Source organism: Stomoxys calcitrans, chromosome 3 (genome assembly GCF_963082655.1).
Source record: "Stomoxys calcitrans chromosome 3, idStoCalc2.1, whole genome shotgun sequence".
In the NCBI taxonomy this organism is placed as follows: Eukaryota; Metazoa; Arthropoda; class Insecta; order Diptera; family Muscidae; genus Stomoxys; species Stomoxys calcitrans.
The window spans coordinates 41,232,496-41,481,804 of record NC_081554.1 but is presented as its reverse complement, the minus strand read 5'-3'; the positions used below and the strand labels follow the sequence as shown (position 1 = coordinate 41,481,804).

The window sequence follows — 249,309 nt, the reverse complement described above, 5'->3', positions numbered from 1 at the left end:
TAAGGATCGCTCAAGGAATGGAGGTGGGGGATTGGCCTTCGTTATACACCATTCCGTGCAGTATAGACCTATCTCGCCTGCGCTTGACGCTAGTGACCCATACATGGAATGTATGGGGGTAGCAGTCAAGTCTGGTACTGCCGAGATAGAGATATACAACGTGTATATACCGCCGGTTGGCAGCTGTGTCCCGATTAATGGCCAGGCCTACAGCCCCGACATAAGTGGGTTGCTATCTGCCATAGTCGTCTGGTTCTGGGGGATTTCAATGCACATCACTCGTCATGGCATTCTCCCCTAGGCAACGACCAGCGTGGCATAGCTTTGGCAGAGCAGATAGATAGCTCCACGTTTTGCACGGTGAATGAGGATGCCCCCACTAGGATTACGAGGAGGTGCAGCAGCTCGCCAGACATCTCAATCGCATCCCCTGATCTCCTGAGTGACGTATCCTGGCAAGCCGTCATCTCTTTGGGGTCAGACCACCTCCCCATAATCCTCACCATCGACCGACCACCCGACTTCATAACCTCTGAGCGCCGAACGTTCATCAACTATAAGAAGGCCAATTGGACTGGCTTCAGAGAGTATACCAATCGCCGCTTCAATGAACTGCCACCCCCCTCTGATGTGCTTGTGGCCGAGAGGAAATTCCGAGACATCATCAACGCAGCAGCCGCTCGCTTTATACCAGCCGGTCGAATACCGCAAGTGCGACCCAATTTCCCGGCGCAAGCAGTGGTACTCGCAGACGAGCGTGATGGGATTCGTGCTATGGACCCCGCTAACCCCAGAATCAGCGAGCTGAATCTGGAAATAAACAGGGTAGTCAACGAACATAAGCGGAATTTGTGGCTGGAACACTTGGAGCAATGTAACTTAGGCACCGGTGCAGGCAAATTGTGGGCCACTGTTAAGTCTCTCTCGAACCCCGGTAGACGGGACGACAGGACCTCAGTCACTTTTGGCGAGTTAACCGTGACTGATCCGAAGAGATGCGCCAGGTTGTTCAACCGTCAATTTATCGTGCATCCCGAGAGAGACAGGGCAAGGAGGAGAGCCATTCGCCGTATTCGTGGTCTCCGAGCCGATGAACAGCCATCACAATTTACCGTGGGCGAAGTTACGAATGTCATCCGTGGCGCCAAATCTTCCAAGGCGTTGGGCCCCGACGGAATCTCTACATTGATGCTGAAGAATCTGGATTTACCTGGAGTTGAGTACCTTACCACTGTCCTTAACCTGTCATTGAACACTCTTATAGTTCCCGATGTCTGGAAAATGGGCAGAGTGATCCCGCTACTGAAGCCTGGTAAAGACCCGAGTTTGGGGGAGTCGTACAGACCGATCTCCCTTCTCTCACCAGTGGCTAAGACGCTTGAGGCATTACTCCTCCCGAGCCTCGTAGGAGAATTTCCATTCGCCGAGCATCAACACGGATTTCGGAGACTGCACAGCACAACAACAGCTTTGCATGCCATCACCACACACATTTGCCGTGGCTTCAATCAACCCAGGCCATGTGATAGGACGGTCCTCGTGGCATTGGACCTATCGAAGGCATTCGACACGGTCAGCCATGCCAAATTATTTGAGGACATCGCCAACACGTCCCTCCAGCCAGGCCTTAAACGTTGGGTCGCGAATTATCTGTGTGGCCGCCAGTCATTTGTGGAATTTAGGGATAAGAAGTCAAAACACCGTAGAGTGAAACAGGGAGTTCCCCAAGGCGGGGTGATATCTCCGGCTCTGTTTAACCTTTACCTTTCCTCCATCCCACCTCCTCCAGACGGCATAGAGATCGTATCATATGCGGACGACTGTACGATCTTGGCATCAGGCCCCCCACCCATTGATGACATCTGCGATAGGTTGAACGTCTACCTCAACGAGCTTGCCTCATATTTCGCTGCAAGAAATCTGAAGATATCCGCCACCAAATCTTCAGCCACACTGTTCACTACAAATACGCGTGAGGTGAATTCTGAGCTGACTGTGATGGTCGATGGAGAATTGATTCCGACCATCAAGTGTCCCAAAATACTTGGCGTCACATTTGACAGCTCCTACACTTTCTCCCCACATGCCACAGCAATCTGCAATAAAGTCAAAAGTAGAAACAAGGTCCTCAAGTCACTCGCTGGCAGCACTTGGGGTGCAGACAAAGAAACCTTGTTGACCACGTACAAAGCAATTGGCCGGTCTGTGGTAAGTTATGCAGCGCCAGTGTGGTCACGTCAGCTTTGTGACACGCAGTGGAATAATATTCAGATCTGTCAGAATGCCGCCCTCCGAACTGCGACGGGCTGCCTCCTTAGTTCTCATGTGGACCACCTCCACCAGGAGACAAATATCCTACCAGTGCGAAGACATAACTACATGCTGTCTAAGCAATACCTTTTGGGCTGTTATCGCAGATATCATCCAAATCATCATCTTGTGGATAGATACCCACCGCCCAGAAGCCTTAAGGTAGATCTACATGATCTAGAGCGTGAGGTCCAGCGCTACAAGAGAGAACCTCTAGATGAAGCGGCATATCAAGCGGGTCTGAACAACATTCATGCAGACACGGTAGCAGACGCGTTAACTGGCTACCGGGTGAATGTAGTCCTTGGAGTACGACCGCCACCCATTGCACCCGAAGAAATCGACCTCCCCCGGCAAACCAGAGTGATTCTGGCTCAATTACGTTCCGGCAGATGCAGCCGCCTCAATTCCCACAGAGCTAGGATTGATGCCGACGTGCAAGATGTATGTCCCGACTGTAACCAGGGACCGCACGATACACGTCACCTGTTTAACTGCCCGGCCAGACCCACTCGACTCAGACCCAGATCCCTGTGGACGCACCCCATCTTAGTCGCGGAGTTCCTGGGTCTTGACACTCAACAGAATCAAGCAGACGAAAGATAGTACACAATAAACTGCTACAACAACAACAACAACAACAACAACCAGTGCAGGCTTATATATAACATAAGTCGTCCAGATTGCCATGATATGTTTTTCTCAATTTACAGTGGTCACCTGCAGAAATATTCCATTGTGAATGTGTGCTTAATGTAGATTTGAGATAGGTTTATTTTTTTCTTTTCCTTAGGCCGAATTACGCATACGTGATCAAGTGTGCTTTCGTATCGAATGAAACTTTACCTTGTATTTAATGGATGTTACACCACTTTTATAGACATTTTAATATAAATTTTTTACGAGCTATGATCAATTTAAACATTGGTGATATTCAATTTCAAAAATCTTCGTTCAATAAAGAAATGCATAATTCACAATAGAGAAAGTTCGAACGATTTTTCTCGCTCACGTATGCACTAGACACAATTTTTGCGATTTATTTTTTTTCCTTCACGTCTTGAGTATGCAGTACTAAAATAAAACACATCAATTATACAGAACAACAGACTTGCTTGCAGTGGGTATGAAAAAGAAAATAAAACACATTTATTTACGCTCACGAGATAAGATTAATTACGCACGTCATTTTGTATGCCATTTCCAACTTAGAGCAAAATTTTGTCAAAAACAACACTATTTTTGAAGTTGCGGGTGTGCTAAACTTATTTTCTGGGATGCTTTCCCGTGTTTTGTTGTAATTGGAATTTTTCGAGTCACGTTCACATCTCTGTGCCTAATCTCATCCCCAGTTTCTAAATCAAAAAAAAAAATAGATATAATTTGACACATTGGCCGGTCTGTTGCTTAACCAACACAGTTGCATAAAATGTTCACGAATTGCTTACGATTTAGTCGTGCTGCACGGGAACTGCCGCGAGTTCTTGCTGTACAACAAGAACTAATCCTGATAAAATCGAGAAACTTCTCGCTATCGCAAGCTGTCGAAAAGTTTAATTTTAAATCGGCTGTACCTAAGTTCTGTTGTTCGGTGACGTCTCCATCCGTCTATACTAATAAACGGTTATACGCAAAGAAAATGGCTTTAAAAAGTTTCGAAGAACTTCAAGTTGTTCCAGACGTAATTAGCGTTGCACCCACAGAATTGTTGAGTGTTAGCTATGGCGGAGGTGTAGAAGTTAAAGAGGGCAATGTTTTGACTCCCACCCAGGTCAAAGATCAACCTACTCTAAGTTGGAATGCGGATTCAAGTGCCTTTTACACAGTTTGCATGACTGACCCAGACGCCCCCAGTCGCAAAGAACCCACATACCGTGAATGGCATCATTGGCTTGTAGGAAATGTTCCCGGCAGTGATATAAGCGCCGGTGAAGTTTTGTCTGCCTACGTTGGTTCCGGACCTCCACAAGGTACAGGATTGCATCGCTATGTTTTCCTGGTATACAAACAGAATGGCAAGCTTACATTCGATGAAGCTCGCTTGCCCAATAACAGTGGAGACGGTCGTGGTTGCTTTAAAATTTCTTCATTTGCCGAAAAATATAAGCTAGGCAATCCCGTAGCCGGCAATTTCTATCAAGCCGAATGGGACGATTATGTACCCAAATTGTACGAGCAATTGTCTGGCAAATAAACTGCAATTATTCAATACGTATAAGCAACACTGCAGAGATTATGCTGGAAGCAGACAACTCTGAGAAGTGTTTAAAAATGTCTACATTCTATAGAAATATAATCAATTACATAACATGTAGAGATGAATCCAAGTTTCGTTGAAACATATGTCTAAAAAAAAACAAAAACTTGAAGCATTTTTGACCTGTCGAGAGAATGTATGTATGTTGTTTTTCTATTAAATAAATCAGCAACAGCTTCTTAAAAATGAAATAGTGTTTGTTTTGCGAGAAAGAGCAGGGGTGTACAATTTTCATAGCTACATACCTACCAATTTTACAGATAGATCTATGTGTGTGGTGTATTTCTGGGCAACGTTTTTAGTTGATATGTTCACTATAGACAGAATGCCTGTTGCAACGAAGAAAGTCTCACTATATATTGGATTGTATATAACATGGTACAATAAGTACATCCTGTATAACACTAAGAGTCCATTTTGCAGTCTAGATTTTTGAGTCTGGCCTAAGTTATCCATTCTAACATAAGTTCATGCATTTTTCTTATGTGCAATTGCATTGCGGCTAGATTTGCTATTTACAGCGGTCAAAAAAAGTATTCATCATTCAATGTTTTTTTTTTAATAAGTCTACAAAAGACAATTGGAATAAAAACATATTAAACTAATGATGCAGTTGTGCTTGTGTGATATATATGTACACAATTTCATTGTTTTTAAAGAAAAAAATAGTATTTATTGGAACAAAAAGGGCCATTTTACAGCTGAACACAAAAAATTAAACAAAAAAAGTATTCATCATTGCAAAAAAACAAAAAAATAAATAACATAATTTAAAAAAATTAATACTTTGTTATTCGACCACCGCGTCTTATAACTTCTTTTAAACGGTTTGACATCGATTGGACTAATTTAGCGGTTATATTTTGGTCTATATTAGTCCATTCCTCCATTATCACCTGTTGCATTTGACTCTTGCTCGAAAAATTGCGCGTTCTCAATTTGCGTTCGAGATGTTCCCAAAGATGTTCAATTGGGTTCAAGTCGGGACTTTGAGGAGGAGTTTTAATGACTTTGGGGCAGTTATACAGCATCCACATCTTGGTATTTAAAGCAGAATGTTTGGGGTCATTATCTTGATAATATTGAAAGTTATTACCAAGCCCAAGTTTTACAGCACTATCTTTTAAATTTCTCTTTAAAATGTCAATGTAATACTTATGATCCATTACTCCATTAATAATTTCAAGATTTCCCGCTCCTGAAGCCGCCATACACCCCCAAACCATTAAACCACCTCCACCATGTTTTACAGTAGCAACTGTGTTTCGTTCTTCAAGCTCTGTATTTGGTTTTCTGTACACTATGACCTTTCCATCGCACCCAAAAAGATTAAACTTGCTCTCGTCTGCAAAAATGACTGTTTTCCAAAATGATTCGGGCTGTTTTACATACATTTTTGCGAAGTTTAGCCTTTTCACTCGGTTTATTTTATTTATAAAGGGCTTCTTACGTGCAGTTCTTCCTCTGTAACTATGCCTTTTGAGTGTATTTCGAATTGTTTGTGTAGTAACTTCCTTCCCTAAATATTCCATAGTGTTTTTACGAAGAATGGTCGCATTTGTCTTCGGAGTTTTCTGAACTTGCCGCACTAGCCAACGCACATCTCCAACTGAAAGTGCTTTTGGTCGACCAGATCTTGGTTTATTGTCAACAGTTTTCGTTTCTGTCCACTTTCTGATGATGGATTGTATAGTAGATCGTGGTCTATTTAATATTTCACTGATAGTTTTTTGAGTTAAACCATTCCTGTGGTGTTTTATTATCAAAACTTTTACCTCATCAGAAACCTCGTTTTCCTTACGACCCATTTTGACAAAAACTATATTTTCAATGAAATTAAATATTTGCTGTCAAGGGCAAAGCCTCCATTACTAAATAAAACAGAAAAGGGGGATTCCCAAATAATATTTGAATTTGACTTTGATGATAGCACATCAATGATGAATACTTTTTTTGTTCTGTTTTTGGTGTTATTATATAAAATTGCATTTTTTGCGCTAATTAAAATTATTTTTTGAATTTATTTTAAAACATTTTTTTTTTTTTTTTGGGTTATGGGTTGAGTTATGGCGATGCTTATAAGGCACCAAAAGCCAGGTTATTAACTACTGCATGTAGACCCAGTCTACATCAGATGAACAGCTTCTCCTATACCCCTCCCTCAGGGGCGTGTAGATAAAACGATGTTGGACCAAGCAGCAGTGGGAGACAGCTCCAAGACCCAGTGTGAGTGGTATAATAGTGTTTGATTAAAAACGAAGCAGGCCCGCTGCTAAAAGAGAATGTTGAAAATCTTAATTTATTATCACAGTGTCTTAGGTGGTAAAATCCATATAATCCTAGCCAGTAAACTGGCATAAAGTATAATTAGTTGTCAACGATCGCATACTATAACGTATGCACTATGTTATATCACAGTTCCAATCACAGCTTAATCGAGTATCCCTATATTCTCAAACAAGGGATAGTAACTTTTACAACTTAATCTCCGCTTCCACAATAAAGGCAACGAGTGCTTTATAAGTATTAACCTCCTTGGTACTTAGTATGGCTTCAATATCCTTGTGGCGTTTAAAAAAAGTATAGTTCCCACGGAGCACATCATATTTGGTGCATTCAAAAATGGCATGGTGGCTTGTACCGGGCTTCCAGCACGTGTCGCAAATCGGAGTGGAGATTGCACCTATTTTGTGCAAATAAACTTTGTCACACGTATGTCCCGTGTGAAGCCTGTTGATAATTCTCACCTCAGCCGAATCAAGGTTCATCCTGAGAAACCATGGTTTCTCAGTAACATCTTTGTACAGGCGATAGAAAAACTTGCCCTTTTCTCTCGAGGTCTCAGCAAAACAATCATTCCATCTTTCCCATAATCTTCTCTTTATAATATTCATAGCCTCCTTGTGGGACAGCTCGGCCTCCATCGGCGCACCACATTCAGTTGCCTGCTTGGCTATCTCATCCACTGTCTCATTGAAATCAATTCCGGAGTGTCCCGGAACCCAGACCACATGACATGCCTGTATGTCAGACAAGTTCAGTTCCTGATGAAATAGGGATGCCACATAATCATCAATGTTCTTACTGCCCAGAGCCTTACAGGCCGCAAGGCTATCTGTGAAGAACACGCATCTTTCATGCCCATCCTCAACGGCAATCTCTAAGGCCTTGTATAGCGCCCAAAGCTCCCCAAATGTAGAGGAGGCCTTGAAATCAATCTTGAAATAAAACTTGTACCCCAGAGTGGGGACAAAGACCCCGCATCCAGTAGCATTCTCAGATAGGGAGGCGTCTGTGGCAAAAATCGTAAAGCCACTATTTTTATATTCATAGAATTCTTTGTTATAGACTTGCTTTATAACTTCCTTAGGAGTAGCTTCTTTTCTGTCTGATAATCGGTTGAGTGTAACAGAGATCTTTTTAGAGGCAATCGGACATATAATATCCCCAACCCGGTCAAAAACATCCTTAAATTCATTATATACAAAATTGTAGTTGTTAAGGTAAAACTCAACAAAATTCCCATTTTTGGTTAACGACTGCACATTATATTGTAGTATCTTTACCATGACTACTGGTAAGGCTAGACATATTGCTTACAGGGACATTTGTATTCACCCCAAACTTGCTTAGTCGAGTAGCGAAATGATTCATGGCATCCACTGCCATCGAATTGCCTGTCATTCTCAAAAAATCCATCATAAATATTAACATTTCTTTCGTTACCTTCTCCAGCTCCGAAGTTCTAACTGCATCAGTCATGTACACCGGCGTGGCTGGCTGAGACTCACCAAACATCCTTGGATGCATTTCAGCTCCAGGTCTATGAATATAGGGCTTCCTCTGTCTCTTCACTACGGAATTAAAGGTGTACGGTGTAAGGATTTCATTTACCTCCCTCTCTCTGCTGTCTTCACAGCCGTTGGTGGCCTTGTTCGTCCTCCTGTTCCCCATAATCTCAGGAAACTGGTCATCATCAGCTAATAAATCAAACCTATTCTGGTTCTTGTACATATCGAAAACCTCCTTCTTTGACATCTTCTTTCTTGTCATAATCTTGTTCGTTTCAACTTCTTTCAGCCAAATCGGACATACATCCCTATCTTTTGCCACATGGCCATTTCCATTACACAAAATACACCTCTTCTCTTCACAAGCACCTCCACAAGTCGCCTCATTGCTACCACACTTAATACAGCGTTTTCTTGATCTGCATCCTTGTTTGGTATGCCCTAGCCTTCCACAGTTAAAACATTGCCTTACTGCCGGATAGAAGGTCCTGACAGTCAGCACAGTCCTTTCAAAGATAATCCATTGTGGATGGTCATCCCCCGCAAATCCAACCTTGACCGTCTCAGTTGGATGAAACACAGTGGGATCATTCGCATCTCTTCTAGTAAACCTTCTTACCGAAGTTATTTTTTTCCCAGCCGTCGAATTAGCCATAATCTCCTCTTCAGAATAACATAGGGGAACGTCCCTTATAACCCCAAAAGTCTCAATGAAGTTCCGAGGCACGAAAGGCCTCAACTTCCTCTTCCTCAACTCATCATTATCAATAAATTTATTCGCAGACTCCCAATCATCAAAAGTCAGCTTGTATAGGGTAACCCCTATCGCAACCACCTTCTTAATCTTTTGAAACTCATCCGATTTCACATCTTTTATTTTAGATATAAAATACAAGCCATTCCTGATTTTTTTATTGTTAACTCCATCTGCCTCAGATGTATCAACTAGTACCAAACACTCACCTGAATGCTCTGGGGTATATCTTACATCAGCGTCATTAATCCTCCTTTTCTTAGGGTCATTCACGTCATTCTCCTCTCGCCTCCTTGTTTTCCTCACCTCATTACCATCCATCGCCACTTCATTCGAGCCACTTGCATCAATTGCATTGACATTGTCTTCATTAGCACAAACACCACCATTACCATTTGCCACACACACGCCATTAACAGTAGCTGCACCACCACCATTACCAGTAAAGGTAATATTTTCATTCTTTCTGGAATTCGTCAAATTCTTTCTCTTCATTTCTGTGTCTATACGACACAAAATTAGCGTCTCCGAGGGCCCAGCCCTCTCCTCCTTCTCATTCATTTCGGCCTCCACAGCGGCCAATCAAGCAGGCTGCCCACCACTCACACCACAAAACACCAAAAACACTTTTTCCAGTTAAAATTGATAAAAAATACAGCTTCCAGTAAATCTAGGAGCTCCACAGGAGTCCAATAATATGTGTAACACGTGTTAACAGGTTAGAACAACCACGATGCTTCACGATAAAATTTTTTCTTCACAGCCAGACAACATACACAGCCAAACGTCAAACGAGAAGTGTGTATTTTAAAACATATTACGAAAAATAAACTATTGCATAAAACTGCATTATTTGTTTACTTTAAATTTTCTTCAATTACCCAAAATAAGTGAATTTATTATCAATTTTGCTAATGATGAATACTTTTTTTTTTTGACCGCTGTAGCTATTTCCTAACAATTTTACCAGAGTGAACATCTATTATATCCTAGGTCAGTTAAAAATGTTTTGAATTTTGTCTGATAAACAAAACGATTAAATTTTGAATGATAAAGGGTGATTTTTTTGAGGTTAGGATTTTCATGCATTAGTATTTGACAGATCACGTGGGATTTCAGACATGGTGTCAAAGAGAAAGATGCTCAGTATGCTTTGACATTTCATCATGAATAGACTTACTAACGAGCAACGCTTGCAAATCATTGAATTTTATTACCAAAATCAGTGTTCGGTTCGAAATGTGTTCAAATTTTGACAAATTTTGTTCAGCGATGAGGATCATTTCTGGTTGAATGGCTACGTAAATAAGCAAAATTGCCGCATTTGGAGTGAAGAGCAACCAGAAGCCGTTCAAGAACTGCCCATGCATCCCGAAAAATGCACTGTTTGGTGTGGTTTGTACGCTGGTGGAATCATTGGACCGTATTTTTTCAAAGATGCTGTTGGACGCAACGTTACGGTGAATGAACACATTTCGAACCGAACACTGATTTTGGTAATAAAATTCAATGATTTGCAAGCGTTGCTCGTTAGTAAGTCTATTCATGATGAAATGTCGAAGCATACTGAGCATCTTTCTCTTTGACACCATGTCTGAAATCCCACGTGATCTGTCAAATACTAATGCATGAAAATCCTAACCTCAAAAAAATCACCCTTTATATTTATTCTAAATGCAAACAACTTACACTGCCGCTCATTCGAATTGCACTCTCTGCTACATTGAACTAAATTGTCAATCATTCAAATGTGTTTGATGTATTTCTACATTTTTTTCCTAATCACTCTAAATTTTCTCCTTGAAAGTTCTACCTACACATCATATGCAGTTGTTTTGATTAACCCTAGGAATCGCAGATTGGTCTGGCCAGACAAATTTTGACTTTATGACTTCCCTACAATTCATTAAGCCTTTTTATGAAAAGGGAACTTAATGGAAAAATTATAAAATTTTGATATTATCGCATAATTGATACCCAAACGAGGAAAGCGTTATACAAAATTTTCGCAAGATTGGTCAAACAATGCTCTTGCAGTAGCTCTTGGTGTGAAAATCTGGCGATAAACATATATGACAGCTATATCTTAATCTGGCTCTATTTTTTGGAATTCACCAGTAATATCGAGAGTCATAAGAAAATCCTTCCTGCAAAATCCTGCAAAGAATCCATTTAAAAATTAGCACTTTCTTGCAATATTTCTCAAAAACGGACGAACATATATATGGGGGCTATATCCAAATCTGAATCGATTTTTTCCAATTTTAACAGGCTTCGTCTCTAGGCCGAAAACCATGCCTGTACAAAGTTTTCAGACGATCGGATGAAAACTGCGACCTGTACTTTGTACACAAATTAACATGGACAGACGGCCAAAGCTGAATCGAATCAGAAAGTGATTCTGAGTCGATCGGTATGCTTATCAATGGATCTATCTCTCTTCCTTTTGGGGGTAACAAACAAATTCACCAAATTATAATACTCTGTACCACAGTAGTGGTGTTGGGTATAAAAATTCCAAAAAACCAAGGTGAGTTTGCCATTGCTATAACTTCCTTATTATTGCGAACTTCGAAATTTTTCAGACACCGTTGTGTTTGTGAGAAACATCTCTTTCCGTAGCGCTGACTTGAGCAATACTATATGTTTTTCTATGAAAAATATCGCAAAAACCAATCTTTTTTAGACACAAAAAACTCAAAGTCTTCTTCAACACCAAAAACGCTGTAACTCCTTGATTTTTTCGAATTTGGTAAATTTTCAAGCATTCCGCAGTTCGAAATTAGAAGAAGATTCGAAAAATAAACCGATTTACTTAAAATTTCACATTTTATTTTTTTTTTTGCATTTTTACATTGCATTCTAACCCCTTCGGAAAATTTAAAATTTTTGATGCGAAAAAATTTTTCGAGTTGAGTAAATTTTTCGAGTTGACAAAAAATTTGGTTTAGTGCAACTCCTATGTTTTTTCTGCAAAAAAACTAATTGATATCCGAAAAAACCAACGTGAGTTTGCAAATGACTTAACTTCCTTACTTTTGCGAACTTCAAAACTTTTAAGACACCTTTGGATTTGTAAGGAACATCTCCTTCTCCTTTTTGGCGCTGTATCTCCTTCAGTTTTTCGAATTTCAAGCATTCCGCAGTTCGAAATTCAAAGTTGATTCGAAACATAAACAGAATTACTTAAAATTTCACAAATCGGTTTAGTGCAACTCCTATGTTTTTCCTTCAATAAACAAGCTCTAAATCGCTTAATTGATATCCAAAAATTTCAAAAAAACCAACGTGAGTTTGCATTTGCTGTAACTTCCTTATTTATGCGAACTTTAAGTTTTTATGCCAAAAATACGGATTTGTGCAATTTAGTTTTGCGAACTTTAAAACTCTGAGGACACCGTTGGATTCCTGAAGAAAATCTCTTTCCATAATGGTGCTTGACCAAGCAATTCTCTTTTCTATTTTCTTGAAAACTTTGGAGTATTGCTTCAAAATCGTATCGATTAACTTCCTTACTTTTGCGAACTTCAAAAATTTTCGGACACCTTTGGATTTGTGAGGAACATCTCCTTCCGTATAGGTGGTGGATGAAGCAACACAATAAATGAAAAACATCGCAAAAACCATTTTTTTGGCGCTGTAACTCCTTCATTTTTTCGAATTTCAAGCCTTCCGCAGTTCGAAATTCAAAGTTGATTCGAAACATAACCAGAATTTCTTAAAATTTTATTTTTTTTATACCTAATTTTAATAAAATCTTTTCTAAACAAATTTAATGACATTTTTCTAAAGACAAAATTTCAGCATAACATTCTCTAACGACAAAACTTCAGCACAGGCTGGACTCCATTTGAAATAATTTTTAAAGGCAAAATTTCTTTAAATTTTTTTTGGTCCTGAAATATTTTAAATAAATTTTTTTCTAAATAAAATAAAATTTTTTAAATAATATAAATATATTGGGTTGCCCAAAAAGTAATTGCGGATTTTTTAAAAGAAAGTAAATGCATTTTTAATAAAACTTAGAATGAACTTCAATCAAATATACTTTTTTTACACTTTTTTCTAAAGCAAGCTAAAAGTAACAGCTGATAACTGACAGGAGAAAGAATGCAGTTACAGAGTCACAAGCTGTGAAAAAATTTGTCAACGCCGACTATATGAAAAATCCGCAATTACTTTTTGGGCAACCCAATATAAATATTTAGAGGCCACCGTAGCGCAGAGGTTAGCATGTCCGCCTATGACGCTGAAGCCTGGTTTCGAATCCTGGCGAGACCATCAGAAAAATTTTTCAACGGTGGTATTCCCCTCCTAATGCTGGATACATATGTGAGGTACTATGCCATGTAAAACTTCTCTCCAAAGAGGTGTCGCACGCCGTTCGGACTTGGCTATAAAAAGGAGGCCCCTTATCATTGAGCTTAAACTTGAATCGGACTGCACTCATAGATATGTGAGAAGTTTGCTCCTGTTCCTTAGTGGAATATTCATGGTCAAAATTTTGTTGTTGTTGTAATATAAATATTTATAAAAAAAATTAATAACGTTTTTTCAGAATGTTATGCTGATATTTTGTCTTTAGAAAAATTTCATTAAATTTGTTTAAAAAGATTTTATTAAAATTAAGCTTTTACTAAGAATTTCATTACAATTTTACCCTTAGAAAAATAATGTTGTCTTTGTGGAATATACTCGGATCCGGCCCGATGGCCCCCTGACTACGTCCCTGATGTATATGTATTATTAAATGTTAATTTTTGGACCTTTTTATTTTTAAGAGCTATTTTTATTAAGATATACATATGTTTATTAAGCCGATATAACAGGAATGCGTATTTGAAGCATCTGAAAGAAAAAAAAATAAATATTGATTAATAAATTTCAGTATTTTTAGTCTCTTATTGCTTAAATTTTACACAAAATTTACGATAAGACTTATTAAGCTACCAGAGCTTTAGCTTTATGTTATATAAGGACTTTGGGTCTCCTACGAACAATGACAAATTCAGTACAAGTTTAGTTTTGGTTTCTATGTAAATAAATTTTTAAATTTCATCTCTAAATTCCTTCGACTCTTATGTAGTTTTAGCTTTTTCGTTATTTGCTGTCTTTAAGAAAACTCCGATATATTCTAACACCCGTATTCACAAAATTTAATGTAGATTAGAAGTAGAATTGACTGATTTCCTTTTTAGAACTGTCAAATAACCTAAGTTTTGTGAATAAGGGTGCAAAAGTTTTACAAACCTTATTAGTCTTATCAAATATTGCGCGTGCTCTTTCCTGGTTTAGCCGATAGTTGACAAACTTATCAAAAAGATAACCATGTTTCATAGATTCCAACAGAATACGATCTTCGCCAATGTCCAAAGTGATTTCCTGGGACGAAATCTATAATAGAAAATATCGAAATATATAAAAGAAATTATGTAATATGTTACTAAACACTAGGGTTTATTTCTCTTGCGAGACGAGCTTATATGATGTACAAAACCAAGTGTATACCATGGAATCAATTGTAGTTGTATGGACAAGAAATCCATCGCTCAGCTGGTGAGACAATGATTCGAAATTATGTTCGAGATAAATACAACCTACCAATGCACTAGAGGCAACAAATCCCAGAAAGCAGCCAGGACTCCAAAATTTTGCAAAAGTGATGAGTCAAAACGACGCTGAAAATTTGGAATTTATATGATCTATGCCACGTCCACAGAGGATACTTCTCTCATACCAATTAGTGCACTCCGATTAAAGTTTTAAGCTCAATGATAAGTTAGGTTGAAAAGAGGATGCGGATATTAATCCGCCCATACCACTATGGACGTACACTAAGCCAAGAATTATCGAAAAAAAATCCATGTTAGGAAGTCCGTGCTACTTACAAAATCCTTAATTGTTTTCCATACCATGCCCCTACGTTGGTTCATGTCTGGTATTGTGTCCCCACATAACTGCCAGTGTCTGTTGGCCGCGAAAGCCGGGCAATGATCTATGAAATGCTCAGACGTCTCATCATGTTTTTGTTGTAACCACATTTTCATGTGGAGGTGGCGATCCTGTAGGTGAGCAAGTTCGTTCCGGTCCAAAGGAACGATCGCCGTCCGGTAGCTCGCAGCTAAGCTTCTCGTGACAGCAATGAAGACCACACAGATCGGACCTTAATGTTCCAGCTTGTGTGGTGCTTACAGCTATCCCATTCCGGGACGTCTCATCATCTTCCCCGCATGCCCCACACATGCTATCATTTCCCGCACCGATTTTGCATAAGTGAGCTCGTAGTCCTATGTGTCCCGTTATGATACCGAAAGCTATACTGACCTTCTTACTTCCTTTCAGTAATAGCCTGACCCTTCTCACGCTCCGGATCTCCCCATAGGATTTTCGTCTTCCTACCGACCGTTTCGCTGTTTCAAAGTGTTACATGCGAGTTCGTCGCCCACAGCCTTATCTCGGACTGTGTTGACTCGAAAGGCTTTAGGTTAACCAAGTTTACTGATAGCAGTTCTCTGGCCTTCACTGCCAAATCGTCTGTTCTTTTCCATACTCCACTATGGCCTGGAACCCAAACGATGAGGATCGTGCTATCCTCAGAGAAGGCGTTAATCACCTTCTTACACTCCAAGACTGTTCGTGACCTTACCGTCCTAATTGCCCTGATGGCCAGTTTACTAGACGTTCTCGTGCTTACACCGCACCATACTGGCAAACAGATGCTACTTTGGACTAAGTAAGCAGTTTAGAAACAAGGCCACCTCTCGACAAGACACTGATACTACCCGTATTGTTATTGTTGTGAAAGCAGATGAGGCAGTGCTTGGAGTATTAAAGAGAAAGATTCTTCGTAAAATATATGAACCAGTTTGCGTTAATGGAAAATATAGGCGACGTATGAACCACGAGCTGTATGACGACGATGGCATAGTTACACGCGTCAAAATACAACGGCTGCGGCGGCTAGGTCATGTTGTCGGATTGGATGAAGAAGCTTCAGCAAAGAAGCCCTTTGAGGCAAACACGGTGGTACACGCAAACCAGGAAGACCAAAAGCCTGATGGAAAGATCAAGTGGTGGGAGACACCTTGAAACTTGGTGTCAGAGATTTTAGAATGGCCGCAGAAGATCGAGGCGCTTGGAACGCTATTTTACGTTCGGCTAGTGGAACAATTGTTCTGCATAGCCAATTAAAGTAAAGTAAGACAGCTGGTTTTCATAAAACGGCTCTCAATTATCAAACTCTCAAAATCTTGCTCGCTCTCACTCACTCTCCCGATCTCTTCTCCTGGGAAATAAAGTACGCGAACGACTTTCAGTAACAACTTTGCTAATTTTCGTAGAGATTTCTGATGATGATGACTTCCCTTGCCAAAGGGTGGAAAGCCCGTCAAATCGTTGCATAGAAATTTATCATCATTAAGCTCAACTCAAAAGAGAAATTACCATCCTATATAGAAATGATACTCGTCCGAACAGGCGCGAACAAATTCAGAACTAGGTTTAGGGGGTTTTACATTTACTTACACATTTTGGCAAAAAGAATTCGGCTTGTACCTCCTCAACCTCCTCGTCTTTGATACGTGCTCTTAATTTATAGTCTGGAACTGTTGAAGAAGCCTGCGAAATTTCCTGTTTGATACGCACTGATTCTTGCTGTTTAAGTTGTTCGGATTGCTTCCTTAATGCATTCACTTCATTTGCATTGATTTCTTGAACCAACTGCTTCTGGCCACCTTCAAGTGATTTCAATTTACTAAGATCATCCTTAGAAGGATTGCGATAAGAGCTCAGTACATTTTTTACATCATTATTGCGCACACGATGTGAGACCAAAGTACCAATAAATTTGCGTTTAGTAAGAATGATTGCCTTATCAACTTTAATTTGCACATTATATTTTTCGCTTAAGGCTTCGGCAATCAAAACCAAAAAGAAATCACGAAAAAGTATCGACTTTTCGATTTTGGCAAAAAATTTTGGATTTACGGCAAAATCCACAGCATCGACAGGATTATCAGATTTATCTTTGGTAACTCGAGGCTCAGAAATGCTCATTGGTATGCGATAAGAACTTGGTTCGTCGGAATTTAAAATTTCCGTAAGTTCAGTTTCAGTAATGTCTTCGGGTGGTGGAATTTCTTCGGTTTGACAGACATTGATGAAATACTTCTCGTTGGTATTTACTTTGAAGCTTTTAATGCAGAATCCTTTTATACAAATAAACAGAAAATTAATTAATATCGGAATGTATTTGTATGACTACACATCTAAAATAGAATAATTAAATCAAAAGTAGGGTTAGAAACATCGCCTAAAAGAGTATTATTAGTACCAATTTTTGAGAGTTGGCTTTTTATTAAAGTTTGAAAATTGTATAAAAATTGAAAATGTTATTCTAGAGCACCCCTGGTAAAAGGACTCCTACTTGCTTGTTAGTGCGGTACACGCCCACAGCATATATAACGCGAAAGATCAACTAAGTGATGCAGCTTTGTGGAACAACAGCAACGCGTCAAACGAACAAAACCACGGGAGGTTGCCTATACTGTACGTGTACTTTTGTTGGTTTTTCGTTTGGAATAAGAAATTACATGAGGATGTGTGTTGGTGCCCATCTACGTTCCATACTTAACTCTTTGTTGACGCCCTCTCAGATTATGCCGAAAACGTTACTTTCAAACTTTAGCCTATCTGCATGTTTTCCTTCTGTTTCTGCCAACACCAGCATAACGGGAAACCTCTTCAAGCTTAAATTTTGGCATATAATCTTGAAGAATATTAAAATATTCGTTGTGTTGTTGTAGCAGTGTGTTATACACTGAGGCGGCAGCCCTTGCCGATGAAGAACTCCATCGGGTCAATCCGGTACATACAACCGGCTGCCATGAGATTATTCTTCGTTATCACGAGAAGTTCAGCTGAGAGCTGACGGGCGAGTCCACAAGTTGCGGATAGTGGAATGCTTTTTAGGGAGTAGCTGCAACTGCAGTCTCGGACAATCAGAGAATCCAGTGAAGAGACTCAGTGAGAATTCGGGCGGCACCGGCTCTTGCATAAATACTGAGGGCCTACCATGCTCGATTGACAAGACAACTTATTGGCGCCTTAAAAAAAACAATGACCATCATGTTCCCGCGGTGATCGGTCGTATAGAATGGAACGAGCTTGCTCTCCTATAAAATGTTGACGGGCATCGCCACCTCCACATGCAAATGTGAAACTTTAGCATTCCTATAAGCTCCGACCCTCTTAATCCTCTGTGCGCCGAAACCCATGCAGGGATAGGTCTACAGACCGACACACCTACGAAGAAATTGAGGCCCTACACATTTCCCTTAGTGGGTTTCGGCGCACAGGGGGATTAAGAGGGTAGGAGCGAGCGTCCTCGGTTGCCGCACCTTCGGAGCTGAAGAAACCGATGATAAATTGTAAATCCGTCCTCATGTTTTATTATTGCCGTTGGCCTTATATTGTTTTATTGACTCTTAATCATTTGTTTTATTGACTCTTAATCATCACGCATGTTTTCAATATTAGCTGCATTTTCGGCTTGCTATGCCAGCGGTTTTAGTTACACATGATTTTACCCGAAGCAGAACGTTGCGTAGACGTTTCCGGGGTTTTAGTTCCTCTATAGTTTCGTTGTTTATCCATGGTTTTTGGGATCGTTGAGCGATTCCTATGACAGAGGTGGCCGCCTCTGTTTATGCTGCTGTTATGTCGGCCCATGTATTGGTGTTATTTTGCAACTAATCCGTTAATGTGGCCTTGTATTCGTGACCTGTTTCGGGGTCTTTCAGGTTTAAGAGGTTGAATTTTGTGGTTATTGTTCGAGTCCTTTTCTCTACTGGGCTGGGCGTAGACGTACAGTGGCCACTAAGAGCATGTTGTCACTATCGATATCGGCTCCTACTCTAGTTTTCTTGAAATTACGGTTGAATTTTACAGAAATGAGTTCAGATTTAGATATATCTCCCATATATATGTTTCGACCGATTTTCACTTTGGAGCAAGCGCATTAAACAACCAACCTTCATCAAATTTTTTACAATGTCTTCTCCTATGACTTCTACTATGTGTATGGTCAAAATCGATTCATATTAAAGTATAGCTTCCATATATGTTTGTCCGATTTTAACTATTATTGCAACAATGTGGTAATATCTTCCCAAATCGTCGCATAATTTGGGCATATTATGATAGAATTTTTTTATGACACTTGAAATTTTGTACTGAATTTAATATAAATCGGTTCACATTTACACATAGCACCCATGTATATGTATCGCCCTGTTTGCATTTTAAATTTTGCATAATATTTTTTTCTACCACTGCCACTATGTATCGACCTAGTCGGATCAGACTAGGATCTAACTTCTTATATAATTATCGTCCGGTTTAATTTAAAATGTCGTACAATTTACAACCGATCTTCACGAAATTTGATGAAAATTGATTTCTTACTTAAGTGCATATCTGATATATTTCATAAAAATCGGTTCAGATTGAGATATTGCTCCCGTTACATATGCATTGTACGATTTTTACTTATAAGGCCGTTGCAACTGCAGCAACCTTCTGAACACTTCCGACAAAGTCTATCAACGTTGGTGCATATTAAGATAAAGTGGTCATATAATGATATGAACTAATTTAAAGTTATAGTGAAGGTTGTTGTTGTTGTGCCACTCTCTCATGTGGAGGTGGCAATCCTCGTCAAGCTTATGTAGGTGAGCAAGCTCGTTCCGGTCCAAGGACCAATCGCCGCGGGAACTGGGTGGCCATTGGTTATTTAAAGGCGCCAATAACTCGCCTTGTCATATCGAGCATCATAGTCACTCAGTATTTGCACAAGAGCTGGTGCCGCCCGGCCTCTCACTGAGACTCTCCGCTCAATACAGCTGATTGTCCGCGACTGCCGTTGCAGCTACTCCGTATGAAGCATTCCACTATCCGCAACCTGTGGACACTTCTCGGTATTCAGCAAAGAATATCATACAGATCGGATCACACTATTCCAGCCTGTACAGTGCTCAAAGCTTTCCCGTGCCGGAAGGTGTAGGATACTAGTTCCCTTACTATCTCATATTTTCCCGTTTTACATTAACAAATATAAATAAAAAATGTACTTTCAAACCAATTTCCTGTTAAAATAGTCGAATTATTTCGTGTAATTTTGATGTAGGCGACATATCGCGGTCACGCACAAATGTAAGCAAACCTAACATTGAAACAGGTTGTGATGATATTGGAATGATGAGTAGCGAATTAAAGAATCTTAAGGCTCAAGTTTAGAGGCAAGATAATTTGATCGTTTCGTGCGACCTTCGACTCAATGACATTTCCTACAATAGGACTGAAAACTTGAACGCTATTTTTGATGGTAAATGCAACGCTCTGAACATTTCCACGCTACCGCAGAAAGCTATATATCGCGTGCATAATAAAAACGGCAACAATCCTCTGGATAGTACTATAACTTTTCAACTTCAACACCGTTTATGAAGAATAATATTTTAAAAATTATCTCGGACTTCAGGAAAGAGTATAAAACCCAGCTACGGCTACATAATATTGTTTTCGATTCTGATGCTGTAATATATATAAATAAAAATTTAACTTCAACGAATTTTAAAATGCTGCGAGCTACAAAAAACCTTAAATCAAAAACGTAAATTTATTTCAACTGCCTACTCATATCGGGGATTGGTCTATATAAAGCCAGGAGTAAATTCTAATCCCGTTTTGATAGAAAATATTGCTGAATTGAATCAGTTTATTCAGCCAGCAGCTAATGAGAATAATCAAATTTTATATTCAATTTTATTTTACTAAAAGCTTTTTAAACTTTTGTCCTATCGATTTTTTTGTGCAATCAGTCCAATTTATATACCTATACTATATAACTCCCGGTCACTGAGTAGCGTGGACTACAATTGTGGGGGTCGCATTATGATTGCGAAGGTCATGCCAAGATTTTAGTGTTCCCTATCATCTTACGATATTTAGAGAAATTTTCATATACCAATTTGTTGTGCGGGATTTAAGCGTTTCTAAATGATAAGAAATCGACTTTTTATAAACTTTATATAATACCCTACACCTACCCTACAATTATAAATACGGGCAGTACATAAATATATATGTATATGAGAGCTACTTCTAAATCTGAACCGACTTTCAAACAGAACAGAAAATTGTTGTTACTACGGCCATATAAGTGCAAATCCGGCGATAAATATTTATGGGTGCTACATCCAAAAGAGTTACAAAGCTGTCCTTGCCAAATTTTGTGCAGATCGGTTGAAAATTGTTGCTACTACGGCCATTTAAGTGTAAATTGGGCGATGCGTATATATAAGAGCCTTATCTAAATCTGAACCGATTTTTATGGCATCTTCAAGACATGTTGATATCAGTAAAAAAACTGTCCAAGCCAAATCTTGTGCAGATCGGTTGAAAAATTTAGCTACTACGGTCATTTAAGTGCAAAACGGGCGGTACATGTATATGGGAGCTATATCTAAATCTGGGCCGATTTGTAGACATGTTAAGATCAGTAACAAAACTGTCCATGCCAAATTTTATGCAGATCGGTTGAAAATTGTAGCTATTACGGCCTTTTAAGTGCAAATCGGGCGATACATATATATGGGAGCTCTATCTAAATCTGAACCGATTTTTACCAAAATCAATAGCGTCCGTCCTTGGGCCAAAAAAGTGATATGTGTGTTGTGATAATTGAATAACAAATATGACCTGCACTTTGCTTACAAGAATACATGAACTCACAGACGGACATGGCTAAATCGAATTAGAAAATGATTCAAATGCACAAACTTATAATACCCTGTACAACAGTGGTGGTGTAGGGTATAATTAACATGGTCGACGCTGCTACATAACATAATAAGCCATCAATCATGTATTTGACTTAACAAAACATTTTTAAATTTTGCAAAGCTCAGCTATTGTCCGAATTTGCAAAATAGATGTCTTATATGTCTTTCAAAGATATGTCTGGCACAGTTACGTTACATACCAGTGTGGCTTTGTCTCTCGCTGCTGTTGTCTCACATTGGACTAAATGTAAGTCTATTTGGAAAATAGACTGCCACACGAACTTAATTTTGACGGTTAAAAAATTGTTACTACTATGCAAATGCTTACTGGACAGGTGATCCAACAGATTCACTATATCGAAAACCGCAAAAATACATACTTATAATAGATATAATGATATATATTTTAAACAGATTTGATCTTAGCTTTGGTAGATCTGATACGATCTGGTGCGAAATAAAACTGGTAATGATTGCATCTTATTTGATCTGTCCAGAAAATGCGAAATAAAACTGGTAATGATTGCATCTTATTTGATCTGTCCAGAAAATCTTTCTTTCGGGCACCTTATAGCTAACAAAGCTGCAACACAACTCCGATATTTTATGATGGGTGTCCCCTTTACTTATGACCCATAATTTAAACATCAAACACAAATGTTTTATAAAATTTACCTGGTGTTGGTTGTACCACTCTATATTCTCGTGGAGGTGCTGAATTAGATGAGGATGAAGTAGAATTTCCATAATTGTCATTTGCCCCACTTACAGGCCCAGATGAGAAGTATTGGCTTAAATTTTCTTCAAAATCATTCTAAAGGCAACAAGAAAATTTTCTATTTAATGGGTATTTCAACAACAAAAAAAAAACAAAGAACATACCTTTATAAAACGCAAATTTCTTTCCATCAGACTGTTGTCAGCATCCAAAAAATTTCTAGAGCCACTCATGGCGTTTTTACGTTTTTGTTTAATTTTATTTGTTTAATTTAATTTTTCTTTCTTTCTTTTCTCTGTAATTCACTTGCAGTGTGGGAAATCGACTAATCGATTTACTGTTGTCTGCAATCGATTTCCAACGACCTAGTTGAGAACGGAGTTTACACGATACATCAAACGTTTATTCATCGAATAATTGCTATGTTGTGTGCTGGTTCACAGAAGTGTATTTTCATAAAATAATTTGATTATAACTTCCCAACAAAAACTTGTTATTCCATGTCTACATTGACTCCTTTTGCTTTTGAAGAACATCTCAGCCGTTCACAATAGTTGAGATGTTTTGAGAATTGTTTTGTAACGGAAAAACGATTCGTTTTCAGAGCATTATAAAAGGAAAACGAGTCGTTTGATCAAAACAACTTTTGTCTGAATAGTATTAGCTGTTTAAATATTATCATGGTACATGGTAACTGCATCCTGAATATAATGAGTTATCAACAGAAATACATTCTTGGTGGCTAAACTGTAGTTCGCCTAGGTATAGAGAGTTCCAAATTCTAAAGTCCCCGTAGGTCCTTTCTGGGTCAAAATTCTGGATCTTTGATTCCATATTCGTAATCTACTAATCAATACCTTTTATTTGATACCCGTATTGCCTAAGTTAGAACACAAATTTCCGAGGGGTGGGGGGTTTGGTTCCTAGGTGGGTCCACGGGCCCCAGCCCCAAAATCAGATTTCAGATTCGTATTCCTGGGGTCAAAATTAGAGAGGTTGGAAAAATTATTTTTTTGTGCAAACTACCACGTAAAATGCAGTTTTACCAAACTCGCAAATTTTTATTCGAAGTTTAAAATAGAGTTATTCGATAATGGATTTCATCATCAATAAAATGCCGAACTGGGTCGTAATAAGTCAATTACAGATGCGAGAATTAGGTCCCTGTTTTATTGCCGCTGGAACCTAACAACACACATGAAATATTGTAATACACATTTCACCAGTTTTTTATTCAGCGCTTTGGAATTTACAATGGAAAATTTAGTTGTGCTAACATAAATAAATTTATTTTAGGTACACAAATAGTTTATGTGAAGATTCAGTACTGCAACCTTTTATAATACTCGTTAAATCCAGGCCAATCATCTGAGCATATATTCTGCAAAGAAAAACATACAAAATCCAAATCAATTTCAATTTAATCTATTTCGCAATACCAAAACATAAACGGCAAAAAAAATGATTACTAAGCTTATACCCTTAAGTAAGAATAATACAATGTGAAAATTAGGTTATTGTGTACCAAAAATAAATAATATTGATAATAGCAGGGAAAAAATATCCTTATTGCGGGTGGTCAGGTTTGTAGTACAAATAAAGATTGAAATATAAAAACTTATAATATCCCGGTTATGGTTTCAAATAACTTATTTTAAAGTTAGAATATTGGTCCGACCATAGACAATTGGACCAAATCCCCTATTGAATATAATACATATTCATCGAGAGCGGATAAAGAACTGTTATCCATGACAAACAAATAACCTCAGCAATGCATCGTCTGATCAATTGGCCAATTACAAACGAGTGATACCGACAAAACTTAAGAGTAGCAACATATTTGGGTAGCCACCAGATAATCTTATATAGATCCGAAAAAAGTGAAAGAAATTTTCATTTCTTTTTTGTCGGTTTATTAAAATTAGTCAGAACTTACCTTTAGTTCAAGTAAACTTTCGTATACAATAAAATTGTATAACTTATTGTTTAGCATGGAATATGCATAAGTAACTTCGTCCGATAAAGATATTTCTGCTCTTTCAAATTTGTTTATCATATTTTTCCAACGATGCCATGTCATTAAAATGCTTTGCAGTATTAATGCAAATTTTACTCTATTATTTAGATTATAAAGAACCTTCCGAAGTAGGCGATTTCTCCTCACTGACATGTATGGTCGATAGTTTAAGTAGACATCCCTAAGTATAGTTCGGTATTTGAATACTTTGTATTGAGTTTCGTTTTCAAGCAATTCTTCGGTAATTCTTCTCATACGCCTCTTACAAAATTGTACCATATCATAGACTGTGCGAGCACATTGATGCCATGTTTTTCCAACGTCACATTGAAATTGAAGTTTATAGCGAATATCCTTATCTCTTCTTTCAACGTTTTCAATGGTATTTTCAATGTACGCATAAGATTTCCACCAATCTCTCCAATAGTTTTCTGGATCCTTTTTTGTGGGGCCAGGTGGATATTTTTTTAATAAATCTGTTATTTCTTTACGACTTCTTCCACTGTGCTTACCAACCCTTTTCTTAATAACATACTTCCAGTCTAGAGCATCGAAATTTCTTTTAAATGGACTTGGTATAACAACGTTATCGGCTTCGTCAATGTCTTTGCCAACATCGCCCTCATCCGGTTCATCATCTGAATTTTCATGCTTGTCCCAGGCCTTAGGTTTTGTTATATTGTGATTTCCTGTGGACGCTTCATCTTTGGCACAGACACTCACATCGTTATTTCTATTAGATCCCTCAATATGCTTATTACTATTGTAATTATTTCTCATATAAAAACTTTGTCTTCCGTAATCATCTTTTAAGTTTCCAAACATTTCATTCCTGCCATCTCTGCATTGGCTGTTATCAGAACTTTTATCATCGCTTTCGGTACTGCGATTTGTAGGCAGGCCGAAATTTCCTTTTCCCATCATATAATGGAAAGCATCGTTAAAACCTGTATATCTCCTACTTTGACTTTGATAAGATTCTTCAAAACAGTCTTGTTCATTTGAGGCAAATCTTCGCTTTCCTAGCAGCGTTAGTCCTTCAGATTTTTTTCCAACACTTGCTCTATTACAAGCACCATGGTTTACCACTGACTTATTATGTCCATAACTAAAACGCCCGTAAGTGGGATAGGAGATGGTATTATTATTATTTTCAAAGCGTTTGCTGTTACTGAAATCTCCATTAGCCGTTTGATAACAAAAACCTCTATTTCCATAGGTGTTTGCATTATCTCTAGGCATGTTGTAAAAGCTGCCATAGGGATAATTTTCCGCTCTATGTTCATTACTTGAGTTACCGCTTTCTCTTTGGAGCCCACTCATTGCATTTCTATACACTACATGTCCTGTGCTACTGCTCGGTCCATTGTTTAACATATTTCTCTTTTAGAAACTTCAGCTCATTTATTTTTTGGTAACATATAACAACAACAGGGTTGGATTATTTTAGTACAATCTGATGGAAAGAGTAATCGCATGATATCGATAGCCCTGTTTGAGGCTGTTTTATTTTAGCAGTTAAGAGTTTTATCAGGTTTGCGTTGTTCTAACTGCCAAACTCTTAAGCAGGGTACTCTGTTTAGTGAAAAACTTTAACAAAATGTCTTCATTTACTTAAATGTATTTATGGCAAATTTTCTGCACCGAAACAATGCTGCTATCATATTACACTAGGATTAAAGCTTAAAAAAGCATTTTAATTTTTCACACATTTTTCATTAACAATTTTTTTTATATGGAGTTTGACAGTTATTCAAATGAAAAGCCGAATAGAGAACTTACCCTTATAAAAAAAAATTTATATGAAAAATCAAACTACTTTATTTGGCTAATGACTAAAAAGACGCAATAAAGCACAATTAATCCCTGTGTACTGTAATTGCAAGATTATGTTGGTACAGAAAATTTGCTGTAAATATAAAGATATTTTGTAAAAGTTTTTCCCAACTGAAAACAGAGTACCCTGCTTATGTTGTTATCCTTAATTTCCTTTCTTCTAAATTACTAATTTTCCCGAGCGTTCCATTAAGGAACACGGGAGGCCACTGTGGTGAAGAGGTTAGCATGCCCGCCTATGATGCCGAACGCCTGGCTTCAAATCGCGGCGTGAACATCAACAACATTTTCAGCGTTGGTTATCCCCTTACTAATGCTGGCTACATTTGTAAGGTATCCTGCGATATTAAAACTAGTCTACCAAGTGGTGTCGCTATGCGGCACGCCGTTCGGACTCGGCATAAAAAAAGAGACTCTTATCATTGGGCATAAACTTTAAGTATCCCCCCTGTTCCTTTCTTCAGATCTTGAAAATCTGTAACCTGGATGGGGCAGCTTAACAGTAAACGTTTTGTCCCGGGCCACAACACACATGTATCACGTTGGCATTAATACAAATTTACAAATTTTGCCCATGAACATTCCATTAAGGAACAGGGGCAAACTTCTCACATATCGACGAGTGCAGTCCGATTCAAGTTTAAGCTCAATGATAAGGGACCTCCTTTTTATAGCCGAGTCCGAACGGTGTGCCGCAGTGTGACACCTCTTTTGAGGAGAAGTTTTTACATGGCATAGAACCTCACAAATATCGCCAGCATTAGGAGGGGATAACCACCGCTGAAAATTTTATGATCGTCTCGCCAGAATTTTAACCCAGGCGTTCAGCGTTATAGGCGGACATGCTAACCTCTGCGCTACGGTGGCATTAATATTAGCCCAATAGAAATTGAGGTGGCTGCATTTGCTGGAACGCAGTGAACCTGAGGGATTACACTTCATCAGTAGCTACGGGCAGGATTTCCAAGAACGGCATTCGCTCAGAAGCTGTTGTTATTGTTGCAGTGTGTTATACACTGAGGCGGCAGCATTTGCCGATGAAAACCTTCATCGGGTCAATCCGGTACGTACAACCGGCTGCCATGGGATTGCTCAGAAGCTGTCTAACCCTTTCGTTTCCGTATGCTCGTGAATACCTAATACGCGGCTTGAGCACAAAAATCCCACATTACGTCACTGGGTGTTAGTTGTCTATCCATAAGAATGTGATTTGAATGACTGCTGCAATAACCGTCCACCATTTTGGCTTCCAAGGGCAGGTTGAGGACATTGATCAGTATCAGTGTGAAAATTCCATTTGGCTACAGCGTCCTGGTAGATTTTGCGCTGCGGATGACATTTTTAACTTTGTCTAAGCTGAATTGGTTGTTTATAGGTTCGGAGATCATGGATGTCACGAATGGGCGTAGGTGTTACGGCGAGTTACCATACTCGGGATGGTCCAACAAAAGACATTTTGTTCAACCATATTTTGTTTGGTGCATCTCCTTGGATCAGTTACTTCTACGTCTCCAAATATTATTGGGGTCCTATCATCCCCTCAACTGGGATTCGTAAGTCACTTGATAGTAGACAACAACTTACAAAAACTAGTAGCTGAGAACAGTGCTTCAAGTGCTCTAGCCATAAATTCCGCATCGCCCTTATGTTTATTTAGATCAAATTTTTGGATCACTAGGATTTAAACGAAACGAATTTGACAAAGTTGTCTTTCACCTGTGGTACTCATCCAATTGGTATTTATAAAGCAAGAGGTTTCTGTGTTAATGATGAATCAGATGGTCCTCTCAGTAACAGTTAAATCTAAAACGGTTTCAATTCACTGCTTTGGCGATTGCCATGCAAATTTTGCCCATGGACATTACGTTAAGGAACAGGGGCAAACGTATCACACATCAATGAGTGCAGTCCGATTCAAATTTAAGCTCAATGATAAGGGGCCTCCTTTTTATAGCCGAAAGGCGTGCCACAGTGCGACATCTCTTTAGAGAGAAGCTTTACATCGCATAGTACCTCACAAATGTTGCCAGCATTAGGAGGGGAAAGCCAGCGCTAAAAAATTTTTTTCTGATGGCCTCGCCAGGACTCGAACCCATGCGTTCAGCGTCATAGGCGGACATGGTAACCTCTGCTCTTCGGTGGATGGAAGATTCTCAAATGTATTTATTTTGATTGATAAACGACCAGCGTTCCCATAAGTATTTTGTATGCGAATTTGATGAAAAGAAATCTGTGTCGAAAACAGTACAATTATGTTGACTTTTTGATACGCAATCCCATTCATACCGGTTCGGGATAGCTGTGAACACTGCACAAGCTGACATTTGAGGACCGAACTGTGTGGTGTTCATTGCAAATTTGGCCATAAACATTCCAATAAGGAACAGGGGTAACTTCTCAAGTATCTATTAATGCTGTCCGATTCAAATCAAAGCTCAGTGATGACGGATCGCCTTTTTGGAATTGCATTTCGTAGTGCAACTTCTCTTGGGGAGACGTTTTTTACATGGCATAGTACCTCACAAATGTCGTCAGCATTAGGAGGATATAAAGACCGATGAAATGTTTTTCTGATTTTCTCGTCAGGATTCGAACATTCAGATACTTCTTAATTGGTCTGAGAATTCAACCGCATTCTTAAAAGCATTGAAAACTTAATTTACGTTGGAGTTTGATGAAATTTTAAACGATGGGTTCAAAATAGCCCTTAAAAATCCTTTTCCAAATATGAGTCCGAGGCCATCAAGAGGTGACAGAACGAGACGGCTGATGAATAGACGCAGAATGGATCCAGATCCTGCTAATCAATAAATAAAAACTTCTCTTCTCTGTGCAAGCTCCTTGGTAGGAAATACGCTTTCTACGGCGAACGCTCAACTTGGACGTGAGCTAATGTTGTTGTTTCCAGGGTTGCTTTGTGGCAGAGTATTTTATGGATTAGGACATCGCTTATTCTGGGTCCTAAAATGCATGACCTCGGACTGCTGATGTCGTGTTGGTCTTACGTGAAGACGGACTTCTATTTGCTCTGTGATTATGGACGGTTGATAGACGGTTGTTGTTGTTATATCCACATGTCTATATGTGGTGGCGGCGAACCTCATCTAGCTCCAATATATGAGCAAGCCCATTTCGTTCCAAAGGACCGATCGCCGCGGGAACATGATGACAATAAAGGCGCTAATAACTCGCCTTGTCATATCGACCTTCATAGGCACTCAATATTTATGCATGAACCGGTGCCGCACGGCCTCTCACTGAGACTTTCCTATCGATACCGCTGATTGTACGCTACTCCACAACCCGTAATCTGTGAACGCAGCTAAGCTTCTCGTTATAACAATGAACACCACACAGATCGGAATTCAAAGTTCCAGCCTGTGCGATGCTCATAGTTATCCCGTGCCGGAATTAGAGACGGTATAGGGAGAAGGCACTGGATTATTGGTAAACATCTTTTTCAGTGCCCGTACTCACTGCAGTCACACAGACTTCTCGTCATTCTAAACTACTACCTGAAGGAAGCTTTCGTCAATGGGAGCTCTTCTCCGGTCCGCCTGGCTACTTTTGTTTTGTTGGTTTCCCCTTCCTTTCTATTTTGCGTTGCATTGTACTCTGGTGGTTCTCTTTCTGTATTCTACCTTTTCACCGTTTACTTACTTCTGAGGCCATCCATAGGGCCTTGGATGTCATCCTGAGTCAGGAGCGGCGGCTCTCTCAGACTGTCACGATTTATGTGGACCGTCAGGCGGCACTGAAGGTCATGGCTGCGATTCGCGTGTGGTCTTGAGCTGTCAGGAGATGCTAAGTTCCAGATCATTAAGAGATTTCTATAGGGAATGGGGTGAAGAGGAGGAGGCGTTGGGAGATGATTGAGCATCTGCCAGTGCCCCGCATAACTATGAGCACCACACAGCTGAAAGTTTTGTGGATTGTGGAATGCTCTATACGTAGTATCTGTAAATTCAATCGCGGACAATCAACAGTATCGAGCGAAGTTTCTAAGTGAAAGGCCGGGCGGCACCTGCTCTTGCTTAAATACTGAGTGCCTATGATGCTCTACATGACAAGACGAGTTTTTGGGACCTTTAAATTACCAATGGCCACCATGTCGCCGCGGCGATCTGTCGTATGGACCTGAACGAGTTTGCTCACGAGGATCGCCCTCCACTTACAAATGTGTCTACAACAACAACAACACAGGGGAGAAGGCGCAGGATTATGAGTGAACACTTCTTACTGAGCTTTCTCTTTACTGAGCTTTACAGTCTTTCGATCCCCGAGTCATTCTGGAATTCTGCATGGGTCTGGGACGGATGCGATGCGGTGAGACTTCTTTCGATCTCTGTGCCAGCTTTTTAGTTCTTTTCACATTTTTCTAATGACCTTCTTTCGTTTTTCTCTTTTCTTTCTAGGAGGAACATAATGGATCAGAGGTTTCCGAGTAAAGCGTTTGGCAACTGCGGTTGCCGGGCGCGTATCCTTTAACCTAACCTACTTCTGCGGCCCACAGAGTGAAGCGGCAAGCGACCGAGATTGCTAGACGCATACCCCCCAACGTAACCTAAAATTAAAAACCTAAAAATATCGCTTACTTTTTTAGCTTTTTTTAGGGTTTTATTTTATAGCTGTATATTTGTATTGGTCTAGTCCAAATATATGTTTGATAATAAGGGGCTAACCATTCATCGTCGGCGCTCCAGATTATGGAGCGGTTTGCCAAGGTTGACATATTCACCAATGTCATCATGCTACGAACGCTGCTGTAGTGCTTTTAAGACGGACATGCTAACTTTTTCTCAACGATGTCCCCAAAATTGTAAATGCATAGAAGTTTAAAGTGTATCTTAAGTTTAAACAACAGGACCAGTTTTATTGCTATGCAGTTTAAGGCTGAAATGAACGTCATTTTCTTCATGCTTTCCCACAGGTCAACTCTTATTTTAAGACGAATAAACCCAATTTGTTTAATACGAAAAAGGCGCAATGCGAAATATAAGGACATAAGGGCAACAGTTTTCGATATTAGATGCATATCTAAGAGGGTTAATATTGATTCCGAGTGTTTGTTGTTTGTATATATATTCTAAAAGTGAGTCTTTTATTTGAATATGGTCATAACTTACCTTAAGTTCAACTATACATTCGTATACGATAAAATTGAAAAGGTTGTAGTTAAGCATGGAATACGCAAGAGTTACATCATCCGACAAAGATATTTCGGCTCTTTCAAATTTGGTCACCAACTCCTTCCAATGATGCCATTCCATTATAGTATTTTGCAGCAATAACGCTATCTTCCCTCTATGTGTTAATCCACGGAGATTTTTTCCAACAATACCAGACCATTTTTTGGACATGAATCGTCTAAAATGTAGGTAGACATCCCTAAGTATAGCTCTATACTTAAAAAATTTATAATAATCTTTCATTTCAAATTGAGGCGATACTAATTTAATGCGCCGTTTGCATCTGGATGAGATGACACGATAAGTGTGTGCACAATCCTGCCATGTGTTACCAACTCCACAACGAAATTGTGTTTTAAATCGTATATACTCGTTTTTTCTGTCAACCTTTTCAATGACATTTTCTATGTACGCGTAAGACTTCCACCAATTTCTCCAATAGTTCTCTGGATCCTGTTTTGTAGGACCAATGGGAAATTTTTTCGTAAAACATCTGAACCTCCTACACTGAATGATATTATCCCAATCTAGAGCATTGTAAACTCTCTTAAATGGGCTTGGTATCACTACTTTGTCCGCTTCGTCTACAATTTTTCCATCATTGTCTTCATCTGAATCTTCTTTTTCGCTTCCGCTTTTATCATTTGGTTTACTTGGTTTAACTGTTGGTATTTTATGTTTCTCCGCTGTCATTCTATGCTCAGCTGCTCTTCTACTGGCTGTATGCTTATTATGATCATTTCTATCGGCTACCGATACGTTATTGCCCACATCGCGATTAAATCTTAATCGAACATTTTCTTCAACAATTTGGCTGTTTTTATAATCATCTTCTTGCAAATGTCCATACCTCTGGTTGCTCGCATCTCTGCATTCGCTCATACCATTACTTCTACCATCACTTTGGGTACTGCAATTCGCTGACAGCAAGCTATGGCTTTCTACTATAAAGTCCGTCATTCGTTTTCCCATCATGAAATCCCCTCTAGCAAAACCATCACAATTGTCATCAGGCCTTCTTGCACGGTGTTCATCGGGATCCCTTATTGATTGGTAAACATCGTTAGGACCAGCATATCTCTTATTGCGCATTGGATAAGATTCCTCGAAACAGCCTCCATCATCTTCGGTAATAAATCTTCGCTTTCCTAGCAGCGTTTGTGCATTTTCGAACGACGGAGTCCAGTTCCTCTCAGATCCCCCAATGCCTTGCAAATTCCCGATAGAATCGTTCTCCGCTTGCTTATTATGTCCAACCCATTGTCTTCCAGCATTTCCAATGCCATTATCCAGCCTGCTGAAAACACTAACGCGACCAGCAGTGGGATAGGAGATATTATTACAATTTTCAAAGCGTTCGCTTCGTATGTCATTGAAATCCCCGTACCCTGCTCGATTAACACCAAAACCACTGTTTCCGGAGCTACTACCATGGAAAGGCTCATTATAATGATTTGGGATGTCAGTATCGTTCCTAGTACATTTGTTGTCCTCCATAGATCCTCCATAGTTGTTTGCATTATCTCTAGACATATTGCCCATGTTATTTCGACTGCTGCGATATTCATTGTTTTCCATGCTAAATGTTCCTAAATTAGGTACATTTCTAGCACTACCACTAGCGCCATCCCTGTTAAATCCATTTATTGGATTTCCAAAATAATTCCAATACTGTCTTTTGTTGTTAGACATATTTTTAAAGTTTTAGAAATTACAGATTCAGTGTTATATCTTTTTTTCCTTAATTTTCGGCAAGAGATTACAACAGGGTTGTGTATTGTAGTACTTTATAGTGGAAAGTCCGAGTAATCGCATGATATTGATAACTGTTTTATATTAGATTTTGAGTCGGCTCTTATTAGGCCTGTTCACATCCTGTAATATTTAGTTCGCAGAAGTGAATATTTAAGGAGAAATGTGAATATGAGCCATTTGTCGGCCAAAAAAAAGTTGCACCATGGTCCCAATCATACGCTCTGATAGCGATCGGTAATATGCACTGGAATAATCCAGCTCATCTTAAGTTGGCCAACGATCCCCGAGTCCGAACGGCGTACATGGTAATGTACCTCACAAATGTCGCCACCATTAGAAAAGGATATTATTGTTTCTGATGTTCTCGTCAGGATTTGAACCCAGGCGTTCATACTAACCTCTGCGGTCCGGTGGGCCATTTAGGCTATTGAGATTAAGGTTTCATTGTGAGTAATGAGTCGATTGTGGATTTCAAATCACACCGACCCGTAAGTCCTTTCGTTATACAATGGCAAAACATACTGAGTATAAATCAGTTGTCAGCTGTCAAAAATACCAACTCCAAAAAAGATAGGTTGATTATAAACCGCACTTTGGTTAAAAAGGAATTCGCCCAAGTGAATCACCGGGCTAGTATGTAGACTTTACAACAAAATTGTTTTTTTCTGAAACATTTCCATATATACAACACATCTATATACAAAACGGGTAAAAATCATAACCCCCTTCATGGCTTAAGGTTCATTTGTCACTGCGTGATCTTTACATCTTCCCATACCCCAAAACCCGTCTTTAATAGGGGATACTTCTCTCATATCAATAAGTGCAGTCTTATTAAAATTTAAGCTCATTGATAAGTGGCCTCCTTTTTAAGTCGAGTCCGAACGTCGTGCCGTATAGCGACACCACTTAGTAGAGAAGTTTTAACATGGCATGATACCTTACAAATGTAGCCAGCTTTTGTAAGAGGATAACCATTGCTGAAATTTTTCTTTTTTCACGTTCACACTGGGATTTGAACCCAGGCGTTTGGAGTCATAGGCGGAGACGCTAACATCTGCGCCATATACATATTGACCGATTAACATATATATTGACCGATTAACACACATATTGACCGATAATAACATTTTTGTAGTTTAATAAAAGGTATGACAATTTTTGATCCGAGGACTTGCGTGGTGGCCCTCTGTCTAAGACACCCAAAATAGTTTCATTGACCAATCATGACAGCGTGGGAATGAAGTAGAGGTATTTTTTTAGTAGAGTTCAAACCCGACTACCAAGTGTGTTTAAGGTTGGTTAGGTTGAAAAATGGGTTACAATGTTAGAGTGAAATTTTTCCCAATTTTTTTTTATTGAAAGCGTAGTGGAATTGTCCTTTTACAGTTATGTCAAAATGGTAATGATTTTATTTATATACATTAATACATTTCAAACCTGGCTACAAACATTCCAAAATAAGCATTAGCATATACATCTTACAAATCAACAATAAGAAGTCTCCTATTTACATGGCTTATTTATTCATTACCAATGCACAACAGTAACACAAGATGGGTCGATGACAATATGTTGCATTAAAAAAAGAATAAATGGTGACAATATGACGGTAATCAACAGTGAGCATCACTAAAAATAACATCTGCGCCAGTTGTATTTTTTATTTTAACCCTCCCACCCTGAGATGAGTTCCCTCTCCCTTACCAGAATTGTAAAAACCCTAGATCTCGCAGGCGATTGAACGATAATTTGTTTGCACTTTAATAGTAACCTAAAAACAAAAATTTGGTATCCAATTTTGCGGTGGGTTGACAGGAGGGCTCTACCAACCCCAAAGCCCGCCAAATGGATGTGTGGACCAATCATAACAATGCGGGATCCAAATGAAACATATTTGAGAGTAGAAAACGAATATGATATTCAAATGTTAGGCCAAATATTTAGGGAGACATATTTAACGACCATGGCAATATGGGGCACAAATGAAATGTGTTTGGGATTAAATTTTTAGTTGGTGTACGAATATGAATTTAGCATACTGTACATAGATACATGAAACATTTGTGATTTATTTTAACTTTTATGTTTTTGCTATTTAGCTTCAAAAACAATAATAGTTTTTAAGCGTCGCCATTGTCCATGTCGGAATTATTTTCGCCATCTTCGCCATGGGTGTTGGTTAAGTGTTGAGGTGGCATTGACATCTGATTTTCATAGAACTCATTAAATCCACTCCAATCCAATGCGCACAGGGTCTGTAACAAATAAAACAAAAAAATACAATTCAATTTGAATTATATCGACGATACTTGAGGCTCATTCTTAACTCACCTTTAATTCTTTTATCGACTCCATTACTAGATAATGGAAAAGTTTTGTGTTCATCATCTTAACAGAAACATCCCAGTTTCCCGACTTAACTGCACCGGCCATGGTCTTATGGCAATTATCCCATTTACTTATTAAGCTTTGGAGCATCAGTGAATATAAACGTTTACTTTTGAAAACAGTAAGGCTCTTTAATACTCGGTCTTTATCTGTTGGATTTAGCCGTTTTTGAAAATTTATATCCTCCATAAGTCTCTTGTATATAAATAATTTGTATACATCACGCGATTGATAATTTGTTTCTGTGATATTAAAGTTGCGATTGATCCTGTCTATGCCAACCTTAAGAATGTCATTCATTCTAGATTGGTTCTGCTGGTCATTTTTATTAAATGAGAATTTAACCATATTTTTTACTTCAGGAACATTTTTATCCACTATTGGAATGATGTTTTCAATGTAAGCATATTTCGCCCACCAAACTTTCCAATAAGCTTCGGGATCGGGTTTAATTGTTGATATTTCTGTCCTGCGATCTCTAGTTTTCTTATTCTTTTTGGCTTCCTCTATCTGAGCAATTTCCAGCTTTTCTTTCTCGATCTCCTCTAAAATTTTCGTATATTTTATTCTGTTCTCCTCATCATCTTCTTGGACAGTACCATTTTCAACATTATTTGCAATCTCTTCGAGCTTGTTTTTTGCTTCCAGGTACCGCTCCCTCCGAATAGCGGACGGACCTTTCCTTTTTCGTGGTCTTCTTCGGGATTGACGAAACCGGTCTGGTTTAGATGCTGCCTGTCGCCTGCCTGCTCTACTTGATGGCCTATCTCCCATTTCACGCTGCCGTGGAACTCTTCGTATTTCTGATATGTATAAAGCGGAAAGAAAGAAACCATAAATTAGATGGACGAGTAAACAAAAAATGACACAAAATTTATGGCACATAGTCCGACGACGACGCTTGTGACCCACTGCTGGCTATGTTCGCACAGCACCTTGCAACATATCCAGTATGACTATACTCCCGTAGTGAAGCGAGGCCTGAGAAAGATCGGAAATGTACCCACTCCATGCACCGGTTACACCTCACCGACCGATGATGGAGGCGGTTGTGGCAAACCGAACAGAACCAGCGTCCGGGGTTCTTCACGGACCAGAAGCGCTCGGAGAAGCCACTCCGGGATGTGCTTTTCCCATGACAAAAATAGACGAACACGTTCACTGAAGCGGCAGCCCCTGCCGATGCAGTTCGATTGGGTCAATCCGGTGTGTACAACCGGCCGCCATGGGATTGACAACAGCATCGTCTTTCTCTTCTGTTCTAGTGCTCAAATGTCTGCACCTGACTGCAGGTTGCCACTATAACCACCAACCTAATTGCACAATTTCTAAAATTTCAAGACTTACCATCATAATCATATTTATAGGATGCCTCTCTAGGTGGAGTTTTGTTGTTATTATGCCTGGTGCCGGTGGAAAAAAATGTGTCAAGACTTTTTTCCAATTGATTCTAAAAAACAACGGGAATTATAAGCCATTTAGAGCCGTAATAATAAATTTTCATTACCTGAGAAAAACGAAAACTTTGATCATAGTCTTGACTGCTATTATTTAGAGTATTATTCGCCATTTTTATAGAAGAATTTATAAAAGAACAAATTCGTTTATCAAGCAAAACCAACAGAGATGCAAAATCAAGACAACGATGTACTTTTTCCGAAAACAAAATGGCCTCTTCACATGGAATGTTCGCACTTTAAGATGTATTGTGTAAATACGACATAAAATTAAAAATATAAGGCGTATTTGTGTACTCGAGAATGTATGTGGTCTCATGCGAACAGCTGTTAACAATCGGACAGATTTGACGGTATTAAAGCTGGAATTACATTCCCCCAAACAAATACAAGGGAGCTAGGATAATAAATTATGAAATTAATTGTTTTATAAAAGAAAATGGTAACATTTTTTACAATTAACGGAATTTAAAATGTACGGAATTTTTTTTTCACTTTTTCATCAAAATTAAGTAGAAATTTTGTTAGGTTCTCCCGGTTTAAATATGTCATGTACCTACCATAAAAGATTTGCATATGTTTTTCGGTTTTATTGACAAAATACGAGTATTTTAGAATTGGTATATGAATATTCATAGGTTTCAAAATATGTGGTTCATATTCTTAGACCCATATGTATAAAAGATTGTAGCTATTTGGCACTCCGTTCGGAATCGGATACTAAAAGGGGTCCCTTATCAATTAGCTTAAAGTAGAATCGGTTGTTGCTGTTGGAGCAGTTTATTGTGTTCTATCTTTCGTCTGCTTGTTTCTGTTGAGTATCAAGACCCAGGAACTCTGCGACTAAGATGGGGTGCGTCCACAGGGATCTGGGTCTGAGTCGAGTGGGTCTGGCCGGGCTGTTAAACAGGTGACGTGTATCGTGCGGTGTGTATTATAAAAAACAAAAATTACAAAAGCAAACATGTTTGTTAACATTTTTAGCATCCTTTTTAAATTTGTTTTGCTCATTTTTCCATTTTATATTAATTTTTCCAAAAAAAATAATAGTCAAATGTTTAGCCCAAATAAAACAGCTGTTTTGGAAAATTCGAAATTCCCTCTCCTCATTCAATCAGAATAGGAGGATTTTATTCTAGGGAGAAATTTATTCCCCGGGAGTTTATTCTTAGGTTAGATTTAGAATCTAAAAAGATAAAAAAATACCTAAATTTTAGATTATTTATTTGTTTGTTTTCCCATACAAGATGATAATTATGGTAATATTACAGTATTTTTTTATATTAAAAACAATAAAAGTAAAGGCTCTATTACACGGCATGTAGTTGTCTTATGACATTTCAAATTTAGCAGATTTTGAGTGCACATGTCGTGTGATACAAACGAAACTAACATGTGAAAATCACATTTCAAAATAGCATTTGTAATTTTTTTTTCGATTAGAGCGTGCTCAATTTCTTCCGACAAAAACGTACAGAAATTAGCTGTTTTGTTGTCAGTCAAATAAATGCAACCCCAAATTAAATTGTTTTTACAAATTTATTATTTAACCAGCTTTCTCACAACTTTAACAATTAATACGCATAAAAAAAATCAGATTTTGCTCAAATTTGTAGGTTATGTCTTACGAAAATAATATTCAGGTGTGATAGCAAAAATGATGAATCGTATGTAAATTGACAATTTTGACAAACATTTTCAATTACATGAGGATACAAAAAGTGGCATGTCATAAGACATCTACATGCCCAGTAATAGCACCTTAAATATGGTTGCCCAAAAAGTAATTGCGGATTTTTCATATAGTCGGCTTTGACAAATTTTTTCACAGCTTGTGACTCTGTAATTACATTATTTCTACTGTCAGTTATCAGCTGTTACTTTTAGCTTGCTTTAGAAAAAAGTATATTTGATTGAAGTTCATTCTAAGTTTTATTAAAAATGCATTTACTTTCTTTTAAAAAATCCGCAATTACTTTTTGGGCAAACCAATAGTAACATAATCCCCCTTATTCTGATTGGCGATGGCGTAGTCAAATGTTGTCAAATTTTTTACAAATTAAACTTTTTGGTTTCACATAAGCCAAATTCGACCGTCAAATTTGACGAATTCGATCGACATATACGTTAATTTCGTTACATACTAAACTACATCGCGCCTGTTTGTCGAAAGAGTATGGAACCTACTTTTATATTATTTTTTTTTATTTACCACAAAATTTTTTTTATTATCAAGCTATTGAAGGAGAGTAAGTTACAGAATATCACGATATGTAAAATTTGTCTTCGATTACGACTGCTGTTGGTATTCGCCTTTGATAACGGGAATAAGGGTGAATAGAATTATTTACAATTGTATAGATTTTTCCAATAACGAACGGTTGAAGTCAGAGAGTTCCATGAACAGTGCATTGGGTGTGAGTCAATACCCGAGAACTGTTTTCACTCGGTAGCGGTTCACCGCTTTTGCTAGACTGGAACGAGCTTTTTGAACCTTGTCGAGGATTACTACTTCCATATGCAAATATATGGTTTCAAAAACATGTGTGGATGGGTTTGCAGGGAAATCATAAAGCGTTGGTCCCTCAGACGCTTCAGAGGTAGAAAGTGCATATTTGTTTAAACCTTAAGTTGCGTAGCCGATCTGTTCGTAATAAGCTCAACATGGAAACTTACATTTATTATCCTCGTACTCGGATTCGTATTCATGTGATTTATTTAAACGTTGGTTTTTTGCTTATTTCTTATCTTGTTCAACTTTGAAAACAAAAATTGTTTTTACTCGTCGGCATTGTCCATGTCGGAATTGTTACCGCCGCCATCCATGTGGCCTATGGTTTTCGTAAGAATATTATCCGTTGAAGCATAATGGGGAGGTGGCATTGACAGCAGGTTTCTATGGAACTCAGTAAATCCATTCCAATCCATTGCGCACATGTTCTGCAACAATTAACAAAAAATAAAATACCAATTTAATTATAATCATACCATCGGGAGCTTAAACTCACCTTTAACTCTTGTATTGAATCCATTACTAAATAATGAAAGAGTTTTGTGTTCATCATATTTAAGGCGTTCTTTCCTCTACCCAAATTAGTCAAACCGGCCATGGACTTTTGGTGAAAATCCCATCGACTTATTAAACTTTGGAGCATCAGTGTATATTTACCTTTATGTTGTAAAAGAGCGAGAGTTTTCAATACATGATCTTTTTCTTGTTTATTTAGATGTTTTTGAAAATTTGGATCCTCCAGATGTTTCTTGTACATAAATAATTTGTACATATCCCGGAATTCATAATTCGCTTCTGTGATGTCCAAGTTGCGCCTGATCTTCGATGTGCCAATTTTAAGAAGTAATTTCATTTTACGTTCAAATCTCTGATCACCAGGTTCATGTGTGAATTTAACGAAGTCTTTTACTTCTGGATCATTTTCATCCACTATTGGAATCATGTTTTCAATGTAAGCATATTTTGACCACCAAACTTTCCAATAACCTTCTGGATCGATTTTGGTTTTATTTTTCGAAGCTTTTTTCACAATTCCACTTTTTATTTGATCCTGGTATTCTCTGTCCCTCTCTTTAGCACTGCGACGTCTAAGTCTCTCACGTTCATCCAAATTTTTCTTGTTTGAAATTTTCTTACTAATGTCGTTTTCCCTTTGCCAACTTCCTCCATTTGTAGACGAACCTATTTTTCTGTTCGAATTGTGTAGAGGGGTTCTTGTTGGATTTACAGCATTAAGTGGTGCTTGGTAATTGCTATTACTACCAAAATCATTACGATTCATTTGATGGGACGATTGTGGATTAGTCCAATTTGTTTCCATACTGTTGCCTAAATTGTTTTGTTTGTTACTTGCAAACTGCCGTGTTTGTTGGTTGGAATAAAAGTTATTATAATAACCTCCTGCTCCCACTTCGCTTATATTTCGTCGATTGTTTTGTAAATCAAAAGTGGCAAAACTGTCTCCTCCTTCAAAATTTTGTTGTTTGTTGCAGCTTATATCAGATGTATTTTGATTCCTTGAATAATTATCTCCGGCAAATTGTTGTTGATTGTTTTTGTTGTAAGCTCCATCTCTGGTGGTGACATTAAAATTGCCGACTTCTTCTGCACGATCTAGATTTTCTCTAAAGTCATATGCATTATTACCTCTTGAATAGTCTACTTGATTTCGTTGAAAATTGAAATCGGTTTGGCCTCTAGCAGAACCGACTTCTTCTACGCGATTTTGGTTGCTACGGGATTTAGGTTCATTTTCAACTATGGAATAATCGTATTTTTCATTGTGCCGTTGACTGCTGCCATACCAAGAACTTTCTTGGTCGTGAAACTGTCCCTTGGTTCCCGAGCCAAGCATGTTTTCAGATCTATCATTGCCTGCCCCGAATCGTTGTTGACTATACATAGGTCTATTATCACACATATCATAATCGTCTTGCCCACGGCTATTTCCAACACCACCATTATTTTTATTCCAAGCATTGCAATCTTGTTTGTTATCTGCTCTGGAAAATGAGGAATCAGATTGCTTGTAGTTGCCAGTCATCGAATTGTCATATCCATCATTTGCATTCTTTAGAAATGTGGGATTTGGGGAATCATTTCCGTATTGTTGATCTGAAAAAAATAGAGATTTGTTACTTATAGTTTTTAAGGGAAATTAGATTCTAATGACATCTGAGGTATCATATAGTCAAAACGTTTACGGCAAAACAAAAGTAAGGAACCAGGGAAAATCTCCAATCTCTGACAGTATAGTCCAACCAAGCCTGCACAGAACTCCAGAATGATGAGAGTACTAAGTGGCTGAAAAAGAGTCCATTATCCTTTGTCTTCCACTCGCAATTACGGAGCAATAGCACAAAAAGTTATTCCGGTGTCCCCAACTCATTGTCGTCATCGCATGCCATGCAGAAATCTGCATCTCCCTGCGCTAAAGGAAATGACATGTTTCCCCAGACCCAAAATAAGTGACTTCCTGTCCCTCGAAATACTTGGCCACAGGGCTTTTACCACACAGCAACCCACACCTTATCCGCATAATTATTTTGGAAAGCGCCCACCCTACCAAGAAGCTAGGGTGGGACATGACGCTTAACAGCAGTCATGTTCTGAGCAACTCGTCAGTCGTCTCGTTCCTCGAGCCTGACAGTCTTTCCATGGTTTAATGAAGCTCCTTCTTCTTCTAAGCAGTCTCAACCTCACATAGCCCGACGCGAGAGCCCTCCGTGCCACCTGACTGACTACGTATGTGGTGACACGTGACTGTCTAATCGGGCGCATCTCCCTCCACGAAATCTTCTCCAGAAATGAGCTACACCTGTCCAGAAGCCTATTCTAAGAAACTCAGTGAATACTCCAGAGATCCCTGTGTCCTTTCTTGTGTTTATGCCATATCCATTGGTCCTCGACATCTAGAAAACTTCTTCAGCGCACCCTGATGGTAGAGAAAAAGCGTCCGCCAATCACAATGAAAACATCATCAGCATAGGCACCCTTCAACCCCTCCTTTTCAAAGGACCTGAGAATCCCATTGATAACCAAGAGCCACAAGAGAGGGCATAAAACTTTGCCAAGTGTGTTTCTCCGGTTACAATCTTCTTAATTGAGCCCTCACCCAGTGAAGCGTGGATAATACTGCCCTTCAGCATAGCATCATTCTAATTCACCAGAAGAGGTGAAATAGACCAACTGAACCTTGGGGTAAACATGCTGGTAGCTACTTATTCATAGTGGGTTAGTAGATCCCTGATGTACGCGTCCAACAGTCTCTTAAGTGTGTTGAAGACGAAAGGCGATATATTGATTAGCCTCTATTCCTTGGGGCCACTCCCCACACATCGTCACTTCATCACGCGCTTCTTCCATTTTATAAACGAAGCTCATTTTTTGCTTAATGGGTACGTAAATAAGCAGAATTGTCGATTTTGGAGTGAAGATCAGCCAGAAGCATTGTAAGAGCTACCAGGTTTATGGGCTGATGGCATCATTGAACTGTACTTCTTCAAAGATGATGCGATTCGTAACGTAACTGTGACTTTCTGAATTTTTTGATTTATTTATTTGAAAAACTTTCCTATAGCTCTTTAAAAATCGCCCTTTTTATAAAATTTCGTGAAGATATCTTTATCTTTAGGACCAGAAAACTTGACTTCTTTTCAACGCTTGGATACGTCCTCTCGTAACGGAGAAGCGTTTTCCAGTTGAGCTTAATGAGTCCCCTCTCTGTTAGGTCGCTCTCGCTGTTTCCGATCTCCGCAGATAAGAGCAAGCCCGATTGTAGGTATCCCTTGATTTCTTGGTCTTCGACTTCTGTTTTCTTACCATGGGTTTCACTCGATATGCCGAAATCAAGTGCCCCTGTATAGTGAATCTCCGGTTTCCGATCGATTGAAAGCCTCTCCGTCGGTTTCCGATGCAACCTCTAATGCCTTACCGTTATTAACAAAATTGTGTGATACCGCTGCAGATGGGGTTCCATTATAAATTCTCCTCGCGCCGGTGGAAAAAAATTCATCTAGACTCTTTTCCAACGCATTCTGAAAAAAAAGAAATTAAAATCAATTGATAGTTGCGATAGCTAAATTTTATTACCTGAGAAAAATGAAAATCGTCCGCTTTACTTTCAGAGTCTTGACCACTTCTTTGATACATTTTTATTGACAAATAAAAGATGTGAAGTACATGTATCACAAAGAGATCTAAAAATCGATTTTCGACTAATTGACTTATAGTGTAAAAAGTCGAAGTCGACTTTTGGTGGCTAAAAACATCGAATAGAAGACTTTAAAGTAAAAAAGACCTGACTTGCAGGACCAGGTGAAGCTATTACAGAAATAATAAAAATAAGAAAGCAATCGACTGAAGATGCTCTTAAAAGGTGAGCTCATGCGAACAGCTGAGTACATTTTTTTTTAATTTTGCATTAAATTAAAATGTCAAAGACTTGAAAGCACAGCTGTGAAATTTTTCTAAAATCGTAAAAGATGTCCTTTTTGATCGGATATTCCACCCATAAGCAACAAAACACTGAAAATACAAATATAAAACAAATTTGAAGAAAGTTGTAAAACAAAGTTTATTTCTAAAACCACTTTGATATTTCAATTTACGGTATTTGCCATTCAAGGTAGTTTCGTTGGGGGTAGATTTTTGAGATTACCTCTTATTTGTACCATGCATTCGACTATAATCACCCAAACTCACTGTTGGTTTCGTTAACATTGCCACAAGTTAAAGTCGTGCGATTTCGGCGCAAAGCTGTGGCTTCTGTGGTGCGATGTCGAGGACATCATTTATTAAAATTAATTAGGATTTTAAATGCCGGTAAAAACTAATTTGCCCTTGAACATTCCATTAAACAACATATAAAAAGAAACAATGTTCTATAAAGACAGAATTTAGCTCAGGCCAGGGCCGCCTCAAAATTATTTTTCTTAAGGACAAAATTGTAATGAAATTTTTTCTCAACCAGTAAATGTGAACAAAATTCACCTGTTTTGGGTGCGGGGGCACAGAGATATTCCAGGGAATTCTAAAGCATACGAGCTTGCGAGACTAAGAATTACCTTACACACTCCAGGGACACTGAAATCTGTGGGTATGCCTCTAGCGACATGTAAGCTAAGTTTTCAGGGTCAGGCCCGAAGGGCAACGAATAATAGATGGTCACAATTGACAAATTTCCTTTATAGAACTGTCAAATAAACCTACTATAAAACTGTTTAAAGTATTGTGAATGTCGGTGTTAGTTTTGATTAATTATCCTGTGTTGATCCATTCTTCTTGGGTCTTTTCCAGTACTTGACACAGTGTGAATAACTGGTCTTTGGATTTACCTATCCAAAAGCGTCGTAGTGCAGAGGTTAGCATGTCCGAATATAACGCTCAAAGCATGGGTTCGAATACTGGTAAGAACATCAGAAAAAATTCTCAACGGTAGTTAGTTCCTTCTAATGCTAACGACATTTGTGAGGTGCAGTGCGCCAGACAAACTTCGCCCCATTGCGCATACTCTCTTTAATAGATTTTTGAAATTCGTGCCCACTCTTTTTTTTTTAATTTAAAGCAGTATTTATGTAAGTTTTTCACAACTATTCCGAAAGTTCAACGGGAATTCATGTGACTTATTTTAACGCTTATGTTTTTCTTATTCTAATCGGCATTGTCCACGTCAGAATTGTTACAGCAATCATCCAAGGGGCCTGTGGTTTTCGTAAGAATATTATCCGTTGAAGCATAGTGGGGAGGTGGCATTGACTGCAGTTTTGCATAGAATTCAGGAAATCCACTCCAATCCAATGCGCACATGTTCTGCAAAATATAACAAAAAAACAAAAGAAACACCAATTAAATTATTTTTTCGTCGATACCAGAAACCCTTTCCAAACTCACCTTTAACTCTTGTATTGAATCCATTACTAAATAATGGTAGAGTTTAGTGTTCATCATATTATAAGCGGTCTTTTCGGCTACCAACTTACTCAAACCGGCTATAGTCTTTTGGTGAAGATCCCATCTACTTATTACGCTTTGGAGCATCAGTGTATATTTACCTTTATGTCGTAAAAGAGCGAGAGATTTTAAAACAAGGTCTTTTTCTTGATGATTGAGGTGTTTTTGAAAGTTTGGATCCTCCAGATGTTTCTTGTATAGAAATAATTTGTACGTTTCCCGAAATTTATAATTCGTTTCTGTATGGTTAAAGCTGCGCAGGATCTTCAATGTGCCCATATTAAGAAGTAATGCCACTCTAGGTTTGAATCTCGGGTCATCAGGTTCATATGTGAATTTAAGGAAATCTTTTACTTCGGGATCATTTTCATCCACTATTGGAATCATGTTTTGAATGTAAGCATAGTTGGGCCACCAATCTCTCCAATAAGATTCTGGATTGGGTTTGGTTTTAGTATTCTGAGCTTTTTTACCAGTTCCATTAATTAATTGTTCCTGGTATTCTGTATCCCTCACTTGAGCACTGCGACGTCTAACCGTCCTATTTTTATCCAAATTTTTCTTTTTTGAAATATTCTTATTAATGTCGTTTCCTTTTTGCCAACTTCCTCCTTTTGTAGATGAACCTATTTTTCTATCCGAATTGTGTTGAAGGGTTCTTGTTTGATTCACAGCACTATGTGGTGCTTGGTAATTGCTATTACCTCCAAAATCATTACGATTCATTTGGTGGGACGATTGAGGTTTAATCCAATTTGTTTCCATATTGTTGTCTAAATTGTTTTGTTTGTTGCTTACAAACTGCTGTGTTTGTTGGTTGGAATAAAAGTTATTACAATCACCTCCTGCTCGCCCTTGGCTTATATTTCGTTGATTGTTTTGTAAATTAAAATTGGCAAAACTGCCTCCTCCTCCAAAATTTTGCTGGTTTTTGTAGCTGACATCAGATGTTTGTTGATATCTTGAAAAGTCATCTCCCGCAAACCGTTGTTGATTGCTTTTGTTGTAAGATTCATCTCTTGTGGTGACATTAAAATTGCCGACTTCTGCAGGATCCTGATTATCCTTAAAGTCATATGTATGATCACCTCTAGAATATCCTACTTGATTTCGTTGAAAGTTGAAATCGCTTTTGCCTCTAGCGGAATTGACTTCTTCAAAGCGATTTTGGTTGTTACGGGATTTAGGTGTATTTTCAACTGTGGAATAATCGTATTTTTCATTAAGCTGTTGACTGCTGCCATACCAAGAAGAACATTCATGGTCATGAAACTGTTCCTTGGTTCCAGAGTCAGGCATGTTTTCAGATCTATCATAGCCTGTCCGGAATCGTTGTTGACTACACATAGGCCTACCATCAGACATATCATAATCGTCTTGCCGTCGACTGTTTCCAATACCACCATTTTTTTTATTCCAAGCATTGAAATCTTGTTTGTTATCTGCTCTGGAAAACGAAGAATAAGATTGTTTGTAGTTGCCTGACATCGAATTGTCATATCCATCGTTTGCATTGTATCGTAATGTGGAATATGGGAAGTCATTTCCGTATCGTTGATCTGATAAAAAATATAGATTTGTTCAGTATAATTAAATAAGGCTAGATTGTAATTATGACTGAGGTTTCAACATATTGTCAACATTAATACAAACAAACCAATTTGTACCTAAAAGTGCAAGGGAATGGAAAAGGCACTATAAGAAATGGGTTAACGTCTTAATTGCATTTGAAAATTGAAATTTACAGGAATCGAAATTGACATCCATTTCAAAAACTCCAAAAACTTGGACTACAAATACGCTTGGAGCTTATTTTGCACTACCTTTAGGCAATCTCACTTGGAGACTTTAAATCTTGTATTTGCTCCAGAAGAAGGTTGAAGAGAGAAGTAATATGAAGAAAATCAGCATAGATGCATTCCATTAAGCTGCAGAATAGTCAGAAAAAAGAAAAAGCCAACGCTTAAGAAAAATAAAAAAAATAGGCAACCATACTATACTGTACCACTGAGTTTAAAGCCCAACTAAGGCTGACGAAAAGAGCTGTTAAATCACTACCATTTGTCTTTGCGAAGCAGTGTCATAAAAATGGTATTCGGCTTTCTCCAAGTCCTCCCTGGGCCTAAGGAAATGACATGTTCCCTCAGTCCAGGTTAAGTGACGTCCTGATATGCGAAAAACTCGGCCTCAGCATATGCCTTACCCGCGCAGTCACTTTCTCTCTACGGTAATCGTAGAGAGAAAGAGACCGGTAACCATAATGAAAACGTCATCAGCATAGGCAACTACCTTCATCGTATCGTATCTTAAAGGTTCTGAGAATCCTAAAATTAGCCGAATTAATGTTGATTATCCCTAAATTTTCTTCTATGTAACCGTCGTAAAGGACGCTGGACCCTTGTTGTAGCTACTTATGAACGATGTGTGAAGAAGACCCGATGTATGCGTCCAACAGTCTTTCAAGTGCATTTAAGACGAGAGACTGAGAAGGAAGTGAATTGCCACACAGTCGGCACATAGCCAAGCAAACACAGGCCATAAAAGTTCTCTCTGTCCGGTTGATTATTAAGACTCGGAAGAATTAATCGCCCGGATTATTTTTGTCTTTGTTATCATCCCCTCAAGCACTGCTATGTATCCGAGAGACATATGTAATATCGGAAACCACCACCACCACCTCGGATAGTGCCTTGTAGCCAGGATTTCGAGATTCTCGAAATTCGACGATGTCCTTAAATAACGTCTTTCGAAACTAGAGAAGGTCGAGAAAGTCAGCGCACTCGCCTTAACCACATCCCGGGTTGTCTCTGGCCAGCTGTCGTCCCTGGTACCACTGCGAAAGGTCCAGCAATACTGACCGCAGTGTAGTTACCACCTTCGCCCAAATTTCCAGTAGGCCTCTTGTCAGACGGGCCACCAGAAGTCGATTTCTTCGATCCCACCAGTGTTGGTAAAGCCACAACATTGCAGGCAGTGCTCTCCGACTGCAAACGGGGCTATGAAGTAACCGCCCTAATTGTTCAAGGAGGGGGAGTGGGCCCAATAATCTTGACTTTTTGCAACCCTTGGATACGTGCTATGGTGAGCAAGAAGCGCTTTCAAGTTGAGCTTCATGAGCCCCTCTCTCTTTCTGTTACCGTATTTCCGCTGATAAGAGCAAGCTCGTTTGCTCTTCTGCTTACTTGAAATGGAGTTCTCGACATGTCGAGATCAACCGTCCCTGCCTGGTGAGCCCCGAGTCTCAGCTTTCCTATTGATTGGTAGTCTCCTGGTCGGTTGCCGATTCTTCTCTATCTCTAACCCTTACCGCTGTTATCAAAATTTTGTGATGGGGTTTCATTGGAACTTCCTTTGGCGCCGGAGGAAAAATATTCATCTAGATATTTTTTCAATGCATTCTAAAAAAAATACATATTAAAATTAATGGTGGCCGCGATTGTCAAATAATTACCTGAGAAAGAGTGTTCACTTTCTTTTCAAAATCTTGATTACTATTTTGATTTCCATTATTCGGCATTTTTATGGATCAATGTAAACATAAAATAAAGAAAATGTTCTATGCGTGTACCACAAAACCAAACAAACAATACGGATGGGACGAATGGAAAAATCGTACGGGAACATGGCATGTTCACATTGTAAGATATATGTATTTGCTGTGTTTTATTTAAAGCGCAGTATGCACCTCTGGCGAAATTTCCGTTAGCTATAAAGGCCAAAGGCGTTGAGCTTTGGTTTTGAGCGTCAACTTGCAAAATTTTTTCTCTACACACAAATCTCACAAAAGCAATACGCAAAAGTCAAACAATTTTTAACAACGCAAGTATGGGCGCTTTGGACTTTGATTTTGATAGTTTCGTTGAAAAATGCAACTCTGCAAACAAATCCCATAAAAGTAACACGCAAATTCAAATTTTTTTACTGGAAAAGTACGCAAACAGACATAATTAAAGGTGGTCTCATTTGTACAACAACCACAAATCATATGGTGCAATCCGCCATCTTGTCATCAAGCTGATCGCCGTTTTGCCAAGACACAAATTTGCGTGCGTGTTTGTATACGTGTGCGTACATGAGCAGAGAATATGAGAGAAAGAATATAACAACAAGGAGAATGCAAACAAAAATCTGGCTTCTTAATACCGTCAAACCCGGCCGGCTGTTAACAGCTGTTCGCGTCCGCCTTGGCTGCAACCGAAAATTTCGCCAGAGGTGCACACCTAGCTTTAGTCGCATGAATCTGGATATTCAACAGAATCGAGCAGACGAAAGAAAGATAGAACACAACACACAGCTACTACAACAAGGTCCGGGATTCTCTTTTTAGTACCGGCACAGACCAGGGGCCGAATTACGGCAAACGTTAACGAGTAAAATCGTTCGAAATCTCTATTGTGAATTATTTCTTTCTTTATTGAACGAGAATTTTTGAAGCTTAGGAACGCGAATGTTTGAATCGGTCATAATTTGCAACAATTTAAATAAAAATGAGAATAGAAGTGGTATAACATCAATTAAATACGAGACGAAATTGCATTCAATAAGAAGCGTAATTTGGCCCCAGTAGCGTACGGTGGAGGTATTCCGAGATGTGCCTCTCCCTTGAAGATAAATGGACAAAACGCAGCTAATTTATTCAAATAAAGCCATAATAAACGCTAAAATATGTGTTAATATTATTTATTCATGCATATTTACATGTATGGCACAAAGGTTTCAAAGTTAAATATATCATTAGTTATTAAAATAGTTTATAGAGTTTTATAAAATTCCTCAAAGCCCGGCCAGTCCTCTGTGATTAATTTCTGCAAGATAATAGACAATAATATTATAAAAAGTGTTTTCTTTTTCAAATAAAATACCATTTACCTTAAGTTCTTTCGTTGACTCCCAAACCAAATAATGGAAAACGTTATTGCTTAGCAATTTGCGGGCATGTCCAGATTTCACAGCTTCACCATTCTCAGAACGCTTTATGATGTCCATTGAAAAATGCCATCGGCACATCATGCTCTGATAGAAAAAGGCACGCCGTGTTTTTTTGCGGGCATTTTTTAATACCATTTCAACTTTTTCCAATTCTTTGGGCGAAAGCAATTTTTGAAATTGTGGATTTTCGAGTTGATGCTTATACTTTAGTACGCTAAAAATATCACGAAAGGCGTAATCTTTTTCGTTAAGGCGAATATGACGCATAATCTTGGCTACACCCATAACCAAGAGAATGCGTTTACGTTTACGCAGTTGACTGTCTGTAGTCGAGGGAGTAAAACTAAAGTAGGATTTAATGGCATCATCATTTTGTAGAGGTGGCGGTGATAGTGTTTTTTCCACATGACCATAAAGGGACCACCATTGCCTCCAGTATATCTCCGGTTCTGGTTTCAAATGACCCTTTTGGGGTTTTTTTAAACCCACAGCTATGGGTTGGAAATCACCATACAGCTCTTTATTAATGTCCAAATGTTCTTTGGCCTCGATCTTGGTATTGTTTTGAAACTCGGTGTTTTTAGATGCGTCTGTGAGTTTCCTTTTTACATTTTTCTTAGTTTTCTTTTCCTTTAGGTTGGTGGAAAGTTTATTTGTACTTTTGATAAGTGGTTTATCCTTTGGTTTTGGCAGTCTTTTCATAAATTTCTGCATAAAGCGCCCTTTAGTTGTAGTCTTACCATTGTTAATATCATTTGAATGTTTTTTGAAATCGAACCTCAAGGACTGATTTTTAACATACAAATTTGCTTGTTGATTGGAGTTGTCCATAGCATTGCCACCAAATGCATATATTCTATTATTTGCCATATTATTATGTTTACCCCTGAAACGTTTATCTTCTTTAGGGGTTCTGTATTTTTTATTTCCTTGTATAGTATAATTGTTTGAGCTTACTTGTGGCCCGCTATTGGAAACATATCTTGATTGCTTTTTGGTACCAAATTGTCGCAAATTTCTTTTTTCACCTGGCAATGTAAAATGGTTTTGGTTTAGTGATGCTTGCTGGGAGTTAATATGTGTTGCTACTTGTAAGTTTTTGAAATTGTTTTGCTTTTCTTCCACTGGTGGAGCTGGATTAATGTCTTCATAAAAATTTTGGCTGCCAGACCCTATGCCACGTATAAATCTGGGATTTATTTGGAAACCACTGCTACTTGCGAGTGCTTGGTCATTGGGCAACTGCTGGACATTGAAGTGATTATTTTCCTTGGCCGTTGCGGGACGATTGCAAAAGTAGGGTCGATTAAAATGCGCATCTCTGCGTTGTTGACAAAAATTAACATTTGAATGCCTTCTCATGCCAAATTGTATATTTTGACCCAATGCCCCATAGCTATTTGCCAAGCTTGCAGGATGCTGGGAGTAACTACTGAAATGTTGAGCATTTCTATTGCTGTTCGCTTCAAAGGTTTTATGGGCATTTAGTCCACCCTGCCCTATTGTGTGTTTTTGGCAATTTTCTGAAGAGAGTTCTTTAAAGGGAAAGCTCCTATCGCTTTCTAATGTCTGATAGGTTTTTGGTGCATTTTCACTTTTAAAATCCTTGGGATTGAGGTTAAAACTACTTTCAAGAGGTTTATTGGTTCGAATTGAAGCATTTGTATTCCAATCTTTTTGTATGAAACCAGTCCCATTATTGTCCCGATTAATAGTTGGATTATTGATTTTGGTTAAATATCCTGGAGTATCAAACTGTGGTTTTGTTAAAGCCGGGCTATTTTCCTGTAGACTTTTGAAGCTTGATATATTGCCATGGTGTGCAAAATTTACAACATTTCTGCTTTTACCATCATTTTCCATCAAAGGAGAAGGCATTTCTTTAGTATTTTGTATTCCATAGTCCAAAGAAAAGGTGGCTGTGCTGGAGCCATTTGCATTTTTGCCAAAAATCTCGGCATTACTAAAATAAGATTGATACTGAGGCTGTTTAAAATGGTTTGTGCCTTGTTGAGAAATGGAACTATCGGCTGTTGTGTATCTCCAGTCCATATTATGGCAATAGGTATTATTGCTTGGTATTAGACCGGTATTTGTGTTAAATGATTGTGCGGTCCTGCCATCATATTTATCAATAGAATCATTAATGATCCCTGGGTATTCAGAAGAATTTTTGGAAGGTTCTTCAGATCTGGTGTTTGAACACTTGTATGACAGTTGTATGTTATTATTTTTGCTTTCAGCACAATCAATAGGACTTGCAATTGGTTGCTTAGGGGGTTTGAATTGAGCGTCTTTTGTTAACAGTAACGGTGGTTGTTGATCAAACCGACTTCGTCGCGTTTTCTTCAAGTTGGTTAAGTTGAAATAAGTTCCATCTATTGTGGGTCCCATTGGTTGTGGGTTGAGGTTTATGGGAAATAACTGGGAGTTGTTGCTATTTTGAATCGTTGTATGATTGTGCTCATTGCAATTTAACAATTTGAGCTTAATTTTGTCAATATTATTGTTGTCCAATTTTGTGTTAGCATTTTCATATTGATTTTTGTTTTCTGCACTAACTTCGGATGAGGCTTTAGGTTTCAAAAGACTCGTTGAGTAGTCTTGAGAATCTTTATTACTATTTGTCAGAGTATCAGAATCTGTTTTGTTGGTATTATCTTCACTTCCTTGGCCATTTTTGGATGCATTTACAGTCACAAATCCACATTCTTCTTTGTTATGCAAATAAGTTTCCATATTTTCCCTCGAACGCATATTCACTTTTTTGACAGGTTTAACCAGTCTCGGTGGTGATGGTGGCAAATGTGCATATGGTGATGGTATATTAGATGTTTTAACAACCGCACCACTAACTGTGGTAGACTGATGCAGATTAGACGCCTCCTCCCTCTTGGCATTTTCAAATACATGTTCAGATTCCTTGCGTAAGTTATTGTTTTGATGTTGAAATTTATTGGATTCAGTTCGTCTATAGTCCTTGAAGTTCTTTTGCTGGTCATAGGTTGCATCAATACGTGGCCGTTTTGTTAATGTGTCCTGGTGATATTCTCCATATGCCTTCCGTTTATGTGATGTTTTGGGAGAGCCTTAAAACAATGAAACGTTATTTTAAAATATTTTTCAATAAATAGGTGTGTATAGTGTTACGCGCGGCTTACTTAAATTAAAATTCTATTCACATTCAATTGGTTGCAATAAGCGGGTTTAAAGGCATGTAAGTTATAAAACGGTTAGCTCGATCAAGGCAGCGTGGTTCTCCGACCGATAACCCACACCACCGAGTCACGTAATACTTTTAATATATAGCACTTATATCCAAATTAAGTCTACTAAATTTTATCTTAAGCTCTTTGGACCTAAAATCCGTAAATAAAAATTCCTTTTTATTTCATTTGTCCCAACGTTTCCTCAATTTTTGTTGACATCTTCAGGAGATACGTATGTATATTAAATTAGAACATTACATTTATTTCAAATCTTCATGAAAATATAATTAACTTACAATAAAATAGGATATATTCACATGAATTTTTTCATCAAAAGCAAATTCATTAATAACTCGACATTAATTATATTGGAGACAACTTAAATTTTAATGTCACAGATCTGTATATTGCAACACGGTAACTTATATTAATATTGTTCAAGTTCATCGTCCTATCTATTTTTTGTTGCATTCTTAAGCTTTCTAAAGTGTATCTCTTTCTCTCTTTGTTTTTTATCTAATATTTTGACATTTTCTAAGTCTGCCCTGTGTCCACTTTTCAAAATATGTTGCACCAAAGCTGTTTTCTTTGTTTTTGTTTCTTGAATATCTGTCGGATTTTCAGGTCATTTGTTGCCTACAAGGATGACGTTGTCACCGTTGTGTGCGGCCGTTTAAAGTGCATATAGTATGCTGCCAAAATACTAGGTAACATGGTATGTTTCAGGACCTGAAAGTCCTGAAAAGCCATTGCAATGTCAGGACTTTGACCTTGCGCCGGTCACATGGCGGACTTAAGCTTGATTTGTGGGGATGAGGAGGAGTCATGGTTGAGCACCTATTGTGAGACTGCCCTGAAATTGCGAGAGTAGGTGCCGGATTATGGCTTCACAAAAACCTATTTTCTTGTCTAAATTATTTTCTCGCAATTGTCCTTTCGCCATTCTTGACTACAATAGCTTTAAATTGCATATTGAAGGGATCGCCTGGCCGTTTGGTAATGCATGGTGGATCCTAATCTTCTTAATTTTTTAATGTCTGGTATTGTACTGACGTAAATTTTAACAGTGTTCTTCTGCACTTTTTGAATCTATTGGGGGACACAATAGACCTAATTTCCCTGAGTGAAACTGACAGTGAATGAAGTTGCTAGACGCGTGCCATTATATACCCTATGTTTAAAAACCATAACAGTAGCAAACACAATTTTTAAATATTTATTTTGAAGGTTATATTTTTGTACGGCGAATTCAAAAATGAGTTGACATATCAAATTCTCTCAGCTGGGTTGATGCGGCCACCTGATAATACGCCTTGGAGTATAAAAACTTTAACATTGGTGGTAAATTAATTTTATTTTTTAAGTCTGCTTAAAAACATAGGATTTTGGATCATTTTTATGCCAATGGTATGCTTCAAGGATTAAGAAGCCCATAGATGTTCATTTAGATGTAAAATCCTAAAAATACATAGTCATATAAGTGGTTAAAAAAATTTTCTATTTGTAAACTTATCTAACCTCAAATTTCAATAAATGAAATTCGAGCGAACTTAATTTTTAAAACCCCGTTTACACTGTTCATTAAATCCGGATTTAAGGCTCTCGTCAGCTGATTTTATAGAGGGTAAAACAGCTGGTCGAGCCATTACATACGGATTTAAAGAGCAGTGTAAACAGGGTGTAACTTTTTGATCATAGGAATAGATTGCTGATATTTCAGGTAAATAGATACATAAATACATATGTTCCTGAAATTAAAAACATCAAAATCATTCATGTAAAAAAAGCTTTATTTGTTGTATATTTACCTTTAAATTACAATCAAAGGAGTTAAGATAAGCAAAATAGCTGTATAAAGATTTTTACACATCTTGTTCATCATTTAAAAATCTTACTGGTGCGTCTCAGGGGTGTAGATGTAAACAGGTTCTATTAGATGTTAAATTTTAAAAATAAACACGGTTATTAAATACATTCATATAGAAATTATAGTTTTTTTACTTACCTAAAAATTCCAATGCAGTTGTTATAAGTTAAATATTGATATATATATATAAACATTTTTAGAAATTACAATTTTGAGTCTTCGAAAGAATGATGTGGTTCCAATACACGAATGCTAATTGATTATATTAGGTTTGAAATTTTCTCTATTCAATCATTCATTTTCGATAGGCAATTCTATTTTTTAGTTGTGCCAAGCGGTTCAACGTATCCTCTGTCTGGCCTTGTGAATGGTTTGATTGTTCCGGAGTGCAGCCAGTTGTTGTTTTTAGAAGTTGTGACTCTGAACATTCAGTTTCACATTCCGAGGATAATTCCTTTTGAGTTGGTTTAGTTTGTTCATTATTCATCTTTGAAATATTTTCCAAAATGACTTTACCAAATCGATAAGAAATAACCATTCCATTTTTGTAATTGCTGCCAGGATTTATCATCTATTTCTAAAGTTTTGTATGGTTCATCACCAGCTGATTGACTCAAGGGCTTCCACTCTGCTATGCTCATTTTATTTTGAGTTTGTATAAGAGTCAAAATTTTATCATCAGAATATTCACTGCTATTTGGAAATATGCCACGAACCAAATGTTAAGATGTAGGATTTTCTTTGTAACTTGGAAGAAAAGTTGTCTTGTGGTTGTCCAGTTTACTACCACTACTACTACTACTACTGCTGGTAGCTTCAACGATTTGCGTTTTAATTTCAGTTGAATTTTGTTCACAGCATGGCTCAAGTTTAATTGTACCAAATCGATAAGAAATAGTCCAATTTGCTTGTTGTAATCAGGCGAGCTTCTTGGCATCAGTTTCCTTGAAGAAACGTCCAGAGAATTTTGTGCCTCAATAAGAGACAAGACATTCTCCTGCGAATAGGCATTACGGCGTGGAAAGTTGCCATGTATTAAATGTTTAATTGAAGATTTCAAGAGGCTGCTTTCTTCGGGATCCAGAACATCGCATTTTTTATTATCAAACTCATTTTTTACTCTCATATTAAGTTGTACTTGACCAAATCGATAGGCAATAAGACCTTTGCGCTTTTTCAACTCATGCCAGGTGGTGTAATCTACTTCAAAGCCTAAAAGTGATACATCTTCTGAGTTTCTTGGCATCGGTTTCCATGAGGAGATATCCAGAGAATTTTGAATTTTAATGAAATTCATGATTTTGTCCAAAGAACAGCCATTGCTTTAAGGAAAACAGCCTTAAACAAAGTAGTGCCGAAGAGGGACACTGGAATTGTCCAGAAGGTTACCTTTATCTATGATATTTGTAATATTTCCCAAAACTTCCTCAGTTTCTAACTCATATTCCTTGATTGAGGCTAAGGCCTACGGTCCAAAAACGATATCTGATGCTACAATTTCTTTGCAAAAGCTTTTGCCAAGAACTCTTATCTATCTTGAAAGAGAAATTTATATTATCTTCTGTATTTTGAGGCAACACTTCCCACTGGGAAATATTAAAATCAGTTTGTGCTTTTAATACAGCCAAAACGGTTTCATAAGAATAGCCACTGCTACAGGAAAACTGAACTTGTACCCTGCGATGGCAAGAAATTTTTGTGGATGGCTCCCATTTCGACTGCAACATTTCTAGGCGATCTGCCCCTGGAGGTAAGTAATGAAGCCATTGGCCTGCTGAAGTCTTTGCCAAGAATATTCATCCACATCAAAAGTAACATATAAATCATCCGGTCTTCTATCTTCAGCTATCCATTGGGAAACACAAAGGTTCTGATTTTGTTGCTTGATAACCGCTAAGACTTTTTCGCTCGAATCTACATGACACTCGGAAAATATAGTTCGCACCCGGAGGCCACTTTTCTGCCGACATGGCTTAACTTCTACTCCGGAACACAGTGTTTGCTGCTTTATTTTCAGATTTATGTGTTTGTTTTCACACGAAATGTTACCACCGCTATATAGAAGTTTACACCAGGATACAGTATCGACTTCAAATATCATAGTGTCTTGCTTCCTTTCAAAACATTTCCACATCGAAACATTCAAGTCTGGATAATGTGTTTGAATTAATGCTAAAATCTTTCTTTTATCTATGCGTGAGTTGTTGGGGAATTCTCCTTGTATTATGATTGTGGAAGGCAAAATATTCTTATCCGCAATATTCACCTTTTGAGAAGCAAGTTTTTGAATGTGTTCTATATTTGATTTAAACCATTCTGCAGTGTCAAGAGCGCAATCTACTCTAAGCCAGTCTCGTTTATGACTTATTGATAAAATTTTGGGTGAAAACTCCAACAGTTTGCCAGTTTTATATATGGCTTTTCGAATTGGATGTATTTGTTTACCCTTGACAATTCCATTGGCTGCAGGCTCGGGTATAAAGCCCAATGTTGTGCTATGAGTTGAAGAAGACACATTTTTTTCGCTTGGGATCACTTGTTGTCTATTTACAGATGCGATGCTCGAAACAATGTTACAGGAACTGCTACAGTCTATGTCGGAATAAGACAAATTTTGTAATTCATCATCATCACCCAAATTGCCTTCGGTAATAGTTTTATTCCAGTTAATATTTTCTGGCAATTCTTGTAAATTAATATTTGATATAATGGGTGGAGGTGGTGCTTCCTTCATGTCCTTTTTCGTTCGAGAAGTATTGATTTCGTCCGTCATTTTTATCAATTTCACTTTGGGCAAAGAGTGTATATCACTGGAATTACCTTTTAGAGGTTAAGTAAATAGATAATGCATATCAAATTGAGTTTTTTCAGTGGACAAAACGAAAAGACAAGGGCACAACTAAATTTTTAAACCACAACCAATATAAGTTTGCTGTATAATAAACGTAAAATATAATCAAAATATTTGTATTACTTTAGTATTAATATTACAAATGGAGACTACTCTTAAAAAAAATCAACGGGTTATAACAAACATGGTCTTCTAGCAGTTTCTAGTCTAATTTGGGTTATTCTGCAGTTTTAGATGCTACAGCATAATGTTTGTAGTTTTCCAATAGCAAACACTTTGCTGAAAAAAATATTTAAAGAAATAAAGGGCATCCAACTTTCGACGCCACCCCAATCCAAGCACGCTACCAACTCGACTACCGGGGCGCCCAGCAGAACATAACACTTCTTTAATGATCAGTTACCGAATGCAATATCAGTTTATATAGCATTTGCAATATTTCGTAATAATATAAATAGGTTTTTAAAAGAGAATATTTATGCCGGTATTCCTTTCATAGTTCTTGTAACAAACAATACAAAACATTTGTTAAGATAACAAAATGTTGATAAAAACAAAATCACCACAATACCAATCATTGATTAATGCATTTTCCTATAGTCATCATAACCATACGAGTACTTGATTAACGTAATTCATACGCAAAATATTATCAGTAACATTAAAAAAACAATAGATTTTCTTGAAGTAATCATATTTCATTTCATTAACATACCAGTTGTTGTAATCGTACTATAATGATTAAATTTTTTATTGGCGAGTAAAAGAAAAATTAAAAATAATTTTGTCTGCTACTGATTAGCAATATCTAGTTTCGACATTTCTAGCGCTGTATTACTACAAACTATTATTTGCACAATTAGCCGATTACTGGTTTAGTTGTATGTCTATAGTGCCAGGGGGGGGTTTAATGTCCCACCCTTATTTCAACTTTTGCAACTTCAGTGGCTGTTAAAAGACTATTGCAAGTACTTTTGTATGCAGACGATGTCAATACTATTCTGTCGTATAATCTCGAGACGTATCAAAGTTAACTGCAATCTGATCTTAACGGTTCTTTGACTGGTGCAAAAATAATCTACTGGAACTATACATTAAAAAAATGTAAGCATATGCACAGATAAAAATAATTTTGAAAGACAACAACTTTGGACGAAAAAACGACTACGAAAGTTGTTAATTTTTCTGCAACAATTTCTTTTAAATCTCAACAACCCAAAGTACAAATATGTTTTTGAAAGGCACTCTTTGCAAGCCAACATATAACAACAACAATACATCCATAAGCAAGACAAAAAACCATCCACCAGCCAATACATGTGCTTTGCTTCGGGTGGTGGTGTTTTTATTTTCTTTGTTCGGCTCGCGCTGCTTTGTCTCGTTCGTTTTAATGCAGCCTATCGAGTTTTTCTTGTCACTCTCTTACCCTTAAAAAATTTTCATAATAAGCAAGTATACAATCAAGTTATTATTTTAATGGAATCTGAATCTGTCTCATCTTTGAACAATCTTGGGATCCTTTTGGATCACCGACTAGACTTTCGTGTAATTACTAACAAGGCATATAAAAGCCTAGGCTTTATAAAACGCTGCAGTAAAGAATTCTCAGATCCAGTAGTTATTAAGCCAGGCCGACAGGGGATAACTATAAGCCCCACACAAGCTGGAACTTTGAGCTCCGACTTGTGTGGTATCCATCATTATCAAGGGAAGCTTAGCTGAAAGGTACCGGGAGCGTCCACAGGTTGCGGATGGTGGAAAGCTCTGTTTTTATGCGGAGTAGCTGCAAATCCGGCCGCAGGCAATCAGCGATTTTCGAGAGGAGAGTCTCAGTGAGGAGTCAGGTGGCACTGGATATTTATCAAATACTGAGTGCCAATGATACTCGAGATGACAAGGCGAGTTATTGGCGCCTTCAAATAACCAATGGCCAACATCAGCGTCTGTTCTCAGGTAAGGGGCGGCTGGGTGCGAGCGTCAGATTTTGGAGCAAGCGGCTAGCCACAACGAGGGATACACGTGCAATCCCACAAAAACCATGCGGTTGGGGCGCTGGGTCAGTAACCCGCCCCCGGAAAACTATGAAAACTACTGTGAGAAACAAAGGAAACAAAGGAAAAAATGAACCCCCCAATGTTGACAACCCACGCAAACAAAAACAAAAAGGACTTTGATTTGCGGATCTGCACCTGGAATGTCCGAACTCTTTATAGAGAAGGTGTAGTATACGCGCTGGCGGATGTATTGGAGGAGTACAAGGCAGATATTACCGCCTTACAGGAAACGCGATGGACTGGGAATGGCGTCACTACAACATCAAACGGTGACGAACTATACTATAGCTGCCATAACACGAGGTATGAATTTGGCTGTGGATTTGTGGTTAGTCGGAGACTGAAACACCTTGTCTGCAGTTTAATCCGGTGGATGAGAGGCTAGCCACAATCCGCATAAAAGCAAAATTCTTCAACATCAGCCTTATTTGTACGCATGCCCCGACGGAAGACAAAGACGAGCAGACCAAGGATATTTCCTATGTGCGACTAGAGGGAGAATATGACCGCTGCCCCGCCTATTATATTAAAATCCTGCTAAGAGATTTTAATGCGAAGATAGGGAAGGAAGAGATTTTTGGTCCAACAGTCGGAAAGTCACATTGCTGTCACCCGATCAAAACACGAGGAATTAAATTGATCACGTTATGATAGATGGAAGGCATTCATCCAGCTTGTTAGATGTACGATCGATCCGTGGAGCGAATATAGATTCGGATCATTATCATGTTGCAGCAAAGGTTCGCACCTGTTTGAACATGGCGAGGAAAGTACGATCAGACACTGAACGGAAGCTGGACATTGAAAAGCTGCAAACACAACAGATGGCAGTGGCATACTCCACTCGACTGACCCAACTGCTTGATGAAAGCACTCCTTGTTCCGATGATATAATGGCGCAGTGGCAAACTATTGCCCACTCCATGGAAAATGCCACGAAATCCGTATTTGGATAACGGAAGCCTCCTCCAAGAAACCCATGGTACGACCAAGGGTGTCGATATGCTACTGAAGCCAAGAGTGCGGCATAAAGAGCAACCCTGCAATCAGTGGCACCGCGCCAGATAGAGGAGAAGTATCGGGAGAAAGGGGGGAAGGGCAGAAACGTATGTTCCGCAGAAAGAAAAAGGAAATGGAAAGACGTGAGTGTGAGCGAATTGAGATGTACAGGAGTCAGAATGAAGTCTGGAAATTCTACCAAAGAATTAAACATCAAACCGATGGCCTTGGTGCAGGCACATCCTCCTGCAGTGACAAAGAAGGAAATCTGGTAATTGACACAAATAACATGCTGAGGATATGGAAATAACGTTTTACCCAACTGCTAGTGTCTGACGTTGGCGGCGAAGAGGATACCGCAGAACCAATCAATGATGATGGTATAGAATGTTTACCTCCTAGTCGGAATGAGGTCCTAGTAGCAGTGAACTGACTAAAGAACAATAAGGCAGCAGGAGTCGACGGATTACCCGCTGAACTATTTAAGACTGGAGGCGACACCCTGATAAGGCGTACACATCAGCTTGTGTGCGCAATCTGGCTAGAAGAACGGATACCCGATTATTGGAACCTCAGCATAATATGTCCCGTACACAAGAAAGGAGACCAGACGGAATGTGCCAACTACAGAGAAATAAGTCTCCTTCCCATGGCATACAAGAAACTCTCGAACGTACTGTGTGGAAGATTAAAACCTAAAGTCAATGAGATAATTGGGCCCTATCAATGCGGCTTTAGGTAAATCAACCCTGGACCAGATATTCACAATGCGCAAAATCCTGGAAAAGACCGGAGAAGGACAAATCAACACCTACCATCGGTTTGTTGACTACAAAGCCGCTTTTGATACTCCTTTACGTTCAAAGGTATTTCAAGCCATGTCTGAGTTTGGTATCCCAGCAAAATTAATAAGACTCTGCAGGATGACACTTGCTGATATGCGGATATGTGAATAGATATGGCACACTACTCACAAGAGAGCACATGTTACTTGACTATGCCGACGAAATCGACACCATTGGTCGATCACTGGAAGTAGTAACTGCTGCCTTTTAAAGAATCGAAAGAGAGTCAGTAAAAATGGGTCTGGCAGTAAATGGAGATAAGACGAAATGGATGGTTTCAACTCCCAAAAAGCCTTGTACAACGGAGCAGATAAAGAAAATGGAGAAAGTTGGGAATCATAACTTTGAGATAGTCAGTAACTTTATCTACCTCAGCACCGCCGTAACCGAAACGAATGACACCAGTTTTGAGATAAAGCGAAGAATAATACTGCCAAACAGATGCTACTTTGGACTAAGTAAGCAGTTTAGAAACAAGGCCATCCTCGACAGACGAAGATTACACTATACAAGACACTGATACTACTCGTGTTGTTATACGGTGCTGAGGCATGGGTACTTGTGAAAGCAGATCAGGCTGTGCTTGGAGTAGTTGAGAGAAAGATTCTTCGTAAAATATATGGACCCGTTTGCGTTAATGGAGAATAAAGGCGACATATGAACCACGAGCTGTACAACCAAATTTTTTTTGACGATAGCATAGTTAGACGCATTAAAATACAACGGCTGCGTTGGCTAGGCCATGTTGTCAGGATGGATGAAGAAGTTCCTGCAAATAAGTCTTTTGAAGGGGAACGCAAACCGGCAAGACCAAAAGAAAGATCAAGTGATGGGAGAACCCTCGAAGCTTGGTGTCAGAGATTTTAGAATGAGCGCAGAAGATCGAGGCGCTTGGTATAAATGTTTTATCAAAGCCAATTACTGTAAGTAAATAAGGTTGCAAGGGCCGTGTATTTATAGGTGTCATTTCGATATCCCCGATGATGTCCTTCAATGGAAGATCGAAATGTATTTATTTTTTATATTTTTTTATTTATTTAATAGATACTAATGGTGATTTCGATTGCGCAAAAAGTGTAGCATTTCTTCGACATGTTGCACTGAAATTGAAATTTTGTGTTCGTTTGTCCGGAAGAAAGTAACCTCACCACCGGTGTAGTGTTCGTTTGTAATGGCGTTGCCTACAGAGAGTGGAAAATTGTTCTATTTTTTACGGTGGTGAATGACGCAGTTAAAATCAGCGGCTGTCATTGAAGCAAATTTTGTTCGAACAGAAGAAGACAAAATTAATTAATAGTTTTCTTTGGATAGAATATTTGATGCTTTACCGAGAACATCGAAGGCCCTGTACTTACAACAAAAAAAACAACATTCTTGGAAGCTTTCCACAATTAGCAACTTGGTTTATTAATCGATCAATAGTAAAAGTGAAGCTTAAATTTGTTGCCGTACATATCGAGAAAAGTTTAATGAAAATTATCAGTTCATTTTGTAATCACTTTTGTGAGCAAAATACAGTAAGAAAAAAAATTAATTTTACTTTTAATTAAGTTATAATTCACAAATTTTTTGCTTCAAAGAGATTTAATATTTTATAAATGCATAATAAAAAAAAAAAATAAATGTTATTAATACATACTTGCAATGTCTGAAAACAAACAAAACTAAAAAAAATATAAAACTTTTTTTCGAGTGTAGCATAACTAAAATACATTGTGATTGATAAACCATTGACAAAAAAAAAATTTGCAGAAAGCAATTGCACGCGATATAATGATGACGTGCCAAAAATCGACAATAAATCTTATCTAAACCAAGAACAAAGAGAGTCTACCTTATAAATAAAAGATAGGCGCTCTGTTCTGGAAACTAATTTCCGTAACCGCTAGTCTCTTTTTCTTTTCATTTGTTCTCTTACAAAATACATATACTCTGCACATATACGAGTATGTACAACATTTGTTGCCTTAAGGTATTTGCAGTAACACAAATTCTGACTATATAACAATGACTTAACAACTTTATAAAGAAGAAAAAAAAAAAAAAACATGGACACGATGTATTCAAGCAAAGATAAGCGTAAATGAAGATTCTTTCCACAAAACACACATTTGGTCGACAATGTGATCACACTACAAACACGTCATAGAGCAAATGAAAAACCTTGCAAAAACAAAACTATTTTGATTTTCTTGAAAGAGACAAAAAAAGGTGTTGAATAGCAGTTAGTTACTGTTTCTCCCTTGCTCTTTTAACTAAAGTTTAAGAGTGTGGAGGTATTAAGATGTCATGACTCTATTAAAACTCAAACACATTTACCGGCATTTTTATCTCATATTCTTATAGACATTGGGAAAGGGGTATTGCGGGAACACAAACCAATATAATAAAGTTGTTAACAAATATTTGTTTGGCTTTTCGTTACTAAATAAATAAATACTCGTATACTTTTATAACGTTAAAATTGGGAGAATATATGGAGAACAATAACAAGCTGGTAACTGAATAGGCAATCACAATCCATGTTTTTAGCTCATGCGTTTTTTTTGATGTTTGCAAAATTGTAAAAAGTGTGTGTGAAGCTGTAAGAAAATTTTTGCTCGTTCCCAAGATATTAATGTCACAAACTAACACTTATTTATGTACCCTAAATATAATTATGTACATGTTCACACCTTTTTTTCAGATGTGTAAATTATACATTTGTTGAATTAAGTTCGGTCGGGCCAAACTTTGGATAACCACCTTTCGTCATATTCTGGTAAAAATTGCATCATTTATGAATTCATAGCAGCTATATAGAAATATGGTCTTATTTGAACCAAACTCGACACGGATGTCGAGGGGTCTAATACTGTTCACTGTTCAAGACGACAAAACAGAATATAGGTCTTCATGGCAGTTATCTATTTATCTATATCTAAATATAGTTAGATATCCACCATGTTAGGTAAAGATATGGAAGGGTCTTATACAACTCATTCTCCATTGTACCAATTTCGGCGAAATCGGTCAACAAATGTAACTTTTTTGGGTTCTAGAACTTAGATTGATATATATGGCAGGTACATGGTGGGACAAAATAAAGTGCGGTTTTAAATATTTTTAATTGCTTGATTGAAACATATATTTGTTGTTTTCAAATGTTTATAAATTATAGTTTTATTTTTAATTCGGTTGATATTTTATCTAATAATGAGCTTAGCATTGAATTCTTACTTTATATTTTATATTAATAATACAAACTATATGGCACATAAGTAATTTCAAGTGACAAAATAATGTAACACTTCTCTAATATATTATATAAAAAATTAAATAACATTAAAATTTAGTACGAAATTGCTCCTCTTTTGTTATTTATGACTTCTCTCAATCTTTTCGGCATAATTAAAGCAAATTAAAGCATTTTTTCCCAAAATGTTTGAAGATTTGATCTGAATTCCATCGGGATTTTGTCATCTAGGATAACCCAAAGATGCTCTATGAGATTTCGATCAGGGCTTTAAGCAGGCCACTCTAATTTGTCAACGTTATTTTCTTCAAAATACCTTACTCTTGTGCTTGGGGTCTTTTTCTTGTTGAAAGATGAGCTCTCCCAAGACCATTTCCTCCGCACTGCTATAAAGATTTTCTTTCAAAATATTTACATAGCGCTCTCCAGTCATTTTAGAGTCAATTTATACAAGCCTACCAACTCCTGAAGAGGAAAAACATCCTCACACCATGAGGCTTCTTCCACCAAGTTTTACAGTATGTATAAGGTTTATCGATTTTAGCCTTCGTGTTGGTTCACACCACACTCTTTGCGATTTTTGCAATTTTTTAGTTCATATTTTGACTCGTCCATCCACATAACCTAATTCCAAAATGATTCAGGCATATTTGTATATTTTTTGCAAAAGCCAATCGTTATTTTCTATTGGCTGCTCGTAGGAGAGGTTTTTTCTTAGCGAAGGCATTTTTTAAACGCCTTTTATTAAGCCTTCTCTGGACAGTTCGAGTCTAAATATTTAATTCTAGCTTCTCTTGCATATAGGTCTGGTTATGCTCTCGTAAACAAACCGTAAATGTGGGAAAACGTGTCAGATGTTTTGTTTTGCTTTATGAAAACCCGAGCAAACAATTACCGAACGTCTGTCGATCGTAATCAGAAGGTAGAATTCAGTAAAAACTAATTTTTACGTTCCGTTTTCGTGTCAGCTGATAAAATTTGAAGTTTGAAGAAATTTGAAAACCAAAAATGTATGTTTAGAAAACTGTAATTCACCTATTCTTTGATTTCTCTGTGGAATTTATTACTAAAAGTAAATAAATTTATTACTTAAATGAAAAGTAAACGAAAAAATGAGATATAAGTGATAACAAGAAATCACAAGAAAAGAGTAGGGGGTAAGCGCTGTCGTATCCGTTTAAGCACTATGTCGTGAAACTGGGGATTCCACACACTCTGCCACGCACCTTTAAAAAAATTGATTTATTTGAAATGTCAAATGCTACGTTTTGTATTAAGCTAATTGCCTTTTTACACTTACGATACATTTGTTCTACATTTACACTTCATTTACGAGAGCATAACCAGGCTTTATCTCTGGCTGTCGTAAAAGAATTTCTCTTTACTAGAATTGCATATGACCATCCTCAAGCTTCGTCGTCTTACGTTTTCTGCCAATTTTTTTCAAACTTTTATTTGATTTCCTTATTTTATACAAAGCACAAATTTTTCTGATCTCAGATTCTGATATTTTATCTTTGGATCAACATCTTGTACCAACATATCTTTATTATGTCGCGAAAACTTTTTTTAACTACAATACATGGCAAAGTACCTCACAAATGCTGCCAGCATTAGGAGGGGAAACCCACCGCATACAATTTTATCTGATGGCCTCGCCAGATTCGATTCGAATCCAGGCGTTCAGCTTCATAGGTGGACTCTGCGCTACGGTGGCCTCCTCATCTTTCTTACTTACATGCTTTTTAGCTGTCAGCGTGCTATTCTTAAATTGAAAGCGTTTTCTATAGCAGCAAAACTATAGCAGATAGTGCTTGTGAGCAATTTTTTCTATGAATATATATTTGGCAACCCTGACAAATCTTATGAGAAAACTTTTATATTTCAACTTGTCGAGGGTGTCGCGAGAGATCATTTAAACCCAATAATTACTAATTGGTCTCTTTAAGTTGAATCAAATGAGTTTCAAACACCGACAATTATTTTAAGAGAACTTCCGAATAGTTGGCAGCATTTAATTAGTTAGACATGCTTCAAGTGAGTTTAAAACGCATAGATTATTAAGAGAGTTAAATAAAATATATTTATTTGTAGGTATATGTTGTTCTTGTCATAGTTATAAAATAAACAAGAGAAACTAAACACCCTATCTTTGTCCACAAATCACCATAGAAAATTGATAACAAATAAACAAAGTTACCATGATATGCACAATACAATATTATTCATATGTGGTTTTGATTGAAATGTATTGAACTACATATGGACATGTATGTTTTAAGAATCGCGAAAAATATGAGTAGTGTTTTGTCTAGATTGGAATCGAGCCTTTAATTACTCATGAATATTTAAAATTATTTGGTTGCGGTTAGACCCAGAACAATTAAAAATTATCCGAATTGGATTCAATTTTGCTTGTGGGCTTCTGTTCAACACTCATGCCAAGTATGGTCTTAATAGTTAGTTTAGAGAAATCAAAAGCAGAACTTGAAAGATCTCGGTAGTCTATGAAAGAAATTTTAATAAATAAGTAAAAGCGTGTTAAGTTCGACCGGGTCGAATCTTTTATACCCTCCACAATGCATCGCATTTGTCAAGTTCTTTAAATGACTTTTTCGAATAGAAAAACAACAGTCATAGAAAAAACCAAATCCAAAATTTCAGGCAAATCGAGTAATAATTGCGTCCTCCAGACTCTCAAAAAGTCAAACTGGGAGATCGGTTTATATGGCAGCTATATCAGTTTATATACCGATTTAGACCATACTTAGAAAAGTTGTTGGAAGTCATACCAAAACGACATATGCAAAATTTCAACCATAATGGATAAGAATTTCGCGCTCTAGAAGCTCAAGAAATCTATTCGGGAGATCGGTTTATATGGCGGCTATATCAGGATATATACTGATTTAGACCATACCAAACATAGTTGTTGGAAGTCAAAATACAACACTTTATGCAAAATTTCGGCTAAATCGGATAAGAATCGCGTCCTCTAGAGGCTCAAGAAGTCTATTCTGGAAATCGGTTTATATGGCAGCTATATCAGGTTATGAACCGATTTAGAGTATACCCGACACAGTTGTCAGATGTGATACCAAAACACAACGTGCAAAATTTCAGCCAAATCGGATAGGAATTGCGCCCTCTAGAAGCTCAAGAAGTTAAGACCCAAGATCGATTTATATTGCAGCTATATCAAAACATGGACCGATTTGGCCCATTTACAAAACCCAACCGACCTAGACTAATAAGAAGTATTTGTGCAAAATTTCAAGCGGGAAGTCTTACTCCTTCGAAAGTTAGCGCGCTTTTCACAGACGGGCGGATATGGCTAGATCGACTTAAAATGTCATGACGATCAAGAATATATTGGGTTGCCTAAAAAGTAATTGCGGATTTTTTAAAAGAAATTAAATGCATTTTTAATAAAACTTTGAATGAACTTTAATCAAATATACTTTTTTGACACTTTTTTTTCTAAAGCAAGCTAAAAGTAACAGTTGATAACTGACAGAAGAAAAAATGCAATTACATAGTCACAAGCTGTGAAAAAATTTGTCAACGCCGACTATATGAAAAATCCGCAATTACTTTTTGGGCAACCCAATATATACTTTATGGGGTCCTAGACGGTTATTTCGAGGTGTTACAAACGGAATGACGAAATTAGTATACCCCCCATTATATGGTGGAGGGTATAAAAATATACAAAATGGTGTAAAGTTTTTTACTAAATGAAATAATGAGGATTCTTATTTCCCTATACCGGTAAAATTCACAAATCAGCATCATACTCCAGCTGCCACCAATATTATTTAATATCCATGTACCGAACAGATGCACTTCTTAAAACCATCAGCGATCAGATATTTCACAACGTTGTGAAGTTTAATATGTTAATTAAGAGAGTTTAACATTTACTCTTAGAAATTTTGCTCTCTCACCGCTAAAAAGAGCAACAATCAAAGCGAAAAATAATTAAAAAAAGTATAAAACCATGTTTCTTTTTGTTGTATTGTATTGGTTGGTGAGCATATGTGGTGTTGTTAGTTAACGATTTTAATAAAAATTTAAAACAAAACCCTTAGACAGAATTCAGTATAGTTCAGTTAGTGCGAGAGCTCCGAGCGCGACGGTTATACAACTCGAATACGAATTCAAGCGTGAGTGTGCGTAGAGTGAGTGTAGCGTAGCGTTCATTATACAATTGGAAAAAAGGAGGTAATTAAGAAACAAAAACAAAAAACAACCGGTGAAAAAAAACCTTTTTAAGAGTTGAAATAAAAAACAAGAATATCTGAGATTTGCTGCAATAAATTGAGATGTTAAATTTTCAGCGAAACAGCATTTCAAAAATAAACAAAAAAAAAACACAAACCCTAGTGAAAGTTTTGAAACAAAACCATAAATAAATATTTAAATTTAACTAGTTGTGGTAAGCTATTAAAAAAATATTTTAAACAAAAAAGAAAAGAACATAATTAAAAACTGTTCTGGTTTTTCATATAGTATAGATTTTACAGTGGAATTTTGTTGTTTTTTTTACATTTTAATTTGAAGAACCTTGAATCAAATCAACAAATTGCTTATTTAATTGTTGCAATTATTGTTTTTTACTTGATTATCATGGAAACAAAGAAAAACTGATTTTTTTACATTCTAGTGTAAATAGGAAAAATGTAATTTATAATAAAAAAAAGAGGGGAACTTATCGATTCATGCTGACATTAAAGCTTAAAAATCCCCTCACCCTGACTCAATTTATGGATTTTCATAAACTTCTATTTATGGTGTATCTTCAGAATAAGTTGTGTGTTGTTTAGTCAGTAGTCGTCAGTCGCCGCCGACTCATTCACTCATTCAGTGCGCTCGAACTAGTCGTATGACGTCACGTGCCGAATGATTGGGCATTTTTATAAATTTTAACTGATAAAAACCCATATATGTGAGTGAGTTAACTCTCCTATAAATTTTGATGTTTTTAAATGGACTTTCTATCTCTACCAATTCTGCTGGCCAATTTTGCGTTTGGTATTTGGATTTCGTAATAAGTGAAATTCATATCATTAAGAAGCTGCGTTTGGTTATGGTGGCTTTTGTCAACTTATTTATCTAAAATGAATGCCAATGAACTTTGCCAAAAGAACTAACGTGAGAAATAAACGTGGTTTAAAACGGCACATGTCGAAGAATGAAAATTGAAAGTTGTGCAAAGTTTACTGAACTCCTTTAAAAAGATATTTTATAGTGTATGGCAAAGATACAATTAACGACAAATGGTTAGTGTCCAGGTTTGAGTCCCTCCAAAAGCTTTAGAAAGTGATATAACGTTCGTTAAATTTGTCTGAGTCTGATTTCAGATTGCCACCACAACCTTATCCATCCGAATGGTAAATGAGTAGTAACAAGTAAAAGCGCGTTATACCCTTCTTTATAGATCGCTTGTGACAAATTCTTTGAATATCTTTTTCAACTATAAAAGAGCTATATGTAGTTATAGACCGATATGGACGGTACCCATCATGGTTATCATAGAAAAATACCACCTCAAAAATTTCAGGCAAATCGTGTAATAAATACATCCACAGAGGTTCAGGGGGGAAATTGGGGGATCGGTTAAAATGGCAGTTATATCAAAATATGGAGCGATTTGGCTCATTTACAATCCCAACCAAATAGGAAGTATTTGTAGACAATTTAAAGCGCCTAGCTTTTAGAGCTGGCAAAATATCGATGGCACTCTCGATATTTAATTTTTGACTGAATATAGTTGATATTTTTCTAATCGCAAAAGTAAAATTTTTTGCAAAGCTAAACAAATAAAAGCAAAAACAAGTAAAAAGGCGTTAAGTTCGGCCGCGCCGAACTTTGGATACCCACCACCTCGGGTATATATGCAAACCACCTTTCGTCATAATCCGGTGAAAAATGCATAATTTATGAACCCATAGCAGCTTTATCGAAATATGGTCCGATTAGGACCAAATTCGACACGGATATTGAGTGGTCTAATAAGTACAAGTCATTGTTCAATTTTGCGGAACAAAATTTTGGCCTTTTTGGTAGCCATTTACAAATATAGAACGATCTTAAACGACACGGATGTCGAAAAGCCTAACATAAGTCACTGTGTCAAATTTCAGCGAAATCGGATTATAAATGTGGCTTTTATGGAGCCAAGACTTAAAATTGAAATCGGTCTATTTGTCGGTCTATTTATTTATATGGCAGCTATAGCCAAATCTAGACCGATCTGGGCCAAATTGCAGAAAGTTGTCGAAGAGGCTAACACAACTTACTGTGCCAAATTTCGGCGAAATCGGAATGCGCCTTTTATGATCCTAAAACCTTAAATCGAGAGATCGGTCTATATCGTAGCTATATCCAAATCTGAACCGATCTGTGCTATATTGCAGAAAGATGTCGAGGGGTTTAACACAACTTACTGTGTCAAATTTCGGCGAAATCTGACAATAAATGCGCATTTTATGGGCCCAACACCTTAAATCGAGTGATCGGTCTATATGGCAGCTATAGCCAAATCTAGACCAATCTGGGCCACATGGCAGAGTTGTCGAAGAGCCTAACGCAACTCACTATCCCAAATTTCGGTGAAATCGGACAATAAATGCGCCTTTTATGGGCCTAAAACCTTAAATCGAGAGATCGGTCTATATGGTAGCTATATCCAAATCTGAACCGATCTGTGCCATATTGCAGATAGATGTCAAAGGGTTTAACACAACTCACTGTCCCAAATTTCGGCGACATTGGACAATAAATGCGCCTTTTATGGGCCTAAAACCTTAAATCGAGAGATCGGTCTATATGGTAGCTATATCTAAATCTGAACCGATCTAGGCCAAATTGAAGAAGGATGTCGGCTGGCCTAACACAACTCACTGCCCCAAATTTCAGCAAAATCGTATAGTAAATGTGGCTTTTATGGGCCTAGGATCCTCAATCGGCAGATCGGTCTATATGGGGTCTATATCAAGATATAGTCCGATATAGCCCATCTTCGAACTTATGGACAAAAAAAGAATCTGTGCAAAATTTCAGCTCAATCTCTCAATTTTTAAAGACTGTAGCGTGATTTTAACAGACACACGGACGGACATGGCTAGATCGTCTTAGATTTTTACGCTGATCAAGAATATATATACTTTATAGGATCGGAAATGGATATTTCGATGTGTTGCAAGTGGAATGACAAAATGAATTCACTCCCATCCTTCGGTGGTGGGTATAATAAGTAATCCGATACTAAATGTACCCTTTAAGATACATTGCGTCCATAGAGGGCGCAACTTTCATCCGATTAAGCTAACATTTTGTACAATGATTTCTCTCATGACTTTCAACTGACTTTATTAACCTTGGTTTATTTGGTCTGTGCATTGATATTGCTTCTATATAAATCGATCTTCTGATTTTTACTTCTCATTTTCGTTTGAAATATAGGTGATGGGAAATTAACGATAGTATCGATACCACGATATTTGTTATAACATCAAATGTTGCGATTATCGATAGTTTGCCAGCTCTACTGGCTTGACTCCTTCATTTGTCATGTCATTTATTCATTATTTAGAGCATTTATATTGAAGTAATTTTAGAGCATTTATATTGAAGTAATTATTTTTTTAAATTAAAACAAACAAAAAAAAATAACAAAAATTTTTTTTATTTCCCAAGCCACTATGTTTTTCCAACAAACAATTATTTTATTAATTTCAAGTTTTTTACCTGTTAGAGCAAGGATCATGAAATTTCACAATTTTCGTTTGTTTCTCTTTCGAGACGAGCTCAATGATTGGAGATTTTCTTTGCAAACGGAAAAGGAAAGACAAATATCGCAACACACGCCAACCACTATGGGACGCGTCCAGGCATTGGTTAGAAGACTTTTCAACCATATTTGGTGTGATGGCTTCAAGGGCCGTATCTTGATATGTTGCATTTGTGTCGTATTTATTGCGAAAAGGACTATATGATACAAATACCCCATTAATCATGCTCGACAACCCTGTCTGTTAGCTGTACTTTTCCTAATGCGTGTATTCGTGTAATGACAGATTTTTTGTTTGCAACAATTACACTAGTTCCTTGGTAGCACTATTATGACTTTGACAAAAAATCGCAACTGCTGTCAAAAGCAGTACGTTTATCGCCATAATTTTTTTTATATATAAATACCATCAATGCAGCTAGGCACTGAAATGGTTTCTAGAAATCTCACTCCTAAGAATTTTGAGAACATTTTTGTTTCATTTTTTGAACTACAAACATAGCCGTCTTTTGCCGCAGAAAAAAAAAATACCAAAAAAAATTTCAATTAAAAAATTATGTGAAAATATAATCGTTTTCAATTAAAAAAATTAATTGATGTAATCATTTTTTTAATTGAATATGGTTATTTGTAATTTTCAATTAAAATATTAATTGATTCAATCATTGTTTTAATCGAATCTTAACAAATTTTCATATATGGTGCTTAAGAAAATTTCACTAAAGGCTATTTTGTCCTCCACAATATAAAGGGAAGGGAATTTCATAGACCGATACGTCCAACTTATCGACAAATCTATAGCAATGCCATGGCAGCTGTTTCTACGTATATTAACCCGATAGAGTCCTTTACCGTGTGGGCCAAGCTATCCCTTGCAACCTTTTATCTATCTGCAAGTTTCTCGATAAGACAATGCCTTGACGTAGCGGTAATTATGATTGGGCCATACATTCTGGATTAGTGTTGCCGTTTTTAGTAGGTTCCTTCTAACATTGGTAGGTTTTTATTCTCTTGGAAGGTTGGTAGGCTGACCTCAATTTTTGATATGGCTTTTATGGACGTCCTCATAGCGCTGCACGCAAAAAAATAATTTGTTTCACATAAAAGAAATTTTCCTCACGTAAACTTCTTTTCTGAAAATCGTTGGATTTTTTATTGGGGTTTTCGAACTTATAAAAACCCATTTTGGTGTGCTGAAAAAATCGCCGAGGATTTCACTTCTTGTCGATTCTTTGTATTCTTGGAGAATACATCCATGAATGTCGAGGGGCTAAATACTGTTACAAGGCATCTCACTGCTTCAAATTTCAGGAAAAAATGGCTGGTGCGAGTGTTAAGGAACCTCTTCTAAATTGCATAAATTCTGGGAAAATAAGCGGCTTTTGTATGCCTTCAATCGGAAAACAGGGAAAACAAATAAGGTCAGATCCGGTTCATACTAAGATGTTAAGGGATCCACTGTAATGTTGCACATGGTTAGTCGATGCACATTTCTGGGCTCAAACCCTTGAATGGGAATTTTATGAACTCAAGATTTCTTATATGGAGATCGGTATAAAGGATGCTATATCGAGATATAGGCCATCTTTGAACTTTAGGCTGTGATTTCAACAAACAGACGGGCGAATATGTCTAGATTGTCTATGAATATAACGATCTAGTATGTATATTGAATAGGATTGAAAAAATATCATTTGATGGGCTGCAAATGAAATGGTCAAATGACCAACCCTTCGGTGGTGGGCATAAAAACATAAACCGCATTTTAGCTTGTAGAATATTTGGTAGGTTTTGGTCGGGTTTGGTGGGGTTTTTCTTAAATTTTGGCAGGAAATCATTTTCTTTAGTGATAACACTGATCTAAATACGTTTACATCTTGGATGTTCTAGATAATAACCCTTCGGGTCCCTGACAATAACCCAAAAATTCGAAACTGCTATCTAAGTTTAAAGTCAACAGACTGGAACCCAACGAATAATGATATGCAACACAATTATCATCAAATAAACTCAACTATAAACACATACTTCCGGGTCCGTGAGCGACGCATAGAGCAGATTTCAAATGAAACCCCAAATTTACTTCTAATACGAGTAAAAATAATTTTCCTAGTTGCTGCTACTTTTTGGTAATCTTCAAATATTTATAAAATAAAATTATCTCAACATGTGGAAGAAGGTTATTCAAAACCATCTTATCATACACTTCGTCATTGTTGTTAAATTCTAACACCCTGAAGGTGGGAAACCTCTTCCAAAACAATAACAAAATAAAGTCTTGAACAAATAATAAAAAAGCGTTCTTTAAATAAATGCAAAAAGCGTGTGCGACAACTACAATAACTATCAATTATTGTGTTTTTTTTCTATTTTATTTTATACAAATGTGCCACAACACAACAAAGGGACTTTTCAGGGGCAAAATTATGATGGAAAAATAAATAATAAAGCTTTCATTAATCTTCGAGATGATTATGTTCTTTTTTATTCTTGTTTGTTTCACAAGCTTATGAAATGAAATAAAATAAAATAATAAATAGTGTAAAATGTTATCTTGATTAAAAAAAATAAACAGTTACTCCCACTTACACATATGTAGGAACGTATCCATATACACATGCAAATGATAAGAAAGTGGTGAAATTCTATATACAAAATATGTCAATTAATTCCATTAAGGTCATTCTAGTTGTTGAATATGACAATTAAAGTATACCATGTCAATAAAATTCCGACAAAATAACGAGTAGAGAAAATAAATTAGTGTAAAAAAAAATTGCTCGATAAATTGATCTGCATATATTTGTATGGCTTATTGTTGTAGAAATGAAATACCAAGAATTGGTATCCTCGACTGAGGTTTTGAGAGTATCTGGTAAATATGGCGACGGTGGGTTGCTAGCGGACTTTTTTACAGTCTTAGCATTTTGTGAACTCAACGTAATAGTGGATATAACAGTTGACAACTTTAAAATTAATATTTTAACGCATTCTTTATCAATATTTTTATAATGGTTAATTACACGAACGAACAATGTCTGCAAATCATCAAAATTTACTACCGAAATTCGCAGTCGGTGAACAATACGTCAAAAACGTCATAAACCTATCCAAAAAAAAAAAATAGTTTTTGAAAAATAATTACGAAATCGGAAAATGGATATGGGAGTGAAGGATTCCAAAGATTGCGAAATTAGTTCAAGAGTAGAAAAAAAAACGAAATGGTTCTCAAATTGTTTACCATCTGGTGAAATCATAGAAAATGAAGAATATATCTTATTTAGGAGTCGATAACAGATAGCAACCCAACTTAAGTTGTGTTGCCAACGGGCAAATTTGGAGGATACTAAAGATTGCGAAATTAGTTCAAGAATAGAAAAACGCAATGGTTAACAATTTGTTTACTATTTGCCGAAATTGTAGAAAATGAAGAATATATTTCATTAAGAAGTCAATTACAGATAGCAACCCAACTTAAGTTGTGTTGCCAACGGGCAAAATTGGAGGATTCCAAAGATTGCGAAATTAGTTCAAGAATAGAAAAAAGAAACGAAATGGTTATTAAATTGTTTACCATCTGGTAAAATTGTAGAAAATGAAGAAAATATTTCATTTAGTAGTCGATTATGGATAGCAACCCAACTTCAGTTGGGTTGCCAACGGGCACATTTTTTATAAAAATTTCCTTTTCTTTATGGAATTGCATACATTTTTACAATTTACTTAGTAGATAAATGTTTAAAACACTGATTTTGACTGCACTTGATAAAAATTACCAATGTTGCACTAATGGTATATGGTATTATTACTGGAGATCGCGATATTATTACTGGAGAACGTGATCAACTAGCCGAACTAATCAGAGACCCAAAAACAACGGCAAATGAACATGATGATGATGAGTTCATTGCATGTGAGTCCACTATAGCTTTGCATGGAGATATAGTGGAAGGTTCTACAGATGACAAATTTCATTCTAGAATAGGCAAAATACGCAAGTTGCCATCAAATTGTGTACAACGAGGCGAAATTATAGAAAAACAAGTAAAGTGGGTTAAGTTCGGACGTTGTTGAGAGTCACAACAGAACACTATATGCAAAATTTCAGCCAAATCGGATAAAAATCGCGGCTTGTAAGGGTTCAACAAGTCTAAATCAGTAGATCGGTTTATATGGGAGCTATATCATGCTCTTGGCCGATTTTAACCGTACTTATCACAGTTGTTGGAAGTCATAACAGAACACTATGTGAAAAATTTCAGCCTAATCGGACAAACATTGTGGCTCAAGAAGTCAAATCGTGAGATCGGTTAATATGTGAGCTATATCCAAATCTAAACCGATATGACCCATTTACAATCCCCAACGACCTACATCAATATAAAGTATATGTGCAAAATTTCAAGCGGCTAGCTCTACACGTTCGACCGATATCGTGATTTCGACAGACGGACGGACATTGCCAGTGCGAATCAGAATCTTGAGACAATCAAGAGTATATATACTTTATGGGGTCCTAGATCAACATTTCGGGGTGTTACAAACGGAATGACTAGATTAGTATACCCCCATCCTATGGTGGTGGGTATAATTAAGAAAATATTTTTTTAATTGAATCAGAATCTGTATCGGAGATGTAGGTGAGTAACTGGAAAGCGTTTAGGTATGCAATTAAGTAAAGCGATTAGGAAGATTTGGATAAATTTGAAATGTAATCCAATAATGATTTTATTATAGTACAACAAAGACTGGGTAAAACTTTGTATTATTTCGCCGATACATTTATAGGCGTATTAACAGCCTTTGAAAACGTGGCATCAAAAGTCGTACGCTATTTCAATGAAGAATCAGAAAATTAAATGAAGAAAATGTTGAAAACGATGAGCTCTTTAAGCAATGTGAATCAGAGATCGATTCTCCTGTAGATTTAGAAGTTCTTTTTGATTTAGAAAGATTTTGTTAGATATGGGAAGAAGCTCATCAATATATAATGACTTAGAGTAATTGGAATCAGAATCGCAATCCGATATTGATTTCCATAGTAATTCAGAGAAAGGTAATGATGCGGGCGGCACATTTAAAATATACTAAAATACTAAAAGAATAGATGATAATGGCACATACCAATCTGAATTTGAATTATAGGATTATTATGTACCCTGTAATTTAATAAGTTGCAGTTATATATTGCAAAAACCAGAGATGTCTGTCGGAAATTCCTACGTATATGACCTACATTTCCGACATATAAAACATACGCCAAAAACATCATAAATCTATCAAAAAAAATTAGTTTTTGACATAATTGGAAAATAATCTTATGGCAACACTTGTGCATAGGTTAGAACATGCTCCCATAACAGAAAAGTCAGACTTCCAATCCTGGCGAGAACAATAACAACCTTTTTTTACTGTTTTTCTCCCTCACTAATACATACTGGCAGCACTTGTGAATTTCTTAACGTGGTCAACCTGCTCCGAAAAACCAAATCGGGTGGTAATTGCGCCTTCTAGAGGGCCAAGAAATCAAATCTGACGATCGGTTTATACGGATGCTATATCAGGTTATGAACCGATTTCAACCATACTTAACACAGTTGTAGAAAGTCAAAACAAAACACTTCACGCAAAATTTCAGACAAACGGGAGATTTATATGGCGGCTATATCAAGTTATTAACCGATTTAGGCCCTATATATTCTTGAACGCCTTGACATTCTAAGTCGGATTCTTAAGCATATAAAGGTTCATTATTTATTTATTTTCAATGAATTTTGGAATAGAGAATTATGTTAACCTCCTATGCCATATTAAAATAAATTATCATTGATCCATTTTGTGGCATTACCTCTATTTTCAGTAATCCTCAGTTCCACTATTAAGCTCATTAAACTAAACTCCATTTTTTACATGACTTCAGTTCGTTTTTTTTTGTAACAAACGATGTATTTTGATAGAAATGAAGCATAATGAATGAATTTGGGAATGGAGAATTTTGTTAACCTTCGATGCCCATTTTGAAGTTAATGCTCATTGATCCATTTTGTGACATTACCACTGTTTTGACTAATCCTCAGTTTTTCACTATTAAGCTTATAAAACTAAACTCCATTTTTTACATGATTTCAGTTCGTTTTTTGTAACAAACCATGTGTTTTGATAGAATTGAAGCATAACAAACATGGAGGTCCATTTATTTTGGTAATTTTAAAGTCCATACACCATCTTGTTGTGGTTTATTTTCCATTAAGTGACGGAAATTTATATAAAATAATATTCTCGTAGCGACAGTCGATAAAATTGTATGTGAATTCTCTCACATTCCAATTTCACTGTTTGGTGTTTCGTAAATTCATTCGTTTCTTATCTTTGATAAATATCCTCAAGATAAAATATATTTTAATTATTTTTTTGAAACAGCTTGTTGATACCACAAACAGCTTCCATGTATTTTCGAATGACAACTAGACAAGTAGACAGCTTATTTACTATAGTAACAGAGGTTACGGTTACGACTCATGATGTCAAATAAATATAAAGGGGAACGAACACATATGAAGAGGTCAGTTTAAAGCGTAGGAATTGAATTTTTAAACGTTGTTAAAACATATGTTCGTCTATAATTTACATGTTATGACATATTATGACGTTGTTAAAGATAACGTGACTGCAAACAATCAAACATTTGGTAATTTATGAATGGATTAATTTATTACATTACAAAAAGTTCAATAGACTGAAGTAACAGAGTATAAAAGAATACAATTTTAACTTAACATTTTCTTAAATAAAAAGCAATACATATCTGAAATTTAACTACTGATATTTAAGTCGTAAAATGTTCACATCTTAATACTTGTTCTAGTATCTACTAAAAATCACTAAGGAAAGGCAAAAGTCGGGCGGTGCCGACTTTCCAATACTCTACACCTACCCTATAATTTAAAAAGGGGGGCTATATCTAATTCTGAACCAATTTTGATGGACCTCGGCGGATGTTTTCAAATAGGTTATTAAAATTACTGTATCAAATTTCGAGCAAAGCAAATATGTTCAAAATGTAATAACTACGGTCACAAATGACAAAAAATTACCAAAATGTGACGAACATATGAATGGGAGCTATATCTAAATCTGAACCGATTTCGATCAAATTTAATGGATATTGTGGAAGTTGTCGACGAAAGCGTTGTACAAAATTTTGGGATGATTGGTTTATAAATGCGTTTGTAGTGGGTGTAGGAGTGATAACCGGGTGATAGATATATGAGAGCTATATCTAAATCTGAACCGATTTCTGTAAAATTCAACAGTAATATGAGAGTCATAAGAAAATCCTTCCTGCCAAATTGCGAGAGAATCGGTTAACAAATGACCATTTTATTGCTGTATTACTGCAAATCGGATAAACATATATATGGGAGCTATATCCAAATCTTAATCGATTTCTATCAAATTCACCAATAGTATCAAAAGTTATAAGAAAATCTTACGGGCCAAATTTCGAGAGAATCGGTTAACAAATGACTATTTTATTGCTGTATTTCTGCGAATCGGAGAAATATATATATGAGAGCTATATCCAAATCTGATCCGATTTATTCCAATTTCAATAGGCTTCGTGTTTAGGCCGAAAACATTCCCATACCAGATTTTAAGACGATCGGATGAGAATTGCGACCTGTAGTTTGTACACAAATTAACATGGACAGACAGACGGACATAGCTAAATCGAATCAGAAGGTGATTCTGAGTCGATCGGTTTACTTATCAATGGATCTATCTCTCTACCTTTTGGGTGTTACAAACAAATGCACTAAGTTATAATACTCTGTACCACAGTAGTGGTTTAGGGTATAAAAAACACAACAAAGTAGTTAAGAGTATGGGGCCCAAGAAGTGAAATTGGAGTTTGGAGCCATTTGCATTCTCAGAGAATAAGAAGTATCTGTGCAAACTTTCAAGAGGATAACTTCATATATTCGTGATTTCGACAGACGGACATGGCCAAATCAACTTAGAATGACTAAGAAATGAAGAACATACATTTATATGCTTTATACGTTCTCAGTTCAATTGTGTTACCCTCTTTCTATGGTGATGGGTGTAAAAACCATTTCTACGCTATTTAAGCCATAGAGCTTTATTTTAAATTTGTCTCCACAAAACATATCTCTATATTAGTTTGTGTCATATGTGAATATGCTTGTCCACCACCAATTACAAATCGTTAAATAAAAGTTCATCGGTATATTAACAAACATTTGTTGATTTTATACAAATAAGACCGCCATCCGATTCTCTGTTGTGTTTTTTTAAGTGGCGAACAACAAGCGGACACAACGATCAATTTTTGTTGCGTCATCATGCATACATAGGTTTTTTCTTGTGGGTTACTTTACATGTTCATCTGTAAAAATATTAAGGTGGTAACAAAAGTTTTTCGAATGGAAATAAAAAATCCGAAAAATTTCTTATGAAAAATAAATGTTGAAGAAAATTTCTATGAACATCAAATTAAGGCGAAAATACTAAGAAAATAAAATGTTTACCAAATTCTTTGGAAAAATCGAATTTCGTTAAACTTTTTTTCTCAAAATTAAATTATCTTAAAAAATTAAATTAAAATTGTAGCAAACTATTTTTATTTACCCTAAATTTTCGACTAATATTCTATGAAAATAAATTTTGGACAAAATTTTCCTTTACATTAAAATTTAACGGAATGTTCCTTAAAAATTACATCAAATTTAAATTAATTACAGTCAAAAATCTATAAGTGAAAAGCAAAACATGCATCTATTTCGTTTCACTTATCCGTAATTTTCCGTTAAGCGTAGTTCGGATAAGTGAAACTCATTTGCAATGAAGCGAAAATTCACATCCAAAAACCGATTTTAGAAGTTAAGGCCATTAATTAGCGAGGTGACCTTGTATTGTTTTTGGAAATTTGATAATTTTTGAATTTCTTCTAAATTTGGGGTGCACAAATGTGTTTAGTTAAGTGGCATTTTCAGTAAACCGATATTTCATTGAAGCCAATATTTCACCTTAACCCAAATTGCATTGAATAACATTAACAAGTAAGAGCGTGCTAAGTCCGGCCGTGCCGAATCTTAGGAACCCACCACTAGGGATTCCACTAAAAATGTACTCTTATTAATTGGGTTTGTATTGAATTATTTTGGTCTCAAGAAGTCATATCGGGATATCGGTACTTAGGTGGGCCTATGTCACCATATGATAGGGTTTTGGGCCAAATTTCAGCCAAATCGGATGAAAATTTAGGCTTCTAAGGGCTCAAGAGGTAAAATCCGGTAATCGGTTTATATGGAGGCTACATCTGTTTATAGACCGATTTGGATCATGCTTGACATGGAAGTTGGAAGTTATAACACAAGTGATTGTTTCAAATTTCAGCCAAATCTAATGAAAATTTAGGCTTCTAAAGGCTCAACAGTCAAATCGTGTGAAAAAATTTTGAGAAGATCGATTGATAAATGCCTTAGCAAAGGCCGTAAAAGTGAAAATCTGGAGATGCATATGTATGGGAGCAATATCTATAACTGAACAAATTTTTATGAAATTTATCCTTCGTGCCAAATTTTGCGAAGAACGGTAAATAAATTACTAAATTATTGAGTATTATTCAAAATCAGACGAAAATATTTATGGGAGCTATGTCTAAATCTGAACCGATTTCTACTAAATTCAATGGCAATACCGGGAGTCAGAAAGGAATCCTTTGTGCCAATTTTCAAGTGGATCGGTTAACAAATGACCAAATTATTGCAATAATAGTCTAAATTGTATGAATTTTTACAGTGGCATAGAAAAGTCTACATACCCCACTCAAAAAACACGAAATTTGTGTGCGTAAAAGTTTTTCTGTCAAATGTGTATTGTTGCTAAAATTGTTTACCATGGTTCCTAAAATTAGTTAAAATTTTTAGGATAAAATTTTATCCTAAGTTAGAGCCAGTTTACGTAACTGCTATTTATGAAAAAGTGTGTAGGCATATCTGTGCCACTGTATATGGGAGCTATATCTAAATCTGAAGCGATTTCTATGAAATTCACCAATAATGTTGAGACTTTTTAGAGAATCCCTCTGTTTAGGTTATGTCATACAAAAATAACATACTAGTGTGATAGCGAAAATGATGAATCGTATGTATTTAAATTGGCAATTTTGACAAACATAATGAAATACCAATGATACATAAAAATTGACATGTCATAAGACAAGAACATATAGTCTGATAGCACATTTTACACAGTGAATGCCAAGCGGTTTTGACGAAAACATTCCCAGGAAGCCAAACATTTTTTTCAAAAAATTTATTACTTACATTTTTTACTAAATAAAATCTCAAAAAATCATTCTAGACCCATGAATGCTTTTGTAAAAATATTCAGTAAAGGATTCTTTATTTAAAAATCGCAACAAATTTCACTCAGTGCCGTATATCGAACCTCACGATGGGTTAGGTGTTGAACGGAAACGTGGAGGTGGTACTCAATGTGTTAATGGTATACATGGTACATATGCATGTTTCTTTAGATCTCGTCAAGCTCTTTCTTCAGAGTCATAAATTGTGCAAATCGGTTCAGTAGATCAGACGTTATGTCCCATTAAGGGTTGGAGCAGGGGAAAGTGGTGAACTTTGTAACCCCTATATTAAAGATATAGACCGCCATTTTCCTGACAGTTTATACCCTCCTCTATAAATGTCTAGAAGATTTGCTACCGCTCAGATCACCACGTACAAAGTTGTGGAATTTGTTTCCAGTTTTTTTGCCGTTTTGGCCCATTGTGCCAAGCTGGCATAGTTAAACGTATCAAAATACAATGATGTCAAAATGAATGAAGAAGCTCCAGCGAATATTTTTTTTTAAAGGCAAACACTATAGTATACGCACAAGGGGAAGACCAAAACTCCGAGGGAAAGATCAAGTGAAAAAATAAATCTCGTAACTAGACGCAAAATAATAAAATGTTTGGAATATCTAAGCGAGAAATAAATCTTTTTTATTGTAACTGTGTAACATTTCCCTCTTGCCACTCTTTAATGTAAAAGTCACTTCGTTTGTTTTAAAACCTTTAGGAACTTCGTCAGTGCTAAAGGGTGGACCTTTACACGCGAAAAATCAAATATGCTTTTAATGCAAAAATGTTTCCTTTACAGCAGAATATGTTTTATTACACGAAAAGGTGATTCATTGGCGTTCGAAAAGGTTGTTGTTGGTGTGGTTGCCACATATTCTTGTGGAGGTGGCGTACCTCGTCAAGCTCCTGTAGGTGAGTAAGCTCGTTCCGGTCCAAAGGACCGATCGCCGCGGGAACAGGTTGGCCATTGGTTATTTAAAGGCGCCAATAACCCGCCTTGTCGTTTGAAAAGGTGATATGTCATAGCGATTAATAGCTGCTTGCAAACATGATAACTGATCCTTAACAAGTAAGAACGTGCTAAGTTCGGCGGGGCCGAATCTTATATACCATCCACAATAAATAGCATTTGTCGAGTTCTTTGCGCGGTATCTCTTTTTGGGCAAACAAGGAATAATGGATAAGAATTGTTATGCTTTTGGAGATATATCAAGTAATAGTCCGAATAGGACCGTAATTGAATTGAATGTTGACGACCATAGTAGAAGTAATTGGGTAATATTTCAGTCCGTTCGGATAAGAATTGACCCTTGTTGGGGTTCAAGAAGCATAGTCGATTGATGGGTTTATATGGGAGCTGTATCAGGCTATAGATCGATTAAGGCCATATTCGACATGTACGTTGAAAGCCATGGGAGACGCCGTTGTATAAAATTTCAGAAACCTCGGATAAGAATTGCGGCCAATAGAGGCTAAAGGAGTCAAGATCCAAGATGGGTTTATATGGCGGCTATATCAGGTTATGAACCGATTTGAACCGTACTTTGCAAAGTTTTTGGAAGTCATAACAAATCATTTCATGCAAAATTTCAATTAAATCGGATGAGAATTGTGTCCTCTAGCGGCTCAAGAGGTCAAGATCCAAGATCGGCAGCTATATCAGGTTATGAACCGATTTAAGCTATACTTAGCACAGTTGTTTGAAGTCATAACAAAACACCACGTGCAAAATTACAGCCGAATCGGATAAGAATTGCGCCCTCGGTGGCCACCGTAGCGCGGAGGTTAGCATGTCCGCCTATGACGCTGAAGGCCTGAGTTCGAATCCTGGCGAGACTATCAGAAAAAAAAATTTCAGCGGTGGTTTCCCATTCTAATGCTGGCAACATTTGTGAGGTACTATGCCATGTAAAACTTCTCTCCAAAGTGTCGCCTTGCGGACTCGGCTATAAAAAGGAGGCTCCTTGTCATTGAGCTTAAACTTGAAACGGACTGCACTCATTGATATATGAGAAGTTTGCCCCTGTTCCTTAGTGTAATGTTCATGGGCAAAATTTGCAAAAGCTGCGGAAGTCAAGACCCAAGATCGGTTTATGTGGCAGCTATATATGAAAACATGGACCGATTTGGCCCATTTACAATCCCAGAGATTAGTATACCCGCCATCCTATGGTGGAGGGTGTAAATAGAGATTTGGGTTTAATAAGGAAGGTATTGGTGAGACTATAGCATATTAAGGGTTATTATTGTATTCCTTTTTTTTTGGGCTTAAAATAGCAATTAGACTTAAATATAGCAATTAGGCACAATTAATTCTAGTGTAATATGAAGAAAGGATGGTGTCGGTGCAGATAATTTGCCGTAAATATGTTTAAGTTAATCAAGATATTTCGTTGAAGATTTTTACAACTAAAATCTGAGTACAGTGCTTGAAGGAAAAAACATAAAAATTTCATCAAAAACGGTATAATAACGCTAAATTGATTTTATCGCTCTCCAAGGAAACTATGTTGAGGAATTTGCTTAACAATTATTTTTTTTATTAATTATCCTACAGATAATTCAACTTTTAGCTGCTCATAAACCTTGTTTTCGTACTTCTAGTATGTTGAGTCCTTAATGCATATCTACACAAATGAATAGAAAATGCCGAATAATTTCAAATTCATTTAATTTTTTTTTTCAATTGTATGAATAATGATACTAAAAAACTTTTAATAATTTAGTTGAAATAAAATAATACAAAATCTAGTTTTTACAATGAGATTTTTCAATAAGTCCATCTGAATTATTAAGTTTCATGCTAAAACATTCTCACAACTCGAAAAAAGGCACAAAGGTTATCGCATTATTTGAACGGACGCCCACATTTTTGTTTAAACCTATAGAATTTTTTTTATCTGAATAAGGTTCGAATTGTGATGACATATGAGACAGAAACTTCCTTTTGGTTGTCTTTTGAAACTGTTGGCAAACAATAGTTTTTCAGTTTACTTTATTTTTTATCTCCATGTAAATTCTCAATCGGTCACTTTCGCATTGTCCCAATATATTGAAGATTATAAGCTTGTTTGGGAAAATATTTTTATTCATTGAAAAAAAATTAAGATAGAACATTGATTCGGTTTAAAACCCGTTTCTGAAACCTTAGCTGGGTATAAGCGAAATTCGATTTTCAAAAGAAATTAAAAGTTTTTTTTTGGTTACTGTCGACTGGTTAGAATATTTATGTCTTTCATAAAGATTAGATAATTATGGGGATGCTTTTTTTGTAAAACAAGTTTTTACTTTTCAAACTATGAACTAAGAATTCGTTTTCTATCAGCGTTCAAGTTCAGGCACATGTGATTTTAAGACGAGTTTTTTCAGTTGTCAGTTCTTAAACAAAGTAATGGTTGGATATTTCTTGTTGAAGTTGTATTTTGCGGTATTTTAACACATATCTAAATTTCGTAGTTAGTTACTAACTTTTGTTTTACACATACTAATAAAAGTTTCAACACACACACATTTACAGACTATAATAAAAAGTAGAAAAAATTGAAGGCAGACGACCACAAACTTACATGTATCATTGATGAGAAAACTTGTTAAGTGATTAGTGAATTGTTAGCTATTCACAAACAATTCTAAAATTTCTTAATGCAATAAAAATTAACTTCTAGATATTGACAAAAAAACCCAATATTCGATTATAACACTTTGTATTTGCGATAAGGCGTTTTATTTGACAACTAACTTCAAAAATGGCAAACATTTACTTTGCACATTTCCTGGAACACAAAGAACAGCGCGTTTAAAGTGAACTTAACCGTATAATCCAAACAGAATCCAGATCTTTGCAATGGACATTGCGCCTGGCTTTGGGTGTATTCATGACATATTTATTATATTTTAAAATATCCCTGCAAACATTTTCGATCGCCAAATAAACTTCTACGAATCTTTACGATGAAGGTTATGTTCGCAGAAGACTCATCTAAGAGTCGCAGACGATTCCCTAGTCCTGAGGAGTTGTGTCCTCAAGACTACTTTTCTGTGGACGAGGGTTCCGCCAATCTTCCATGAGTTGCTAAGAGTAAGTCAGAAGAGTCTTGGAAGATCTTAGAATAGCGCAAGAATCATGTGGACGAGTAACAAATGAGTGTTTTGGAAAATTAATAAAATACTCTTCTAGAAGAGTTGTGCATTATTCGCTTGGACGAGTAACATAGAAGTGTTTTGGAATATTTATTAACTATTGCTCTAAAAGGGTAGCGCATTATTTGCTTAGAAAATCCAAAAACCCATATCAAGATAAGTTGTTAATCAAAAGCGTAACAACTATTAAAAAACTCTAATTTTTACTAAACGTCGTTTTCCCCTGCAAACATTTTTGATCGCCAAACAATCTGCTAGACTAGTCGTAGACGGTTCTTCCGTCGTTAGGAGCTGTGTCAAAAAGAACAATGCTCTGAAATAGTGTGCCGCGAATCTTCCATGTGAGTTGCTAAAGAGTAAGTCAGATGAGTATTCGAAAATCAGTAATTTAGAATCACGTAAGAAAGGACGAATAACAAATGAGTGTTTGGAAGATTAATAAAATAATTTTCTAGAGTTGCGCATTATTCGTCTGGGCGAGTAACAAATAAGTGTTTTGGAATATTTATTAACTAATACTCTAAAGGGTTGCGAGTTATTTGCTTAGAAAATCTAAAAACGCATATCAAGATTAGTTGTTCATGAAAAAGGTAAAAACCGAAGTGAGAATTCTGTTTGGTATTGTGCATGTTGTTCACTCAAAACAAAACATCGAATAAAATAATTCAATACAATTCCAAAATGTACCAGGTTGAAAATAAAAACAATCGCCAAAAGTTAACTCAGGTGATTAGTAAACAAATCTTCTGGACGAGTATAACGCAATGGATTGTGTAATAATCGTCGCGAAGATTTGCTAAAACTTGTGCACACTCAATGCATTGCCCAATGATAACCTAGAACACAACACCCAATGGAATATTATCGCGAAGAGTTGCTAAAACTTCCGCAAATGCTATGGATTGTCGAATGATAACACAGAACAATGATTCGCGAGTCATACGGACGATTATAACGCAATGGGTTGTAAGTGAATCGTCGCGAAGAGTTGCTAAAATTTTCGCACATGCAATGAATATCGTAGAACAGTGTTTCGTGACTCAACCGGAAGAACAATTGCGTTAAAATCTTCCAGAAGATTATTTCTTTCACAGCGGGGACGAACACTCTTCCAAAAAAATGTTATGAAAAATATTTACAGGGTCGTCATATTAAGTACCAATCGTCATATAAACCCAGTGAGAATTGTGTTTGGTGTTGTGGAAATTGTCCACTCAAAACAAAACATCGAACAACAAAATTCAATTCAAGTCTTAAATGCACCAGTCATGAAAATAAAAACAATCGCGAAAAGTGAACTTAGTCGCACTGCGGCACACAGTCCAGACTCGGCTATAAAAAGGAGGCACAGACAGCACTAATTGATATGTGAGAAGTCCCACCTTAATGGAATGCTCATGAGAAAATTTGCAAAAATTTGAATTGTATTAGACAACTCGACATCCCTACAAAGTTGGGTCCATATGCGTTCACAAATGGTGTATTTCGACCGGATTTTGACTTAATGTGGATCCAAGGTGGTGGGTATGCAAAGTTCAGCCCGACCGTAACTTAGGCCATGTTTTCTTTAAAATCAGCAGCAAGTGTTTGCTTTTAGCAATACTCATTTCTGTGGGTGTATCAGTTCAATCTCCCCTGAAAAATATATATTTACCCCCTTTAATAGCTGTCGACAAGAATATTGAATTGGGTTTCTTGCTTAACTACGAGTATTATGTATTAGTATCATGTTATATTTGAATGAAATTGAAAATGAACTCTGCCAGTTAATTGATGACGACCATGCACAAAATAGTACGTCCATAGATATTTTCATTGATATGTGTGACATATGAAGAGAAGTACGATAGAAATTTTTCTTTGAAATCTATTGGATTCATTCATCTCATAAATGAATATGTACTTGAGTATGTATGCAGCGAATTTCTGATCTACAACCTTTTCATTATTAGAAATGAATAGTACGAGAGTTGTTTGGCATGTTTATGTTCAACAAAGCTTTTTTTCCATTTGATTTAGAATATCTTTTTTATTGGAATTTCAATAAGAGAAGTGACAAAATAATTATAGGTCCACTCATAGCATCTGAAGAGGTTAATCTCACTCGGTAAATCAGATTAGTTCTGGCTCATCTACGTTTCGACAGATGTAGCCAACTACATTCCTACAGAGCTGGAATTATGCCAATGTGCTGGATGTGTGTTCCGCATGCGACCAGGAATCAAGCGACACGCGTCATCTGTTTCTTACCCTCGACCTGCTACTAAAGTTCTCGTATATGGATATTTAGTAGAAGAGAGCAAAATAATTAAGGATGACCGAATGAATATACTATTAGGTTAGGTACGGTAAGATTTGCAGTCCTTTACAGACTTACTTAGACAATTTTAAGTCCATTGTGATACCATTGTTGTGAAAGATCAATGCCTCTGATGGGAATCGAACCCATCAGTGATGCCAACAAAAAGGTTAAATAAGAGTAAAATTTTGTGTAAAAAAGAACTAACTTGAATTTTTGGAAAATTTTAAAAAAGGTGCATAATTTTAACGAAAATTTTGCAATTGCATAATCTTAACGCAAAATCTGCCTATGTATTGATGGTGATTGAACTCGTTATCCCAGCCGAGATATTTCAATTTTTCTAAATGGGCATGCGAACCTCAATTTGGACATCTCTGGAAGGTATTTTGTAAAAAATTTCGGAAATTTCTGTAGAAGATTAAAACAAATAAGTAGCCCTCAAATGGAATTCACAAGGGAGCAGAAACCGACAATGATTTGATGTTGACGGAACTCGTGATATCAAAAAAAAAAATCTTTTTTTTTGAGTAAGCATGCGAATCTCTGTTTTGACATCTCTGGAAGGAATTTTCCAAAAAATTGTATATGTTAAGAAAGCTGAAGGGGAGTATTATTCCACCATATGATCAGCTTCTCGACAGCTGGAAACACATCAGCAAAATGGGTACCTAAATTTTATCAACTTTAAGGCCACATTTCTGGAGATGAGCCTCGCAAATGATGCAAAATAATGGGGGTCGCCAGCGAATGCCTTTGCTTTGATCGTAAAGCTGTTGACCTGGTTAACCAATAAGAACTTCTAGGTTCAAATCCCGGGTAGAATCTCAGACTATTTGACTAAATTCTTCGACATGAACTATTCTAAATATAATAAACGACCATTTGTTTAAAAGATGCACCTTCTCAACTTTTAAAAACATTCAAAGTTTCTTCATAATAGCAAAAAGGTTGAAATTTAATAGTGGAAATTCTATAAAAACCCATCAAAATTTTTGCGTTACCATATGGCAACACCAGGGCGATCCGGGTTAACGTTGGCAACATTAGCCGTATAATCTGCCATTTAAGCCTTCTAAGGTAAGGTGTGGTTAAGCAGCACGCGGTTCGGACTCTGCAAGAAGTGATTGTTGATCATTGGCCAATAACTTTAATCGTTGACATCCCTGCCCACAACCCGATTTCTGGCAATCCGAAAATGTTACAAACTCGTCTACGGTTTCTCTACCAACTCGTCTCTAAATGTGAGTATTGGGTTTTATATATTAGGCATTCTCCCAAAGACACTTTATAAAAAGGGCTCTATTGGGCATAAAGGGTTAAAAATTTGAAAAAAAAGTTTTTGTTTTTTTTTTTAATTTTGTGATGCCCAGTTTTAAAATTAGGTAATTCTGAAAAAAGGCCCATTAGTCGTTTTTAAATCGATTCATTCATTTTTAAGTTATAGCGGGTTGAAAATTTTTCTGCTAAAGTTTGAATTCTGACAGGGTGGCAACCCTGTATCACGCGGAACTAAATTCATACTCTTTTTTTTTGTTTTTACGTGTACTAAAACATACAGTTGCCAAAAAAATATGAGAATTTTTTTAAAGTGGCTTTTTTTTGGCAGAATGCCTCATATGTGTATATGGGAGCTATATCAAAATCTGAACCGGTCTCTATCAAATTCACCACTAATATGGAGAGTAAGAGAATTTTTTGTTCCAAACTTCGTGAGAATCGGTAAACAAATAACGTTGTTATTACAATCGGGCCACCAGATCTCATAGGTTAGCATGTACGCCTATGACGCTGAACGCCTGGTTTCGAATACTGGCGAGTAAATATGAAAAAAAAAATTTGGGGGTGTCGCACTGAGGCATGTCGTACGGACTCGACTATAAAAAGGAGATCCCTAAAACTTGAATCGATCAGAACTCATTGTTATGTGAGAAGTTTGGCTCTATTCCTTAAGTTCATAGACAAATTTGCAAAACATATATAACCGCCAAAAGTGGCGATATAAGTGATATTTACAGAGAATGCCTGGTCTTACAAACGTAACGACTAAATAAGTAACCCCCATCCTATGATTGTGGGTACAATGAATCTTAACTTAATTGTTCCTCCCAGCGATCGGCACTAGGCAGCGGAACAACCCTAATCCCCAAAGAGAACATGCTAATAATCACTACCCCCAAATTTAAGCATGAGGCTACAACAATAACGCAAAACTTACTCACCTGTAGCTAAATCTTTACTTCTAGGGTATGGCGGTGACTTTTTCCCTTCCTTTGTCCAGCCGCTGTCGTATTTTTCCAAACTATCGTTGCGATCAGGCTATCAAAATAAAACACATACATATATACATTTATAAATACATAATAATCCTATTGCTGCTCAAAAGTAAAATAAATACCTACCCTATCACGACGATATCCTCTATCCTTGTAATTTCTTGCATGCTCTGAACTATTGTGACGCCCACTCATTTTTAACAAAAGTTTAAAACATTGAACTTAGCAGCTAACAATTGGAAAAAATTAAATTACTTCCAATGAAAATTACTATTTGCTGCTGGTTCCTTGACATAACACAGATGTCTGCCAAGGCACATTGAGTGATGTCAATTGACAGTCATACAAAAACGCCGGAGGAATTGGAAAAAGATCAAAGATCATAAAGTAGATTTAAAGTTGTTTTGTAGAAAATTTGAGCAAATGTAAAATGTGTCAAATATTTTAAAAGAAGTTTCCAAAAGAACGTTATAAATCATATTGAAATTTAAGAGAGTGGAGCATTTATTTTCATTTAAAAACACGCCTTTTTGTTTATTGGTTTTTAATTTTTTATTAAGTTGCCTAGACGTTTCAAAGTGTTACAGAGTTGCCACATGGATTGGGCAGTCAGCTGTGTTTATAAATACTTTTACCTTTCTTATGTTCCCTTTTCGTAAACAATTTAAATGTCATACTATCAGCTGTGCAATTTATTTTGTCATTCATTTTGTTTTCATTCTTGATAAATTTTAGCACGTTTCGCCGCGAACGGACGACAACGACGGGCTGGGCGCTGGTTAATAAACTAAACAAATAAACAAGAGGAGGCAGCAGGCGTTTGGAAGCATTGTTGCTGCCAGAATAACAAAGCTATGGCAACCGACAATGCTCATCCAATGGATGAGTTTTGTGGTTCAACATTTTGGGTGAGTTGTTTCAAAAATGTTTTTTTTTCTCATTACAAGCAAAATATTCAGGGTGATGATGACGATGTAGTAGTTTTATAATCACCCCGAAAATTGTTGCTACTCATTACCCCAACCCCTAGCAATACTAATATACCGTTACTTGCAAAATTACATTTTCTCTTTCAGGATGCCAATGAGACCTGGTACACCGTAGATCCAGATTTTTCACCATGTTTCGAACAGACCGTTCTTGTTTGGGCACCATGTGCCTTTATGTGGTTATTTTGTATATTCGATTTTTACTATCTCAAGGCCAGTTTAGATAAGAATATACCATGGAATAAATTGAACATAAGTAAATTGTTGCTGACCTTGTGTTTGTTGGTGTTGACAGCGGTCGACTTTGTGATGGCTCTTGTGAAGAGGGGCAATGAAGAAACCGCTGATCTTATCTTTCCCGTTGACATATGGACACCCGTTATTAAATTTGCCACCTTTGTAAGTAGTATGTATATGTAATGAGAAAAGTTACAGGCCAGTTTTAAGGCGTTGCAATGTGGAATTGCGTTTTGTTAGAGAGATGCCCAGAAACACAAACATTTGAATGACTTAACTTTAACTGATTTAGCGCAAAACTTGTTGATTTAACTGATAAACTTTAATCGCGAATTCTGAAATATTTGGCAGATAAAGATTTTATTTAATCAATGAAATATTGCGTTTCGCATTTATTTTGATCTAAGATATCGAAAGTAAAATAGGCATATTTTTAGTTTATAAATGCAACATGTGTCAATAGAATTTCTATGGACACCTGTAGAATTTATTGAAGAATCTTCCACTGGAAAATTTTAATGACTTTTTTGTCAGTTTTATTTATTCTGATTTTTTATATATTTTTTCAGGTGCTTATACTCATATTTATACCTCTAAATCGCAAATATGGTGTACAAACATCGGGTTGTCAATTCCTATTTTGGTTCTTTTTGACCATTCTATCCATACCGCGTTGTCGCACTGAAGTGCGGGCTGAACGCGAACGTTCCCAAGCAGTGGAATCAACCATTGGCGATGAGCCTGATTTCTCCTGGGATGAATATAAATACACCAGTTTCATGATCTACTTTGCCTTTTGCTGTGCTATGTTATTCCTGAATTGCTTTGCCGATGCTTTGCCCAGAGAAACCAAGTATACACGCAGTAGCAAAGAAATTCCAGAAAACTCGGCTAGCTTTTTGTCTCGTATTACGTATCAATGGTTCGATACCATGGCCTGGCGTGGTTACAGAAATCCTTTGGAAGAGAAGGACCTGTGGGACCTGCGTCCTCAGGATAGCTGCAAAGAAGTTATGCCCATATTTGCCTACTATTGGAATAAGAATGTACGAAAGAACTACAAAGTTGATCCCAGTCAGCCCAAGGTTAAGTTCAGCAATGGCAAGGTATCCTTTGATAATCCTCATGGTGATAAAAATGGCCGTAAAAAGGGTGAAGCTTCTATAATGCCACCCATTATCAAATCATTCGGAGGAGTTTTCCTTTTTGGCTCCATGATGAAGCTATTCACTGATGTTTTGACATTTGCTCAACCCCAAGTGTTGCGTTTAATTATTGGTTTCGTGGAAGATTTTGCCGACAATGGAAAGGAACGCCAACCCGAATGGAAGGGTATTTTCTATGCTGTATTATTGTTCGTTTTAGCTGCCTTACAAACCATTATATTGGGTCAATACTTCCATCGTATGTTTATTGTGGGTCTTCGCATTCGCACGGCATTGATTAATGCCATTTATCGCAAGGCTTTGGTTCTATCCAATGCCACTCGCAAGGAGTCAACTGTTGGTGAAATCGTTAATTTAATGGCAGTGGATGCCCAACGTTTTATGGATTTAACAACTTACTTGAACATGTTATGGTCGGCGCCTTTGCAAATTGGTTTAGCCTTGTACTTCTTGTGGCAATTGTTGGGCCCATCTGTGTTAGCTGGTCTGGCCGTTATGATTATTCTGATTCCTGTAAATGGTGTAATAGCCAATCGCATAAAGACCTATCAAATCAGACAAATGAAATATAAGGATGAGCGTGTTAAATTGATGAATGAGGTGCTAAGTGGGATAAAGGTAAGTGAATTTGTTGTTGTACTGATTATTTTGATAAAAATTTTTAAAATTGAGAGATTTAACATTTTTGCAAGTTGGATTACGTATTTGCCTACCACTGGTGTAGATTGATTTGGTAGTAAGTTTCGTAGGATTGACAGTGCAGATGAATAGGTGACGTGTGGTCCCTGATTACTAGCCCAGTAGGAATTAAAGCGACCGCATATGCAGAAAATTGTTAAGCCAGAACTATTTCTCTTTGCCTGGGGAGGTTTACTACAACAGGTGCTATTCGCGAAAGATGGCGTTGTTGTTGTAGCCACATATTTGCATATGGAGGTGGCGATCCTCGCCAAGTTCCGGCGGATGATGATCCAAGAATGACATTTACTGTTAACCGTTTACGATGACATATGCTGCTAAGAATCATTAAGATCTCGAGGTTTACTTTTGGAGAGCTGCACCACATGCTCTAGATCAGTGATGGCCAAATACACATTTACTTTTGCACATTATTGTGTACGTGCACATAAGCCCATGGCGCCTGCATCTGCCGGATCGTAATTGAGCCAGAACTTCTCTGGTTTGCCGGGGGAGGTCAATTTCTTCAGGTGCAATTGGAGGCGGTCGCCCTCTAAGGACTTCCTTCACCCGGTAGCTATTTACCGCATCAGGTACCGTTTCTGCATAAATGTTGTCTAGACCCGCTTGATCTATAAGTTCTCTTTTATATCGCTGAACCTCTCGGTTTAGATCATGTAGATCCACCTTAAGGCTTCTGTTGGTGGTGGTCCCTGCGATAATAGCCCTGAAGCTATTACTTGGACAGCATGTAGTTATGTCTTTGCACAGGTAGGATCTTTGTCTCCTGATGGAGGTGGTCAACGTGAGAATTGAAGTTGCAGCCCCTTGCGGCATTCTGTTAGACCTGTATATTATTCCACGAAGAGCGGCATTCTGATAGACCTGTATATTATTCCACTGTGTGTCACATTGCTGATGAGACCACACTGGTCTCAACAAGGTTTCTTAGTCAGCTCCCCAAGTGCTGCCGGCATGTGACATGAGGACCTTGTTTCTACTTTTGACCAGGGCTGCGGAGTCTGGCCCTCGACTCCCACCCCTGGTTGGAGTCTAAGTCGGAGTATTATCTCTGGAGGGGGTGGAATGGAGAATAGGTAGAGGTTTAACAGTGCCGGAGATATCACCCCACCTTGTGGAACTCCCTGTTTCACTCTACGGTGCTTCGACTTCTTATCCCTGAATTCCACAAATGACTGGCGACCACATAGATAATTCGCGACCCAGCTTTTCAGGCCTGGCTGGAGGGGCGTGTTGGCGATGTCCTCAAATAGTTTGGCTTGGCTGACGGTGTTGAATGCCTTCGTTAGGTCCAGTGCCACGAGAACCGTCCTATCACATGGCCTGAGCTGATTGAAGCCACGGCATATGTGTGCGGTGATGGCATGCAAAGCAATTGTTGTGCTATGGAGTTTTAATGCCTCAAGCGTCTTGACTACTGGTGAGAGAAGGGAGATCGGTCTGTACGACTCCCCCCAAACTCCGGTCCTTTCTAGGTTTCAGTAGCGGGATCTTTCTGCCCATTTTCCAGACATCGGGAACTATAAGAGTGTCCAAAGTCAGGTTGAGGACAGTAGTAAAGGTACTCAATTCCGGGTAAATCCAAATTTTTCAACATCAATGTAGAGATTCCGTTGGGGGTCTAACGTCTTTGATGATGTGGCGCCACGTATGACATTCGTAACTTCGCCCACGGTAAATTGTGATGGCAGTCCATCGGCTCGGTGATAACGAATACGGCGAATGGCTCTGCTCCCCCTTGTCACTCTCGGGATGCACAATAAATTGACGGTTGAACAACCTGGCGCATCTCTTCAGATAATTCAGGGTTACTTCGCCAAAAGTGACTGAGGTCCTGTAATCCCGTCTACCGGGGTTCGAGAGTGACTTAGAAGTAGACCACAGCTTAGCTAAACCGGTGCCTAAGTTATATTGCTACAAGTGTTCCAGACACAAATTCCGCTTATGCTCGTTGACTACCCTGCTTATTTCCAAATTCAGCTCACTGATTCTGGGGTTAGTGGGGTCCATACAACGAATCCCATCACGCTTGTCTGCGAGTACCACTGCCTGCGCCGGGAAATTGGGCTGCATTTGGGTTATTCGACCGGCTGGTATAAAGCGAGCATCTGCTGCTTTAATTATGTCTCCGAATTTCCTCTCGGTAACTAGCACATCCGAGGGGGGTGGCAGTTCACTGATGCGGCGATTGGTATACTATCTGAAGCCAGCCCAATCGGCCTTCTTCTGATTGATAAACGCTCGGCACTCAGAGGTTATGAAGTCGGGTGGTCGGTCGATGGTGAGAATTATGGGGAGGTGGTCTGATCCCAAAGAGATGACGGCTTGCCAGGATACGTCACTCAGGAGATCAGGGGATGCAATGGAAATGTCTGGCGAGCTGCTGCAATATTCAATTATTTCTTTTTATTCATAATTTTTATATATTTTGTTCTATACTTCCATAATGCTATGCATTTATGTTTAATTATGTTTTTGGAGAATAACGGGATTTTTTTTTTTTTAATTTTAAAGGTCTTGAAATTATATGCCTGGGAGCCAAGTTTCGAAAAACAAGTTTTGCAGATTCGAGACAAGGAAATTGCTACCCTTAAGTCGACAGCATATCTCAATGCCAGTACATCATTCTTATGGTCCTGCGCACCATTTTTGGTAAGTTTTGTTTAACATATATCCCATAGACGTTTACTATCGTTTCAGGTGTTCAAGAAGTCAGCTGGAAATCTCAAATGATATTTACGGCACTTTAATACATTCAACTTGTTTTTTTTTTATTGAAACTAAAGGTTTCGTTAGTTACCTTTGCCACCTATGTATTGGTCAGTGATGAGAATGTGCTGACACCGACTAAAGTTTTCGTAAGCTTGGCATTGTTTGATACCATGAATTTGCCCTTGGCCACAATGCCTATGCTAATGGTGGACATAGCAGAGGTATAACAATCTATCGTATATGGTCCAAAAACCCTAAATATGCACCTACATTAAAAGGATGCCATACATAATACATGAGCCCAACATAATTACTAGAACCATAATTTCGGGCAAGAAGAGAAGGCTTTGTTCAAGACCATTATCAAAGGGTTACTGGAAAATAAAAACGTAATCATTAAAAGCCAAACAAGAATGAACATACCCATAGAGTCATGAGAAAAACAGACTTTATTAAACATCACTATTCAAGGGCTATTGGAAAGCACTCGATTTCTCTCAAACCTTTTTTTAACCATATATATAACTTTCTACATTTTATTGATGACTTTTTTTTCCAACATTTATCACATTTTAATTCTTTTCATTACTTTATTATAGGTCTCATTGGTCACATTTGCCACATATGTTTTAATTGATGAAAATAATGTACTCGATGCTACTAAAACTTTTGTCTCATTATCATTATTCAATATCTTACGTTTTCCCCTAACCATGTTGCCCATGTTGATTTCCAATTTGGTCCAAGTAAGTTTTTTTTATATGTGATTTAGAAAGGCAAGCTCCTGTTATTGTTGTGATCTTTATATTGATGAGCTACAGCCGTTGGATAACTGCTATTTCGAACATGTCTCAACATGTCTCAAACATTAATTTACACTGCAGTATTCAAGATCTGATGGCTGTAACTTCAACTTATAAGGGTCTTGTTTTGTCCTCAAATTGTTTTGTTGTGTTTTGTCTACTTATTTTGTGCTAATAACAATAAACCCCGAAAAATATCCCTTATTCCCTTTACCCCTATCGTTTGAGACTTTTTGAATAATCGTCCAAAAAAAAAATTTTTTTTTCGAAATTTAAAGACATTGATGACAACTTGCCCAACGCAATAAATCAAAAATTAATTATGTTTATAACTTTATTACCCACTACCATAGGATGTGAAGTATACCAATCTGTAGCTTGCAACTTTTGGTTGTACCTAAAACTGAAAATTGAATCCATCAGATTCAAATTTAAAATGGTCTGGGAAGTAAAGCCTAGCAGAAGTACGCAGGTTACCAGCCTTATAGCGCGTCGGTGGGGTGAGGTCTTGCCACTTTCCAACCTACAGCTGCTACTTTTAAAATTTAGATAGATAAGTTTAGAAAATAGGAGACAACAGACACTTCAAATCGATTGCTATCCTAACGACTATGCCAGCCCATCCTGTTCATCAGTTACACCTCGTTAAATTCTTAGATGAACCCAATTTGGCAAAAAGTGCGAGTTGTGATTTTTTTTATTATTTGAAGTACAAAATTTATCTGCATTTGATTTCCTTCGAGAAGTAAAAATAGTTACAACAACTAATTTGACAAGACGGTAACGGTATACCGTCTTGCAGTATAGAACACAGTAATGCAATTCAGCTTACTTTACTTACTTTAATTGGCTATGACAGAAAATTTGTTCCACTAGCCGAACGTAGAATAGCGTTCCAAGCGTCTTGACCAAGTTTCGAGATGTCTCCCACCACTTAATCTTTCCATCGGGCTTTTGGTTTTCCCTGTTTGCGTTTACCACCGTGTTTGCCTTCAAAAGACTTCTTTGCTGGAGCTTCTTCATCCATTCTTGCAACATGACCTAGCCAACGCTGCCGTTGTATTTTGATGCGTGTAACTAGTCTATCGTCGTCATACAGCTCGTGGTTCATACGTCGCCTATATTCTTCACTGGTCCATATATTTTACGAAGAATATGTCTCTCAAATAATCCAAGCACTGGTTCTGAAGCATGAATACTTGCGAAAGCAGATGAGTTTCACAAGTATCCATGCTTCAGAACCATATAACAACATGGATAGTATCAGTGTCTTGAATAGTGTAATATTCGTCTGCCAAGAGGTGGCCTTTTTTTTTAAATTGCCTACTTAGTCCAAAGTAGCATCTGTTTGCCTGTATTATTCTTCGCTTTATTTCAAAACTGTTGTCATTTGTTTCTGTTACGGCGTTGCCGAGGAGATAAAGTGATTCCCAACTTTCTCTTTCCATTTTCTTTATCTGCTCGGTTGTACAAGGCGTTTTGGGAGTTGAAATCATCTATTTCGTCTTATCTCCATTTGCTGCCAGACCCATTTTCACTGACACTCTTTCGATTCTTTCAAAGGCAGCAGTTACTACTTACGGTGACCGACCTATAATGTCGATGTCGTCGGCAAAGGCGAGTAGCATATGTGCAGTGTGAATATCTGGTCCAGTGTGGATTTACCAGGTCTAAAGCCGCCCAACTATCTCATTGTCTTTAGGTGTTAATATTTCACACAGCACGCTCGAGAGTATCTTGTATGCGATGGGGAGGAGACTTATTCCTCTGTAGTTGGCACATTCCGTCTTGTCTCCTTTCTTGTGTACGGGACATAGCATGCTGAGGTTCCAATCATCGGGTATGCGTTCTGCTAACCAGATTGCGCTGTTAAGCTGATGCATACGCCTTATCAGCGTGTCGCCTCCGGTCTTAAATAGTTCAGCAGGTAACTCGTCGGCTCCTGCTGCCTTGTTGTTCTTTAATCGGATCACTGCTACTTGGACCTCATTCTGACTAGGAGGTAAACATTCTATAACATCATCATTGATTGGTTCTGCGGTATCCTCTTCGCCGCCAACGTCGTTACCAACTAGCAGTTGGGTAAAATGTTCTTTTCATATTCTCAGCGGAAGGATGTGCCTGCACCAAAGCCATCGATTTGATGTTTAATTCTTTGGTAGCATTTCCGGACTTCGTTCTGATTCAATTTGGCTGAAATTTTACACAATGACTTCTACTGTGGTCTCTAACATTTATTCCATTGTGGTCCGAATCGGGCCATAACTTGTTCCTCCTCTTTTTCTTATTTGCATTGACGATGTCTTATTGGGTCTGACTTCAAATTCAATTTACTCATTAGCAGATGACATCACTCTATTTCATTTGACCATAGACCGAGTCAGTGAAAGATTGCCAAGATTTGCTGACCATTTTTGAGTACGGTCGAATGAACAGAGTAAATTTTGTCATTAAGACCTTTAGTGAAAAAGTTATCGTTTTGGTGCTTTAGCTATAGAGACTTTTAAACTTTTTATTAAACTACATAGTTATAAAAAGTATAATTTTACACCCACTTCAGAAATTGTCATTTGTGTTTCTACTCATTTCAAAAATGTTCTCCTTTTTCAAAATTAAATTTTAGGCCATATAACTTCCTCTATCTCATCCTTTAGTAAAATCCCATCCCAGTGTAAAACTTATCCACATTTTATTTCCTCAAAAATCCTTTTTCCTTTTTCCATATCCAAAAATATAAAATTTTGCATTGCAGCACTTATCCGCATAAAACTCCCTAAACATCCCTAAACCTAACCCCTAATCCACATTCAAAAATTTAAAATTCCGCATTGCAACATTTATTCACCTTAGTGTTCCTAAAACATCCTCAACCTTATCCCCCTAATCCACATCCAACAATTTGCAATTTCGCTTGTAGCAGTTTTGGCGCCAAATCGTTTATATTCTTTTGTAGTAAAGTGATTCCGATTTGAATTTTAACACATGGTTTATAAAGTCATTTCTTAAATTCATAAAAAAATAATAAACGATTTCGCTGCTAAACTTGTTTTTTGTTTTTTTTAAATACAATGCATGTTTGTCTTCTGTTTTTGTATTTAAATGTTTTATGCCTATTTTGTTTATCGACTAATATGTTCTTTTTTTTCTCTCATCGTGTTTTGCTTAGACACAAGTCTCTGTCAATCGTATAAACAAATTTATGAACAGCGAGGAATTGGATCCCAATAATGTACAACATGATCCCAAAAAACGTAAGTGAAATTACTTAGAAAAATTAGTGAGAAAAAAAGTCGCATTTCATTTTCTTTAATGTTGTAAATTAAACCACAGCATTAAGACTTCTAATCGCATAATACAAAAACGGAATTCTAAAAGCTCACGAGGCTCGTTGTCTATTAAAAATTCTTTTGAATTGTTATCAGTATGCTGCGGCACATATTTTTTTGGGGTTAATGGGGTTAAATCTTATGTTAGGTTAGGTTGAAAAGATGATGCAGATATTAATCCACCCCATGCCACTATGCACATACACCTAAGCGAGTAATCGGCTTGTTGTGCGCTCTAAATACAAAAAAAAGTAACCTCGAAAAAGAAAATCTAAGTTAGGAATTCCGTGCTACTTACAAAATCCTTAATTGTTTTCCATGCCACTTCCCTAATTTGGTTCATGTCTGGTATAGTGTCCCCACCTAAGTGCCGGTATCTGTTAGACGCGAAAGCCGGGTAATGACAAAGGAAATGCTCCAACGTCTCATCGTCTTCCCCGCATGCCCTATACATGCTATCACCGATCGCACCGAGTTTTACATAAGTGAGCTCGTAGTTCTATGTGTTCCGTCATGGTACTGATCTCCTTTTTACTTCCTTTCACTAATAGTCTCGTCTTCTCACGATCTAGATCCCCCAATAGGATTTTCACCGTCCTACCGACCGTTTCGCTGTTCCACAGTGTTGCATTCGCATTCGTCGCCCACGCCCTTAACTCGGACTGCTTCAACCCGAAAGGCTTCGCATTAACCAAATTTATTGACGGCAGTCCCGTTGCCTTCACCGCCAAATCATCAGCCCTTTCATTCCCTTTTACTCCGTTATGGCCCGGCACCCAAACGATGCTGATTTTGCCATCCTCAGCGAAGGCGTTAATCTCTTTCTTACACTGCAAGACCTTATGGCAAATTAATGTCCGTAAAGATGTTCACCCTCGACGTCTTCGCGTGAGCACCACACCACTTCACGCATTCCCTCATCGCCAGCATCTCCGCCTGCAGGACCGTATTATGGTCAGGCAGTTAAAACAGATCTCAGTCCTTCAATGTAGACCCCCAGGATTACTCTGTACTCTCGCTTTGATCCATTCGTGTAACATGATCTTGCAGATGGCAATACTAGGGTTCCGTCAATTCAAAGTTGTGCCGCTGGCAGCAGTGCCTCGCACTCGACAAGGTTCATCTCATCCGATCGGAAACCTTTTCCCTTCCTTCCAGGTTTCCTATCGTCACCTCGATTATACCGCCATGGTATGAGCTGCTCCCATCGCCTTAAGTCTCATAGCCGCAGTGGCTGCCTCATACATAATCTGTATGTCAATAGGTCGGATAACTATAAAAGTCTCCAGTGCCCTAGTGGGCGTGATCCTCATCGCTTCGCCTATGCCAAGACTACATGTTCTCTGAACCTGTTGTATGATCCTTATGTTACACTTTTTTCCCATAGCAATCCACCAAACTACTGAGGCCTAAGGAAGTATTGGTCTTATCACGCTCCTGTAAAGCCAGTGGACTATCCTCGGATTCAGGCGCCATTCCAAGCATACGGCTCGTCTACATAGAGCCCAACATCTCAGTACGCTTCTGAATGTGACACTTCCAATTCAGTTTCCTGTCCAAGATCACACAATCGTCTTATTAAGGAAACGTGGTGCGTTAAATTGGCCCACCTTTGTCTTCCTCGTGAACAGGCAAATTTCAGTCTTCTCTGGGTTAACATGGAGACCTCTGGGTCTAGCCCAGACATATGCCATATGCAAGACCCTTTTGGCCCTTCTGCATAGCTCGTTCGGATCCTTACCCCTAAGAAGTATTATAACATCGTCTGCCCAGCAGACGGGTTCAAATCCCTCCTCAGTCAGCATTCGCAATAGGTCATTTATGGTGGGCACCCATTGGAGTGGCGATAAAATGGCCCCCTGTGGCGTGCCTTGTACCACTTTCGCCCTTATATTAATGCCATGGGACACACAATTTATACACCCGTTCCTTAGCACATGGTTTATCCAGTCTTTAAGGACCGGGTCCACCTGGTACTGGTCTAAGAATTGTATCAGTGTGTCGGTCCGCACATTGTTAAAAGCCCCTTCGATGTCAATGCATACCGCCAGGGTGTACGTTTTGGCATCGAAGGTTTCTTCTATTTTATGCATAACATCGTGCAGAGCAGTCTCCATCGACCTTCCCTTGACATAGGCATGTTGTTTGTATTTGAGCACTTCGCTGGATGTTCTACTCTTTTTTATGGTGTCCACAATACGTTCCATGGCTTTGAGTAGAAAGGACGTAAGGCTTATAGGCCTTTGGTGTTGTATAACTTGCCTTGCCGGGCTTGGACATAAATACCACCCTTGCCTTCTGCCAGGCTTTCGGAGTACATGCAAGTCCTAGGCACGCTGTGAACATAGTTGCCAGATGAGGCGCCACACAGTCTGCCTCTTTCTGTAGTAACGCCGGAAATATTCCATCAGGTCGGGGTGACATAAATGGTTTAAAGCTCCTCAAGGATTCCTTTATCATTAATTCCGTAATTATAAACCTTCGAACAACATCATTATTCCAAGATTCCGGTGTCTCCGTGAGCTTCTTCGTATCCTGTGGAAAATGCGTTTTCATCAAAAGCCTCAACATGTCCGAATTTTGTCCAGTTGACTTTCAACTTATTCTGGAAGCTTATCGCATTCGGCGCTGGCCTTGCTATTCTAAACCTAATGCAGCGATGGTCAGAGAAAGAGTGTTCCATGGAGACCCTCCAATCACTAACCTCATCGATTAGATTTTCTGAACATATCGTCACATCTAATACCTCCTCTCTAATTCTATTAACAAAGGTAGCGGTGTTACCAATTTTTACCACCGGCTCTTACACAAATACTAAGTGCCTATGATGCTCGATATCACAAGGCTAGTTTCTGGTGACTTTAAATATCCAATGGCGGTCACCATGTTCCCGCGGCGATTTTCGTATAGACCGGAACGAGCTTGCTTATCTACAGCAGCTTGACGAGGAACGCCACCTCTACATGAAAATGTGACTACAACAACAACGAAGAACTCCACACAGATTGGAGCTCAAAATTCCAGCGTGTGTGATGCTCATAGTTATCTTTCTATGAAATAGACAAAAACGAAAACAAAAGCATTCATCGATACCGCCTTTACTTACTTAATTTTAAAAATGTCTATATATAACCTGCTTATCATTGTATAGTAATACATTTTTAATACTCCTTTTTTGTATTCCAGCTAATCCCCTGTCCATTGAAAATGGTTCCTTCTCATGGGGCGATGGTGATATTACTCTAAAGAATATCAATATGCAAGTAAAGAAAAATACCCTTTGTGCTATTGTCGGAACAGTGGGTTCTGGCAAATCGTCTGTGGTGCAAGCCTATCTTGGAGAAATGGAGAAAATTTCCGGCAGTGTCAATACAGTGGGCACCATTGCCTATGTGCCACAACAAGCTTGGATTCAAAATTCTACACTGCGTGATAATATTTTGTTTGGACGACCATATGATCGCAAACGTTACAATCGTGTCATTGATGCTTGTGCTTTACGTCCCGACATTGAGATGCTTTCGGCTGGAGATCAAACGGAAATTGGTGAAAAGGGTATTAATTTGTCGGGTGGTCAGAAACAGCGTATTTCAATGGCTCGCGCCGTATACAGTGATGCGGACCTGTATTTCTTGGATGATCCTTTGAGTGCTGTAGATGCACATGTGGGTAAACACATGTTCGAAGAAGTTATTGGACCCAAAGGGCTATTGGCCAAAAAGACCAGAGTTTTAGTTACTCATGGCATTACGTTCTTGCCACAAACTGATAACATCTATGTCATGAAATTGGGAGAAATTAGTGAAAGCGGTACTTATCAGCATTTGCTGAATAAGAAAGGAGATTTCTCCGATTTTCTGTTGCAACATTTGCAAGAAGGTAGCGAAGAATTGGAAGAGTTGGATGTCATTAAGCAACAATTGGAGGGTACTTTACAATCCGATGAATTGAAGAACAAATTCCGCAAGGCAATTACTTTGGCTAAACAGGAAAGTTTATCTGATTCTGTGTAAGTAGTATGGAAAACAAAATATTGAAATGTTTGTGATAGCTTAATATACTCTTTTAGTTCGGTGCGTTCGTTTGAAAGTGGAAATAGCAGTCTGAGACGACGCAGAAGAATGGATTCACAGACATCCGTTACTTCGGTGGCATCTAAAAAGGATTTACAACTTGAGGAGCAAGGCAAACTGATTGAAACGGAAAAATCTCAAACCGGTGGGGTAAGTAGACTTTTATTATTTTAATACTTATTTATATAAGGTGGGGGGAGAGGGGGTCGCTGGCCGTAGCTAATTTCGTCGTTACATTTCTAATACATATATCGAAATTTGGATTTGGGATTCTTTGAAAAGTTTCTATTTCTAATTGTCCTGACATATAAAAGACCGCGGCGGTATGTCTCTTCCGAATAGCTTTCGAATGAATAAAGCTATCGGTTTTAAACTTTACGCAGATACTTCTTACTGGTGAAGTGCGGCCCAATTTCATGGCGCAAGCAGTGGTACTCGGAGACGAGCCTGTTGGGGTTCGTTGCACGGACCCCATTAACCCCAGAATCAGCGAGCTGAATTTGAAAATAAAAGGGGTAGTCAACGAACATAAGCAACATTTGTGGCTGAAACACTTAGAGCAATGTAACATAGGTACCAGTTTAGGCAAGCTGTGGTCTACTGTTAAACCACTCTCTCTTTCGGCAATGTAACTGTGACTGACCCGAAGAGATGTGCCATGTTGTTCAACCGTCAATTTATTGTGCATCCAGTGAGGGACAAGGTTAAGAGGAGGAGTCACTCGGCGAATCCATGGCCTCCCTTACAATATACCATGGACGAAGTTACGTATGTCGTCCGTGGCGCCAAATCATCCAAGACGTTGGGCCCTGATGGAATCTCTACACTGATGCTAAAGAATCTAGATCTACCTGGAGTCGAGTACCTTATGACTGTTCTCAACCTGTCTATGAACACTCTTATAGTTCCCGATTTCCGAAAGATGGGCAAAGTGATCCCTCTACTGAAGCCTGGAAAGAGCTCGAGTAAGGGGGAGCCGTGCAGACCAATCGCCCTTTTCTCACCAGTAGCCAAGACGCTGGAGGGACTACTTCTTCCGAGCCTCGTTGGAGAATTTCCATCTGACGAGCATCAACATGGATTTCGAAGACTCCATAGCACAACAACTGATTTGCATAACATCACCGTACACATTTGCCTTGGCTTTAGTCAGCCCAGGCCATGAGATGGGACGGGCCTTATTTTATCGAAGGTATTCGACAAGGTCAGCAATTCTAAACAATTTGAGGACATCGCGTAGCGTAGAGTGAAACAGGGAGTTCTCCAAGCCGGGGAACTGTGCCGGCAGCACTTGGGGTGCTGTCAAAGAAACCTTGTTGACCACGTATAAAGCAAGTGGCTGGTCTACGGTAAGTTATGCAGCGCTAATTCGGTCTCGTCAGTTATGTAACACGCAGTGGAATAATATTCAGATCTGTCAGAATGGGCTCTTCGAACAGTGATAGGCTGTCTCTTCATTTTTCACGCGCACAACCTCCATCAAGATACAAGAGGCCCTACCCGTGGGAAGGCATAGCTACATGCTGTCTAATCCATACCTAAGCAGGGTCCATCCAAATCATCATCTTGTGGATAATAGGAAGCCTTAAGGTGGATCTACATGATCTAGAGCGAGTGGTTCAGCGCTACAAGAGAGAACCATCCTACCCGGCAGATGCAGCTCAACTCCTACAGAGCAAAGATTAATGCCTATGTACAGGTTGTGTGTCCCGATTGTGACCTGGGACCACATGACACATGTCGCTTATTTAACTGCCCGGTCTCGGCCCACCATACTCGCCGAGATCCTTGATATGGATATTCAACAGAACCAAGCAGATTTTTGCAAGAGCCGGTGCCGCCCGTCCTTTAACTGAAACTTTCCGCTCGATACCTCTGATTGTCCGCGACTTCTGTTGCAGCTACTCCGTATGGAGCATTCCACTATCCGCAACCTGTGGTCTCGCCCGGTAGCTCGCATCTAAGCTTCTCGTGACAGCACTGATCACCACACAGATCGGACCTTAATGAACATAGATATAGCCAATCACATATAAATTGAATTGGTAATCCAATCTATATACGTTTTCCCACTCTCGGTACCGCTGATTGGCCGCGACTGCCGTTGCAGTTACTCCGTATGGAGCATTCCACTATCCGCAACCTGTGGACACGCTCGGTAGCTTGCAGCTAAGCTTCTCGTGACAGCAAGGAACAATAGCCAACCACAAATAGACTGAATTCGTAATCCAATCTATTAACGTTTTTCATAGAATCTATTATTATGGATACCCAGGGCTTGTAGGCCCAAATGCGTTTTTTTTCTTTTTTTTGTTTTATATTCAAAAACTTTTAAAACTATAAAAAAAACATTGTCGTTTTCGTTTTCAGGTCGACTTTGCCGTTTATAAACATTACATTAAAAGTGTTGGCATTTTCCTATCTATGGCCACCTTGATTTTAAATTTTGTATTCCAAGCATTCCAAATTGGATCAAATATTTGGTTGACTAAGTGGTCCAACGATAAAAACGTGGCCAACGATACTAGCTTGCGTGACATGTATTTGGGCGTTTATGGTGCCTTTGGTTTCGGACAGGGTAAGTGATACTGGTTTTCCAATAGACCTCTAATTTAATGTTTTGTCCTAAAAATCGTCTCATAAATGTTGGGTTAAGGGTTTTATTTGTTAATGCTTTTGAGTTTGGCTTTTGGTTTTGAGTTACATGTTTTGATTTACTACAATTATTATTTTTTATCGCATCTACAATGCTTGTGTATTTTTGTTGTCTATCCCTCGTTTGAGTAAACAAAATTTTGCATGTTTTATCTTTTTTTTTTGTTCTCTCTGCATGTTTTCTGCTACATACTTGAGAAATTTTTCGGCTTAAGTTGTCCATGTTTTGCATGTTTCTAGATTCTGCTTGTATTTTGAATTGGTACAAATTTGAGACTAAAAATATTTAGCACAGCAATGATAATATACTACCTTCACAACAACCACACAAATTGAAACCATTACCATATAATCTAAATATCTACTACTTATGTTACTTACCTTTTCTCCTATCCCTTTTAACCTATAATACTATATATCCTTCATCTGATTCTGATTAGTTGCAACCAGTTTCTTTTCAACACTTGCCATTAGCTTGGGCTGCGTCTACTGTTCTAGAGAAATGCACGCGGTTATGTTAAATTATGTTTTTCGTTGGCCCATGGAATTATTTGATATAACACCATTGGGCAGAATTGTAAATCGCTTCGCCAAAGATATGGACACGGTTGATAATGTTTTGCCACTGAACATACGCGTTGTTCTGATGCAAGCATATGCGGTAAATTTTTTTCAAATTATTCTTCTAGTTTTTCATACATATATATATATTTTTTTTTTAATTGGTATCATTCATTCATTGGATTCATACAATCGCGTGCTTTTGTAACATATATTGTTGACTATGTGTGCAATTAATCGAAATTCATTTAAAAAACGTATGCTCGAAAAAAAGCATATATAGCAATGGCGTTGTAAGAAAAAAGTGCTCCTAATGCATTTTCCTAATATGGGGATAGTCCCTCTCCTCCCCAAATTTTTTTACACTAATTTTCTTTCTCTTACCACCTTTTTCGAATTTCCTTCACATCTTTATTTCGTAATACCTTAGGAAATTTTATCTTAAAGTTTAAACCTATTTGTAACCCATTAATCAAATAGTTGTCAAATTGACCCTATTGGTTCATAAAGGTGAATCAAGACGCAGATGTTATCAGATCAAGCGTAAATGCTTAAGAAAGAACAAGTTTCTTTTGTGAACGAAACGTTCGAAATTGTCTTCAGGCATCTACATTGTGATAACGTTTAGTGTAGATTTTTTTTAAATTACCAAAGTTTTTGTGTACTTCTGAGAGTCGATCCTGTGTTCCATCCATCCCATGACGGATGAATGGAACGCCTCACAACACACATTCATATGTTTTAAAAGTCATTTAATCTTAAGGTTTTGTAGGGAAGATGTTCATAGCGGTCAGTATATGAAATACGTACGTTGTCAATATTTTCAACAACGCTTGTATATGATGGCGCCATTGATGTATGATTTTGCAAAGTCATTTTTGTTTCTAGTGTGGGCGACAGAGGTATTGGAAGTATCCTGTCTCGAACCAAACCTGTTGTGAGTTTTGTAAAGACTGGGTAAAGTATTGTAATTATTTCTACATTCATTGTATAGACAATTGGTTTTGTCATACCCAACCAGCATGTGCCTATTCATGCTAACCAGCACTTGCTTTCTGTTATATACTATTAAGGTTCGGATCTGCTCCAGAGCAATATTTTTAGGTTATTGATGTTGTCCTATGTAGATTTTGTATTGCATATTGTGTTAATTTGTAGCTCCAGATCGGTTAATTGCGCAACAAAAAATATAGATCAATTTATATATAAAGGCAGATAGTTTCAAGTTTACTCTTAACAGGTTGATTCAATTTTAGGCTAGGATATGTACCCAACATACCTTATCCCTCAACATTTATTTTTTTGTTTCAATTTTTATAAGTTATTGTAAATATGCACTTTATTTAATTAAAAATTAACAAAAGTTCACCTTCACCCTCGTCCTGTTGCTCTGCACATTTTGCTTTAAAATTACTAAAATTATTTTATTATTCACTAAATGATAGCTAAAAAAAAAGGAAATTACGTGGAACTAGGTGGAATGCAAATTTGGCTGCGAATGTCCTTAAAAGGAATAGCAGAAAGACTTCATAGTCATCTCAATGAGTGCTATCCGATTGAAGTCTTTAGCCCAATTATAGGGGACCTGTGTGTTAAAGCATAGACCGAATTTTGCACAACAACTTCTTAACATACGTGCCAAAATGTAAAGCGATCTCAAGATTTCACTTCTTGAACCTCTATAGGGCTATATTGTACTGCGACGTTCTCTATGACATCAAACAGATATGCCGAGTATGGTCCGAATGACACAGCTGCCATATAAACCGATCTCCCGATAATACTTTGAGCCTTTGGAGGATACAATTCTTATCCAATTGTCTGAAATTTAGCACAATGACTTCTTCTATAACTTCTAACATACGTCCCAAGTATGGCCAGATTCGATCTAGAACCTTATAAAGCTCCCATGTAAACCGATCTGCCGATTGAACTTCTTAAGCCCCTATAGGGCGCAATTCTTAACCGATTTGGCTGAAACTTTGCAAAATAACTTCGTAAAATACATAATTGATTGAGTTGGGCATCTTGGAATTTAGATTATCCTCATAGGGGAAATATCTTGGTTTCATTATGGAACACCGTCTGAATTGTAAAACATAACATGATCTCTTTTTAAAGGCCTGCAGTTCCTTCGTCCTACTTCGGTCCACGTCAAGCAAAAGTGTTTTGACAGTTCGGCATCCATGTACAGTTTCCAACCTCTTCTCTCTACTGATTCGCTTGTAGTGGAGGAGCTCTTCCTGGCATATTCGTCCGTCTTCTCATTTGCGGAACACCATTGCGTCTGGGAATCTAATTTAGTTCTATGTCATAAGCCGGAGTTTATTCAGGGATTCTTAACAATCCGCCATGCAATTCCACCTTACTGACCTCGAATCCGATAACCTAAGGGCCGTTATAGTATCCACATAAATCCAGGATTTTTAATGCCGTAAATCCATTCCCAAGTTTTCATTTGCGGCTTTGAAAGTGCCCCAGACCTAAGCCTGAAACACCGTACACTAATACGGCATTCTCACCGATATACCGTCTCTGAGTCCATCTTGGAGCTATCTTTCTCTTCTATCGGTCTCATCCACAGCATCCGTCCCCACTCCTCTCTTTCGGGTAAGCATATCCTGAAGATCCTATCTCGTATGGGTTCGGATGCCATGCAGTCTGAGACACTCCTCAGTCTGTCCATCCATTCCATTGTAACCAAAATAGAACCATGGCCTAAACCGTACTCCTTCAGCATGCCAAGTACCCTCAGATTCCGATTCCGACGAAGCCATTCTTTACACCTTTTAAAATTTACTAGTGCTAGTTCCCTTTTCCGCTCCTTTCACCACTCCAATGCCCAATTTTTCATCACTGATCCCACAATACCGGTGTTCAACCATTAATTCATCTTTGGGCTAACTCCGCACTTTGGAATTATTACCGGAGACGAGAAAAGGTGTCCCTTCAGTATATAAATAGAGAAATGTGAGGGTGGTCACCAAGGATTAAGCAAATTCTGCTCCCAGAGAAGATAACGCCTATTATATAGTGGAGGTGAGAAGGACTGTTGCATTATGAAGTGCTTAAGAAGAACTGGAGGCTAAGAGAGACATCTTCACATACCAACAGAAAAGACATTACACCAAATAAGTTCAAGAGATCTTTCTTTACGACTAGGCCAAGCCCCCCATAAGACCTGCGTTCATCCAGCAACTCATCTTCGGGCTAACTCACCATTTCCTATCGAACATTCTCCTGCAGGAGTAGAAGGGGCATCGCTTTTCAGCTTATATCCTCCGTATTCCTACAAGATATTCCGTAGATTCAGTTCATTTGAATATTACAATATAATTATCATCGACCTCCCCCTGGCTGCCTGGAAAGTGCGTCTCCCTTATTAGTTCCACCGTCTCCTGGTTGCTCTCGGTGTAAGTTCCCTCTTCCCTACTCAGAGGGCTTGGAGTGCTTAGATCCTTAGAGAGCATTTAAAGCAATCTATATGGCTCGCAAGAATCGGAGGGCACGATTCTCCACAAAATCTCGCCCAAAAACTCCTCTTTGCTATCCTTCGTTCTTGAGCCTGCCCGAAATTCTCTAGGCATATTTTGAGAATCACTCGCAGTTTTTCAAGCAGAGATATTTGCCATACTCGAGACACTACGGATCTTAGCACAGGAATATCGCTTAGAATTTCCAGAAAACGATCTACTATGTAGATAGTCAAGTAGCTCCAAGATGCTGAGATCAAACGCGACAAATTTATAGTATTGAGCGATTTTCGAAAAGAAATATGGGATTTAGAATGCAGTATTAAACTGTGGTTGATATATGCGATGGACAATAGAATTTATACAAATTACACAGATTAGAGCAGCGATGGATGCAACAAGATCCCAATCATTACCATTTTTGGGCACTTTTAAAGGTATATCATCCATCATCTAAAATACTCGCATAGGGTGATAAATGGAATACACATCATCACATACAGGGAATTGCATACATCGGCTAGGCTCTTGGGGTGAATATGTCAATAATGAGAACGGAACTCACATAGAAAGACTTGATAGTCAGCAGATATAACTGTGTATTCAGATCACAGACATTCAGTTGGCATACATCAGATTACTGGTACTGTGTCAATGCCCGCCGGGGATACGGAAAAAGACACCGATTTCTGAGGTATCTCTAATTCTAGATCTGTGATCTCTAAATACATGTGAATTAACAAACACCGCTAGGTTTCTGTCTAGGCCTGAAGACATTCTCTTAAATGCCAGGAGCGGCGTGATGCTTGCTTGCGCATCCTTAACCTGACCTAATCAAATAACCAAAGGTTTGATCTTGTTCGACAGAAAAATAGATGCTCCTGCGTTAAATAGAAGTTGTAATGAATGTTTGATCCACAATAGAGGTGTTTGATCCACAATTGGGATGATTATTGCAATTTTTCTTCATCTTAAGCTATCATTTGGTGAACTAATAATGTATATCACACAACAATTTGAAAACAAAATTCAATTTCCTATTAATTAAGTGTAAATTTTATATATAATATAAATTTTTCAATAATGCATTATTGTTTCGTCATAGCTTTTAACAATAGTAAGAAAGAAATGAATGCTAAAGATATATTTTATGTTTTACTAAACTTTGGTACACACTATTTCGCATCTGTATTTTTTGCAATAATTGAAACTAAAAAAAATACAATACAACAACATAAAAAATCTACCTCTCTGTTCTTCTTTCCTTATAGTTATAGTTCATTTTGTCTTTTCGTTAACATTGGCCATTGGTTGCATTTACTGTTCAAAATTTTTACATGAACAATTATTAAACAGTATCATGCGTTGGCCTATGGAGCTCTTTGACATCACACCATTGGGTAGAATTGTAAATCGTTTCGCCAAAGACATTGATACCATTGACATAGTTTTACCATTGAATTGGCGCTTTGTCATAAGTCAGGCATTTGCGGTAATTAAAAAACAAAAACAACAAACTATACAATTTAACACTAAAACACCTTTTAAAAATATCTATCTATAAAAGTATAACATATCATTCATTAATTGTTATTTTAAGATTTTTTGTTTGTGCTTTTGAGTAATTCAAAGGTATTAAATACACCTCACATCTCGACACATAGATCCGCTATAAATATCATTTGCCTTGTACGTTTAGTAGTTTTTTTTTTTAATGTTTAACTAGCACTCTTCAGTTTTCTTTTTAATATTTTCAAAAAAGTATACAGCATTGGCACAGTTGATTTGCAAGCAAAATAAATAAATATATCACAACTCTAACGCAAAACTTTAGTAATTCGAACATTTTTAATATATATTTAACAAATTTTTAAAATATTTTTTCTTTGCGAAAGTAGAGTTTTGTACATAAGTACAATATGTTTACACATAAAATCTCAAACTATTCTAAAATTTTTGAATTTACCCTTTTGAGACTTAGTTGTATGACAAATTCTTTATGATTGCAATAGATCAATCCTAATGCGTCTATTTTAAGCAAATATCGTCAAGTCTAAATTGTAATTTTAGTTTTTTAAATTAGTGATATTGGCCCCTTAGGTATGTACGAGGATATTATAGTTATGTTCATAGCTGAGGATGTAAACTAATTTCATCCGTTATATTTGGTTTCAAAAAACATTTCCACGCACAAAAAACTCATAAAAGTTTGCTCCACTAGGTTAAGTTAGGTGGAAGAAGGTAGACTTATTTCATATCCTTGCGGATAAAGACAACAGCTAATAATCGGCTTTATGTGTACTCTCACAATTCTAAAAAGAAACCTCAGAAAGCCCTTGTCAAGAAATCTGTGCATTTAAGTTGCTTCATGTTCGATATAACATCCATAGGAAGAGCTATAAAGTCACGTCGCCCATTCCACATGCCCTACAACCTTATCTGCCGCAACTACTTTGTGTAGATACTTATAAAGGTTAGGTTAGGTAAGGTGTAAGTGGCAGTCTGCCATCAAACTCACTTTTCGTCAATTGTGATACCAACAGGAGAAGGAAGATGCCACCTATTTACTACCGTTGAACCATCCAGATCGCTTTAAAACTCCCAACAACTTGAGAATGTTAACATACGCTAAATCGGAAAGGTTCTCAAATAAATGAGAACCTAAAGTGGAACTCCTCCGATTGCCAGTGCGGGCCACATACACAGCAGATGTTCAATTGTCTCTTCTTCGTCGAAGTCCTCACAGCTTCTGCAAAAGTTGTTACTTGCAACCTTCATAGCTGAAGATGTTTTCCGATCAGACCGTGACATGAGGGACACAATGAATGAGACGTCTGTTCTAGCCACAGCAAAGCGGTAGACCTCTTCAAGTCTAGATTAGACCCCATGTTTTTTGGAATGTTCACAACCCCCATATATTCTCTGACTTTTGATTTTATCTCATCGTAATAGACTTCGAGGATAAAATCTTTCTTAGCCTAGAGGCCTCAGATGTATCCTCCACTGGAATGCAGAATTCCACCCAGGATTTGCTCTGTGCCTATCTCAGCTCGCTTTTGTAATTTCTTAGCTCAGCCTTGTGGTGCCCTTGTGGTTTTCTCCCTGTTGAAGAGTTTCTGCATCCCTTCCTTAGACTAACCAGTTCTGGGGTCCAAAGTGGTGGTCCCTGTTTGCCCATTGATTTGGCTCTAGGACATGCTGACACAATTGAGTCATTCAGGGCCTTCGTGATCCGCTTGACCATTATGTTGTTGTTCTTCACAGTTTCCACTTCCTTTTCTGGTCTAGAAGGGATAGTAGTGCAGAATGTGTGCCGAAATCTTTCGCAATCAGCCTTTCTTATGTGTAACCGAGGTACCATTTCTGCAGTATTTTCCCCAAAGTTGAAACTAATATAACGATGATCAGAGAAGTTATGGTCATCCAATACTTCCCAGTCGCATATCTTTCCGCTTATATCCTCCAATACATCTAGTTACTCCTGCCTGTTTCTGGTAGTAAAGGTCGCTTTATATCCTACATTACAAATTGCCAGATTGCAACTTATGTTATATTCGAAAAGCAGCTCATTCCTTTCGTTGATATCCGAACTTCCCCATATCTCCAACACTACAATGAGGCTTTTTTTCAGTGCAGAAGCGGCTTCAAGCAGCAACTTAAGGCTTGAAGGCGGCATGTCTGAATCCTGTGCCATTTATAGGGAAGTCAGCCAGTAATAAGACTTATTAATTTCAAGGCTGGCTACTGCCGAATCTTCAGTGCTTAGCGACGGAAGAGGAAAAACATTTAGACTAAATACCCTTTGCAAGAATACAGGCTCTGTGTCTCCCATTCCCCGAACCCTTGAGTAGTTTAAATCCAGGTGAAGAAAGTTGAGTGTGAACTTTCTTTTTAAATAAAAGCTTACCTGACAGAAAGTGCCAGTATACTTTCATTTACCAAAAGTGGTGCAAAGACGCGTAGATTTCAAGGAGCGAAATCTACTACAAATCCTAACGACCAATATAAGATATGATTGCCTTTGACCTAGAAAGGGGAGAGAAAAATAAAAGAAAGACCAAGAAATGTTTTGAGACGAGTAATTTTATTGTCACCTTTCTTTGATGTTGTGTGCTTGGCTGTCGTTGAAAAAAGAGGCCGAGTCCTATATTGTAATGCCATGTTACCATATAGAATTTACAGAGATGGGAAGAGTTAATTAGAGTTAGGGTCAATTCTTAATTTATTATTCAAAAAAGTTGAGCACCAGGAATTCTTAGTCCACGAACCATTCCTCCGCACACCCATGGTTCCTGGATAAGAACCACTTCAAATCCTTCTGCCTTCAGAAGGACCTTTAGTGCCGCCGGAGCGGTCTTACAATGGTGGAGATTTATCTGTAGCAACCGGACCATAGTCAGGAATTTGAATTTCCACCACTGTTGGGTTAGCCTTGTCTTCTGAGTTCGCCAGGAGTTTTTCCTCACAAATTTCGTTCGATGAGTTTCTTTAGATACTTTTTAAATCCGAGGAAGCTTGAATAGATGCCGAAGGCCGTAGTGATCTTCTACCTACCTTCCCTCAGTACCTGCCTTGTCCGGTCCCAGTCTGGATCTCCCGAAAGGAATTTTGCGTTGCCAAAATTTTCGTATCTGTGGCTCGAAAACTCAAAAGTTATTGTTTAGAAGCCTCTCCATCCTCAACGAGTGACTGTTTGGTGCGGTTTGTGGTCATGTGGGGTCATTGAAATTTGCTTTTTCGAAAATAGGCTAGATCAACAGTTGCGGTGTGATTAATGATTCTTTGTGGTCGGAGTTGGATGGTATGAAGACGGATGACAGAAATCACTGTCTTTAATTTGCTTTCGACTATAGTCCGAGTCTTCAAAAAATTGAGAAAATGAGGCGAATTATGACTGATGTAGCGCAGAGGTTACCATGTCCTCCTATAACGCTGAACGCCTGGGTTCGATTCTTGGCGAGAAAATAAAAGAAAAAATTTTCATCGGTGGTTTCCCCTTCTAATGCAGTCGACATTTGTGAGGCACTATGTCACGTAAAAACGTCTCTCTAAAGAGGTGTCACACTGCGGCAGGCGGTTAAGACTCGGCTATAGAAAGGAGCTCTCTTATCATTGAGCTTTAACTTGGGTCAGGCAGAACTCATTGATATGTAAGAAGTTTGAAACTGTTCCCAAATGAGATGTTCATGCGCAAATTAGCAAATTGTATTCTGACGGGAGTTGCTGACCAGTGACCAGTGCAGTGAACAGAGTAGATTTTGGAATTTGGTTTGGCTGAATAAAACAAAAAATGTTGTGGATGAGGGCAGTGGTTCCAAAAGTTCTACTTGAAGCAGCTTGACCGAGTTCATAGATGAGCGATGGTGTTGATTGACCATGTTGGGTATCCAACCGTATTGTTTCTCTGGTGCGCTAACGTAATGTGGGCAACGTGATGGATACTTCCATGTTGTTTGTTCCGCAGTGATATATTGGGTTGCCCAAACAGTAATTGCGGATTTTTCATATAGTTGGCGTTGATAAATTTTTTCACAACTTGTGACTCTGTAATGGCATTATTTCTTCTGTCAGTTATCAGCTGTTACATTTAACTTGCTTTAGAAAAAAAGTGTAAAAAAGTATATTTGATTAAAGTTCATTCTAAGTTTTATTAAAAATGCATTTACTTTCTTTTAACAAATCCGCAATCACTTTTTGGGCAACCCAATGTATGTATATACTCGTTTATCGCTGGAATAGTACAAATGTGGAATCGAACTATGGTCTCAAAGCCTAATATTTGCAAACACCTCCATGAAAAATTCGGCCTCAGAGCCAACCTGTAACCAATAGGATCAGATCATGCCTTTTTCGCAAAGTCATCGTAGAGAATATCTGTCCTACCAAGGTCTTTGCACAGGGGTGGATTTTTTGATTCCCTACGATGACCAAAGTCCATCGCCCACTGCCCATTTTCTGCCATCGCGGGTGGCGCGGGACCCAAATGTTCATGCAACATGGAATGCATGCTTGTCCCACTAATGCCTAAGTTTGTCTCAATCTCACAATAGGTCACGTGACAATTTTGCAATATCAGTTGGTGCACAGCATCAATGGTTTTTGGAATAACAACTGATTTTGGACGAGCTTCACGAAATTCGTTTTGGAGTGAACCACAACCTCGGTTGAATTCACCATACCATCGATAAACACTGGCCCTTGATGGAGCTTCTTCGACAAAAATTTAATTAAGTTAATCAATGCACTGTTGTTGAGTTAATCCACGTCGAAGGTTGTAAAAAATAATCGCATGAAAATGTTCACGATTTAATTCCTTTTTTTTTGGGTGAGATGATTCATTTAAGTTACTGTAAACAACACAAATAACGCTCGTATGTCAAAACTTTCTGAGTACATATAACCTCAAAAATGTCAAGCTTTTCGATAGAGCTGTCAGTTGACAGATTGTAACACAAGGGTTGTCCAATCCCCAAATAAAAAAGGCAACCCTCGTATACATATATACTTTATGGAGTCTTAGACCAGCATTTCGTGATGTTACAAAGATAATAACGAAATGAACATATCTCCCTCCTTCGGTGATATGTATAAAATGTTCAGGTTTTTTGATACAATAGTGATGTATGTTGTTGCATAAAATTAAGTCAAGTCTTGCATATGAACATAACTTATAATGAACTCCTCGTACGTACATTATATTCAAAATTTCTTTTTGTCGTCTCTTGTGTAAATAATCATATTTAATGTTGGTTTTTATATTTTTCCTTATGTTTGCTTTAAATTTTAGCCTATAACAGTAAGCCGAAAATATTTCTTGACTGCCATTCGTACTAAGTATGTTAGTTTATGATTGAATTTATGTATATTTAGAAACATTTTCTTGTACATATAATAATTTAAGTTGCATGTACAAATTGGCTAGACAGTTTTTTTTCGTTTAAACAAATTTTTCCAAATGTTCAAAATTGGGTGAACAAAAATAACCTATGTTTGGCCTTTGTTTTGTTACATTTAGTTGAATTGTTATTTTATTTGCTTGTCTTTTATATGTTGATGCAACTAAATTGAGATAAGATTAAAGAATTTTGAATATAGTTTTAGCTCGTTACCTTTCGGGCCTGAGTTTGGCAATTGGCTGTTTGCATAGTTCAATGGCCGTCTTTGTTGTATTATTGAAAAAAGTCATGAAATGGCCAATGGAACTATTCGATACAACGCCGGTGGGTCGCATTATAAGTCGTTTTTCAAAAGACATTGACACATGCGATACAGTTTTGCCATTAAGTCTTCAGCAATTCCTTTCAACATGTTTTTCGGTAATGCAAACACTTATTTATTTTAATTTTATTATAGCATAAATATGTTATTTGTAAAAGAAGGTGTTTTATGATTTTCCCTGTAATTTGTTGGGGGCCATTTCCTTGGCATTTTAAAGCGAGGTCTCAATTTTTTATGTCAAATATTTATTTGAGTTTTTTTTACCTATTCCCCCATAGAAAACAAAAAAAATCATACTCATAAAAACTCATTTAATATCATTTTATTTTAATTCTATTTATGTGAAAGTTTATGATATATCATCACTTGATTTTTCTGATGCTATTTTCTGATTTAACATTCGTACTAATTTCCTTGTGGCAATTTGGACGTTTTTTCACTACAATAATCTTCTAAACAGGGTTGTTCTTTAAACTCACGAATAGGTTTGAGGTTTTTGTGTCTTAAAAAAAATTTAACATTTTCATAGCATTCTCGGTTTCAACCCAAGCGTACTTTCTGGGCTGGTGCTTGAAAATAGGAGACAAATTGAAATTTTTTGAGAAGTTTCAACATTGTTGGCTTTTAATGTTAAGGGGTAATTCTTCTTACACTTTACAAGATTCAAATTTTCTTTTTCAATTTATGATGCGATACATAAACATTTTGTTCACCTAGATGTGATTAAGTTCGCCAACAATAGCCATTTGTTATTTTCCAGTAAAATATAATGAAATCACACAATTACGCTTCAACCCCATCACGAATAACTTTTTTTTTTAAATAAACTCAGCAGCAAATACTTCTGCTCACAACAATGGAAGCTGTCAATAAAACAAATATCATGTAGCTGTCACTTCTAGTTTGACAGATATACCAGTGTCAAATTGGTTATACTTTGTGTCAGCTACCCTTAAAGTGGACTTAAATACCTCGCGCAGCTCTTATGCGTACTTACGCGTGCGTGTCAAAAATATTAAAATAGGTTGATTTGGATTGTGTGAGTTAGAAACAAATGCTTGCACGCATCTGAAGGAATAAGTTAACCAACTCTCAACTTTGAACGCGTTTCAGGGCGCAAAATATATGATTTGAATATGCTTACACTCATAAAAAAAGTCGTGATTATTTTGTGAATCGTGCATGAGTAAAATTTTTGTCTCGAGTGGACATAAAAAGTGGTCCGTGAATAATTTTTTGGCTCGAGTGAAATATCACTCACGCGCACGCCTCAATTCTATTGTTTCTTCTTCCTCGATATCCACACAGGCTCTGCAAAAGTCGTTACTGGCAACCTTCAGTCTGTCAGCATGTTTTCCGATCATTAGTCATCTGTCATGATGGACACAATGACTGAGACGTCTATTCTAGTCAGGGACATCAAATCAGTAGATTTCTTAAAGTCTAGATTAGGCCACATAATTTTAGAATATGCAGCGAATCCCCGAGTCCAATTAAGGGAGTCTCTCTCCTTTTTGGTGAGAGTTTTAGGATCATTCGCACAAAGCCTTTCTATAAACCTGAGAACGATGCGCCTTTTATTATTCCAACCTCTTAAAGAGCGTATTGGTTTGACAGAGAAGGCCGATGGCCTAGCCAAATTATAGGCATGCTCCACTCAACAGTTCAAACAAATCCCATCAAAAGATCCTAGCATTTTTTAATGTCATGATCGGGCAGCTTAGGTTAGGTTATGTTGAAAAGGGGTTGCGTATATCATCCGCCCCATGCCACTATGGACATACACCTAAGCCATTAATCGGCTTGTTGTGCTCTCTAAATACTACAAAGTAACCACGAAAAAGATAATCCATGTTAGGAATTCCGTGCTACTTACAAAATCCTTAATTGTTCCCCATTCCACGCTCCTAAGTTGGTTCACTGCACCGATTTTGCATAAGTGAGCTCGTAGTTCTATGTGTCCCGTAATGATACCGAAAGCTATACGGCGCTCCTTCTTACTTCCTTTTAGTAATAGCCACGTCTTCTCACAATTCGGGTCTCCCCATAGGATTTTTGACGTCCAAGCGACCGTTTTGCTGTTCGCCGACCACGCCCTGAACTCGAACTGCATCGACCCGAAAGGCTTGGGGTTAACCAAGTTTAATGACGGGAATCCTCTGGCCTTCACTGCCAAATCGTCTGCTCTTTCATTCTCCTTTAGTCCGCTACGACCCGGCACACAAACGATACGAAGTGTGCCATCCTCAGAATAGGCGTTAATCTTCTTCTTACACCCAAGACTGTTAATGTTAATGTTAACCTTAGCGGCAGATAAGCCTTGCTCATTGCTCTTATGGGGAGAGAAACGGGAGATAAGGACTGTAAGACGCTGGGTAACATTCAAGACTGCTATAATATAAGAGGTCTCTATATCCTTTCCATCGCACATTCTGTAGATTATCCCCCTTATTCCGTTTGGCGATAGCGTAGTCGAATGTCGAAATTTTTACAACACGGTATTATGGTTGGTATTATGTAAGTCGAATTCGACAGTCAAATTTGACGAAAACGATCGATATATGAGTAAATTGCATTCTAAACTACATCGCGCCTGTTTGTCGAAAGAATGTGGAACCTACTTTTATATTATTTTTATACCACCATACCTAGCTAGAATGGGGGTGTACTAATCTAGTCATTCCGTTTGTAACACCTCGAAATATTGATCTAGGACCCCATAAAGTATATTCATTCTTGTCTCGACATTCTGAGTCGAATTAGCCATGTCCTTCCGTCTGAAAAGTTAGCCGCTTGAAATTTTGTACAGATACTTTATATGGTGGCCACCGTAGCGCAGAGGATAGCATATCCGCCTATGACGCTGAACCCCAGAGTTCAAATCCTGACGAGACCATTAGAACAAAATTTTCAGCGGTGGTTTTCTTTTCCTAATGCTGGCTACATTTTTGAGGTACTATGCCATGTAAAAGTTCTATCCAAAGAGGTGTTGCACTGCGGTACGCCGTTCGGACTCGGCTATAAAAAGGAGGCCCCTTATCATGGAGCTTAAACTTGAATCGGACTGCACTCATAGATATGTGAGAAGTTTGCCCCGTTCCTTAATGGAATGTTCATGGGCAAAATTTGCATTTGCACTTTATATTGATGTAGGTCATTGAGGATTGCAAATGGCCCATATAGATTCAGATTTGGATATAGCGTCCATATAAAACTATCTCCCGATTTGAATTCTTGAGCCCCTGGAAGCCGCAATTTTCGTCCGATTTAGCTGAAATTTTGCATGTGTTGTACTGTTATGACTCCTAACAAGTGTACCAAGTATGGTCTAAATCGGCCTATAAACTGATATAGCTCCCATATAATCCAATCTCCCGATTTGACTTCTTGTGCCCCTGGAAGCCGCAAATTTTTTACCGTTTTGGTTGAAATTTTGCACATAGTGTTTCGTTACGACTTTCAACAATTGTGCTATGCACGGTCTAAATCGGTTAAGAACCCAATATAGCTCCCATATAAACCGATCTCCCGTTTTGATTTCTTAAGCCCCTGTTAGCCTCAATTTTCATCCGATTTGGATGAAATTTTGTGCATGGTGTTTTGTTATAACTTCTAACAACTGTGCCAAGTAGGGTCTAAATCGGTTTATAACCTGATATAGCTCCCATATAAACCGATCTCCCGATTTGACTTTTTGAGCCTCTGGAAGCCTCAATTTTCATCCGATTTGGCTAAAATTGTGTACATGGTGTTTTGTTATGAATTCCAACAACTGTGTTAAGTACGGTCCAAATAGTCAAGGACATGATATGGCTGATATGATATGGCCATATAAACCGACCTCCCAATTTGATTTTTTGAGTCCTTACAAGCCGCGATTTTTATCCGATTTTGCTGAAATTTTATATATAGTGTTCTGTTATGACTCTCAACAACTGCGCAAAGTATGTTTCAATTCGGTCTATAACCAGATATAGCTCCAATATTTTTGCAGAATCCATAGTGGTGGGTACCCAAGATTCGGCCCCGCCGAACATAGCACGCTTTTACTTGTTTTTAATTACCACAATATTTTTCCATTATCAAACTATCGAAGGCGAAAAAGTTATAGAATATCACGAAATGTGAAATGCACATTCGACTGTTGTCGATTTTCGCCTTCGACAACGGGAATAAGGGTGAATATTCTTCAATATATTCGCCAGTGTTCCATAAAGGAATTCTCTCAAATAAACCTATTTTAAATCTACATTAAGTTTTTTGAATACCGGTGAATAACTTCGTCGTCTTTTATGTAAATAATAATATTAAATGTGGGTTTTTTATATTTTTTCTCTAATGTTTGCTTTAGATTTTAGCCTATTATAGTAAGCCGAAAATATTTCTTGCCTACCATTCGTACTAAACAATTTATGATTGATTTTATGTATGTATATTTAAAAAGTTTTCAAAATTTTCTTTTATCACAATTTATGTTGCATGTGCAAATTGGCATAGATAATTTTTCTTAAATTGATTTTCTTTTAAACACTTTTCCAAATATTCCTAATTGCGAGAAGTACATAGTAGCTATGTTTGGCCTGTGTTCTGTTACATTTAGTTGCGTTGTTCTTTTATTTGCTTGGGGTTAATGATTTGATGCGACTAAACTGAGATGATATGAATGAATTTTTGAATATAGTTTTAGCTCGTTACCTTTCGGGCCTGTGTTTGGCAATTGGCTGTTTGCATAGTTCAATGGCCGTCTTTGTTGTCTTATTGAAAAAGGTCATGAAATGGCCAACGGAATTATTCGATACAACGCCGGTGGGTCGCATCATAAGTCGTTTTTCCAAAGACATTGACACATGCGATACAGTTTTGCCATTAAGTCTTCAGCATTTTCTTTCAACATGTTTTTCGGTAATGCAAACATTTATTTTTATTTTATTATAGTATCAATACGTATTTGTTAATTTAGGTGATTTATGATTTCTCCCTATAATTTGTTTGGGATTTTTTTTTCCTTGGCATTTTAATGTGATGTATCACTTTGTTTTGTGTAATTTATTCTGAGTTGTTCTTAAGCCAATCCCAGTTAGAGAACAAAATTCATCATATACATACAAACTCGTTTAATAATTCTTATTTTAAATTCTAGCAACGCTATTCACCAAACTTAATGTAGATTTGAAATAGTTTTATTCGACAGATTTCCTTTACAGAACTATCAAATAAACATTTTTTAAGCCTGCATTAAGTTTTATGAATACGGCTGTAGTTATTTTAAAAATTATGATATATCATTACTTGATTTTTCTTAGGCACTTTTCTTTTTAACTTTTTTAAATAATTTTCTTGTGGCAATTTATACTCTTTTTACTGCAATAATTATCTTAAAAGTGTTTCTATTTAAGTCACGATTTAGTTTGAGATTTTTTTGTGGCTTCAATTATTAAATAATTAATAAAATTAAGCATTTTCATTGTATTCTTGGTTTCAACCGAAGCGCACCTTGTGGGCCAGTGCTAACAAATAGAAGATAAAGGCACATTTTTGTTTGGAAATAAAAATGTTTTAGTAGTTGATTTTGAAAATTTCTTTCTTTTCAAACATGAAGTTTCGACAATGTTGGATTTTAGTGTGGGTGCATCTTCACAAGATTAAAATTTTCTCTTGTAGTTTATGAAACATTGTTCGCAAATGGCATTGAAAATCAACTCAGATAAGTCTATCAATGATATACACTTGCTACAAAAAGTATTCGTGCAACGAAAAAATTTCCATTAAGGTAATGCATGAAATATGGACAAACATAGACTTTAGTTATGACTTGGTTATAACTATAGTCTTTAGTTATGACCGTGCCAAGTACGATCCGAATCGCTCTATAAAGTGATATAGCCTCCATATAAACTTATCCCCGGATTTGAATCTTGAGCTCTTAAAAGACTGCATTTTCATCCGATTTGGCTGAAATTTGAAACAAACACTTGAGATTTGACTTCCAAAATTCAAATATAGACCCATATAAACCGACCTCCAGTTTTGAATTCTTCAGCCCATAGAAGACTTAATTTTCACCTGATTTGGCTAAAACTTGGCCCAAACCCCTTTCTTACGACTTACAACATCAGTGCCGAATCAATCAATATGGTGATATAGGCCCCCTAAGTACCGATAACCCGATATGACTTCTTGAACTAAATAATTCAAATACAAAGGGTAAATTTTTAGCGGAAGAAAAAGTGTTCGTGCACATTTAGTAACTTTTAGTAAGTTTGTATCTATATTTTAATAAATTTTGCGATATCGCTTACGTTTAAACACCTCAGAAAGTCGACTAGGCATTAATTTTTACCAGTTTAGTAGTTTCATCCTCGCTAATTTTGGCTCATTCGTTCAACCATATAAATCTTTCTAAGCATTTCCTTGGATGTTAATGTATGTTGGCGTATTTTTTGTTCCAATAAATCCCACAAGTGCTCTCTGGGATTCAAATCTGGAGATTAGGGAGGCGAATTTAGCTGATATTTCGTATTGTACAACAACCACAACTTTATCTTTAGTGCCGTGTGCTTTGGATCGCTGTCTTGCTGGAACCAAAAGCCATTTCCGAGGCCAAGTTGCACAGCACTTTGACGCAAATTTTGCTTTAGTATATTTATATAGTCGTATTGATCCACAGTTGACTCTACAAAAGTTAGGTTTCCAACACCTTAGGCAGACATGCACCCCATGCGATGGCACCACCACCTCCGTGTATAACTGTGGGAACAATGTTTTCTTTATTTAGTGCTGTTCAGATTCATTTATATCACCAAAGACCTTTTATTTAAGTCCTACATTGTCAAGGTCGTTCCGCAAGAGCATTTGGGGGATATTTAGAGAATCTCATTTATGTCCACCATTGTCCCGATCAACCTACATTTCAGTTTTTGTTCATTTTTATGAGTCGGGCGGTTCCCCAGACATTTGGTGTCTAAAATTAATAACAGATCCATATTCCACTTTCAATGAACTTTTATATGAGTGCCGTATTGTCTCGATCGGTCCGCATATTCTTTTGATGACTATTTAGCTGCCCCCACGCTTACCCCAAATTCCAATTTTTTACTACGCACTTGAATATCTTCCAGTTGAGTTAAATATTACCCCCAATCATACTAATTTTTCTTTAAAGAGGCTCTTAAGGGAAGGGGATTATTAGGGGAGTGAGGATTTTTGGGCAGTGGACTCCCGTTATTTGGTGTTTAATTTTGAACTCTTGAAGATTCTTTTTATTGAAAATATGTTGGAAAAAAAATTAACAACACTCAATATTTTTTAAGTAAAGATATTGATAAACATTCTAGTGGTACATATCTCGAATTCTCTTCCAGAGTACCATTCCAGTATAATAATATAATATACTTTGCATAATACTTTGTCCCTAATATTATTATCAGATTCGCAATATCTATCAACTTTCATTTGATTCCCGTATTGTCCCGGCAGACCAACAGGTTTTTTGTTTTTGGAGGAAACATGAAAGTTTCTTTCTTCGAAGATTCATTTAAGCTGTAATTTTCACTAAAGTGTCATGAGCTTCAATTGTACATCCCGTTTGTTCACTAAACCCGTTTTGTTCAGTATATCTAATGTTTTATATACCCAAACCGGTTTTGAATGGTTTGAAGAAAATATATTTCTTATTATGAACAATAGTGACGGATTTATAGTCGCAGGAAAAATATGTTATTTTCCTATCATTTATTTAAAGTCTTCTTGTTACACTTAATCTTTTGGTTTACTAAAACAAATGGCCAACATTTCGTTTTATTGACATTTTTTTTGATAATATTTTCAAGAAAATTAAATATTAAAACACTAACATTCATAACTTCTATATATCGCAAAGGTGAAAGTCGCCATTGTAATAGCATAATTCCACAGCCCTTTCTATTTTGTATAAATCAATACACTATTTTTATTATTTCGCATTACAAAATTAACATCCCAACAGCGAATTGAAGCATTTAACAATGCATCCAGTTTCAACAAAAGAAAATGAGTCATACAAAGGACAAGGAAACCATCCTAAACCCCACAACACCGCTCCACTCCATTCCATAATCCTATTCCTAATTTATACAAGTACACTCTTTTAAACTATCAAAATATTGAAATTTTTAAAAACATTTGCATATTAATTAAAATTTTTTGTGTATAATTGTATAAAAATGTACAATTTCAAAAAAATTTACAATTTAAAAATTATATTAAGCAATGTGCTTGCATTGTTATATATAATTTTGTTAACATTTATTTATTTTAAAACAAAAAAATTATAAAATAAAAATTATAATTATGTTAAAAAAAGTTGGTTTTGAAAAGAACCATTACAATTTTTTTATTAAATAGCCAATAATGAAATTAATTTGTTCCATATTACATTTAGTTTTTATGATTACATCTCAGATTTTACAATACATTCGTCATTTAAACGATTTTACTTTCCCAAACAAAAGTATTAATCTTCTTCTTCCAACCATTCTTAATATCATAATAATGAGTACTCGTAGTTCTAATGTACTTTCGTACAATTTCACAAGGTGCCAAGGAGAACTACTTGCACTTCCAGTACTGACAGCTTTAAGAGATGCATTTAAGTATAAGACATCATCCAAAACATTCCTATTCCCATATTCCTTTTTTCCCTTGCCTTAAATATATACTTTACTACTATCCTCACCCCCACATTCCCTTAAAAACCAAAAAAATATATCCCTTAAATATCCCTAATATGTGTTTCCTCCTTTTTTACTTTTATTTCTTTTGTTTTATAATATCCTCTTTTTCCAATAATGGAATAGGTATATGCTCTTATTTTGCTGTAGTATGCATCTACTATGGTACATTTGAGGCTGCCAAGTCCATCCATAATGATCTCTTGAGAATTATAATGCGAAATTCGGTATGCCGTTTCTTTGATATAACACCCCTCGGTCGTCTGCTGAATCATTTTAGCGGTGATATGGAAGTAATTGATGGAGATCTCCCGGCGACAGTGGATACTTTATTGACATTTGTGTTTTCGGTATTTATTATATATTTTTTCAGATTTTATTATTCATTTTAAATTATATTATTATAATTTTTTGAATATTTCTACACCCAGCACGGTTTGTATTGCTCAATAATTTATCAGTTTTTCTTCTTTTTTTGCATTCATTTGAGATGAATTCCATTGCATTAATTATCTTCTAGTCTGTTTCACTGGTCAATCGAGCATTACAGTTGCAAGCTAATTTCACATTTCCCTAAATGTTTTTCTTAATCTCTTTATCTATCCTCTCTTCTCTTCTTTGCTTTCACAAACAATACATATTGGGTTATATTGTTAATCAATTAATTAATAAAAACAGGTATCTGCAATTTTGGAGCATCCCTGTGCCTATGGATGGCCACTCTACATGCTTCTTTGATTATTTTCAAAATCTTGTATTCCCATTTAATGCACTGTTCATCTGAGTTTTATGATATCACTCCCAAAGGTCGTATCTTAGATAGATGTTCGAATGACATCAACACCTTAGATTTGATTATACCAATGAACATACGTATGTTTATATCAACATCTTCACAGGTAATGAAGTATCATGTATTGTATTTTATATATTCAAATATTTTCAAGCATATATATACGTAGAGAATAAGGGAAGGAGAACAATTAATTACGGTTTATTTAAAATTAAATTCTGGATTTTTTTAATTTCCTTATAAGAATGTGTGTAGCCACTCAAACAAACTTTGAGGCATGGCAATATTATGAATAGATTTCGGCGCAAAAAGAAGAATGACAAACAAAATGTGTCAGGAATGTACGAGTTTGTCATATTTTGTTCAAAAATGATAAAAAAAAAGTTAGGTCAAATATTTGACTAATCTGAACCTACCTTAAGACCAATGCAATTTTGTGCAATGACCATATGATCATTCACATGAACCGGCACAAGCTTGCTCGGTAGTTAACCTAAAGAACCACATAACATCTGCCTAAAAGAGGATCAATGAGTTTGTTTGTAAACAGTATCCAAAACCCTTGCCCTCAAGGGAAGACTTCAATTACATGCAAGTCCACGATTTGGCAATGATATTGCAATTGCAGTTGAACCAGTACGTGATGAACCACCATCAGGTCGCCTCCAAGCAGTTCAAATGTGAGAAATGTTCGTCGTGTTTCCTACTCCGTCAAACTTGAAAACACATATGCAGGAATACGAAACTGGGATAACTTTTGTGAAATATGCAGAGAGTTGTTTATATGAGTTTTTATGCCAGCGAAAGGCAATTCCAGTGCTAGGTTAGAAAAGTTAACCCCTACCATAGGAGGGGGTATACCAATCTAGTCAGTCTGTTTGTAACACCTTGAAATTTTGATCTGCGACCCCATAAAGTATATATCTCGACATTCTGAGGGGATCTCCCCATATTCATCCATCCGTCCGTCTGTCGAAAGAACGATAGCGGTCGACCACGAAAAGCTAGCGGTTTGAAATTTTGCACATATACTTAGTATTGGTGTAGGTCGATGAGGATGCAATATAAACCGATCTCCCGATTTGACGTCTTGACCCCTGGAAGTCACAATTTTTGTCCGATTTGGCTGAAATTTTGTATGTAGTGTTCTGTTTTGACTTCTAACAACTGTGCTAAGTACGGACGCAATCGGTGTATAACCTGATGTAGCTCCCATATAAACCGATCTCCCGATTTGATTTCTTAAACTCTTACAAACCGCAAATCTTGTCCGATTTGGCTTGAATTTTGTTTTGTTAAGACTTCCAACAACTGTGCCAAGTGCGGTGCAAACCGGGCTATAACCTGATATAGCTCCCATGTAAACCGGTCTCTCGATCATACTTTTTCGGTTACTAGAAGCTTTAATTTTTGCCGGTTTGACAGTTTGGTATGTAGAATAGAATTATGCCCATCAACTAAATTGATTTTGTATACATTTTTAGCAGAATCCATGATGGTAGGTTTACAACTTAGCACCCCGGCCGAACTAGCACGCTTTACTTGTTTTGGCGGAACTTTGTCAAAATATCGATTGAAAAAAATAACAATCGATTTTAAGCCAAAAAATTAAATATCGATAGTGCCATCGAAATTTTGTCAGCTCTAGTTTAGACCGCGCGTCATGCACTGGGTATATACTGCAGTTGTTAGATGTGCCATCTAGGGAGGAGAAAATGTTCTATTTACCGAAGGGGTAGAATGAGAGATAGTTGTGAACATTACAAAACTATGCGGTCTAACTTGGACTTGAAGAGACTTAAATTTTTGTGATCGCTGGCTAGAACAGGGGTTCAGTCATTTTGTCCGTCCGGAAATCACTAGCAGCCAGAAAGAGTTCCACTTTAGCTTCTCATTTCTTTGAGAACTTGTCTGATTACGCAGGTGCGAGTATTCGCAAGTTGTTTGCCTTTCTAAAGCGATCTGGATGGTTCAAATGTAGGAACTAGAAGCCATATTCCCTCCCCTGTTCCTGTGATATCACAATGGACGACAACGTCTAAGTGAGTCTGATGGCACACTTCCACTTAAACCTAACCTAACATGATCTTCCACTGAAGTTCCTTTTTTTCCTATTCCCTAAGATTGTTGATTCGCATGTTTTCCTATTTCGCTTATAGCGATACCGAGAGAGATGAAGACAAATTTGTAGTTATGAAACTACAGTGTTTTTTGGGCTCTCTATTAAAAATTAACCTGTTACCTGTGCTGCTTCCTTTGATCGCCTGGTGCATGAACAATACAAAGATCACACGTTTTGTACTTAATAGCTTGCAGAGATTTTCTCTTGTTTTAACTGATGATTAAATGTTCATGGGCAAATGTGCGAAATCTTACTAAATTTGGAAGTTTATTCAATAATATTTGAACCTATAAATTGAAAGAGTTGATTTGATTTATCTTGTTTCTTTTTCTGGTGGATTTTCTTCACTAAATGTTGGGGACACGTACTCTACAAAAAAGTTCATATATTTTTATCGTTTATACATACCTGAGTACTGTTTCATCTTCTTTGTCTATGTCCGTGCTTATGATATATGTATATAAGTGCATGAGTTGTATCAAGAGATTTTCCAGAAACACTGATAAAGATTGAACAGAACAAAATCTTTTAATTTGTTTAAACTTAATTACATGAAATTTGTTGTACTGGCACAATCTTGTGCAATCTTTCCTTCACATTACACTAGGATTAATTTTCGTCAAGTGCTCCTTTTAAGCCATTAGCCTAAAAAGGTTTTTAATTTTTTCACATGTTATTAGCTCATACTTTTTTTATATAAAGTTTAACAGAAAAACGTTTTCAATCAATTCTTTTCCCAATTCATCGAAATCAGGAGTAAACACATATGTATTAAGTTGTATAGTTAAGTATTCAATATGTTATGAAAAATTTACGCAAACCATATAAAATCTTAAACTCAAATTAAGTAAGTTTACCATACTTGTTTTTAGATTTGATGTGAGTGTTTTAGTCATCTAAACTTTCTCTGAAAAAGGTTTCGCTCCTATCAAATTTACACTGATTAGCTGGATATTTATTTCTTCAAAACAACAATCAACCAACACATATCAAATACCTCAATTGCATTTATCTTTTACTCTCTAATTTATTTATGATGAAGGATACACTCTTCTTAACCTTTTATCTTCACTTATATGTTGCACATATGTATTTGCTGTCTCTTCCTAATAAATACTACCATTGTATCCGTCTTTTTCTAATATTAACCACTGAAAACTTCGTAATATATTCGTCAAAATCGTGTGAATTTTTGTAAGATTTTTTTTTTCTGAAAAATATTCGAATTATTGTCAAATGTCCTGCACTTTTGGATTGATTAACAAAAAAGGGAAATATGTTTTGGCAGTTTTAATGTTATAAAGGAAAATAGAAATTTATGTTCTTTGTTCAATTGAAAAAGCCATTTTCCAGTAAGTTGTTTTAGAAATATTTTTATCCTTTACTTTTCATAATACACTGAAACAATCTAGCAAGCGTTTTTTGGAATAAAATTTTTGTTTACGTTAAGTTAAATTAAGCTGTATTTAATAAAAATATAATTTAATCATTTTTTTATTTAAAAATATTTAATTATCATTATTTAATTAACAATTATTATAATAAATTTTTTTATTTTAAAATATTTCATTACCAAATTTTATAAGTATGTGGTGGCTAGTACCCTATTCTAGCCTGAATTTATATTTCAATATAACCTTTTGATAACCAAATCACTCTTATGGCGCCTACTATTCCTTTCAAATTATCTATGCTACCTAATGTTGAAAGGTATTTTACAAGTTCTTCTAGATCTATTTCCATTGCCAAGGTGATGCTGCAAAGGAGCGATCGGTCTAAAGCTCTTAAATCAGTGTTGTAAACTTACTGAGCAGTAACTTAGAAATTGTTCAACTATCTGCTACTCTTATTATTTTTTTTAGTTGCTACAAATGCGCTATTCTTACAATGAAATTCTACTCAATTTAAGTGATTTATAATAGACCAGTTAACACTGAGACCAATCTAAACAAATTTCGGGCGATTTTTTTTAATGTGCTTTTTAAACCCGTTTTCTTATTCTATCTTGAGGACCTAAAAGTTAAAATTTATGCCGGTTTACAGATTGAACATCTTAAGTGTACAGAGAAGTTTTTTTTTATCGTATTGCAATAAGGTTGGAATGGATGAGTTATAGTGCCATCTTGCACATTTTTGTATTGTATGCTACACGTAGGTCCTATTTTCGATGTAACCTCCATATAGACCGATCTTCCGATTTTATTTCATGGTGGCGTATTTTCAAAATATTCTGATAGCTTCCAAACCTTTGATTTATACGTAAACAAGAAAATGTTCTACTTATATTAAGTTGTAATGTTTTTGGATATATAAGAAAAAAATTCGAGGGAACCCGGCAAATGAAAAAATTTGCTTTTATTTTTACTAGGTAACACCAACGAAGGCAGTACTATTTTTTGTCACCCCTCACTTGTTTTCTTTTCATTTAAAAATATTTTCGTACATTTTTTCTAAAAGAAGTAAAAATTTTCTAGCTCCTGGAGCCCCAGGATTGACTCCCATGACTTTTATTCTACCATATTCGTATTCTACGTAATTTCCTTTAATTTGAGTACCTTATTGCCTATATTCCATACAATTTCACTTGGTGGGGGGAAAGACGCGAGCCCCAAAAACGAATTTCATATTTCTGTTCCTGGGATAATTTTAGAGAAGTATGAAACAAATTTGGAATTTTTGCCATTTTCCCCGTAAACTCCACTTTTGTCCAATTGCATAAGCCTAGCACGGAAGTGCATAGTGTCAGAATATATCTCAACCTCTTCCTTTACCAAAAGAAATAATAAAATGAGACTTCATGTTAACATCCTAGTACAATATCATCCATCTGTCGAAATCGGGACAGCGTTTAAATACCTTAAGGCATACCTTTAACTTCCCACTTCTAAAGTAACTGGAATCATTGATCTTCAATTGAGATGGATGAGCCATGTACCCATATGCCTTTCCATATATTACGTTCCAGATGTGTCCGCAAATAGGTGTAGCCTACACATGAAACGATCCTCCGATTTAATTTATGTTCCACATGTAATATGCAAATGCAAATTTTGGCCATGAACATTCCACTAAGGAACAGGGACAAGCTTCTCACATATCAATGAGTGCAGTCCGATTCAAGTTTAAGCTCAATGATAAGGGGCTTCCTTTTTAAAGCCGAGTCCGAACGGCGTGCCGCAGTGCGACAACTCTTTGGAGAGAAACTTTTACATGCCATAATACCTCACAAATGTTGCCAGCATTAGGAGGGGAAATCTACCTCTGAACTTTTTGTCTGATAGTCTTGCCAGGAGTCGAACCCAGGCGTTCAGCGTAATAGGCGGACATGCAAACCTCTGCGCAACGGTGGCCTCCGTCCCAAATGTAGCGTCAAATTTTATTTGACCTAATGTCACTACAAACACGGTTCAGATAAATCCGTATCAATTCCTAGTTTATATACAATTCCTATGATATGCCAGCCTCACCCATTATCGTGGATATAATAATGAAAGAATTACTTGACCAATGTATTGACAATAAACTTAGAGTTTTAATCAAATACATTGATGACCTATTCGGGATTGTAAAGACTTGTGCAATAGAGAGTAGACTGGAACCACTTAACAGCTTCCACAAACAGATTAGGTTCACGGTAGAAGAAAGGCACAATGGATGCCTTCCATATTTAAATACCTTGGTCATCAGAAAGGTAACTGTAATCCGAACGGACTGGTATCGTAAGCCAACGTCCTCGGGTCGTTTAATAAATTTCCATTCTTGCACGCAAAAAACTAAAACGTTTGAGTCATTTTTAGGACAAACAAAATACTTTTATCTCTTACGCGATTCTTGTGAGTTGTTAAGGTCAATATGTTTCAAAATGCAAATAAAACAGGTTTATTTCATCCTTTTCTCGACGTTTCGTCGGCTTTTTTCCGACTTTTTTAAGAGTTTATTTATTGAAATCTATCAACAAAAGACGCATTGTTAATAGAAAAAAGAAGAAAAAGTCAAAAAGTCGAAAATAGTCATAAGTCGAAAAAATAAAAAAAAATCGAAAAGGTCCAACAACATTTAGAAAAGTCGATAAATCAAAAATTGTCGAAAAGTCGAAATGGATTTAGTTTCAAGTCGATTTTTGCCGCTGACTACTTCAACAATTTTTTTAACCATGGTTGCAATAGTTATAAGAGTTATATTTACAAAGAAAAATATCGAAAATAAAATTGTGCGTTATAAAAAAGAAAGCAAAAAACTCATAAACCCCAAAAACAAAAGCAATCCTATAGAAACAATATGGGGTTCAAGTACCCATGGGGACGCTACAACCCCAAAACTCCTTCAAACAGACATATTGGAGCTCATGTCAGAATGCGGCTCAAATGAAAGGCATTGAGGAGTAGATGACGAATATGGCATGAATATCAAGCCTAAGTAATGGGGCATATTAGCCAAACCTGGGTATATGGGACTCAAATGAAGGATAGTTTTGGAGTAGGTCACTTTAGGTTTTAACTCCTAAAATAACCTCAAATAAGTTTATTGACCCAACATGTCAATATGGGACTCAAATGAAATGAGAATAGAAAACGAATCGAATATTGGATATATTCGGGCCAATTGTTTGGCGGTACCAAACACCCAGAAATCGTACATATTTACCGACAATGAAAATATGGGGCTCAAATTAAAGATATTTGGGAGAAGAGCACGAATGTGATTTTCATATTTAAGACGAAATATCTAAGGGGCCATCCGAGCCCAAAAAGAACTCCGTTTTACTTTAATTTTCAAAAACGCCAGATTTCGAAGATTGGTGGCCAAAGCAAGCTAACATTTTTCTGCGCTATTATTTGACTTAAAAACAAAAATTTGGTATCCATTGTTACGGCGGGGTGCCTAGGGTTTCCACCCCTCAAATGATATATAGATCAATCTAGACAATATTGTATTCAAATGAAAGGTATTAGAGTAAACAACGAATATAATAATAATTGATGATCTTCAAAAGCTCACAAGATTTGTTATGCATTGCGATTAGAAGCTGTATCAAGTTGCGAACCAGATTAGGGAATACGTAGCGCACATGTTAAGTCATAACAAGTGTGTTAAAAACGACACCCTCCGTGTCATCACAATTAAAACTAATAAAAACGTAGTAAGTTTGGCCGTGCCAAATTGTGCATACCCACCACCTCGGAGAAATGTGTTATACTGTTCATTTCACTATATCAATAGTTGTATCCAAATACGGGCCACTTTTCATCATATTTGGCTTAGGTGCCCAGAAATCTTATACCAGTCTCAGCAGTTAAAAAATTCGCCTTTTATGGTCTTAAGACCCTAATTTTGTCAAATTAGAAAATATATGGAAATGTGGCATATTTCAGCTCAATATCTCAATTTTTGAAGGTGGACAACAGACGGAACTTTACGACTTTACCCTATTTTGTAGGATCGGAAATTGATATTTCGATGTGTTGCAAATCGAATGACTAAAGAATAGTCCCCCTTTCCTATGGTGATACCCACCACCATAGGAAAGGAAAAATATATGTATTTTGGTGGATATGTAAACATGCCATGATATTTTCTGTTGCCGAGTGTAATTATTCAATTGCAATAACGGTTAATCAAATCCAATGGTTTAATCGGCTTTACACGTCAGAAATCGAATATTAATAATGAAAAAGGCGCAAAGCCTAATTTTTCTGTAAAAACGTTTTTTCTGGAAAAAAAGTCGACTTTTGGATAGTCGAAAAAGGCCGAAAAGTCGTCTTTCTGATAATCAAAAAAAAAAAAAAAATCGAAAAGTAGCCTTTTTGATTATCCGAAAAAGTCGACTATTAAATTTCACTTTAGATCCCTAGTCTGTAAATATTTCCATACATTTTATCATATCGATTTAGATTTACATACACCTCACTTATGTATTGCATCAAAAATTATCAATATCAAATTTTATTTAGATGTATATATATTTACATCTATTTAGATGTATATATATATAAACTTATTGGTATCTTCCGACTGATAGCATCCATACTACAAAAAAAACTATCATTATGAAATAGTAGAGGGTGCTTAGGTAGTAGGTTCATATGTAGTGGGGGTATCAGTAGTAGGTTTTTGTAATTTTTATTTTTAAATTATTTTCAATTTAACCAATCACATTGAAGAAACCTAGACGTTAATAAACTGGAAAATCTTACAACAAAGCGACATTTATCAATGAAGAAATGTTGTAAGATGGCTGCAAGAATCGATTTGTGGTCTAAAACTTCCATATGCGTTTTCATTTGGATTTAAATATGAATACCAGAAAGCTATCATCTGTAGGCTTGGCAGATGGTTGCAGTGTCTTTTCGGCGATCAATAAAAAACTTTTCATTATAATTATAGCTTTCTCATAGTCTAATTAAAATGACTCTCTCAACTTTTGAAAAAAAAACTTACATAAAAAAATATGAATTTATTGATAAGCTTACGGCTTATGAACATTAATTTCTTTATTTTATAACAATATTTTAGAATATGTAACAAATTATAACTGTATATGTTTACATTATTTTACAATTAACATTTTATATTTTTTACTATGTCTGAAAATAAAATTTTATTTAGTAGATTACTGTATTATTATGAAGTTGAAGATTTTAAAAATACTTTTTTATCTAACTTATGCTGGAAAATTGGCTTTTCATTGAAATGTTCTTTATTAAACATCATTGTTTTTTTTTATTTATATATCTAAAAAATTTAACACACATACATTTTTCCCAAAATATTTGTATATAGTGATATGTTTTATGGGTGCAAATTTGTCGTGTGAAATGGGTGCTTTGTTAGGGTCCAACACACTTTTTTCTCAACTCTTTAAACGGGTTTTGCGAGCACCTCAACATTTTTTCGATGTTATTCCCAAGGGTCGACTTATAGATCGTTTGTCAAATGACATATATGTCCTGGATAGGATTATATCCTCAAATTTGCGAGGATGTTGTATTCAGGTGTATCGGGTAGGTTTTCCATGTTTGTTTTTTCTTTTTGTTTAGATATTGATACTAACACGAAGCTAATACTGGCACATGTTAAAGTTTATAAAAACATAAATTGGCACATATTTACTAATTAATAACTTCTAAAACCAAATTAAATTCTACTTAACACAAAGAAAAATGAAAAATTTCAAAACACATAATTAAATTCAAATTTTACTAAACCAAATTAATCCCCAAAATCAGTCACTAAAAGTGTAGTAAATTTGGCATAATTGGCAATATTGAATTGTATAATATAATGCTTTATTAACACAGATAATTGAATATACTATGTACCTTTTAAATAAGCCACAGGATTATTTGACATCGATGCATGATGATAGCCAACATTATTCTTCTTTTTCTTCAAATATAATGTTTTATATTTAAAACAAAATGCTTTTGTGGTCCATGGTATTGTGCCAACTGCCAATAACTCTCTATTGTATATATTTTCTATATATTTTTTTGATAAGATTTATCCATACAACAAGCATAGGATTTCATATTTCACATAATTTCCGTTATCATCAATTTACAGCTTTCATGTCTTATTGCGTATCCTTAGTGCCACATTTGGGAGCCTTAAGAGCTGCCACAGTTTTGCATATTATGTTATTGGTTAATGTTCTCAGATTACCTATGGAATTTTTCGATACCACACCCAGTGGTCGAGTCATGTCGAGATTTTCGAAAGACATCGATGCTCTCGATGTGGTTATACCACGCCTCTCTGGTGGTATCTGGTGTGCATTTGAGGTAAATTTTTTTATATATGTGTACAGTTCAAGAAAACTGATCAGGGCCATTATTTCAATGTCCGTTTAGAGATTAAAAATGTTGGCAATAGGACAAACTGCTCGATTTTTGGTGGGTCAAGTAACTTAATTTAAACTTACACGGACATTGTAAAAGTGGCCCTTAGTATTAATAAGATAGCATATAAAATAAACAAAAAGCACAGCAAGTTCACAGTAAGTTTCACACTGTATTTTGAAATGTAATAATAGGAAAGGTGTTTATTGATGATAGCATAGAAACATTTGTTATTAACTTTAACTTTAATTTTATTTGCAAATTTTTCTACAGCGGTCAAAAAAAGTATTCATCATTAGCAAAATTGATAATAAATTCACTTATTTTGGGTAATTGAAGAAAATTTAAAGTAAACAAATAATGCAGTTTTATGCAATAGTTTATTTTTCGTAATATGTTTTAAAATAAATTCAAAAAATAAATTTAATTAGCGCAAAAAATGCAATTTTATATAATAACACCAAAAACAGAACAAAAAAAGTATTCATCATTGATGTGCTATCATCAAAGTCAAATTCAAATATTATTTGGGAATCCCCCTTTTCTGTTTTATTTAGTAAAGGAGGCTTTGCCCTTGACAGCAAATATTTAATTTCATTGAAAATATAGTTTTTGTCAAAATGGGTCGTAAGCAAAACGAGGTTTCTGATGAGGTAAAAGTTTTGATAATAAAACACCACAGGAATGGTTTAACTCAAAAAACTATCAGTGAAATATTAAATAGACCACGATCTATACAATCCATCATCAGAAAGTGGACAGAAACGAAAACTGTTGACAATAAACCAAGATCTGGTCGACCAAAAGCACTTTCAGTTGGAGATGTGCGTTGGCTAGTGCGGCAAGTTCAGAAAACTCCGAAGACAAATGCGACCATTCTTCGTAAAAACACTATGGAATATTTAGGGAAGGAAGTTACTACACAAACAATTCGAAATACACTCAAAAGGCATAGTTACAGAGGAAGAACTGCACGTAAGAAGCCCTTTATAAATAAAATAAACCGAGTGAAAAGGCTAAACTTCGCAAAAATGTATGTAAAACAGCCCGAATCATTTTGGAAAACAGTCATTTTTGCAGACGAGAGCAAGTTTAATCTTTTTGGGTGCGATGGAAAGGTGTACAGAAAACCAAATACAGAGCTTGAAGAACGAAACACAGTTGCTACTGTAAAACATGGTGGAGGTGGTTTAATGGTTTGGGGGTGTATGGCGGCTTCAGGAGCGGGAAATCTTGAAATTATTAATGGAGTAATGGATCATAAGTATTACATTGACATTTTAAAGAGGAATTTAAAAGATAGTGCTGTAAAACTTCTGCTTGGTAATAACTTCCAATATTATCAAGATAATGACCCCAAACATTCTGCTTTAAATACCAAGATGTGGATGCTGTATAACTGCCCCAAAGTCATTAAAACTCCTCCTCAAAGTCCCGACTTGAACCCAATTGAACATCTTTGGGAACATCTCGAACGCAAATTGAGAACGCGCAATTTTGCGAGCAAGAGTCAAATGCAACAGGTGATAATGGAGGAATGGACTAATATAGACCAAAATATAACCGCTAAATTAGTCCAATCGATGTCAAACCGTTTAAAAGAAGTTATAAGACGCGGTGGTCGAATAACAAAGTATTAATTTTTTTAAATTATGTTATTTATTTTTTTGTTTTTTTGCAATGATGAATACTTTTTTTGTTTAATTTTTTGTGTTCAGCTGTAAAATGGCCCTTTTTGTTCCAATAAATACTATTTTTTTCTTTAAAAACAATGAAATTGTGTACATATATATCACACAAGCACTACTGCATCATTAGTTTAATATGTTTTTATTCCAATTGTCTTTTGTAGACTTATTAAAAAAAAAACATTGAATGATGAATACTTTTTTTGACCGCTGTATATATATAAGTTTAATGAATAGGTAGGTTATTGTTGTTTTTGTTTTAACTAACATTTTAATTAACGTAGTTTTCATTAGCATTTTGCAAGAATTTTCAAAAAATGTATGTATTCGGTATTATTTGGATTAAATGAGAAAGATAAACATTTCAAAATTATACGTAATATTTATTTAAATACCTTTCTTCGAGCTCTCGACATGAGTTCAGGCAATTGGTTTTTATGACAGTGCGATTGTTCTTTTCAGATAGAATGTCCCTACTTCCTACCGTTGAAATAAACAGATTGCCTTCAAAAGGTCTACAACCATTTGCATGTGTAATTCAGATAATACCATTTGTAATTCAGAAATTTGTACTCATTTGGATTTAAATATATATACCAGAAAGCTATCATCTGTAGGCTTGACAGATGGTTGCAGTTTTTATGACAGTGCGATTGTTCTTTTCAGATAGAATGTCTCTACTTCCTACCGTTGAAATAAACAGATTGCCTTCAAAAGGTCTACAACCATTTGCATGTGTAATTCAGATAATACCATTTGTAATTCAGAAATTTGTACTCATTTAAAATTCAGAGTATTTCTAATGATCTTCAGATATTCCATATGTAACTCAAAACTGCATTCAGAATGTAACAACTCCATTTCTTATTGAGTAATAACATTGGAAAATTAGATAGATATATGATTTGAAATACAGAGCTTTCCATTTGAAATTCAAAAAAAATTCCTTGAACGATGAGAAAGATGAAAATGGCTAAGGTTCAAAGGGTATATCTTGCAGGAATAGGACTTATTTTGGAATGTAAATGTCAATACAACTTCTTCTATGACAGACTCTTAATATTTTAGTGGCCGCTGTCCATTATTTAGAGTATCCAAATACAAATATTACATTGGTTTTGATTTTAATTAATACTATTTTAATAGGGTTAATTTGAGGTAAATATGGAGCTAATCTTGAAAGATGCCACTGTAGCGCAAAGGTTAGCATGTCCGCTTATGAATCCTGGGCTCGAATCCTGGCGAAACCATCATTGCGCTTAAACTTGAATCGGACTGCACTCATTGATATGTGAGAAGTTTGCTCCTTTTCCTTAGTGGAATGTTCATGGGAAAAATGTGCAATCTTAAAAGATATGCAGAAGACAGCGAAACTATCTTTTGCAGTCTAAAGTAGAATAAAGTGTTGTTAACAATTAAAACAAGTTCTGACAACTGGTTCCCCATATCCACACATAGTGCTGCCAGGTCTTTTTCGTAAAAATTGAGAAAAAAATGTTTTGTGAAAAACATCATCGAATCGTCACACGCAAAATTCTTTTTTTTTTTTTTTATTTAGACTTCTCAATTTTCGGTGTGTAAAAGACCTGTGAAGCTCAAATAATAAGGGCTGTCGTTTGATTTACTATTACTTTCAATATAGCCATAAATATTCCAATATTTCATATAAAGAGACATAATTTCGATTAGATTTCCCCTAAACATAAAATATCAATAAAATCATAGAGTTTTAATGAAGTTTTCTCCAAAACAAAATTTTCCTTAAACACTAAATTTCAATTAATTCTTTACAAAAATTTATAAACATTTTTCTCATGATCAAATTTCAGTGAAATCTTGACTAAAGACAAACTTTCAGAATGGTAGGATATTAAAACTCTAAAATTGAAAATTTATTGAAGTTTCGATTTCATCGCAGAACTTTTTCCATTAATATTTAATACAGGGCTAACAAAGAACAATTAATAATACATCTTGAAAATGATAGGCGTTTTTGGCACAAAAAACGATATAGTAAAAACTCAACTGTACTACTATATAACCCTGTACTACTACATAACATTGTACTACTACATAACCCTATTTTCCAATATAGGCCTGATGACCTTAATTATTATGTGACTTCCAAGTTAAAAAAATCGTCAAAGCATAAGGAGAGTGAAAGCAACAACCGTCAAGCGTCAAAAGGCCAAATTATCTTCGTCAAAATGACGTCACGTCTGGTATCCCTGTCCACCCACTATAAGGAAACCGTCTAAACCCACAACTTTGTATCATTTCCTCTGCAGTCTCCAAGCCGTCTAACCATTTTAATGACACTACTTTGACTATTATAAGGTGTGTATTTGGTCTTCTTGATGTTGCTAGAGTCGGAATTTTTTCTATAGCAGAATTTGGTACTTCTTTCAGTTAATTTTCCTGTCTGAGATTACTGCGAAGTTTTAACATTGGGACATTGAAATCATTTTGTTTTAAAAACATGAATCATTGGAGGCGACCAATTATTGTCTTCCTTGCAAACATCCACATCCTCAATAAACTATTTCCTGCTGCATCTTTTTCTTGTACCATGGGATCTAGCCCTCTGCCAATCCCATTCTTAGCATGTGTCTGAGTCTGAAGATATTTGTTCATAAAGCAAAATATTGGAAGTATTATTTACAAAGAATAAATCTGGAAGGGTATTAACAGTTGACAAGAAATGAGTAGGGTTTGTACTATAAGTAGAGAAGAGACCCAAACAGATTGTCTCTAACAGCGAATTTACAAGAATATTGGAATTAAAGTCTCCAGTTATACAGTTTCGAGATTTCGTTCTCCACTTGGTCTTTCCATCGAAGTTTGGATCTTTCCCTTCTGTATTTAAATCATCTGATTTGCACGAAATTTTTCATTAGATTTTTTTTTTTCGATGCCTGCAAATGTTTGAAAACATTTCATCAATATCGATTCACATTTTCCATACACCTCTCTTATGTATTGTATCGTCCGATTTTTCCATATGCATTAGAATTTATATGGTAATTGATATCTCAACATATCTCGACATGTATTAAATTTAGATATAACACCATGTATTTACCCTTATTCGGGCGTAGCAGCTAAAATTTAAAGCCAATCTTTTATGTCTCATATATCGTAAATGCCAATTGAGTCTTGATTTATAGGATTCATTCTACAAAAATATATCTTCACGGAGTGCTCACGAGGTGCTTAAGAAGCTGGTTCTTCAAATAGTAGGTTTATAAAGTAGTTGGTTCATCAAGTAGAATGCTTATCAAGTAGTAGATTCATAATGTAATAGATTCAAGTCGTAGGTACATCAAGTATTGCAAGTTTGCTACACCATTTCTTAATATGTAGAAATTCCTTGAATTTTTGTTTTTATACCCACCACCATAGGATGGGGGTATACTAATCTAGTCATTCCGTTTGTAACACCTCTAAATATTGATCTTAGACCTCATAAAGTTTATATTTTCTGGAACGTCTCAACATTATGATTCGATCTAGCCATGTCCGCTCGTCCGTCTGTCGAAATCACGATAGCTGTCGAACGCGTAAAGCTAGCCGCTTGAAATTTTGCACGTATACTGTATACATATACATATACTGATGTAGGTCTTTGGGGATTGCAAATGATCCATATCGGTTCAGATTTAGATATAGCTCCCATATAAACCGAACTCCCGATTTGACTTCTTGAGCCCCTGGAAGTCGCACTTTTTGTCCGATTTGGGAAAAATTTTGCATGTAGTGTTCTGTTATGACTTCCAACAAATGTGCCAAGTACGGTTCAAATCGGTCTATAACCTGATATAGCTCCCATATAAACCGATCTTCTGATTTGACTTCTTAAGCTTCTGGAAGCCGCAATTTTTGTCCGATTGAGCTGAAATTTTGCACATAGTGTTTCGTTATGACTTTCAACAACTGTGCAAAGTACGGTCCGAATCAGTATATAACATGATATAGCTCCCATATATACCGATTTGCCGATTGGACTTCTTAAGCCCTTATAAACCATAATTTTTGTGCGATTTGGCTGAAATTGTGCACATAGTGTTTTATTATGACTTCCTACTACTTTGTCAAGTACGGTGCGAATCGGCATATAACATGATATATCTCCCATATAAACCGAACTACCGATTTGACTTCTTGAGCCTTTATAAGCCGCAATTTGTGTCCGATTTGGCTGAAATTTTGCATGTATTGTTCTGTTATGACGTATAACAACTGTGCTAAGTACGGTCCGAATCGATCTATAATCTGATATAACTCCCATATAATCCGATCTCTCGATTTGAGTTCTTGAGCTCTTACAAGCCGCATTTTGTGTCCGATTTGGCTGAAATTTTGCATGTGGTGTTAAAAGATCCAAGTACGGTCTAAATCGGTCCATAACCTGATATAGCTTCCATGTAAACCGGTTTCTCGATCAATATTGTTCGGTTCCTAGAGCTATGTACAATAAAAAAATATATGTCCTTCAACTAAATTTATTTTGTATAAATTTATAGCAGAATCCTTGGTGGTAGGTTTCCGAGATTCGGCCCGGCCGAACTTAGCACGCCTTGTTAACTCTGCCGGCAATCACCTTGAAAATCTCTAAATAAAGTAACATTGTACGATTGATACAAAAATTGGTTTTTGGTTTGGTCGCAACTTAAACTTCCATATGCAAATTCGTTTGGATTTAAGTACATTTTCCTGAAAGCTCTTTAGACGATTGAAACGTCTTTTAGGTGGTGATTCTATTCTATTGATATTCATTCTCATAGTAAAATAAAACCCACACTCTCCCCTTTTCATGAAACAAACATTAATTTCTTTATTTTAATACAATAGTTTAGAATATATCACAAATTTTAAGTGTATATACATATATATGTATGTATATATAATAACTATTTTTGGTTATTTCTTACTGATGCTGGAAACTTGGCTTTTCATAGAAATTTTTTATTGAACTTGTTTTCTTGTATTTATGTATCTTCAAAAATTTAACACATAAATTTTTCCCAATTATTTGAATATAGCGATATGTTTTATGGGTGAAAATTTGTCATGTCAATTGGGTGCTTTGTTAGGATCCAAAAGATTATTTTCTGAGCTCTTTAAACGAGTTATGCGAGCACCTCAACTTTTTTTCGAAGTTGTTCCCAAAGGTCGACTTATAGATCGTTTGGCAAATGACATATATATCCTGGATATGATTTTATCTTCAAATTTGCGAGAATGTTTTACTCCGGTATTTCGGGTAGGTTTTCCTTCCTTTTTTTAGTTAGTTATAGTAATATGAAGATAACATTGGCACAAGTTAAGTTAAAAAAAATTGGCACAAATGTACTAATAAAAACCATAATCTCTAAAACAAAATTTAATTTTATTCAACTCAGCAAAATAGTAAAACAAACTCATAATTTCAAATTTTACTAAACCAAATGAATTCCTTAAAACCTGTTACTAAAACTGTAGTTAATATGGCATAATTGGAAATAATAAATTTTGTTATTCAATGCTTTTTTAACTAATAACACTGTGAAACACAACACAAGAATAACGGGAAGCTGCACAGATTATGAAAGAAGAGGCAATAAGAGAAGAAACATGTAACGGCGTTTTGGAAGTTTATATCGAAAAGTCATCTAACAAGAGGAGAAAGTTGACGCCTTCTGATATATTTACGGCCTTATTAACAATGAAAGAAATGAAAGAAATATGTCAAATAATCCTGTTTCAAATCTACATTAAGTTTTGTGAATAAGGCCGTTAAAAACTACTGACGTTTGGCTCTTGTTTTGAGCTTAGGTGTATTCAGATATCTACACTCAGACAAATGCTTATCGTAAATAGGTGTTAACTACCTAAATAATACTCGTTAATCCATGATATTTGTCAACCATTAGATAAAAGTTCCTAAGTGTGAGAACATAAACGTAGTACGAAAAAACTAACTACTCGTGAGTATAGATAAAATAGCGTAGAATTCAGGCGGTGTTAGTGATTTTCCTTAAACGATTATTTCTGAAATAAGCGATAATTTTACTAAACATTGGCAAAAGCATATCATCGCTGACAATACCTTTTCTGAAATTGATTACTGAATGAACTACTTAACAAAATAAAGATTTTTAGTTCAATATAACTAAAACGTTCATTCCCATTTCCATTTCTTGAGTTCACTAATACATGCTCGAAGTTAAGAACAATTTAATAAACACACTTCTAATGGTGAAACATTGTGTCTATAAATAGAACATGACAAAGCTAATCAAAATAAGCATGGCCTTCTTTGATGAAAAGAAGAGAGAAAAGGTTTTGCCTTTATGTTGTTATTAAATATTGAAAGGGGAAAATAATGCAAGACTTAAGCAAATCTTGTATGGATGAATGCGTAGAGCCTCTGCTTTGTAAACAGAAGGTTCTTGGTTCGACTGGGACAAAGGGTAAAGTTTTATTTAATTTATAATTGCAATGTTTCATATGAAATTTGTATTCTTTACACAATAGCTTAGCAATTGATAGCGTGGGGATGGGAGACAGGCGGAAATAAATGGGTTGAGTAACTAACATGTGTCCAATTGGATGCTCCGGAGTGTTCGGAAAAAGCGATTTTTTTTCAATATTTTCATCTTTCATTTTCAATGCTCTTTAGTTCATATTTTACCTGTGGGAAGTTGAAAATGGACTAATACTATGTATAAATAATTTCGTAACAATAAAGAAATTGTTGAACTCGCAACGAGCATATTATTCTTTAGCGCCATAGGAAGTTCAACATTTCCCAAATTTAGTTAATTTTAACTAGTGTTGAGGTTCAAAAATTTTAGAGTGTATAGTAACATTTTATGGTAACATTTTTGTAGAATGTTTGATCAGGCACAAATTCATTTTAAATCCGTTTTTTAACCTTTTTTAAAAAGGGACCTTATAGACCCATATAATGAGTCGACTGATAAAATGTTCCACAAGAATAATATTGCCTAAGATGGGGGTATACTAATTTCGTCATTATGTTTGTAACACCTCGAAATATGCGTCTAAGATCCCATTATCACATTTTAAGTCGATCTAGCCATGTCCGTCCGTCCGTCTATCTGTCGAAAGCACCCTAACTCCCGAATGAGTAAAACTAGGCGCGTGATATTTTGCACAAATACTTTTAATTGGTATAGGTCGGTTGGGATTGTAAATGGGTTAAATTCGCAATTCACGTCCGATTTGACTGAAAATTTGCACGTGGTGTTTTGGTATCACTTCCAACAACTGTGCTAAGTATGGTTCAAATCGGTTCATAACCTGATATAGCTGCCATATAAACCGATCTTGGGTCTTGAGTTCTTGCGCCTCTAGAGGGCGCAATTCTCGTCCCATTTGACTGAAATTTTTAAGGTGGTGTTTTGGTATCACTTCCAGCAACTCCGCTAAGTATGGTTCAAATCGGTTCATAATCTTTTATAGGTGCCATAAAAACCGATCTTGGGTCTTGACTTCTTCAGCTTTTAAAGGGCGCAATTCTTATCCGATTTGGCTGTAATTTTGCACGTGGTGTTTTGGTGTCAGTTTCAACAACTATGCTCAATATGGTTTAAATCGGTACATAATCTGATATAGCTGCCATATTAACCGATATGGTATCTTGACTTCTTGAACCTCTAGAGGGAGCAATTCTCATCAGATTTGGCAGAAACTTTGTACAACGGCTTCTCCCACAACCTTCAACATTCGTGTCCAATATGGTCTGAATCGATCTATAGCTTGATACAGCTCCCATATAAACCGATCTCCCGATTTTGCTTCTTGAGCCACTACAAGGCGCAATCCTTATCCGTTCAATTAATTTATGATCCGGACCATAAATTAAAAGGACTATAACTTCATAATGTCCAATAGCATAAAAGTTCTTATTCACTATTCTTTGTTTGCCTGAAAAGAGATACCGCGCAATAACTCGACAAATGCGATCCATGGTGAGGGTTATATAAGATTCGGCCCGGCCGATCTTAGCACGCTCTTACTTGTTGCCTTTGCTTTCATAATCTCTGCAATTTTTTCCTATTGTTTTCGAAAATGTTAAATTTTGTTCCACAGTGTAATTGCATATTCTATGTACCTGAGTATTAAAGAAGCAACATGATTTTTTGACATCGATGCATGATGATACCCAAAATTTTTCTTCTTCTTTTTCTTGTTCATTAAAGATTATGATTTGAATTTAACCCAAAATGCTTTTGTGGTCTAGATATTGCGCCAACTGCCAAGAACTTTATTGTATATATTTTTTATATATAATTTATTTCGATAAGATATATCTAAACAACAAGCCTAGGATTTCATATTTCACATAATTTCCGTTATCATCAATTTGCAGCTTTCATGTCTTATTGCGTATCCTTAGTGCCCCATTTGGGAGCCTTAAGAGCTGCCACAGTTTTGCATATTATGTTATTGGTTAATGTTCTCAGATTACCTATGGAATTTTTCGATACCATACCCAGTGGTCGAGTCATGTCGAGATTTTCGAAAGACATCGATGCTCTCGATGTGGTTATACCACGCCTCTCTGGTGGTATCTGGTGTGCATTTGAGGTAAATTTTGTTTATAAATATATGTGTGATATGATTAGGGCCATAATTTCAATGTCCGATTAGAGATAAAAAATGTTGTCACAAGATTCACTGAATAAGGTTAAGCCAAGCGATCAGCCGACATAAAATTTGTTAATTTTTTCCAGTATTTGGCATTGAGGATGTCAACTGTTCTCTTTTTACATTAATTCTTTGTTTACGTTTCAATCCGCAAATTTGACATCCTTAATGATGTTCATTGCGCCTATCCACTTTATGTTTTCGCAAGTGACCTAACCTTCTATTAGTGAATCCTGATGTTGGCAATGGGAAAAACTGTTCTAGTTTTTGTGGATCAAGCACGGACATTGTAAAATCAGCCCTTTGTATAGTAAGATAGTGCATAATTACATTATATTGGGTTGCCCAAAAAGTAATTGCGGATTTTTCATATAGTCGACGTTGACAAATTTTTTCACAGCTTGTGACTCTGTAATTGCATTCTTTCTTCTGTCAGTTATCAGCTGTTACTTTTAGCTTGCTTTAGAAAAAAAGTGTAAAAAAGTATATTTGATTAAAATTCATTCCAAGTTTTATTAAAAATACATTTACTTTCTTTTAAAAAATCCGCAATTACTTTTTGGGCAACCCAATAGTTCAAAAGCACAGCAAGCTCGTTGTTACACACAGTAATTAGATATTTACTATGATAGGAATTTTGTTTATTAATTATAACATAAAATCATATGTATTTAACTTTAAACAATTTAAATTGCTATTGTAAAAATCTCTATATAAGTTTTATGAATAAGTCTAAATTTTTTTTAGGTTATTGGTTGTTTTTTGTGAACTAACATTTTAGGTATTCATTGATTTCATAGCATTGATTGAGAATTTTCAAAATATTTATTTTATCGGTATTATTTGGCCTAAACGAAAAAGAGGAATATTTCAAAATTACTCGTATATGTTATATACATCCTTCTTTTATTCGAGCTCGTGATATGAGTTCAGGCAATTGACTTTGATTCCTAATTCTAAAAATGCGTGCAATTCATCTCTACAGTCATAGTCGATGGAAATATCACAGCAACAAGCAACACCTTCTAGTTTCCACCGTTAGTGGTAGTCTGCCATTAGACTCATTTACACTTTTTCGAGTATTGCGATATCACAGAAACAAGAGAAGGAAGATGCTTTCTAGTTCCTATCGTTGAACCATGCAGATTGATTTAAAAAACCCAACAACTTGCAAAAGTTCACAACCGCGAAATCAGACAAGTTCTCAAAGTAATGAAAACCTAAAAGGGCGGTCCTTCTGATAGCCAGTGCGGGACACACACACAGCAATTGTTCTATAGTCTCTTCTTTCTTGACGTCTCCACGGCTTATGCTAAAGTCGTTACTTGCAATCTTCAGTCTGCCAGCATGTTTTCCGATCAGACAGTGACCTGTCATGACGGACACAATGCCTGAGATGTCTGTTCTAGCCAGCAATAGCAAAGCGATAGATCTCTTCAAGTTTAGATATGAACATTGGACATAATTGTCCAATGTTCACAACCCCCCTTTGTGATCATCTATCATTCGTTGCCCTTCGGGCCTGATCCTGAAGACTTAGCTTACATTTCTCTATAGGCAGGGTTCGAATTGCTGACTTCAAAATAAGGGCAGCAAAACAAAAATAACTTTGCTTTACATTGAAAAATGTTCAAGCAATTCAAACCCTGGCTTTAGGCATACCCACAGATTCCAGTTCCCCTGGAATGTGGTTAGTAAAGAGTGGCAGTCCTTTACAGCCTCACTTAGACTATTTTTAGTCAATTGTAAAACCGACAGACCAAGGTCTCTGGTGGAAATCGAACCCACGACCCTCGCACTATAGTCCGAGTACGCTATCAACTCGTTTACCGGGGAGCCAATGGGTAAGGTAGTTCCTAGTCTCGTAAGCTTGTCTGCTGTATAATTCCCTAGGATATCTCTGTGGCCCGACATTCAAGGGTGGTTTTTGAATTCAGAAATACGTTCCCCAGTGATTTAATGGCTGCCGGGCTGTCGGAGAAGATATTTATGACAATCGTCGTTATGACATTACATCATAGCCATTGCACCACTTCCTTAATTGTAAGGATCTCCCCGTGATATATACCAAAGTGGTTGGGTAACCTTTTCGATGTGGTCAGTCCTAGTTCTTCAAAGTACACCCCAAAGCCCACCTGGTCGTCTAGTTTGTATCCGTATTCAAGTATATGTATATGTTCTAGTACCAGGCATATTTTTATTCCTATCGGTTCTATCAGAAGTAGGAGTACAGTACTTTTTACCAAAAAGCGGTTCAGGCAATGTGTTATCCGGCCTGGAACATCCGGCATTGCAACAAAGATAATACAGTGTCCATAGCCGTCACATGACCAACGAGAAAGCTCACTTAGCCACCCGGGAGTGGTCGCAGCAATTTGTCTAGCCACATTGTCCCGAGCAATTAGGTGTAGCATAAAATTCATTGCACCAAATAGTATCGTCCTCAGTGCGGCTGTGATACACAAGCAAGTCATGCTTCTGATCCGGTTGAGTATTGAATAGTAGGTGGCCTTTTGAAGCGCCGTCCATCAGACCACAACACCATACAATATTATAGGTCTGACAACTGTGATGACCAAATTTTGTGGAACACGCTTTAGTATTTAAAATTCTGGGAGTGGTTAAAACTTTTTTGGGGGGTGCTTAGCCCACCCCAGGGGCCTTTTTACGCCTATGGCAACTGCAGCATATATATGCAGTGCATGACACGCGGTTTAAACGCCCCAACTTTTACCGATGACTCTCTTGCAGGTGTATACGGCAAGAGTTGCCTTTCTTTCCCTTTTCAAAATGTTTGAGTTGAAGTCAATTCAATTTTCTCTCCAGCACAACACACAGGTATTTGCGCTACAATGGAACATTATCTTCTCCCAAGGAGACAAGTGCCACTGTGGGTAACTTGTATCTTCTGCTGAAAAGAACTACTTATATCTTGCACGGATTTACGCCTAGACCGCTTTCGGTACCCTACTTCGCTATCGCACGTATAGCTTCCTCTAAGAGTGCTGGGAAACTTTCCCCTAACAGCATAGCCACGTCATCAGCATACCACTTTTAAACCTTTTTCTTCCAGAGACCATAATATATTGTTAATGGCTATATTCCAAAGTAGAGGAGACAGTATACCTCCTTGAGATGTTCCTCTATAGATACCAAAACTGCCGTAATGCAGCTTCTAGTAAGTAAGTTATTGATAAATTTTCTAACAGTAATGTTGATACCCAGAAACTCCAGCTCCTTCATGATTGACGTCGGTTTTACATTACTGAAAGCAACTTTAATGTTCCGAAATGCTACCATTGTATATTGCTTGACAGTGAGAGAACCCTCTATGTAGTAGACTTTCCCTTACTACAATATATGCATGCCGAGACAGGCGATCTCCAGAGATCTTTGCCTAAGATGTTTCCATCAACCTCTCTAGAGTCTTTAGCATAAAGGACGAACAACTTTTGCCTTCGTGTGGTAAGGTTTTTCTGCTTTTTGAATGAAGTTGACCTTTGTGTCTCTGCTGATATAAGCAGAGTATATCTCCCTAAGCCAAGAAGCCAGTCTATCGGACACAGATTGTAACTCAAGTGGTGATACATTGTCAAAGCCCGGTAATTTAACAAAGTGGAAACTTTTTATCGCCCAAAGCATCTTAGACTCAGACACAATTGCCCCAACAATCTTTTCTGGCGTCACATTGTCCTTTGGAGAGTTCCCCGTGAAATGTGTATCAACGAGTAATTCTAGGGTTTCCTCACTAGACACTGTCCATACATTCTCTGAAATATGACCGTTATAGGTTGCGAGGATAAGATCTTCCTTAGCCTTAACGCCTCAGATGTATCCTCCACGGAGCTGCAGAATTCCACCCAGGATTTGTTCCGAGCCTTTCAAGCCAATTTGCCTTGTATTTTCTTAGCTCTCCTTTATAGGCGCCCCAATTGTGTGGTGCGCTTGTGGCTTTCACCGTATTGAAGAATTTTCTGCAGCTTTTCCTTAGACCAACCAGTTATGGGGTCCACCATAGCGGTCGCTGTTTTCCCCTTGCCTTGGCTCTAGAAAATGCTGACATAAACTGGGTGTTTGAAATTTTGCATAAATAGTTCTTATCGGATGGGATTGTAAATGGGCCATATCGGTCCATGTTTTGATAAAACTCCCATATAAACTGATCTCCGGATCGTACTTCTTGAGCCTTTAGATAGTGCAGTTCTTACCCGATTTGGCTAAAATTTTGTACTGTAACATTTTCTATGACATGTGCCAAGTATGTTTGGAATCGGTCAAAAACCTGATATAGCCCCCATTTAAACCGACCTCCCGATTATACTTCTCGCAACTCTTATTCTACTTGGCTGAAATTTTGCACAACGGCTTCTCCTATGACCTCCAACATAGTTGCTAAATATGGTCTGATTCGGTTCATAACCTGATAAAGCTTCCATAAAAACCGATCTACCGATTTAATATCTTGAGCCCCCATAAGGCGCAACTTTTATCCGATTTGGTTGAAACTTTACACTATGACTTCTACAATTGTCTCCTGCATCCAAGCCAAGTATAGTCCGAATTGGTCAAAACCCAAAATAGCTGCCATAAAAACCGATCTCCCGACCTACATCCTACGTCCCAAATATGATCTGAATAGGTCCATAACCTGATGTTGCTCCCATATAAACCGAACTTCCGATTTTACTTATTAAGCCCTATAGGGGCTTAACCTGGAACCTGGAATTTTGCACAATGCTTTCTACTATAATCTCCATCACTCAAACCGACTATGGCCCAAATTGGTCTATAACCTGGTATAGATCCATAAAAAACGATATAGTACCAAAATTTCAGCCAAATCGGATAGCATTGGCGCCGTTGAAAGCTCAAGAAGAATAGAAAGATTGGTTTATATGGCAGCTTTACCAAAACATTGAACGATTTAGCCCATTTACAATCCCAACCGACCTGTACTTATTTAGTACAGGTCGGTTGAAATTGTGCAAAATTTCATGCACCTGGCTTTTCTGTTTCGAAAGTTAGCGTGCTTTTCACAGAGACTTCGAATATTACACGGGTGTTTACACACTTTTGACGCTCACGGTATATACATAATTGGGACTCATCATCATTATTTCAATGATTTAAAAACGGAATGACTATGTTAGTAAACCCCCAACCTATGGTAGATGGCGTTAAAATTAAAGTGACGTCATTTTTCTCCATACTATGTATGTAACCTAAAAGTTAATTTGTTAAAGAATAATGTTTGAATTGAAATGACGTTCATTTTAGATAGGAAGTTACTTAAAATAACCAATGAGAAACATTATGTTATCTGAAGTATCTCCACGAATGATTTTTGTTGTGGTCATTTGTTTTATTTTATAAATTCGAATCAAAATTTTGACGCTTGTGCTTGATTTTTAAATTTGTAGGGTGTCTGTCTGATTGATATTGTATGTCATATGTTGACATATGTATATTTTTTTATATTTTGCCAATTCATAATGCTAATGAAAACTTTCGCTTACTAATCTGCCAGAATTTATTGTTCAGTCTATTTTATATGTATGCAAAAAAATCCTTTTCCAAAAAAAAACATTTGTGTTAACATCAGTAGCAATTCGGTGCCAAAAACATTGAATAAGAGAAATATTCCAAAGAAACCCGATGATACTATGTAATACTTCAGGAAGGAGCTATTCTTCGTGAAATTTTCTATGGAATATGTTTACATTTCAATGTTTTTTGTTGTGGTGCCCTTCATCATTATCACTTTTTCCCCCTTTTCCCAAATCCTTTCGTTTGTTTTTTTGTTTTTGATAAAATAAGTTCATTAATTTTTTGCTTTTAGCTGTGTCTTCCTATGGTTTAACCTTAGCACCGTGGCTAGCCACTTTACGAGCTGCTCGTGTTCTACACAGAGAACTGTTGATAAATATTTTCCGTTTACCTATGAAATTTTTCGACACCACTCCAGTGGGCCGCATAATGTCACGATTTTCCAAAGATATAGAATCATTAGATACCACATTACCCGAACTATTCGATGGTTATATTTGGTGTCTTTTCGAGGTAATTGTTTTGCGGTTTAATTTTTGATTTCTTATCTTTCTTTGCACCCACAACCTATATTGAATATGAGATACATAAAAATAGAATTGGAAATACCAAATATAAAGGAGGCTTTAGTAAAATAGTTAAAATTTGAAAAAAAGCCAATGGATCTGTATCCCAAACAGCTTCCACTCGCTTATTTGTTGTATATTCGCAGCTTAAGCTTAAGATGTTCAATTGGAATACAAATTCATTCAAGTCAAAATTTTAAGAAGAGTAAGACAATTTTACTCCTTTTTTTAAAAAGCTATGAGATTGGGGGCGAAAAATAAATATTTTTTTTTTCGATTTAAGTAAAATCTAGTTTTCGTCTAAGAATGATTAAAACTCATTACTATGAAATCCTGATTTGAAGCCTCGTTTCTAAAGCCAACCAATACCGAAATCCGTGAGCGGACCTATAAGGCGATCAGGGAAATATGGAAACCAAATATCCCTCAAAAGTCCCCGATCTGACGTAAACGCCGATTAAGACTCGACTTGGGATTCAAGTCAACATTTGAAGAAGTTTAAGTATGATTTTAGTCCCTTTTCAAAAAAAAAAAAAAAAAAAAAAGTAATCGAGGGCAAAAAATTTTTTTTTTGTTTACATAAGTAAAATTTTATTTTCCCCTAAGAATGATTCTAAACCCATTACCATGAAGTGCAAATTTGAAGCATTGGTTCTTAAGACAACCCATACCAAAATCAGCGAGCGGACTTATAAGGCAATCATGGCAATATAAAAACCAAATATCCCTCAAAAGTCCCGAACTGACATAAACACCGATTAAAACAATATGGAATTCAAATGATGCGAATCTGATATCCACATCTATATAAATACTAGTGTTTGCGGTCCCTATTTAACATACTCCTAATTTAAAAATAATTTATATTCGTATTTAGCTCTCAAATTCCTTTCGTTAGAATCCCATTTTGTCCCATTTTATTTACATGTCCATTTAGGTCAAAATTTTAGGGTGGGGCAACACCCCGGGAATTGACCCAAAATCCTACATAATTGCCTATTCTACTCTCAAATGCCTTTCATTTCAGTGCCATATTATCTCGTACGGCGTTAATGTCTATTTGGGGCATAATTTTGATATGGGGCGATCTGCCTGGGAATAGACCCCAAATTTGTCTATAAATTTCCTATTTTACACTTAAATATTTTACGTTTGAATCCCATATTGTACCGATCGGTCTACATGCCATTTTTTGAGGTTTTTAGGGGTGGGGCGGGCCTCTTGGGACTTGACACCAAACTTTTATATAAATTTCGTGTTCTACTGCCAATTACCTTTCATTTAATACCCCTATTTCTAAAATCTGTAAACATGTAATTTTTGGGGGTGGGGCGTGCCCCCGACACTTGGAGTCAAATTGTGATAGCAAATTTGTACTCTACTCTAAAATACATTCCATTTGATACCCATAGTGTTCCAATTGCTAAACATATCCGTTTGCATCGGTTTTGAGGTTGAGCGTCCGTCCACCCGCGGTTATTTGACCCCAAAGTTTTATACCAATTTTGTGTTTTTGAGTTAAGTTAAGGTGGAATACAAAATTTCGGAGGCCACCGTAGCGCAGAGGTTAGGATGTTCGCCAATGACGCTGAACACCTGGGTTCGAATCCTGGCGAGACCATCAGAAAAAAATTAACAGCGGTGGTTTTCCCCTCCTAATGCTGGCAACATTTGTGAGGTACTATGCCAGATAAAACTTCTCTACAAAGAGGTGTCGCACTGTGGCACGCCGTTCGGACTCGGCTTTAAAAAGGAGGCCCTAATCATTGAGCTTAAACTTGAATCGGACTGCACTCATTGATAGTCAGAAGTTTGCCCCTGTTCCTTAGTGGAATGTTCATGGGCAAAATTTGCATTTGGCATACAAAATTTCACTTAAATCTTCGAAATGTGGCGTTTTTGAAAATTATGGTTAGGGGGAGGGTCCGCCCCTCGCAAATATCACAAAATAAAGTACCTTTTTTTCATCCGGGGGCACACTCTATCATCTCCGAAAATTTAATGAAAATCGGTTTAGCCGTTTTTGATTCTACAAACAAATAAAGCACGATACTTTAATTTTTATACCCTCCACCATAAGATGGGGGTATAATAACTTCGTCATTCCGTTTGTAAGACATCGAAATATTGGTCTAAGACCACATAAATTATATATATTCTTGGTTGTAAATGGGCCATATCGCTGCATGTTTTGATATAACTGCCTTGAGCGCTATTCTTATCCGATATAGCTGAAATTTTAAACTATGACTTTTTCTATGACATTCAACATACGTGCCAAGTATGGTTCGAATCGCTCAAAAACTGATATGACTCCCATATAAACTGGTCTTCCGATTATACTTCTCGAGCATCTAGAGAGCACAATTCTTATCCGATTTGGCTAGCGTTTTTCACAATAACTGAACGTTTGCCAAGTTTTATTTGAATCGGTCTAAAACCTGACATAGCTCCCATATAAACCGATCTCCCAACGGCACTTCTTAAGACCCTAGATGGCGCAGTTTGTCTGATTTGACTGACATTTTGCAGAAGATGGGTCAGTTCTTGTATAATTTGGCTGAAGTTTTGCAGAACGATTTGCATTACGACTTCTCCTATGACCTTCAACATATTACTTTGATTGCCTATAAAGATGTACTGTGCAAAGATCTTGACAAATGCAATCCATGGTGAAGGGTATATAAGATTCGCCCCGGCCGAACCTAGGTAGCTTTTAATTGTAATAATTGGATTCAGTGCTGCCACTTAATAAAAGTATTTCCTACCAAAGTTTAAGAAAAATCCTACCAAACCCGACCAAAACCTACGAAATATTCCACAAGCGAAAAGAGTCGGACCACCGAAGAGTTGGTCATTTTGCCATTTATAACACATCAAATATACATTTTCAACCCTACAAAGCATACATACTACATGGTCGTTATATTCATAGACGATTTCCGACCGCCTTTTTGGTTGAAATCAGTTTACAGCATCAAGTTCATAGATGAGCTACATATATCTTGAAATAAAGCCCTTTTTACCAATCTCTCGATAAGAAATCTTGAACTCATAAAAGTCATAGTTTTGTTTCCATTTTAAAGAACAACTATGCCGAGTTTGGATAAAGAGATCTCTCGATATAAGGGTTTGAGCTCAAAAATGCGCTTTTATTAGCCATTTTCGTTGTTACAGTGCGTTGCATGATCTCTACATCTGAATATGGAACAGGTCTGACCATATTTGGATACAGCTGTCATATAGCCCTCCAAATATGGAGCAGGTCTGACCATATTTGGATGCAGCTGCCATATAGCCCTGTTTTCCCATTGAAGACATACCAGTTAAGTCAATATCCGAACTTACTGTTATTCCTGAAAGTTACAGTATTTGGCCCCATCCATGTTTTTATTCTGGACTTTAAACGAATACACAGAAATGACAGAAAGTGATATAATTTTGAGTTATCCCCGGTAATTTTTCAATAATTAACTTGGTATTGATATATTGAACCAACCTACCAAGTGAGTAAGAACCTACCATTTTTGGTAGGATCCTACCAAAAACGGCAGCTCTGATTGCGATGTCTTTTTTCAGTTGATCTTTCCACAAGAGTTTGGGGGATCTGGGAGGCTGGGTTTTATGAACTTTTCTGGTTGGGTGTTGGAGGATATAAATGTACTTCACATAGTATTCATATTCCTACAAATTAAAAATCACGACGCCATGACACTGGGCTCCTAACAAATACGCCCCGAATTGAAAAATAGAATACGCCCAAATTGCTTTATGATGAAATTGACCCAAAAAAATTTAATTTGTGCCCAAATTAGAATTTGGGGTATATTTTCATAATGCAATTTCACCCAAACATCTCTCTGAATTTAGAGAGGTGCCCTCTGACAGTGGGCGCCAAACTGCGTCCCAAATTAAAAATAATAAAGGCTCTAAATCGGGCGATTTTTTGAAAATATTTTAAAATGTTTTTTGAAAAAACCAAAAATCAAAATACATTTTCGAAAAAAAATTTCAAAAATCTCGTGATTTTTAAAAATATTTTTCGATTTTATGCAAATGTTTTTAAATTTTTTGAAAAACCAAAAAAGAGCCGCAAACGTAAAACATGTGGAAATTAAAAATTTTTTATTTATCAAGTTTCATTTTTTCTCTTCTTTTTATATTAAAAAAATACGTTTGGCCCCAAAATGGTGAAATTAGACCTCAAAGTAAAAGGAAAATGTACCCCAATATCATTTACCCCCAATTTAATTGAAAAAGTTCATATTTACTTGAGTAAAACCCATATTGGCCCCAATAGCTGCATGAAAAAGGCCCCAAAAAATGAAATGGACCCCAAAAGTTTTGTTATTGTTCTCTATAATATACCTGCCTGGGTCATATTTTTATTTTGGGTTTGGGGGCAATTTCGTGGGGCCACTTCATACCGCCAATATTAAAGCAAGTATAGGCTGATGAAGTCACATCGAATGACCATTTCGTATGGGAGCTCCATATGTCCCAAAATTAAAAGGAAAATGTACCCCAATATAATTACCCCAAATTTAGTTGGAAATTTCGGATTTACTGGAGTAAAACCCATATTGGTCCCAATAGATGTATGAAAATAGCCCCAAAATGACGAAAATGGGCCCCAACATTTTTGTCATTGTTCTCCATATCCTGTTTCGGTGAAAATTTCATTTTGGGTTTGGAGGCAATTCCGTGGGGCCACATCATACCGCCAATATTAAACCTAGTATGGGTTCATACAGTCAAATCAAAAGACCATTTTATGTGGGAGCTACATATGTCCCCAAATTAAAAGGAAAATGTACCCCAACATAATTTACCACCAATTTAGTTGAAAAATTTCGGATTTACTGGAGTAAAATCCATATTGGCCTCAATAGATGTATGAAAAATGTTCCAAAATTATGAAAATATACCTGTTTGGGTCATATTTTCATTTTGGGTTTGGGGTGCAATTTCGTGGAGCTGCTTCATACCGCCAATATTAAAGCTAGTGTAAACTCATGAAGTCAAATCGAAGGATCATTTTGTATGGGAGCTACATATGTCCAAATCTGTAATCTCTAACGACCTAGAACAACAAGAAGTATCTGTGCAAAATTTCAAGGGGATAGCTTTCGACAGATGTACGCGCGGCTAAAATATGAAAAGTCTTAAAAATTTCTCAACCCAATACATCAATAATGAAGAATTGTCAAAACCTTCATTGGACAGTCCAATTCGTTCATAAGATAACTAATTTTCTACAGACGGTGATGTATGCACGTATACTTTTTTGCGTTTTAAAACAACATTTCAAGGTGTTACAAACGAAATATACTCCCCACTTCCTTATACTGGATGGTTTAGTATATACCGCGTGACTCTATGATGGGCTTATAATAAAGTGAATTCTATCCTTGTAGTATTCTGGTAATAATAGAATTTTAATGCGAAGTATTATTCTTTTAAGAAGATGTGGACATATTTTACAATTTTAGTTAGATTTTTATTACTTAAAAATGTTTTTATCTACTAATAATCACTCTATAAGCAGTTTAAAATACATTAGGTTTGCATGTTTTGGACTGTATTTTTTTCAAATGATTACCTTTAAGACCAATTATTCAAGCATTTGACAAATTACATATAAAACCCTTAATCATGTACTTCCTTTACGTGTCCTTTGTGATCCTAATTGCTTGGTTAGTTTGATACAAGGTACCATTGAGTTAAACCCCATTTCAATTTATGTATATTTTTTTGCAGCTATATTTTCCTATGGTGTTGCTTTAGTTCCCTGGCTTGGTGCCTTGCGAGCAGCTCTTGTCCTTCATTATGACACTTTAATGAATATTTTTCGTCTTCCATTGCAATTTTTCGATACGAATCCAACTGGTCGTATATTGTCAAGATTCTCGAAAGATATGGAAGCTTTAGATACTACATTGCCAAGACTATTCGATGATGGCCTTTGGTGTGCATTTGAGGTATTATATGAGTTTTTATATTTAGTTTTTCCATTGTTTTATGATTCAAACTTTTAACATAAATAATTTTCTGAATATTATCGGGATAGTATTCATGATATCTTTATACAATGTTTGTGCTGCCCGATACCATCTTTGTTAGAAAATCGGACTAAATATGCACCTTTCGATGCCCAAAGAAAAATCTCAAAACCGTGTTGATCAAATTTGGCCCTGTTAGCCCATTTCGAATTAGGAAATAAGTTAAAGTGCGTGGAGTTCCGCCAGGCCAAAGGACTCACCGCTTTTACGATGGTTGCCTTTTATATTTCGAGATTAACACAAAAACAAATATTAGCCATCGAAAATCACTTTATTGTTTTTCAAAATATTCCCAAATAAGATCTATACACCTTTTCATGCGTTTTAACCAATTGTTGAAGCACTTTTGCTCTCTGATTGAGGTATCTCCAAAACATGCATTCTGAACGCATCAATCGCTCCTTCAGCTTCAGGTATCGAAAAAAGTTGACCTCTCATTTTATTTTTTACATACGGTAATAAAAAAAATAACATTCGGTGCCAAGTCAGGACTATACGCCGGATGACTTATCAAATCAATGTTTTGAGTGTTCAAAAATTCAGTCGTTTCGTATTTTTGGAGCATTTCTTTGGACCAATCGATACGAGCCTTTTTTGAGCGATTGACAAATTGTGTCGGATTCAACGCGAACACATTTATTAGACGGTCAAATGTTCATGCAACATTGAATGTATGCTGCTCCCACTAATGCCGATGGTTGTCTCAATCTCACGATAGGTCACATAACGATGCAATATCAGTTGGCGCACAGCATCAATGGTTTTTGGAACAAAAACTGATTTTGGACGACCTTCACGAAATTTGTCTTGAAGTAAACTACGACCTCGGTTGAATTCACTATACCATCATTAAACACTGGTCCTTGATGGGGCTTCATCGCCAAAAATTAAATTAAGTTCATCGATGCACTGTTGTTGAGTTAATCCACATCGAAGGTTGTAAAAAATAATCGCACGAAAATGTTCACGATTTAATTCCATAGCGCTCGTATGGCAAAACGTTCTGAGTACATATAACCTCAAAAATGTCATGCTTTACCATAGAGCTGTCAGTTAACAGATTGCAACACAAGGGCTGTCCATTCCCGAAATATAAAAGGCAACCCTCGTATTTGTACTAAGAAATTAATGAAGAAAGATGTTTTACTTACGAATGGTTACACTAAATGGTGGATGAGGATGGGAGCAGCTCATACCATCGCGGTATAATCGAGGCGACGATAGGAAACCTGGAAGCAAGGGAAGATGTTTCCGATAGGATACTTGCGATGAACCTTGAAGCCGAGTACGAGGTACGAGGTCGAGTGTGAACATCTTTACCGACAGTAAAATTGCCATAAGGGCAATGACAACCAGGACGGTAAGGTCACAAACAGTCTTGCAGAGTAAGGAGGAGATTAACGCCTTCTATGAGGATGGCAAAATCCGCATCGTTTGGGTGCCTGTTCATAACGGAGTAAGGGGAAATGAAAGAGCAGACGATTTGGCGGTGAAGGTTAGAGGACTGCCGTCAATAAACTTGGTTAATTCGAAGCGTTTCGGATCGACGCAGTCCGAGTTAAGGCAGTGGGCGACGAATGCGCATGCAACATTGTGGAACAGCGAAACGGTCGGTAGGAATATGGGGGGTTCCAGATCGTCAGAAGACGAGGCTATTACTGAAAGGAAGTAAGAAGGAGGTCAGTATAGCTATTGGTATCATAACGGGACACATAGGACTACGAGCTCACTTATATAAAATCGGTGCTGCAAGTGATAGCCTGTGTAGGGCATGCGGGGAAGATGATGAGACATTGGAGCATTTCCTTTGTCATTGGTATTGAAAACAATTAAGGATTTTGTAGGAAGCACGGAATTCCTAACTTAAAATTTTCTTTTTAGAGGTTACTTTATAGTTTTTAGAGCGCACAATAAGCCGATTACTGGCTAAGGTGTATGTCCATAGTGGCATGGGGGGGATTATTATCTGCACCCTCTTTTCAACCTAACTTCTATTAATGTTAGGGTAACCCCACCGGTTTATGCTAAGGCCAATCGAAAGAGTGGCTTGTCTGTTTCAAGCTCTGTTTACTACTGCATTCCACCAAGGCAATGATGATTTACTTGCCCTAGAGTAAATACTTTGCATGATTGTTCATCTCTAAATGTTAGGGCAAGGTATGGTCTATGTTGGAGTCAATCGAAAATGTGGGCTAGTCTGTTTCAAAAGATATTTTCTTTACTAACAAAAATAACAAGGCGGATTTAAAAAGGTGGTCTCACGCGAACAGCTGGCCAGGTTTGACGGTATTAAGATGACAGATTTTTGTTTGCATTCTCTTTATTGTTATCTTCTTTCTCGCATATTCTCTGCTCATGTACGCACACGTATACACACAAGCACACAAATTTCTTTGCGCGTGTTGGCAAAACTACGATCAGTTTGATAACAAGATGGCAGATTGCACCATATGATTTGTGGTTGTTGTACAAATGAGACCACCTTTAATTGTTTCGCCATGTAAACATAATGAAAATTTTTTAACACAAGTTCTATATAAAGCGTCAACTTCATTTAGTTATGCACTTAAGAAGATCCAAATATTTTGTTAAATGAAGTGGAAAGGATGTACGCATGAATATTATAATGATGTATTAGATGAACTTGAAGTTAAGTGAAATGGATTGATTTTAAATTGAGGGTATAAAATTTGCAACATTGATTTTAAATTTATAAAAAGTTTAAATAATTTATATCTCTTACAAAAGGCTATTTACAAAAAAAACCTTGTACGTTTAGTGTTTGTAATCCAGAAAATTGTGATATTAGTCTTAAAATATACAAAAGGCAATAAAACTATAACAGCCTATTTGCAGGCTTTATATGTACAGGGTGGCTGATGAAAGCCGCTACCAAAAAAAAATGTAATAACTTTTTTTCTATTTAATAATAATAATTTAATAATTAATTTAATTAATTAATTAATTAATTTAATTAATAATAATTTAATAATTAATTTAATAATTTAATTTAACATGAATAAAAGAAAAATGTATTCCATACACCGAAAAAAAAATGTAGCAATATTCATCATTGTAGCAATATTCATCAGCCACCCTGTATGTATGTTGCCCTTATTTATACATACTAAATGTTTATTACTCTTCCTCACCAAATACTACATTTTGCCAAATTGCTACTTTATTCACTTTTTTCAATAACCAAACACATACATTAATACCCATTACACATTTTCGAAAAAATAACCTAAAGTAAAAATTCTAAAAATACGATATCCCATTGCATCGTAAACTTCGCGTATTTTGATATTTGAATTACTCCATTGACCACACTGTTCTTTCACTAGACATTGCACAAACACACCACTCCAAAAGTACAGTTATTAAATACATACATACATACATACAATCCCACATAGTGAAGAAAAATCAAGTAATGATAAAAAAAGTTATTGTAATTGTTATACTTTTATAAATCATATAAGCATTTAGTTGTTAAGATTAGAAAGGCATTTTTACTCTCCAATTTTGTTTGCTAGGTTGTATAAATTGCAAATCGAATGGATCAAACGTTTTCGAAATAAACTTTCGACGCGCAGAGTGTTAACAACTTAAAAATGTTAAAATATTCAAAAAAATGTCTTTATTCGTTCATTTTGTTAAACTTTTATCTGAAAACAAAAACAAATTTTTAAACAAATTAAAACAATGAAAAATTTGAAGAAAATTTTTTCTAAAAACCAAATTCCAATAAAATCAAGTTCTCTAAGTTTTTACAAAAGTTTCTCTACAGGCAAAATTCCAATAAAATATTCTCTAATACTCTTAAGTTCTCCAAAAAAAAAAACAAAATATTCAGAAAAATGCATGAAATCTCCATGTGAATTGATAGTACGGTCCATATAATTTAATGTTTGAAGATTATTTCATGCAAATGTTAACCGTGACTGCGCCTTAAAAGGTCCATCCATCCGCTTAGTCCAATTTTGGATTACTCTTTCTAACATTTTTCATGTAATTTTTTTTTTTTTGACAGTTGTTCACGTGAATATTCGAATAGAGTACCAACCCTTAAGTCAAAATTTCAATTAAATGTTTCCTATAGACAACATTTCAATAAAGTTTTCTTTAAATAACAAATTTCACAACATTGATTGCCAAAATTTTAAATTTGAGAAACTTAGCAAACAAATTGAAGATATAAAATGTATATTTTTTGGTTTTCTTTCCCCTTTTTATTGCTATATAATTTTACTAACATTTTATTTGTATTTTTTAAATAATTTTTTCTGAACGTGTCAACACAGGTATTGGCTACCATTGTTGTGATTAGTTTATCCACCCCCATATTCTTGGCGGTAATTGTGCCCATTGCATTTTTGTACTATTTCGCACAACGTTTCTATGTGGCCACATCTAGACAGCTTATGCGTTTGGAATCTGTATCGAGATCACCGATTTATTCGCATTTTGGAGAAACTGTCACAGGTGTTTCCACCATACGAGCATATTCGGTACAAGATAGGTAAGTGGTTTGGTTAAACAACATATAATTTGTTAATCATTTCGATTTTCCGTAGATTTATTGATGAATCGGACAATAAAGTGGACAAAAATCAAATTTGCAAATATCCCTCACTTATTGCAAATCGTTGGTTGGCCATTCGCCTGGAAATGGTGGGTAATTTGATTATTTTATTTGCCTCTTTGTTTGCTGTCTTGGGTGGTCAAACCAATCCCGGCTTAGTGGGTCTCTCCATCAGTTATGCCCTGCAAGTAACACAAACTTTGAATTGGTTGGTGCGCATGTCCTCGGATATTGAGACGAATATTGTTGCAGTAGAACGTATAAAGGAATATGGCGAGACTAAACAGGAGGCACCTTGGGTAATCGAAAACAACAAAGTACCCAGAGAATGGCCTGAAAATGGTCAAGTAGTGTTCGATAATTTCAAAGTGCGTTATCGTGAAGGTTTAGATTTGGTGTTGCGTGGCATAAGTTTCAAAATTGCTGGCGGTGAAAAAGTTGGCATTGTTGGTCGCACTGGTGCCGGCAAATCGAGTTTGACATTATCTTTGTTCCGGTAGGTATTTGTGTGTAATAGGTCTGTTCGCGTACTTTTCTGGGAAAGTAAACAGATCATTTGAGTTAAACAGCTGGGGCCAAATTGCCGCATACGTGAGACTAGTAATCTAGTATTCAATGAAAGTTATACCACTTGTATATAAATTTTTATGTCGAAGTTTTTATAAATAATGAACATTCGCTTTCCTAAATTTCAAAAATTCTTGTTCAATTAAAAGAAACATAATTCACAATAATGAGATTTCGAACGATTTAACTCGATCACGTATGCCCCAATTGGACCACTGGTTTTCATTAAACAGCTGTTCGATAATGCAAAATTTTGCTCTCTCTCAATTACAAAACTCTTAAATTTTTACTCGCTTTCACGCACTCTCCCGCTCTCTTCTGCTGACAAATAAAGTACGCGAACGACTTTCAGTTACGATTTGTGCAAATTTGCAGAAATTTTTGAGTATCACATATAGTATTTTAAACGTCTTGTTTTTCTTCTTTCTTTCTTTCTTATCAGTATCATCGAAGCGTCTGGTGGTCGCATTCTCATAGATGGTATCGATATTGCCTCTTTGGGTTTGCACATGTTGCGCTCTCGCCTTACCATTATACCTCAAGATCCTGTACTTTTCTCTGGTTCTCTTCGCATTAATTTGGATCCCTTCGAAGTGAAGAGTGATGATGAAATTTGGAAAGCTTTGGAATTATCTCATTTGAAGGCATTTGTTAAATCATTGCCCTCCGGCTTGAATCATGAGATTACCGAAGGTGGTGAGAATTTGTCTGTAGGTCAACGTCAATTGGTTTGTTTAGCTCGTGCCTTATTGCGTAAAACTAAAGTTTTGGTGTTGGATGAAGCCACAGCAGCTGTGGATCTGGAAACCGATGATTTGATTCAGGTAAGATAAAATGAAATATTGTTGCTTAGTTTCATGTATGATTATGAACTCATTGTACATTGGAGTGTCCCAAAAACCGAAATACGAAATATTACGGTCGGTTAAGGATAACACGTGCCGCCACGGCGTCAAAAAATGGAAGTGATTTTTTTTCCATTGGAGGATTTTAGGCTTTAGAATCTTTAGAATCACAAAGTAAACATTTGAACACAAAGTAAATATTTATTTATCTGGAATCACTACTTTGGTCGTTAATATTGTACCGATTGTCTCAGAATTACTACCTAGTTCGATCTAGCCATGTCCGTCTAGCCACGAATGCGCCTGTCAACAAAGAACAATGAAGAAATTCAGGGAAATACTGGAAACAATGTGTGATGACGTAATATTTGAACCGTTGAGTGGAGCAGACGTGTTGTTATTTCACTTAGCAAGAATTTTCCTGTAACTCGTACTCGTAATAGGTCATTATTTTTGGAAGAAAAATTTAAATCACTCAAGGATAGCTGCGATAGAGGTATCCATTAGGCGGTTGATGATCTGCGTCTGTTTCCAGTGGAGCGACAGATCTAGAGCCCGGAAGTAGGCTTAGAATGGACTCCAAAGACCCAACAGCTGCAGTGGTGGTATCAGGCCGTAGCATGTCGTCAGCTACTGTAACCTCGACTGGTGTAGCAGCTGCTCCTAGCTTTGAGAGCCTGTCTGATTAAGCGGATGTGAACTTTCGCAAGTTATTAGGCTTTTTAAAACGATCTGGATGGTTCAATGGTAGGAACTAGAAGGCATCTTCCTTCTTCTGTTCCTGTGGCATCACAATGGACGAAAACGTCTAAGTGAGTCTGATGGCAGACTGCCACTTTAACCTAACCTAAAATCTTATACAATGGTAACTCTCATGACTACCAACTGACTGTTCTGTTTCATTCGGTTTGTGTATTGTTATTGCTTCTGGTTGCCCAAAAAGTAATTCCGGATTTTTTAAAAGAAAGTAAATGCATTTTTAATAAAACTTAGAATGAACTTTAATCAAATATACTTTTTTACAGTTTTTTTCTAAAGCAAGCTAAAAGTAACAGCTGATAACTGACAGAAGAAAGAATGCAATTACAGAGTCACAAGCTGTGAAAAAATTTGTCAACGCCGACTATATGAAAAATCCGCAATTACTTTTTGGGCAACCCAATATGTATATAAACCGATATCCAGATTTTTACTTTTCACTTTCGTTTGAAATATAGCTGACATTAACGATAGTAGCGATACAATCGATATGTATTATAAGAAATATCGAAAATATCAAATGTTGCGATTATCGATAGTTTGCCAGCTCTATATAAACGGTTAGTGCGACTGGAGACCTAGAACGAATGAACTTCTTGAGCTCATAAAAGCGTATAGTGGACCGTTAAGATTTCTATAGGACCAAAAATATATCCACAAAGTTCGACTAGACGGTTAAGGTTCACCCGTTCTACATGTTTTAAATTACCTATGTTTTTTAAATTTTATAAACTTTTTTTTCCTTTTTTCCATTCTAGAAAACTATTCGTTCAGAATTTAAGGAGTGTACAATTTTGACAATTGCCCATCGGTTGAATACAATCATGGACTCAGACAAAGTTATTGTCCTTGATAAGGGTGAAATATCGGAATTTGATTCACCTAATAATCTTTTGAATAATCCTCAAAGCGCCTTCTACAGCATGGCTAAAGATGCCAATTTAGTGTAAACATGATTATTTTTTTAAATTTTATTTTCTTTTTTCTGTGTTAATTTATTTACATTCTACAATGATGTTGTATGCTAACAGACACCAAACATGATCACTTTCCTTGCAAAACTCAGAGAAAACCACAAACCACCAAATTTTTTTCCCACAAAAAAAAAACAAACACACAAATTGTAATAAATCACTACAAAAGTCCACACTTGCAGAAATTCATTAAAAAATTATCAGCATTTCTTGTATAACATGTTAATTTAATTTTTATTTTTTTGGTGTTGTTTTTGTATACAAATTTTTCTTTTGCCTGATGAGTGATAATTTCAAGTATCATTTTTATGGTTTTGTTTTATGAGAAATGTTTTGATTTATATATTTTTTTCTTTTGACATATTTGGCGTTTTTGTGAATATTTTTGGGGGCTAAAGCCAGTAACATCAAATCTCCAAAATAAAATGTAACTTTTTTAATAATACATTATTTCTTAAAACTGCCCCTTAATCTAAGTAGTACTTAACAAACGTCTAAAGTTCCCTATAAATATTCACATAAGCGTTTTTGCATTTTGTTGGCAATATGATTTTTTTTCTGTATTATATAATTTTTTGTTGTTGTATATACAATTTGTGGTTTCTTTTTTTAACTTTAATGGTTTTCTTCTTTTCTTTTCCATAAAAACTTTATCAAAGTCGTAAACGTTTGACAACACAAACTTCTGAAAGTGAATTATAATCAAAAAACAAAAAAAAACCAATTCAATCAAACTTCTGAGATATACACGAAACGAGTTACTTAAACAAAAAAAATTTTAAAAATAACTTTATATAGCTTAAAATGTTTGTATATACTACCTCAATATCCTTGCCGTCGAAAGGATATAAATGCAACAAGCAATGTGTTAATACTGTAAGCTTATAGGAAACAATCCTGAGAACTTTAATCGATTTTGCTATGGCGAATGAATGGAAATGAGAGTTTCGTTATATAACACATTGCCCAAAACCATTTTATATACATATAAATATATATATATGTTTTTAGTTTTAAGATTTCTATTATGTTTGCTTTGCTTTTGGGAATTGGATAATACTTTTTTTACTACATTAGCTATATGCTAATAGTCTATACTAACAGGATTTTGGTTACCAAAATTATTATAAAACACAATCTAACATCTATCAACTCGAATTAGGATGTACATCTTCAGGTGTATTTATATATATATATATATATTTTTTTTAATTGGTGTTTACAATTTAAAGTTTAGTAAAGTATAAAGTTATTCTTTTCAAAATATTGGCCATACAAATTTCTCTTAATAAAATCAATTTTCATATAAGATGATAGAGTTGCTTAAATCGAAGGATTCAATAGATCATTGCCCTCAATTTTGAATAAAAATTCGTGTTAGCCCATTAACGAAGAATGGATGGATACATCTTGGTTTATATTGTGTGAGTTACACAACAAATGCACGCACTCATCAAACGGAATAAGTTAACCAACTCCCAACTCTGAAAGCCAATATTAAACCACATTATTGACAATTTTTAGAAATTCGTGTGAAGCAAAAGGTGCATGGTGTATAACTCAGCCCACAGAACGCATGTGGGCGCATTTGATTGCTTAAGCACGCATACCGCGCTGCGCGTGGTATGTAACTCCAGTTTAAGGTGTTAAGGTAATAGTATGAAAGGTTTCAAGGCACCAGTTTACAAGCCCCTAAACTTGATCACCCCAGCCTTTTGAAAATTTGTGCGGTTATCTGTCTCTACCCGTTCTCAAGCGGCAGATTTTTTAACTGTTTTCTGTTCGATCCCATGGCGAAATAAAGGTGGTCTCATTTCTACAACAAGCACAATCATATTGTGCAATCAGCCATCGAGCCAATCGTCGTTTTGCCAACACACGCAAACAAATTTGTGTGCGTGTGTATACGTGTGCGTGCATGGGCAGAGAATATGCGAGATAGAAGATAACAGCAAAGAGAATACAAACAAAAATCTGGCATCTTAATACCGTCAAACCTGGCCGGCTGTTAATAGCTATTCGCGAGAAACTACCTTTTTAAATCCTCCTTGTTTCAATCCCAGGCCATTGTGTTGTGTGTAAAAGCACAGTTTTTTGAATCACCCCAAATTTTTGTCTAAATATTTTTTTTTGCAACTCTAACATTCTTTGTAGACTTATATCTATAACAAAACCCCACAACTCACAACAAATCACAGCTTTAGAATTAAAACGTTTACTAGCAGGCCAATATCATGAACGCGCTCATTTCCATTCCAACTTTCGCTAATTTTGTCAAATTTTGATTAAACTTCTCAGGAACTTTAGTAAACATGTACATCGTTGTTTCCTATTCTTAAAAATGTGAACTTTTTTTTGAGTATATATTAGTGCGATTTTTAAACATGAAAATGCAAACTATAGCTGAAATATATACTTATAACCCATAAATTACCTATGTAATATACAAACCAATTATAGCCAGAATTTACTTACGATTATCGATCTACTTAACACTTAAACTTATTATAATTTTTTTTTTCAATTGTTCCCACCCTTTTAAAATATTGTAAACATCAAAATAAAACAAATTATGGCCTAACAGACAATATGTATACACGTGCATATTTTTCTAAATTTTTTTTTTATTTTCATTTTATTATTAAATTACAGAAATTATTTTAATGTGGTCCTTAAGACTACACAGTGCTCGATACAAATCCCAATTTTTTTTTTTTTTCGTTTAAGTAAATCCAAATGCAGTCAAAACTATGTAAGGGGAACACTGTTAAGAAAGAAATGTAAAAAATAGTTTTCTTCAAAACCCATCAAATGGAATAGGTCTTGTCTAGCATATTTTTAATCAAATTCTTAAGAATTTGGTCAATCCCAGAAAGGGTTTTTAAATAAAGCAACTCAGCTGTTTTTCGAGCGATTTGGATCGTTCAAGCATTCATCCTTAAAGAACGTTTACACTGATCATTTAAATCAATTTTAATGGCTCAATCATCTATTTTCCCTTTATAAAATCCGCTGACTTGAACCATTAATACGGATTTAATGAGCAGTGCAATCGGGGTTTTGGCGGATTTGGTTTAGGGCTGTGGATTCTATCGCAATTAAGGTTATGAAGCCGGAGTCGGAGTAAGTTTGTTTCGACTCCGACCAAAAAATCCAACTTAGAGTCGAAACCCAACCAAGTCAAGAGTCAGAGTGGAAACAAATCGCTAGTGGCGAAGACTCGTAGTATGGAGTCAAATTAAAGAGAAACAGCGAGACTGGTGGTAAAGATGTTATTTAATTTGCATAGCTTTTGCATTTTTTAATAAATTCGCAGTATAGGAAAATGCATTTAAACGAAATTGCAATGTTTTCACAAAAAAAAAATTTATTTTTTTTTTTGTAAATTTAACACAAAACACATGCAGTTTTATAAACATGTAATTTTTTTATACAAGGTTACCATATAGTCAGTTAAATTCCCTAAAAATTGTTATCAACGTAACGAATTTTTATGAAAATGTGGCAATGTTTTCAGAGAAAAATGTATTGAGAGCGACGCTGCCAAAATAGAATATAATAATATATTTCCGCTTCATAACGCAACACTCTGACTCTAGCCGTGGCGGATTTTTATTTTTTCCCATATAAAATGTATCTTAACAATTTGACGCTAACTCTGGACTCTTTGATTGGGTTTAGACACTGCCTAAATAGAATATAATATATTTCCGCTTCATAACGCAACAATCTGACTCTAGCCGCGGCGGATTTTCATTTTTTTTCCTTATAAAATGCATCTAAACAACTTGACGCTAACTCTTACTCCCAAAGGTAAGACTATCCAGCTCTGATATGGTTAATTTTTTTTTTGATTGGCTTCACATGGAGCTGGGTATTCTGTTCGAGCGGAATGCTGTCTAGCTACATACAAAAAAACGTTGACTAAAAATAGGCGAAAAAGTAGTACTCTGTAGTCAGGATGCACTAATAAGGTGAGGTCATGGGAACAGCTGTGTTAAATTTTTTTTATTTTTGTTTTGATTTTGCAGTAAATCTGCACTAATAAGGTGGGGTCATGGGAACAGCTATGTACATTTTTTTTTATTTCTGTTTTGATTTTACAGTAAATCTAAATGTCAAAGGCTTGAAAACACAGCTGTAATATTTTTCTAAAATCTTAAAAATATGTTCTATTTGATCCAATATTTCACACATAAGCAACAAAAATAGTGTTATAATGACGAAAAAAAAAATACAAATATAAACCATATTTGTAAAAGATAAGTTTTAAAACAAACTTTATTTGTAAAACCGCTTTGCCATTTCAATTTACGGTATTTGCCACTGAAGGTAGTTTCGTTGGGGGTAGATTTTTGTTGTTGTGCTAATGACGCTACCTCTTCGTAGTACCATGCTCTGTAGTATATAAATTAGTATTATCTAAGAACATGCTGCAAGCAGAATGCTGCTCTCAATGGCGTTTACATTTTCATAATATGCATTATTTCCTTTACCGTGAAGGAAACTATGGCGTAATGCACGTATATAGGGTTTCGGCCGTCTTAGCTTTCTATATGTTTCTTTTTGCGATAAATTTGTTTTTTTTGTCCGAGCTGCTTGCTTTTCGCGAATATTCCGAAAGCAGAATAGAATACAAACTTACAGACATGTGTTTACATGTACGTTCGATGAAATAAGAGTTGCCACATTTGAAAATACATATGAGAATAGTACCACCTTTGCTACACACCCTGCATTACTTAATATAAAAACCTCCCAACACCCCCTTATCCGGTTTTGACTGCATTATATATATTTTTTTTTCTTTCGTTTTTTTTTTTGTTTTCTTACAAGTATTGTGTAATTTATATATTTATTTAATATGCAATAAAAATTGCAGTTGAAAGTATATCAGTTAAATCTAAATATTTTTTTTGGAATCTAAACCAAAACTAAACAAACAACAATTTTTCATTTTATTGTTGAAAAAAAAAAACTACAAAAATAACATAATGCCTTTGTGTTCACTGAACTCTGAATTTATTGTATTTTTTACGATTTTTCATATTTGTCGTATAAAAATTCTAAAAACAAAAAAAGCTGATCCTTACTGTAGTAAAAAAAATGCAATTTAACAATTTTCTAATACAATATTAAAATAAACCCAACAAATGTAGTGTTTATTATTAAATAACAATTTCTATAAGAGATATACCATTTTTGTAATACAAATTTACAAACGAACAAAATAATAAAAAAACAGCTTATAAATTAATTTGAGGTTTTACACCATTTTCATACCCACCATAGGTGGTGTACCGTAAGCAGCTGAGTACAATTTTTTCTCGCGAAGTGCACTATCTGTTAACGAGTTTTGGTTGTGTGTGTGCATTCTAGTTAAGAACCAGAACACACACAAAAAACGAAAAATGGCGCGACATACTCAACTAGCAACACACTCAACTAGCAACACACTCAACATCAGAGTTGCACTAATCACTGATTTTGACAGATAGTGCACTCAATATTTTGTTGTTGGGCAACTGCCATTACCTGTAAATGAATATATCTTGTAACTCCTCGAAATATTGATGTTAGACCCTATAAAGTATATATATTCCAGATTGTCTTAACAATCCGAGTTGATTTGGCGCTAGAAGAGGTTTCACTGATATCCATTCGTCGAAGGCCATTAAGGAAATTGTGTCTGAGCCGAAAATCCTTTGGGCGATAAGGAGTTTCGACTGCTTTAAGTCGTCAAACCCTGATGATGTATAACCGGTTGAATATATTCTGCTTGCATCAGAATGCCATATATACCTGCGTGATGGAGGGACACGAAGGTAATTTTCATCCCGAAAGCAGGAAAACCCTACCACACGAAGGCGAAAGATTTTCGTCCTATTAGTCTGTCATCCTTTATGCTCAAGACTCTTGAGAGGTTGATAGTAACATATCTTAGGGCAAAGATCCCTTGAGATTGCTTGACGCGGCAGCAGCATGCGTATATTGGGTTGCCCAAAAAGTAATTGCGGATTTTCTAAAAGAAAGTAAATGCATTTTTAATAACACTTAGAATGAACTTTAATCAAATATACTTTTTTTACACTTGTTTTCTAAAGCAAGCTAAAAGTAACAGCTGATAACTGACAGAAGAAAGAATACAATTACAGAGTCACAAGCTGTGAAAAAATTTGTTAACGCCGACTATATGAAAAATCTGCAATTACTTTTTGGGCAACCGAATAGTAACGGCAAATCCACTGAAACAGCCCTTCACCACCTTGTTGGCTACATAAAGGGTTCTTTCACTGTCAAGGAATATACATTGATACCATTTCTTGACATTGAAGGTGCTTTAAATAATGTAAAACCGACGTCAAACATGAAGGATTCCATATAATCCGATCTCCCGATTCGACATAATGACCCCCTGGAAGTCTCATTTGCACGGTGTAAAACAGTCAATAACCTGATTTAGCTCCCGTATGAACCGATCTCTTGATTTCACGTCTGGATCCCCTAGAAACCGCAATATTTCTCCGATTTGTCTAAAATTTTGTACGTATTGTTCTGTTACGGCTTCCCACAACTGTACTGGTCATTAACCTAATGCAGTTCTCATATAAACCGATCTCCCGATTATTGGTTCCTAGAAGCTTCTAGGAGTATGTAAATTTATAGGTCAATGGTGGTGGATTCCCATGATTCCGCCCGGCCGAACTTTGCACTTTTTACTTGTTGTAAGAAATCTTGTCATGTAATAGTAATGAACAAACCCCAAAACAAGGTTCTGAGGTCTTGTATAAACTGTGTAAAAAGAAAATAAATGCACTATCATCCCATCCTGACAGGAAGGAATCTTATGTAAGTATGCAAATTGATTCATTCTGAGAAAATTTTGACCCGGTTATGGTCCCCAGATCTATCACCTATTGGGTTCTTAGGGTACTGTGTTGCATGCAGGGTGGATACTATGGATACTATTGTCCAATCTTGAACGATACAAGTTGTGTCTCCATTGTACCTCCTTGTCTATTAGTCGCCCAGGTAGCAGTGATGGTAAGTATCACAATGGTTGGTTGGTAAGTAACACAATGGTTGGTGGGTAATATCACAATGGACTTAAAATAGTCTGGTGGTTTAGTTTAGCGGTGGTTATCCGGTTACCAGGATTCACTAATAGAAGGCTAGGTCACTTGCGAAAACATAAAGAGGAAAGGCTCCATGAACAACTTTAAGGAGGTCAAAACTGCCGATTGAAAATGTCATCAAATAAAAGAAAACGTAAACAATGAATGAATGTAAAATGAAAACAAGTTGACATCCTCAATGCCAAGTGTTGTCAAAAAAAACTTAACAAAAAAGTAAGTCGGCTGATCGCTTGACTTAACCTTATTCAGTGAATCCTGTCCGCTTACTAAAGCTGGCGATATTTGTGCGTTATCCAGCCATGTTAAATCTCTATACTACCATGTGCTGCTGCTAAGCGGCACGCCATTTTTACTCGACATAAAAAGTGGGGCCCCCCCTTTCATAGTGCTAATATGATATCAGAGAAGCATCCCATATGTAATCCCATGGCTGAATTATTTAAAGGTTGTCTCATTTGTACATCAACATAAAAATCATACGGCGAAATTGCCATCTTGCCATCAAGCTGATCGACATTTTGCCATCACAAACAAAGAAATTTGTGTGCGTGTGTGTGTACGTGTACAGAAAGTGTGCGTACTAGAGCAGAGAATATGCGAGAAAGAATCTAACAACAAAGAGAAACAATAATCTGACATCTTAACACCGTCAAATCTGGCCGGCTGTTAGCAGCTGTTCGCGTGAGATCACCTTTTTGAATCCGCCTTGGTGAATTCCAATGGCAGCCAGTTGTACGTACCGAATTGACTCGAAGGAATCCTTCATCGACAAGGGCTGTCGCCTAAGTGTTCGTGTTCGTCTTTTCATCATGGGAGAGGCACATACCAGAGTGGCTTCTTGGCACGCTTCTTGTCCATGTCGAGTTTGAAAAGAACCCTTGAATCTGGTTCTGTTCGGGTTGCCAGAACCGCCTCCATCATCAACCAATGAGGTGAAACCAGTGCATCGAGTGATAACATTTCCGATCTTGCTGTACCCTTGCGTCACTACGGGAATATACTCGCACTGAATATGTTGTAAGATGCGAGCTTGCTTGATGAGGATCGCCACCCCCACATGAAAATGTGGCTACAACAACAACAACGGCGATCCAGGAGCCAAAGCAGACCAACACCTGCAGCTTGCACAGTTGTCACGACTACAATATGCTACGTAAGTATCGCATAAGGAGTGGAGGTGGGGGATTGACCTTCTTGATACACCATTCCGTGTAGTATAGACCCATCTCGCCTGCTCCTGGCGCTAGTGACCCCTTCATGGAATGTATGGGGATGGCAATCTTGTCCGGCACAGCCGAGATGGAGCTATACAACGTGTATGTACGTACCAACAGTTGGTTTTTATGTCCTAATTAATGGCCAAGTTTGCAGGACCCACATTAGTGGCCACTGTCTGGCCATAATTGCCTGGTTGTTCACATTGCATGACTTTCTCCCATAGCTACCAGCGCGTCATAGCTTTAGCAGAGCAGATTTAACCTTTTGAGGATGGACGGAACAAAAATGTCCCATTTTGTATTTTTGAGATTTTGCATTAAATTAATAGAGTACAAATTTGGGAATGGGATATATATGTTCCATGTTTTATTTTCATAGAAGTTGCAAAATGTTTACCGTTTTGGTGACACTTTACTTGGTTAATAGGATCATTCTACCAATGAATAAAGTATGCAATAAAATCGCAACTTTGTCGAGCGGCTAATTATTTGTCCTCAAAGGGTTACGGCTCCACGTTTTGCACAGCGAATGATGATGCTCCCATTACAGCAGCTCGCCTGTAACGTCGAGGTCACTAACGCCAGACGAAGGCAAGATTGGTCTATACTGCACGGAATGGTGTATCACGAAAGCCAATCCCTCACCATGGCTTCTTAAGCGATCCTTACCTAGCACAATGTATCCATGACAACTGTGGAGCTGCAGGCGTTAGTCATCTTTTCTGGATCGCTGCAACCAATATGTTCTTCCCACTTATTAAATCTATTGTCAGGTCGATCTTTTCTCGAAGACCATTGCAATTCAATTGCAACAAAAATACACTCCCGGCACTGGACTGGCAATATTGGGTCGGGGTTATTGTTGTTGCGTATATAACCGCACTGGAGAGGTGGTCAGCTTTGTCTTCTGGATCGCTACAATCAATATGTTCTTCCCACTCATAAAATCTATTGTCTCGTCGATCTTGCCTCGGAGACCATTGCAATTCAATTGCAAGAAAAATCCACTCCCCGGCACTGGACTGGCAATATTTGTTCTGGGTTGTTGTTGTTGCGTATATTACCGCACTGAAGAGGTTCGCATAACACCTTGCAACATATTCAATTGACATAAGTCCAAATTAGGATCGGAAATACACCCTCCCATACACCGCGTCTGCGGTTCTTTTTAATCCCATTACATACTGAAGCATGCATCTGCACTCCGGGATGTGGCTCTCCCATGACGAAAACTGAGGCGATCAGGGACTCCATTGGGTCAACCCGGTACGTATAACCGGCTGCCATGGCATTAGGAGGATGGTGGTAGTTTACTGAAGCGGGAACTGGTTGTTGTTGTTGTAGCCACATTTTCATGTGAAGGTGGAGTTCCTGGTCAAGCTCCTGTAGGTGAGCAAGCTGCCGGAACAGGATGGCCATTGGTTATTCAAAGGCGCCAATAACCCGCCTTGTCGTATCGAGCATCATAGGCACTCAGTGTTTGTGCAAGAGCCGGTGCCACCCAACCTCTCACTGAGACTCCGCGCTCAGTAACAATACTTGTTCGCGACTGCCGTTGCAGCTACTCCGTATGGAGCATTCCACTATCCGCAACCTGAGAACGCGCTAAGCTTGTTGTGACAGCAATGAACACCACACCGATCGGACCTCAATGTTCTAGCCTATGTGGTGCTCACAGCTATTCCGTGCGGGAACTTGTGAATCCATTCTAATCGGCTATGTTCTGATTAAAATGCTTGTTTTATATGAATTCAAAAAATAAAGGCCAGCTGTTGAATAGAAAAACATTCAATTACTTTTTAACAGTCTCATGGCGTTGCCAACTCATCGATAGTAAACTCTTTTATCGACGATACGTAATGAGTGCTTCTCGCTATCGTCAATAATTTATCGATAACTTAACAAGTAATCGTTAATCGTTTGTTGTTCGCATTCGTCTGTTTTCAATCTCACAAGGGATGAGCAAATAAACAAAAACTAAGTCGTGAACAAGAACATCAAATCTATCTCTCAAAGAAAAACAAAAACACATCAAAGGGAGTTCATACAATTTCTTCAACATAAAACAAAGGTTTTGCATTCAGTATAATTCTAGCAGTCATTAGGTGAGTCACATATTACATATGCAAAAATAGTGGATGACTGAGGTTTCTTATCTCTGTAGAGTTGGTTGGTTGCTGTCGTTTTGGGTGCGCAACGTTGCGAGGAAGGTACTAAATGACTGCTGAAGCCCTTGAAGTAGTTGGAAGCAACAATCCAACGGCACCATTGACCGATGATGCGATTAAAAACGTTTCTGCATCATCACTTTCAGAACTTTATGGACAGACAGATTTCTATATTGGTGTTGGCCTTGCCATAAGTTCTTGTTTTTTTATTGGTTCGAGTTTTATTATAAAAAAGAAAGCTTTACTTCGTATTAATCGTCATGGTGAAGTAAGAGCATCTGCCGGAGGTTTTGGTTATCTGAAGGAATGGATATGGTGGGCTGGATTATTGACAAGTAAGTAATTTTCAATATATCAAGTAAAAAACGACCTGGCCGAAATGTAATGCATCAGAACACCCTCATAGAGTGGTGTAAACCTTATCCCTTCGAGAGTCTAAAGCGTTTTAAACATACTATGGTATCTATTGCCATGTAATGGAACCTATTATCTACGAATGCTGGGCATTGACATAAGGTATGTCACTATAAGAGGGTATACTTGAATGAGTGCAGTCCAATCAAAGCTTTGGCTCAATGAAAAAGAACATGCTTTTTGGCGTTTCCGAAAGGGCGTGCCGCTTAGCAGCAACTCTGTAGAAAAGTTTAACATAGCTCAATACCCCACAATTGAAGCAAACCCCTCATAGAGTAATGTAAACCTTATCCATTCTTCAGTCTAAAGCGGTTTAAGCCAGGTATGGTATCTATTGCGATGTAATGGGAATGATGAGTATTGACATAGGGTATGTCACTATAAGAGGGTATACTTGACTGGGTGCAGTCCGATCAAAGCTTTAGCTCAATGATAAGGAACCTACATTTTGCCGTTTCCGAAAGGGCGTGCCGTTTAGCAGCAACATAGCGGAATACTTCACAATTCAATCTTATGAATTGTGTATGTGGAAGTTTTTCAATGTAACATCCCCTAAGAAACTAACAAAATCATAACATTTCTCTTAAAAAATTATTAAAGATAATACATAGGTAATTATATATTTTTCTCATTCTAGTGGGCCTTGGAGAGGCAGCAAACTTTGCTGCTTATGCATTTGCACCCGCATCATTGGTCACACCGTTGGGTGCATTAAGTGTTATTGTATCAGCAGTGATGGCCTCTCAGTTCCTAAATGAAAAACTTAATCTACTCGGAAAGCTGGGATGTTTTCTGTGCATAGTGGGATCTACAATTGTCGTGCTACACTCGCCAAAAGAAAAGGAAATTGAAGATTTAGATGTACTCTTTGAAAAACTGCAAGATCCCGGTTTTATATTCTATGTCATTCTTATAATAGGCTCTACATTCTTTGTGGCATTCTTTGTAGCACCAAGACATGGCCATAACAATGTGGTCGTCTACATCTTCCTTTGTTCCGGCATTGGCTCGCTCACAGTTATGTCCTGCAAAGCATTGGGTTTGGCCATTCGTGATACCATAAGCGGTAGAAATGACTTCGCAACATGGATGCCTTGGTTTTTAATCATAGTAACTGTTACCTTCATAGCGATACAAATGAATTATTTAAACAAAGCTTTGGATATATTTAATACGGGCATAGTAACACCCATTTACTATGTTATGTTTACCACTCTAGTAATAACAGCATCGGCAATTCTTTTCAGAGAATTCACCCATATGCGTTTCGAGGACATATTGGGCGATATATGTGGTTTCTTAGTTGTAATAAGTGCAGTATTTATGCTTAATGCATTTAAAGACTTGGACATTTCACTTAATGATGTCCGTGGTATAATGCGTCCCAAGATGCAAAAACTAAATCAATACGATGATGAAGTAATGATAGAGCCTCTTCCAAAAGAACGCCGCTTTACCTATGGGTCAGCCGGTGACATTTATCGCAAGGCATGACACAAACAACGTTATCAGGTGTAATTTTGTTTTGTTTTATTTTAGAACTTGCCTATCCTCTTCTATCTCATATCTTATTGTTATTGTTTATTTTTTTTGTTAAAAAAAGACTCATGTGATTTAGAGTACGTATCAATGTGTCATCGGTTATCATGTACAATGAAATTCATTACGAGTATATATGTATGTTTAAGCACATTGTCCAAAGCCCCACGGTTATTTATTCCCTAACTAGTTATATAAGGTTAATTGGTAAAATGTACTAATTATTGAAAAAGAACAAATATTTTTATGAGAATAAAGACTAAAAAAGTCTATAAACTTATACATACTTCATGAAATGAAATTTGCAATTACTTCCCTGGCCACATTCACACACATCGGACAACAATTTGTTTTTTTTTTTAGATTGGAACGGCATACACCGCTCTACAGACTGAATTGCTCAATGAAACCAAAGCCCCGATAGCATAGCGGCGTAAATCGAGAGAAAAGAGAGCGGATAAACATCTATTTCTCAGAAACAAATGGAAATATTTCAGTGTGGGTGCATCGAGATGTTCAGGAATCAGAATGACGTCCGAAAATTCTACCAAAAAGTCCAACAGTTACAGGCACATCCTCCTAAAGGGCCAAAGAAGAAAATCTGATAACAAATACAAATAGTTTGCTTAAGATATGGAAAGATCACTTTTCCAAAACCAATCCCTGATGATCGTATGAAATGTATACCGCTCAGTTGTCATTGTTGTTATAGCGGCTTTTGGCACACTCAGACGGCTGCCCCTATCGATGGAAGACTCCATCGGGCCAATCCGGTACGTACAACAGGCTGCCATGGGATTGGTTGTTGGTGTATTCGTATCTGTATCTGCAAAGGTAACCAGGCTCAAGAATAAGGCAACAGATATCGATGGGTCAGCGGCTGAAATATTAAAAGCCTTTTCCTAGCAACTGGTATCCGATAGTGACGGGAATACCACAGAACCAGTCCCTGATGATCGTATGAAATATATACCCCTCAGTTGTCGTTGTAGCAGTTTGTTGTACACTGAGGCGGCAGCCTTTGCCGATGAAAGACTCCATCGGGCCAATCCGGTACGTATAACCGGTTGTCATGGGATTGGTTGTTGTTGTATCCGTATCTGTAAAGGTAACCAGGGTCAAGAATAAGGCAACAGGAATCGATGGGTTAACGGCTAAAATATTAAAGACCAGAGGCAACATGCTGAGCGGCGTATTCATAGGCTCATCCGCCCGATCTCAAGTTGTCGGAATGAATGAAGAAACTGCAGCTAAAGTCTTTTAAGGATACACCTGATGGTAAATGCAAAAGGAGAACAACAAAATTCCTATGGATAGACCATGTGGAGCAAGATATCTCGATATTGAGTTTGAGAAATTGGAGAAAGACAACAAAAGATCGATGTGAACAAAATTATGTAGAGAATGCTAACTTGCCAAAAAATGTGTTGCCATTTTACAGCCTAGACTTAGGGTTGGTACTCTATTCGTCTTTTCACGTGAACAAATGCCAAAACTCCATATAAAAACCAGCAAGGAAGGACAAAAGTCGGGCGGTGCCAACTGTATAATACCCTACCCTACCCTATAAGTTGAATGTGGGACCTATATCCAATTCTGAACCAATTTTGATGGACTCGGCGAGCAAATATGTTCAAACTGTAAAAAGTACGGTTGACAAATGACAACATTATGGCAAATTACCCAAAATCTGACGAACATATATATGGGAGATATATCTACTTCTGAACCGATTTCAAGCAAACTTCTCAGATAATGTGGTAGTCGTCGAGGAAAGCGTTGTGCAAAATTTTGGCAAGATTGGTCAAACAATGCGCTTGCAGTGGCTCTTGGGGTGAAAATCTGGCGATATACATATATGACAGCTTTATCTAAATCTGGGCCGATTTTGATGAAATTCACCAGTAATATTGAGAGTTATAAGAAAATCCTTTCGACAGAATCGGTTAAAAAATGAGCACTTTTTTGCAATATTTCTCAAAATCGGACGAACATATATATGAGAGCTATAACTAAATCTGAACCGATTTCGAACAAACTTCTCAGATACTGTGGTAGTCGTCGTGAGTCAATAAATGCACTTGCTGTGACTCTAGAAGTTAAAATCGGGTGATATATATTTATGAGAGATATATCTAAAACTGAACCGATTTCCATGAAATTCACGTAATATATAGAGTCAAGAGAAAATCCCTCTTGCCAAATTTCGAGGAAATCGCTTAACGAATGACCAATTTATTGAAATAATACTGCAAATCGGGCGAACATATATATGAGAGCTATAGGAGTGAAAATCGGGCGATATATATATATGAGAGCTATATCTAAATCTGAACTGATTTTCATAAAATTCACCAGAAACGTCCAGAGCCGTAAAAAAATTCTTCCAGCCAAATTTCGAGAGAATCGGTTAACAAATAACCATTTTATTGCATTATTAATGAAAATCGGACGAACATATATATTCAGATCTGAACCGATTTTTTTAATTTCAATAGGCTTCGTCTCTAGGCCGAAAAACATGCCTGTACCAAATTTTGAAGACGATCGGACGAAAACTGCGACCTGTACTTTGTACACAAATTAACATGGACCGACGGACAGAGCTAAATCGAATCAGAAAGTGATTCTGACTCGATCTCTTCCTTTTGGGTGTTACAAACAAATTCACTAAGTTATAATACCCTGTACCACAGTAGTGCTGTAAAATTACAAATAAAATATGTGGGAAAATTTAATTGCTTAAATTAAGCAATAAGACACAATTTATCCTATGCTTAATTATCCTCGTGTAATATGATGGCAGGATTGTGTTGGTGTAGAATATTTGCTATAAATAGGTTAGTTCAATTAAATTATATTTTGTTGAAGTTTTTCGCAACCATTCCAAAAGTTGAAGTTGTTTTACATGCATTTTATATGAAACTCTCATACCGCTAGTGGGATTTGAAAACAACTCTGAAATTGGAAACTTTGATCAGCTGGGCTTATGACTTTACCTTCTAATTGTACCAACCAAATGCCAAGATATATTCATTTACAGGCAGTGGCAGTTGCCCAACAACAAAATATTGAGTGCAATATCTGTCAAAATCAGTGATTAGTGCAACTCTGATTTTGTATATGTTACTAGTTTGCGCCATTTTTCGTTGTTTGAGTGGTATAGTTGTTAACTATAATACATATAGACAGATAGTGCAAATCGCGAGAAAAATTTGTACTCGGCTGTTTACAGTACATTACCTGTTAATTATGTCATGGCAAATGCCCTTATTGTGCTCAGAGCCGGCTTTGACTTTCAACAGCTGATTCTTTGTATTTTTATTTCGTTTTCCAACACTAAATACTCAAGGATACAGGAGCTTTAATAAAAACAAAACAAGATAGGAAGTTTACATTTTTTGAAGATTTTGAATATCTCTGTTAATTTGAAGAATGGAAACATTATCCCTACACGAATTGCACAAAATATGTCGCATTTGCTTAAAGAGTGATATTTTGGTTTCTATATATAGTCCTACCTTCTTGCTGCGTCCTGTTGATATGTTGGAGAAGCTAAACATAGCTAAAGTAAGTAACCCAAAGAATAAAGTTGCAAGTTTCCTACGATCATTAAATAAAGAAATAGCAGGAAGATTTATTATTTAATTAATTAAAGGTATCCTATATGTGTTTTAGCTTATTGACAAAGGACCTACTCTTTTCTTGCCGCTGGGCCGAAAACAAAGTTTTCAAGCGAGTAATATAGTTGTTGTTGTAGCCATTATTTGTGCATTTAAAGATAAAGATCCTTGTCAAGCTTCCTGTGGGGAGCAAGGTCGTTCTGGTGTCTAGAGCGCAGGTCTAGTAAGCTATTTCTCGTTACCGACAATGGGTGGTAAGCGTCAAGCAAGGACTAAATTGTTTCCGGCACGGGATAGCTGTTAGCACCACACAGGCTGGAACCTTGAGCACTAATTTGTGTGGTGTTCATTACTGTTGCGTCCCCAGGTTGCGAATAGTGGAATGCTCCACCGGCTCCTGCACAAAAACTTAGTGCCTTTGATGTTTTTATATGACAAGGCGAGTTATTGGCGCCTTTAAATAACGAATGGCCACCCTGTTCCAGCGGCGATTGGTCCTTTGGACCGGAACGAGCTTGCTCGATTACAGAAGCTTGACGAGGACCGCCACCTCCACATGAATATGTGGCTACAACAACAACTATATTCTGTTGGCATGATAAAGATGCATTGGTTTCAACATCGTGTGGAATATGTTACAATCCCGTCTTTGTGAGTTTGTGAGGAGATCGTTGAGATGTCGTCAGGTCGCGTCTTTGTTCTTCCGGGTATTTTTCTTGATTTGCCACGGAGAGGGTTCCTGATCGGTGAGTTGTTAATTTGGCTGTTCATAAAACTCTTGGTTCTTAAGGCGGCATTTTGAAAGTTCTGCTAGTTTCACCACTTCACCGCCAATCGTAGCGCAGAAGTTAGTATGTCGGCCTATGACGCTGAACGCCTGGGTTCGAATCTTGGCGAGAGTATCAGACAACATTTTCAGCGGTCTCCTCTTAATGCTGGCGACTTTTGTGAGAAACTATGCCATTTAAAAAATTGTTGTTGTAGCAGTGTGTTATACACCGAGGCGGCAGCCCTTGTCGATGAAGAACTCCATCGGGTCAATCCGGTACGTACAACCGGCTGTCATGGGCTTGGTGAAAAAATGGTGTGGCATCCATGTAAATTCTTCTCCTCGAACATGTGTCGACGTGTATCGTGCGGTCCCTGGTTACAATCGGGACATACATCGTGCACGTCGGCTTAAATCCTTGCTCTGTAGGTGTTGAGGCGGCTGCATCTGCCGGAACGTTATTGAGCCAGAACTACTCTGGTTTGCCGGGGGCGGTCAATTTCTTCAGTTGCAATGGGAGGCGGTCGGTCTCCAAGAACTACTTTCATCCGTTAGCCATTTAACGCATACGCTACCTTGTCTACATGAATGTTGTCTAGACCTGCATGATATGCCGCTTGATCTAGAGGCTCTCTCTTGTAGCGCTGAACCTTACGCTCTAGATAATGTGGATCTCCCTTAAAGCTTCTGGGCGGTGGATATCTATCCACAAGATGATGATTTGAATGGTCTCTGCGATAACAGCCCAATGTATTTTTGTCTTCGCACAGGTATGATCTTTGTCTCCTGATGGAGGTGGTTCACATGAGAGGAGACAGCCCGTCGCAGTTCGGAGGGCGGTATGCTGACAGATCTGAATATTATTCCACTACGTGTCACAAAGCTGACGAGACCACACTGGTACTGCATAACTTACCGCAGACCGGCCTGCACCCCAAGTGCTGCCAGCAAGTGACTTGAGGACCTTGTTTCTACTTTACCGAAAATTGCTGTGGCATGTGGGGAGAATGTATAAGAGCTGTGAAATGTGACACCAAGTATTTTGGGCCACATAATGGTCGGAATCATTTCTCCATCGACCATCACAGTCAGCTCAGTATTCACCTCACGCATATTTGTAGTGAACAATGTGGCTGAATATTTGGTGGCAGATATCTTTAGATTTCTTGCAGCAAAATATGAACCAAGTTCGTTGAATTAGACGTATACCTATCGCAGATGTCAACAATGGGTGGGGGGCCTGATGCTATGATCGTACAATCGTCCGCATATGATACGATCTCTATGCTGTTTGGAGGGAGTGGAATGGAGGATAGGTAGAGGTTAAACAGTGCCTGAAAAATCACCCCACCTTGGGGAACTCCCTGTTTCACTCTACGGTGCTTCGACTTTTTATCCCTAAATTACACAAATGACTGGCGACCTTACAGACTGTTCTCCATGTGGTTTACAATCCACCTCTTCGTGTTTGGATTATCAGATTTGATGACGTCATTGGGGAGAGTGGTATGATCGACCATATCGAATGCTTTCGAAAGGCAGCCATTCCCATTCAATCTATGGATGATGTGTAGTAAAAGCGGAAATTTTTTCAATTTATGGGAACGCATGCTGCTGATCTGCTGGTAGTATGGATGAACTCAAGCTGGCCCCAATGGTCTTTGCGGACGAGGATTGGCGAGAGATCGGTATATATGATATTATGATCTGCACGTTTCCCTCAATTGATAGCAGGGACTACCCAACCTATTTTTTTATATATCTGAGGTATTACTAGGTTGTTGGTTGTTGGTGTTGTTGCAGTATGTCGCACCCTAAAGCGGTAGCCCTTGCCATAAAAGATTTCATGGGGTCAATCCGATACTTACAAACGGCTGCCACGTGATTGACTAGGTTGGCGATGGATAGATTGAGGATATCCGCAATATATTTGCTTGAGCATTAGCTTTTATGTTCCTTCAGGTCAATAGTCTTAGAGGTCTTTGCTCTGCTTATGGCGTGTGTAAACTAAGTAGTAAAAAATTGTCTATCTATTTGAATATTTAATTATTTCTGGTATAATAACCGTCATGATATAATTGTACAGTGTATATGAAATAAAAACTTTCATTTGATTGTTCCTGTTGTATCCTATAGACCAATGAAGATACCTTACCATCGCTATTATGTCAGTCGTGCCTTTATCGCCTTTTGGATGCCTACAATCTACAACAACTGGCTGATGCCTCAGAACGACGCTTAAAGGAATACTTTTACGGTGTTACCTCTCCAGCCATAAGGTGAGGTTACAGTGAATTCATTTCGTTATTTTACCTTTGAATTTATTCGACAAATTCACTCTAATCTCTGCAGCTTAACCAATGATTTGGATACACCAGCGAATACCAAGGTCGCTGAGGTAAGCGATTCGTCCGTATCAATGTCTAATATTTGCGACATGATGTTTTATCGCCATGATGCCACCACAAATGATATGGTTGAAGTTGTGGGTGATGTAGAACTACTGAATGATGTTGAAATTGATGTTAGTAGTTTGACGCGGTCAGAGGCAGGTGATAATAATACATTGACATTTGAGGCAATTACCAAACAATATGACGATAGTTTCCATCACATTCATGAAGTTCAAAATTTTGGAATTGAAATTTCAAAACAAGTGCAAATTAAGGATTTTCCCGCCAACTCTACTGCTAAATGTAGTTCTATGAAAACCTTAAAGAAAACCACAATGAAAGTACCAGATGAATGTTTGGAATGCGGCAAGGTATTCCACTATAAGGGCTATTTGGAGATACACAAACGTGTTCACACAGGGGAGCGACCATTTAAATGCCAGGTAAGCAATAATACACTTTTTGTACCCAATTTATGTCTATTGTGATCAGAAACGGCCTGTTAAAATTATGGCGTACATATATACTGCAAATGCAAATTTTCCCAATAACATTCCATTAAGAAACATGGGCAATTTCATATATCAGAACAAGGGCAAACGGAATGGGATAGCTTTGAGCACCACACAGGCTGGAATATTAAGGTCCGATCTGCATGGTATTCATTGCTGTCACGAGAAGATTTGTGGTTCCTGTGTGGTGCTCACAGCTATACCGTGCCGGGAATGTTGGTACAATGTGCTTGCAGTTTACTTATACTACTCTTCATGATGCCCCATGTTGTAGGCTCGTACATATAGACTGATTTCACGCTTGCATTTAATAGGTGCAGTTAAGTTTTACGGCCGTCATATTTTCTGCATTGGTACCCTTGTCTCTTTCATACAGGCCTGTATATTGTAGTCAGATACCACGTTCAGATCAGATACCACGTTGTTGATATAAAACTTCCAAGATAGCAAAATGATTCAACGTTATCGGTGGTTTCTTCGTTGATCGCCAGGGGTATTATGACGATTGTGCCAATTCTTTATAAACGTATAAAAAATATATTTATTAAATGATTAAAATGTTCGATGAGAAGTTTTTAACATCAAAAGTTATTTAAATAGTAAGTGGGGACAAACTGCTCCCCAAAGAAGTGTAGCACTGCGGCACGACGATCGGACTAGGCTATAAAAAGGAGGCCTCTTATCATTGAGATTAACTTGAATCGGACAGCACTCATTGATATGTACGAAGATTGCCACTGTTCTCTCGTTAATGAAATGTTCATGGGCAAATTTGCATTTGGTAGGGACATGACTATGATGTAGAAAGTTGGCAACATAAACAAACGAACCAAAAGTATGTATATATCGTTTGTTTTCTGCATTCAAGCATGCAATACAAAATGATTTGTTTTGTTTCGGTTTTTATAATTATGCACATATCTTAATACAATATTTTTTTATAATTTTAACTATCAATCATTCATACACTTATATTTACTTCCCTGTTATCTTTATTGGCCTTATAAAACTAAAGTCTTGAAAATACTATTCTAAAGATTTTACTTTGGATTTTGTACAATATTTACTTAAATGTTCTTGAATATAGACTGCAACAAAAATAACTGCCAGCACCAGAAAATATCCTCCATATACTTTATATTGGTCTCTGGGCAATAAAGCATAACCAGCATCCGTTACGACAATGAGCGTCAATATGGTTTGCAAAACTAATGCTATCAGTGTGTTAATACCAAATATTAGACCAAAGCTATCATCGGTTAAGTTGTGGGCTACTGTAGCACTCGCTATGGTAATGACAAAGAAGTAGAGAATACCAAATAGGACATACATAGCATAGGCCACCCATAAGAGATTCGTTACGGCTGATATTATCATAAAGGCTCCCATTAAAATTGAGCATATAGTTAGGATCCATATGTGCCAATGTTGTCGGCGTACGCCTTCCATTAGTCCTGCTGTCATGGCTGCAGCGGCACCTAATAGAGTTACTGTTGCTTCCACAGCACCATTGTAAGAACTTTCGTTATTTCCATCAATATCTTTCCACAATATTTGAACATATGAAATGACTTGTAACTGGCCACAAGTTGCTAATGACCACCATATACTCCATTTGACTACTGTAGGATTTGTGTAGGCGCTCACAATATGTTGCATTATTAGACGAAAAGCATTTCTCCAGGAAAATTTTGGTTTTTTATCACTAGCATTAGTATCTGTAAAAAATAAAAAAATTAAATGCTGTTAATTTCACAAAATAATAAACAAGTAGAAAAGCAGAAAGCTCGGCCGGTCCGAATCTTATATAAGTCGAAACGCGTCAACCAGTGATGTGATATGTGTCCTGATATACCTGAGGAACCGGCAATTTCTTTTCTTCAAAACTCATTTAAAAAAATCTCTCCTTTGTGTGTCACATTCGCTTGGTCATTAAGATTCGACTCAGATTCGACTAATGGTACTATTATACCATATGTTCTTGTTCTGTCAGTTTTTGTATCCACAAGACTTTCCCTATATATGTCAAATATGAATAGAACGTACTTTAATCGGCATGTATTCTTATATGTATTTTTAAACCCACCACCGTAGGATATGGGGTATATTCATTTAGTCATTCCGTTTGCAACAATGTCCGTGTGCCTGTCCGTCTTTTGTAATCACGCTACAGTCTTCAAAAATTGAGATATGGAGCTGAAATTTGGCACAGATACGTATTTTTGATGCACGTTGGTTCAGTTCTTGAACGGGCCAAATCGGACCATACTTAGATATAGCTGCTTCAGAGACCGATCTGCCGGTAGAAAGTTTAATGCCTATTAATGCTTTATTTTTTACCCGATTTCGCTGAAATTTAAAGCAGTGAGTTATTTTAAGCCTCTCGACATCTGACCCAAATATGGTTCAGATCGGACTATATTTAGATGTAGCTGCCATATAGACCGATCTGCCGATAAAGGGTCTGAGGCCCATAAAAGCTATATTTATTACCCGATTTCGCTGAAATTTTAAACAGTTAGCTATTTTAAGTCTGCCGACATCCGATCGAAATATAGTTTAGATCGGACCAAATTTGGATATAGCTGTCATAATCGATTTGAATGTTGAAGACCATAGTAGAAATCATTTTGTAAAATTTTAGCGAATTTTTATAAGAATTGTGTTTTTTTGGGGGCTTAAGAAGTAAAATAGGGAGATCAGTTTTTATGGGAGCTGTATCAGGCTATAAGCCGATTCAGACTACATTTGACACGTATGTTGAAGTTCATGGGAGAAGCCGTTGTACGGCCACATCGAATAATTATTGCGCCCCCTAGTGGCTCAAGAAATCAAGACCCCAGATTGGTTTATATGACAGCTATATCATGCGCAAAATTTGCAGCCACATTGGATAAGAATTGCGCCCTCTAAAGGCTCAAGAAATCAAAATCCAAGATCGGTTTATATGGCAGCTATATCAAAACATGGACCGATATGGCTCATTTACAATCCCAACCGACCTACACTTATAAGTATTTGTGCAAAATTTCAAGCGGCTAGCTTTACTACTTCGAAAGTTTGCATGCTTTCGACCGACAGACGGACGAACATGGCTAGATCGTCTTAAAGTTCATGACGATCAAGAATATATATCCTTTATGGGGTCTTAGACAAATATTTCGAGGTGTTACAAACAGAATGACAAAATTAGTATACCCCCATCCTATGGTGGAGGGTATAAAATTGAGCCGTTCTGAGATTCGTTGTTGTTGTAACCAAATTTTCGTCTAGAGGTTCCGATCCTCGTCAAGCTCCTATAGGTGATGAAGCTCGTTCCTGGCCAAAGGACAGATCGCCGCGGAAACAGGATGACCATTGGTTATTTAAAGGCGCCAATAACCCGCCTTGTAATATCGAGCATCGTAGGCGCTCCGTATTTGTGTAAGAGTCGGTGCCGCCCGGCCCCTCACTGAGACTCTCCGCTGGATACCGCTGATTCTCTGCGATTGCCGTTGCAGCTACTCCGTATGGAGCATTCCACTATCCGTAACCTGTGGAGGCGCCCGGTAGCTCGCAGCTAAGCTTCTCGTGACAGAAATGAACACCACAGAGATTAGACCTCAATGTTCCAGTATGGTGGAATTCCGTGCCACTTACAAAATCCTTAATTGTTTTCAATACCAATTCCCTTAAGTTGGTTCATGTCTGATATTGTGTGTCCACCTAAGTACCGGTATCTGTTGTACGCGAAAGCCGGGTAGTGATAAAGGAAATGCTCCAACGTCTCGTAATCTTCCCCGTATGCCCTACACATGCTATCACTTGCCGCTCCGATTTTACATAAGTGAGCTCGTAGTCCTATGTGTCCCGTTATGATACCAATAGCTATACAGACCTTCTTCTTACTTTCTTTCAGTAATAGCCTCGTCTCCCCATGATCTGGATCCCGCCATCCTCCCGACCGTTTCACTGTTCCACAATGTTGCATGCGCATTCGTCGCCCACTCGACCCGAATGGCTTCGGGTTAACCAAGTTTATTGATTGCAGTCCTCTGGCCTTTGCCTCCAAATCGTCTGCCCTTTCATTCCCCCTTTCTACGCTATAGCCTGGCACCCAAACGATGAGGATTTTGCCATCCTCAGAGAAGGCGTTAATCTCCTTCTTAGACTGTGAGACTGTTCGAAACCTTATCCGTCCTGGTTGTTATTGCCCTTATAACAATTTTACTATCGGTAAAGATGTTCACAATCGACGTTCTCGCGTTAGCACCACACCACCTCATGCATTCCGTGATCGCCCGGATCTTCTCCTGCAGGACCGTATTATGGCCAGGCAGTCTAAAACAGATCTCAGTCCCTAGGATCTCAATGTAGACCCCCAGGCTTACTTTGTCCTCTAGCTTTGATCCATTCGTGTAACATGATCTTCCAGATGGCAATACTAGGGTTCCGTCAATCCAAGACTGTGCCGATGGCAGCAGTGCCTCGCACTCTACTTCAAGGTTCATCTCAGGTATCCGATCGAAAACCTCTTGCCTTTCTTCCAGGTTGCCTATCGTCGCCTCGATTATACCGCGATGGTATGAGCTGCTCCCATCCTCAATCCATGGTTCGAGGCCCCTATGCAACTTACTGTTTTATATTTCAGCAAAATCGGAGAATAAATGCATCTTTTATGGTCTTTAGGCCCTAAAGCTGAAGATTGGTCTCTATGGCAGCTATATCTAAATATAGCCCGATCTGGAACATATTCGGGACAGATGTTAGGGAGTCTTTATACAACTCACAGTTCCAAATTTCAGAGAGTCGGGTATTAAATGCTCCTGTTATAGGCCTAAGACCCAAAATCGGCAGATCGGTCTATATGACAACTATATTCAAATATGTTCCGATGTGGACCAATTTTAGTTCGGATGTCGTCGGACCTGCGCCTTTTATGGTATTTAGACCCTTAAGATGAGGATCGGTCTCTATTGCAGTTTTATTTAAATATAGCCCGATATGGACCATATCGGGACAGATGTTGGGAGTCTTGATATAACTCACTGTTCCAAATTTCAGCGAGTCTAGTAATAAATGCGATTGTTATAGGCTTAAGACCCAAAATCGACAGATAGGTATATATATATATATAATCGGCAGATAGGTATATATATATATATATAATCGGCAGATAGGTATATATATAAGAAACAAAAAGAATGACTAAATGAATATACCCCTACCCCTATGAATACCATTAACTTAAATCTTCTCATTTTGAACAACATAAAAACGTTTGAATTTTATATGTTTATTCTATGACAACATCTCATGTTGCGATAAAAAATTATATATAACAGTTTATTTACCAAATAATACCAAATTATTCAAATAGTATATTTATGCGGTACGATCCAAAGTTGTTTATCTACTGTGTTTACTAACAATTTATTTGACTTCAAAAGAGCTACAAATTTAAATTATCTGTTTTATATGATGTTCAAAATATGCTTACTTTACTTTAATTGGCTATGACAGAATATTTGTTCCAGAACGTAGAATAGCGTTCCAAGCGCCTCGATCTTCTGTGCTCATTCTGAAATCTCTGACACCAAGTTTCGAAGTGTCTCCCACCACTTGATCTTTCCACCGGGCTTTTGGTCTTCCCGATTTGCGTGTACTACCGTGTTTGCCTTCAAAAGACTTATTTGCTGGAGCTTCTTCATCCATCCTGACAACATGACCTAGCCAACGCAGCCGTTGTATTTTTATGCGTGTAACTATGCTATCGGCGCCATATAGCTCATACAGCTCGTGGTTCATACGTCGCCTATATTCTCCGTTAACGCAAACTGGTTCATATATTTAACGAAGAATCTTTCTCTCAAATACTCCAAGCACTGCCTCATGAAGAATCTTTCTCTCAAATACTCCAAGCACTGCCTCATTTCTAGGCGCATAAAAGTTGAATTTATTATCCGACTTGGCACATTTATTTGTGTTAAAATCCCCGATATCTGTACCGAATATGGTCCAGATTGGTCAGTATCTTTATATAGCTCCAATATAGACCGATCTCCCGATTTAATATGGTCCAAAACGGTCTACCCGATTTAGGGTCTTAGGCTTATAAAAGCGGTATTTATAACTTGATTTGGCTGAAATGTGGCACAATTTGGTGGTACGATGCCTATGCTAAAATCAAGTAGATTAAACTATTTTAAAATCTCTACACATCCCCCCGAATATGGTGGAGATCGGATTATATTTGGATAGAGCTGTTATACGAGTATATATCGATTTCCCTATTTATGGTCTTGAACCTATATACGACTCTTTTATTACTAAATTTTGCTGAAATTTGTAACAGTTAATTGTTGCACACATTTCGTTATAGGATCAGAATCGTGCAAATATTTTTTACATATATCCGAGTTGGTTGGTATCCACAGTTTGGACCGGCCGAACTTATTGCCTTTTTACTTGTCAATATTAGGATGGTGATATCAGAATGCAAAGTACAGGAGTCAGAATGAAGTCTGGAAATCAGAGAATCCAACATCAAACCGATGGCTTTGGTACAGGCACATGCTCCTGCTAATTGATAAAGATATATCTGTATCAGTTACCAGGTGTGATAAATACAAATATACAATACAAATAAATTCAAATATGCAATAAATACAACGAATAACATTTCGTAAATACAATGTAAATAATTTTTTTAAACAATTTTGATCGTTAATACAATGGTCAGTCGTTATTAATACAACGACTGCTTTTCGTAAATATAACGATTAAATTCATCATATTTACAATTGACCCTGGTTCTAAATACAAAGTAACAGGTATCATTGTATTAATGAAATTGTATGTTGGTTCAATATTAATATTAACGTCTGGAAGCTAAACGCTAATAAGACGTATGATTAAAACCTAAAGTCAGTGAGGTAATTGGGCCCTATCAATGCGGCTTTTGACCTGGTAAATCCACCATAGGCCAGATAGACTACTTCGCCAAATTCTGGAAAAGATCCGATAAGGTCTGGAAAAGCCCATCACTTTCTTGACTACAAAGGCAACCCTATTTGTTCAAGCCACGTCTGAGTTATTAAAGCCACGTCTGAGTTTGGTATACTAGGAAAATAAATAAGACTGCAGGATGACACTTGCGGATACACGTTTCTAAAGTAAAGAATCGCTCCAAACCATTCAATACTAAAATAGGGTCAGACAAGGAAACAGCTTATCCTGTGATCTCTTTAATATCCTGCTGAATAGGATTATACGAGATGCAGATGCAAAAGGATATGGCACACTACTCACAAGCAGTGTATGGTAGGTTCCTGACAAAATTGGAAGGTTTTTATTCTCTTGGTTGATTGATAGGCTGACCGCAATTTTTGCTAGTATTTTCAGCGTATAAAAAATATTTATATTTTACTAAAAAAATGGCGGCAATAACTAGAAATTATATTACTTTCCCTATAAGAGAGCAGTGAGATCCCTTGTAACAGTATAAAGCCTCCATGGATGTCGGGGAGTCTCACTGTTTTAAATTTCATAGAAAAAGTGTTTTAGTTCTGGTAGTAACTATAACTGATACGAGTGTCAAGCGACCTATCCAAATTTTGTGAAATCTGAATAAAAAATGCTGCTTTGATGCTCAGATCTAAGCCAGACTCAGAAGTTGAGGGGTCATGCAGAGTTACTGCGAAAATCGGTAATAAATGCCCTGTTATGGGCTCAAGACCTTAAGAGGTCCAGAGGTGAGCTCGTTCCGGTCCATAGGACCTAACGCCGCGGGAACGTTATAGTCTTTGGTTATATATAGGCGCCAATAAATCGCCTTGTGTTATCAAGTATCACAGACACTCAGTACCGGTGCCGCCGGACCCCTCACTGAGACTCTACACTCGATATCGCTGATTGTTCACGACTACAATTGCAGCTACTCCGTATACAAAGCATTTCACTAAACGTAACCTATGGACGCACTCGGTAGCTCTCAGCTGAGCTTCTCGTGATGACAATGAACACCACAAAAATCGGAGTTCAGTTATCAATGAATACCACACAAATCAGAGGATACACAGATAAAAATAATTCTGAAAAACAACAACTTTTGTCGAAAAAACAGCTACGAAAGTTGTTAATTTTCCTGCAACAATTTATTTTGAATCTCAGCGACCCAAAGTACAAAGGCACTCTATGCAAGTCACCATATAACAACAACAACAATATATCCATAAGCAAGGCAAAAAACCATCTAATTAGCCAACGCATGTGCTTTGGTTCGGGCATCGGTGTATTTGTTAGGCTCGCGGTGCTTTGTCTCGTTCGTTTTACTGCTGCTCTAGGGTTTCCCTCTGTTACTCTCTTCTATTACTCTTAAAAACAAATTTTAATAATTTTGGTGCCGCAGAGTATTGAGAACTCATGATCTCATGTTTGATAGTCTTGCACGTATCCTCTAGACTACCGACATCATCTTCTTTATGATGAAATAAATCAATAAGTACTGCTGCACAGTAATAAGTGTCTCAATTAATTATATTAAAAAAAAGGTAAAATCCACTTTAAAAATTTTTTCCTGAACACGAAATGCATATTCTTTATGCCGAATTTTCTAAAATCAGTTTAACGAAAAAAAAAAATTAAATTTTGTCATGAATATCATGAGAGTTTTGTGCTCTACACGATAGTACGCCTATTTTAACAACTATCTCAAGTAAAGAATTTGTTGAAAGTCAACAAAATTTCAATAATTTTGTCTGTCGGACTTACTTACGTACTTCAACAAATAATGTCTTAGATTCAATGCGTTGAATTAAAGTTTCACATACAAATTTGGTAGTTGGTTTTTCTAAGAGTTATTTTTTTCTGTGTAGTTACATCCATCAAAATATAGCAAAAAAAACCAATTAATTGTCGTTTAACACAACATTGTTGATAAAAATTCCAATTAGTGATTATTATTCACCCCTATCAAAAATAATTAAGCTTACTTAGCAGAAAATTAGCGAGAATTGTAGTAAGGAGTATTTGCTAGCTTACAGATCAATCAAATATTAAGAAGTATTTTCAGGTTTTTAATATAATTAACGCACACTGATATCTTTAATTAGTATACCCTCTACCGAGGATACGCTTACAAAGTGAGGTCATGCGAACAACTGAGTACGGTTTTTCATTACACTCTACACCACTACTGTGGTACAGGGTATTATAACTTAGTGTATTTGTTTGTAACACCCAGAGGAAAGAGAGATAGACCTATAAGGAAACCGATCGACTCAGAATCACTTTCTGATTCGATTTAGCCATTTCCGTCTGTCCATGTTAATTTGTGTACAAACTACAGGTCGCAATTTTCATCCGATAATCTTCAAATTTGGTACATACATGTTTTTCAGCCTCGAGACGAAGCCTATTGAAATTGGAAAAAATCGATTCTGATTTGAATATAGCTCCCATATAAATGTTCGTCCGATTTGCAGTAAAAATGCAATAAAATTATCATTTGTCAACCGATTCTCGCGAAATTTGGCAGGAGGAATTTTTTTATGACTATCGACATCACTAGTGAATTTTATAGAAATCAAATCGGTTTAGATTTAGATATAGCTCCCATAAATATGTTCATCCGATTTGAAGTAATAATGCAATAAAATGGTCATTTGTCAACCGAATCCCTTGAAATTTGGTACGAAGGGTTGTTTAATAACCCATTCGCCGAGGTCCATCAAAATTGGTTCAGAATTGGATATAGCTCCCACATTGTACTAATAGGGTAGGTGTATAACACCCATACAGTCGGCACCGCCCGATTTTGTCCTTCCTTACTGGTTTTTGTTTTGAGTTTGCGATAACTCTAAATGTCAAATGCTTGTTAGCACAGCTGTGATTTCTTTCTAAAATCTTAAAACGATGTTTTTTTTTGATCCGATCCACATATAAGCAGCAAAATAGTGTTATAATGACGATCATACAAATATAAATTGCATTCGAAAACCACATTGAAGTTACGATGCCCTCCGCCATACGATGGGGTATACTATTGGGTTGCCCAAAAAGTAATTGGGGATTTTTCATATAGTCGGCGTTGACAAATTTTTTCACAGCTTGTGACTCTGTAATTGCATTCTTTCTTCTGTCAGTTATCAGCTGTTACTTTTAGCTTGCTTTAGAAAAAAAGTGTAAAAAAAGTATATTTGATTAAAGTTCATTCTAAGTTTTATTTAAAATGCATTTAATTTCTTTTAAAAAATCCGAAATTACTTTTTGGGCAACCCAATAATTTCGTCATTTCGTTTGTAACACATCGAAATATTGATCTGAGTTCCCACTGATCTGATCTGTCCGTCGAAAGCTCGCTAACATTCCAAAGAATAAAGCTAACCGTTTGAAATTTTGCACAAATACTTCCTATTCGCGTAGGTCGGTTAGGATTCTAAATGGTTTTGACATATAAACTGATTTTGGACCTTGGCCCAAACCGGTTGAGATATGGGTCGCCGAAGTCCCCAAAGTCGCCAAATAACTAAAAAATCGAGATTTTCAAAATTATCAGGCACCAGCCGCACATGTTAACATCTTCCAATTGTGCTTAAATTTTAGGAATCTTAAAATCTAATAAAATGAAATATTTTAGGGGGTGCCGCAAAAAAAAACCGACATCGATTTTTTCCCTTTGAGATAAAACCACCCTAATAATACATACATGTTTATTGGATAAGCATTTTACCCTGTGTTGCAAACGGAATGACAAAATTAATGTGGTGGGTACCTACATATAAATGTGGATTTTTTTGTTATAGCTTTTTAAGTTTTTTAATCCAAAAACAAGCTTTCCAAAATAATGGCGATAATTTTTCGTAATCAATTTTTAATATTGTTCCGTATTTCCCCCTTAATAAGCGGTAATACCGGCATTTCTATTTTTTTAGACAGTACAAAACCACACTCGTACCTATTATATTCTCATTGTGATTCAAAGATTCAAAACATGATTTTGCATGACAGTAAACTTACCTTTCGCTTTATTATCTTCAATATTTCCGATCTCCAAGGCTTGTGGATCGGTTCCGCTTGCAGCATGGTCCTCTTTAGCTTCATTGGATTTGTAGAAATAAATGCTTTCGTTTACCTTTGGCAGTGCCAAAGCTATTACCAACGATACGATTTGCGATCCAAATGACATGTCGTGCAAATGACGATAATTGAGAATATCCGTCGATACGAGCACTTGAGCCAGAACGCCACCCAAAAACTTTCCACAAAGAATCGCTGAACGGGTATGGCCCGAAACTATCTGATAATGTGATTTATCAACCTTGGCATAAATATAAGTGTAATAAGCCACTTCACTAGCCATAAAGGTACCGTAAAACACTTGACCTATCAACAACTCCCATAGTGTATATGTCCACAATAGAATAGCGAATAAAATAATACCCGATAGAGCAGACACAACAATAATAAACTTGTATCTTAAAATGTCGGTGATCAAAAATACTATAACCAATTGAATAAGATATGAGTAGGTTCCGACGGGATAAACTACACGAGATAATTCGTCATTGGTTAGATTACGATATGGACCCGTTAAATATTCTACCACGAACGGTTCGGATGGACGCATTTCGCGAAAGAAGCCAAATGTGCACAACAATAAGGATATACGTAACCATGTTTGTTGCATAGTTTTTGTTTTATTAGTTTTTACCTATGCTTAAATTTCAATTTTTTTTTTTTGCTTTGCTCACTTCCGATTACGGTCTTTCTCGCAGTAAACCCGTTCCACTTGTGAATAAGCTGTTTCTCTGCTGAATTTACCAGCTCAACCGAAAAATGGTTTTTTATTGTTCTCACCACTTTAACTGGGTTCTTATAATCTGTTTAGGTTATTATTCGTTATAAAAGTGCAAAGTGTCTAAAGTATTGCTCTTTCGACGTGCTCTCACGTTTTGGTTGATCTCTTTGGGTTTATTAACAAGTTGTTGTTTTTTGTGTTATTTTGTTTGTATTTAACCGGCTCTTTCCGAAATAGTCTTAAGAATTGATGTTTGTGTGAAAAACAGATCGTTGGAGCTGCAATGACTTGAATATACCCTATTCCTATTCCCCCTATTCCTATTATCTATACGATTTAATTTTAACACACTTTAACTAAAGACCACCACCATTTTAAATGTAAATATGTATAAAGGCATTGTACACGCAAAAAAATAAAACGTTTGAGACATTTTTACGGGATACAAAATACTTTTGTTACGAAGTTTTTCTTTTATTGTAACTATGGAACGTTTCGCTGCAACATATCAAACGTTAGCCATAAACGTAGTGTTATCGAGTGTAACTAACTATGTTTATTGTAAACCCTTAAGCAACTTTACCTACGGCAAAAGTACCCTTCATTTGTTGTAAGGCCAAAAACTCTTAATTGCTAAAGAGTATCGATAGTCGCAAACGATTATTCGTTTACCGGACCAATAATTATTCTCTTGTGTCTCTCTTAATAGAGAGAGAGAGAGAAAGAGAGGGCGAGTATTTTAGCGTATAGACCAGTGATGGGCGGAATAGGGCGGATTTGCTTATAATTGGTAAACATTTGAGTTCAAATTATGTTACAGCATTTAATTAAACTTGGTAGACCGATGTGAACCGCACTTGGCACAGTTGTGGAGACTCATAACAGAACACTTTATGCAAAATTTCAGCCAAATCCGATAAATATCGCGGTTTGTAATGCCTCAAGAAGTCAAATCTGGAGATCGGTTTATATGGGAGCTATATCAGGTTCTTGACCGATGTGGACCGTATTTGGCACACTTGCTGGAAGTCATAACAGAACACTATGTTCTTTTGCAAAATCGGACAAATATTGCGGCTTTCATGGGCTCAAGAAGTCAAATCGGGAGATCGGTTTATATGGGAGCTATATCCAAATCTGAACTGATATAGCCCATTTGCATTACCCAACGACCTACATCAATATGAAGTATTTGTGCAAATTTTCAAGCGGCTAGCTTTACGCGTTCGACCGCTATCGTGATTTCGACTGACGGACGGACGGACGGGCATTGCTATTTCGACTCAGAATGTCGATACGAACAAGAATATATATACTTTATGGGGTCCTAGATCAATATTTCGAGGTGTTACAAACGGAATGACCAGATAAGTGTACCCCTATCCTATGGTAGTGGGTATAAAAAAGGTAACATGCTATTCACAAAATCGTTTATTATCCATTCCACGTCTATAAATCTGGTATTATGTCCCCACCTAAGTGCCGAAGACTGCTCCAACATCTCATAATCTTTCCCACATGTCCTACACACGCTAGCACTTGTCGCCCCTTTTCTGCGTCCGTAATCCTACGCGTCCCGCAATTATACCGAAAGCTATACTGATCTCCTTCTTACTTCCTTTTACTATCCGTATCTTCCCATAGCATTTTTGTCGTTCTACCGATAGTTCCATTGTCACACGTTTATTGACCTCGTCAATCACACGGACTGCGTCGCCCCCAAATACTTGATATTCACCAAGTTTACTGATGGTAGTTCTCTGGCCTTCACATTCAAATCGTCTGTCCTTTCATTCACCCTGACTCCTCTACGACTTGGGACAAAACGATACGCATCCTCAGAGCAGGCTTTAATATCTTTCATACATTCCAAGACCATCCGCAACCTTACCATCCAGGTTGTTATAGCCCTAATGGTCATATTACTGACCATAATGATCTTCACATTTGAGGTCCACGCTTTATACCATACCACCTATGATCGCCTAGATCTCCATCTGCAGAAATGTGTTATGATCAGGCCGTCGGAAACAATTTAAAGCCAACGATCCGTCTACATAGTGCACTCAGTACGCTCCTTAATGTGACACTTCCACTTTTCTCTCAAAAATCGCTTCTAAGTATATTACTTTGTCGGATATCAAATCTGTTAGGGAAACGTGATACACCAAATTTGTTCACTTTCGACTTCCTAGTGAACAATCAGATTTCAGTCTTCCCTGGGTTAACATTCAGACTCCTAGATCTAGCCAAGACGTATGGCATATCCAAGACCATTGCGGCCTAGATTAGGTTCGGTTGAAAAGAGGGTGCAGATATTCATCTGCTCCATGCCACTATCGACATAACCCTAAGCCAGTAATCGGCTTGTTGGGCGCTCTAAAAACTAAAAAGTAAATTCGAAAAAGAAAATCTATGTTATGAATTCCGTGCTACTCACAAAATCCTTAATTGTTTTCCATGCCACGCCCCTAAGTTGGTTCATGTCTGGTATTGTGTCCCCAGTGCCGGTATTTGTTTGATGCGAAAGCCGGGCAATGACAAAGGAAATGCTCCAACGTCTCATTATCTTCCCCGCATGCCCTACACATGCTATCACTTGTCGCACCGATTTTACATAATTGAGCTCGTAGACCTGTGTGTCTTGCTATGATATAGAGCGATGCTGACCTCCTTCTTGCTTCCTTTCAGTAATAGCCTCGTATTCTCACGATCTGGATCCCCCATAGGATTTTCGACGTCCTACCGACCGTTTCGCTGTTCCACAGGGTTGCATGCGCATTCGTCGCTCACTCCCTTAACTCGGACTGCGTCGACCCGAAAGGCTTCGGTTTAACCAAGTTTATTAATGGCAGTCCTCTGGCCTTCACCGACAAATCGTCTGCCCTTTCATTTCCCCCTACTCCATTGCGGTTTACTGTATAGCTGATTTGGATGCCTAGTCTTTCGAAGAATTATAACATTGTCTGCGTAGCAAATCGATTCAAATTCCTCCAAAGTCCGTATTTGTAATAGATTATTTATGGAGTTCAACTTTCAACATTATCTTGATGTCATGGGACCCACAATTTATCCAACTCTTCCATAGCATATGGTTTATCCAGCGTGTAAGCAACCCGTGTACACAGTTGTGATCTAGGTATTGGATCAGTGTGTCGGTCCTTATATAGTTTGAAGGTCCCTCGATGTCTTTGTTTACTGCCAACGTGTACATCTTGTCATCGAAAGAGTCGTCTATTTTGTACGGCATGTAACTGATCAATTCGCTAGAGGTCTTATTCTTAGAACTAAAATGATAATTTAACTAACAACACCTGCTTTAAGAAAATGTATACACAAAATTCCCTTTAAAAAAATCAAAACTTTATTTCTTTTTTAACAAATTTCAGTTAAATCCGACAAAAATTAAGGTTTTTTGGGGGCTCAAGAGGACAAACTGGGGCATCGATTTTAAACGGGCCTACCTCTATTTATAGACCTGTCTGGGCAAGATTTCGTGTGGGTGCTAGAAGCGAATTTCAGCCCAACCTTACGTAAAAACTGAGGCTCATACGGGCTCAAAAAGTCAAATCTAAGGAGCTACATTAATAAGAAGGACCTTGCAAGTAGAAATCTTTACTTGCGATTTCGAAAGATGGACGGATAATGCTAGATGGACTTAAAATGTCATGACGATCAAGAATATTTAAACTTTATAAGGTTGCAGATCAAGTTCTTACAAACGTAATAACTACTTGAGTATACCTCCTTATTCTATGGTGGTGGGTATAACAATGCTGTAAAAACAAGTCTTATTTTCGTACCAAAACAATTTCGAATGTTGCAAACGACATGACAAAATAAGTTTTCCACCGATCCTATCTACAGTATTGAAATAGAATTCAAAATAAATAAATTCGTGCGTCTCGTGACGTATTCGTTTTCAATGTTGTTGTTGTTTTCAACCAACCAAAATATTTCAACCAGACATATTTACATACACATATATAAATTAAAATTGGCGGGTGAGCGTCTGCTGGTTTGTTTGACGGCACAGCAAGCACGTGCGCACAAACATACATTAATTGTTTTTTCGTATGTACATATGTATGTACATATTGTGTAAGTAATTACCAAGCTGTTACTGATTTTATTTAATCGTCTCACCACAGTAAGGGCCGATAAAATCTACTCTGTTCCCAGAACGAGTAACAATAGAAATAATCAATTTGTATAGCTTTAATATGTCATAAAGTTTCAATTGAGTGAAATAATAATGAATTTTTTAAATTAACCCATGATTGATGACAAAAGACACTACATTCAAAGAAAAAAACTTGCTATGATCATCAAAGAATGTCTGCTTATATATGCAAAAAAATTGACTTATTTTAAAACAAAATATTAGGGGAAAGTTTCCCAGCACTCTAAGAGATATGTATACTTCAGGAAGCTCTACGTGCAACAGCAAAGTGGGCTTCCAAAAGTGGTCTGGGTATAAATCTGTGCAAGATAGAAGTAGTTCTTTTTAGCAGGAGTTACAAGTTGCTTACAGTGGAACCTGTCTTTTTGGGTGGAGAGAATGTTCCACTTACAGAAAGCGCAAAATACCTGGGTGTTTTGCTGGACAGGAAATTTAGCTTCAAATCCAACATTTTCGAAAGGGCAAGAAAGGCCATTCTTGCCCTATACACCGGCTAGAGAGCCATTGGCAAAAGTTGGGGATTTAGACCGCGTGTCATGCATTGGGTATATACTGCAGTTGTAAGACCTATTATGCTATATGGTGTAGTGGTCTGGTGAACGGCGCTTCAACAATCCACCTACTGCTCAATACTTAGCCAAAGGATGGCTTGTATGTGCATCACAGCAACACAATATGATGCACAGAATTTAATGCTACATCTTATGCCTCTGGCCATTGTGGCTACCCAAATTGCAGCGACCACTGCCGTGAGGTTAAGAGAGCTTTCTCATTGGCCATATGGCGGCCACGGACACTGTGTTATACTTGATACAATATCCGATGTTCCAGGCAGTGTGGAATACACCCTACCTGAGCCGCGTTTTGATGAAAATTACTGTACCACTATTCCTGATAGAAACGATTGGAACTTCCAAACTAAACGACCAGGTGGGTTTTGGGGTGTACTCTAAAGATCTAGAACTGGTTATATCGAAGAGGTTTCCCGACCACTGCAGTGTGTATCAAGCAGAGATAATTGCAATTAAGGAAGTGGTGGAATGGCTAAGATATAATGCCATTACGACGATTGGCATAAATATCTTCTCAGACAGCCATTAAATCCCTGGAGAAAGTATTTCTAAACACAAAAACCGCACTCGACTGTCGCAGATCTCTCAACGAGATGGCTGAACAGTTCAAAATTCACCTGTTCTGGGTGCTGGCCCACAGAGATATCCCAGGGAATTCTAAAGCAGACGAGCTTGCGAGACTAGGAACTACCTCAGACATTCCAGGGACACTGGAATCTGTGGGTATGCCTCCAGCGTCAGGTAAGCTAAGTTTTCAGGACCAGGCCCGAAGGGCAACGAATGATAGATGGTCACAAAGAGGGGGCTGTGAACATTCCAGAACTATGTGGCCTTTTCTAGACTTGAAGAGGTCTACTGCTTTGCTGTCATTGGCTAGAACAGACGTCTCAGTCATTGTGTCCGTCATGACAGGTCACTGTCTAATCGGAAAACATGCTGACAAACTGAAGGTTGCCAGCAACGACTTTTGCAGAAGCTATAGGGATATCGAGGAAAAGAGACTATAGAACAGCTTCTGTGGGTGTGTCCCGCACTAGCAGTTAGAAGGAGTTCCACTTTAGGTTCTCATTTCTTTGAGAACCTGTCTGATTTAGCGGATGTGAACATTCATTCGCAAGTTATTGGTCTTTTTAAAGCGATCTGGATGGCTCAACGGTAGGAATTAGAAGGCATCTTCCTTCTTCTGTTCCTGTGGTATCACAATGGACGAATACGTCTAAGTGAGTCTGATGGCAGACTGCCACTTAAACCTAACCTAAAACAAAATATAGTTGAAAGATTTTGAATTTGGGATAAGGCTTTGTCTGGAAAATTAAGGTAGTAAGTAGGGCATATAAACCAAATTAAAAAAAAAAATAAATTTAAAAACAACATTACATCCGATAATGTAGGTACAAATATTAAATATTTCGAACTATTTTACCTTTGAGAATATAATGAGATAGCTGAGGCGTATTAATAATGATTCTCAATTTGCTGTTTTGTCTGATGATGAAATTATATGTAGATATACTAGATGTCACGAGTCTCCTTCTGCAGCGTATTTCGCCTGCACTTGACAGCATTTTGAGGAAAAATCAGGCAGGTTTTCGGCCAGGACGGTCTTGTGCCGACCACAATAACTCCTTGCGCATAACCATTGAACAGTCTGCAGAACACACTTATACCTTTTCTTCATTGACTTCGAGCGTGCGTTTTTAACAGTTTTGAGAACTTTAATGTGGAGCACGCTGTTGAATAAGAGCATCCCAGAAAAAATCGTAACACTAATTAGGAATCTGTATAGAAGTGCTGAAGTTTCTATCCGCTTCAAAGGAAAAGAGAGCCGACCCTATGGGATCGATAAAAGAGTGAAGCAGGATTGCATCCTATCGCCGACGCAATTTTTAATTTTATTAGAATCCGTGTTGGAAGCAGCTAATGCTGAGGCACACTATGGCATACGTTGGGGCATAAACGACTTACTTGGAGACATCGACTACGTAAATGACATATGCCTTTTTGCACATCGATTTGAGCACATAAAGGCGAAATTGGAACGACTAAATGGAAATGCTGCCAAAGTAGGCCTGAAGATCAAATTTGACACCGTTCACTATAAACGATCATGTCATTGAAGACGTTGATAACTTCTCCTATCTTGGCAGCAAAATAACAAAGGATGGAGGATCGGAAGCAGAAAAACGTACGTACCAACAAGGCTAGAAGCTCTTTCTTAAACTCAACAAAGTTTGGAGGTACAGTGACATCTCACACAAAAGTCATAATCTTCAAAGTAGTGTGAAATCTATTTTATTATATGGCTGTATAATTTGGAGCTTGACACAAACGACTACCCGCAAAATCCAAGTTTTTATAAATTGCTGCCTGGGACAAACACCTTGAATTTTCGGGCCAAGTCGTATTTCAAATGAGGAAATGCAAATAAGGACAAACACTTCCCCAGTTGTTATCGAAATCCTGAAAAGAAAAAGGACTTGGTTGAGTCATATCCTGCGCCGACGGCGCGATGATATAGCGAGGAATGTCCTAGACTGGAATCCGCAAGGACAGCAAAGGAGGGGAAAAGCACATGGATCCGCCGTACCAAAGGAGAGTTGGAATCAACCCATACATATATCGTGAAATCAGTTCTCTGGCCAAGGATAGAGCTAGATGGAGAGAGCTTGTTGATGCTCTATGTTCACACTGAACAGTTTACCTCGTTAAGTTTTGTGTATATCGGTGCAAGTCATTGAATATTAAATTCCGTTAAAAATTATAATAAAATCTTATATATAAAAATCTACAATATTTGTGTTTGTTTGTAGGTGTGTTTGTGTGTTCTATAAGGACTCAGAAACGGCTTCACCGATTTTTTCTGAAATTTTCACTGATGGTGAATAATGATCCCGTGGTGAAAATAGGGTACTACATTTGTTGATATCTGAAGGGGGAGCGGACCCTACCCTTTACCCTAATTTTCAGAAACGACAGACCTCGGAGATGTGTGGTAAGAGTTAAGCGAAATTTTGTGCGCTCTATTATAGTAACCTACAAACAAAAATTTGGTATCTAAATTTCGGATGGGGTACCTAGGGTGGGCGTCCCACCCCAAAACCTACCAAATATATATATATACACCAATAAGGACAACATGGGACTCAAATAAAAGATATTTAAGATTAGAAAACGTATCTGATATCTAGATGTGGGACCAAGTGTTTGGGGGACCACCCCAACCCCCAAAACACAAATTTGGGACAAAGTTGCTGGGGGTCCACCCCTTCCCCAAAACACCCTCCAAACAGGACTTATTTACTGACCATGGCAATATGGGGCTTAAATAAAAGGTATTTGAGTGTAGAACACTAATCTGATATCAATGTTCGGGAAAAGTATCTTTGATATCCAATTTGGGGATCTTCAAGACTGTGGAGCTCGATATTCATAGTTTTTAGGCCTCATACACCAAACCGGACATATTTGCTGGCTTTTTCAATAAGGGGTTTAAGTGAATGGTATTTGAGATTAGAAAACGGATTCGATATCCAATTTTGAGGCCAATGGCAATATGGCAATATGGGGTTTGGGGGACGCCTTATCCTGTAAACTCCCTCTCAAAACCAATGGCAATATGGGGTTTAAATAAATGGTATTTGAGAGAAGGACCAAGTGTCTGGGAGACCGCCAGAAATAAAGTATTTTAAGAATGAAGTACATCTTACATCCAAACTTAAATTCGAAGACCAATAAAGATCATATGGGATTCAGATAAAGGCACTTATATTGTTAAACTGTTTGTCAAGCGATATGCCATTTTCGTAGCATGGTATTTCACTAAAAGCTCTTTAATTGTCGAAAATTAATATTCCAAGGAAAATTGTGTTCCATATAAAGTAAAAGAAGGCGCAGTGGAGCGGGCCCGGTCCAGCTAGTATTAAATAAAAAAGCACCGCAGCTAAATATTATTGCATATAAAAAAATAAAAAAAAATCCGCGGCTAAATTTTTTTGCATATAATTTTGCAACAAAATGCCACTTTTACTTAAAAGAATATCTAGGAATTTGAAAAAAATGGTTTCTCCAATATCCGGGAAAATCGATTATGTATTATGCTTCTGGTCCGGAACAATCCGGATAATCGAGGTTCGACTGTATTTTTTTTTTGCTTGCTTTTTCATTCAATGTACAAATTTTATTGGGTTGCCCAAAAAGTAATTGCGGATTTTTTAAAAGAAAGTAAATGCATTTTTAATAAAACTTAGAATGAACTTTAATCAAATATACTTTTTTTACACTTTTTTCTAAAGCAAGCTAAAAGTAACAGCTGATAACTGACAGAAGAAAGGATGCAATTACAGAGTCACAAGCTGTGAAAAAATTTGTCAACGCCGACTATATGAAAAATCCGCAATTACTTTTTGGGCAACCCAATATATCTTATATTTATATAAAAAAAAAACCAAAAACAAATTAAAATTTGATAGGTTTTTTATCATTTCCTCAAATCTGAAAACTAAAACTTAATATTCCTATGGTGTTTGAAGTTTTATAGATGTTTTCTTCCTATAATAAAATCCCCGTCATTTGTTTTCATTGAATTTCTTAATGGGAACACAATAAACTAGTTAATTAAACTTATAATTTGAACAACTTGTTAAGCTATCAGAATAGTCGTTGCTTGGATTACATTTGCATATATGGATGTTACAACAGTTTTCAAATTAAGTGTGAACCATTTGTTGAAATAAAATAGAAATTATAGGATTTTTTTAGAACGCAACCAGATATTTTCAAGATCCCATTTGAAAAATTATGGTTAGCGTAAGTGTATTTAATATTGTTCGCCTTGATTATTATTATTTTATTTGTTTGGGTGAGATTTTTATCGTGAGTGTGATAAATTTCATAAAATATTAAGGTATGTAATTTATCATTCGTAACTGTAGTTGGTTTTGCTGCAATGTAAGCAATAGTTTTGCTGTTATAGCAAAATGGTTGCAATTTTAGAATAGCGTGCAGACTGCTGATAAGTCTGCTGCTCCATTTATAATGATATTGTAAGTAGGCATATTTAAATATTATGCAAATCAAGTAACGATGTAATTTGATATTTGGCCACATTATTTTGTGGTACATATCGAAAGCTATTTTTCCAGAGAAGCGACAAATATATACGAAAACAAGGAAAAGCGTGCTAAGTTCGGCCGGGCCGAATCTTGAAAACCCACCACCATGGATTCTGCTTAAAATTTATACAAAATAAATTTAGTTGAAGTGCATAATTTTAATTAATAATATTCTACATACTAAACTTCTTTCAAACCCGCAGTTGTTGGAAGTCGTAACAGAACACCACATGAAAAGGTTCAGCCAAATCGGAAAAGATTGCGTCTTGTAAAGGACTCAAGAAGTCAAATCGGGAGATCGGTTTTATGGGAGCTATATCCGGTTATAGACCGAATTAGACCGTACTTGGCACAGCTGTCGGAAGTCACAACGGAACACTATGTGCAAAATTTCAGCCAAATCGGACAAAAATTGCGGCTTGGAAGGGCTCAAGAAGTCAAATCGGGAGATCGGTTTATATGGGAGCTTTATCAGGTTCTTTACCGATTTAGACCGTACTTGGCATGGTTGTTGAAAGTCATAACAAAATACTACATGCAAAATTTCAGCCAAATCGGACAAAAATTTCCAGGGGCTCAAGAAGTCAAATCGGGAGATCGATTTATATGGGAGCTATATCCAAATCTGAACCAATATGGCCCATTTGCAATCACTAACGACATACATCAATATAAAGTATCTGTGCAAAATTTCAAGCGGCTAGCTCTACGCGTTCGATCCCTATCGTGATTTCAACAGACGGACGGACGGACATGCCTAGTTTGTAGGGTCGTATTGGGTTGCCCAAAAAGTAATTGCGGATTTTTTAAAAGAAAGTAAATGCATTTTTAATAAAGCTTAGCATGAACTTCAATCAAATATAAATTTTTTACACTTTTTTTCTAAAGCAAGCTAAAAGTAACAGCTGATAACTGACAGAAGAAATAATGCAATTACAGAGTCACAAGCTGTGAAAAAATTTGTCAACGCCGACTATATGAAAAATCCGCAATTACTTTTTGGGCAACCCAATAGATGAATATTTCGAGGTGTTTCAAACGGAATGACTAGATTAGTATACCCCCATCCTATGGTGGTGGGTATAATGACAAAAAGAAGGTTCAATACTCTTTCGACAAACAGGCGCGATGTAGTTTAGAATGCAATTAACTTATATATCGATCGTTTTCGGTAAATTTGACAGTCGAATTCGACTTATGTGATACCAAAAATGTGATAAAAAAAACCGGCTTCGACAACCATAATAGCATTTTGTAAAAATTTCGACCAGAATTCATCGCCAACCAGAATAAGGGGGAATATTTCGAGGTGTTACAAACAGAATGACTAGATTAGTCCATGAAAATTCCATTAAGGAACAGCGAGAATACTTCTCTCATATCAATGAGTGCTGTCCGATACAAGCTTAAGGTCAATGATAAGGGGCCTCATTTTTAAACCCTCCACCATAGGATCTCGAAATATTGATCTTAAACCCCATAAAGTATATATATTCTTTATCGTCTTGACATTTTAAGTCCATCTAGCCATTTCCGTCCGTCTATCTGTGGAAAGCACCCTAACTTTAGAAAGAGAAAAGTTAAGCGCACAAATACTTCCTAGTGTGGGTCGTTTGGGATTAAAAAATGGGCCATATCGGTCCATATTTAGATATAGATCCCATATAAATCGATCTCCAGATTTTACTTCTTGAGCCTATAGAGGGCACAATTTTTATTCGATATTGTTGAACTTTGCGCAAAGACTTCTCCATTGACCTCTAACTTACGGGCAAAATATGGTTTAAATCGTCCCAAAATCTGATATACCTCCCATATAAACCGGCTCCTGATTTAACTTCTTGAGGCTCTATAGGGCACAATTCTTATCAAATTTGGCTGAAGTTTTGTACGATGACGTCTTCTATGACATTTAATGGATGCACCAAATATGGTTCGAATCGATTTTAAATCTGATATAGCTCCCATATAAACCGATCTCCCCATTTTACATCTTGAGCTTTGCACAGTGACTTCTTCTATGCCAAATAATATACGTGCCAAATATGGTCTACATCTGATATTGTTCCCATGCAAACCGATCTCCCCATTTAACTTCTTAAGTCCCTCTAGGGCGCAATTTTTATCTGATTTGGTTGAAATTTTGCACAACGGTATCTAAAATTGTCTTTAACATCCAATCCAAGTATGACAGGATAGGTTTATAATCTGACATAGCTTCAAAAGCATAGCCATTCTTATCCATTATCTTTTGTTTGCCTATAAGAGGTACCGGGCAAAGAACTTGACAAATGCGATCCATGGTAGAGGGTATATAAGATTCGGACCGGCTGAACTTAGTGCGCTTTTACTTGTTATTTTTAGGTTTGAACGGCAAATTTTCTGCGTTCGTTTCGCTCAATAATGTAGATGCGTGTCTTTTAATCTCTTAAAACTACATTGATTTTTAACTCTTATCTATGTCTCTTTTGAATTTAGATTTGTTCCAAAGAATTTATCACATCAAATAAACTTTTACTACATCAGCGTATGCATAGCGGCGACAAAATGCACCATAAACGTTTTCAATGTGAATTTTGCTCAGCATTTTTTGCAACTTCATCCAATTTAAAATCTCATAAACTCACGCATACAACGGATCGTAATTATCTGTGTAAACAATGCAAAATGACATTTAAGTCGAAAAGAGATTTGAGACGACATGAACCGATGCACAAAACAATCCGTGATGTCTTTTGTGAAATTTGTGAAAAGTCGTTCACCAAGCATACATCGCTAAATGCCCATCTGGCGATGGTCCATCGCCGAATACGGAAACACAAATGTACAGAATGTGAAAAGATTTTTGGCAAAAAATCAAATCTAATTAATCACATGAGGTAAGGGGGAGGATGGATCGAAATATCAATAATTTCAATGAACGTTTTTACTTTCATTGCAGAATCCATAGTGGGGAGAAACCATTCGAATGCCCCTCGTGTTATTGGAAATTTGCACAATCATCGGCTTTAAAGAGACATTTAAAGACACACATGAAAAGGTTTGTTAGTGAAACTCAAAAAACCCAAATGTAGAAAGTCCTTTTTTTAAATTGAATTCCATATTCTAGTTCCACCCTGAATGACCAATGAACAAAATTTCTTTACATGTGGTATCATTGGATCAACACTAATGCAAAATCAAAAACTCTTGGATTTATTATGTTTTCTTCATATATTCTTCGTACAAACGTAACAAATCAGCACTAGTTCTTGGTTGGACTATATTCAATGCGTATTCAAATTGCGCCATTGTCACTGAAGATGCATCGAAATTCTCCTCAAGGGTTTTTAGTGCTGCCTCATGACATACGGCTTGTATTTCAGCGCCAGAATATCCATTCGTGCTATCCACAAGTTTTTGTATATTAACATCATCTGCCAGAGGCATTTTTTGTAATTTGATTTGGAAAATTTGCTGCCGAGCTTCGTCGTCAGGCAGGCCTACATAGACAATACGATCAATACGTCCAGGACGCAGCAAGGCTTTATCAATCATATCGGGTCGATTTGTAGCCGCAACAATGGTAACATTTTCCAAGGATTCAACGCCATCCATTTCGGTCAAGAGCTGTGTCAGTACTCGTTCCTTAACAGAGCTACCCGAAGCACCAGAAGAACCATCAGCTCTTTCTCCGCCAATTGCATCGATTTCATCAAAAAATATAATAGCTGGAGCAACTTGTCTAGCCTTGCGAAAGACTTCTCTGACCGCTCGTTCAGATTCTCCCACCCACATCGAGAATAGTTCTGGGCCCTTGATGGACAAGAAGTTCAGCTGACTCTCTGTAGCCAAAGCTTTGGCTATCATTGTTTTCGAACAACCTGGAGGACCATACATTAATAGCCCTCTAGGAGGCTTAATGCCCAAACGTTTAAATTGTTCAGCATGCTTCAAAGGCCACTCAATAGCTTGTTTCAATTTCAACTTCAAATCATCTTGTCCTCCTATATCAGTCCATCTTACATTGGGGCATTCTATAAGAACTTCACGCATGGCAGATGGCTTCACAACCAACAAAGCATCGCGAACATGGCCTATATTTAGTTGTACAACATCAGAGTTGCCCAACTTCATGGCCTTCAAAGTGGCATTGTAGACCAGATTTGCTAAGTCGGCTCCCACAAAACCGTGAGTAATTTGAGCAATTTCCTGTATATCCTCCTCAGTTAATCGGTGATTTTCGATTTTTCTTAGTAAACAACGGAAAATTTCCTTTCTACCCTCTGGTGATGGTGGTGCCACTTCCACTTCACAATCTAAGCGGCCACATCTTCTTAGACTTGGATTCAGCAGCTCTACATTTGAGGTTGTGGCTAGAACAAAACATTTTTGTGCCTCTTTTTTGATAGCCAAGGCGTCTAATATGCTAAAGAAGGCAATTGCTACTCGTTTTACAACCTCATTATTTTCATGTTTTGGACAGAGATTGTGCACATCTTCAATAATTACTAACGATGGCTGGGGATAGTGATGGAAAACTTTATCAAATTGTGCATTCAAGTTTTTTTCGGTTTCTCCCAAAAATTTGCTGAATAGTTCGCTTGAATTTAACTTTAATATCAACGGTAGAAAGGTGGATTTGGTGTCATATTGTTTTTGCAATAATTTTGTGGCCATAGCTTCGCAAATGATTGTTTTGCCGCATCCGGAAGAGCCATAAACCAATAAGCTGCGGGATATTTTGACACCTGTAATAAAGGTATGTATTATTATAGAATTGTTTTAACAATTTGAACATTTGTATTATGCAAAAGTCAAAAGAGATGAAAAGAAAAAAATGTGATAATTATAGAAAAATAGTTATTTACATTTTGACCTTTGTTCAATAACTTTTTAAGTTTTATCATTTTCGTATATTTTTATTGTAATTTTATAATAAGGCTTAAAATTTTTCTTCCATATTGCGAATTGTGTTTGTAACTGCGTTATAACTTTTCAAAAACAAGGCCTGAGCCTTTCATATGTATCTAATCCCATACAACAAAATAAGGTCCATTTTCTTACCCTTGGGAATATCTCGCAATCCTAAAGCAAAATCAATAGCCTCCTCTATAATTTCCAATTGTTTTGCAAGACCTCCAATGTCATCTTTTACCACTGAAATAGCATCTTCATTATTTTCTGCTTGTTTTTCATTGTTTTCATACACAACATCGACCTGTGTACAATTTGCTATCTTAAAAATGTCTCCATTTGAATTTTTATTCAGAGTTAATTTTTCAATAGATTTTTCCAGATCATAAACAGCGTCGTCCTTCATGTTTGTAGCTTCAATTACTTTTAGCTCCAAACTTTTATTAAAGAAGTCATATCGTATATGTGAGCCCTTTGTATAACACAGATTTTTATATTCCAGCTTTAAAAGGCGTCCCAAATCTTTTAGCTGTTGATCATTTAGTGGGTCATCCATTTCACCAGGCTTAGCGATAATCTGCAGCACTATGGTTTTTGCAATAATAGGTTGGTCTTTAGGCAAAGCTTGTATCTGCCAGCTATGGCCTGCATATGAAGACCATATTTGTTTGTAATCTAAAAATGAAAAATATGAAAATGTATTCAATGGAGTCGTTGAAGGGTCGTTTGTGGATTGCAAACCAACTTTAGTTGCTTCGAACGCAGGCAAATTGAATAAAAATTTCTGTATTGAATTGCAAACTTTTTACAAAATATTGATTTTTATGAAACAGACAAAAATGTCTAAATATATACCAATTTTAATTCTATGTTTTTATCTCCTGGCAACACAACTTTAATTTAGTTGCAATCCATTAACGTTCGATATATTTGTTGAAATACCCACCCTCATCGTTTACAAATACTGTGGTAAGAAATTTATCCGGTGTTGGCCATACGTTTCGTATCAGGCTTATTTCTTCCTCGGTGGTGGATTTGATCATTACTTCTTGTCCAATATGAATACCAGTCAAACGCATTGCCCCCTCAGACAGAAATATCAAATTATTCAAATATTTCGATGGCATATCCTTCAATGCTTCAATTTCGAATTTCTTGACCTCCAAGCTACTTGTATAAAATGTACCACAATGTATATACTCCAAAGACTCCCCTTTATCTGTTTGACTCTGATGATCACCAATTGGACAAATTCTCTCATGTCCCTCCCTATCATTGGCTGTTATGTGTGTTTCACATACATCACAATGATACCATATTGCAGTTGGCTTACTGGCACTTTTCTTATTTGATGACTTTGGAGGCATTTTGGAATTTTACAAAAGTTAAAACACACCGGTAGTGCAATGTGCTAAGTTTGTGTTTACAAAAAGCGAACCATATGTTTGTTTTGGTAAACCATTCACAATAGTTATACCATATGTTGAGGCACAGGGTGTCTGCATTTTATTCACAAAACAAAGTGCATCAATAGAAGATAGAATCAGTAATAATAGATTTGCTAGCAAAAAATTTACAAAATAACGTATTAACTTACTTTTCTTGGAATAAAATTCGTGATTTTCATAAAAAAAAAAATGTGTTCACAGTTCGGGAAATCTTCCAGCAACTTCTAAAATAACCAAATGTCAACATTTTGCTCCTTCACCATGTTCTCCGCGCTCTTTTCTTCTGGCCAACGACATATGTGAGCAACGACTAAATATGTGTTAACGTTATCAAGGACGCGAATGCAATTAAAGTGGGATCAAATGTAAGTACACAAAAATTTATATATTTGACTTGTAACTGACACGCATCCCATGAAAAAAGGCGGTCGTATTTTATTGTTTTTAATTATTTTGCATAATTTCATAGTTCTAAACCATACAACCCATTTATAAATTACAATAACACTACACATTTATGTTAGACAAGGGGTGCCGCTACAACAAACATACTGCTACAACAAAAACAACAACCATACCTTCTTTTTAACTTCTTTTTGCAAAATGCAGTGTCGTGTATTATGTGTTGTCGTTTTTATAAATTGGTTGTTGTTGTTGCATGTAGAGGTGGCGATCCTCGTCAAGCTCCTGTAGATGAGCAAGCCCGCTCCGGTTCAAAGGACCGATCGCAGTGGGAACGGGGTGATCATTGGTTATTTAAAGGCGCCATTAACTCGCCTTGTCATATCTTATGTCATAGGCACACATTATTTATGTAAGAGCCGGTGCCGCCCGTCTCTTACTGAGACTCTCCGCTCGATACCGCTGATTGTTCGCGACTGCCGTTGCAGCATTCCACTAACCGCTTGTGAATGCGACTGGCAGCACGCCGCTAAGCTTCTCATGACGGCAATGAACACCACATAGATCGCACCTCCAATTTTCAGCCTTTGTGATGCTTAAATTGGTTTTCGTTATATCCATTTTATTGAAAGAGGCATTACAACAACACCGAAGTGTCACGCACTCTACTATAGCTGCCAAGATACAAAACATGAATTTGCCAGAGGGTATTTAAGGTTAGTCGGAAATTGAAACACTTTCAGGCCTGTTGCAAAACGCAAAAAATCTTTTGCCTATATTTTCAAAGTTTTTATCTGGTAAGTTTAAAAATCAATTGAGGGTTTTTTTACTATATAGAAGTTTGTTGTTGTTGTAGCAGTGTTGTACAGCCCTTGCCGATGAAGGAATTCATGGGGTCAATCCGGTACGCACAACCGCCTGCCATGGGATGGAAGTTTGATAAGAGTATGCAATCCAACATCGATGTACAAGGTTTGCAGATAAAAGGTTAGGTTAGGTTGAAAAGAGGGTGCAGATATTAATCCGCCCCGTGCCACACTATGGACATAAACTTAAGTTATCGGCTTGTTGTGCGCTCTAAAAAATATAAAGTAGCCTCTAAAAAGAAAATTTTAAGTTAGGAATTCCGTGCTACTTACAAAAACCTTAATTGTTTTCAATACCACTCCTCTAAGTTGGTTCATGTCTGTTGTCGTGTCTCCACCTAAAAAGATAAGTCAAAAGAAAATCTTTCGTTTTGCGTTTTCAAAAAGAAGAACAGGCCTGCTTATCTCCAGATTTATTCTGGTGCACTATGGGCCCAATGAAGGATTTTAGGGGCAACAAATCCCAGGAACCAGCTAGGACTCTTTAAGTTTTGAACCAGCGACTATGAGGGCAAAAAAAACGACGCTTGTCTAAAATTTTTCATTGAAGTCTCCTATTACCGCCGACATCCACGCCAAATATGGTTCAAATCGGTCCAGAACCTGATATTGCTCCCACATAAACTGATCTCCCGATTATACTTCTTTAGCCCCTAGATGACGCAATTCGTATCCGATTTGGCTGACATGTTTTACGATAATATCTGTTATTACCTCCAACTAAAGGACCAACAACTAAAGGCAGTTTGTCCAGATCATTTGTAAAAATAGAGTTGCCACCTAGGTTCAATATTTTGTTTTTGGGCTTTTCAAACTCATAGACATAAAATACCGTTATTACCTTTTGAATATAGCTAAGTTCAAAATGGAATTTTGGGCTCAAAAATTAGCAAAAATTCGCATATAGGCTAAATTCTTTTACATCTTAGATGTGCCCATGTACAAAAATATATTTTATGAACGCTAATAGAGCACATATAGACGCTGTCCCGCATATGACGTTAACATCATGCTAGGAGACTTTTATGCCAATTCATATATGTAATCCGACGGTCGGAAAATTTAGTCTTCACGAGATGTCGATCGTGGCAAACGAAAAAAAAAAAAAAATACATGGTATTTAACAGCATTGAATTTCAACATCGTAAAATTGGTTGTCCCCCGATTAAGGTGTGAGTAACCAAACTGATTTCGTTGTAATATATGCGTGGCATTCTTCCAGCGCGTTAGATGTACGATCGATCCGAAGAGCGAACATAGATTCGGTTCATAAAGCTATTGTAGAAAAGGTGGAGGTAGCACATGGAGTGTTTGAGAGAAAGATTCTTTGAAAAAATATTGATTGATGGAGTATACCAGCTTTATATAACCACAAGCTGCACTACGACGTTAGCATAATTTAACGTATCAAAATACAAAAATGAATGAAGAAGCTTTACTGAAAAAGTACTTTGAAGCTAAACATGGTGTACGCGCAAAAGGGGAAGACCAAAAATCCATGGCAGCAGGATATCCGTCATTAAATGCATAAACATATATATTGTATACTTTATTAACACATCGAATGTTTGCTGTATATAAATTAAACCAGTATGTAGACACTATATTTATGTACATAGTTCGAAAACGTCTGTAGAAACTCAAGCCGGAGAATTACTTAAGTCATGCCATGCGTTCCTTTATTCAAACATTCATTTTTTTGTTTAATTATAGTGGTTTCTTTGCTAGCTACTCGTTCTTTTCGTGATTGAGGACGAATTGTATAGAATCATCATAGATGACAGAAGGTATCTTTCCTGGTACTCATTTTTGATTTTTGTCATACACTTTAACGTTTTATTGCAACAACAAATCTGTTTCAAAAGCATTACAGGCCATTAGATCCTTTTCCAATTGATTCTTACTATCCACAGATGTCGTAGCCTTCTGGTTAATAAATAAATCAAAATCATGAGCACCATTGGAAGAAGTGGCATTTTGTTTGTTGTCTAGAGAAAGGTGTGAAAGAGAAGTACTTAAATCGATACCTAAGAGGCCTAAATCTTTTAATAGTTTTTCGTTTTTAATTGAAGACGGGTTTTCGGCTGACAGAAGACTGTCTTTTGTATTGTCTGTTAGTAATAGAGCTTCTTGTTCCTGAGCATTGGATGGAACATTTATTATTTGAGCTGGCGTCTCTACAGCTTCCAAACCACATACGACGTCTCCATTATTATTGGATGATTTATTCTTTCCCTGCATTTGTTGTTGTGCTGCTTCCTCTTCTTCATCGTCCATTTTTTGGGGTTCCAGAATTTTTGATTTGTATTGAAAATCTGTTTCTTTAAAATCAACCTCGATTGGAAATAGGTGGGGTAAAGCCTCCATACGTTCCACTATAGATCTATTAAGTTCAGCCATACAGTCTAAAAGACTACGCAATTGCTTGGTCAAATCATTTGCATGTTTACATTCCAGAAGTTCCATTTTTTCCAAAACGTCTGTTCTCAGTTTAGCAAACTTTGCCCGAGCATCCTGACGGCATCGTAAAATCAAACGATATTCATAATTTCCTGTTTCAACGCGATAGAGAGGCTCTTGTATTGAGGCGAAGCCATGCTCTTCGTCATCCATTTCTTTGACTTTTAAACAATAGGATAAATAGGTAAATTTGGCATCCATGTAGCGTTTAACTGTTAACTTTGTATCTGGTATAGCTTTGTGCAGATACGTCCCCAAGTCATCCAGTATGGGTTTAATTTTTTTAATAATGCTCAGACCGTCCTTCTCTAAATTGCGATGAAACTCCCCAAAGATGCGAAATGCTTCCGATGCTCTCATCTGAGGTTCTCTTGTGCTGATTTTCATAAAACAATCGCCAAAGGCACGATACGTCTGCAGTAGATCATAATAAGCTTTGAGCATACGACGGGCATGGTCAACCATGCCCTTGTACATCATTTCCGTGCCTTCCAGCTCCTCAAGGCGTTTGACCAAGGAGTCATTACAAAGTATGGCTCTTGATAAACCCAAAGTATCGGCAGTATTGCTGGACATATTGTCAACAATGCGATGCTTTAGCTTTTTTAGGATAATGTCCAATGATTTTCCTCTTTCCGGATCAGCGTGTAGCTTATTGTAGTGTATGGTTACTTGTTGACTAGCAGCTTGTATCATCTTAGCCACTTGTACTTTGGTTTTTCCCTTTACACTAGTACTATTAATAGCCAGCAATTCATCGCCACTTTCAAGAGAACCTCCGCGGGCTGCCGGTGTGCCATCAAAAACCTGGTAATGGGTATTTAGGTGATATGTATTATGACATATGTATTCATAATCTTGTATGAATGTTACTTACCTGCACAATATACAAGCAAGGACATAAGGGTGCTCCACCGCCAATGCTTATGCCTATGAGATTGGTGTCATCTTTAACAACGACCACAGATTTTGTGCTGACCGTCATGCCCCTGTATTAAAGCAAAGAAAATAGTTATTAGTAAAAAATACTTTAAAGGTACATCTTTTTAAATATTGCTGGGATTTTTGTATAATTTTTGTTATTAGGGTTGGTACTCTATTCGGCTTTTCACATGACCAACTGTCGAACTCCATATAAAAAAAATTGCAAATGAAAAATGTGTGAAAAATTAAAATATTTTTTAGGCTAATGACTTTAAAATAGTAATTAGGCACTAGTGTAATATGAAGGCATGATTGTGTTGGTGCAAAAAATTTGCCGTAAATATGTTTAGGTAAATTAAGATATTTTGTTGAAGTTTTTCACATACAAACACAGAGTACCCTGCTTTAGGGATATGATTATATGTACTGTTTTCAGGAAAAATATGTGGGTTTGTTTCAATCACTTCATTTCTTCATCCATAATCGTTCTATCGAATTTATCAACTTGCGTATGTTAAAAATTTATTTATCTACCAGATGAGTTTGGAGTTTTCTATAGTTTTAAACCCCGTTTACACTGCTATTTAAATTCGGATTTAATGGCTCTATCATCTGTTTTCCCTTTATAAAATCAGCTGACGAAAGCCTTAAATCCGGATTTAATGAGCGGTGTTAACGGGGTTTTGAAATCATATGAACTTGTTAGGGTAACCATTATTGCCACACTTGAATCTGGCATCAACAAGCGGCATACGAATCTGGCAACACATATAAGTGATGTGCAGAAAAGTCAGGGCACATACACACACATTCAAATCTTTTTAAATAGTTTGCTCATTCTTGTATAATTAGTAGTATGAACTCACGCAAATTACTTGATTAATCCTGCAAACATTTTTCCTACCCGTTCGTCCTCGCAATAAATAAAACAATCTTCTTGAAGATTTTTACGCAATTAGCCTTCCTTATGAGTCGCGAAACACTCTTCTGTGATATCATTGGGCAATCCATTACGTGTGCGGAAGTTTGTGAAACTCTATATAAGATTCTCTTACAACTCATTGCTTTTCAATCGTCCGTATGATTCGTGAAACACTCTTCTAGAATGTCATTGAAAAATCCATTCCATGTGCTGATATTTTAGGCACTCTTCGCAACGATTTTTACGCAACTCATTTTGTGGCCACGGTAGCGCAGAGGTTGGCATGTCCGCCTATGACGCTAAGCGACTGGGTTCGAATCCTGGCGAGACCATCAGAAAAAATTTTCAGCGGTGATTTTCCCCTCCTAATGCTGGCAACATTTGTGAGGTACGCTATGCCATGTAAAACTTCTCTCCAAAGAGGTGTCGCACTGCGGCACGTCGTTCGGACTCGACTATAAAAAAATGAGGCTCCTTATCATTGAGCTTAAACTTGAATCGGACTGCACTCATTGTGAGAAGTGGAATGTTCATGGGAAAATTTGTAATTTTGCATTGCGTTATGATGGTCCAGAAGATCACTCCATCTCATAAATTTCTACCAAATGAAGACATCCAACTATTATTACAATAGAACACCCTTGTCCAACTGCTACTCTAAACAACCGTCGGTTGCCATAAGTGCAAGGGGTCGATTATGGATGGCAACTCAACTATAATTGCTTTGTCGGAAGATAAAATCATGAAATAACAAGTACGTGCTTAGTTCATCCGGGCCGAATCTTGGGAACCCACCACAATGGTTTCTGCTAAAAAATTATAAAAAATAAATTAAACTTTTGTCAAACCAGCTAAAATTAAAGCTCTAAGGACAAAGATGATCAAGAGACCGGTTTACATGGGGGCTATATCAAGTTCTTGACCGATTTAAACCAAACCGTACTTTTGCACAATTGTTGGAAAATTTCAGTCAAATCGGACAAAAATTGCGGCTTGTAAAGGCTCAAGAAATCAAGTCGGGAGATCGGTTTATTTGAAAGCTTTATCCAAACCTGAACGGATATGGCTCATTTGCAATCCCCAACGACTTACGTCAATACTTAGTATCTGTGGAAAATTTGAAGCGGCCAGCTTTACGGCCAGACGGATGGACGGACGAACACGGCTTTATCAATTCAGAATGTCGAGGCGATCAAGAATATATATAGATCAATATTTCGAGGTGTTACAAGCAGAATGACTATGTTAGTATACCCCCATCCCATGGTGGTGGGTATAAAAAATAGTAAAAAGTTGACAATTTTTGTCATTTCCATAACAAAATTGACTATTGGCAACTCAACTGAAGTTGAGTTGCAATCCATAATCGAACCAAAAATTTTCAATGTAAGCATGATAAGAATCTACTAAAGCATAAGAAGACACGTATCTCTACCGACAAACGCCAAACGACACTGCTCACATTCCGGCTAATTCTTACTCAACTAACGTTTTACTTGTTGCATCTTCTATCATTTGGACAACAATACCTAGCCAATCTAATCTTTGTATTTTAACTATTCCAGTGTCGTCCTACAGCTTGCGGTTTGGTTCATGTTATTATTCGTCTTCTCTACAGTACTGTAAAACAATAATATGATTAGGTGTTGTCCTGTCTAAAATTTTTTGTCTGTCTCTCTGCGACTAAGGTGAAGTATGTACAGAGGGATCTTAGTCTGAGCTGAGTGGGTCTGGCTAGGCATTTAAACAGGTGTCCTGTGTTCCAGTCTGTCGTCTTCTAGCTAGATTGTACAGACGAGCTAATGCAAACGTACTTTTGCCTTATCACATCCCCCTTACCTTAATCTTGTACGATTAAGCGAAATTTTGTGTGCCCTCTTATAGTAACCTAAAACCAAAAAATTGGCATCTTAATTTCGGATGGGGTACCTAGGGGGGCCGCTCCACCCCCAAAATCTACCAATTATATATAAAGGCCAATCACGACAATATGGGACTCAAATGAAAGGTATTTAAGATTAGAAAACTTATCTGATATCCAATTGTCGGACCAAGTGTTTGGTGGACCACCCCAACCCCCCCTAAATCGGACATATTTACCGACCATGGTAATATGGGACTTAAATTAAAGGTATTTGCGAGTAGAATACAAATCTGATATCTAAATGAGCGACCCAGTGTTTGGGGGCCGCCCCTTCCCAAAAACACCACCCAAACATGACAAATTTACGACCATAGCAATATGGATCTCAAATGGAAGGTCTTTGGGAGTAAAGCACGAATCTGATATCAATGATCGGATAAAAAAAAGAGGTCCCTTATCATTGAATCATAAAAATCAGCATATATACAATTCAGCTTGTGCATTCCTTTAATTTATGCAACATTATGTTCGAAGTTGACTAAAGCAAGAGACAGCAGTCTTTGAGTACTAAACTATTACGACGAACTGAATTATTAAAGTGTATATAAATTAGGTTAGCACTTCGACCTTAACCTCCAAGTTAACTGGTTACATGGTTTTAGTCCTACCATTAGATCATCATGATCTACAATGTAAATCTACTTTTGTCGATTTACCGATATACAATAACTCTTTGGGCAGCTCCTTCAACTTTCTCAAAGTATTCTATTCTATCATTGTGCTATTAATAAGAGATAGTATGGGTTGGGGAACTAGCTAATACTATAATCACTATTCCAAAGGGAGCACAAGGAGCAGTAAATACAGACTAAAAACTAGCATATAGATATATGTTAGTGACATTTTCATGTAGTTCGATATTGATTCTGGAGGACTTACAATCGTTCTAATTCGAATTTCTGTTTAGATAAACTGTCGTAAAATTTGTCCGATTCGTAGGAGGCAGCCGTGTAAACAACGGTAGCTGTTACATCGTCTGATAACATATTGTCATCGACCAAATTGCAGGATGCTTCCACAGCAGCAGCACCAGCAACTGCATCTTCATCAGATTTGTTGTCAGCTGTCTCTTCGCATATAAGCGTTAGTAATTCATCCGTATTAGTCTCGGGTTCCACAATTGTTGTGTTGTTTGATTCTTCGAGTGTTATTAATAAACCCGTATTTGTCTTTGGGTTCGACGACTCCTTTGGACTTGCAGAAATTGGTGTTATATCAAAGCTTTATGAAAGAACACGGATTAATGTAGGTTAAATCGTTTCTATTTTTGCTATTACACTTTTCAACGTTTTTGCCATGAATCAGTGGGAAACAACTCATGTAAGAAAACAAGTACTTACGATAAGGCCTCTATTGGTAATAAAGGTGTATTGTCTTCCATTGCGAACTTTTGAACTTCTTTGTTACGTATAAATTTATCAATTTTTAATTCTTTTTTTTTTAACAAATAATTACAAACAATGTACAGCGATGAATAAGAAAAGTTGGTCGGTCTTGTATAAAAATTTGTTTTTTTTTTTTGGGAATTATCGATTAGTAACAGCAACCATATACAAAATGAAAATGAGCGACGAATGTGATAGTAATGCAAAGAGAACTACATCGAAGTACCCCACTCATGGCATGACCACCTCATCGTAACGTAATTCGCTGCTGCTGTAGCCAGCAACCCCCAAATGAACGTGGGAACAATCATAACAATACCACGAAACGAAAATACGAAGAAACATTCAACATATGTTGTGTACTACTCTTGAAATTTTGGCGTAGATAGTGGGCAGAAACAAACTTACATTTTATCTTCCTCAAAGAAGAAATCATCATCTGTGTCGGTTAACATTTTGTGCAATTCTTTTGAATATTTTAATAGTTTTAAATTTTACGCGGAAGGATAGCCGTTGTATGACTATTTAACAAAATTTTTGTTGGAAAAAAGTGAAGTATACTTTTAGTTGCTGCTGATAATAAAAAGAAAACTGGGTGCAATAAAAAGTGTGACAGCTGTCAAACATATAAAATGGTGAAGCAGCGTTGTATTTTTATTCTTAAGAAAATTTAATGGTGCATTAACACAATTAGAACAAAATTCCAGCACATTCAAGAGATGAGAGCGACAAAATGTATGATATTTTTCTTTAGCAAAGTCGAGGGATAAGATGATTTGTTACACAAAATATACCTTCTCTTAAACCCTGTTTACACTGCTCATTAAATCCGGATTTAAGGCTTTCATCAGCTGATTTTATAAAGGGAAAAGAGATGATCGAGCCGTTAAATCCGGATTTAATGTGCAGTGTAAACGGGGTTTAAAATATAAATCTTCTGAATTTGGCTTATTTTGCAGCGATGAGAGATCTACGTTGTTGTTGTACCCACATACTTGCATGTGGGCATAGCGTCTTTAGCAGGTTCCCGTTCTATAGTTGGATTAAGATTGAACGGCACCCGGCACCTCGATAGCTAACCTCTTCACATGGAGAACTTAATGTTTTCGCCGTAGAAGAGGGAAAAAGAAAAAATGGGACGACGAATGCAGAAAGAGGTTTTAAATTTTTTTTTTAAATCACGGTGACCGTGATTATACATGAACATTCCATTGAGAAACAGGTGATACTTCTCTCATATCAATGAGTGCAGCCCAATTAAAGTTAAACGGATGTATATACAAAACTTGATGAAGCCTTAAAATTGATTAATTTGACAGTTCTATAATGGAAGGCTACCGTAGCGTAGAGGTTAGCATGTCCGTCTATGACGGTGATTCGAATCTTGGCGAGAACATCAGAAAAAAATTTTCACCGGTGGTTTTCCCCTTTTAATGCTGACAACATTTGTGAGGTACTTTGGCATGTAAAAACTTCTCTCCAAAGATGTGTCGCATGTTCGGCACACCGTTCGAACTCGGCTAATAAAAGGAAGCCCCTTATCATTAAACTTAAACTTGAATCGGACTGCACTCATTGGTATGTAAGAAGTTCGCGCCTGTTCCTTAGCGGAAAGTTCATGGGCAAAATTTGCTATAAAGGAAATCTGTCAAACAAACCTATTTCACGTACACAAGTTTTTTTTTTAATTTTTTAATTATAAGCGACTTAATAGTGTCTGAATGGTGTGCCGCATAACGACACCAATTCGTAGTGAACATTGACTTGGTCGATACCTCACATATGTCACTAGCATCAGTGGATTTTTTTCTGATGTTCTCGCCGGGATTTGAGCCCGGGCTTTTGGCGTTGTTGTTGTTGTAACCACATTTTCATGTGGAGGTGGCGAACCTCGTCAAGCTCCTGTAGGTTCGTTCCGGTCCAAAGGACCGATCGCCGCGGGAACTCGGTGGCCATTGGTTATTTAAAGGCGCCCATAACTCGTCTTGTCATATCGAGCAACTGTATTTGTGCAATAGCGTTTGGCGCCCGGCCTCTCACTGAGATTCTCCGCTCGGTACCGCTGATTGCACCCGACTGCCGTTGCAGCTTCTCCAAATGAAACATTCCACTGTCCGCAACTTGTGGTAGCTCGCAGCAAAGCTTCTCGTGATAGCAATGAACACCAAAGCTAACCCGTGCCGGGGGACTTTTGGCGTTTTAGTCAGACATGTTGTCCTCTGTGATACGGTGGCCTCGGTACGAGACAGACAAAGAACACAACATTTCTTTTGGTGTTTCATCGGGATTAGAACTCAGGCGATCGTCAAACACGTCATATATGGACATGTTAAACTCTGCGACACGGTGGTCTTGCTACGGGGCACAGAAAGACGAGAGGGCTAAGCGCCTAGAGGGTATCCAGGCAGGGAATGAGGTGTTCACTTATAATCCTGCGTCTTCCCTCGCAATTGCGGGGCAATCAAACTAATGTACTATACAGTCTCCAACTCCTCTTCTTCACCATGGACTCTGAAGAAATCCGCTTACCACTGTATCCAACACAACGTCTAAGATCTAACATTGGAAAGACCATTCAGCACTTCTTTCAGCAGTGTAATATCATGCTTCCTCAGCCCCAGTATAAGTGATATCCTGGTCGGCGATACCATCGGCCACAGGGCCTTGGCGACTTGGCGGTGTCGCATCAGCCCCGCCACATTCGCGCGGTTACCGTATAAAGAAGCCATCTTCCCATGAAGCTCCTACAGGGGATATGCCACTGAGTCAGTAGCGTGATTGGCTCTCTTCCAATCCTGGCTTGATTTTCGACCGTCTCGTTCTCACCACTTCTTGATTATCGTAAAAAGCCGCCAAGAATCTCCCGCAGGGAAGATGCCACTGAATCATTAGCATAATTGGCTTTCCTCCAATATTGGCTTGCTTATCGACCGCCTCGTTCTCCCCACTTCTTTATGACCCAGAACCCAGCAGAGCCTGACGACTTTACCAAGATTCCAAAGAAATTTTTTCCTCTTCATCGACACCTGACATCGTCTTCAGTATATTCAGGAACGCCAAGACCTTCGCCTGTAAAACGCCACACCAGTGGGATGCCTATACGCCTTCCCAATTTCTTGGAAATTAATGTAAACTCATGCCCTATTGGCCCATCAGAATGAGACCAATCCGTTTATACAGAACGTCCTTAATAACTCTCTGGTCCTTAATAACTCAGGTGGGAATCCATTGATTCCTGTTGCTTTAGTATTCTTAAGCTGGTTTAGTGTTATTTCGACTTCATTCTTGCTTCGATATAAGAGTCTCAGTGGGCGGTCAGATGGAACTGACTCTTACTAAAATATTAAGTGCCAATCTTCATCGGCAACTAATTGTTCACCTACTCGTACTTCTGCCAGTAGTGTGAGATCATACTTCCTCAGCCCCAGCATAAGTTATGTCCCCCGCCACATTCCCGCGGTTATCGTAAAAAGCCGCCACCTTACCAAGAAGCTCCCAAAGGGTAGATGCCACTGAGTCAGTAGTGGGATTGGCTGTCCTCCAATCCTGGCTTTATCGACCGACTCGTTCTCCCAACTTCTTGATGACCCAGAACCCAGCGGAGCCTGATGACTTTTTCCAAGATTCCAAAGAAATTTTTTCTCTCCAGTAAATTTGGGAACGCCAAGACCTTCACCTGAAAAACGCTACACCAGTGGGATGCCTATACGACTTCCCAATTTCTTGGAAATTAATGTAAACTCATGCTCCGTTGGCCCATCAAAATTAAACTAATCCGTCCTCTATGGTCCTTAATAACTCAGCTGGCAATCCATTGACTCCTGTTGCTTTAGTATTCTTAAGCTAGTTTAGTTTTATTTTGACATCATTCTTGCTTCGAGATAAGATTCTCATTGGGGAGTCAGATGGAACTGACTCTTACTTAAATATTGAGTGCGCCGGACCAGTTACCTACACCCGCAAAAGAGGTCGCGGATAGTGTAATGCTCCATACGGAGTAGCTACAACGGCAGTCACGGACTCGCCCGGTACCTCCCAACTAAGATTCTCGTGAAGACGCCACACAGATTGAAGTTAAAAGTTCCAGCCTGCGTGATGCTCATAGTTATCCCGTGACGGAATAGGGGCTTCTAACCTATTTATAGTCGAAACAACTAACCGCTGAGCAATATGGCTAATTAGAGCAGACAGTGGATCCGTTTTAAGGATAACTTTTTGAATTATGGCAATAATTTTGTTTGTGCGCCACCATACTCATTACCAATATTGAAAGGGCTATAGCCGTTTAAAATCTCATTGGGGTACTGATCTCACCATGACAACAGTTCACGAAACCATGACAACAGAAAACATATGTTGTTCTTTGGTATATGTGTAGAGAGACCAATCTGCAAACAGGGCTTAAACCTGTTTATAACACCAAGTTAACAGAACTCTTAAACAATACATTTTATTGCTTGACAAGAATTACAATAAGTAAACAAATATGGATTGGGCAGAGGAATTAAAAATGTCAATTCGAAAGGTATATGGAAGTTCTAAATGAATTGCAATACTGAATGAAATAATGAAATAATATACTATCCAGACAACCGCCCGTAAAGGTCGTCGTTCCAAAAGCCGGGATGTGCTTAAAGACGCACCACCAACATCATCAAACTCTACATCGGCACAGCTAACATCTTCTGCAAATGCTGAATTGTCTTTGGACTTGAATTTGGATATCCAAACATCTACCAGTAACAATGTTTCAACACCCTTTACAGCTGGTTCTTCGGCTGGTGGCGCTGGAGATATTTCTAGTTTAATGTCACCTTCAGCATCAGATACAAAACGTCCACCAATGTTAAGGCGAATATCAGGTGGATGGGCAGATTCGTCTAGTGGGGGAAAACTTAAGTAAGTTGTATACATTTCGAGAAGACCATATAATCATAAAAACATCCTGGCTCAGTTGATGATGTTTCATACCATACTTTCGTTGTCGCCAGTCTTTCAGTTTTGTTACAAAACGTAAATAGGCCTGCTAATGATACCTAGGCCTTATACAAGCCACGCTATTCATCTCCTCTACCAAATAAACTTACAGTTTGTGGCAATAACTTTTATGAATCCAAAACCTCATTTAACACAATGGAACAGTTGATTGTTGTTGTTGTAGCCACATTTGCTGTAAGAATACAGATTGATTCATTAGTTTTTTGTACTATAGACTAGAATTTCGGGAGTCAATCAACTCTCATACTGTCCAGATAACTAAATTCTAGTGTAACAGTTAACTATCACACTGCAATAAAACAATTGACTCCACACCGATCACGCTGTTCGCGACTGCTCCCAAAGAAATCTAAATGCGAAGTGATTGATTCGTTCTAAGATTGCTTTGACCCTGCAACCATCTCCAGATTTAGCTCTAGGAACCTGGACGCTTTGATTGGAGTGGTCCATAGTGATCCTGTAGTCATATAAGTAGGTTTCTCCAGGCATGCAAATAGGTGATTAGTGTCATAGGGTCCTGTGTTGCATGTAGGGCAGATGTTGAGAATGATGTCGTTTAGCTTTGAAAGATATGAATTTAGTTTACTACACCATCCGGATCTTAATAGATCTTGTTTTCCTAGGTAGTTCCTTCTCAACATCTGCTTTTGGTGGTATGCATCCACCCGGGTCAATCCGGTGCGAACAACCGGCTGCCATGGGATTAATGTGTGTGGTGATAGCGGTATGTGCCGTTGTTGTGTTGTGCATCTTTCTAAATCGATGGTTGTTGTTGTTGTGGCAGTTTGTTGTGTTATATCTTTCGTCTGATTGATTCTGTTGAGTGTCAAGACCCAGGAACTCTGCGACTAAATGGGGTGCATCCACAGGGATTTGGTTCTTAGTCGATGTGAGTCTCGCTGGGCAGTTTGCGACCAAGTGCGATCAAGTGTGTTTGCGACCCTGTTTTCAGAATATACCCGACCCATTTTACACACCTCAGGTATTTCTAGGCTGGAGATTGATTGAAGGAGTCCATCAGGTAATAGACTGCTATATGTTTGAGCATTAGCATTGGTATTCTGTCGGGGCCAATAGCAGTTTATGGTTCTTATGATACAGATATTCTCTATCTACGCTAATGGATGCAGCCGGTTTACTCCTACGCCGAACTCATTTTGAGTAAGGGATTCTATATAAAAATCAAGCATCTGTTCTACTTTATAGTATCCTCACACTATTTGTTTTTGATTCCCTTTTTCATCGCCGATTTCTACCGCAGCGCAGAGGTTAGCATATTCCACTATGACGCTGAACGCCTGGGTTCGAATCCTGGTGAGAACACCAGGAAAAATTGTCAGCGGTGGCTATCCCCTGCTAATGCTGGCGACATTTGTGGGGAACTATGCCATTTGAAAAAATTTTATGACAGCCATGTAAAAACTTCTCCCCACGCCGTTTGGACTCGGCTATAAAAAGGATTCCCTTATCATTGAGATTTGACTTGAAACAGACAGCACTCATTGCTATGTGAAAAGTTTGTCCCTGTTCCATAATGGAATGTTCATGGGCAAATTTGCATTTTCGTTGCTGCAGAAGGATGTGGCTATTCCAAAGCCTTTTCTTTGGTAGAATTTCTAGACTCGAATTTGACTTTGCTCACAATCACTTCTTTTCACTTGTTAATTTTCCTGCGGAATATTAGTTTCTCCTCCCTTCTTTTCTCCTCCGATACTTTTCCTTCGCCTTCTGCGTTGCTACTGACTGAAGATCTGCTAAGTATGCCGAATTCTTAGCTTCTTGGGAATAAGCCATATAATATAATTTGATTTTTATGCTGAAGACAAAGTGGATATACATCAATCTGAGCATATGTGAGTTGAATAAAAATAAAATATTTGGTGGATTCATTGGAGTTATTCAATACAATTCTTTGTTTATAACACAATGCCAATAGTGATTTAAAAAAAAATATATTTTTATATTTCTTTTCCAAAAAAGGTCAAAGAAAGGATCTTTCGAAGAGTAAGTTTTACAATGAAATACTTCCAAAATAGTTCTTTGAAATTAATTATTTTATTTACATTTCTTTTAGTGAAAGGTTTGGTTTAAAATCACCTAATAATAACTCACCTATAGATGACATACCTATTATACCCGATTTGGATGATATCAAGGATGACATGTTAATGAATGAAATAGCCGAACCTCCCTCGTAATTGTTTACTACGACTTTAATAGCTTACCATCAATCAATGATTGTCTTAAATATTTTTCAGAATTGCCGTCAATCGTGTGGTCACTCTGAAAGAACTTAATTCAGATTTACTATCTCAAAATGCATTTTCAGCAATAGATGATGTTGATTTATCCATCTTGACGAAATGTTTGCAACCCCAAGAAACTTTGGATGAAGCAGACGAAGTGTGGGAATGGCAAAAACTATTCACAGATGTTGTGGCTGAGATTAATTCGGACAAACCTTTGGAAAATAAAATGAAAAAATTGGAACTTAAACCTGATGAACTACCCCCGCCCATGGATGATGATTAGTTATTCGTTAATAATAACAAATAATTGGACAAGACAATGATCTCTTTGAAATAATAATTTATTGCAAATATGCTATTATTTCATCCCATACATGCATATAAGTCTTAAAAATTTCTTTGCTTAAGAAAAAGTTGTTCACAAAAATCACAATAAAATTAATTAACTAAAACCTAATAGGCGTTTCATCTTTCGATGTGGTGGTATCTACAAAATCTGTATCTGAGGATGATGTTGCTCGCTTCTCTTTTTCATTGACTAATTTTGTCAGTTTCTCTTCGTCAATCAAACCGTATTCGTCAGTATAGCCTATTAGGGCGCATACAATCGGTGCCTCAAATACCAGAATATATTGACAAGTCTTTGGTTCTAAAAGATACATGGATAAGGCATTGGGATTTAAAGAACCCAAACTACCACTGCTACATGTTAGCTTTACATCAACTTCACGGGGCAAACCAGTTTTATCACACCTTGAGCCCATTTCATAATGGTGCCATATAGAGGATGACTGTGGTTGGGGTCTTTTATCAGGATTCGCCACAAGCCATTGACGATGAGCAGTAGTACTAAAATGTCCTAGGAATAATTCAGTTTCGGATTTTTTGTCCTTATGGAACTGCCGCACATAATTGCCATAACAAAATTCATATTTCCACCAGCCAGTACCCTGTAATGATTTTAGTTCGAGTACATTTTTATAAATCTTGATAATATCAAACAACTCACGCCAGTTAAACATTTTTTCCCCTTGACAAATTCCAGTAGAGGTGTAAGATCCTGCAAAGCGGGGGTAGTGGGCGGAGTTTTAAAAGCGCTAGTTTCTTCAGAACTTGCATCAGTGGTGTGGGCAGTTAACCCACCATCTTTCGTAAGACCCAGTACCAATTTATCAACATCATCTCCTATACGATTCAAAAATGTAATACGACCCTCTGCAGCTGTTGAAGCTGCATCGCTGGCCTCCTTTGAGACGGGAAATTCATCCATCGACAATTGCATTTCATTCAATTCTTGACGCAGCATACTCAAGGGTTTATGTGTATCATCAGGTGAGTTGAAACACTTTATGGAAGTTTCTTTATATTCTTCTGGATGAAAAGCAGGTATAACACACAAAGTTGATGTCAAAATAATAGCTTCATAATTACACGAAGATGTCTCTTTAAACGAATAAATTTCAGTTTTGCCATGGGGGTAGCAAGCATAACGTACAATCGTGGTACGTGGTGCATTAATAATGTCGCACTTTGTGCCATCAGTGAATTCCATCTCAAAGTAGGGATATTTAATATTATCAATTTTAGTTGTTTTATACTTCATGCCAGCCCTACGACTTTCTTCCCATTCCTTTTGCAAATTTTCCGACCTATCATTACTCCATTTACCCAGGTAGTACTCTTGGAATTTAATTGCTTTGCCCTCTCGTTCTTCGTGATATTGTCTAACATGCAGCCCATGGCAGATTTCATAGGACCAATAAGCTTCAATGCGATAGGAGCAGCTGTTGAATATGGGTTTCAGAAGAGTGAAAGGAGCTAGAAGCATAAGAAATACATATACATAGATCGCATTTTAATATCACATTAAAAATTTGGTAAATTTCTTATATATATTTGCTTTCTGCCACACAAAAAAAGATTTGTTTCTCTATAAAGGAACATTTAAATTCGAAAAATCATTGGGTTTTAAGTCTTGCTTGACCTTCCCATTAACTCTCTTTCATACTTACATAGTTCCGGTTCATCTGATTTGGCTTCTTCTCTGGCTTCGGTCACGGAGGGTATAACACAATCATATTTCTCCCGTTCATGGGTAAAGAAGGAGCGTACCTGATTTTTTAAATCCTGCAAATTTAAATGATTTTACATTTGTTTTAGCTAATTTATTATAATACGTATTCCAATATTTACGGGATTTTGATCGAAATCTGGTATTTCAAAGTCAATTTTATATAAAATTGTGTCGTCAAAATCTTTTGCTTCGTGAGAGTTTGTGAGGGCAAATATACCCATATAAAGGATAAATATTAGATATATTCGCAACGCAGCCATTATTTCAAAGAAAATACGATAAATTTCCTTGAAAATAATTTATTTTTGCAGGAAACAATTTACTCGAGCTACGTGTTGTTTTCACAACTATCATATATACCGAACTATTGTGATTGGAATCAGCTGATTATGGGTTGTTATGGGACTTATACATTTTGTTATACATTTGATGACTTTCATGTCTGTTACTTTTTTGCTATGTAAAGCAGGGTACCCTGTTCTGCCTTCGGAATGTGAAAAACTTTAATATAACACTATATTCTTAAATACAACTATAAGAACATTTTTATACAATCACAATCTTGCCTTCATAATATAAAGGGTGATTTTTTTGAGGTTAGGATTTTCATGCATTAGTATTTGACAGATCACGTGGGATTTCAGACATGGTGTCAAAGAGAAAGATGCTCAGTATGCTTTGACATTTCATCATGAATAGACTTACTAACGAGCAACGCTTGCAAATCATTGAATTTTATTACCAAAATCAGTGTTCGGTTCGAAATGTGTTCATTCACCGTAACGTTGCGTCCAACAGCATCTTTGAAAAAATACGGTCCAATGATTCCACCAGCGTACAAACCACACCAAACAGTGCATTTTTCGGGATGCATGGGCAGTTCTTGAACGGCTTCTGGTTGCTCTTCACTCCAAATGCGGCAATTTTGCTTATTTACGTAGCCATTCAACCAGAAATGAGCCTCATCGCTGAACAAAATTTGTCAAAATTTGAACACATTTCGAACCGAACACTGAATTTGGTAATAAAATTCAATGATTTGCAAGCGTTGCTCGTTAGTAAGTCTATTCATGATGAAATGTCAAAGCATACTGAGCATCTTTCTCTTTGACACCATGTCTGAAATCCCACGTGATCTGTCAAATACTAATGCATGAAAATCCTAACCTCAAAAAAATCACTAGGATTAATTGTTTGTAAGTGCTATCTTTCAGTCCTAAACATAAATAAGCGTTTATTTTTCACCCATTTTTCATTACTGTTTTTTTTTTATATATGCTCTCGTAAATGTATTGGGTTGCCCAAAAATTAATTGCGGATTTTTCATATAGTCGGCGTTGACAATTTTTTTCACAGCTTGTGACTCTGTAATTGCATTCTTTCTTCTGTCAGTTATCAGCTGTTACTTTTAGCTTGCTTTAGAAAAAAGTGTAAAAAAAGTATATTTGATTAAAATTCATTCTAAGATTTATTAAAAATGCATTTACTTTCTTTTAAAAAATCCGCAATTACTTTTTGGGCAACCCAACCCAATATAACAAATGTATCGTAAATGTAAAGAGCCAATTGTGCTTATTACAAAACGTTACATCTGACATGTCAAACAAAACCTCTTTTTAACAACGAAAGACTTGAAGGTGAGGGAGATCTGACGTCGAAGAACTTCGGGCATAACTCAGGGGCAGGTCGGACGCAGTGACGCTTGAAGTTGAGACGTATCTCCAACTGAAGGATGGCGGCCTTCTCGAATATTGAGAGGGCATTTAACAACGAGGATATGGGTCGGCAGTCACCGCCCTGAGCTGCACGGGGAGACAAATTACGGCCAAGTTTCCGTTCTGGACACTATGGATGCGGTGGCAGACTGAGGAGGGTTTCAGGAGACAGGGTCTGGATTGGGACTATACTGCGACACACACAACACATCAGGAAGAGCAATGTGTCATAACAATAGACGCAAAAGAGATTCTGGGAAGGGATTTACAGTTTTCGAAATCAGTTGTTGTTGATAATGTTGTAGCCACATTTATATGTGGAGGTAGCGATTCTCTTCAAGCTAGTTCCGGTCGCCGCGGGAACGTTATGGACAATGGTTATTAAAAGATGCCAATAGCTGTTGCCGCCCGGCTTCTCACGAAGACAAACAAATCACCGCGTGCCGTTTTGAAATCAGTATATGTATACAACTTTTCATGATGGGCTACCCAATTAACCTTTATTATTAACAACAAATTGTAATAAATGCCATAGAGAAATAGAAAAGGAGAATAGCATTTTTCTAAACACTAATTTTTGGTTTTCAAATTTCTTCAAACTTCAAATTTTATCACCTGACACGAAAACGGAATGTAAAATTTTGTTTTTACTTAATTCTACTTTCCGTTTACGGTCGGCAGACGTTCGGGAATCGTTTGCATGCGTTTTCATAAAGCAAAACGAAACCACCGACATGTTTTCCTACATTTACAGCAAGATATATTCATCTACAAGTAGTGGCAATTGCCCAACAACAAAATATTGAGTGCACTATCTGTCAAAATCAGTAATTAATGCAATTATGATTTTGTGTATGTTACTATTTCCCGCCACACAACCAAAGCTCGTTGACAGACAGTGCACTTCGCGAGAAAAAATTGTACTCAGCTGTTTACGGTATACTACCTGGTAATTATGTCATGATTTACGGTATGTTAACGAGGGCATAACCAGGCCTTTACAGTTGTTCACGTACAGACTACAAACCTAGTTTCGTAGCAACTCAATCTTAAAGCCAAAACGGAATGAGCGTTGAGCTTTGTTTTTGAGCGTTGCGTTAAAAAATTCACCTCTGCAAACAAATCCCAAAAAAAGCAATGTGCAAGTGTTGAGTAGTGTTTCTAAGCATCAAAGTTAGAAATGTTCAACATTAACACTTAAAAACACTACTTACGCATGGCAACACAAAATGACACTCGATTTCCGTTGTCAAAGTTGAAAATTCTTTAACTTTTGCGTGTTGCTTTTGTGGGATTTGTGTGCAGAGAAGCATTTATCAACGCAACTCGATTTAGAGGATCGCAAATGATCAAAGTTAAACACACAACACGTTCGAATTAGCTGACAACATATATTTTAGACTGTGTGCCGATTGATAGCAAAGTTGTAGGGTTTATAAAAATATGACGTTTAGTGCGGTGAATAATTTTACTAAATTCGATTACAAAATAACATAATTTCAATTAAAAAATATAATTTGTTTCGAAAAGTGCCCTCCAAAAATAGCGATAATAACAGCAGTCATCTTCTTCTTTATGTTGACGCATGTTGTCAAAACCACCACCATATGTCTGCTGGCGGTGAGGTGTATAAAAAGTGACGAGACACTAAGTCTATACTGTCACTCTTAGGGGGTATGCTAGTTGTGTTTGTATAGGCGTACATAGACCTTGTCGTTGTCTTTACTGAGAATGTCAATGATGGTTCGTCCTCCGATACCATGGCTTATCAGGGTCTGGTTAAGAAGGTCTCTTTGCCGTTGGTTGATTTTCATGCATTGAAATGTCAAGTGATCGATTGATTGTATCTCGAATATGGTTACTTTGTCGAATATGGTTACTTTGTGTAAGTGCCGTCCCGTCCTTATGTGGCTAAAACGAAGTCTACAGACCATAACAGCAGTCATGTAAACATGACTTAAATCAAATTCACAATCGGACCTTTTAACTTATGCTATTCACATTCTAAATAAGATGGTCACCCCATCTCTGTGAGTCATCTGTTTTGCGTTTTCATAGCTATTGGCAAGCATAGAAACACGAAAACAAAGGTATTAAATTTGTACAATTTTCAAGTTTTGGTTGTAGGCCCTAAATATCCAATTATAAAAAGAAGACTTAATCTAAAATAAGAAAAGATGATTTCAATCAACAGTTCCGACTTTATAAAAATTAATGTTACAAACTCTAAAACGGACCATGTTGCATATGAAATCAAAATTGCCAAATCAATAACAGTTGGTGAGCTGAAGCAAAAACTGCAGATTATCACCGGTGGCAGTGCCGGCACCATGAAGGTAGCCCTATACAAAGGCGATGAATTAGTGACATCCCTTACCGATGATACCATGATGTTGGGAGCACTACCCATTGAGAGCAACATGCGGTTTCATGTTGTCGACGATTTTCTGTACGATGTCCAAGACGAACAAGTTCAAAAATTCGAATTACCAGAGGAGCAATACGACCAAAAGGAGAATACAGTGCGGAGCTTCTTAAAAAAGAACCGCATGGGTAAATATAACGAAGAGGAACAGAAGAGAGAAGAAGCTAAACGTTTGGAAAAGGAAGCATTGGAAAAGCAAAAGGCTGAATTGTGCACAGTTGGTTCTCGCTGTCAGGTAACCGTCAAAGGATGTCCCACACGGCGTGGTACAATAATGTATAATGGCTCCCTAGAAGGAAAGACTGGTATTTTCATAGGTGTTAAATACGATGAACCTTTGGGCAAAAATGATGGATCTATTCAGGGAAAACGATACTTTAGCTGTCCCCCAAACTATGGGGGATTTGTTGCGCCATTGGCAGTAGAAGTAGGCGACTTTCCCGAGGAGGACTTTAATTTGGATGATGAAATTTAAATCCAATTAGATTTACTACCAGTTAATTGAAGTCACACGCTGATCTACTTTTTTTACAAAAATCTTCAGCCAATTCCTTATGTGTTAAGAACATCTATCTCCCACAATTCACATTGTATCGTATTATTAGAAGCGATAGAGTTAAGCGCGTTTTTTTCCTTTGTTACTAAAACCATACTTTCATTTGCTTCTTTTTAATTATGGCCTAGCTAATAAGTTGTAATACTTAAATAGTAATTTATTTTGGAATAATTTTTTTTTTTTACTGCGAATAAACATAAATTGGATTGATTTTCTTTAAATAGTTTTGGAAAATCCAATGGAATTACAACTTTATTTTTTCCCACAAACATCCAATTAAGGATAAGAGGGGATTCATCACTCATATCGTGAGTGATGTCCTATTCAAATTAAGGGCATCCTTTATACCCTCCATCGTGGGATGTAGGTATAAGACTCCATCGGGCCAATCCGGAACATACAACCGGTTGCCATGGGATGTAATAGTTTGAAGTATTTTGAAGTATATTCATATCCTACGCCCACCGCGCGATAATATAGGGAAGCTACCCATATATCGTGAAATCAAGCCAAGGCTTTGGCCAACAAAAAAGCTGGATTATGTTGTTGTTGTAGCCACATTTTTATGTGGAGGTGGCGATCCTCGTCAAGCTGCTGTAGGTGAGGAAACTCGTTTCAGTCCAATGGACCGATCGCCGCGGGAACAGTGGCCATTGGTTATTTAAAGGCGCCAATAACTCGCCTTGTCATATCGAGCATCATAGGCCCTCAGTATATGTGCAAGAGCCGGTACCGCCCGGCCTCTCACTGAGACTCTCCGCCGATAGTGCTAATTGTTTGCGACTGCCGTTGCAGGTTCTCCGTGGTGGAGCATTACACTATCCGCAACCTGTGGACGCGCCCGGTAGCTCGCATCTATTAATAATAACTGTTATTAATAACCGGAACAGGAAGTTTGGTATTGAGATAAGACCCATTGTTTCTTGGGAAAATTTTTCTTAAAATTCGTCTAGATAACAATTTTGATAACCGCTTTGAATCCCTGCACTCGACGTTGGGGTGTGTGACTCATTATGGGGGAACTACCTTATGTTAGTACGTCAATGTTGGAGATGAATATTTCGATGTGTTGCGATCGGAATGGCAAAGTGAATATAAACCCCCATCCAATGACGCACAGAGCATCCAAATTGAAAAATCTTGGAAATAATTCTGGAACTTTTGAACGAATAGAGTTATCTACACGAAACTTAACAAATCAATGTTTCAGATAAATAAGGGACCCCAGTAGGTTGTTGTTGTAGCAGTGTGTTGTGTTCTATCTTCCGTCTGCTCTGCGGCTTAGGTGGGTGCGTCCACAGGGACGTCTGAGACTGAGACGAGTGGGTCTGGCTGGTCAGTTAAACATGTGACGTGTGGTGTCAGGTCACAATCGGGACACACATCCTGCACGTTGGCATCAATTCTTCATCTGTAGAGATTGATGCGGCTACATACGCCGGATCGTAATTGAGCCAGAACCACTCTAGTTTGCCGGGGGAAGTCAATTTCGTCAGGTGCAATGGGAAAAGGTCATTCTCCAAGGACCAAAATCACCTGATTACCTATTCACCGCATCTGCTGCTGTGTCTGCATGAATGATGGCTAGAAGTTCTCTCTTGTAGCGCTGAACCTCACGCTCTAAATCATGCAAATCCACCTTAAAGCTTGTGGTCGGTGGATACATATCCACAAGATGATGATTTGGATGGTACCGGAAGGTATAGCTTTTGACAGCATGTAGTTATGTCTTCGCACGGGTAGGATCTTCATCTCCTGATGAAGGTGGTCCACGTGAAAACTGAGGAGACAGTCCATCGCAGTTCGAAGAGCGGCATTCTGGGAGATCTAAATATTATTCCACTGCATGTAACTAAGCTGACGAGACCACACTGGAGCTCCATAACTTTCCACAGACCGGCCAATTGTTTTGTACGTGGTAAACAAGGTTTCTTTGAGAGGGGTGTCAGCTCACAGAAGCGGTGATTGGTGTACTCTTTGAAGCCGACCCAGTTTGCCTTCTTCTGATTGACAAACGTCCGGCGCCCTGAGGTTATGAAGTCGGTGGTCGGTTGATGGTGAGAATTATGAGGAGGTGCCAGGATTCGTTACTCAGAAGATCAGGGAAAGCAATGGAAATGTCTGGCAACGGTTCTGATTGGTTTTGACTTAGCAAAATTTTTGCTTATCTTGGTCTTTCTTTGCCCCAAATGTGGACACAAACCTCCCCGCGATATTACCTGAGTAGCTACCGTCAAAATCCGTTAAAGGTTATGAGCTAAAATGTGGTACGAGTTCACCTATAGAACGATTAGAAAATAGCTTGGGGCATCAGGTTAGTAGCCCATCACCGGAAAACCTTAATGAATTACTTTAAAAAAACGAAGAAGAAGAGGAAACGGATCTCTTCCATGTTGATAACCCCGCAAACGTTTTAAGGACCATTATTTGCGTATCTTCACCTGGAATGTCCGCTTTCTTTATAAGGGTACAGTATATGCACTGGCAGATGAATTGAAGAAGTACAGGGCAGACATTACTGCCATACAGGAAGTGCGTTGGCTCGGGAAGGGCTCCACAACAACACCGAGAGATGACGTCCTATATTATAGCTGCCATGAAAAGTGGCATGCATTTGGCAATGAATAACCACAAATCCGGAGACTGAAACACCTTGTTTCCAGGTTTCCTCCGGTGGATGAGAGGCTAGACGCATTCCGCATAGGCCAAATTCTCCAACATCAATTTTATTTGCGCCCATGCCCCAACGGAGGACAGGACGAACAGACCAAGTATATTTTCTACGAGCGCTTAGAAAGAGAATATGAACGCTGATATTAAAATCGTTGTGGGAGATTTGAAAGCGGAAATAGGGAAGGAAAATATCTTTGGTCCAACAGTGTGAAAATTTAGCCTGCACGAAGAAACTTCCGATAATGGATTGAGGCTAATAGACTTCGCCGCGGCAAAAACATGTTAGTTAGCAGCACCAGATTCCAACATCGAAGGATTCATACGGCCACATGGCTGTCACCCGATCAAAACACGAGAAACGAAATAGATCATGTTGTGACACATGGAAGGAATTCAACCAGGTTTTTAGAAGTACGATCGGTCCGAGGGGCGAACATCGATTCGGATCATTACTTTGTTGCAGCAAAGGTTCGTACCCCTCTTAGTGTAACGAGAAACGTACGATCTGACACTGCACGGAAGCTGGACATTGAATGGCTTACTCCACTCGACTGACCCAACTGCTTGAAGAAAGCACTCATTCTCCCGATGATATTACGGCGCAGTGGGAATCCATTGCCCAATCCATGGAAAATGCCGCGAAATCCGTATTTGGTTATAGAAAGACTCCGCCAAACAACCCATGGTATGATCAAGAGTGTCGAAATGCTACTGAAGCCAAGAATGTGGCATACAAAGCGAAAGAGCGATCAGTAGTAACGCGCCAGATGATGGAGAAGTATCGGGAGAAACGGAGAAGGAGAAACATCTATTTCAAAGAAAGAAAAAGGAACTGGAAAAGCGTGAGTGTGAGCGAATTGAGATGTACAGGAGTCAGAATGAAGTCAAGAAATTCGATCCGTGGCAGCCGGTTGTACGTACCGGATTGACCCGATGGATTCCTTCATCGACAAGGGCTGCCACCCCAGTGTACAACACACTGCTACAACAACAACGACCAAAGAAATAAACAGACCGGCACATCCTCCTGCAGAGACAAAGAAGGAAATCTGCTAACTGACACAGATAGTGTGCTGGGGGTATGGAAAGAAAATTTTACCCAACTGCTAGTTCCCGACGTTGGCGGCGAAGAGGATACGGCAGAACCAATTCCTGATGATGGTATAGAATGTTTACCTCCTAGGCAGAACGAGGTCCAAGTAGCTGTGAACCGATTAAAGAACAACAAGGCAGTAGAAGCCGACGGGTTACTCGCTGAACTATTTAAGACCTGGGGCGACACGTTGATAAGGCGTATGCATTTTCTGTGCGATCTGGCTAGAAGCACGCATACCCGATGATTGAAACCTCAGCATACTATGTCTCGTACACAAGAAAGGAAACAAGACGGAATGTGCCAATTACAGAGGAAAAAGTCTCATCCCCATCGCATAAAAGATACTCTCGAGCATACTGTGTGAAAAATTAAAACCTAAGTAAGCAGTTTAGAAACAAGGCCACCACTCGACAGAAGAAGATTACACTATACAAGACACTGATACTACCCGTGTTGTTATATGGTTCTGAGGCATGGGTACTTGTGAAAGCGGATGAGGCAGTGCTTGGAGTGTTTGAGCGAAAAATTCTTCGTAAAATATATAGACCAGTTTGCGTTAATGGAGAATATAGGCGTCGTATGAACCACGAGCTGTATGACGACGATAGCATAGTTACACGTATCAAAATACAACAGTCGCTCCGGCTAGGTCATGCTGTCGGAATGGATGAAGAAACTACAGCATTGAAGTCTTTTGAAGGCAAACACAGTGGTACAAGCAAACCGGGCCGACCAAAACCCTGATGGAAAGATCAAGTGGTGGGAGACGCCTCGAAAGATAGTATCATAAATTATAAAATGAGCGCAGAAGATCGCGGCACTTGGAACGCTATTCTACGTTCTACTAATGGGACAAGTGTTCTGCCAAAGCCAATTAAAGTAAAGTAAAGGTATTGTTAATTTAGACACTGGTATTAAGTGCAACACTTCTTGTAGAGTTTTACATGTCTATAATGCTAAAAAAGGAGGCCACCGTAGCGCAGAGGTTAGCATGTCCTCCAAAGACGCTGAAAGACCGTGTTCGAATCCTGGCGAAACCATCAAAAAAAAAATTTCAGTGGTGTTTTTCCTCCTTATGCTGGGAACATTTGTGAGGTACTATGCCATGTAAAAACATCTCTCCAAAGAGGTGTTGCGCTACGGCACGCCATTAGGACTCGGCTATAAAAAGGAGGCGCCTTATCATTGAGCTTAAACTGGAATCGGACTGCACTCTTTGATAAATGAAAAGTTTGCCCCTGTTGTTTATTGGAATGATCATGGGCTAAATTTCCAATTTTTATTTTTTCTAAAAAAATTGTGATATAACCAACTCTGGAAAATTTTCGGTATGTTCTTGCCGGGAATTCCAGACTTCAATGCGCTAGGTGAGCATACAAAACCTACTTTCAAGGTGGCCATTTGTCTAGTAAACAAATGATATATGAAACAAGTAAAAGCGTGTTAAGTTCGTCCGGGTCGAATCTTATATACCCTCTACCATGCATTTGTCAGGTTCTTTTCCCAGTGTCTCTTTTTAGGCAAACAAGGACAAGGAAAGGATAAAAGAAAAGAATTGCTTTGCTATTGGAGCTATATCACCATTGTTGAAGTCATTGTGTAAAATTTCAGCCAAATCGAATAAGAATTTCGCCCTTTAGGGGCTGAAAGTAAAATAGGGAGATCGTTTTATAGGGGAGCTGTATTAGACTATAGACCGATTCAGACCATATTTGACACGTATGTTGAAGGTCATGGGAGAAGCCGTTGTACTAAATTTCACCCAAATTAGATAATAATTGCGCCCTATAGAGGCTCAATAAGTCAAGATCCCCGAACGGTTTATATGACAGCTATATCAGGTTATGGACTTATTTGATTTATACTTTGCACAGTTGTTGAGAGTCATAACGAAACACCTCATGTAAAATTTCAGCCAAATCGGATAGGAATTGTGCCCTTTAGAGGCGCCCAGATCGGTTTATATGACAGCAATATCAGGTTATGCATTGATTTCACCCATACCTGGCATAGTTGTGAGAAATCATAACAAAACACCTCATGCAAAATTTCAGCCAAATCGGATAACAATTGCGTCCTCTAGTGGCTCAGGAAGTCAAGATTCAAGATCGCTTTATATGGCAGCTTTATCAGGTTATGAAACGATTTGAACCATACTTAGAACTGTTGTTGGAAGTAATGGCACAACACGTCGTGCAAAATTGCCGTCAAATCGGACGAGAATTGCGCCCTCTAGAGGCTCAAGAAGTCAAGGCCCAAGATAGGTTTTTATGGCAGCTATATCAAAACATGGACCGAATTCAACCATACTTAGAAAAGTTGTTGGAAATCATAACAAAATGAATCATGCAAAATTTCAGCCAAATCGGACGAGAATTGCGCCCTCTAGAGGCTCAAGAAGTCAAGACCCAAGATCGGTTTATATGGCAGCTATATCAAAACGTGGTCCGTGCTTTCGACAGACAAACGGACATGGCTAGATCGACTTAAAATGTCATGACGATCAAGAATATATTGGTTTGCCCAAAAAGTAATTGCGGATTTTTTAAAAGAAAGTAAATGCATTTTTAATAAAACTTAGAATGAACTTTAATCAAATATACTTTTTTTACACTTTTTTTCTAAAGCAAGCTAAAAGTAACAGCTGATAACTGACAGAAGAAAGAATGCAATTACAGAGACACAAGCTGTGAAAAAATTTGTCAACACCGACTATATGAAAAATCCGCAATTACTTTTTGGGCAACCCAATATATACTTTATGGGGTCTTAGATGAATATTTCCTGGAGTTACAAACAGAATGACGAAATTAGTATACCCCCATTCTATGGTCGAGGGTATAAAAATATGAAACACATTTAGTTAAATAGTCTGCGCACTTTGAAGACATTCTATGACAGACAAAACATCTATTTGTGACACATTTATTCAAGGTCACATTCTCATAAAACAAACAGGCGAGCCATTTTCGATGAGTCATTGGAAAATTTAAAAAATACATCTATCCAAAGAATGCTTAACTCCATTTAATGCACTCTTCGATTCTTTTCTACGACGTAGTTATTTAATACTTTTAAATTGCAGTGCATATTGTTTTAAAGTCAATCGATAAAACCTATCATTATTGCTTTGGTGTTTATTCAAAGACAAGTGGTTTATAAAAATAAAAGAGAGTACAATATGCGTTCTAGATAAAGCTACCTGTAAATTATACTACTCGGCATTAATGTTGATGGTGTGGTGCCAAATTGACACATTTTCCATAAACTATCAAACATTTCAGTTTAGAGTGACTCTTAGTCCTACAGTTTTTAGCTAAATCGGACAAAAATTGTATCTTCTAGGGGCTAAGGATGTCAAATCGAGAGATAGGGTTATATGGGAGCTATATCAGGTTATAGGCCGATTTCGACCGTACTTGGCACGGTTATTGGACGTCACACAGTATGATGAGAAAAAAATAAGTGAAAATAAGTCTGCCATATTGGGAACGGATAGAGATATCTTCATGAAGCTGAGGTGTTATCCAGTTTATATGCAAAATTTCAGGGCCCTAGAGGTCTCCAGGGACCATTGGTGGGCCTTCAAAGTTGGTCACCTCGGCCCTAGAAAATTTTGTTCGGGCTGGAAAGTGCTTAAAAAGCCTAAATGCATATCAGGTTATAGACCGATTTCGATCATATTTGGCACGGAAATTGGACGTCGCACAGTGGGAGGGGGAAAAAAATAAGTGGAAATAAGTGTGCCATTAGAAGCGAATAGAGATATTTTCATGAAATTTTACACGGCTATAGCTGAGGTGTTATCCAGTTTATATATCAGGGCCCTAGAGATCCCAGGCGCCCATTGGTGGGCCTTCAAAGTTGGTCACCTCGGATCTACAAAAATTTGTCCGGGCTGTCAAAATTTTTTTAGCTGAAAAGTGCTTAAAAAGCCTTAATGTGCGGGATATCTTTTATAGTGTCCAAGAAATTTGTCTAACAAATTTTTTTTTTTGAAATTTTCGCAGATGCTGCTCTCTTTTTTGTTGCTTGTGAAAGCATTTCCGAACTGATTTCAAATGTTTTAACTGATTTGGGAAGCAAATAAAATTTACTATTTTTTTTTTGTGGCGATATATGCTAAAGTCCGAATCTTTCATCAAAATTTATGCGAGTTGCGAATCAAAAAATGTGAAAAAATCAATTTTTGGCCTTTTTTCGTAAAAAAAGGTAATTTCATTGTTTCCTCTCTATACAGAAAACTTGCCCTAGCACTATCAATTTTTCTTACTGTACTGTAAAGAAGACTTAATGTAGATGCGGTTAAAGTGTAATTTCTATAAATTGTGTTAACTTTAATAGAAGATCTGTGAAGTAGAATATTGGCATTTTTTAACAAAAAAAAAAAAAACTGGAAAAACTTTTCGAGTTCTCAAAACGCAAAGCTGAGACCCCCAACTTTGTAAAATATTTTCATTGCCTCAAGTAATAACTTATTGCCCAAGTAATCCAAGGATTGAGGTCTCTACGGACATTTTACTAAAAAAAATCCCAATTTTGCAAACATTTTTCCCCAGTATGGGGATTTTGGGTGTTTCATC

At 37.3% G+C, this 249,309-nt stretch overlaps 17 protein-coding genes across 43 annotated transcripts; 6 read left to right on the top strand and 11 right to left on the bottom strand.

Annotated features, from left to right (window-relative positions):
• Positions 1-3,516: 3,516 nt before the first annotated feature.
• On the top strand, positions 3,517-4,758 carry LOC106083686 (protein D3). Its single transcript, XM_013246854.2, has one exon. It carries the CDS (start codon positions 3,740-3,742, stop codon positions 4,502-4,504), a length of 765 nt encoding a protein of 254 aa, XP_013102308.1. The 5' UTR covers positions 3,517-3,739; the 3' UTR covers positions 4,505-4,758.
• A 9,107-nt stretch (positions 4,759-13,865) lies between these two features.
• On the bottom strand, positions 13,866-23,002 carry LOC106083723 (PIH1 domain-containing protein 1). The gene is made up of 5 exons (XM_013246940.2): positions 22,837-23,002; positions 22,630-22,768; positions 16,637-17,319; positions 14,363-14,506; positions 13,866-13,960 (listed from the first exon to the last, which is right to left on the bottom strand). Exons 1-5 carry the CDS (start codon positions 22,903-22,905, stop codon positions 13,925-13,927), a joined length of 1,071 nt encoding a protein of 356 aa, XP_013102394.2. The 5' UTR covers positions 22,906-23,002; the 3' UTR covers positions 13,866-13,924.
• Positions 23,003-23,875: 873 nt separating this feature from the next.
• On the bottom strand, positions 23,876-33,497 carry LOC106083718 (uncharacterized). 2 transcript variants are annotated; one of them, XM_013246929.2, is made up of 2 exons: positions 31,655-33,497; positions 23,876-24,053 (listed from the first exon to the last, which is right to left on the bottom strand). In XM_013246929.2, the coding sequence occupies exons 1-2, from the start codon at positions 33,407-33,409 to the stop codon at positions 23,994-23,996; spliced, it is 1,815 nt and encodes a 604-aa protein (XP_013102383.2). In that variant the 5' UTR covers positions 33,410-33,497; the 3' UTR covers positions 23,876-23,993. The 2 variants fall into 2 exon arrangements, with proteins under 2 accessions (XP_013102383.2, XP_013102384.2); XM_013246930.2 differs by lacking the exon at positions 31,655-33,497 and adding an exon at positions 24,612-26,153.
• A 1,479-nt stretch (positions 33,498-34,976) lies between these two features.
• On the bottom strand, positions 34,977-37,517 carry LOC106083687 (uncharacterized). Its single transcript, XM_013246855.2, has 4 exons — positions 37,371-37,517; positions 37,211-37,313; positions 35,807-36,666; positions 34,977-35,730 (listed from the first exon to the last, which is right to left on the bottom strand). Exons 1-4 carry the CDS (start codon positions 37,431-37,433, stop codon positions 35,596-35,598), a joined length of 1,161 nt encoding a protein of 386 aa, XP_013102309.1. The 5' UTR covers positions 37,434-37,517; the 3' UTR covers positions 34,977-35,595.
• Positions 37,518-38,399: 882 nt separating this feature from the next.
• On the bottom strand, positions 38,400-44,051 carry LOC106083719 (GATA zinc finger domain-containing protein 14). Of its 2 annotated transcripts, XM_013246931.2 has the most exons (4): positions 43,925-44,051; positions 43,767-43,869; positions 40,329-41,947; positions 38,400-40,260 (listed from the first exon to the last, which is right to left on the bottom strand). In XM_013246931.2, exons 1-4 carry the CDS (start codon positions 43,982-43,984, stop codon positions 40,099-40,101), a joined length of 1,944 nt encoding a protein of 647 aa, XP_013102385.2. In that variant the 5' UTR covers positions 43,985-44,051; the 3' UTR covers positions 38,400-40,098. The 2 variants fall into 2 exon arrangements, with proteins under 2 accessions (XP_013102385.2, XP_013102386.2); XM_013246932.2 differs by lacking the exon at positions 43,925-44,051 and having other exon boundaries at positions 43,655-43,857.
• A 1,315-nt stretch (positions 44,052-45,366) lies between these two features.
• LOC106083697 (probable serine/threonine-protein kinase clkA) lies at positions 45,367-49,400 on the bottom strand. 5 transcript variants are annotated; one of them, XM_013246886.2, is made up of 4 exons: positions 49,236-49,400; positions 49,092-49,182; positions 45,725-47,343; positions 45,367-45,643 (listed from the first exon to the last, which is right to left on the bottom strand). In XM_013246886.2, the coding sequence occupies exons 1-4, from the start codon at positions 49,299-49,301 to the stop codon at positions 45,485-45,487; spliced, it is 1,935 nt and encodes a 644-aa protein (XP_013102340.2). In that variant the 5' UTR covers positions 49,302-49,400; the 3' UTR covers positions 45,367-45,484. The 5 variants fall into 5 exon arrangements, with proteins under 5 accessions (XP_013102340.2, XP_013102343.2, XP_013102341.2 ...); XM_013246889.2 differs by lacking the exons at positions 49,092-49,182; positions 49,236-49,400 and adding exons at positions 47,608-47,712; positions 47,790-48,411; XM_013246887.2 differs by lacking the exon at positions 49,236-49,400 and having other exon boundaries at positions 48,967-49,178.
• Positions 49,401-50,392: 992 nt separating this feature from the next.
• LOC106083696 (homeobox protein 2) lies at positions 50,393-92,999 on the bottom strand. Of its 2 annotated transcripts, XR_009397739.1 has the most exons (5): positions 92,800-92,999; positions 92,620-92,716; positions 50,654-53,802; positions 50,483-50,589; positions 50,393-50,411 (listed from the first exon to the last, which is right to left on the bottom strand). XR_009397739.1 is itself a non-coding variant. In XM_013246885.2 (4 exons), the coding sequence occupies exons 1-4, from the start codon at positions 92,866-92,868 to the stop codon at positions 50,536-50,538; spliced, it is 3,369 nt and encodes a 1,122-aa protein (XP_013102339.2). In that variant the 5' UTR covers positions 92,869-92,999; the 3' UTR covers positions 50,449-50,535. The 2 variants fall into 2 exon arrangements, 1 of the variants encoding a protein (XP_013102339.2); XM_013246885.2 differs by lacking the exon at positions 50,393-50,411 and having other exon boundaries at positions 50,449-50,589.
• LOC131996267 (uncharacterized) lies at positions 55,171-94,016 on the bottom strand. Of its 2 annotated transcripts, none has more exons than XM_059365797.1 (5): positions 93,935-94,016; positions 55,928-58,609; positions 55,731-55,851; positions 55,441-55,670; positions 55,171-55,380 (listed from the first exon to the last, which is right to left on the bottom strand). In XM_059365797.1, exon 2 carries the CDS (start codon positions 58,560-58,562, stop codon positions 57,519-57,521), a length of 1,044 nt encoding a protein of 347 aa, XP_059221780.1. In that variant the 5' UTR covers positions 58,563-58,609; positions 93,935-94,016; the 3' UTR covers positions 55,171-55,380; positions 55,441-55,670; positions 55,731-55,851; positions 55,928-57,518. The 2 variants fall into 2 exon arrangements, with proteins under 2 accessions (XP_059221780.1, XP_059221781.1); XM_059365798.1 differs by having other exon boundaries at positions 55,997-58,609.
• On the top strand, positions 69,900-175,205 carry LOC106083694 (multidrug resistance-associated protein 1). 17 transcript variants are annotated; one of them, XM_013246866.2, is made up of 16 exons: positions 69,900-69,997; positions 93,409-93,581; positions 93,750-94,061; positions 94,469-95,683; positions 98,279-98,416; positions 99,076-99,222; positions 102,446-102,530; positions 105,792-106,614; positions 106,675-106,828; positions 109,049-109,256; positions 162,263-162,483; positions 166,872-167,089; positions 167,145-167,648; positions 168,162-168,543; positions 170,082-170,269; positions 170,957-175,205. In XM_013246866.2, the coding sequence occupies exons 2-16, from the start codon at positions 93,528-93,530 to the stop codon at positions 170,997-170,999; spliced, it is 4,692 nt and encodes a 1,563-aa protein (XP_013102320.1). In that variant the 5' UTR covers positions 69,900-69,997; positions 93,409-93,527; the 3' UTR covers positions 171,000-175,205. The 17 variants fall into 17 exon arrangements, with proteins under 17 accessions (XP_013102320.1, XP_013102324.1, XP_013102326.1 ...); XM_013246870.2 differs by lacking the exon at positions 162,263-162,483 and adding an exon at positions 156,229-156,449; XM_013246872.2 differs by lacking the exon at positions 162,263-162,483 and adding an exon at positions 129,972-130,192.
• Positions 175,206-180,574: 5,369 nt separating this feature from the next.
• LOC106083688 (magnesium transporter NIPA2) lies at positions 180,575-183,051 on the top strand. The gene is made up of 3 exons (XM_013246856.2): positions 180,575-180,755; positions 180,815-181,153; positions 181,870-183,051. The coding sequence occupies exons 2-3, from the start codon at positions 180,868-180,870 to the stop codon at positions 182,724-182,726; spliced, it is 1,143 nt and encodes a 380-aa protein (XP_013102310.1). The 5' UTR covers positions 180,575-180,755; positions 180,815-180,867; the 3' UTR covers positions 182,727-183,051.
• A 3,006-nt stretch (positions 183,052-186,057) lies between these two features.
• LOC106083714 (zinc finger protein 782) lies at positions 186,058-216,472 on the top strand. The gene is made up of 7 exons (XM_013246922.2): positions 186,058-186,341; positions 189,300-189,442; positions 189,516-189,999; positions 214,192-214,592; positions 214,655-214,753; positions 214,823-215,883; positions 215,950-216,472. Exons 1-6 carry the CDS (start codon positions 186,207-186,209, stop codon positions 214,842-214,844), a joined length of 1,284 nt encoding a protein of 427 aa, XP_013102376.2. The 5' UTR covers positions 186,058-186,206; the 3' UTR covers positions 214,845-215,883; positions 215,950-216,472.
• On the bottom strand, positions 191,093-201,865 carry LOC106083713 (thiamine transporter 1). Its single transcript, XM_013246921.2, has 2 exons — positions 201,067-201,865; positions 191,093-191,786 (listed from the first exon to the last, which is right to left on the bottom strand). The coding sequence occupies exons 1-2, from the start codon at positions 201,734-201,736 to the stop codon at positions 191,095-191,097; spliced, it is 1,362 nt and encodes a 453-aa protein (XP_013102375.2). The 5' UTR covers positions 201,737-201,865; the 3' UTR covers positions 191,093-191,094.
• LOC106083712 (ATPase family gene 2 protein homolog A) lies at positions 214,908-218,035 on the bottom strand. The gene is made up of 3 exons (XM_013246920.2): positions 217,556-218,035; positions 216,760-217,284; positions 214,908-216,443 (listed from the first exon to the last, which is right to left on the bottom strand). The coding sequence occupies exons 1-3, from the start codon at positions 217,974-217,976 to the stop codon at positions 214,912-214,914; spliced, it is 2,478 nt and encodes an 825-aa protein (XP_013102374.2). The 5' UTR covers positions 217,977-218,035; the 3' UTR covers positions 214,908-214,911.
• Positions 218,036-220,861: 2,826 nt separating this feature from the next.
• LOC106083698 (PRKCA-binding protein) lies at positions 220,862-227,537 on the bottom strand. Of its 3 annotated transcripts, none has more exons than XM_013246891.2 (4): positions 227,349-227,537; positions 226,435-226,776; positions 222,663-222,774; positions 220,862-222,592 (listed from the first exon to the last, which is right to left on the bottom strand). In XM_013246891.2, exons 1-4 carry the CDS (start codon positions 227,393-227,395, stop codon positions 221,162-221,164), a joined length of 1,932 nt encoding a protein of 643 aa, XP_013102345.2. In that variant the 5' UTR covers positions 227,396-227,537; the 3' UTR covers positions 220,862-221,161. The 3 variants fall into 3 exon arrangements, with proteins under 3 accessions (XP_013102345.2, XP_013102346.2, XP_013102347.2); XM_013246892.2 differs by lacking the exon at positions 227,349-227,537 and adding an exon at positions 226,896-227,342; XM_013246893.2 differs by lacking the exon at positions 226,435-226,776 and having other exon boundaries at positions 227,349-227,536.
• A 3,770-nt stretch (positions 227,538-231,307) lies between these two features.
• On the top strand, positions 231,308-234,597 carry LOC106083705 (intraflagellar transport protein 43 homolog). The gene is made up of 5 exons (XM_013246905.2): positions 231,308-231,465; positions 231,529-231,839; positions 233,919-233,942; positions 234,013-234,132; positions 234,197-234,597. Exons 1-5 carry the CDS (start codon positions 231,427-231,429, stop codon positions 234,468-234,470), a joined length of 768 nt encoding a protein of 255 aa, XP_013102359.1. The 5' UTR covers positions 231,308-231,426; the 3' UTR covers positions 234,471-234,597.
• Positions 234,511-236,637, bottom strand: LOC106083700 (endoplasmic reticulum lectin 1). The gene is made up of 4 exons (XM_013246894.2): positions 236,381-236,637; positions 236,200-236,314; positions 235,197-236,005; positions 234,511-235,137 (listed from the first exon to the last, which is right to left on the bottom strand). Exons 1-4 carry the CDS (start codon positions 236,519-236,521, stop codon positions 234,634-234,636), a joined length of 1,569 nt encoding a protein of 522 aa, XP_013102348.2. The 5' UTR covers positions 236,522-236,637; the 3' UTR covers positions 234,511-234,633.
• Positions 236,638-239,911: 3,274 nt separating this feature from the next.
• LOC106083706 (tubulin-folding cofactor B) lies at positions 239,912-241,201 on the top strand. The gene has a single exon (XM_013246907.2). The coding sequence runs from the start codon at positions 240,154-240,156 to the stop codon at positions 240,874-240,876; it is 723 nt and encodes a 240-aa protein (XP_013102361.1). The 5' UTR covers positions 239,912-240,153; the 3' UTR covers positions 240,877-241,201.
• Positions 241,202-249,309: the final 8,108 nt, after the last annotated feature.

What these genes read in the sequence shown, in the direction of transcription:
- LOC106083686 (XM_013246854.2), top strand. Translation starts at nt 3,740, where the DNA reads ATGTTCACGAATTGCTTACGATTTAGTCGTGCTGCACGGGAACTGCCG.
- LOC106083723 (XM_013246940.2), bottom strand. Translation starts at nt 22,905, where the DNA reads ATGAGTGGCTCTAGAAATTTTTTGGATGCTGACAACAGTCTGATGGAA. An exon ending in GAAATTTGCGTTTTATAAAG is followed by an intron (nt 22,769 to 22,836) that starts GTATGTTCTTTG and finishes TGTTGCCTTTAG; the next exon opens with AATGATTTTGAAGAAAATTT. An exon ending in AATTCTTTTTGCCAAAATGT is followed by an intron (nt 14,507 to 16,636) that starts GTAAGTAAATGT and finishes TTTCTATTATAG; the next exon opens with ATTTCGTCCCAGGAAATCAC.
- LOC106083718 (XM_013246929.2), bottom strand. Translation starts at nt 33,409, where the DNA reads ATGTCTAACAACAAAAGACAGTATTGGAATTATTTTGGAAATCCAATA. An exon ending in AATGTATAGTTGAACTTAAG is followed by an intron (nt 24,054 to 31,654) that starts GTAAGTTATGAC and finishes TTTTCTTTGCAG; the next exon opens with AATATATGCTCAGATGATTG.
- LOC106083687 (XM_013246855.2), bottom strand. Translation starts at nt 37,433, where the DNA reads ATGGCGAATAATACTCTAAATAATAGCAGTCAAGACTATGATCAAAGT. An exon ending in AAAGTTTTCGTTTTTCTCAG is followed by an intron (nt 37,314 to 37,370) that starts GTAATGAAAATT and finishes GTTGTTTTTTAG; the next exon opens with AATCAATTGGAAAAAAGTCT. An exon ending in CTATAAATATGATTATGATG is followed by an intron (nt 36,667 to 37,210) that starts GTAAGTCTTGAA and finishes TATACATATCAG; the next exon opens with AAATACGAAGAGTTCCACGG.
- LOC106083719 (XM_013246931.2), bottom strand. Translation starts at nt 43,984, where the DNA reads ATGTATCAAAGAAGTGGTCAAGACTCTGAAAGTAAAGCGGACGATTTT. An exon ending in ACACAATTTTGTTAATAACG is followed by an intron (nt 41,948 to 43,766) that starts GTAAGGCATTAG and finishes TATTTTTTTCAG; the next exon opens with ATCAACAATACGGAAATGAT. An exon ending in ATTCAATACAAGAGTTAAAG is followed by an intron (nt 40,261 to 40,328) that starts GTGAGTTTAAGC and finishes TAATTGTTGCAG; the next exon opens with AACATGTGCGCAATGGATTG.
- LOC106083697 (XM_013246886.2), bottom strand. Translation starts at nt 49,301, where the DNA reads ATGCCGAATAATGGAAATCAAAATAGTAATCAAGATTTTGAAAAGAAA. An exon ending in AAGTGAACACTCTTTCTCAG is followed by an intron (nt 49,183 to 49,235) that starts GTAATTATTTGA and finishes TATTTTTTTTAG; the next exon opens with AATGCATTGAAAAAATATCT. An exon ending in ATTCAATACAAGAGTTAAAG is followed by an intron (nt 45,644 to 45,724) that starts GTGAGTTTGGAA and finishes TATATTTTGCAG; the next exon opens with AACATGTGCGCATTGGATTG.
- LOC131996267 (XM_059365797.1), bottom strand. Translation starts at nt 58,562, where the DNA reads ATGACGGACGAAATCAATACTTCTCGAACGAAAAAGGACATGAAGGAA.
- LOC106083696 (XM_013246885.2), bottom strand. Translation starts at nt 92,868, where the DNA reads ATGAGTGGGCGTCACAATAGTTCAGAGCATGCAAGAAATTACAAGGAT. An exon ending in GAGGATATCGTCGTGATAGG is followed by an intron (nt 92,717 to 92,799) that starts GTAGGTATTTAT and finishes TTATTTTGATAG; the next exon opens with CCTGATCGCAACGATAGTTT. An exon ending in AGTCAACGAAAGAACTTAAG is followed by an intron (nt 50,590 to 50,653) that starts GTAAATGGTATT and finishes ATTATCTTGCAG; the next exon opens with AAATTAATCACAGAGGACTG.
- LOC106083694 (XM_013246862.2), top strand. Translation starts at nt 93,528, where the DNA reads ATGGCAACCGACAATGCTCATCCAATGGATGAGTTTTGTGGTTCAACA. An exon ending in GAAAGTTTATCTGATTCTGT is followed by an intron (nt 106,615 to 106,674) that starts GTAAGTAGTATG and finishes ATACTCTTTTAG; the next exon opens with TTCGGTGCGTTCGTTTGAAA. An exon ending in AAAAATCTCAAACCGGTGGG is followed by an intron (nt 106,829 to 109,048) that starts GTAAGTAGACTT and finishes TTTCGTTTTCAG; the next exon opens with GTCGACTTTGCCGTTTATAA.
- LOC106083688 (XM_013246856.2), top strand. Translation starts at nt 180,868, where the DNA reads ATGACTGCTGAAGCCCTTGAAGTAGTTGGAAGCAACAATCCAACGGCA. An exon ending in GTGGGCTGGATTATTGACAA is followed by an intron (nt 181,154 to 181,869) that starts GTAAGTAATTTT and finishes TTCTCATTCTAG; the next exon opens with TGGGCCTTGGAGAGGCAGCA.
- LOC106083714 (XM_013246922.2), top strand. Translation starts at nt 186,207, where the DNA reads ATGGAAACATTATCCCTACACGAATTGCACAAAATATGTCGCATTTGC. An exon ending in AGCGACCATTTAAATGCCAG is followed by an intron (nt 190,000 to 214,191) that starts GTAAGCAATAAT and finishes TTTTGAATTTAG; the next exon opens with ATTTGTTCCAAAGAATTTAT. An exon ending in TTAAAGACACACATGAAAAG is followed by an intron (nt 214,754 to 214,822) that starts GTTTGTTAGTGA and finishes TCCATATTCTAG; the next exon opens with TTCCACCCTGAATGACCAAT.
- LOC106083713 (XM_013246921.2), bottom strand. Translation starts at nt 201,736, where the DNA reads ATGCAACAAACATGGTTACGTATATCCTTATTGTTGTGCACATTTGGC. An exon ending in TGAAGATAATAAAGCGAAAG is followed by an intron (nt 191,787 to 201,066) that starts GTAAGTTTACTG and finishes TATTTTTTACAG; the next exon opens with ATACTAATGCTAGTGATAAA.
- LOC106083712 (XM_013246920.2), bottom strand. Translation starts at nt 217,976, where the DNA reads ATGCCTCCAAAGTCATCAAATAAGAAAAGTGCCAGTAAGCCAACTGCA. An exon ending in AGTATTTGTAAACGATGAGG is followed by an intron (nt 217,285 to 217,555) that starts GTGGGTATTTCA and finishes TTTCATTTTTAG; the next exon opens with ATTACAAACAAATATGGTCT. An exon ending in ATTGCGAGATATTCCCAAGG is followed by an intron (nt 216,444 to 216,759) that starts GTAAGAAAATGG and finishes CCTTTATTACAG; the next exon opens with GTGTCAAAATATCCCGCAGC.
- LOC106083698 (XM_013246891.2), bottom strand. Translation starts at nt 227,395, where the DNA reads ATGTTAACCGACACAGATGATGATTTCTTCTTTGAGGAAGATAAAAT. An exon ending in TTCTTTGAGGAAGATAAAAT is followed by an intron (nt 226,777 to 227,348) that starts GTAAGTTTGTTT and finishes TCTTTCATAAAG; the next exon opens with CTTTGATATAACACCAATTT. An exon ending in CTTGCTTGTATATTGTGCAG is followed by an intron (nt 222,593 to 222,662) that starts GTAAGTAACATT and finishes ACCCATTACCAG; the next exon opens with GTTTTTGATGGCACACCGGC.
- LOC106083705 (XM_013246905.2), top strand. Translation starts at nt 231,427, where the DNA reads ATGGATTGGGCAGAGGAATTAAAAATGTCAATTCGAAAG. An exon ending in AAGAAAGGATCTTTCGAAGA is followed by an intron (nt 233,943 to 234,012) that starts GTAAGTTTTACA and finishes CATTTCTTTTAG; the next exon opens with TGAAAGGTTTGGTTTAAAAT. An exon ending in GAAATAGCCGAACCTCCCTC is followed by an intron (nt 234,133 to 234,196) that starts GTAATTGTTTAC and finishes AATATTTTTCAG; the next exon opens with AATTGCCGTCAATCGTGTGG.
- LOC106083700 (XM_013246894.2), bottom strand. Translation starts at nt 236,521, where the DNA reads ATGGCTGCGTTGCGAATATATCTAATATTTATCCTTTATATGGGTATA. An exon ending in CAGATTTCGATCAAAATCCC is followed by an intron (nt 236,315 to 236,380) that starts GTAAATATTGGA and finishes TTAAATTTGCAG; the next exon opens with GATTTAAAAAATCAGGTACG. An exon ending in GGAAAAAATGTTTAACTGGC is followed by an intron (nt 235,138 to 235,196) that starts GTGAGTTGTTTG and finishes AAATCATTACAG; the next exon opens with GGTACTGGCTGGTGGAAATA.
- LOC106083706 (XM_013246907.2), top strand. Translation starts at nt 240,154, where the DNA reads ATGATTTCAATCAACAGTTCCGACTTTATAAAAATTAATGTTACAAAC.